At 40.1% G+C, this 288,358-nt stretch overlaps 9 protein-coding genes across 10 annotated transcripts in view; 7 read left to right on the forward strand and 2 right to left on the reverse strand.

Moving 5' to 3' along the window:
- strada (STE20 related adaptor alpha) overlaps nt 1–20,057 on the reverse strand; it is a 22,574-nt gene extending 2,517 nt beyond the window's left edge. The window contains exons 1-11 of the mRNA XM_036589539.1: nt 19,902–20,057; nt 18,516–18,582; nt 17,441–17,498; nt 12,898–12,926; nt 7,105–7,207; nt 5,997–6,118; nt 4,813–4,921; nt 4,320–4,443; nt 2,872–3,043; nt 2,164–2,258; nt 1,068–1,331 (exon numbers count right to left, since the gene is read on the reverse strand). Coding sequence (XP_036445432.1) covers nt 1,068–1,331; nt 2,164–2,258; nt 2,872–3,043; nt 4,320–4,443; nt 4,813–4,921; nt 5,997–6,118; nt 7,105–7,207; nt 12,898–12,926; nt 17,441–17,498; nt 18,516–18,527 — 1,088 coding nt within the window. The 5' untranslated portion in view covers nt 18,528–18,582; nt 19,902–20,057. The remainder of the gene's footprint in view (nt 1–1,067; nt 1,332–2,163; nt 2,259–2,871; nt 3,044–4,319; nt 4,444–4,812; nt 4,922–5,996; nt 6,119–7,104; nt 7,208–12,897; nt 12,927–17,440; nt 17,499–18,515; nt 18,583–19,901) is intronic.
- A 2,029-nt stretch (nt 20,058–22,086) lies between these two features.
- Nucleotides 22,087–37,785, forward strand: ddx42 (DEAD (Asp-Glu-Ala-Asp) box helicase 42). The gene is made up of 18 exons (XM_036589538.1): nt 22,087–22,160; nt 23,021–23,272; nt 24,072–24,240; nt 25,042–25,103; nt 25,364–25,400; nt 25,923–26,075; nt 27,083–27,187; nt 27,306–27,425; nt 28,546–28,722; nt 30,273–30,401; nt 30,812–30,911; nt 31,046–31,093; nt 31,186–31,283; nt 32,610–32,886; nt 33,245–33,471; nt 33,792–33,902; nt 34,934–35,032; nt 35,306–37,785. Exons 2-18 carry the CDS (start codon nt 23,058–23,060, stop codon nt 35,975–35,977), a joined length of 2,799 nt encoding a protein of 932 aa, XP_036445431.1. The 5' UTR covers nt 22,087–22,160; nt 23,021–23,057; the 3' UTR covers nt 35,978–37,785.
- A 968-nt stretch (nt 37,786–38,753) lies between these two features.
- Nucleotides 38,754–40,157, forward strand: zp3e (zona pellucida glycoprotein 3e). The gene is given in 9 exon segments (XM_036590458.1): nt 38,754–38,930; nt 39,024–39,066; nt 39,069–39,205; nt 39,269–39,390; nt 39,465–39,568; nt 39,641–39,658; nt 39,661–39,790; nt 39,866–39,974; nt 40,056–40,157. Coding segments are annotated over 9 exon segments (942 nt in total).
- A 7,975-nt stretch (nt 40,158–48,132) lies between these two features.
- On the forward strand, nt 48,133–81,229 carry limd2 (LIM domain containing 2). The gene is made up of 4 exons (XM_036590224.1): nt 48,133–48,257; nt 76,494–76,538; nt 78,382–78,518; nt 80,866–81,229. The coding sequence occupies exons 1-4, from the start codon at nt 48,255–48,257 to the stop codon at nt 81,023–81,025; spliced, it is 345 nt and encodes a 114-aa protein (XP_036446117.1). The 5' UTR covers nt 48,133–48,254; the 3' UTR covers nt 81,026–81,229.
- A 6,652-nt stretch (nt 81,230–87,881) lies between these two features.
- On the forward strand, nt 87,882–120,498 carry map3k3 (mitogen-activated protein kinase kinase kinase 3). Its single transcript, XM_036589683.1, has 18 exons — nt 87,882–88,941; nt 91,228–91,632; nt 101,932–102,016; nt 103,667–103,797; nt 103,897–103,937; nt 105,892–105,991; nt 106,275–106,388; nt 106,473–106,593; nt 110,259–110,392; nt 110,530–110,603; nt 110,689–110,756; nt 111,548–111,643; nt 111,736–111,897; nt 112,324–112,472; nt 113,242–113,373; nt 114,016–114,145; nt 114,280–114,457; nt 117,113–120,498. Exons 3-18 carry the CDS (start codon nt 102,013–102,015, stop codon nt 117,339–117,341), a joined length of 1,863 nt encoding a protein of 620 aa, XP_036445576.1. The 5' UTR covers nt 87,882–88,941; nt 91,228–91,632; nt 101,932–102,012; the 3' UTR covers nt 117,342–120,498.
- A 13,911-nt stretch (nt 120,499–134,409) lies between these two features.
- On the forward strand, nt 134,410–146,513 carry LOC118821263 (glial fibrillary acidic protein). The gene is made up of 9 exons (XM_036589799.1): nt 134,410–135,043; nt 139,766–139,826; nt 140,047–140,142; nt 140,601–140,762; nt 141,227–141,352; nt 143,093–143,313; nt 144,909–144,952; nt 145,571–145,656; nt 145,999–146,513. Exons 1-9 carry the CDS (start codon nt 134,544–134,546, stop codon nt 146,038–146,040), a joined length of 1,338 nt encoding a protein of 445 aa, XP_036445692.1. The 5' UTR covers nt 134,410–134,543; the 3' UTR covers nt 146,041–146,513.
- Nucleotides 146,514–166,903: 20,390 nt separating this feature from the next.
- kcnh6a (potassium voltage-gated channel, subfamily H (eag-related), member 6a) lies at nt 166,904–248,812 on the forward strand. The gene is made up of 16 exons (XM_036589308.1): nt 166,904–167,760; nt 183,730–183,960; nt 189,151–189,300; nt 193,062–193,165; nt 196,028–196,268; nt 199,412–199,614; nt 230,617–231,042; nt 233,541–233,958; nt 235,378–235,577; nt 236,542–236,794; nt 240,333–240,526; nt 241,569–241,665; nt 241,857–242,138; nt 242,879–243,050; nt 243,291–243,504; nt 244,720–248,812. Exons 1-16 carry the CDS (start codon nt 167,685–167,687, stop codon nt 245,041–245,043), a joined length of 3,585 nt encoding a protein of 1,194 aa, XP_036445201.1. The 5' UTR covers nt 166,904–167,684; the 3' UTR covers nt 245,044–248,812.
- Nucleotides 248,813–249,716: 904 nt separating this feature from the next.
- Nucleotides 249,717–261,159, reverse strand: dcaf7 (ddb1 and cul4 associated factor 7). Of its 2 annotated transcripts, none has more exons than XM_036589310.1 (7): nt 260,619–261,159; nt 256,838–256,996; nt 255,368–255,479; nt 255,124–255,242; nt 253,164–253,373; nt 252,007–252,124; nt 249,717–251,664 (listed from the first exon to the last, which is right to left on the reverse strand). In XM_036589310.1, the coding sequence occupies exons 1-7, from the start codon at nt 260,754–260,756 to the stop codon at nt 251,489–251,491; spliced, it is 1,032 nt and encodes a 343-aa protein (XP_036445203.1). In that variant the 5' UTR covers nt 260,757–261,159; the 3' UTR covers nt 249,717–251,488. The 2 variants fall into 2 exon arrangements, with proteins under 2 accessions (XP_036445203.1, XP_036445204.1); XM_036589311.1 differs by having other exon boundaries at nt 249,717–251,661; nt 260,619–261,158.
- Nucleotides 261,160–262,671: 1,512 nt separating this feature from the next.
- ccdc47 (coiled-coil domain containing 47) lies at nt 262,672–277,263 on the forward strand. The gene is made up of 13 exons (XM_036589724.1): nt 262,672–262,791; nt 267,740–268,032; nt 269,117–269,209; nt 269,749–269,923; nt 271,041–271,162; nt 271,353–271,418; nt 271,517–271,618; nt 271,812–271,922; nt 272,709–272,794; nt 272,894–272,952; nt 273,119–273,228; nt 273,526–273,693; nt 274,661–277,263. The coding sequence occupies exons 2-13, from the start codon at nt 267,748–267,750 to the stop codon at nt 274,739–274,741; spliced, it is 1,458 nt and encodes a 485-aa protein (XP_036445617.1). The 5' UTR covers nt 262,672–262,791; nt 267,740–267,747; the 3' UTR covers nt 274,742–277,263.
- Nucleotides 277,264–288,358: the final 11,095 nt, after the last annotated feature.

The following is a 288,358-nucleotide window of genomic DNA, read 5'->3' on the forward strand; positions in this document are numbered from 1 at the left end:
ACAAATTACGCAAGTTGTGTAGGGACGCCACCTGCCAAAGGGGCCCCCGTGGCAAGAATGACATCATATATTTTACAGTTTATTTATTAAATATTAGTATATTATATAAATAAATATTACAGGGAATCTCAGTAGGCCTAAACAATTTTGTTCAGATGTCCAGTCTAAGTGTGACTGGGCAGGCTTAACTACTGAGGCTGAGCTGCGATATTTTTCTGCCACGCATACAGATGTAGTAGAAGCAGACAGGGTGGCTTTGAAGCACCATCACTTTTACTTGTCAGAGGCTGAAAAACGTGACATTAACAGTGAGATGAGACAAGATGCAGGTAGCTAAATGCTGCACTGCTCATATAAGTAATCATTATTGTCTCTCATCTCATCAGTTTGCTAATGTTAGTTATTACTAGCTAGTTACCGGACCTCTGCTGAATAGTTGACAAAACTGTGCAATTACAAGCTAAACTTCACATTGTGGTATACTGTTTCTGTGATAAACGTTAAGTAATTTAGCTAATATGCTTTATTTATTTTTAGTGTTTGAGATGAACTACCATCATGAGTAATAATCATGAGGTTAGCCGTGAGCTTTCTTATGATGATATTATAGAAAACTCTGCCTCAAGAAAATGGAGAAAAGCTACGTTCTAAATGATATTAAAATTTTAGTACTACTGGTTTAACGTTACGATTAAGAGAGGATGACTGAAAAAGCAATTAAGGGGTGTGTGAGAGCGTTTAACGTTTAAAGTTCACCATTAGTACAGTGGAGAAACTGCTCAGCAACTACCAATTTTCAAACCACCAAAAAGATCACCACATTTTGGTAAATTATTGTAATCATAGTTAAAAATGATATAGAAAGTGGGAGTGTGTGATTTGACTGGAGTCTACAATTCACTCATGCACAAGTGGAAAGAGAGGTTTGTATTTTCACGTGTATCTGATCAGTCAGACAGCCGACTAAAAAAATTCCTGTGTTCTTGTTTTTAAGGGTCATTTTGTGAGCAAGTATTTGAGTGACTGATTCTGAACTTCTGAATAGTCATGTATGATCTGAACTTCACCTCTTCTCAGGGTCTCTCTGGAGGCACAGCTCCACGAAGGCATGGAAGTGAGAGCTGAAGGTGCGGCTGTATGGATTCGCCCCTGAGGAGGATGAGGGTTCTCCGTTGGTGTGGCGGGCCCCTCCGGCCCCAGGACCCTCACAGATCCCCGAGTCGGCCCCTGAGCGAGAAGGCTTCATACTGAGCTCCTCGGGGGGGATGGTGGTAGTGTCCAGCAGACACGGCACTGTACCGTTCAACTTCTCCAACAGCATCTGATACACAAAGCAAACAAGCAGAGAAAGAGTGAGACAGAGAGACAGAGAGAGAAATCAGGCCAAAGACAGAGAGACAGAAAGAGATTTGCATTTTCTGGCTCAATGACACTTTACCAGTAAACTAGGGTGGCATGATGTGGACAAAATACTAGTATTGTGATTGTACTGCTACATGTAATGGTACATTGTACCTCTGTTTCAGTCACACAGATGTAAACAGTGTCATTCAGAGTGGTTTGATGTGAAATGGTTCATTAAAGAGAAACTTTCCGATTCAGATTTCTTTACAGTGGTGGTGATAGGAACCAGGGGTCAAACGCAGATATAGCCATTTTGTTCACTATCCAAAACAACCAGTGAACCTACATTTGTCTCCTGAGCTTTTATATGCAATGTTAGAACTGTAAAATAGTGGTGAACCTGAAAAAAACTAAATATTATTTGAGGACCATTATGTCTCATCACACATGCATGCACCCCTCCACCATGAATAGATTAAAAAGAAATGTGTTTTGGTGTTAAAGCTTGTCTTAAAACTATCATAAAACGTCACGTCTCAAACATCAGGCAAAATCTGCAACCATTTCATGTAATAACTTTCTGTGAGGGAGCTTTTAGAGGCATTAACCTTTTCAGACCTCTGGTTCTCATCACCACCACTGTGGACAATTCTGACTAACCAAGTTTCTCTAAAACAGAGCATTTAACACCAAACCACTCTGAATGATTTTGATTATGGAGGCAATTTGAAAAACTGGTGGAATTCCCATTTAGTTTAGACAGTTTGCAAACACTATAAGAGATGTTCTATGCAAGGTTTGGGCTTACCTGGGTAGCAGGGCATGTCTTTAAATGGAACATGACCATTAGCCAGCTCGCACGCAGTAATTCCTAGACTGTAAATGTCTGAGCGGAAGTCGTACCCCTGAAGATTCTGTTAAAGAAACAGACAGACACACACACACACACACACACACACACACACAGTTGAATATATATTTATTATATATTATTGATCACATAAACTACGCGTCCAAAAGTGTCCAGACACCCCTACTAATTCAACTTAGCACAAGTTCAATTGACAAAGGTTCAGCTGTGCAGGCACAGCTAATCTAATCTCCATAGAAAGTATTGCCAGCAGAATCTAAACTGAGCCAAATATGAACAAGTCCAATTCCAAGCGTCTGCTAGAGGGGTATAAACCCCCCCAGAATTGGGCTGTGGAGCAGTGTTCTCTGGAGTGATGGGGCTTCATCCAATACCTTTGGGATGCGCTGGAGTGATCTAGAACTAATCATCCTGCATCAGTACCTGACCTCACTAACGCTCCTGTGGCTAAATGCAATCAAATCCTCACAGCAATGTTCCAACATCTAGTGTAAAGCCTTCCCGGAAGAGTAGTTAATGCAGCAAAGGGAGCAAATTCTCTATGAATAGCCTTGATTTCAGAGGAACATTAGACGAGTGGGTGTCGACAAACCTTTGCACATATAATGCATTACAAAAGTACTACATATATAATACTATGCATTATGAAAGCGTACCTGTTGTAGCACCTCAGGACTGAGCCAGGGCAGCACTTTAACACTGTACTGGGGGAAATCGTGGACCACTCGTGCCCTCTGGCCGTGCCGTATCAGACTGAAGATGCTCCTCAGACCGGACAGATACACCTGACCGTCTGCTGAGATCAGAATGTGACTCGCTTTCACACTCCTACACACCAAACACACAGAAACAAACCACATTTACTTACACAATCAGTCTGAGGAGGAAGAAGACAGTCTGAGCTGGCACGCGTCTACGGACATGTTACTGCAAAATGGCTCGCGGTTATGCTGTGTTTCTGACAGCAGGCGCACAACAGCAAACCAGATATTCCAGTGTTTATAACGGAGCAGCGACGAAATATTCAGCCACCTATGGTGCCAATGGGACGTTCCATCATGAATTCAATTTTCGCCAACTTTTGCTGTCACCCACAGCAAAGCTAAATGCTGATTTTGTTAAGAGACATGTATGGTGAACATTTCATTGTTTAAGTCCAGGTGCATCCAGTATTTAAATAAATAAATAAATAAATAAATAAGTACAGAGCATCCACCTTCTTATTCACCTTAAATAATCCAATCAGCCATGCTAAAGCTCTCCTCTGACAATCATAATTTTTTTGCCAGTGATGCTGTGACTATGGCAATGTTTAGAAGACAGCATGCCACTGCCAGCTGCCTACCACTATGAGACATGCAACAATTTTTTCTCTTACTCAAAACTTACTCAAAGTAAGATGTAAATGCAGTGTTACTCTACTGCTCTACAGTAGAACACAAAAGTTCTGTGCTTTTTAATACCCATTTAAGACCTCAACAAATGACAAACTATGATTTCCACTGCATAATAACACACACAAACTCAAATATGGCGTGTTTGTGCACTGATCTACAGTCGTACACAAAGGTTTACAAGCGCCAGGTCAAATTACATGTTTTGTTAATTTCCTAAGTGAAAATAAGTTTGCGATCTCTACAAACCGGGGTAGACCGCTAAACCAGGCTGGGGGTTGGGGGAATTTTTTTTCCATAACACAAAGTCGTTTTTCTGATGTGTTAAACCTGATGCTGTGGTCTGAGGATGTCCTAAAAGGTGCACCTTAACACAGAGGCAGCTGTTTGAACAGGTGTGACATCTGCCTGCAGGGCAGAGCGTGCTCAGCCAGCGCAGCCTATGTAAGATCTCATCACCCAGCGTTTAAATGTTCCTGTGATTTCATGATGTAAATCAATAAATGAAAGACTTTTTTTTTCCCACTGTCACTAGACACTGTTACCGTGGTAACTAGGTTAACCATCACCAAGCACAGGCCTGCTACCACACTTCAAATCACACTGTACTGTACTGTTTACTTGTATTCATTCTAATATTAGGTGTAATTCTTTTTTTTTTTACACCCAGAATCCAAGAGCTGATCAGCGTCTGTGTGTTTATTCCTCACCGGTGTACGTAGCCCATGTGATGAATATACTCCAGCGCCCGGAGAACTCCGTGCAGGATGTAGGCGATGGTCAGCTCACTCATACCGTCTGTGAAGTGAGTGCTGATCAAATCTCGTGCTGAGCCTAAAGAAGCAGACAAACACACAAAACTGTCATTATTTTAGTTTTTTGTGGAAAGTATTACAAAAAAGAAGTCAAAAACCATATCTGGATAAACTCTTCCTAAATGGGGCCAGCTATCGCACTGGCAATTGGAAAGGTACGTTTAGAGGAGGAATGATAATATTATATAATATTTCAATTATCACATTGCATACTGTAACTGCGCTACCTTTCAATATACTGAAAAAATCTGCGAGTCTTTGGCGTCATAAGGCCGGCATTATTTTTGACCAAAAATATTTGTGTTTGTAGGGTCACGTGAACGCCTCAATTATGCCCAACACCAAAAGAGCAAAATTTCCATTGATTACGTTTTCCCTTCTTGCTCACCGTAGGCCATGAATGGAGTGATCACCCATAACTCGTTCTCTGCGATGAAGATGCTTTTGTAAGGGAGGATGCTGGGATGGTGGAAAAGCTTAGAGACATGGAGTTCTCCCTGAAAGTGACAAATCACAAAACATTACGATCTATTCAAGTGTTTTCATTTTTCATGTAATGATGTGACTGAACATTAGGGATTGAAAAAAAATGACAAAAATATAGCACAACACTCAAACCTTCACAGTACATGATACAGTTAACAATTAGGGCCGGGTAACGTTCACAAACTGATGATTGGATACCAGACCCTCGATCACCTCCCACCTCTTTTCCGTTGCTGAAGCAGTCCACTAGTCCACGGCAGGCCACCGTTTTTTGAGTCGATAGACATGAAGGAATGGAGAGTCTTTTGGAGTTAACCTTGGTAACATGGTACCGTAACATGGACACTAGAGCAACTGTTGTGATTCTGGTTTCTCTCGCATCTGCAAAGCTACCTGAGTCAGTCAGCAGCATCAGACGAGTCCAGCTGATGCAGCAGTTACATTCAGGCGAATGTGCAGGCGAAAATCCAAAAAACAGCTGCTGAATAAGAGGCCGTCAGACTTGTAGAAACAAAATGTTTTAACAAAAATGTGTCTTATTAAAAAGTCATGGGGCATCCCAGCAAAACAAGCTACTTTTGACACTGCAGCCTCGTCCTTCTATGGCCACGTTTGGCCATTTCTTTCGAAATCTCTTCAAACATGGAGGGTTTTTGTAAGTCTCGTGTATTTTTTTGGACAGAAACATCAGGCTAAATGTTTATGAGGTCTCAGCAGCGTGAAATGATGATGAATGTCGAGCTGGATTGACGTAAAAGTCAGCCTGATCATGAATTCCGATCTGGCTATTCAGGCTTGAATCTGGCTATTCAAGTCACATCGCCGCAGATCGGATACGCATCGGATTTCAGTCCCACATGCGAAAGCGTCTCAAATTAGAATTTAAGATGTCAGATTCAGTGGTTTTTCCTGTTCACAAACAGACACACATCTTTGTCACAAATTATGAAAAAGATCGGATTTGGGCCACTTTTACCTGCTGTGTGAACACAGCCTTCAAGTATTGTGATACGATATTCTTTGCCATATCGCCCAACCCTACTCAAACCCTTAGAGGAAACAAAGAGAAAGTTTACTTTTACTGACCTGCAGGTAGTTGACCATGTCGTTGGTGCAGGACTCCAGATCAATCCGTCTGATAGCAACATGCTCTCCGGTGGGTCTGTACCTGGCCAAGTTCACCGTCATCAGGTCCTCCAGACCACGACCTTCACACAAACACACAAAGTAAATAATACAGCTGTACAGCCTGTCACTGTCAGAACGGGCCGCTGGTTAGCATGTCACAATATGAGTTCTAACACTGGGCTCCCGAGTGGCGCAACCGTCTAATCGTTGGCCCTATTATCAGGAGATCGCGAGTTCGGCCATCCGTGGCCCCTCACACCAATCACTCAGCGCAATGCTAGTCAGCACAGGTGCCTGTTAGCTGACATAACAGATCTGGCAGTTAACTCTTTCCTCCGAACACGTTCACCTGTCTAATGTTTGAAAACATGTGGTGGCGCATCTCTGGTCTCGGAGGAAGCCTGTGCTAGCCTTAGGCCTCCTTGCACTGGTGGTATTGTGTGATTGGGGGAGTCCTAACTCGCGGGTGGAATTGGAGACAACTAAATTGGGGAGAAAACTGGGGAAAAATACAAAAAAAAAAACTATATAGATCTATTTTAATTCCCACAAAAACACAGGGAAATATTTCTTTTTCAAAATCAATATATCTCAACAGATGATGATGTATGTATTAAAATCAAAGACGCTGCATTTCATAATTTGGCCTCTTTGTGAATTTAAGTTGTTTCCTGCAGCGCTGACTGACCATACCATCGTATGCACTACACTTTCTTGATTTTCTAAGTAAAAATAAATGAACACATCCTCTACAGAGAACACAGCTGTGCTGTTCTGCCCATGCGCAAATGAGACTCACTGTCATGGTCTGTTCTTCTAAGATGGCAAAAACACCAGCCTTTCCTTTTGTGTTGAATGGCAATTTCATTTTCTTATTTATTTCACTATATTCCATTTTCCTAAAGATACACCATCAGATGAGCAAACAGAGAGACTCTTATGTTAGAGTTGTTGCTTAGTGACTCTGGTTTCCACGGTTACGGTGTTGATGCCGATTTATTTCCGGTCGCCGTAGCCGTCCGTACAGCCGTCAATGCTCAAAGTCCCCATTGCCTCCAGAACTGACCTATGACGGTGAGGAGCTCGTAGGCACTGCTGTCTGGAAGGAAGGTTCCCATGGTGTCCCGCGGTGGGAGGGGGCTCAGAGACTCGCTACTGTCTTCATGGGCCTGGAACAGAGGACAGGGACGTTAGCTAAACGCAAATACACTCTGTAGCCCCTCTCAGTACTCTTAAAACAGATTCCTGCTCTTTAGCCCTGCTGATGGTCTGAAACAGCTTAAATCTTAAACCCAGCCTGATTCAGATACTTCACAGGGGCTTAAGAGTACTGAAGAAGGGCTACATATCCTGGTCAGACTGCTTCAGGGAGATGTGCTCTGGATGGGGTTCGTGAGTGTATAAAGCATTCATTAAGTGTGCCAGACAATCTAATTGATAGCATAACTTCCAGTAATTAAAACAGGTGGTTGAATCGGTTCTTGAATGTGATCTAGCATGAAGGATGGGTGTCACCGACATGGTGCAGTGTCACTATGCAACCAGTCACTGGGCAGCAGACATTTAAAATGCAAATCCCTTCCAGGTGCATCGCAGTGACACTGGGTCTTGTGACCATAAGGATATACACACATAAAGAGTGCTATGTTGCCACTTTACATCAAAATCAGACAGTTAAACTATATAATCATATACAGAGTTTCATCAAATTTTCCACAGACTAAGCCTAGATTTATCCTAGGAAATATGAATAAATCAGCGAATAATCAAACACCTGAGTTTGGACAATACCAGGGCTATCACGATACCTTGATTAAAAACATTATTGATCAAAATTTCTTGTCTCAATAACGCATAGTGATCTTAGGCTTGTGTGCAGCTGCTCAGACACTGAAACCCATTTCCTGAAGCTCCTGATGCACAGTTTTTGTGCTGATGTTGGTTCCAGAAAGCGTCTGGAGCTCTGTAGTGAGTGATGCACCAGATTTTTACAAGCTATGTGCTTTAGCACTCAGCAGCCCTGTTCTGCGAGTTAGCATGCCCTACCACTTCACTGCTGAACTGTTGGTGCTCCTGTAGCTTCGATTTTACAATAATAACACTTACAGTTGCCTGGGGCAGAACAAGCAGGGCAGAACTAGCAGGGCAGAAATTTCACAAACTGACTGATTTTATATATCTGTTGGCAAGGGGTGTGGCTGAAACACCTGAAATCAATAATTAGGAGGACACGTACTTTTGGCCATATAGTGTCTTTTTTAAATCTACTGCTCTTTATTGCAGTAAGAAACAGAGGATTAATATTACCATGGTTTATTTCTACTGTTTGCTTTATATTAAGTATTCGCTGGTATCTTTACTTATTCGAAAGGACACAGTCCATAAAAATGACTGATAAGAGAACATCTGGACAGGACTAAAATCACTACATAGAGATACATTGGTAATAACTGCATCACCTCCACATATAAAACTAATCCTGTCCAAACAATACGTTTCATAAACTGTAGAGACAGAAAAATGCATTGATGCATTCAGAAACTATTTCTCAAATGTTGGGCAAATTGACAATATTTATCATTAGCGTGATAAATTACATCAGATCTCATAATATGTTATTCCAACATGTTTTTTTGAACGGTGGACATGATCAATACTTAAAAAATACTTCCAAACTGCATGTTTGATTACACAGAGGACATAATTAGTCCTGTTTAATTGGGTTTAGTGCAGCACAGTATGTGAAATGTTGAATACAAATCATTGAATGCATAGTTTTTGGCACTACATGGTTTTTTCCACCGTATCAGATCACAGAAAAATCCTGAAAACTCAAGCATTGTGATCTTACATTTTTGCCGTACTGCACTATATTTTATTGTCCATACTCCACGACTGCATTAATGCTTCCTGCAGTCACACTTGTATATTCTGTTCTGTCATCCCACAATAATCGAATTGGGCTGAAATTTTACGATGCACTGAATCATTTCTTAAAACTGCATCATAACAGAATCAAATCAAAAGCTCAGCGATTTACCCTGCTGATAATAAAAACAAAGCACATAATCAACAGAACTCATGTACAAACGGTTTGACTTGCAGAAGATTGAGGGTAAAAAAATTTAAATCCAGTCAAGTCACTTTTTTAAAAACTCACAGGGTTACTGAAGCTTCCAGCACAGCAAGGCCAGGCTAAAGGATGGTAAACTGCCATGTGTTTCTCTTTGAACGCATGGATCTCCATCCCACTTCACATGCTTAAGCCACCAATGACCACCAAAAAAAACAAATAAAACAAACAAACAAACAAAAAAAAACAGAACAAGAAAGACCACCAAGTGTCCCCAACAGATAAAATCACAAACACGCTCACAGCCAGCACCGCGATAGCCCAACAACTCTCCCCAACACTGACCCAGTCATTATTAGACAGACTGCGGCACAACAGAAGCACAAACAATCACTGAGGTGAAGATACAGCAATACATTTTCAACATTTATTACCAAAAGGACGATGTTCACTACACTCTGAACTCTCCTCTCTGTCCACCTGCGTAATTCAATCAGTCAAATTAAAGGAACAGGTTTAGATTTACACAATTTTCCCCTTTACAAGAAGCTGTAGCCAATCAGTCACTGTCCAAAAAAATACACAGAATAAAATGTCTTGACATAAATATATATATTTGCACTGCCCAATATCAGGATTACGTCATCTCTAAATCTCACATAAAGCCAGACGTACACTGCGCGATTTCAGCCCGATTTTAGTCTGATTTGGTCAGAGCCGACTGAATTTCATGATCGGGCCGAATTTCAGCTTCATCGGCCGTCGTTTGCCGTGCAGTGTGAGGGGGGAAACGATGCCCGATTAACTGCCCAAACGAGCTCAGACTGAGCAGTTGGACGACGGGATGGATTTCTGAAAGGTCAGAAATTCTGGTCGCTTGTCTCACAGTGTGAGCAGCCTCACAAACCGATTTCTCAAAGTCGCACCCAAAACCACACACAATCACAGCCACCTCTCCTACATGGAGGCAAAACATATCCACATTTACAGCACCAGAGACCGTATAAGATGACTTTGCTCCGTTTGACTGAGCTGAATTGAGAGGTATAAATAAATACAGTGATCTTCTTCATAGAGCTGCCTGTAGACTGCCTGCTCTTCAGCTTCAGTGCACAGTGTGGCACAAGTTAGCAAAACTGCTGTAGCAGTTTTGTCAATGGCTGAATCTCAAACGGCCCCCTAGTTCCTATGTAGTGCACTAAGCTCTGGCTTCTACACCAAAATAGTGCCCTGTTTGTCCAGTATGGAACTGTGCACACAGGGCTGAACCTCAGAAGGCTATTTATTAGACATGTGATGCACTTCATGGGCGCAGGAGCGACTATTTTAATACGTGGTGCACTATGTAGGGAGCAGGGAGCAATTTGAGACTCAGCCAGTGTCTTGATCAGGACATCAGAGGGGCAGCGTGTTGTTTTGAATGAAGCAGCTTTATTGTAGACAGAGCGCCTGTAGGGGCTGCGTTTGACGTGCAGGGTGAGCACCCATGTCGCGTCATGTCAGTCGGAGTGTTTTCGTACAGTGTGAGCACTTAAATCGCAAGCTTTTGTCGCAGACGAGGGCCGATTCTAACGTACAGTGTGAGTCACCAAAGAACAAGATTTCTAAAACTGCACAGTGTATGCCTGGCTTTAGTCTCATAGAGCCAGACGTAATGAGACATAAGGAGAACGTCTGGGGACAACCATGAGAAACTCTGAGAACAAACTTAATGCGAAATTTCTAAAAACCATACCTGCTGCCTTGTGAAGGAGGGGCTTATGAAATAAGGACGATGATGCGCTACTCAAACTTTCCAGACAACAAGCCTGTTGTTTGCCCATGGATGCAACACTAGTTAGCACGGCTGGAAACCTCACCAGCCCCCCCGTGTAGAACCACTAACACTCAAAGAACCCCTTGTATGGTTAAAAGCGTTCTTCAGATTGATGGAGAACATGTCTGGAAACATGTTTCTACATAGCACCAAAAGGGTTCTTCTATTATGATATTAAGCTTGTTACAACTGAAGAACCCCTTTTTCAAAAAGGTTCTATATAGAGCCATCTACAGCACATTATCCATCTATCTGAAGAACGCTTTCATGATGCAAAGAACCCTTTAATCACACACAGAGTTCTTTGAGTGTTCATGGTTCTATATAGCGACACTTTCTTTACTAAAGAACCATCTTTTTTAAGAGTGCATTGTAAAAGTAAGCACTCTGTTGTAGGAAAAACAGTTCTGATATCGTTTTGCTAGCTAGCTTGTTTTGCTTGTTTTACTGATGTTAAAAGAGCACAGATTGGAGGGATCTGGCGGTGGGTTCTAGACGGGCACGTACTCTTTGTTAATAGTCAAGTTTCCACAGTCCAGCTCCATATTAAGCTCCAGCTTAATAAGTTGTCCCCAGACATGTATTCTCGTTATGAGATCAGGTCTGGCCCCAGCGAGACTAAGCTCACCTGCACCAATTAGCACGGTGCAAACTGCGCACCTAAACCAACACACTTGCCTCAAACCACGAGAAGCTGTTAAGAAATTGCTTATGTGGTTTCTGAAAAAAAAAAAAGGACAAAGGTACAGACAAAATTAAGGCTAGCGTCATTTTGCCTGCAGCCACTACTGTTTTAGTTGCACAGCATTCTTTTGTTTCACTGTAGTTTGAAGCAAGGCCTTGATTTAATACATGCAATTTGCATTATGCTACCTGGTAAGATAGGCTTTCATTACTTGTTAGCTCAGTTCAAAGCAAACTTCAGATACCAAACATGTCTTAACTTACTGACTACATTTAATTAAAGCTACACTATGTGAGATTTGGGGCTTTGGAGACCTCTGTGGTGGAAATGTGTAACTGCAGGCAAAGTGCAGAGGAACATTTTGTAATGTGGGATCCCTTTTCCGAGCGCATGAATTTGATGATTGCGAGCTCGCTGAAAGAGTATTCAATGAGAACTCGGTCAAAACTCAGCGAAGGACGTGTCTCCTGAGGACGTGAGTGAATTATCCACTACTGTGATCACATCTTCATAAGTATAACACTGATTCTGTGTTTCAGTCCTAAACACCGAGCCAGGGCTTTCTTTTTGAGTCTGTGTGTGAGACGTCAATATGTAAAGACGTACGACTTGGTCTGAAAAGCTCCCGACCCGATGCCTCTGACTTTTAAATGATTATTTCAGGCTCAACATATTTTTTAATTCATTTTTTCTGACTCTACAATGTTACTTCATTTATTTTTAACTAAAAACCTTTCAGCTTTACAGGGAAAATTGTGCAAACTTCCCTCAAACTATTCCTTTAATCAATTACTTTAGACTATAAAATCTAAAAATACACTACCAGATACAGCTCCTATCCTGATCAGTTATAGAAACAACATAACACTAGTCTGCGTCCTACAAGGTGTCAGTTCCTCGGTTTCTAAAAGCGAGCTGCCTATCCTATTTGAGTACAGACTAGTTTTCTCCCTACAGAAGCAAAGTACTTTTGCAAGGTACAAGACTCTTCTGTTCCACTGTGTTCCCCGTATGAGGCCTCCAGACTCATAAACCCTGGACGTCCGGCTTGTGCGAGAGCAGCTAGGTGAGGGATGAGTGTAATCGCATGGAGCCAACCAGCCGCTCGATGTGTACATGCAGAGAAGCAGACATTCATTCACTCACACAACAACACTTCCACTGAAAGCCCATATTCACAATCACGTTCACACAAACACGCACATCCCGCATGCTCATACGTCCAAGTATCAAACTCGTACACACACACAGGCTACAACAGCAAAAACTGAGATACCACACTTACTTTCCTGAGCGGGCTTGCCTGAGCTTGCTCTGGGTAGAGAAATCATGTAAATGACGCAAAAAAACACACAGATACACAAATAACTCGTGTTTAATGAGGTTCTGGAAATATGAAGTTACATTATGCCTCACTGGAGCTTCGTTCTGGCAAGTAAAAGAGCATTTTTCATGTTTTAGAGAGCAATAAGTCCAAAAATAGTGATTGCATAGTCATTTTTTTGTTATATGTGGCTTCATAGAACTAAGTGTTAAAGGGCCCTTATAACTGGAAATCAAATTCTCCTTACTTTTTTCTTAAAAAAAAAAAAAAGAGTTTGATGTAAACAATTTCAAAACATACTGTTCACTCCTCGACTCTTATACGGAAACTAAGCCGCAGAAACAGGCTGTTTTGAAATTACTGTCTTTGTGATGTCACAAAAACCAACTCAATTACATATATCCTCCTATTCAGCCTACGGCAGTTTATGCTTGCCTGTTCATGTTGAAGTTATAAGGAGTGTTTCAGCCCAGACTGGTTTTTGAACGAGGCTCGGTTACATATATCAGCCTTAAAGGCACAGAGACCAAAATAAGGCTGTAGGATATGGGCCCTTTAAATGGAACTCATGACTTACAGCTAAATGTTGGAGTTTTCTTCCAACAGATGGTTGAACGTAACAATTGAAAGACAAGAGAGGCATAATATAGATTGTTTGACATGGTCAGCACAGGAACATATACATATTTGCCTTTGCATTACCTGCCCATGTCAGAAAATCAGTTATGGAACAATAGAAAAACACAAATCTAGAATTTCTCATCATCTTACCTGAGCTGACTTAGCCATGCTACAGCCTTAAAGGTGCCCTTTCATAGCAACTGTTGCTAAGTTGGACAATTTTTGCAGAATGTTGGCAAAAATCCCATTTAACCTCAAGAGAAACTGCAGCACAGACCTATGTTGCTGTTCAACAATGGGAATTTAGAGTGTTATTCAATTCAAACTGCATTTTTTTGTATGTATGCAAAAAGTCAAACTGCCAGGATCCATCCATCCATCCATCCATCCATTCATCCAGCCATCCAGCCATCCAGCCATCCAGCCATCATCCAGCCATCCATCCAGCCATCCATCCATCCATTCATCCAGCCATTCATCCGGCCATTCATCCGGCCATCCATCCATCCAGACTGACCTGATGTAGACTATGGAAATGGAAACTTGGAATTTTTTGCTCCCAATCTGTGCAGAAGGTGGATGGAAGCCTAGCTTGTGTGACATTTCACACACATACAACATAAACTTTATTTGAAATCTAAACCACACAACTTGTAGTGTGTAATTCGTGTTAGGTTGAATCAGATCTGTGAAGGTTTTGGTGAACAACACGGCAAGCGTTGCTACAAAGGAGCACTTTTGTGGACGGAGCATAGGTTGGTCAATGGTGCATTTCCTGTCACACCGACACCCTGAGTTTTGTGGGTTTTTTTGACATGATGTAAGAATTAAACACGTTTTAAGCAATCCTTCACAGGAACAGTCAGCAGCCAAGAGCAAACAGAAATTTCAGCCTTAAGAGCAGAACAGACACAAAGCAACATGCAACAATCAGGGAACAATGAAAGCAACAGCGAAATGAGAGTCCTACAAAGCAAACAGGCAAAAATTAGAGCATTTCTTCATTTCTGATTTAATGTCAATTTAATGCTAGAATCTCAGGAAACTAGCTTCATATTTGATCTATTAAAAAAGCATTTTTTTTTAAATTACCAAATAAAGAAATAAAGTAAAATGTCAAAAGTCTGATTATCCCCTACATATTTCTTTCAACAATCATAAACTGCTTACAAGCTACTTCTAAATATATATAAATATATATAAACAGGGGCAGAATAATATACTGTGACTGGAAGGTCTCCAGTTTGATCCCCTGAGCTCACAGGACGTGACTGAAATGCCCTTGAGCAAGGCACCTAACCCCCAACTGCTGGATAGGGCTGCCCGCCACTCTGGGCAACTGTGCTCACTGCCCCCTAGTGTGTGTGCATTCACTAGCGTGTATGTGGTGTTTCACTGCACAGACGGGTTAAATGCAGAGGGGTATTTCTCCATTGTGGGATTAATAAAGGGTAACTTAAATATACAGTCATATGCAAAGGATTTGGGCGTCCCTGGTCAAACGACATGTTTTACTGATTTTCTCAGTGTAAATAAGTGAACATGTCCCCTACAGAGAACACACTTCTGCACATTTTAGTGCACGATTACTGTTTAGTTGCTTCATTTATTTGCTTAATTTTACATATTCGTAAAATGTGGCCAAACCTTATGGTGTGTACTGCATTTTATTATCCCAAAATCTTAAACTATTACTAACAAATAAATAGAAACTGTGCTCTAAAATTTGCAGAAAAGTGCCATATTTAAGTTCCCTGCAGAAGATTTCCTGAGATTATTACAACTTGCAGTTTGACTGGGGGAGGTTAAACTTTTGCATATGACTGTTTTATCCATTTTTTTCATCTGAGCCGGCCCTATATTTCAAGATTAGCATCAAACATACAAAAGACCTCCTTTAAGTCATCATTAAAGCCTGTGAGTCAGTTATAAATAACAGTCTAGTTCACAGTAACACAGCTCACTGTGACCAACACAAGTTACCACAAAGATGCACAACTCGAACTGTTCACCCGACGAAGCAGCTGAGCACAGAAACAATCACATACACTCACACATCCACACATCCACACCGCACACTGATGCCGGTTCTCACTTGTTTCAGCGGCTTGTTTTTGCAATGGTGCCGGTCAGTCGTGAACAGAAGCGAATATCATGAGAAAACTTCATTACTGAAGCTTTGCAAAAGTAAAAGCTGCCGTCGGCTATGGGGGGATGCTGATTAGGGCTCGACCAATATGTCCAATATGATCAATTGATATTAAGGTTCCAGTGAGTTACAGCTATCTATGCAAATCTCAAACCTCACATTGCATTGAATTGGCTTGTTTATATTATACTCAACATTCATCTCAAACATGTGGAAATCGCTCATTTGTGAGCTGAGGATTTTAATGGTCTGATTTTCTTATATGGCTGTAAGCAAACGTTTGAACACCGAGGTCAAATTACATTTTTGTGAAGGTTTTGGGAAGTGAAAGTAGGTTAACACATCCAACTTAAACAAGCCTTTTTTCTGCAAATTTTGGTCACAATTTCTATTTATTTTCTGAGTTTAACGTGTTGGAAAAAAAAATTAAACATTAAATGTGCCATTACTTTTGCACAGGTCACATTTTATGTTATTTTTTTTTCCAATATGTTAATCTCACTGAATCAACAGTAAGGCCCAATCCCGTTTCACCCCTCGCCCCTACCGCTTAGCCCTCTGTTTTGGGTGTTCACACCCAGGGGTAGGGTGTCCCGATTTTTGTTGAGATAGAGGAGTAGGGCGAAGTGTTAGAGCTATATGATCCCTCCAAACGGAGGTCGCTAGGTAGCTTATTTTCCCCGTTCCACCTTAAACGAAGCAGCAGTTACATTCTGGCACCTCAGGCATCAGAACTGCTGCATCATTTAAGGTGGAACAGGAAAATTCGAACAAGAAGCTGGTAAAAAGCTGACTTCAGCTTCACATCACTGAAGAATTGGGGGTGGGCGATGATAAATATTTGTCCCCTCTCTCTTTGAAGGCATACGATGCCCTAAATGTAACTAAAGCCCAGCAGTGAGGAGCTGAACTTTACCCTCCTCTGCTGTCACTGCAGACTGGCAGGGTCGCCTACAGAGCAGCGCTGGTAGCTGTTAATGAAGTGATGCTCTTCTTTATTTGAGGGTCCCATTTCAACCACTAACTCAGTTCCAAGGGGAAAGGTGACACATGAAAACGAGAGGTAGGGGTAAAAATAAGGCATTGGGCATTCATGTGCCAAGTGTGTTCTCTGTAAAGAACACGTAAATTTATTTTCACTGAGAAAATCAACAAAACAAAAATGTCATTTGACTAGAGGCAAACTTTTACATACAACTGCAAAACAAGAACTAATTAACGGAAAGCAATACAACTGCTAAGAATTCTGGGAGATGTTATTCTGCTAATGTTTATATTATTACTTTGGGTTTCTGCTGTTTATCTGAGTTTAGGAAATAAGAAGTCAGTAAAGCACTCTTTAACTAACACTATGCTTGGCTATCGGAACCATCAGCTCCTTAAAATCCGAATTTGCTGTATCGGTCAGGCCCTAATGTTGAGTTGACTATGATGGGGATTTGTGTCCAGTGAGTAGCTCTAACTGATGAGGTTAGAAAGGACTGAACGTTTCACTGAACTCAGTGATTACATACAGAGTTCGTAGAAATATGAGTTTCAGCATCGTGACGTAGCGCCACTCAAACGTTGACATCTGTGGAGTAGATTTGTCTGCGTGGTGTTTATGGAGACTACAGCGTTAGAAGGACTCCCCTTCACATTCAGCACGGCTGCAGAACGACGGGCTAAAGGCTGGACTGGGGTGTGGTCAGAGAAGCACAGCGACAGCACAGCACAGAGGGCCACTGTACTCACCTCCAAATAACTCCAGATCCCTCAGACTCTCCACACTCAGCTTCTCCGACACCCAGCGCTGCAGAGAGAGAGAGAGAGAGACTTATACTTAGGACAGCATTAATACCACTAATGCTAAATTACTATTTATTAAATTTTATTGGATTTCAAATTGTTATGAAGCACTGAGTAAATGTGTGAAGTGCCCCAAACAGAATAAGAAAACCTAAAAAAACAAACCATTTGACAAAAGGCTTTGAAGTGCGTATTACCTGTCAAATGATATGGGACAAAATACTGCTGAAAAGTAACATCACTGTAGTTATTTAGATCAGGGTTTCTCAACCACTGGGCCAAGGACCACAAGTGGGCTGTAAAGCACTCCCTTGGGGGTCCTTGGAGCTAAACTGAGGGGGGGCCAGTGGTCCATAGTGGGCCTGTGACGACACTTTGTCATAAAAAATCAGCGAAAAAAAAAGACTGACTTAAAAAGAAACATAAAATGTTTTCAGACAGTTAACAGCATTCATACAAGCCCCACTATAACAGTGCACAAAGGCAGCTTCATCAATCTTTTTGCCCTTCGCCTCTAGAAACACCTGACCTTTCAATTGTCCACTCACACCATATATTCTGCTGATATGTCATGTTCACTGATACACATCAGACACAGCAGATTTCCCAAAAAATGACATTTTTAGGCAAAAATGTTGAGTTTTGCTTTATATGGTGCTATATGGTGCTATATAGAACCCTTTTCAAAAATGTTGTATACAGTACCTTCTATAGCACATTAATCTGAAGAAGCTTTTATTCATGCAAAGGGTTCTTTAAGAGTTCATGACTCTTTATAGAACCATTTTCTTTACTAAAGAACCCATAAAGAAACATCTTTTTACGAGTGTGGAAGTGTAGGTGATACCTATGCCATAAGCAGAACGTAAAGCATGATAACAGTGTCATACTGTCCACCCTGAGACTGTAAATGTGATTACTTTGATTAATCAGGTAAAGAACCTTAATGCTGCATAAAACAGTCCTGTCATCATCACCAACACAGACAGCTGCTCAGAACAGAGACATCAGTCTGACTCACCAAAAAAGACATGGATCCTGAGGAAGATGACAGGCAATTACACCATCAAACCACTCCACATAAACGTCTGTAAGGTAAGAGAAAAAGCAGAAACAGCGTAAGACGAAATAATAGAAACTCCCAAAGTGCATTTTATTCTGCCTTCTCAGCACCTGCTGCTCTTTTTTGTATCTTTCTCTCCCCAAAAAAGCCCAAAAGTGACAGTAAAACAGCATGAAAATATATTATTTCTATAGTGCTGTACACTATATTATCTACATTAATATATAATATTGTTGCCTCCATATAACAATCCTGCAGTGCTGTCTTACAGTAATCTAGAACATGCATCCCGTAGTAAACTAAAGACATTGATCAAAATGAACTATAACACAGCAAAAATCCCTGTAGTGCTACTATAGACGTTTTTAATATGGGTGGAACCTTATACACCCTTCAAAAAGACCTTTAGTAAAGGCTGTGGTTCTATTTAGAACCATAACATCTATGTAGAACACTTTCCGTGCTTAAATGGTTCTTCAGATTGATGGAGAATGGGGTCTACAAAGAACCTTTCTGAAAATGGTTCTATAGCACCAAAAGCAGTTCTGCTATTGTTACAAGCTTGTCATCAAAACAAAAGAAGAACCCTTTGTGGTACTATATAGAACCCATTCTCAATCAATCAATCAATCAATCAATCTGAAGAACCATTTCACCATGCAAATAACCAAGAATACAACTGGTTCTATATAAAAACTCATGGCTCTAAACAGAAACATTGCCTTTACTACAGTACCTTTATAGAACCATCCTTTCTAAGGGTGTAGCCGTGTTTAATAGGCGTCAGCAGCGTGACTGTACAGGTAACATTACCGCAGCATGTACAGTATAAAAGCCAATCACTGTGAATGAAATCTCTTGATAAATGTCATTTATTTGTGTCTGCGCTAAGTATATCAGTGTACACGTACAATCAGACAGCATACATGACACAACTGAGGCTTCTTATTTCGGATTTCCCCGTTCCACCTTAAATGGTGCAGCAGCTACCTTCTGGCGCCTCAGAAATCTGCAGGCGCTGCACGATTTAAGGCAGAACGGGGAAATCCGAACAAGAAGCCGGAGAATAGACAGCATACATGACACAACTGAGGCTTCTTATTTCGGATTTCCCCGTTCCACCTTAAATGGTGCAGCAGCTACCTTCTGGCGCCTCAGAAATCTGCAGGCGCTGCACGATTTAAGGCAGAACGGATAAATCCGAACAAGAAGCCGGAGAATAGGAAGCCAACTTCAGCCTCGTTTACTATCACCTAGCTTAGCTCAGCAGGCTGGCTAACTTGGCGCCTTTCTCTCCGTGGAGACACAGTCTCGGGTATCAAACGCGTGGACCTAACTACGCACCTTCGCGGCGGAGGAGTCTTACTTCGTCTCTTCACCTCCCTGTAAGACCTGCTGACGTTTCATCATCGTATGTTTTGATTTTCAGACCGATTCCCGTTGCCAGCGCGCCCCGCAGCAGGGTGGGAAACATCCAACTACGCCGAGAAACGCCAGAAGCTGCTCAGCAATTGGTCGAAAACGGGAAACGCCCGCTGGTTCCCTCGATCTGATTGGATGAATTCACCCCGGGGGGCGGGGAAAGCTTCCGATTCCGCCTGTTTATTGGCCCCGTGCTTCAGAGAAATACAGACGAGCGTAAAACCGCCTGAAGTTTCGCGAGACTTCCACACGTTTAACGTTTAACCCTGACCGGAGCAGGGCTGTGTTCCAATTGTCGCACTTGCTCTCCGTATACTAGAGCGCTATCTAGTGTACTCTAGTCAGGAAAGTAAAGAGGGAGCACTGGCACCTTCTCAACGAGGACACAAAACACAAAGAAGTGTATTATAGTTTTGAAACTTATTGGTATTTGGCATCCAAGAAGTGTTCTAGAACACAAATACACATTGTATGAGCGTGCTAGAATGCAACTACCTACTACCACAGATATACATATCTAAGATGCCGCGTTGTCTGCTGTTCTCTATGAGGTGATACGTCTGCGCGTCCGCCATGTTGGAGAGGTCAAGATCCGCTTGTGAACAAATTCACTTGTATTGAGAGACGATGAGTCTAAGGATTAAATCAGCCACAGCTTCCTTATTACTCAACCGATTTTCAGCAAGTCTGTTTTGTTATAATCCTCAGACACAGATTAATCTAGGCTGCTCTGCTCTCGGTAGCTTTTATTTCTTTAATAACTGATCGTGCTAATTAGCCGTCTGGACCAGCAGGAAAGTATTCAGTCTGCACCTGACGTTAAAAACCGAGTTTAGCGAGAGAAACACAATCAGACAGACATACATACATACATCATCTAAACCGCTTATCCTTCTGGGTCGCGGTGGGGTGCTGGAGCCTATCCCAGCTGTCATTGGGCGGAAGGCAGGATACACCCTGGACAGGTCGCCAGTCCATCACAGGGCAGACAGACAGACATACACAATCACACACACACTCACACCTAGGGGCAGTTCAGCAAGTCCAATTGGCCTGACTGCATGTTTTTGGACCGTGGGAGGAAACCAGAGTACCCGGAGGAAACCCACGCAGACATGGGAAGAACAGGCAAACTCAACACAGAAATGACCCCGGTCGCCCGGCCGGGAATCGAACCCAGGCCACACAATCAGACACACATCAGCAAATCCATCAATGTGTGAATCACTTCTAATCTTAATACACATAAAAATAAAATACCCAAACCCATTAACAAGGACGAAGCTAAAGTTGGCTTCCTATTCGCCAGCTTCTTGTTCGACTTTTCCCGTTCCACCTTAAATGGTGCAGCAGTCACTTAACTGGTACCTGAAGCTGCACCATTTAACGTGGAAATTCGAACAAGAAGCTGGCAAATAAGAAGCTAACTTCAGCTCCATGTAAGAAGGTGCTAACGATAATCTATTATGGATATCTACACGGATTAAGGAATGCTAGAATTTACCGAGCTCAAATCATTAAACATCATTGTAAATAAATAACTACTACATAAAGTAAAGATCCTCTGAATAGACTATTAAACGAAATAAGCTCAATATAAAACCAGAGGAAAAACAATCACATCAACAGGTTCTCTGTGCCTCATTAACCATACGACCGTATCTATAAACATCACACAAACATGAGCGTGGGTCGCTGCGGTACTGAACGCAGTCCAGCAGCGATGTTGACCGCCCTAAAATGGCGGCGCCGTTGACGTGCCTGACTGGACCCAACGCGGCGTCTAGGTAAGTATACCTTTGACCCACACAATCATGAACACAGTAAACACACACTAGTTAGGTGCTCTAGAACAGTGTTTCTCAACCCTGCTCCCTTTCCTGCTTTAACACACCTGTAACGTTCGTAATACCTTCGAACTACACATTCAGGAACAGAACAAGTATGCACTATCTAGGTGCGCTAGAACATAACTACCTCCTAACTAGGTACTCTTATATACAAGAACTACGCAGCTAGAGCGCTAGAACTACCTACTAAGTAGGGGCTCTAGACCAAGGCAGGTACACAAGTGTGCGAATTGGACGGCGGCCAGTGTCGCTTTCAGATGACGTAGGAGCACAACAGAGCGGAGTGGACGACGAGGGGCGGTGAAGCTGCTGCGCTCCGTTTACACTTCAGGTAGCTTTAATTAGCGCGGCGTGTTTCGCCGATATAAGGAGAAAAACGCGGCTGAATCGTTTCTTGTTCGCAGTGCGTTCTGTAGGGGTTTTGATCGGCGCGCCCCGGTTCTCTGTTTGGCCCTGGCTGCTCTGCCCCGCTGCGTTAGCCACTTAGCAAGCGAGCATGCTAATGCAGCTAGCGCGCAAGCCAGTTAAGCGAGGTAACGAGATAAAATTGACGAGCAGAGTCAGAAAACGACTCGTAGCTGTAATTAAAGCAGATAATTATGGTGACCATGCGTGACTCGAAAGAGTCAGCTAACTTAGCCAAGCAGCTGGTTGGGGGTTGATATCCACAGATTCAGAGAATTTCCCGTTCTACCTTAAATAGTGCAGCATGGTGGCATTTTATTCGCCAGCTTCTTGTTCGAATTTTCCCGTTCCACCTTATATGCTACATAACATTGGCTTCTTATTCGCCAGCTTCTTGTTCGAATTTTCCCGTTCCACCTTAAATAGTACATAACGGTGGTCTCTCATTCGCCAGCTTCTTGTTCGAACTTTCCCGTTCCACCTTAAATGGTGCAGCGCTGATAGAATTCAGAGGCGCCAGAATGTCACTGCTGCAGCGTTTAAGGTGGAACGGCAAAGTTCAGATGAGAAGCCAATCGTGGTCTCGTCCAGATTCAGATCAATAAGCATTTGGTCGTTACTGAATGTTGAGATTCAGGAGCAGGAAAGACATGAAACAGAGCAGAGGGTCCGGCAGGACTGGAGCGGAGGCTCTGTTCTGTAGGAACCAGACATCAGCTAAACAGACTGACTTTTTCCCGGAGCGTTCAGGGGTTGTGGTTCTAACCTTCTCCCTCTTCCCCCCAGGTGTTCCTCCTCTGTCTGCATATCACTGCTTCTAGCCATGAACTGGAGCAAGGGTGGTCCGGGAGGCAAGCGAGGCTTTGGATTTGGGGGGTTCTCCCTGTCTGGGGGTAAAAAAGAGGAGCCTCGTTTGACCCAGAAAGCACACACGGCCTTTGGGGCATCTGGGTCAGCGGGGGGTTACGGCAAGAACCAGCAGCTTCCAGGATTCTACAAAATAGGAACAAAACGGGCGAATTTTGACGAGGAAAATGCGTGAGTGGTGCCTCTGCTGTACAAACATCCTTACTGTGAGGATATTTTTAGGAGTGTTTGTTTTATGGTGTGAGGGGGAGCTTCTCATGGCCACTCTGGATTAAAGGGCAACTCCACAGATTAAAAAAAATTCTGCATAATTAAATGATTACGATGTTAATGAAGCTGTGTGAGCAGTTCAGCGTGAAAATACGTGTCTTTCAAAGAGTGTATGAGTCAGAATTGTTCACAGCAGTGGTGATAGGAACCAGGCATCTGAAGAGTTAATGCTTCACAGAAAGTTATTGTTCGAAATGGTCGTGAATATGTTGACTGATGCCCGAGACGTTGTTTGGTGATGGTTCTCTGATACAGTTTTGGCCTGAATTATATTTATACACGGTAAAAACATACAAGCGTTATAAAGCAAAATAAGACCTTTTTTTTTTCCAGATTTGCATTACAGTCATCAGCATTACATAGTAAAACAGTTTGGATAGTAGATGTGTTGTAGACATTGCAACCCCTGGTTCCCATCACCACTATAGTCTTTACAGTGCTGCATTTTAAACCTTCTGGATGTCTATGTTTAAATCTTAGTGATTGAATTCTGCAGAAAAATTGATTGAATGCTCTTTTAGCCATGCCGGTTGCAAACTTCAGGTTAGTGAGCCAGCAGCTCAGACTCCTGAGAAACCTGCTGCACTGGTGCTCTTCTTTTCAAACTGTTTTTGTTGAGGGAAGTTGTTTAGAGTATAAACAAAGAAAAAGCTCCAGTTGTTTGGAGTGATATGGGTGTGTTTTTCTGGTTCTCTTCAAGGTATTTTGAGGATGATGAGGAGGAATCGAGCTCCGCAGACCTGCCCTACATCCCAGCAGAGAACTCTCCTACCAGGCAGCAGTTCCAGTCTGGAGGAGGAGGAGGAGGAGGCGGCGGCGGCTCGGACAGCGAAGACGACCCCCTCGACGCATTTATGGCCGAGGTGGAGGTAAGACGGTACACCGCTCACTGACCCCTGCTGACACCTATTTTAGAGGTCTTCTGTTTCTGACGCGGAGGTCCTCATTCCAGCTCAGGGTGATTTCCCTGCTCTGGTGCGCTTATTAAACCTATTATTAGCTGCTGAGTTGGTTCAGGCGTATATGAGCAGAGAAATCACCAAACTGTGCCATGGTGGACCAGAACAGATGACCCCTGACCTACTGTAATCACCATATCTCACTGCTGCAAGCAATAAAATGAAAATGTGTTTTTCTGCACTGTTGTTGCAAAAGATTTTATTTATACAAAAAAAAATGTTTTTGACGTTTTCATCTCTAATTTCATGTCCATTACAACTTGACTTTGCTGACCTCTCCATAGCCTTCTGATAGGTTTTACTTATTTCTTTGTATGTTTATGTGTTGTCACTATTATTTATTATTATTATTGCTATTATTAGTATCCGTAATTTGAACTGTTGTGAGAGTGAGAGATCACATTTCTTTGAGCTCTTTCTGTTTAGGAAGGCTGTGGTCTTCCCTGAGTGTCTCTCTATAGTGTTGGAAAGTGGCAGCATTCCTTTTAAAAACGCTCTTGGCTGTTTGTGTTTGTGTGTAAATGTGTCATTTTTCCAGAACAAAAAGGTTTCATTGTCGGTTTTCACAACGTATTGGCAAGAAGTTGTGTTTAGTTGTGCATTTCCATAGCCCAGATCAACAAACGTTTTTCATGAAAAAAAAACCCTTTGAATGGAAACGTCGCCGCTATTTTGTGCTTAATCTCTCTTCCTTTTTGTAACCGCCAACAGAGTCAAGCAGCCAAAGATATGAAGAAACTGGAGGACAAGGAAAAAGAGAAAAAGCTCGTCAAGTAAGATTCGCTAATGATTCCTTTAGGGCACTGTGACAGTTTAGCGCTTCCCAGTGTGAACTTTGCTAAGTAGCACTAGTGAGAGCCAAATATCTATTAGCTGTTGTCTTTATATAATAGGAGGTATGTGTGGATGATGGGAGATGGAATGCAAGTAGAAGGGGATAAACGTAAGGGGGCTTGGGTGGAATAAGGGGGTTTCCACGGGTGATTGAGCGAGTCGCAGGGAAGTTTTTTTTTTCTCCGCTTGTTTCTTCCAGGGGCATTCGGGATGACATTGAAGAGGAAGATGAGCAAGTGAGTGACCCTCCTGAAGTTACTATCACCATACCTCTACTTCAGCGACCGCTTTGCGGCGATCTGTATCTTCTATTCATTTTCCTACTGTTTCGTTTTTTTATTTTGTCCTTTTTTCCATGTAACACTACACAGGGCGTTTTTGCAGGTTAAACCATTGAGACCTCTCTGTGGTTGGGGACAGAAACATACACATGCACACACACGTATGCGTTAATGTCATCATTATTATTATAATTATTATTACTACAAGTATTGTTGTATGTTGTACCTTTGCGAACCTATCTTTTTAGATCAAACATGGCATTTTCTTCAGCATAATACTATTTTTATGTAATACCATTAATATGCCAGCAAAATGATATGCCTTTCTTTGCAAAACATCAGGGTGGGACAATCTTCTGTGATATTTTTCAGACCTGAGTAGTTCAGTTCATCTGTTGGGCAGCTCTGGGTTGTGTTGGGCAGCCTATACTGTATGCATTCAGATGTTTCTGACATGGTTTTCTTTGTTTTGTGCAGGAGGCTTATTTTCGTTACATGGCGGAGAACCCGACAGCAGGGCTGACCCAGGAGGAAGAGGAGGAGAACGTGGACTACGATAGTGATGGCAACCCGATTGCTCCTACCACCAAAAAGATCATCATGCCTCTGCCTCCTATTGACCACACTGAGGTACTTAGTCTCCACTGTAAAACACTGTTATGCAGTGTGCACCACCGTAAGGGCCTGTATTTGAGTGACTCCGAGCTCTTTAATGGGACAGCCACATACCCGGTTTGAATGATGTACCAAGGCATGAAACCTAATGATAATCACACTGTTCCAAATTTGAATAATTACTGTAACCGTGCGCAGTTAGGTTCTTTTTAAAAGGGTCACAGCAGAAGTAAAACAATTCTGTAGTGCTGGTGCTAATTTTATATTTATGTAGTTTAATTTTAGTGTCATGAAAGAATATGAGAAGCTTACAAATATTATATCAATATATAGTAGTGTTTTTTTTTATTTTTTATTAGTGTATTTTAACACTGTCTTTTCTATATCAGGAATTTATGTGATGTTAAAGGGAACTCCACTAGATTTTTAGAATTTTTTGTTGTTTTTGGTTTGTTGTGAAATGGTTCATTGTAGAGAAACTTACAGACTCAGATGTCTTTACAGTGGTGGTGATAGGAACCAGGGGTTGCAATGTCTGCAATGCAAATATAGCCATTTTATTTACTTTCCAAAACCACCAGTGAACCCACACCTGTCTACACATAACATGTTTATACGTAATGTTAGTGGTAAAATTAGAAAAACAGATTTTGTTTGGGTACCAATTTACCATACAATACCCTGCATGTACTTCTCCACTGTGAATTGCTTTTAAAAAATCTGTTTTGGACTAAAACCTTCTCACAAAACTATTGTAGAACAGTGTCTCAGGCATCAGGTTCCTATCGCCTCCACTGTGAACAATTCTGACTCAGTAAGATTCTCTAGAATAGAGCACTCTTAACCATAGAACTATACTGAAAATTTTAAAAATCAGTGTAATTGCCCTTCAACAAGTTATTTGTACGAATTGAACTCTCAATATTAGTGAATTGATACTTGTGCTCTCTTGAGTTACTGGCCATAAGCAACACAGAAAGAGGTTTAAAGGACCATCTGACTGTTGTGTGATTCTCTTCTAGATTGACTACTCGCCTTTCGAAAAGAACTTCTACATTGAGCACGAGGAGCTCAACAGCCTGACTGGAGCACAAGTGGTGGAACTGAGGCAGAAACTCAACCTGAGGGTTAGTGGCTTTCCATTTTTTTCCTCTTGCACACACACAGCTGCATGCTTTGTGTCTCTTCTGTCACTCTTTCCCTGCTGCTGTGTGTGAAATCTCACTGACTGTGTTTGATGAACAGGTGTCTGGTGCTGCTCCTCCTAAACCCTGCACCAGTTTTGCCCACTTTGGCTTTGATGAGCAGCTTATGAACCAGATTCGTAAGTCTGAGTACACCCAGCCTACACCCATCCAGTGCCAGGTGAGCCACTGTACACAAAATACACCCGCAAATAGAAAAACAGAACTTTTTTTATTTCCAGAAGGAAATTTTGAGAGATAAAAAAAGAAGTAAAAGATAAAGTACAAATAATCAAAATAGGTAAAATACAAATAAAATTGTAAAAATGCTGTGTCTGATAACGTAATCATAATACCTATTTATCCCATAGTACAAAACCTTTTTTGTGATGTTTTATATGTTATAACTGAAAATATTAGTGATGCACTGAAAAGAAAATCTGGAAAAATGGACGTTTTATTTATACTTTTGAACAAATTTACTAAACATGAAAGACTACCAAGTAATAAAAATGTTTGTTATTGTAATCTTATAGTAAAACAACGTGAGCTGTCTAAAATACAGTAAAAAATTAAATAAAATAATTGCTGAATAAAAACAGTTTACATACCAAAATCATTACAGTGTGTAGGCTACTGACTGTGCCATGAAATCCTATGTCCTCGACAACAGAGGACGACTGGTCATTCGAGGCAGTGAATTACGTTATAGTTTTTAGAGACTCTTTCATGGGTGAATTTTTTTCATCATTTCGAATCCTGAGCCTACAGATGGCATCAGATGTGCTCACAGTGACTTTCCGTTTTGCTTCGGTAGTTTTGTTGTATTCTTCATTTGAAGTAGGAAATCTTGTTTTAAAGTGATGTCTAAGCTGTAGTGGAGACGTTCTTGGGTTTTGTATCTCCTCTTGATCCTTACGATGAGCAAAGATTATAAATCTCTTGTACAGACTGCTTTCAGTCTTTACAAACGTGTCTGTGCTGACTGGCACAGGAAAGTTAAGGGAAATAAATGTCATTTTAATCACAGTTTATTTTGTTGTGATAGATTTGTGATTAGATTTTGATGCTTGGTTGTCCTGCTTTCCTAATGAATATATTGGGTTTGCGGTTGTGTATCTGTAGAGCTGTATGAGAGAGAATCATTGAATCACTTGTAAACATCACTTGAACACTGAACATGATTCATGCATGTTGTTGTTCTTTGTCACCAGTCAGTTCTCCAGGACGCAAAGCTATGATAGGCAGATAGGTTAACACTATTGGACTGCCCGTGTCTTAGCTTTCTCTCTCTACTTTAGGGTGTTCCTATTGCCCTCAGTGGCAGGGACATGATCGGCATCGCTAAAACCGGCAGCGGAAAGACTGCCGCCTTCATCTGGCCGATGCTGGTGCACATCATGGATCAGAAAGAGCTGGAACAGGGAGAGGGACCCATCGCAGTGATCGTCTGCCCCACCAGAGAGCTCTGTCAGCAGGTACGACACAGAAGGATGGGGGCTGGGAGGGAGACAGTAGTCTCTTTTCCACTGTAGGCTCTGTAGGCTTCCACACTTTAACCATATGGTAGAGAAAGATGAAAGGAGAGGAGGGTGGATGACATGAATGTCAGAGAGAGAGAGAGAAGGCACTGACTGAGCAGCTTTCAGCTGTGGCTCGAAAGCCACTCTGATTGCATGATGTGAAATTTGCGAACAGTGTTGTCTGTTACCAAGGTAACATCACAGTAAGGTGAACCCGCACCTGTATGTAGAAACTAGGACTCCACAATATGGGCCAGATACTAGTACCAGGATTCTGTTTCTACATACGAGAGACACCTTGCAGGATATTAAAAGCGCATTGATGAATCAGTAATCTGACTTGATTGACTTTAAAAGGCTTAGCTTAGTTATTTTGCCCAAAACCCACAGAAACACATCTGGAGCTGTGATTGGGCAGACTGCTCAAAGCACACAGTGGGGAAAAAAAAATTATTGTGATTGGTTAGAGGGCTCATTTGCATATTTTTGCCTCCATGGACAACAATGAGTGCGCTTACATGCACTTAATAATCCAAAAACTGCAAAAAATCAGATGATGTCAGTAATTAGATCAACACGTTTACATGCACTTGAGCATGTGCATGTATGGTGAAACTCCAGGTCTACATGAGTCAGACAGTAATCAGATTTCTGCATTGCAACGTGACGTAAACCTAATGTAAAACTCAAACTTCATGTTGCTGCTTTTTTTTTCTAAAACGTCGCCCCACTTTACCTGAGAATATAACCATGTATCTGTAAGATGAAGAACATTTAAATCCTTCATTTCGTCAAGCATGTATTTGGTTTCAGCGTCGCTCCAAAAGTGTTTTGTTGTGTCTCGCGGCAACACTGTTTATTTCTTGTACCGCTGTTTGTTTCGCACATGCGCAGACTGAGAAAGAAATCAGAGTAAGAGTTTACATGCACAGAGAAATCTGATTACTGAGCTAAAATCCAGCTCTCTTTATCAGATTTCTAGACCTTACTCTGATCTAGGAAATCATATTATGCTGTTTACATGACCGTTTGAATAATCAGACTGCAGGAATCTGATTTATGATCAGATTGAGTGTATGTACACACTTGAGGTATATTCTGGAACTATAGTAGAAAGCTAGTGGCGGTTTCATAATTTATCAGTTATTTGCTATTATACACCCAGGTTTACTCTTATATTTCACCTGAAAGTCTGTTTTCCATAGTTTTATGCATTATACTTTACAAGTATTACAGTACTTTAATAACTTCTAATGGAGTTGCTGCTAAGCCACTTAACTAAGAATGACGATACCTGTTTATTCCTTCTGATTAAGGATTATTTTTTGAGGGGGGAACTGGGGCAGACAGCACATTAGAAAGGGAAGAAGGATCCACAGTAAAGCTACATTAAAAATGAAAAAGGGAATGACAGCATACACACGACATGTGGCTGAAGAGCTGGGTTAGAGCTCATCTTTTCATCTTCCTAGGAGGTGTGATTAACTGTGTGTGTTTGTGTGCAGATCCATGCGGAGTGTAAGCGCTTCGGGAAGGTGTACGGCCTGCGCTCAGTGGCTGTGTATGGAGGGGGCAGTATGTGGGAACAGGCCAAGGCTCTACAGGAGGGGGCTGAAATCGTGGTTTGCACCCCGGTAAGGACCCTTTGTTATTCTTGGCAGCATAATCTCAATTGAGGTCATGGCAGATGCACGTTTGGATTTTCTGATATTTATGTATTAAAATCAGATAACACAGATTCTTGATGTGTCTATGTGGTTATAATAGCATAATTATTTCTAATGATAAGAATAATAGTTGTAGCTGCATTGTGTACATAGCACACTTCATTAATGCAGATAAAAGTGCTTTACACTGTATTTAAAACAGTAAAACAGTTAAATAAAACTGGGATTAGCAGAAAATAGCATAACATTGAAAGAACATGCTACACCTGGTAAATGTGTTTCATAGAAATGTTTAGTTTTGACAGGATATTTGGACAAGAATCATTAAGAAAATGAGTTTAATCAGACATATTTTCTAATATTTCGCACAACCACAGGGTCGTCTGATTGACCATGTGAAGAAGAAGGCCACATCACTTCAGAGAGTGACCTACCTGGTGTTTGATGAGGCTGACCGCATGTTTGATATGGGCTTTGGTAAGCGCTGTTGAGTCTTCCAGCGCAGTTTTCTTCCAGCAAATATGTTTGTTTCAAAGTCAAACCCTAAAAGGCAAATGTTGAGCCACTGTGATTTCCCTACTGTAAGAACCCTGATTTGCGTTTTCTTCCAGAGTATCAGGTGCGATCCATCGCGAGTCACGTTAGGCCTGACAGACAGAGTAAGTGAACGTTGTGTAAGTGTGTCAATAAATAAGGGTGCAGGTACGTTTTGTTTACTCTGTTACCTTCATTTTCTCACTCTTTCTCTCAGCTCTGCTGTTCAGTGCCACCTTCAGAAAGAAGATTGAGAAGCTGGCGCGGGATATTCTCACTGACCCCATTCGCGTCGTACAGGGAGACATTGGAGAGGTGCGTCAGGTTCCCACTTTATTTAGCACAGCGTCTTCACTAATCATCATAGGACTACCTGAAAATATGGAGAACTGGGAGTGATAGATATAAAGGGTGTTTCTTAAAAGAATAGTTTGTCATAAAATCACTTCTGCACGGTTTACACCTTCGCCCAGATGTAGTCGATCAGCCAAGGCAGGGTTGGTGTCTGAAGTTTGCTTCTTTAGTTTTGCACTGGAGCTACGAGGCTAATGTGGCTAGCAAGTAATGGAAGTGTATGTCTATAAGTAATCACATTGCAAACTACATGCCTCAATCTTCAAACCTTTAACTTGTAAAACCTTAAAAAACGGAGAACAGCACACACTCTTTTACAAGAGTCTTGTCTTTTTTTTGTCTTGAGGATGCACACACTTGAACGTTAAGGGAAAAAGGACGCCACACTTAACAAGTTTCAGCTGCAAAAAAGCAGTCAAACCTCTAAATCTCGATGTTACCATGTGATACAAACAAAGCAAAACTGGACCAGACCTATTTGTGCTTCTGTGCACACACAAGAAGCAAGAACGCAAGCTGAGGATGAATACATGGTTGAGACTCGCTGATATCGCAGTGAGAGCTGGAGAAATATTTTACTACAAACTGGCAGCTGACTTGAAATTGTAACGAGAGTGACGTTTTCCTGTGTTCAACAAGCTCCTCTATCACTGCGGTCTTCCTCCCTGTTGGCTCTCTCATTGGCTGTTGCCTGAGTCACTATACCAGTTACATTACTGTCCATCTTGCACTGCAGGACTCATGAACGTTTTTAGTCGTACAAATCACACGTGAAAATATCAGAAGCTGGCTCTGAAGCTCGACTGGAAGGCTACCAGATCATGCATGTCATCAGTTGCTTGGCTGAGCTCCCGCACTGGAAAACTGCTTCAGGTTGTGGAAATTTGTCAGAGGGGGCGAATCGGGCTAAAAATCACGTAGTGTAGGCCCAGCTTTAATCTCAGTCTTAATCTTAAGTCTTGCTTATGTGGTTTCTTCTGACACTGTGTGAAAAATGTGTAAAAATGAACAAAAGTGGATTTAAAAATGGCTCCTGCTACTGTTTTCAGCTTGGTAATGTACATCTGTCCATTTTTACGGGTAACAGTAACATCATAGTGTTGGAAACCACACAGGAAAAAACCAAAGAAGCAAACTTTGTAAACCAGACACGTCTTGGTAAGTGCTGTACAGGGGAAGTAGCATAAATCAGATTTTCTTTGCCAAAAAAATCCTTAAAATGGGAACCAATTCTCTTTATTTGATGTGGTCACACTCTTTGAGCTTGCTTCTATCCCTCTGTCTCAGGCGAATGAAGACGTGACCCAGCTGGTGGAGGTGTTGCCGACTGGGTCAGATAAGTGGGTCTGGCTGACCCGCAGGCTGGTGGAGTTCACTTCATCCGGCTCCGTGCTGATCTTCGTCACTAAGAAGGCAAACTGTGAGGAGTTGGCAACCAATCTGCAGCAGGAGGGCTACAGCTTGGGTCTGCTGCATGGAGACATGGACCAGAGCGAAAGGAACAAGGTCATCAGTGACTTCAAGAAGAAAAACCTACCCGTACTGGTGGCCACTGATGTTGCAGGTGAGTCAGTTGTATTTGTGTGTTAGGGTCTTTTTAAAATAAATACTTAATAAATTAATTTTAAAAGTAAATAAATAAATAAATGTAAGGGAAAGAATGAAAAAAGCCTGATTAAAAACACACTTATATGCGTTTTATTGAAGTGTGTTATATTTGAAACAACTACTTTTTAAAGGCTTCGTTGTCTGTTTACAGAGTGTTTTACCACATGGTCTGTTGTTTATTATTATTGTCTTGCCGTCTCGTCTTTCCGAATTAATGTCTTTTTAGTCTGTCAGTCTGTCATGTTACCCCCCCCCACCCCCCCAATATTACTGTTTTAATATTTAATCGTTCTGTATTATTCTTCCTATTCCAGCTCGTGGGTTGGATATTCCCTCTATTCGTACGGTCGTGAACTATGACGTTGCCCGAGACATTGACACACACACACATCGGATTGGCCGAACAGGTCGTGCAGGAGAGAAGGGTGTGGCCTACACACTGCTCACAAACAAAGACACCTCATTTGCTGGTGACCTTGTTCGGAATTTAGAGGGAGCCAATCAGAGCGTATCCAAGGAACTGATGGATTTGGCCATGCAGGTGTGTCAGTTCTATTCCCTATTAACTCAGTTACATGTCTGTTTATTCCACTGATCTCCTCTAGAACAGATAATATATGATAATGAGTTATTGTGTATTTTCTTTTAAACATGAAATCTGTTCTCTAAATCAGAAATGGCGTTAGTTTGTTCTGCACTGAAATGTGTAAGCTGTCAATAAACATCTAAACAAAGCTCAACAGGTGTAAATAACACCTGTAGCACATCTTAGCATACATGTTATGTTCCTTTAACACAAAACGTGACACAAAATGTGTTAATTAACATAATTTATGACATTGGTCTGTTATCTTATTCCAGAACTCCTGGTTCAGGAAGTCCAGATTTAAGGGAGGAAAAGGGAAGAAGCTGAACATCGGAGGTGGAGGTCTGGGCTACAGAGAGAGACCCGGCCTTGGCTCTGAATCCTCAGTGAGTTTGTTAAGGTTTAAGTACTTGTGAGCGTCAAAGTAATCGCAATTTCTTGGTCAGCGCAGCTATCTTTGTGAGATCATCACCATAGAAGCCCTATTTTTTTATTCATCCATCCAATTATGTATAATAATTATTTTAGGATTTAATTTTAATATGTTAAATCATCCAGTAAAACGTATGGTATACGTTAAGTTTGACCTCTTTTGTCTGGTTCTAGTGGCAGTTCGGTCAGTGTGATATGTGATTATCTAACAAACAAGTCGAGAGTGATTCACTTGACTTTGAGGGGCGCTCAAAATTTTACCCATTACTATACAATGTCAGAAAAAAGGTACTGTGCAGGTACGTTTTGTTTACCAAGGTACAATGACTGTAAATGTACCCTCAAAGGTACAACAGTGGTCTTAAAGTCCAACTGTGTGCTTTTAGGGAAAGGTGCATATTTGTATATGACCTAATGTGTTAAAGTAGAGCAATACAATAAAAAAGCATGGAGTCAAGAAAGAGTGTGTTGAGTCAAACCAATTTTAAAAAGTAAATTTAGTTAAATATGGTATAATTACTTTCCCTAAGTATAAAAGTACTAAAGACCCTTGAGGTTACCACCCCAGTGACACTACAGTACCTTTTTTCTGAGAGTGTATCTGTTGTAAACTCTTATAATGGTGCCATAGTAGCCTCTAGAGTGAGAGATTCCAGTTTAAAAACAAGTTCTTGAACAAGTGTCTTGAAGGTTGGAGCAGTTTTTTTAGAAAAAGTACAACTGATGCTCGAGGGAGGGCTGGTTGAAATGTTTAGATGGCTGATATTGATATCACATGTATATTTATGTATTTCATTATCAGTTGCTGCACTAGCAGTCAAGATTTCCCAAGGTGACAGTTTCATAACATGACAAATAATGTATTGCATTCTGGTTTTAGGCTGTGATGCCCCTTTAAAATATATATGAATACAGTGTGCATGTTGTGGTCCATGTTTGTAATATGATTTTGCTTACTATGCATTTGACTCTTCTGTAAATGCAGGAGAGCAGCAGTAGTACTGCACTTGGTAACTATGAGGCCTACAAACCTTCTACTGGGGCTATGGGAGACCGCATGTCTGCCTTGAAGCAAGCCTTTCAGGTAACAACATGCCCTCAGACACACATTGTTTATCTCTACTTTCTCTCTCTTTCCTCCCACCGTCTCTTCTATCTCCTCTATCTCCTCTCTTGGCTCATGATCCAAAAACCGAAGGTTTAAAGTGAAGCTGAAATCAAAATCACTCTTTTTATCTTGTTAGTTCCTAGTTCCACTATGCCACATCAGTTAAGAGACCAAATTGTTGTTTTCCCTTAATCTTTATCAAAGCCTAGTGACTTGTGCCTGCCTCTAAAACGTCTCTCTGTTCCTTAGGCTCAGTACAAGAACCATTTTGTGGCAGCATCTGGCAACCCTCCCAAGCTCAGCACGCACTCCAGCAGCTCTACAGGCTGGACCAGTGCAGGAAGTCTGAGCTCTCTGCCCTCAGGAACTCCAGAAGGACAGGAAAGATCCCACATGACATCATCATCCTCCTCTTCATCCATCTCTTTGTACTCCTCCATGCCACCTCCTCTAGCCCTCAGCTCGGGCACTAAAATGTCTGGCTTCAGCAGCGCCGGCACCCTGAGCTCTATTTCAGACTCTCACTCCTCCACTAGATCCGGAGACGGTTCCCGTAGCGATGACAGGGGTCGCTATGGAGATGGTCACCATCGCCACAGCGACAGGCACGGCTCTGGGGACCGGGACAGGGACAGGGACCGTGACCGAGATAGGGACAGGGACAGGGACCGTGACCGGGACAGGGACAGAGACAGGGACCGTGATCGGTACAGCGATAGAGACCGCCACAGCGACAGGGATCGCCATAGCGACAGCCGCAACGGAGATGGCGGCAGCCGGCGGGACCGAGACGGCCGGTCTGAGAGAGACGATTGGAGGGGAGAAAGGGGCGGAGATAGGGCGGGGTCACATAGAGGAGGGGAGGACAGCTTTGCTGTTCCAGATCCACCGAAACGCAAGAAAAGCAGGTGGGACAATTAAAGCCAACCAGTCAGTTTTCGAAAAAGCAGCTTGCTTGCCAGACACTCAGCCTTCTTAGCAGAGTCAACTTGTCTTCTTTCAACCACAAAACAACATCGACTACTGAGCGGCACTGAAAATACATGTTCAAAGGAGTAATCCAGCCTCTTTCAGCCTAATCTCTAGGGGTGTGGTGATGCACATATTTTGGTGTGATTTGACGGAGATCAAGATTCAGTTGGATTTTGTTTAACAAAAATAGGCCCCAAAATACACAAACCAGATAAAAATCTCAGCCATTTGAGACAACAAATGCAAGACCCTTCGAAGAGGCGCAGCAACATGTTGGCGACACATCTTTTAATTTTGATGCACATGAATTTTGGAATTTTTATGCCATTTTCTCCCCTGTTTAGTCGTAACCAGTTCCTTTCTCAAGCCAGGTTTCCCCCCATCACATGATGCTACCAAGCTAGGAGGGTGAAGACTAGCTTGTGCCACACTGCATCTTTTCTGCCGCTAAAGCATCATTGGACAGATGAACATGCTTGGAGGAGAAGGCTAACTGCCAGTTCTCTTACATTCTTCACACCCTTTTGAACGCGAATGGCTGTGGCATCGCTGGGGACTGAACTCATAATCTCCCGACTTCTAACGATAGGGCCTGTTTTTCTGTCTGTGTAATACAGTTGCACTCTTGCATCCTTATGATGTGCATCTGCCACATAGCTGACCACAGACCATGCTTTAAACACTTTTCCTTGCATTCAGAAAAGAACATAAAACCTGCTGACTCAAAACCCACTTATAATAAAAGCCAGTGGGCAAGTGCTTCTCCATTGACTTTGAATAGCAGTGAGTTTCAAGTCAAAGGCTTTTCTGTTTTTTACCAAATGAAAGGAAACCAGTCAAAAGTATTGTCTGGTGGTGAACTGTATGCTGCAGATGCAGCAGCTAGAGATTGGGTTGAAAAATACTGGAGTATTCCTTAATCTCCAACTTTCCATCACCATTAAGACTTCTGACCATTTTTGCCACCCAGGCGGTTTATGCTGTATGACTGAGTGTGGAGGTGTGAATTAAATCGAAGCAGGCAAGCCTTTTTTTGTAATAGTACATGTGTGTGAATCTGTCTGGAAAACCCTGAACTACATTTTGTGTTAGGCAGTTGTAGAAGAGTGCTTTTTATGGCACAGAAATGAGTTCTTCTTTTTTTGTTTTTTTTTTTGTGACTCCAACAAAAATGTTCAGCGTGCAGCCGAGCACGACGAGTTTCGTTACGGATAAAATTGAAGTCAAAACCTTTTTGCCTAATTGGTTCATTGATTCAGAGAATTTGTGGGTGATCTGTTTTGTAGGTTTAGGACTTTCTTCTGTGCTTTACAGTGTACCATTACAAGCTTGGAGCTGTTTGTACCATTGCATAGTCTCCTTTTCTTCTATCTGTATTTTTGAATTTTTAAAACAAACATGTGTGCTTAAATACAAAGTCCACCTCACATTCACCGTTGCTACTCATCAGGCGCCTGAACAGCGTATTCGTCTGGCATTCGACTCTCCACTTCAAAGCCTTTTAGGACTTTAAGGACTGTATATCTAAACCTATCAACGATTAAAACGTTTAAGCACCTATATACCACTCATGCTGATCTACATTAAAATGTGGAATGACAACCTGGAGTGTTGTATGTATGATTTTGTCCACACTGATCCTGTAGGCTTCATCTAAAAATGCTGTTCCATTTCATTCATCGAAGGTGTGGAATTGGTGTCATTATTCAAATCTTAACATCTCAGCTTGGCTTTAGTAAACTTGTTAAACCCTCTCATTGAATAATCCTGTCTTTCTTTACTTTGCATATGTTTTTCTGCCTTTTGGGGGCATCAGAAGCGAACCGTGGAAATAGCCCCTAACAGTTTATACTCATAGAATTGTACAATAAATTAATTGATTAAACTTTTCAGATTTTCACTTTGTTTCTCGTACCTGCCGCTAATAAATGGTGTGGCTGAATCATTCTTCTTGCAAAACACTGTTTAGTTCAGTGAAATGCTTTCCAAACTTTATTTACTGAAATGGACACAATGGACCATTTCCAAGAGTTGGTTTGTTAGCTTATATTACACTATCCCACACTCAGATCAAAAAGGTACAAAACTGTCACTCGGGCAGGACCCCTCTTCTCCCTAGGGTGGTACCATCAAAGGTACACCTCAGTACCAGGGAACATAACTGTACCAGAATCCACTGAAATTATATTTTTTAAGCTGTATTGTCTCCACACACCCCGTCTCGTCTCCAGACTTTTTATTTTATTGTTCTGTTTTATGAAAAGGTACAAATATTTACACCTGGAAACTTATTTAAGCTTCACAATTGGACCTTAAACCACTGTTGTACCTTTGAGGCCACGTTTACACTGTTTCTACCTTGATGAATGTGAAATGTACCTGCGCAGTACCTTTATTTCTAACAGTGCAATCTGCCCAGCTTCTGTTGACCAAACTCCCACCCACATTTCATTTCCTGCCAGTTGTTTGGCCTGCTCAGTTAAACAGGCTGCCCAATTGAATGCCTTGAGGAGCGAAATATTGGTTGAGGTCACCTGTGAAGCGCACACATCAAGCTAATTAGAGGGGGTGGAGCTACTATCCTCAAAAATGGTATAAAATTGTGCCATGGTTGTAGCAGTATGTCTGGACTCTTCAGGGTATGTTAGAATGGGTCTAAGACAAGTTGGGATTGTAGTGCTGCTGCTTGTTGTAAGGTTCCAGGTGTTTCAAGCTTTCAGTCACCATGGCTAGCACATGCTTTGAGGCCAGTAGCTGCCAGAGAGCCTTCCCAGGGCCCCCAAAGATATCCACCTACAAGACATGTGCCAACCCCAGTTGGACCTCTGCCTCAATCCTGTACAAACCTCCCTGCTGCAAGACCCTTTTGGATGTCCAGTACCAACAAGTTTTGCAAGGACCAGTGAAGAAACTAACATGGCACTTTGCATTAGCACCACAGTCTACAAGACAGCTAATGGTGCAGTTACTGCCATGGGATCCCCCCCTGGTTTAGAGTGTAGCAGTAGCATGTGGTGATGATTTCACTTATGTTGAACTGAAGACCTGTTTGGAACTGGTGAGTTAATTGATCCTTTGGGCCTCACATTGGGAGGCTGTGATGTCAAAGGGGAAGGCCCTGCTGCTCAGGTTCTTGTACTGGAGTCAGATCTGCATGCTTGCAACAGTGCCTTAAGAGTAAGTGTCTATTGAATGATAAGACTTCTGCTTGAGCTCTTGGCAGAATAAAACTTTTTACAGCTGACTGAGGATGAGCTGGAGCTCTATGGCTTCACCCTTACATATGCACCAGCTGCTTCTTCCACTGGTGCTCCAATTTTAAGAACCTCTGGTGCTGTAATTGGTCTTTGTCACTATCCAAGGTATTCCTCCAATAACTGTTCAGACTTGCTTGAAAGGTGTGTGTGTGTGGTCTAATGTATGCTTTTAAATGCAGGGGTCATACTGTGAGCAGTAATGCTTTGCTGCCTGATTGGATGCCACATGCTTCTACTGAAGTAGGAGAGGAAAGACTTATCTTCTCCCTGAGGCTCATGATGGGTTGGTTACATGGCTGAACTCTAAGATCTGGATTCTGTGTAAACTTGACCATCTAATGAGTCCTCTTCATAGGTGACTGGATGTTTGAAAGGCCATCAATGTTGAGGAATCTGTGATGTAGTTCAACCATGTGCCCCTTCCCGTCCACTTGGACAGCTGTGTGGCCACTGTAGTCCCTGATATTAATGCAGTCCCCAGATATTCCTTCATTGACAACGATGGGTGAGCGGCTTCCTTGTGAGTTGATCAGCTACATCCTTTAATGGAATTGCTAAAATCTAGTAAACCTTTTTCCAGGTGCTTACTTGATGGTAAGATTACAGGCCCAAGTTCTCACTGCTTGTCTCAAACTTAAGCCGACAAGCTACAGGTTCAGCTGGAGGCGCTCTGCTTTAGGAAGACTTCAGTAACCTGGTAGGTAACAACTGCTCAGCAGGAGTTGCTAGCTTGGCTGTCAGAGCTTTACTTGTAATCCTTGACGCTACAGGTGTACATCACCTGCTTCTTGAAGGCCAATGCAACTTCTTCCCCTGTTGATGCTGAGCACAAGGCTTGCTCTTTGACAATGGATATGTTGCTGTTGCACTAAAGTGGTATAGCTTTGGCAAGGCCTAGCTCCTAAAGCTGTGTCCTCACAGGTGGACTGCAGCATATGGTGATGAGCAGGTATGTAGCTGACACCGGTGTGGTCTCAGGAAGGGTCATGATCTACCTTCAGGCAAAGGTGAATGCAAACTGACCTCTCCTGTGGTGAAAATTCACTGTTCTCACAGCCCTAGGGACTCAAAGCTTTGCCTTGCCCAGGTCATGACTCTTCACTGAAGAGACTAATTACTGTTGGCTTAGAGCCTGGAGTTACTTTAGCTTTGGCATAGGACTGTCTCAGGTTACTCTACCACTTGACATGTCAAGTATCCATGCTTTCAGCTTTCCAGCTTTATTGTTGGTGCTATCTAAACTCAACTTTATTTTGCAGGCCTACACATGGATGCACGAGTAACCATTGGTCCAGTCATGGTTAAGGAAGATGCTTGATGGTCCAGTGCCTTATTTTCTGAAACTGAGTTAATAAAATACTTGTGTACTGGAGTAACTATTGGCTGAACATGGACCAACTCGCTGTCTTGTTTCCTAAACCTCTGTGGTTGCAAATGTTCCAGCTAGTTAGCTGAATCTTGGTTTTGAAGTGCTCATCTGCCACTTATGGATGGCTTCCTGGACATGGGTTAAGCTTGGTCACACTAAGTGCAGTGGTAAATCATGACTAGGCTTGGCTTGTTCTGGTGTAAACTAGTGATGGAAGTGCTTTGAGTAGTTGGGTCCAATGCTTGCAAGTGCTTCATCTGAGTAAAGTAGGCCAAAAGGTGCATTGTGTCTCCATGACTTGAAGCCCATGCTGGAGGCCCTACTTTGCACTAAAGCTAGTGCAGTGACTGGAAAGGCATAGGCAATCTTTGTTTGCAGTGATGCTGGCTTAAAGTAATCCTAATGTTAAATCTAGTTTCTTCAACTTCCATAGAATGCTCTGTGTGTAGCTACAAACATGTTAAGTATAGTAGACCTGGCTGATGAGCTATATATTGCCACTAGGCCTTAAACTCCAAATTGGAGACTAGTTATCTTGAGCAACCAAGCAATCCTCAGTTCACTTTTTAAAGCCACCAAAATTGCATCTCTTGGCACAGCATGCCCCAATACATCTGTGCTTGTGCTAGCTAACAGAAGCATGGCTTTGTGGTGTTTTTTCCTCCCCCCTCTATGATATGCAAGAGGTCCTCAAATCTCAACCTTGGACTCAGTTTCTGGTTCTGTAAATTATATTCACAGGTAAGTAAGGTGAACTGGCTTGCAGGTAGTCAGTTAGTTACATGGGGTGTAACTAATTGGCAGCCTAGCATCCCTAACAGTGAGGGCAAAATCCAGGACCAGAAATGGGATTAAGATCCCTGTGTAAAGGCTGATATGTAGTGCATGAATATCATTCTAACTCAGGCATGTCGAACTCTGGACCTTCTGGTACTGTGGAAATTAGCATTTACCCCATTTAATGCCCTGAAATCAGTTCATTAAGGCCTTGCTAATTACCTGAAGAGTTGAATTGGGTGTGTTTTAAAGAAGCAGTGTGCTGAAGTCTGCAGTGTTTTGCCCATGAGGACTGGAGCCTGACCTGTGTTCTAGCTTTAAACTGTACTTTTGCAACTTGTGCTGCTAAAATGTGCTGCAACAACTTGCTACACTCTTAAAATGTTACATTGATGTGTCTAAAGACAATGTGTTCATTTGGACACAACACCTTTTATTTTTAGCACATGTTAATAGTTCGGTGTCCAGTCACAGATAACACATTGTGCTACTTTTAACACCGTGTTAAATCGGAAAACATCAGTGTTAAAATGAGTAACATGGGTAACAAGTGTGTTTAACATGGGAACAGGATCCTAACACGTGGCCAAGACTTAAGGTGTTCCCATAGCATACTATGTCCTGGCTGTGACTTAAAAGGTAATTCTGTTTTTCTCAATTTCTGCATAATTAAATGGTTGGGACAGGGGTCAGCAACCCAATTGTTAAGTGCCCTTTTGTCCTTTCAACAAAAGTCTAACCACCTTGGGTGTCACATTATGTCCATTTTACCATCTTGGCTGTAAATATGTCTCAGTATGTGCTGATGTACTAATATATAGGCTAATAATATATAACAAAAATGCAGACTTGCTTTTTAAGCTTTTAAAGAACAGTTTTATGCAAAATGTTCTCAACGTTCGACTTTTTACGAGGCTGTTCTCGTTCCGCCTTAAATGGTGCCTGAGGCGCCAGAATGTAACTGCTGCGTCATTTAAGGTGGAACGAGAAAATTCAAACAAGAAGCTGACTTTAGCTTCGCAACCTTTTGTGTGACAGTTTCTCGTTAGAGATTAAACATATGAGGAAATCAGCTGGAGTGATTATAAACACAAATAAGTCAATTAGTCTCCAAATGATCGATGTTCATCTCTACACACCAGTCAAGATCATTTATTGTTAAACTGTGTTGAACGATAAGCAGGTTTTTTTTTTTTTTTTTTTACTGCAAAGGAGGATTTTTATTTTTTATCTACAAATCTAATTCTGCTCTGGAGCCGCATGTCGCCGGCCCCTGAGCTAGAACGTAAACAAAGTCTTTCAGAGTGGTTTGATGTGAAACGTTTCATTCTAGAGAAGCTTATCAAGACAGTGGTAGTGATAGGAACCAGATGTCTGAAGAGTTTAATGCCTACCTCACAAAATGAAATTATTGCAAGGTTTTGGTCTTAAACTTTTATCATGGCGGAGTGGTACATACAGGGTGGTGTAAGGCAAATAGTCCCCTAAGAAAACACATTTTCAGATTTACCATTATTTTACCCTCAACATTACATATACCAACCCAGAAGACACGTGTGGGTTCACCAATCATTTGGATGGTAAATAAAGTTGGCTATACTTGTGTTATAAACATGGTGACCCCTGGTTCCCATCACCACCACTGTGAAGAAATCTGATTTGCTTACTTTACAATGAACGTTGTGTCGCACTGGTTTCAATGCAGTGCGTGGCAGTTTCTTTCTAATATGCTGTCGCATCAAAGTCACAATAGGGTTTGAGGTTTGCTATACCTTTCAGCAAAAACAACTTTTTGGTGGAGGTTATCTGGTGATCTGAACTGTGTGGAAGTAGCTGTTGCTTGTAAGCCTCTTGTAATACCAAGAACTGTCACTTCCTGAGCTGTCACTTTCTGATTTAGGAAGTGATAAAACATAAAATGAAGAATAAGCTTCAATTTTCATCCCTGTTGCAATACTAGTGAACCTCCACCAGATGGGAGGTGTCTATCATTCTAGCGTTTGTCTACCCCTTTTGCCTTCTCTGTCTCTGAAACATCTGTTTCCAATGAGGCTGGGGATCAACACAGTTTTACACTGTTTATGGAGGTCAGGAACTAATGGAGCCAGCCTGAGGCACTTCTTTCCATCTCCAATAACTTCCCCTTTTATCCCATCAGACTTCTTGTTCTTACCTGTTTGTTCTTGCTCTGGCATTCTGTCTGTTTTTGCCCTGTGGCTGACGTTACTGTCTTCACTGCATATTCAGAAAGATATATATTTTATCTGTATTCTTAATTTCCTGTGTGGTTCCTTCATATAAATGCAGCCTCAAGATACAATACAGGTCCAAACGTTTGCACACACCAGCATTTCTTATGAAATCGACAAGAATTTGTTTTCCCTTTTGCTGCAGTAACAGCCCATACTCACCTGGGAAGACTTTACGCTAAATGGAACATTTGCTGTGAGGATTTGATTGCATTCAGCCACAAGAGCATTAATGAGGTCAGGTACTGATGTTGTGGATAACGAACGCCGCTCCAACCTCCCAAAGGTATTGGATGTAGCTCCAGCATGCTAGAGAACACAGCTCCACACTGTACGAACTTATGTAAATTCTACAACCCCATTTCCAAAAAAGTCAAGGTGCTGTGCAAAATGTACATAAAAACTGAATGCAATTATATGCTAATTTAAACCCTATATTTAATTAAAAATAGTACAAAGACAACATATCAAATGTTAGAACTGAGACGATTGATTGTTTTTTTTGATAAATATATGCCCATTTTGAATTTGATGCCAGCAGCATTTAAAAAAAAAAAGTTGGGCCAGAGGCAACAATAGACTGCTTAAGTAGTGTAATGCTACGAAAACACCTGATGGCACATCTCACAACTAATTAGGTTAATTGGCAACAGGTCAATCACATAATTGAGTATAAATAGAGCATCCCAGAGAGGCTGAGTCTTTCAGAGGTAAAGATGGGGTTGGGGGGGACCACTGCCACTCTAATGGCCACTCAATTCAAGAATATTTCTCAACGGAAGATAGCAAAAAGAAAAGAATTCAGGAATTTGATCATCTACGGTACATAATAAAGGATTCAGAGAATCTGGAGAAATCTGTGTGCAAGGGACAAGGCCGAAAACCTATATTAGCTGGCAGTGATCTTCGGGCCCTCAGGCAGCACTGCAGTAAAAACTGACAAAATTCTGTAGTGGAAATCACTGTATTTGTTTAGGAAGACTTCCAAAAACCATTGCTAATAAAGATTGTCACTGTATCTGCAAATACAAGTTAAAACTTTAGCATGCAAAGAAAAAAACATATATAAACAGGATCCAGAAACGCCGCCGCCTTCTCTGGGCCCAAGCTCATTTAAGATGGACTGACGATGGAGTGGAAAAGTGTCCTGTGGTGGCTCCATAGTAGAAGAGTCCAAGTGCTAAACTGGCCTGTCTGCAGTCCAGACCTGTCACTCACTGAAAGCATTTGGCGCATTATGAAATGATAAAATATGACAAAGGAGACTCTGAACTGTTAAGCAGCTGAAATTCTATATCAAGCGAGAGTGCGGAAACATTTTACTTCCAAAATTACAGCAATTTGTCTCCTCAGTTCCCAAACGCTTACAGAGTGCTGTTAAAAGAAGAGGTGATGAAACACAGTGGTAAACATGCCTCCGTCCTAGCTTTTTTGAAACGTTGCTGGTATCAACCAGTCGCCAAAAGTACTTTGCTGAATCAGCAGAAGATCGCTGCAATTTAATTGTTCACTTTTCCATTATTTAAATGTTAGAAAAGCTGCTGAGCAGCAGTAAAATCTGTGCATCATGGAAAATGCAGCAAGTTTAAATTTAAGCAGTAGTAAAGTTTGTTAAGACTAGCCTAGTAAGCTAATGCTTGCTAGCTATCTAATAGGATGCTAGCTTACCAGGCCTAAACTGTACCAAAGTAAAATAAAACATGGGTATTAAAGTGAGTTCTGTAACATTTTTTGTCATATCATATAGCAGAATATGGAGAAGTTCGCTTTGTAAGTATCAGATTACCACTGCTACAGCAAAGCTTATTTCAGGGAAATATAGGATCCAGTTTTTCCCACATTGGGTTTAATTAAGTTCTAGCTTAAACACTGACTTGGAGCTGGCATGAACATGTACGTGATATATTTTTAAGTTTTTAAGTTAATGAAAGTATAGTTTTTATATTTATAAACTAAAATGAAACGGTTGATTCTTTTGTTGGGATTTTTGACTCTAAAATGTATTTAAGATGCAGTTTAACAATTTCAAAATTGCTGTTTTAATTCCTTCATTTCCTAATAAATGTGGGCATATAATATTGAGAAAAGAGGATGTTGAGTATATTAATATACTGCTCTCTTGTACAAATACAGTTTTGTATTGCTTTTAAAAATATGATTGTCATTACTAATAAGAAGTGGTGTCTAGACGGCCTACTTTTGGACATGTAATGGATCTGATCTGGCTGCTGTACAAAAATGACAGGCCACATTATGTTGATTATTGACGTTGAAGTTTATACATATACTGAAATAACTTTTCCCACAATGCATATTTTGCTAAGTGCGCTTAACATTTGGTAGAGCCATCAGCTGTAGAGTTCACAAACAAGGGTTGCTTGGCCTGGAAACTAGAAATTGGCCTGGCTGTTTAATACTTTGCTATTACAGCCATTCCAGTCTATTGGGGATTTTCTCTGCTTCTTACTGCCTGGCCTGCAGGAAAAAATAGCCTGGTCTCCCTGTAAAGCACTGTCTGGCAAGTGGACAGGGGCTGGACTTGGGACTGTTAGAGAGCTTTTTGTGGGACTGGACTGGTGCCAGGCTTTTTACTGTTGAATATTGATGACGACCAGGCTTTAAAACAAAAAGTTTAATCACCTGCTCTTGCAATGATCCAAATTTGAGAGTGCTGTGAGAGTAACTGCATATTTACACATGTGACTGTAATTAAATGCTACTAATATTCATATATTTAACCTTACAATTATTTTATTAATCAGAATACGACCAAGTTTTACAAATTTCTGCCTAATTAAGTTGTTAAGATGTTAACAAAGTCATTTAGAGTGGTTTAATGCAAAATGCTCTGTTCTAGAGAAACGTACCTAGTTAGAACTGTTCTCAGTGGGGGTGATAGGAACCAGACATCCAAAACGTTTAACCCTTCTAAAAGCTACATGATAAAGTTATTACATGAAATGGTCACTGATAAGCTGCTCGATGCCTGAGACATTGTTTTACGCTAACTTTATTTTGAATCCATTTATGGTGGAGGGTGCAGGCAGGGTGTTGTTAGGCAAAATAGTCCACAAAAATCAGCTTTTTAGATTTCTACCATGATCAGCATTACATATAAACACTCAGAAGGCACGCGGAGGTTCAGTGGTGGTTTTGGACAGTAAATAAAATGTCTATGTTTGCATTGTAACCCCTCAAAAAATGTTCTGAAATCATACCCAATCAACAGCATTTCTTAAAACGTTACTTAAGGAGTTGCTCAGGACACTGTAGATGACCGAGCATGAATTCAAAACAACCTGAGGACTGTTTTTTTTAGTAGACCATAGTTTTATCATGCTTACTCACTTTGTAGTAAGTTTAAAACTAGATGCTGTGACTCTGATCTGACGTACGTGTGTTTTAATTGATCACTTTATTTTAGATTATTTTATATTAAGGCCCATCTAGGATCATCACAGGTGCGTTAAGCCATTTTATGTTTAATTCTCAAATCTAGCACCTTCTAAATGGCTCTAAATGCTCCAAATGCAACGGTACTCTGTTCCTTTATGGAACAAAATGTCTGGATATTAAATAAATAAACTAATAAATACATAAAAATCAACAACATAACCATCCATGCAGAACTAATGCTTCTATATATTCTCTTTCATACCATAGTTTATACAAAACAGAATAAATGCCTTAATATGTGTTTTAAATGAAAATAAATTAGGTTTTTATTCTGTTTCTTAGTATTAAAAACACAATACAATGTTTTATTAATGAACTGTGTGCTTCAAAAGAAAGATATGGCACATGTGTACACCTGAGAGCCTGAAGAGAGCGATGTTGTGTGGACAAGCATCACTGCCCACGATGTTCAAACGAGCATGATGCCATGAAATTGTCTTGAATGAGTTACAGGATTACTTGGGTTCTGTTACAGATAGACAGACAGATAGATAGGCATCTTTTAATGCTCAAGGAAATTAGAGTTAGACTAATGACGAAAGGGTCTGTGCGAGATGTACATATATCACGAAAAACAAATACAAAAAATGTGACACAAATGTTGGATTTTTCCTTTAATATGCATAAGTGTGATGAATTAGGCCACACAATCTTTTTTCATTTTCAATGACTTTGCCCCCAATGACCAGAAGAGAGCGGGGTGGGGGTGAAGGGGCGGAGTTAAACGCCTTAACCAATCACATACAACGTATATTTTCCACCTGTTTAACGTCAAGTCCCGCCCCTCTTGCGTTAGGATTGGCTAGTTGTTTCTACTACTAGCGGCGAACTGCGCGTTTGTTTCAAAGACTCGCCAATCACAACACGACGCCAGATCCTACTAGCCAATCACAGCGTACGAAGGGCGGGACCTTCCTGAATACGGGTGGGAAAAAAACACAACGCCATCCTGCTGAATAAAAGAGGCTGGGAAAAAAAAACTCAACATCATTAGCAGCCCGTCGTTTTAAACTCAACGTTGGAAGAAACTGCATAGAGACACAAGGGAAGCCTCATAGCAGCTAAACTTGGTTTATCTGGGGGTTTTTAATCGCTGCGACAAAGATACACATAGACAGATGGTGAGTGATTTCAAACCGTTTTCTCGTTTGTAACATTAAACCTCTCCCTCCATCCTTCTCTATTGTGATGAGGTTGGGCTAACAAGCTAACCATAGCTGCTTGGACGAAGCTGAAGTTGGCCTCAGGTTCGTATCCGAAATTTGCCGTTCCGCCTTAAACGGTGGGCAGCGGTTACATTCAGCAGCACCGTTTAAGGTGGAGCGGAAAATGCCGATAAAGAGCAAGCCGGCTTCAGGTTCGGTCCGCTGGCTACGTTTGTCAGGTCTGGGAAACGAGCTGCCGGTACGTTTTCTAGCACTTTTCATTTGTATTAACGGTCGTTCTTTAACGCTTTAAAGGGGTTCGAAACGTGCAATGTTGACGTTTTGAGGGGTTTCATTTCAGTCAAGCTTCTTGTTCGAATTTCCCCGTTCCACCTTAAATAGCGCCTCACTTACATTCTGGCGCCGGTCAGCGCCTGAGGCGCCAGAATGTAACTGCTGCACCATTTAAGGTGGAACGGGAAAATTCGAAGAGGAAGCCGACTTGAGCCTTGTGCACAGCTGAGCAGCGGAAAGGTTTACACACTCAACAACTGAAGCCAAACGTGAAATGGGGCTGGGCTGAGATTTTTGAGCTGTCCTGACTTCTTTTCACGTCCTAAATTGCAGAAACGGTCAGTTTTGTTGTCCTACAGCTCTGCTCTGCGCAGCAGGCCGGCCGGTCTGGGAAGTAGTGCTTAGTTAGGTTAGCTTTCTTTTCTCCTGTCCCTATTAAAAAAGATGGTCATTCAAGGGTTCTTTTGTCAAGATATATAGAACCATGAACACTCACCCATTTGCATGCATGCCTAAATGGTTCTGTGCATGGTGAAGTGGTTCTTCAGATTTAAGGAGAATGTGTTGTGTATATGATTGTATATAGATGCTTTATGGAAATGGCTCCAAATAAGGTTACAAGCTTGACATTGTGACAAAAGCAGAACATTTTTGGTGCTATAAAAGCTGTTTTCAAAAAAGGTTCTAATACCATATTCAACACAATCTCTGTTCACCCTGAAGAACCATTTCACCATGCAGACAACATTTCAAGCATGCAAATGGTTCTTTAAGAGTTTAAGAACCCTTGAAGAAGAAGGGTCAGTAAAGGTGATGCCTTTGGCATCTTGGGTCTGTTTTGGCCTTATTGACTTGCTTCAGTTTGTAGGTTCAATAACACAAATTGTGGCAGTTATTTAATCATACTGGTTAACATTGCACCAGCTCCTGATGGGTTACATAAAAATGGAGGGAGAGAGAGAGAGAGAGAGAGAGAGAGAGTGTTGATGAACTGAAACTGTGCCCTTTGTTAATCAGCCCTCAGCTCACCATGAGGTTCGCTTAACTTTTTCAGACTGCTGGTGAAGAGCATCCAATAAAGGGCCCATATCCTACGTTTTGTTGTATTTTTGATGTCCACTCATTTATTTGCATTCACCAAATCAGTTCTAAATCATTAACACAACACTTTCCGACCACTTTTTGTCTCTTACAATTTACTCGCACCTGTCCCTTTAAGATTGATATTTAAATGACCTCTGTTCTGATTGGCCACTCTGTGTTGGTCCTTTATTCAAAAGCAGTCCTTTGCTGAAACACTCCTAACAACTTCAGCATGAGTGGGTGGGGCTAAACTGCTGTAGGCCGAATAGGCAGATGTATGTAAATGGACATCACAAAGCTGACGAAGCAGAAATGGACGGGTTTTGCAGCTGTGTTTCCGCGTATGGGTTGCGGAGCGAACAGTGCTTTCTGAGACTTTAACATACAATGTCAAACTCGTTTAAAAGGAAAAATGAGGAACTTTTCTATGAATTGTGCCGCACAAACGTCTGTCTGTGTGGTTTAGGACTTCTGCGTGTACCATTGTTTTAAAGGTTATATCCAGTGTGAATCACTTCTGCATCGCTGCTTCTCCGTCACTGCCTCAGCAGCCCCGTAATGAGCCATTTCGGACTAATTGAGCGAAGTTGCTGTGAATGTGTTTAAAACCCCTTCAGACGGACCTGTTCTTTTACGGGGTACGTCGTTAGCGTTTTGTCTACAGAGACGACGCTTTGTGTGAGTCAGAAATGGCCATCTGGCAGCAGAATGTCTGAACAAACATATGTACACTGAGAGCTCTAAATTGGCTCCGCTGGGCCATCATCAGCACCGTCGTCAGCACCAGTAAAGCGTTCTCGCCAAATACTGTGCTGAGAGGGTGTTTTGTGTGGCTCTCTATACAAACTGCTAAAGGCCAGCCTGTTGAATTGCACAGCTTCTTTTTCTCCTCGGTGTCCTGCGGGTTTAGCCCACGTTGAGGGCCGCGAACAGACGGAAGGGTTCGCTAAATGTTTCGAAGAATGAGCCATTCAGTCCTCTCTCTAATAACCGTGTGTACTCATACAGCTGATCTGAGAGGAGCTCCGTTATTGCCTGCAGCGTCAGCGCTGAGAGAGCGAGGGGGATCCAGGTGTCGCGACAGATTCCTGCATCCTGTTGTCTGTATGAATTAGGCCAACTGTTAGTTTATTCAGGTCTGTATCTGGTTGCAGATCTGGGTGAGATGAGCAGTTCCTGGACACAGTTCTTTCAGAGTTGTTCTGTGTTCCTGGCTTTAGGTCATAGATCAGATCTGATGCCTTATAGGGGTGAAACAATGCACAAAACTCGATTCGATACGATACATTTAGCACTGGCACTCAAATACTTGATCAGTATCAGCAACAGAGAAAACGGATACCATGGAGCAGCGTCGACGTGCAGACGCGCTGCTGTGTGACGTCCCGGTAGATTAACTGAAGCGGGCAACATAATGGTGGTGTGGGATTATTTCACGCTGAGATGAGCAGCAGTAAAAGATGCTCATTGCAAAGTCTGTAACACCGGGATTTTCAAGAAAAGACGCTTGTAATGGGCGAAAAATCCTAGTTTGATTTCTTCTTAAGGAATTAGCCACAAATAAGCGCAGATAACGCAATGTACATACCTACATACAGTGCAAAACATGCTAACGTTATGCCCTTCAGCTGAGACGGTCTTCTTTCAGTAATCTCTCACCTCCTGCTATATAGTCAGTTACAGTCTGAGCTGAGCTGGGTGAACACGACACGACTTTTAAAATCCTAACAGTTTCTGAAACGAATAGCATCGCAAAGTTAACGTCAGACTTTTACAGGATTTCTTGTTTTGTCATTTGAAAAATACAGTAAAAAAACTGGTGTAACACATACGAGAAGCACCCAAAATCCCAGATCCCCACACCACCCATCCGTTATCACATGATACAGAGCTGAACTGTTTTTAGACCTGTTTGTGCTTTTAATGCACACAAAGCACAGTGAAAACGCAAACTGGGGATGAATGAGGTGAATGAGAGTTAAAGTGAGGGTGATTATTTGCCTGAATTCAACAAGCAGCTCCTCTGTCTCTGCAGCTTCCTGCTCACATGACAAAATGTCTGTGTGTCTCTCTTCACCCTTTGTTTTCTTCTTCTTCTCTCTCCTGGCTCTCTGATTGGCTGCTGTCTGACTCACTCTTTTCGTTACATTGTTGCTCACACCTCTGTAAAGGACTTGTGAACGTTTTGAGTCATAAAAATCGAGCGTGTTTGATAATGTCAGGGGGCCTCCGATCATTCCGGAGCGAACTGGAAGGCTAAAGATTGACATGTTTTCCCTCGGACACCACCAGATCGTCCGTGCTGTCGATTACTTCCGATCAAGTTCTTGACCTTGAAAACCACTTCAGATTGTGAAAATTTGTCAAAAGGTGCAAATCGGGGTTCAAATTGGGCTAAAATCATGTAGTGAAGGCCCAGATTTAGTGTTAGTCAAGGTTGTGACAGAAGGAGTGAACATTACAAAGAAAGATGGGAAGAACAGCCGGTGTGGAGTCTAATCATACGTCCCCATCCTAATCTTACTTCACGTGGTTTCCGGTCATGATTTTCACTGTTATTGAATCAATCTTGCATATCATGGCTGTCAATCAGCAGCTCTGGGAGGAACCTCTGAAGGCGTAGGTAGATTTGTATATGCTTTAAATATATTCGTAAATAATTGCAACAAAGCTACAACACAATTAAATCAGTGACAGGTTTTCAGCCTCGGTTACAGAGACTGCTGGCTTCGTGAGCGACAGTATAGATGATAAGAGCTGGTTTTGGAGGGAACGTATTTTTCTGTAAACTGTGAGCAACAAGCCACATTATGTTGCCAGAGGAATGGGAGGCGAGATTAGAATGGGGATGTGAGGGCTTTGCACCGGTGGGAATACCGATAGCCTTTTGCCTAAGGTTAGCCTTTAGCATAGCATCCTGCCAGCCAGGCTAGTGCATCCATTAGCTCTGCCTGTGGTGAGCCTCTGGAGGTCAGCTGCATCACACAGAGCTGTGGTCTCGCGGCCTGGTCTTGGCATTAAGCTGAAAAGTCTGCTGAAAACAGCCCCTACTGATAGCATTAATGACTAACATTTGTTGAACTCAGGACACACGTATGAGACAAATGACTTCAGACTTGAGAAATTCCGAGTTAAACAACATTCAGCATTGTTTTTGCTCGGCCTGGGGAAGCTGCTGTGTGCTCATGTGTAAACACCATAGGTTTGTCTGTTTACCATTCAGTTCTGTTTTTATGATTTCGAGGAATTTATAAAAAGTAATTATTTTAAATGGTGTTTATTCTATCTTAGCATGCTTTATTTGTCGCAAAGAACGTTGCTTTTACTCAAGTAAATATCTTTGAATATTAGGATTTATAGGCAACTATTGAGTAGTAATGTTAGATAGTTAGTATCGCTGTTGGCTGATCGCTGATAGTATCGCTGTTACTGAATATGTGCCATGTGTTTTGTATGTTCGTAGTAATATGTTAATCTTTGCACCATGTGCACAGCTTACATGCATGTGTACTGGAAGTGTAATGATGCACATTTGTAGGTTTGATGCTTTTTAGAAAATTCTGAGATCAAGATTTTACAGAGCTCTGATTACAAACTGCGCAGATCGCCTTGGCTCATTTTAATACAGCATGTTGTGCCCACTTTACTCTGATAGGATACGCCCAGATGCTTAGTTGCTTAGATCTCACAGAAGATGGTATGCATGAGAGACTTTTAGAGGAGGTAGAGGGGTGTACTGTACGCTTTCACAATTCAGTATGCTGTGTCAAATTTGAGTACCTATTGGAATCATTAAACCCTCAGTCGGTTGTACTGCTAATCAAGCAGTCTTTTGTTTACTTTGATGCAAAATTTCTACAAAGGCCAAGCACTAAAAATGGACTTCACTGAACAATAACAAATACTGCATAACCATTTCAAAGAGTCAAAAATACGTTATTGTGAGAACAAGGAAGCATTCAAGACAATAACGAAAACATACGGACCGAAATGCATACAAATGTGAGTCGATTGGGCTGTTTCTTACTGTAAAAGAGGGCAGTAGGAGAATTTAAAGTAGACATTTTCATGCAAATTGCCAACATATAACTGCTGCTTCGTTGAGAAGGTGAACTTTGATTGATGTGTGTGGAAATTGAGTAACTGTGCTGCCCAAATGTAACATTATTGTAGCACTAGGTTTACAGAGTCAATGGCAGCTTCTGTTTCTAAGAAAAAGAAAAGCATTGAAAACATTGAGAGCTGGTCTGAACACCCAGGGGGGCAGATTTGAGTCAGTTCAGAGAGTTGGTGTCTTATTGCATGTGGGAGGTGTTCAAAACCTTATCTAATAGCTCTTTACCACATAAATGGCTGGAGTATGAGGCTGGAGTTAGAGGCTGTGCAGACAGAGATACTGGGACAAGTAGAGGGGCACGAATTATGACATTTTATAACTGACTCAGATTTCTTTATATGCTTTTTAGTTATTTCATTATTTTATGGATACAACAGGTGACAAAGACAAGAATGATTTCCCTGAAGTAGAAATACATTAACTGAATATCTACATTCTTTGTTTTCTCAAGCATGTAGTTGCTTTCAGCATCGCTCCAAAAATGTTTTTTTAGCCATCTGTGAAGCTGAAAATGTATGTTAGTGTCTTACAAGCTTCAACTATCTTAATTTAGAATGGCTAACAAATGTGCTTAGGGCTAATATACAGCTAGAATCTCATAGGGGCAATTTGAGAAATGAGCAGAACATAGCAGGTGTTTTTTTTTTGGGGTTTGATTTGTTTTTTAATCTTTTTAACTGATTTGACATTTAAGACTATCACTAATCTGCCACTGGAAGCATCATATTGGTTAATATTTCGCCCTGCGTTCAAATACACTGTGATATAATCAAAAATAAGACATTTTAGAGGGGATGCAAAAGTCATTACATTTTGATGGAAGATTAAACAAGTAAAAAGTATTGTTTAATATGATGTATTGTGCTTTTGAGCAGAGACACAACCTACACTGTTGGAAATAGAGGTACTGTACAGATACAGTTTTTGTTCATCAAGGTACAAACGGTGTAAATGTTCCCTCAAAGGTACAACAGTGGTTTTAAGGTCCAATTGTGCACCTTAAATACGTTTTTCCAGGTGAAAAGTACATATTTGTACCTTTTCATAGTCTAATGTTTTAAAACAGAACAGTAAAATAAAAGCATGGACACGAGACGGGGCGTGTGGAGTCAATACAACTTAGAAAATATCATTTCAATGGATTATCTTACAATTATGTTCCCGGACTAAAGGTACTGAGATGTACCCAAGAGGGGAACTGCCCCAATGACAGTTACTACCTTTATTTCTGAGAGTGTAGCAAGATAAAAATGGCCCATTTTAGGTTTATTGCAGATCAGTCAAAATACCAGCTAATTGCCAGTCAGGTGTTGGAAGCAAATGGACAATTTTGATAGTGAAACTGCAAGTAACGAGCAAAGAGGTGACTATGGAAGCAGAAATTACCTTTACGTGGGACTTGTGTTCCACAACCACATCACACAGAGCCTCAGGACAGAATCGGGACAGAATCCAGACACCAAAGGCCTACCTGTCTCCAACTTCCGTGTGCAAAAAAAGATCTTCTTTTGATTCTTCTTTAATGATGTGTTCGGTGAGTTAAGTGCTGAGCCTCTGAGTTAAACTGATATAGTGCTTGTGTAACAGACTGGCATTCATGGCCATTGAATCCTTAGGCCTTTGTCTTGATTGTGAATTCTTGTAATATGAGCAGCTCTTATACACAGTTTTTTCCTAAGGTGTTCAGAGTGTGCTTGGTTTCATTCGCTGTACAGTTACATGCCTTTCATCTGTTGATTCTGTCTGTGTTATGAATAGCTGAGCATCCTGTACTCACAGTCCACTTTATTAGAAACATCCACCTTGTACTTCCACTTACTAGTCCACTTTGAACTCCTCTTACTGTGTAGGTCCACTGTATAGGCCTACAATTACAGACTGTAGTCCATCTGTTGCTGCACAATTAATCAGCCTCCCTTTACTCCATTCATTCGTCATTTTCTAAACATAGGACCACTGTTTTCCAGACATTTGAGTGGTTGACCATTCTCAGCAGAGCCTTCTTGGAGCAGTGTGGTCATTCAATTGGGGAAAAAAAAACGTGAAGTTTACAGCACCGTATCTTAAGTTATTCTAGACTTTTCTTTGACAAGCATGTTGTGGATATCGTCAGTACTTAAAGAACACTGACCAACTGCTTGTTACATTGCAAAGAGAGCATAATTAGTCCTGTGTAACAGGCCATGTTCTACCACGGGCTCAGAAAGCACGCTGGAGGCAGGAGAGATCAGCAGCCATATTCTTTTTCACTGACAAAACACAAAACACAAACAAATGACACTGAAACTGGTCACCTCTCTGTGGCTACTACACTAGACTTTTCAGGTCTTTTCTCACTTGAGCTTTTCAGCTCTTTAGTCTGTCGCTGCTGCTGCTCGTCCCTCTCTCTGTTCCCTTTCTGCTCTTTTTAAAGGAACTCGCTCTGCTGACACTAGGTCACCATCAGCTGGCTCTCTAGGCACCGTAAGTTCCTGAGCCGAGAGGGAAAGAGAGCTCATCGCTCCGCCTCCCCATCACTGTCACCGTCCCTGCTCCCCAGCTCGGCCGCCTGTATCAAACGTGAGGTGTAGTCTAGCAGCCTCACTGTCCACCACTCCCTCGCAGTTCTCCTTCTTTCCCCGCCGTCGTTAAAGGGTTTTGTCCTCCTTCAGGGTTCAGGCCCACCTTCCTGCTGGCTCTCACAGCCGTCTTCGGGGCCCAGCGGATGAGAGAGGTCCTAAGGAAAACCCTGTCAGGTTCACAAAGTGTTCTTAAACCACAGAATTGTACGTAGATTCTGTGTTTTACCTAAGAACAAATTGGTCAGTGTCAGAATCTTTATAAAAAACTGCACAAAAGTGTTTTAAGAAGAAATTTCTTCTTAAGAACAGTTGGTGAGGCCCATTGTGCCCAGAGTTTTGGTGGCAGTTTTTAAATGTGCTGCTACTAGTGCATTTAGTCGGTGTCTCAAAATATGGTGATACATATCTGTCATGAAAATGACTTGAAGTATCATGATGTAATAGTTTTTCCATATCGCTCAACCACTTTGAAAGCGTTTAATAACTTTAAGCTTGTAATATCTTTGCCTTGTTTGCCTTATTCATACCAATTTGCTTCCTGTGAGTTTGGTTTTTTGTTATCTCAATTTTCAAAATCATCTGTTTCGCCACAAATGCAAAAAAGAACACGTGTGATTTGATTATTTCGGATGCCTGAACGGCTCTTTCCTGTTAAAGGACGCAGTTCTTGGCCATATTAAGGGATGAAATGCACCAGATTCTCTGACGATAGGCTAAAGTCTGGCTTGCAGTGCTACTGCTAGGCTCAGAGTGGTCCACTAACCTAAATATATCTGACCAATAGAGGCTCTGTGGTCAAACTGACTTTTGATGAAGGGCGATAAGAACACGAATTGTGCATCAACAGATGAGCAGCAGTGAATGATACCAGCAAGGTGGAGCTACGAGGCAGGAGTGTCATAAGGTGGCCAGGGAGTTGATGCTGAGGCTCTATTACGTAAGCTGTGGCTTCTTTTCTTCTGACTATTCTTAGAGCCCCTTACTAATGAAATTATGCCAGCTAGGACTCTGGGGCAGCCTCTGCAGGCTGAAAATGGCATTTTTTTCTGCTGAAAATCCTCTTCTATGGAAGGAAAGAGAAAGAAGTCAGTCTAGCGTTATAGGCTTAAATGGAAAGTTCCATTGGAGTGCCTGCCAGGCCTACAGCTCAGTGGCTGTAGCAGTACTTTCGCTATCTGTTCTGTTCAGAATGATGGCATCTCTGAAGCAAGCATGTGGCTTTGATGTTAGTCTAAGCAAAAAAAAATGTTAGATCGTTACTGTTAACTATGTGCTGATGCTGATAATCACTTCTAGCGTTGTCCTGTATGGGTGTACATATTTCGGGCAGAGTGAAATGAAAATCGTTCGTCAGCTTTGCTAAGGGAATAAACATTGTGTTCTCCATACCGTTTGCCTGGACAGGACAAAAGGTGATTTGTGTGCAGGTGCTAGTTGGTTTGTTCATGCAGAACAATTATTAGAGGCTCAAAATGTTGATCGTTGAAATTAAACCACTTCTGGGAAGTTGACTCACATAACATGATATATGATGTTACTGAATGCCGCTTGTCTTGGTGTGATTACGTCAGCACTGGATATCCTCGGAGGTGGGGTTGCATCGTTACCGATTATGGTATTGGATATCTGCCCGGTATGGTGCTCATTTACTTGCAGTCAACCTCATGAAAAGGCACTCATACCAGTATGTGATACTTGGAAATGCCCTGTGATGTAACGTATTGTACGCTGCTGCTAATGAACAAACGACTGGCAGTGAACGAGGGTCTGTTCATACAAACAAAATGCTGACTTTCAGGTCACTTGCCTGATTGGGCAGACTGGGGGGGGAGAAAGTCAACATTGAACCTCCTGGTAGCAGATATTTGAGTGGTGTGCTATTTACTTTATATGTTGAGGTTTAAAGTAAACTCTAACTATATATTATTGGAGTAGCCGGTTTGCTTAGCTGCTTAGCTTGGACCTAGTTGAATAAAACCTTTTACTTTGTATACATGCAATTTATAACAGCACAAAATTAATTTTACTTCATGTTAATGTACTCTCTAACTAATCTCTTAACTACAAATGTGTGCATTTGTAAGATCCTTCTGGTGTGGGTTTCCTCTTTTTCAGTGATGCTCACCAAAGCAATGTAAATACTATGCAAAAAGTCTTTCCGTTTTGCTGCTGTTCCATGTCAGTTCTGGTATAAAACTGGCATTTTTTAGCCTAATTACTCAGCAGTGGTCAGAGTACAGGGCTTGCTGTCTTACTGAGCTAGCTGACGACAGATCAGAGCAAAATTAAGACAATGATGTACAACCAACTAATGATTTGGCAATTCATTGATAGAAAAATTTAGAGCTGAATGAATGTACACACCAAGCAATGTGTTAAGGTTTATTTTATTATCATTGTTATTTTTTATTTTATTTTTATTTTTTGGTCTCAAAAAGTGCTGTCATGATTTCATCATTTAGGCCCCTGACAGCTTAATTCTTTTATTGTGTTCGCTACTGTGTATGTGAATTAAAAAAGGTCAATAATGTTGAGAGAAAGTGGACTAAAAAATTCCATTTCACAAAGTATGGTAGATCCCAAGACAAGCACTACCTGTACATGAGGGCCCTAGCATGAAAAAGTTTGGTAATGCCTGCTCTAACCAGTGTCAGCTGTGAACATTGTGACCAATAAACAATTATACCAATTGTTTCTGTAGGGGTTTTGATGAATTAAGCTGTTCATGTGATCAAATAAACGTTCATAATTTTAAACAAAAAATAAATGCAAGCCAATCTTTAACCAACCAGGGTGAAAAGAATCTATAAACACCTAAAATCTCTGTAAATAAATAGGTGAAATAAAATGTGTTTAATTGGCATTCGCATCATTGCTTTCTTGATTCTTTGGAAGCCATTAGTCATTAATCATAACTTCACAGGACATTTTCCTCCTAATATCACAAGTTTTTTAGGAGATCTTATGGCTTGGTGGCCCTAAACAACTGCATTTGCTACTTTACAGCAAGAAGCATTTTTAACATATCGCAGGCTGTATCACAGTCGCGGTATGTAGCAATACTAGAGCTTATCATACATCTATAGCCTGCGTCTTCATGCTGAAGGAATTTACTGAAGAAGGAGAAGGAAAGTAGTAAGTGTCCTTCTGTCTGTATCTGGTGTTAAATTCCACACAAACCAGCCGGAACTTGTTGCTTCAGGTCTGTGGTGCTTCATATAGACTATGATTGTGTAACACATGCCTCTCTCTGCGATAACATCAAAGGCATGTAGGCTGCTGCCGGCACTGTTGCTGCACGCTGGATGCTGGATGCCTAACGTGCCTCACTCGAGTTTCCTCACTGCGTTTCAACACGTCCGAATCGTGATTGGCCAATAGGAGGTTGGGCTTTCATTCGTCCTGCCGCAGGCTCGGGTCCTGTGGTCTCAGGATGGCTCAAAACCTTTCATCGGTGTGAAGTAGTTCAGGGTAGGGCTTGACAATATGATATGTTATTGTTATTGCGATAACGTTGCGTCCCAATAGGCTGTTCTGAGTATATCATAGGTATTGTCAGTACTTCTAAAACTGAATAACTGTGTGCATCATAAACAACAGCCAATGTACAGGACCTGCATAGTAACAAGAAGCTGATTGGGTCAGTGTCCTGCTGCTATATAATCCTACAATATCACCCATGTACCAACATCCTTAAGGGGTATTTCATAAGGCAAGATTTCTCAATTAGCCAGATAACATGAGCCCAAAGTCAAGCCAGTCTTAAAGGAGGTTCGTCCAGCTTTGTGAAATAAAACCCAATTTAAGTAATCCTGCTTTGTAAAATATAAAGGGTTTTGACTAATTTGTAAACATTGTTTAAAACCATACTATACACTGCTCTGTGCATACAGTCCATATAAGGAAATTACACTGCAAAAACAGCCTTTGTTTCTGTGATGTCACAAGAATCAGCTCATTTACATGTGCATCTGTTCAGCCTACGGTTTGGCTCCTGTTCAAGTTCTAAGGAGTGTTTCAGCTCTGACTGCTGCTTGAATGAGGCACAAAACAGCACAGCCTGTCAGAGCAGAGCTCATTTATCATATCAGTCTTAACAGCATAGTAACGAATAGCGACAGTGATGAAAAGTGTTATTGTGTAATCATTTTCACATAATTCATAGCGACAAACATTTAATCTTACTTCATATACATGAAATTTGTGATTACATACATGCGTTTGTCAGATCTTGTTGGAGATGCATTTAAAGTTGTAAATTGTAATTTTGCACGTCTAGAGCTTAATTTCGGAATCTTGATTATTAATTTGAGATTTTTTTTTTCAGTTTCCATTTCCCTCAAATTGCATATGTTTTATGTGAGTGACTGTAGGTTGCTCATTGCTTCGAGGCTCACATGATCTCAGGTATTGGGCAGAAGTAGGCTATAGGCTAAATACAGCTGATGGATACCGTGGAGATGTGAAATTCTGCACTCTTCAGGTTGCCATAGTAACAGGCATGTTCTGTTGACAAAAGAGCAGAACGGAACGTTGGTTCTTTAACCTCTCTCGTGAGCCATACAGGCTATCAAGCTCTCTTTTCAGCCTTCGGTGCCGAGTTTCACATCCATGTGCTTGAGTTTGAACTTCTGTGGCCTCTCTCTGTGTCTAGAGACACACAGATTAATACTAACATAGGCTAATACTAACCACACACTCATGGCATGCTGTGTAAAACTCCTGATCTTTCCTGATCTTTTTTCAGCCTGTAGCTTATCAGCTTGCTAAAAGTGTCTTTTTGTAGCCATGTAGGTTGCTGTGTTCACGCTCAGAGTTGTTCTCTGCTTGTCCCACACAGATTTCACCCTGTTTTTTCCTCCTCGCACCATTTTTGGGCCAGCTACCTGTCCTGATTTACAGCAGCAGAGCCATAGCTCTTGTCTACTAGCGTCTAATTAGAGTTCTAGCCCTGTAAAGGGCGACATCAAGAAATAATGGCGTGTCAAGTTGTGAGGAAAAGAATGAATAAAAAGTGTATAAAAGTGAATACTGGTACGATGGGCTTTACCATAATGTGTAATTAGCTTGTTTACACTTTGCATTAACATGTTTCATGTCTGGATCGTACCTGGATAAACTTTGGCCACATTTCATTTGCAGTTTTCAGTAAAATGTGTCCGGACTGTGACCAAATTTTGCTTTACTAGTACTGAGGGGGGAAGATCCATCTCGAACCACCTCCGAATGTGGTTTGAGTGATCTGATCATAAGATCATCACAGTGCATCCTGGCTTTTCATGGGGTCAAGTGAAATCCAAATGGGATGCCATCACTGAAAACGCATGCTGATGTGAGCGTAAACATGGGAGGTGTAAACATTTGTGGCTGTGTAAACAGCCGCTATGATAAGCCTAACAATTAATAATGTAATGATCATTTTGATGATGAATTGTACAATAATATACCCACAATTTATAATAGAAAACATTTCATTTCACGAATGAATTAAATGCATTAAGTGTGTGTTCATGAGATCCTTGTGGTGTGGGTTTCTTCTCTTTCAGTGATAGTTCTCTTTCGCTCAATGCGCACAATAGCTCACAATCACATCAACCAATTTTCCAGTGCACAGCACCAACCTCTGAGTTAGTAGTTCTCAGTGTTGGAGTTACTTTCTAAAGAGATACCGCAGGTTATTTATTTATTTTTTTAAAGTTTTATTAGGCAATCATTAGTATATAAACTGATCCAAAGTGGCATCGCAGGAGGACGCCATTCTTCGAATTCCTCAATAGACAGCAAATGAAACCCAGGGCAGCCGTCCAGCTCCAAGGCCATTATCTGCCCTACATCTCAGATCTGCTCTGGATTAGACTCAGATTAGATGCATACTGACATGCCCTGTTGAATGGAGATCAAATGACTTTAACGAGTTGTGCTCATACTTGTTGAGTGATTTGATGTAGTCGGTGAATAACTTGTGTGTTTGTGTTATTGGATTGTTTGATGGCTCTGGAGGGAGTGGTTCTCTGCATGCGGTGCACATATTTGCTCATAATACACCTGATTCAGGAAACTCATAACAGGCTTAATAATGGCCTCAGAAGGACCAGGTGTTTCAGAGCAGGTGAAAATATAATCTTTTAGTGCATTCTTGTCTCCAGGACAGGAAGTGAGAGCTATGGCTGGTATGTGGTGTGAGTCTCATGGTGAGTCTGCGGTGTCACAAATGCACAAACTAAAGCTACGTTCACACAGAGTGTAGCTGTCTGTGCTAAACGGTCGGTGATATGTTACTGTTAGTGCCTTAAATTAAATGAAATTTTGTTTTCTTGAAATTGAACATACTTTCTTGAGCACATCACGGGCGTCATCAGTATACCCAGGACAGTCAGTTGCAAGCTTTAAAAAAAAACTATTAAAACAATTGTGAGTTATCTCTGACTTCTCTATCATTGACTTTTCAGGAAAGACGTGTGAGGTTTTGAACAGTGTTGCCGTGTGTGCAGCTTGTGCAAGAAACTCGCTGACATTAATGTCTACTGGCACTCATCAGCACTAACATGTCAGCCATAGGGAAGTGCCACCCCCTCTTGTGCAGAGCTGACTGCAGGCCATGTCTTTATTAGTACTGCAGCCTCAACTCAGTTACAGGGCTGTGTTGATTGGGGGCTTTAAGACTACACATTTTCAAACTCACTAAAGTGCACTGCTGTTCAGTGTTGTCTATGAAGCGACAGGCATTGTGACTCAATGACCTCTATGTAGTGGGTTTTAATTTTTTTTTTTATTATTATTATTTATATATTTTCTTGGCAAGGTTTTTTTACCGAGCACCAACAAAAACTGCTATAGGTCATCACAGCTGACCAGTATTGCAGCATGCCTTCTCTCTAGTTACATGGAGGAAACGCTAGTTTTGGCTGATTTTGAACACCTAGCAGCTGAACAACATAACACACCTAAATGGTGTCTTTACAGGAGAATGAAAAAACATACTTCACTTTTAAGTCAGTGTAACTTTTTTCCAAGTAATTTTGGGCCATTTCTGTTTCTACTATGTGTAATTATGCCATTGTGTGTAGAAAAAAACAAAAAAAAACAGTTTTTTTCCAAGTAATTTTAGGACTTTTCTTTTGGTTCATTCATCATGAAATTTACACACAATGTGAAGGGTAACAGGTATTTTTAAATTGTCAAAAACTGAAAAACATATATAAGTATATAAGCGTGATGGTTTAATTAGATTCAGTTGACCACTTTAAAGGTTATTCTGCAGTTTAAAGCATTTAGTAGCTGGTAAATGAGATTCTCCTGTTTTTACCAGCCCATAATACTTTGTTTTCTACAGGTCTGTTTTTGTTGTAGCGCCTTTTAACAATTGCTGGCCCTTACATTTTTGCAAACAAGATTGTTGTTATTACACACGCTGCCTGATTTATACACCATTGTTTTATGATACTTTTTGCGATAAAGTTTTGGCCTTTTTTACTCCATCCATCACATTTTTTGGGTAGGAAAATAGTACACAAAGATACACAGACCCCCAACCAGATTTACCACTATTGTACCATCATCAGCATTACAAATAAAAACTCAGAAGACTCGTGTTGGGGTTCACTGGTGGTTTTGTATAGTAAATAAAATGGCTGTATTTGTGTTGTAGACGTTGTGACGCCTGGTTCCTATCAGCACTACTGTAACCATTTCACGCCAAACCAATCTGAATGACTGTATTTACCCCTCAACCATTATGGATTATGCTGCAATTATGAACAACTGGTGGAATTCCCCTTAAAGTAGACAGTTCTTGGTCACATTAAGCAACAAAAGCCACAGTCTTTCGATGATGAGCTTGCAAAACCAGGCTTGAGACAGTGAACTGCGCTGCTCTTCTCTTTGTCACCCCAGAACCCCTCTGCTATTGTCCTGCCTGTCTGAACCCACAGGGACCCCTGGGGAAGAGCTGATGGGATTTGTAGAGCTAATGAGATTAGGGTATCGTCCACAGCCTCGGCAGAGAGTTGATGGGGGGAGCACGGATGGATGGGTAGGAGGAGGAGAGAGCGAAATGAATGAGCCAGCAAGCGTGAAAGTCTGTACAGCAGGCTGAATCAGATCAGCGGTGAAGGGCTTAAATGCACTCAGCATAATAGCACCTGTTTAACTACTGTTATTCTACAAACAGCGTAACCTTTTCTCTGCCGCTTGACCTGAATATCACTCTCTCGCTTTCTCTCTTGCTCTGAAAGTCCTCTGGCAGGCATAGAATACCCATATTCTGTTGTTTGGTTTGTATATTAACTCATTATAACAAACACAGCTTTTTGTAATGAAGACCTCCTGATAAAAAATAATACATGACAGAAACCACCAAAGATTCTGAGTGGCTAGATTCTAGTGCTACAATACGTTTTTTTATTTAGAGCCTGTATCGTACGTTTTTCTTGCATTTTATTTTTCCCTGAGGTTCCCTTGTGACAGTTGTGTGGTTTTAATGTACGAAAACCAGCTGTAATTTCTTTTTTACATGACCATTTTTCCCCATCCACTTTTTATCTCTTAGAATTAAGCAGGCTGTTTTTGTTTAGTATGCTTTTTAGACTGATATGTAAATGAGCTCTCTTCTGTATGGCTGCCTTGTGTTAGCTGGATGGAGCTAACCAGCAGTAGGCTGAATAGGTGGATATATGCAAATGAGAAACTGTCTGTGACGTCACAAAAAACAATGCAAAAAGGACTCATTTCTATATGTGGACTGTATGAACTTGTGAGTGAATGGTATGTTTTGAAAGTTTTTACATTCTACATCAAGCTCATATTTCAAAAAAGCAAGCGTAAAGTGTTTTTTCCATGAAATGGTCCTTTAAGATTTTAAATGTAAATCTAAAATGATGATGGACTATATTGGTTATTGGAATTTTTAGCCCCCTTAAATCATTATCGGCTGATTTCATATCGGCCGGGCCCTGCGACGTACATAATACTACAGTGGCATCGATGGAACATAATATTGTTCTATATAGTGCTCCTAATTTTCCCGTGTAGGGAACAGTGATTAGGTGTCCATTTCGGACAGCCGTCTGTATGAGCTCAGGTCAGAGTCTCTGAAATATGATCTGGTAGCAAGGACACCCCATGCTGACTCTGAGGTCAGAGGTCAAAGATGATGCCATTGTGTAAGCATAACCGTTCTGAGTGCCTGTTTTGAAGGCGAGTGAAAGAGCTAAGGCTAAATTTGGTGTTGTGCCTGTTTTGGATCCAGACGGTTCTTAAAATAGCAATGCTGTCAAAAAAAATGAAGCCTGGACGTTGCGAGCGGAGCTGCTGACTTGACTGCATTATCTTTAATAAACCAACTGCAGCACCACAGACTGTATCACCGGACACATCAGTCTCAGTATGTCTTCAGTCTCAGTAGGTTCTTAGTAGGTTTTATCACTCTCGCCTTATGGTGTTTTCACAGAGGCGCTGTAAAATGTGCGGTCAGAGTCGCTGCATATCTCGTAAAGGTCGGTGACAGCTTGTATGAAACATTGTAAGTGAGTTTTGGCCTTAAATGTTCATGTCACGTCCATTAACGTTAAGCGTGCTGCATAAAATCGCTTCAGGGAATGTTTTAGATATTAGAGTTAATTTTGTTGGGACAGTGCTGTAAAACACTTAAAAGACCCATGTCCTATATTTGTCTTGTATTTTACTCTTTCCCTCGAGGTCCACTTTTCCACATTTCCATATGTGATTTTATTTATTTTTTTTAATTATTATTTTTTTATACAATGTAAATTATTTTTGACCTGTATTACGTTAAAACGAATACAACAAAACATTATTTTGTTTTACCTCATGAATCTTGTTTTTTCAGAATAAACACTTATTTCAACTTTGATTCTTCCAACATATTAAAAGTTGAGATAGTAAAGAATTTACCACTTTGAAATGTTGCCGTTCCTTTTCGCAGTGTTTAAAGACTGAGGACACCAAGTGAAGCGTTTCAGGTGTATGTTTGTCCCATTCTTCCTGCAAAGAAGTTTTAAGTTATGCAATAGTTTGGGGTCTTTGTTATTGCATTTAAAATGCACCACACGTTCTTTGTTGGGGACCAGTCTTGACTGTAGGCAGCTCAATCCAGCACCTGCACCCTCTTCTTCTGCAGCCATGCTTTTGTAATGTGTGCAGAATGTGGTTTTGCACTGAAAAGATGTCGCCTTAAAGGCAGCATATGTTGCTTCAGAACCTTTATGCACTTTTCAGCATTAATGGTGCCATCGCAGAAGTGTAAGTTACCTTTTCCAAGGGCTCTGACACAAACCCACAGCAAGACAGACCCTGGCTTTTCAACTTGTTGCTGGTAACAGTCGGGATGGTCCTTTTCGTCTTTGGTCCGGAGCAAATAAAGTGAAATTCTGATTTGTCTGACCGTAATACACATTTCCACTGTGTAATTGTCCATCCCAGATGCCTCCAAGCCCAGAGAAGTCGACGGCGTTTCTAGACACGGTCAACAGAAGGCTTCGTTTGGCACAGTAAAGTTTTAACTTGCACCATTTGTGGGTGGCCCATGTGGTTATATCGCTTATAGATGAATGACGGCTCTTGATGCAGGGCAGTCTGAAGGATCTGAGAGCACAGTCATTCAGCTTAGGCTTGCGGCCTTTACGCACTGAAATTCCTCCATAATTACGTTATGCACCGTATAGCGTGAAATATCCAAATCTCTTCCTATCTTTCCTTGAGGAACATTTATTTTTAAACATTTCTGTAATTTTCTCACGCATTTGTTGGCAAACTGGTGATCCTTGGCCCATCTTATAAGTGTCAAGTTTTAATAATAAGTTACACAGAACTAAACATATCACATTTTTCAGTATTTACTGTGTCCAGTCTTTGCCTTCATTACAGCTTGCACTCTTTTCAGGAGGCTCGCTTTCAGTTTCTCAAAGAAATCTGCCGGGATATTTTTCCACACCTCCAAAGTTCAGTCTTAGAAGTTGGTTTTGTGTTTTCTGCTTCTCATGAACCAAGACACTCAGTGGATTCAAGGGTGGTCAGTCCATTGTTCTGAGAACACCAGCAGCTTCTTTTGTTTGATGTGTCTGTCTCCTTTTCTCAGTGAGGCTTCTTGTCGGCTACACATCCTTTCAGACCCATAGCGCTGAGTTGTCTTCTCACAGTGGAAGGATGGACAGAAACACCTGTGGATGTTTTCAGATCTGAAGCAGCTTGATTTTTTTTTCCTCTCTCTCAAAGATGAAAGCTTCCCCTGTCTTTTGAAAGTGGACTATCTTATTTAATCTCAAAAATCTCTCCTGAAGAATAAAAAACCTGTTCTTAATGGCTGCTTTGACTGTAAAATTAAATCAATCAGGATTGGTTTCTGACTTGTGCACAGTACTGTATATGTAAAAATCTGTGGTCTCTCACTGGCTGAGGGAGTTAAGCATTAGGCAGCATCCTGAGGGGCTAAATCAAACATCTTTGTGGTCTAACTTTCGTCCATGGGCCGTGCTTTGGGCTGCCCCACTTTAATATCTCACTGTTACAGCCAATAGTGACAGACCTCATTTATGCAGGCAGCCACTGCAGTGTTTGTATAACGTGTACGCTACACCCTCCTTGTGCATCCATGCATGTGTAGGGTTTCCTGTGATGTGATCTGTGTGCTGGTCATGTGACTGAGGCTGATTTTTGGGGTCTCCAGAGACAACAGATGGGGTCTGCTGTCATAAAGCATGGCACAGGAAGACTGATGTGTCATCAGGACTTCCTGAAACTGCCTTGACGGTTGGGCAGCAGCAGCAGCATCCGTGTGTGTGTGTGTGTGTGTGTGTGTGTGTGTGTGTGTGTGTGTGTGTTTGGTTTGCTTTATGTACAAATAAGGCAAAAAGGGACAGATGGCACCAGACGCAATGGAACCCTGCTCAATTGCTGTGTGTGTGCGCGCGTCTGTCTCTCTCTCTGTTTCTCTTTTGCTGTCTCTCACTCGCTCTGTCTTAATCCTGTTTCGTCATTGTTTGAATGCTTGTGGAACTTCTTTGTTTTTTGGAGGTTTTGACCTGGTAAAGACATTCTGTTGTATTTCCTGTCTCTTTTTTCACTGCAGTAGACGGATGCTATAAAACAGCGCACTGTGAAGGCCTGTAGGCCTCTGCATGTCTCTTAATGGAATAGTTGTCTGTTTCTGGATAACAGTACATCTTGCAGCATCAGAAACCACATAAGCAAGTTTACTGGAGAATCCTTAACATCTCAACATGGTTTGTATTATGGATGCGCACGAATACCCGAATAATTGGTTAACTGGCTAAAATCCCAGTATTCGAATACTGAAATCGCTCTTAGGGTATTTGTTACGCTTCATCTCAGGAAGACAGATAAAAGATTGTTTAAGTATTTATATTACACCATGCCACTCTGAAGCATGAGTGCCTGTACATGAATCTGTTGTTAGGGACATGATTGAGAAGGCAGATAAAGCTCAGCTGTATTGCTAACTAGGCTAACCACTTTAGCTAGGTCCAGAAACAGTGGACATATTTCCCATATGTGGCAAACTACATGTTGGCACACCGTCCACTGGAAAAAAGACCTAGTGTAAGATGGCAAGTCCTCATCAGCCTCCAGTCTTGAATGTGTTAGATGTAGTTTTAGTTCATCTGAAGAGGCAGCCTCTGTTACTCATACAACACAAGAATAATAACAAATACATTTTTTAAATGCCTCTAATTTTAAATTAACTCTGCTTACTGCTACCTTTGTGCTACTGACCTTTTTAGCTTCGTAACACCAGTGTATCACCTAAAGATTGAGTCACCAGCCCTATTTTAATTCATTAATCAATTAATTGATTGATTGATCGATTAATTTCTTTAGGCTGTCCTTACATGGTTTACCAAATATACATTCATTAACTCTTGAATATCAAAATTAGTCAGAATACACATCCCTAGTTCACATGATGATTTAGGCATGCGGCTTGCATAATGCTAAATGATGACGTGTAGGCCTCCATTACTTGTTAGCTGCGTTAGCCTTGTAGCTGCAACCAATGAAGCCAACCTCAGTCACCAGAGATGTCTTTGCTGATCTAGATTGAGGTTAGGAGGAAAAACTGTTAATCTGATTTTATGTAAGCGTGTTTAAAACAGCATTTTTTTTCATTCTGAAACCAGTTTCTGAAGTTAATAGTTGCCTCTTCAGCGAATAGCCAGATTGCAGACAAGGAGTTTCAAGTTCCCACAAATGTCTCCGCAATACAGGGCAAAGGCTGCAACGTTGGGGAGCGACTGCAGCTAAATTTGGGAAGGGGCAGTAATTTTCCTACTGGTGCACGAGAAACGAAATCAGACACAGTTCCTCCCAGCTGGGCTGTTGGGGTGCGTTCTACTTCCAGGTAAAATATTCAGGACAAAAAGAAATGAGTGACTCCCCTAAAACTGGCCTAGAGTGCCCCTGTTCATTGCAAACATTCATTCATTCATTCATTCATTCATTTTCAGAGTAATGTTGTTTTGGTTTTTGGCTCCATGATTTTTCAACTAAGAGAGGAAAAAACACCTGCAAAGATTTTACTGTAAAACAGCTGTAATGCTTTGGGCAAATTAAGCTCAGCTTCATGTTCATCAAAGTGTCTTCCTTGATGTGATAAGCAGGTTTTACCTAAATGATTTGATGGTTCATTTCACATTAAGGCCTTTTTACATACATATTGTACCTAGGAATGTGCAATCTGACCTACTGTATTAATATTTCATAGATCTCATTCATCTTTGCAAGCTAGCACAAAGGAAAACCTAGCAGCAAGTGCCGGTGTACCTTTGTCTACAAGGTAAATCTTTTGGTATTGAGGCTTAAACCATTAGATTTTCATGTTTCTGATTGTGGTTAATGACAGCTAGTGTAGTTACAGCTGCACTACCTCTGCCTTCTCAGTCATGTCTGTAAAGTTAGCATGACTCAGAAATGAAATCATGAAACCAGTGTCAGGGAGGGTCTCTGAGTTCGTTGAGCATTTTCTCTTGGTAGGTACCCATGCCCACCTCTAATCACATCCAGGGGAAAATGTTAGGCCTTTGGCATTATTGCCAAATAGGTCTTGTCATTTCGTTTTTGCAAAGACAAACCGTGAGGTCCAAACAGCTTAAGCTGTTAAGTCGTTGCAAACCAAGAAAATGTGCTAATGTATTCAAAGTATTTTAAAAAGCTAGGTGTCCCCAGACTTTTGACAGGCAGTGCATGCTCTGAGCTTGGTGAGAAAACTAGTGTGAATTGCAGACTACAGCTGTAAATGTAGTACCAGGAAGTCGGTATCTGTGCTCACCACAGACACTTTCCTACAGACCCGTCACACGTATGTTTACACTCACGCGGTGCGTAGAGGCCTGTGTAAACGAGGCCAGAGCTCCGAGGTTCTGCTCTACGTTAAATCAGTCTCAGTAAGTCACTCTGAGGAAGAAAACCTGTATGAACTGCAGGTTCTCAGCGGTGGGGAAGGAAAAGGAAGTGGGTTGGGGCAGGTCGCGCAGCACTGTGTGCACCTCCAGTAAGTAGCTGGATGCACCAGCAGTGGGCAGGGCTGAAAATAAAGATTACTTCTACAGTCAGAAGATGATGTCCAAGACCGCAGACTACCAAGACTGTACATGCTACACTGCGTACGTCTGTACACTTCAGTACATGCTGCACTACTGAATGCACTACTTTTGTTGGTGTTTCCCAGAAGTCTAAAACAAACATGGGGGGCACCGTGGGGGAGGTTTTTTGAATATATAGGCTATTTGAATATACTGGATATCAAACTCGTCACAGCATTTTTGCATTTAAATATGAAGCACCTCATGCACTTGTGAAGGTTTAGGTCATAGAAGACGACAGAAAAGAAGGTAATGCTTTGCATCAGCGACACTGTGCGCAAAAGTATGGACTTTGGGACAGGCTGTACACTTAAATGTTAAATGTTGATTAAAAGATTAGCTGTCATATAAAAATTTGAATATTGATTTTGTCTTTTCTTGTTTAATTTTTGCAACTTTGATTAAAAATCAAGCATAAAAATAAAAAGAATAAAATAAAAATACAAACAAAAATAAAATAAGCATAAAAACACGCATTATGCCAACATATATGCTAAAAACATTAGAATTAGCGACATCAACAAAACATTTCTCAGCACTGCTTTCTAAACATATTGGGGCATCAAGATAGAACATTATTATTGTTGTTGTTATTGTTTTATATAAAATAGTTTTACCCTATTCACATTTGAGTTTGTTGTAATTTGTTATGTAATAAATGTGACGGGCCTAGTGATGCCCTAAAGGGTATGTTTTCAGTACCTCTAGAGCCTCTTTACACATTGCATCAACGTGCATTTTTTTAGTGATCATCTCACATTCTGGGATTTCACCTGATCACATGAAAAGCAAGGTGTGAAACACACCCAGGACGGATCACTCAAACCACATCCGGAGGTTGTAAGAGACGGATCTCGACCACGTTTAACAGTGTAAACGGAATGCGTTTTCATTGTCTGTAAACTATTATGTGAGCAGAAATGCACCTGCCAGGCACCAACTAGCAGGTGAGACGATAAACAAAGAAGGCTGGAGTTCTCCCGAAACCGAGAGCCTTCTTGCCTGCTGGGCTGATAAGTGTCCATGCCAGGCTTTGTGACTTGTATCATGACGGGGGATGACACATGCGTTCATGTGCTTTTTACATGGGGAAAATAAAGTCTTTTCTCTTCTGATCACACTGGAGTCGGTGAGAAGTGTAAATGGAAACTGGCCAAAGTATCCAGATATGATAACACAGGCTCTTAGCTAGGGAACATAAGTGTACAGTGTTAAAGATAAAGGTTCTGTGCTGGTGCAATATTATTATTATTATTATTATTATTATTATTATTATTATATATATATTTTTTTTCCATCAATGTAAATGTTCCCTCAAATGTACAACAGTGGCTTTAAGGTCTGATTGTGAGGCTTAAATACGTTTTTCCAGGTACTGAGAGTACACTTGAGGGTACCACCCCAAGGACAAGAGGGGTCCTGCCTCAGTGGCAGTTTGCTACCTTTACCTCTGAGAGTGAACTACATTTCATTGCAGTTATATTTTGTTGAAGTTGTGTTAACTCTGCATATCCTGTCTCACTTTTTACTGATTTTTTTTCTATGATAAAAAGTTATGAAAAGCTACAAAACGTGTCTGTCTCCTGGTAACTGTCGTGTACCTTTTAAGGTTAAAATTGGACTTGAAGGACCATGACGTCCTTTTTGAGGGTATATTGACATCGTTTGTACCTCAGGGGACAAACGATGTGCCTGACCTTGTGTATGTATCATAGAACATCTCTTCAGCTTTACTAACTGTTGCACTAGCGGTGTTAGGCTCGTGTATCTGGGACTGCGGAGGGTTTGTGTGGAGAGCACTGGTCAGATCTCTAATGGCTGGTCTTGTGTAAGTCTGTAGTGTGAGGAAACGAGCGCATGCAACCCTCAGCCTTGCATGAGAAGGTTTAACACCACTGCAGATTGTTAGCTGGGGCTGTTTCCTTTCAAAACCAAGAAGTGTTCTTTATCTGTGAAAACATGTGGCAGTGCGGAAAGTGTCTGACAGTCAATACAGATATATGAGGGTTTGTTTTTTATTTGGCTTTGCAGGACACACTCAGGGCTAAACTTTGAGCATTGTTTCTTACAGCACTGCCTTTCTTCCTGAATCTTCTGAACTTTCTGTGTGACTTTTATGCCCTTTGCTTTGTCAGTGATGGCTTAATGATCCCTCAGCAGGAAGACATTACAAAACTGAAGGAGGCTCTTGCGTTGGCATCTGCGCTGTGGGCGTTTTAGCTTCTACTTTAATGTTTTTCACCTGTGCTCTACTGTAATTAGTTTGACATGTAATTTATATTTATGTGTGGTGGTTTATTAGATTATAAAACACTTCTATTGTTTTTGTTGCTGACATTTTATAAATGCATGCGTTGGGGTACATCATTGGGTGCTGACACTGAAACTGTGCTTTGAGCATCTCGACTGATTGCAGCTCCAGAAGAGCTTTTCTGTGAGGGTGTTCCTGTGGTCCAGCAAAACTAAACGATTATGGTCAAACTACTGCAGTCCAGTCACATTTTCAGTTCACCAGTGTGTTTTTAATATATGTAGTAAGACACGTCACAGCTGCAGTATGTAGAGAGATATTTCTGATAGCACTATTTTGTTCATCATGCAGCCCTAGTTTTGTCAAATTCTATCCCTAATGACTGATTTGAGATGCATCATTACTGAGTCACTGGTTATTTAAGATAACTGTCACTGATATTTACGAACTGGATGATTTCAGTGCAAACATTACCTCCATCCTGTGCCGCCCTCAGGAGGCCCAATCGCTCTTAATGGAGCTCACTTCAGGGCCTCTGAGAATCTAGTATAAACACCACTATCCCCCTAAGAAAATTAGCTGTGTGTGTGTGTGTGTGTGTGTGCGCGCGCGCATGCATGCTTTTCTGCTCCAATGTTGTGATACAGAGCAGTTTCTAAAATGAAAAAAACTCTTGAAATCTGCACAACTCGTGACGTACTCATCATTCAGAATGGTGAATTTAAATGTTGGCTGTTCTGTATTGTGGCTCATTCAAGAAGCGGTCCAGGCGGAAACACTCCTTAGTGCTGTAGGCTGAATGGGCGAATGTAATACGTGTTGTTTTTGTGACATCAAGGTCATCAGACAACTGTGATCTTTGTCTATGTAAGAAATTCTGAAAAATTTAATTCTTCCTTAATGGAATTAAAAAATTAATGCCAATAATTTGTCCTAATATGTTATTGATGTGTTAACTTTGACACCGCTAATAGTATCACTTTCTCACTAATAGTCTGCCCTTCCTGACCTCAGTGTCATCTTTCAGATGTCTCAGGTTTTCTCTGACCTCGTCTCCACCCTGTTCTCACCTACACGTTACACACAAGGGCATCATGCCATCATGATATCACTATGCAAAACTATGACTGTGCGTAGTGGAGATGTGACTGTGCCCACTGTTTATTATACCCTCTCTTTTATTTAAATTTAACCATGTAATAGTTAACCAAGTGGTGTCGAGCTGTGCTGTAGGCCTAGAGAGTGTGTGTGTGTGTGTGTGTGTGTGTGTGTGTGTGTGTGTGTGCGCGAGTAAGCTGAAAATGGATGCTTGTTCCCACGTCATGAGTTTGTGGAGCCAGATGGAGGCAACAGGAGGGGGGAAGACAAAAAAAGGAAGGAGGGATAAAGAGGATGAAGGAGTGTTTGAATAGAGTGATTAAGACTTAGGTTTCTAGATTAAATATGGTAAAAAGTGTTTGTCAGTACAGAGTAAGTTCAGACGCAATTCATAATGCAACGCAACTGCAAGCTGCGTTCTGAGCAGGGTGCTGTAGAGAGAGACCAGCATGGCCAAGCTGTCCTGTACCGCCAACTAGAGCCAGTTTAAGGGAAGCCTGGTCACTTCCTCTTTCTTCCATTGTACAAAAAATGCTAAATGGCACCTGCAAGCAAGTCCTTAATGAATGGAGGTGAAGGGAGCAAAACTAAAATTAAAAAATTAAACATATTTCTAGCCACTTACTTGGAAACTTCCTTGATGCATTTCATTTGGAAAAAGCAAATTTATTAGTATCAGTAGTTTTTTCTACAGCAAACAGGTTTGGGGCCGTAGGACGCTAACATTACAGCTACACTCTTTAAAAAAGATGGTTCTTTAAGGGTTCTTTAGTTAAGTTCTATAAAGAACCACAAACACTTAAAGAACCCTTTGCATGATTACAGAGTTTTTGCATTATGGAAGGGATGCCAGAATGTGCTGTAGATTGTTCTGTATAGAACCTTTTTAAAATTGGTTCTATATAGTACCCAAGCTTGTAACAATAGAAGAATCCTTTGGGTGCTATATAGAACCCTTTTCAAACCATCTACAGCACGTTCTCCACCAATCTGAGGACCCATTTCATGATACAACTCTTTAATCATGCAGAGGGTTCTTTGAGAGTTTGTGGAACCTTTTTCTTTACTAAAGAAACCTTGAAGAACCATCTTTGAGTGTACTGAATGCTGATTGGTTGACATTACTACTACTTTGTTTTGGAATCGCTTGGGAGCACCTGTAGTGTCTGACATACCATTTATCTTTCGATTCTCCTTCTCTGCCACCAGCAGGCTTTTGCCCGGTCAGTTGCCATGACAGGCCGGCAGTTTGACGAGTCTTGAATAAGAGTTGAAAAAAACATCTTGGGATTTTTAACTGACTGGGACTTCAGGCTAAAATCCTTTTGCTTTGAGTGACCCTATATCTTATAAAATTCTGTTTATTTTATTAAAATAAATGACCGAACATTCCACTTTATTACTACCAAAACAATCATAATACTAATGAAATTCTTACTGGATGTTTCGTTGGGTGACAGTTTTAGCTCATTTTAAGCTGAACCCAAAATGCCAGCTCATGACTAACAAACACAGCTTTGAACAGCTGTACACACACAAAATCATAATATTTTATTCATTAAAACACACAAAACGTTTACTTAATTGCAGAAAATAGGTGCTTCAGTAGTGACAATTCTTAATGTTCCACACTGATTTTCAGACTTTCGGACACATTTACTTAAAAACAATGGGATCTAACTGCTCACCCTTTGGCCGTGAGGGACTTGGATGCAGTCTCACTTCCTGTTTTAAAATGTTTTGGTGTGGCTAAAATAATTTTTCAATTTCAGTTCAGGAAATCAGTAATATCTTAAAGTACATATTATTTTCACAAGTGTAAATTTAGGGTTGGGGTTTTGGACAGATGATACCATATGAGTGATGATTTTGTACATATTCAGTGTATTACTGTCTCAATTAATGTCTTGGGTTTAAATAGATCCGAACATAATCCTTGTAAATGTCTACTGTCTGAATACTTAGTAGGTGTGTTGGCCACTGTGTAGAGGATGGTGTGTGTGGAGAGCAAAGGAATGGTGTGGAGATGGATGGAGAGAAAGAAATTAAAGCATTGGTGTGTTTGTGTGAGATATAGCCAATGACTATAGGTGTATTATAGGATGGTATTCTTATGGTAACCTGTCAGATTGCGTTGTCGAGGTAACAAGGCCGTTTTCCTCCCAGTTGATTCTCTTTCTTGTTTGTTTCCAGGACAACAGAAACAACTCAGATGAAAAGCCCGTTCAGCGCTCCAAGGTATGTCTGTGTTTTAATTTCTTCTCACGATCCGTACTTTTTCCATCAGTCCATCCGTATCTATTAAAGGTGTAATGATTACATATGGAGAAATCTGACTTAATATATTAAAATCCATAACAGTATCGCCAGTGTGCCCCTTGCTCTCTTCTGAGGGTCTCTCATTTATGATCTTTTCCTGGTCAACAATCAAAACTAGGTATCTGAGTACTTGAGAATAAAGCAGGCATGGAGGGGGAGGGGCTTATTTTATGCATGCATGCATTGTGTGGTTTATTTTGTTTGAGGACAGCGCTGTGCAAAATGAGGACAGTGCTGTGCAAAATGTAAATCAGAAAACAAAATGCAATGATGTGCAAATCATTTAAACCCTATATTTCATTGAACATAGTACAAAGACAACATATCAAATGTTGAAACTGTGAAATTTTATTGTTTTTTGAAAAATGTGGTTAGTTGGCAACAGGTCAATAACATGACTGGGTACAAAAGGAGCATCCCAGAGAGTCTTTCAGAAGTAAAGATGAGGAGAGGTTCACCACTCTGTCTAAGACTGCACGATCAAATAGTACAACAATTCAAGAATAATGTTTCTCAATGTAAAATATCAAAGAACTTTTGCTTTTCAACATCTACGGTACATAATAACATTAAAAGATTCAGAGAATCCAGAACAATCTCTGTATGCAAGGGACAAGGCCAAAAACCAGTATTTGCTGGCCGTGATCTTTGGGCTCTCAGGCAGCACTGCATTAAAAACAGACATGATTCTCTAGTGAAAATCACTGCATGGGCTCAGACATTTCTGAAAAACACTGTCTGTGAACACAGTTCGTCTCTGCATCCACAAATGCAAGTTAAAACTCTAAAACGCAAAGAAAAAACCTTATATAACCAGGATCCAAAAATGCTGCCACCTTCTCTGGGCCGGAAAACATTTAAAATAGACTGGGGGGAAGTGGAAAAGTGTCCTGTGGTCTGACAAATAAACATTGTAAATTCTTTTTGGAAATCATGGACACTGTGTCCTCCAGACCACTCAGCTTGTAAATATACAGGCCCCGACATGTTAGCATAACAGAAATTTGAGAAAATGAAATAAAATTACTGAATATCATGTTGTCCATGTTAAGACACATCAACAACATTATACACAATATGATCAAATAGAGGACAGTCACCATGTGCGCCTTTAGGACCGCATGTAGAAAAAGGTTATTTTGGGGCCGTAAGTTGTTCCACTGCATCAGTGTGGGTTTTGACCCACAATGCCGCGGCCGCACCCTTATCTGAACTCATGTGAATCATTATACTCCACGTTACAATGAACCATTATGTAAATATGAATCAAACATCAATGTTACCCCTCTTTAACATTTTATATGACAGGTTTTAATGGATGTATGAACACAATCATGAATTTATGACAAAAACACACAAAATGCACATTTGAATGAAACCTGTCTGTAAGACAGTTACAAAATGTGTTATGCCACTAGTGATTTTGTGCACATAGTGCAAACATTAACATATGACCACAAGGCATGTGTTTTTACTGTAACGAAAAATTTGATATCATATTTGAATGTTGAATTTTGTGCATCTTTACACTTTTAATATCTATTACTTTCAGTCTTTTTGTGTCTCTTGTCTTTCTTCATCCTCCTCCTCTTCTCCAGAGCTTCTGAACCCATTAAATTGTTAAGGGTCTGAAAATCGATAGTTTAACAAGCATTAACTTACCTGCCCTTGAATTACTTACAGGGGTTGACTTGAATTATTGATGATGTGAACAAAACGGTTCAACAGTATCGTGTCTGGTCTCTGTGTGTCTGTTCTGCAGTCATTCAGTTTTAAGACGCAGAATGAAACCTGTGCATCCTGTGAGAAGACTGTGTATCCAATGGAGAGACTGGTAGCCAACAACCTTATTTTCCATGCATCATGCTTCTGCTGCAAGCACTGCAACACCAAACTCAGGTTAGATGAAGACACGTTTCATCACAGAAACACAACGCTGACATATTCTACCCTGCTCTCAAACACGCCGAGCACAAATGTTAGCATTTCTTCCATAGTCTTCTGTCAGACTTTGGCAGAGTGTTTTCACAGTGAATACCCAGGACATTGGCGGGATACTTTTACTGATGTTGTCCGTGCTTTAAAAGGTAGCCCTTAAAAGGATGCACACGTTCGTACTTGCCATGAAAATCCTGGTAAACAGGAGGTGCGTTCTCAGCGTGAATAGCCAACAGCTTATTAATTTCTGCATCAGGTACAAAAATACACCCTGTGACCTTTTTCCTCTTATAAAAACTAAAACTCGAGGGTAAAAACACAAGCTTTTCTGACCATGCTGCGTCGTTTTTGCACGTTTTCACTCTCAAAACTAAACTCAAAAAAACTCAAGTGTAACAGTCGATAGATTATTGAAACGCATAATCGATTATTCGAATTATGAATTACTAAATTACCAAATATTATGTAGCTATCAGCTTTTAGATGTAGCTTGAGGTTGTTTTATGCAGTTGCTACCTAACAGTGAAGACAGTAAAGATGAATACCTTTTTCAAAAGTTCACTGTTTTAATGAACTATAAATAAAACTTTAAAATCTTTTTTTCTGACAAAATTGAAAACCTAGGATGTGCAAAGTAGCAGCAATAAAATTAAACGAAACTAAATCAGTTTTTCCTCAATCACACCAACAGGTTCTCTGTGCTTGACCAACCACACGGCCTTATCTACATATACATCACACAATCCTGAGTGTGGATCGCTGCGTTCCCTCCATTGTACAATCCTGTCCAACTTTCTGAGTGCAATATTCTTAAAGTAGTGTAATTTTGGACAGTATCTTTTTCAGAACTGCTGTTCTGTAATGGTACTGAATGCAGTCCAACAGCGATGCTGACCACCCCAAAATGGTGGCGCCGTTGACGCACCTGGCTGGACCCAAGGTGGCGTCTGTGTGTATATCTATGAGCAACCATAAACATGAGGCGCGATCAAATTCGGCAAACAGTACCGAACGTTTGTGGCAAACTTGTTAAATGTGAACAATTTGGTGTAAACCTTCCATTTCAACAGACGTGTTTCCTCTTCAGATGCTCCAGCATGGAGAATGTGCTCCTATGCCAGCTGAGGCCAGCTTCACAAATAGCACAACTGACAACCTTTTTTTGGAGTTAAGCATGAAATGCTCCCACACATTTTGATTGTGAGGCTGCCATCGTGCTTTGGTTAACTCTCCAGTAAGTGGTACTGTCAAAACATTCCTAGTTAGCGCGAGAAACACTCATGGCCATCTAATCGACTATTAAGTTATTTAATTTGGTCGTCGATTTTTGTCGACTAAGTCAATTAATCGATGCACCCCTAATCTAGATGTAGCTCAGATCTCTGCTGTAATCTCCTGTGGTTTTTCCCCCAGTAATGTATCAAATTCTGTTCACACAAATCCTTATGGTAATTTCATGAATATTGTACCGGGTCTCTTGCAGGGAAACTGCCTGGTCAAATTTACCAGGATTTTGTCTGCGGTTTGCGCTCATATGTAACCCTTTTCCTTTACTGATTACCCATGAATTCCCAGGTAAAAGTTGTGGTGAAATGTTTCGGTCATTGTGAAGTCACTGAGTAATTTGATGTGAAATAGTTAATTGCAGAGGAATTTGCTGACTTGGATTTATTTGCAATTCTAAGTTGATATATATATATTTTTTTTTTGATTAATTATGGAGGAATTTTGGAAATCTGTGGGATTCCACAGGTTTTTGGCCAAATTGCACAGTTTGTTGAATTTTGAAGTGAACACAAAGTCTGCAGCAAACAAATTTTTAAAAAGCAGCATTTTCTGCAAATGTTATACGAAGTTACTTCACATTTAAATCACTTAAAAATGAGAAAAAAAAGATATTTGAGCTATGTGCAAAAGTTTGTACGCCCATCCTGTTGTAAGGTCTCAGAACTTAACTCTCGAGGCTGTATTTGACTTGTTAAGACTGGTTAGGCAGGTCAAGAATCATCATATGGAATTCTTTCTGTTCGTTTTTTTTGTTCTACTGTGCAGCGTTGCTTGCGCAAACATGATCTGTGGAAGAGTCAGCGCAAGGACTTTTAAAGGAGTTTACCCTAACTATGTTAAATTCAGCATATTAAACAGTAAATGTGCATTAAAATGTGCTAAGTGTGCTTTCTGTAGAGAACATGTTAACTCATTTTCAATTAGAAAATCAACCAAGCATGTCATTTGATCAGGAGCAACCAAACTTCTGCACGCAACTGTACATAGAGTGGCCGTTCTGACCCTTGTCTCCTGTCTGCAGCCTGGGCACCTATGCAGCGCTTCAGGGCGAGTTCTACTGCAAGCCTCACTTCCAGCAGCTCTTCAAGAGCAAAGGGAACTACGACGAGGGCTTCGGCCGCAAGCAGCACAAGGAGCTGTGGGCTTCCAAAGACGCGGAGAGCATCACCAAAACGGCCTAACGTCCCCCTGTCGTCAGCGCTGTCCGTCTATAGCCCATACTCATGACCCTTTGTACAACCTGCCTGCCCTGCTAGACACACACACATTCAAATTTTCATTACTCACTCTTTCATGCACAAACCACAAACATGACAGGGCAGGCACCTCCCTCTAGATTTTTAAAAATATTTCAGCTATTTTTTTGTCACTTTGATTTTATTTAGCGTTAGAATATGTTTTTATTTTTTTATGTCTTTGTGGTTTTTATCCACAGCTATTGATTAGCTCTCTGTGACCAAAAGCTCACCCTCATTTAGACCAGGGGCGATTGTTATTATTTTTTTTTATTGTTATTTTTATTTAGTTGTTCCTGTTTCACTTGCTGTTAGGCACGTGAGAGGCCCTTCCTTCAAAGAAAGTCATAGATTGTGCACTCAGGTAGAGGCTCTGGGCTGTCACGTGATATTTCTTCAGTCTTTTACAACCAGAATGAGTTTAGCTCCAGATTTATTTTTCAAAAAAAACAAACAAACAAAACATGAACCGCAGGGCCTGGGTTGAAATGGGAAGATTTAAGTGTCTGTCTTTTTGTTTTGTTAGCAGGGTATTTCTCTGAAACTACAGGGTACATGGTACTGTCTCTCAAAACATTCTCTGTTTTTCCATCTTTCTTCACTCCTTTCCTCTGTATCTTTTCTGTTGACAGCTCAGAGAGGTTTAAAAGCATCGCGAAAGTCTTAAAGGATCCTCTCTGTGGAATCATATCAGTCCGTTCACAATAGCACTTGCTGTCAGCGTTTTTGGAGCAGTTTTCTCTTCCATTTCTTTCAGTGTGGTGTGTTTTAAGAAGCTGGCTGCAATGATGTTTTAATATTTGAGCCCAGAGGTCGGTAGGCCATCTTTACTATTTATTCCAGGGTCAGTTGTGGTTGACGCACAAAGGTGGGCATCTGTTTTAACATTTTTAAGCATTTCTCTCTGCTGCCCCCTGGTGTTCTGGCAGGCAATCTGTCTCTTGCCCTGTTTTTAATGCTCTTCTTTTTTTACTGAATGGTTGTTTGGTCATCTGACTGAAATGTGTCTCAACTGCATGTCCCTTAAGCTCTTGGTCTTTTCTTTTGTTGCTTTTCTGAAGCTCCATTTGTGCAAAATCAGTACAGGAACAAAGTTGATGCATATTTGAATGTACTGTAGTGTCCAGATTGTCCTTATATACTTGCATGGGACCAATGTTGCTCAAAAGAGAGGCCTCGAAATAGTCACAGGGAATTAATTTGGTCTCGCAGGAGCCCGACATCGCAGTGTCACGCCATCTCCAATCCCCCCCCTCCAAAACCACTTCCTGTTGTCACACGTCGTTACGCCCGCTTCCTGTGAGCTGCTCTGTTTCTGTCTGTGTGAACAGGGCTCAGTTGGGCCCTTAGCCATTAGCTCAGGAATAAGAACGAGCCGTAATGCTCAGGCTGTGTGGTGTTCTCACTCATTTTAACCTCTGTCCTGCAAGACTGCTGTCCTTTAGCGTTGGTCCACTCTACTTTTCTCAGTGGGTACTATACAGTATGGCAAGCTGTTGTAGCTTTTAATCCAAAGTAAAAAAAAAATGTTAATACTAGTCAGTGAATGAAATGTGATGTGCAAAATTATTTTTCCGTAGTTCTCACCGATAGGAAATCATTGCTTTTCTCAATTCCCTTTAATCCCAGGATGGGGAACTGAGGGCCGGGGATCAGCTTCAGTGGAACGGCTTTCATTTTCACTACTGAGGTTTAAATGTTAATATATGATAACTGAGTGAAATTTAGTTCGCAATAATGACATTTTAAATATTACATATATCTAGTTGATTTAAAGAGAAGTGCTGCTGATTTTTCATGTTTTCTGCATACTTTAATCATTCAGATGGTATAGTGTTTCTTTACAGTGGTGGTGATGGGAACCAGGGGTCACAGTGTCTACAGCACAAATATAGCCATTCATTTACTATCCAAAACCACTAGTGAACCTACACGTGTCTGCTGAGTGATTATATGTAATGCTGATGATGGTGAAATAGTGCTGAGGTTTTCTCTGGGGACTATTTTGGTTCATAACACACTGCATGTGCCATGAATGGATTAAAAACTGTCTCCGGCGTCGGGCACAAAATTTCCTGTATAAATATTACCTTTCTGTGATGGAGCCTTTAGATGCATTAAACTCTTCAGATGTCTGGTTCCTGTCACCACCAGTGTGAACAATTTGTTCTGAAGTTTCTCTAGAACTGAGCACAACAAAACCACTCTGAATGACTTTGTTTACATCTCAACCATTTAATTATGCAGAAATTTTGAAAGATCTTGAAATTCCCCTCCAAATTTTAAAATGTAGTTCTTACATATAACAATTAAACATTGTTTTTGTACTTGTAAGATTTCAGTCTGCATAGAATTGGTCATGAATCACTAGTGAGAAATAAAACTCTTACATGCTAAAATGTAATTCCAGTTGTAAAAGCTAAATTTTGACATTTAGAATTTGATTTTTGCATGTCAGATTTCATGTTTTTTCTTGTAATAACATTCAAAATAAATTTCTGCTTTCACAAACGATGGATTAAAAGCTAAAGCTGCCTTCCATAGTTTGCTGTGAGTGTAAATCTGTGATGTACTTGCTGTCGCTGTCAGTCTGGCCAAGTATCCAAGCCTGTGACGAGTTCATGGATGCAACTATGATATCGCAAGTCCTGTAACTTTGTTTTTAGTCATTTTAATCATTTTAAATGCCTCATTGGTTTAATAATATGGCCGTTCCATTCTGTAGTGTGCAGTGCAGCATGTTTTGCAATATATTATCTTCAGAACTGATGTCTTTAGTGCTGAAGTGGCTGAAATGGGGAAGCCGAATGCACATTCAGGGGCATTGGGGCACCAGTTTGTGATTAGATTAGAGCTCCATCTGGTGGTAGGAGAAGGTACACAATGAACTTTCAGGAACAAGAGTGAAGCTTTGACTTTCAGTTGCTGTACACGTTTTGTCTCACTGTCAGTGTTTGCCCACTCAGAGTTCAGTGAATTTCTCAACTTTAGATGTACTTTGAAAGCCATTTCAAAGATGGAACTAATGTCTTTTTTTTTTTCTTTTTTTTTCTTTCTTTTTCTTAAATGCCACAGAAGCCCTTTTTGTCTTACATGTTGTTTAAGATTACTGTGAATTTGAAAAATGCGCTGTGAGGTTTAGAATTTACAGAAGCTCCTAATATGAGCCAGAACAATATTTTCTTACTAAGCCTTCATTTGAAAATTCTTTAATAATAATAATAATAATAATGATGATAATAATAATGATGATGATAATAATAACGATGCGTATCCATTTCAAGTCCTTGAACGAGAGACTGCACAGTTTGGGTTTACTTTTTACCCAATAACCTCTTGACTTCTGCTTCTTAGACTGTTCAGATTTATATCTGCATCTTTTTTCCTCCCCTGAATTTAATGTTTTGGTCTATCTGCTCACTTTGATTTGAGAACACAGCGTGTTTTTTCCGCAGGCACAAATCACTGTGTTTACATGGACGCTCAGATGTGCGGGCCGAGGTACCAAACTGCACCATATCATAGTGTCAGGTTTTTTTTTTGTGAACAAAGAACAGAATTGAGGGAAAAAAAAAGGTACAAACGTGTCGTCTTTCACTTGAACGTAGTTGTGATGCGTCTGTATGTGGATGTTCAGTAGCTGTGTGGATTATTTAAGGTAGGACTGAAAAGCTGTTTATTTTTAAATGTCAGTCAGTTTGGGCTGAGTGAGCGGAGAGAGATGTGTGAGTGTTTAAACCAAGTGGATTATTCTCTGTCAAAACTTGATCAGTGGAGTGAATCTGGTGGCCTTAAAACAGCAGGACGTTTTGGCTTTTTAAGGTGGCGCTTTATTTTTACTCTTTCTTTCGTTTTTAATCTGTTTCTTTGAGCTCCCCTCCTCAGCAGCAACTCTGAGAACCAAAATGTGATACTCGTCTCTTCCTTTGTTGTTTTGTTTTTTTCCTCTCTCTCTCTCTCTCTCTCCCCCCTCCCGTGGTCTTGTGTGTTCACTTTCTTCCTTTTTTTATTTTTCATTTTTGTACACGCTTTTGGAGAAAAGAAATAAAGAACTTGCTGGTGTTGATTTGTTCATGTGATCTTTTAACAGCATTAAAGGGCTCATATCACTGCTGTCGGAACAGAAGCTCGTATCTCCGTTTTTGTCGTTTTTCAGTTTTTGACATAATTTGAAAACACCTGTTGCTCTTTACATTGTGTGTAAATTTCAAGACGAATGGACCAAAAGAAACAGCCTAAAATGACTTGGAAAAACATCTGGTTCCATTGACTTACATTAAAAGTGAAGGATATTTTTCCTTCTCCTGTAAAGTTCTTATTTTAGAGATACAAGGTTTTGTTTTGAATGAATTGTTTTTATGACGTCACAAAATTAAATGCATTTTCTTGTATCTGCCTATTCAGCTTACGGCAGTTTAGCTCCACCCATTCATGCTGAAGTTATGAGTGTCTCAGCCTGGTCTGCTTTTTAAGGCACAATACAGGGCAGCCAAACAGAACAGAGTAGATGAGAAATGTATTATTGGCCCTTTAAATCCAGTTTCTGACACTTGTTTTAATACTAACCCTGGTCAGTTGGTGTTCCCCATACACACTTTGGTTTGTCACTGTTTTGTGCAGGGATGGATTACTGACCAGGGCCAGTAGGGCCTCTGACCACAAGGCCTGAGGCAGCTCAAAAGCTGGGGGCAGTCCACTGCAGACGCAGAACCCAGATGAATAAATAGCACTTGAATATGTAATGGCTAAATAAAGGAAACAAAAGGTCCCTCAGCCTATAGGCTGCATCTATATTTGAAATTACTGAAAGCCCAGATAACACCAAAAAAGGGCAGGCCATTAATAGGCTACTGCAAAATCAGGATTATTCTAAGCACACGTAAACAAACTCAAGCTACTCAGTAAAGTTATTTGTCAGATGTTTTATTTTGCATTGTTTTTGGTGGTGTTGACCGAGTGTGAGAGTAGGAGGTCCCTCATGAGCCCATGATCTGTCCCTGACTCCATGTAGTATTTTGTCTAAGATTTTTCAGGGAAAAAAAAAGTTCAGAAAAAGACATATGAAGTATGTTTAAAGGGGAATTCCACCAAATTTTCAAAAATGTCTGCATAAATCAGAGGTTTTAAATTCAGTGGGTTCTGAGTTTGAAATGTGCTAACTTACAACTTGCGCTTTCTTTACAGTGGTGGTGATAGGAACCAGGGGTCATGACACCTACAGTGCCAGAACCAGTGAACCTTCATGTGTGTCCTGAGTTTTTATATCTAGTGTCAATGATGGTAAATTAGTGGCCATTTTGACTTACGATGCCCTGAATGTAAAAAAAACAAAAACCTCACAAATCACAAATAAAGCTTAGACCACATTTCACATCAAACCAGTAACTTTGTTTACGTTGTTTTTGAAAAATGGACAGAATTGCCCTTTAATTGGCCAGGTCCAGAATTCTGTTCCTCACAGTAAATGAAAAACATCAATAATAGGCCTTGGCAATGCAATAAGCCTGGGAATTCAAAGAAGTTTGTTCATTTAAGCATGATTAAACAATGTTTCACTTATTCTGTGGTCAGAAGGAAACCTGGATGATTCAGAACACTTCTTGTCTGTTGGTGCATTAATTATGCTTGACCGGTGAGGGGCGCTGTGCACTTTTCAATTAAGTGTCAGAACGTAGGCCTACCAAATCCTGCCTGACCTCTGGTTACTTCAAAAATAAATACATAAACAAATAAACAACAAAACTAACAGCTTAAACGGCGCCAGATGCAAACAATTAAACAGACTAGGAGAAAAGCCTGGTTCCATTGACTTACATTAGAAGTAAAGTATGTTTTTTCCTTCTCCTGTAAAGTTACCATTTTCGAGATACGAGGTTTTGTTTCCAACAGCAGTGATATCATGGAAAACCAAATCTTCCTCACTTTTTAAATTGAAGTATTTAGTGTAGTATGTAAACACACTACCCTCCAGTCAGTACTGTCCATATATGGAAACTAAACAGCAAAACAGCTATATTTTGGAAAATCTGCATGGATGTGCTATAGATGGTTATATATAGCACCCAAAAGGGGTTCTTCTATTATTATAATGTCAAGCCTCAATTTAAGATATAGAACTAAAAATAAAAAAAGATATTTACAGTACATTTTCCATCAATCTGAAGAGCGATTTCATGATGCCAAGAACCGTTTACGCATGAAATGGCTTTATATTGATCCAGACTGGACGTAAAACAAACCTTGCACTTGCCAACATTTACTCATGGTGGTGTCAATTTACTGTCCATTATAAATCGATTTAGTCATAGAGACATTACTACTGTGTACATTGCTCATTTATCTATAAGTAAATAAAGCAGATGAATACTAGTAGGTTTACTTTGTGAGGTGGAAGGTGTTATGTGTTTATGATAATACAAACAAAAAACGACAAAAAAACCAAAGCAGATAAAAAAGATATCCTCAAGCTTGAGCTGCGTGCGCCGTTTACGTACAGTAAACACTAGTGATGAGAAGCTTGATTCAGTTTAGGGAACCGATTCTTGCAAACAGTCCGTTACAACGAATCGAACGTCAGATTTAACGATTTAGTGATTCACGAGTCGAGTCAACTTTCCCATTTACCGATCTCTGAGCGAATGGCTGGGACGCAGATTTAACAAACTTCAGTGACGTTACGTTTGAACGTGTTTTTTATTCTGGTTATATTTTGTGACATTATAATTTCACTCTTTGGAGGTCTTCAGCCAACCATTCGATTCATTTGAAACTTGTGCACCGGATCGGTCAAAAGAACCGGTTCGTTAACGAGTCGAACATAGGTAGTAACGACATTAGTGCTACTTAAGATGCATGAAATGGATGTTAGTGGAGAGTATGCGGTGTCAATCTGCCTAATGCCGACTACTAAACGCACTGGACAACTCTAATGTACATTTTCGTCGGGATTTTCTTTAAACTTTTCTGTCGTTTTTTGAAGGAAGCAAACATTTGGGTTCCGGTGACGAATCGCTCTTTTTCTGTCAGGAAACTCGCAGCGTTAAAGATTCAGTTTCAGGCTTTGGTGCCTTAAAAACACGTAATATTCGCGGGCCTTAAGGTTAAAATAGTTGTTTTTGTGCAACAGAAGGTTGTGTAGCCTGAGAAAGACGCATTTTGTGTTGCTTTTCTGAGTTTTTTGCCGTGTAAAGCCACCGCCACACAGCAACGGAAAGGAGATTTGGCTAATCGAGCTTCAACTAACATTAGCCGTTGGATGCGGCTACGTGGGTTAACTCATTTTGTCAAAAAACAACGAAAAGGTGGACGTTTTCCGGTCATTTATTCCTTTTTAGCACTTATAAAGACTTAAGCTATTTTTGCACCTGCATACGAGCAAAGTTATCATCATTTATCACCCAAAAATAACAGTTATAGAGCTTCTAGTCGCGATGTGTTAAGTTTTCCGTAACGGTTTTTTTGTTGTTGACGTTACTTCGTCAGCCTACAGGATCGGAGCTAACGGACTTTTCTCTGTGTAACTGAGGAAAAAGAGGACAGAATTCCTGCTGAAGTGAACTGGCCCTAACGGACGGAGCAAGGGAGCAAAAATCTGCAAACTTAGCAGGAAAAGAAGCCATCAGACTCACGGAAATCGCTTCGTCTCCCTTTCCCTCCCCTCCTCTCTAACTGAGGTTCAGTTTCAAATGGATTTTTACACAAAAGCTGCAGCATCAGCCGTTGGCTTCGTGATTCATTGCTGATTCCTGTTTACTACATGCGGGATGTAACGGCATGCCTTCTGCTATCAACACTTTTCTGCACAATATACAGTTTGAAAGTTGAAGAGTGAGAGATTTAGCAGCAGCGGACCTAAATGTGAGGTATGTAGTTAACTTTGCTGACATTACTTGACGTCTTGTTTTTCGTTTTCTGCAAATAAAACAACTTTTGTCAAAAATGGAGACCCTGTATTGGTGCCCCTGGTCTCCTTTAGCTAACTACAGTCCGTCTGGGACAGCTGTTTTACGAGGCTGAAGCCAGCTTGTTGTTCGAATTTTCCCGTTCCACCTTAAACGGTGCAGCAGGTATAGGCGCTACAATGTACCTGCTGCACCATTTAAGGTGGAACGGGAAAATTCGAACAAGCTGGCTTCAGCTTCGCGCTGTTTTCAGAGGTGTGAACAGACGTTTAAACTCACACTTGGGAAGAACTGATGAAATAATGACTCAAGTAAAAGTACATTTGCAAAAGAAAAAAGTAGAAGTACAAAACTACCAGGTAAAAAAAGTACTGAGTAACTTCTAAACTGCAGTGGAGCTTCTTAGTAGGTCCAGCATCTGTCAGCACAGGAACTGAAGCTCTGCTGTTCTTCTTTTTGAGATGCTTTTGGCGTAGAATAAAATGAAAAATCTCACAAGTTTGAGATGTGAGCAGTCACCAAGCAGTGCAGGAGCTGAACCAACAGATCAGCATGAAATCAAACACAGTAAATGTTAGTTATTAAAAGTGGTTTTCCCACAAGGCGATAGGTGTCATGTTTCTGAGGGCTCTCTATCACACCTATTCTGGTTCTGCCCTGTGATACATGATTGTTGGGTTAAAGTTTTCCAGTGTTTTTCAAAAATGTTCAAGAAAGATATCTCTCCTGATCTCAGCAATTTTCGGATGCTCAGACACAATCACTTCCTTTCCCGATACACAACATCAGGCTTTGCCATAATCATAGCTAAAAAGCTGTTCTTTTGATGTGGAAAGCACCAGATGCACAATGCTTCAACAGATGGTTAAAAGAGATGTTTGTATGATACAAATGGAACATCTGCTGTATCGTATATCAAAATCACAAAAATATTTTTTGGGTCACATGGGGATCCTTCATGGATTCTTTGAAGGAGGCTTAGATTGGTGCCAGCCCTCGTCTGACCCTGCAATTACTGAATATTTCTTTTTCAACACTTCTGGACTGTAGACAAACTGCTCTCCATTTTTTAATGTATTTATTTATTCCTATCTGTCCACTCATGATTTCTTTGTTGCTTTAAACATCTTATGTTTAAAATCTTGAAAATAAAATATTTATAATGTAATCGAGTAAAAAGATCCCTTTCCTCACAGATGTACTTGAATAGAAATTAAAAGTATTGTCATTTGAAAATGTTCAGGAAAGTGGAAGTAAATCAGAATTGCACTAGAATACATGTAACTGAAGTTGAAAGGCTTGTGGAAAATATCTAATTGTGATTTTTGTGAGCAGTATTGTGATTGTGATTGTTTTTCTTGAAATTAAGCCTCAGGCCTTTTTTTGCCAAGAGGACTGGCGTATCCATTTTTTTCAGGCCTGAGTTTTGAGCAGTGGATGTAGTGTGCCAGACTGCAAGACTGCAAGTTTACAGGCTCTATTTTATTAGGTCACAATTCTCAACTTAAAATTGTTAAAACAACTGTGATGTGAAAATTGCACTCTTTTATATTCATCTTTGAGCCATGAAGATAACTGAGTAGGTGGAGCTAGTTATTACCCACCTCTGGCTTCTTGGTTTTCAGGAGGACACAAATTTGAATCCTGTAATCATCCAGTGAGAGAAGCAGGATGCACAACAGTTTACCTACCTAGATGCTGAAACATAAAAATAGTCATGGAAATCCCATAAAGGGTTTTTTGACTTAGTAGCGACATAAGTATGGGATGTATAGGGAACAGAATCCCAGGAAAATGAAGTTAAAAAAGGTAGGAAGGCCTGAGATAGACAGGGCTGTTACAGTATATCTGTGTTGTGATTTGATGCAGTTTTCGGTTTTGATTTGATTTGATTGAAAATTTGATTTCAGTATTTTATGGGGTAAAAATGTCTTTAAGCAAGAGCTCTAATTATGCACTAAACATATTGGACTATCCCAGACAAAAATGGTGATCTTATCCATCAGTTAAGTTAACTGAGCTATAAACAGTATAAAAACAGATGCACCTATATGCTAGTTTTGATCATTGACTGTGAATTCTATGAAAGACAGTAAATGAGAGACAAGAGTGAGGGTGATAGTGTTAAATTTCCATTTTTCCACTATGTCAACTGTTTACATTTTTCTGATTTTCAATGCTCTAATATTGCTACACCCTTAGAAACAGATGCTCTTTCGGTAATAATTCGTTTATTTTTGTTTTCAGTTTGTGCACAGCTACAATGAGAAGACGACGGCGGCTTCCGTGCTTCATCAAAGTGCTGGACCTAGCGCGTGTAGCTGGAGAAGCTTCCTTTACTGTCACATCATGAAATGACAGTGGGCCTCTAGGAAAGACCACAACTGTCCACTTCTGCTTTCTTTTTTTGGACTTAATCTCTCTCCATGGTGGTGCGGGACGCTTTGGGCCTAAGTGGCTGCCCCCAGGGGCCCAAGCCCCGGGCAGCATTTTAGCGATGGCCCAGTCGCTTTGCCTACTTTACTCCAGGTGCAGAGAAGCTGGATTTCTGGGGACAGCATTGCTGAACTAAGGCAGTTTCCAGTTCTTGATACTTTTTTTGAGAAGCTCAAGGCAAAAAGCCAAGGAGGGAACACTGCACTGCCAATTCAGGTGAGCAAGTTATATAAATGGCAGCGTCCAAATCAACTTCAGGTCTCTCTCATGTTGCCCTCAGAGCAGAGAGCTCCTTCACTACAGCCAGAGGTGGCCAGAGGAGCCTACAGCTAAAATCAAATAAATATTTTGTTACTTCAGTAAAAGATTGACCCAACTAGCAGTAAAAATATCTACCAAATCCAGCTTGAGTTTAAAATACAGCCCAGAAACTCCTCCGTTACTAAAGAGCTGTAAGGTCATAACAAAGCTGCATACCGTGCTGAGGACATTATCAGGTAAAACTAGTCAAACTCTAGTCATCGCTAACTTTGAATGAGATACACAGATATGATTCTGATTTAATGTCCTTTGGTCTCCTTGTCGAATAGAAATGAACACATGCACATAGTGCTTAATACGTTTCTGTATAACATGTTTGGACAGGTTGTCGTTCTGATCGACGGGAGAACTGAAGTAACTCAACAAAGACTCAAGCAGAACTAAAGCTGAGATGAACTTCTCAGGTCCAAAAACTATTCAAATACTGAGTTTTCTGTGTTCTTGATGGAAATTCTTAGTACATTTAGTATCTATTACCATATGAACTGAGGTTGCTAGGAGCTACTTTTCCTTTTACGTTTTGCTAAAGTGAAATACTAAAGTGCCAAAGTGAGAGGCGTGAGCAACAGGAGCTGAACCAACAGCACAGTGAAATCATCCCCCAAAAAAGGAATTAGGAACTAAATGTCAAGACCTAAAATGGATCTGACACTTACGTAACAGTATTAACATTTACAATACTCCGAAAAGTACAAATCCATCACTCCGTCATTTCCATATTTTAGCCTACTTCGCAGGATGTCCGGTAGCTTCTACTAAACACAACACAAATATGGTTACATAAACTTGTATGCTGGCCTTGTATGGTTTTTATTGTGCTTAGTCAATCGAATGACTAGTGTTGTAATAAAAAAGGGAAATGAACGACTGGTCTGAAGTGCAGGATGCTTTAAATAGTGTAGCTACTAGCATCGTTAGATTACGTGTCCATGTATGTATGTTTGTCAGATTTAACCCACATTAACATACATTGCTGCTGGTATTTTGAGAACACCCATGAGAATGACTCTGTTCTGCTATCGCATTCACCCTGCTGCATTGCCCTAGTGCGAACCTCTTAGTATCCACTGTCAGCAGGTGTGTTTATGGTTCAATTTCTTAACAGGACCATTAGACTTGTACCACAGCTGGACCGCACACAAGCAGATGCTTATCTGTGCTGGAGGGGAAAAATGCTGCAGTGCTAAAAAACATGCTGTTTCTTTGGCGATTTTTAGCTTGGTCAATCGGTGTGCTCTGATGGGAGTGCAAGAACAGTGTAGTTGCTGACACAAGAATCAAAGGAACTCAAAGACGAAACCGCACCAGTGGTTGAAGTTTTTAAGATAGACATTATGTTGATAAGGTTGGCAGTAGGTTGATAACACCAACACCACTACTACTAGTAATAATGATGATCATAATAATGATTGTACAGTTGTACAACACTTTTCTCGAACTAAGCTAACTTTAGGTTAAGGCTCACAGTAGTCAAAACACAACATAGGGAGGACAGTATTAGTGGAAAGTAAATAACAGGTGTAACTAGGGCTGAACGATTTGGGGGGAAAATATCTAATTGCATTTTTTCTGACTAATATTGCAACTATGATTTGAATTGTGATTATTTTCTATAAATTAAGGTTCAGGCCTGCTTTTTTGGCCAGAATATCCATGTTTTCTGGCTTGAGCCTTGATCCCTGAATGTCGTGTGCAAGACTGCCAGTAAGTTGTGGTTGTGATGTCACACATGAAGGTTTGGTTGCCACTGATTGGTCTAACTTATCTACAGGCAGTTCACAAGTTCTGTGTTATAAGATTAAATTTCCCCACTTAAAACATAACGTTTTTGATAATGTAGACTATAATTTTTAGGAAATTGCAGCTCTTGCAAGTTGTTGCTGTCAGTATAAGAACAATTAATCTTTCAACCCTATGCATAACTGAATTAAAAGACTGCTTTGAGGTTTTGATGGAAAGGCTTGATTTCTGAGCTGGCTCACTGGTGACCCCCATATGCACAAACTGGTCAACACCACACTGAATCAGTTGTGCAAACCAAAGTGAAAGCTCAAGATTGCATCTGCATGTTTGATTGTGCTATTTGCCCCTGCTGGTGTCTATCCCATTTTTTCCAGAATGGATCAGAGTAAGTGCAGGTTATGTTTTTACCTCCTACAGACCCAGCCTGTAGCCCAGTATGGCTTACTGCATAATGTGCCATCTGCTCTGGAGCAGCCTGTAACCTTTTAAAAGAAAAAATAGTCTTTTCCTGTTGTCTAGCAGGACTGTTGACTTGGCCATGTGAACCCTTGAGCTGACAGGAACCTTTTAGTTGAGCTCCTAGAGGGCTTGGGGATCTCCAGCAGGAATTTCTATAAGCCCCAGGCTCTGACTGGACTCTGAACCCCACCATATGTAGCAGGCTTCAGCCCCAGAGCCACAGTTACAGCTGGGAAAAGCAACTCTAGACTAAACACCTGAAAGCGGGAGCAGAACAAGGAGAAATTTGAAATTTGTGAGATTCCAGCTAGTGCGAGGGAGGGAATACAAGCAAAACAGAGCTGTTGCAGCAAAACAGAGACCTACGGATGGTCCACTGAATAAGCCAAATTCCACACATTCCTACAGGACAGTAATTAAGATCAGGAGTGTGAAGGAAGCAGGGGTCAGACAGACTGAAAGAGAAAGTAAGACAGCAAGAAACAGTAGACTGATCAGAAGTTTTTGTTATTCTAAGTCATTTTGAGAGGAATTCACTGTACATTCTGTAAGTTGCTGTAAATTAGTGTGCAGCCATGTTTGTTCACTTTCCAGCTACAAAGGCTGCAGGATATGGCCAAAATACCAATTTCGATATTCTGTTCCAACATAATATATAGTACAGCTTGGAATATATTTATAATACATTAGTCAGTCAGCAGCGTGGCATGGTTAAAGATTGGCCAACGTAACAGTTTTACCCAAAATCGAAAATCGTACTTTTGTTGGATTACATGACCACCTTGATTCATCGAAACACCCACCAAAGCACTGATCATCTTGCTGAGGTAGTTAGACACTTTGCTCAAGTTAGCAAAGTTTATTAACACATCTGTTTGCAATTAAAGGCTTACAAAGTGCTATATTTAGCTTACAAACTGTTTATTACTGAGAAAGTTATGTAAATGGTAGCATCCAGATCAACTTCAGGTCTCTTTCATGTTGCCCTCAGAGCAGAGAGCTGGAGGTGGCTGGAGGACCCTATAACCAAACTCAAGTGAATGTCTTGTTACTTAAGTGAAAATTTGACTCAACTAGCAGTAAAAATGTCTACCAAACTTTAGCTTGAGTTTAAAAAATACGGCTCAGAAACTCCTCCGTTACTAAAGAGCTTTAGAGTCATAACAAAGGTGCATAACGTTCTGAAGACAGTATCAGGTAAAACTAGTCATCGCTAACTCTGAATATGATCTTCAGATATCATCCTGATTTAATGTCTTATGTTCTCTTCATCAAACAGAAATGAACACATGCTCACAGTGCATAATACATTTTTGTTTAACATGTTTGCACAGGTTGTCGTTGTAATCGATGGAGTAATTCAAGTGTGACTCAAGTAGAACTAAAGTTGATATGAACTTAGCAGGTCTGAAAACTGCTCGAATACTGAGTTTTCTGTAACTTTGATACAGAGTGCTTTCAGTATCTATCAGCATAACAACTGAGGTTTGCTAGGAGCTATTTTTCTTGTCTTAGGATCCTTTTGGTAAAGTGAAATGCTAAGGCTCATAAGTGAGAGGTGTGAGCAACAGGAGCTGAACCAACAGAACAGAATGAAATTTTCCCCCAAACAAGGAATTAGGAACCAAATGTGAAGGTCTAAAATGGAACTGATACTTACGTAACAGTATTTTCATTTAAGATACTCAAAGTGCAAATCCGAATCACTCACAGAAGCAATAAGTTTGATCACCTTGCTGAAGTAGCTAGACACTTTGCTCAATTCAGCAATGTTTGCTAACACAAATGTTTGCAAATACCAGCTTACTAAATGCCATATTTAGCTTACAAGCTGTTTACTACTGATTGCAGGGCAGAATTCTCTGCACTGCTACCGGTCTTCATCAAAGCACCGTATTTGGCCCGTTTTTTAGGACGTTATGGGAAATTGCACGTAGTAATATAGCGTAGGGGCTTACATTACGATGGAATATCATTATCCTAAATGAAGAATAGCCTCGTGTTTCCTGTACTGTCTTTAGGTAATAGGTGCACATAGTTACCAATGTCATTTTATTTGTCTTACATTATTTCAATTTAATTGCGCTATTACATCATTAAGCATGTGGTTGACTTGATAAACAAAATGAATCACTTACACATTTGATTTACATTTTGTATCAACAGATCAATGTCAAGTCTGCACCTCCCACTTCGGTCCGTTTGTTTCGATGTCAACAAATGGCAAACATGCAGCCAATACAGTCTTACTTGTGTTCTGTTTTCAATAGCAAATCACTGCAGAAGTTTTTTGTGATCATATGCATCCGTTTGAGGCAGTGATGTACAAGTAGCAGCTTATAGATCCCTTGTCTGTTCTGCTTACACTGGAGCCATTTCTGAAACTGTTGTGAAACAGGTGGTGACCACAGGGAAACTATGCATTGCATGCGTTTCAAGTTGTCCCAGGATTGTCTTGGATTTTTCAGACTATAAAAAACACCAGAAAAGTAATTTGGATTTAATGTTTCAGGATTTAACTTTTAGGTGAATTCCAAAAAGGCAGCATTAATTTCACATGACGTTATGCATGCCATTGCTAGATCAAAGGTCTGAGTGTTTTTTTCCCCTCTGGAAGGAGTGGCAGGGCCAAAAAGAACCAAGTTGCTTATGCGTGTGGCATGTGGTTGGCACAGTGAAGCAAAAATGTGTGGAGGAGAAAATGACAGGGGTCGAGGAAAGAAGCATTGGAGACTGAGGAAGTACTGTAGCCTGTGTTCTACAATAGGACACAGTTTACATCACATAAGTAGCTCGATATTTCCGCTTCTGCTTTACCAATGAAGGCATACTCTCCCTGCTGAGGTTAACTGCGGTGTTCTGTCACCGTTTGTGTGTGTGTGTGATTAGAGGTGGATGTACCTATTTCTGAATAGCCATCTGTGCTATGAACTTAAATAAGCTGCCCAACTGTCAGGATTACCACAGAGCTTTTATACACGCAATGCTATGTGTGTAGATCGATTCAGCTGGTCCACTTGGGTGGCAGTCTAACTTTACTCTGATCTGGTTTCTTTAGTAGTTTAGCTCTTAGAAGCCTGGGATTGTTGCTGTATTGCTGTACTTTTAAAACATATGTACGTAATTATGTAATTACATAAGTTAAAAGCTGTACTTTATTATTATTATTTTTTAGAGTTAATCATGATTAATTTCATTTGTCTTATTTGCTCAAATTTTACCCTAAAGAGAGATTTTTGTTTCATTTCAAAAGCAAGACATTTTGCTGTATGAGTGGACTAAGTGAGCTTCATCAGAATTTTTGTAATTATTGTTGCTCACAATAATTCAGTAACATTATTTTTATTACATGAACGCAGGGTTTACATGTACCAAACATTATTATGTCATTTCCATAGGTTGAACACAGTTTCCCATGTTCATCATCAGTGTCCAGTGAGAGCGACAGAGGCTGCATGTTCCTACAACTCCGTGATTGTAGGCCTTTTGCTCTCATACTGGCATGTTACATCTTGTTTTGAGGGAAGCTGTGCTTTTCCACTTTGCAGTTGCTGTTGTAAGTTTGCTGTAGGCCTGAGCAATTTGGTGATGTTCATCATTATCATGATAAATTACGTCACAATATGCTTTTTCGGGCGTATTGTGGATATCGTCAGTGCTTAAAGTGTACTGCACAAAGCGCACGTTTCATTACAATGAAAGCATCAGTAGGCCTGTTTAATTGACATTGATGAAGCGCAAGATCTAAAATGTTGTACACAAATTATCGTGGTCATAGTTTGAGATACTTTTTTGTCTGTTCCTGTTATCTTGATATTATATTTTTGCCATATCGGCCACAACTAAGCTGCGTTCCAAAGCCTAGGCTGCAGCCGAAGTGGTGCGGGTCCTCGGTAGGACTGTCCTATGAAAACTCCTCCTTGGTAGCCTGTTGGTCACACAAAGGAACAGTCCTAACTAGGCTATGTGTAGATAGAGCTGGGCGATATGGCCAAAAATGTTATCACGATAAACAAAATTCATATCGTTCGATATCGATACATACCGCGATAAATGTCAAATCATTATTTCTTTCAAGTTTTAAGGCTGATTTTTGCTCCTGGGTGGTTAACTGCTGTTTTAAACTATCCTTTATGGTCGGATCATGACAAACACTCGGCCAACAGTGGAACATTTCACAAATCTGTCATGGGAGAAAGTGTCTGCTGAGCTGTTTTTACCAGCTGGAAAAGCATGGGTATTTTATAATAGTCATAATTTAAGAAAGACAACATTATTTTTAGCTGGTGACGAGCGCTCGGCTACCCCGCTACAAATGACATCACAGTATTCAGACACCAGCTAGGCGACTGGATTTCTCTATACTATCGTAGTAGTTTAAGTGGTGAACCGCAAAATATCAACACCAGACAAACAGAGTCCTCCTTTTAGGTACGTTTAAACTGAAAGCGGTGCTTTTGTCTCGTGTTTGATCTACAGTATCATCAATTCTCCATGTTGTGGAGTGACGGAGCGCTGCTTCAAGTTAGCCAGCTGCTAAAAACAGCTAGTCTGGAAAGCTAGCGCTCTCCCGCTCTCCACTGCCTCACAGCTCCTCAGTTTACTTTCGGTTAAATCAGGGCTGTAATTTACATGAACTCACTTCTTTCTTTCACTTTGTTGCTTGTGAATGCACTAATACTAGAATATGACTGTCCGAGAGCTGTAACAGCGCTGTAGTTGTGAGGATTGTGATTTAACGCTGCTAAAGCTGGTTAGGATGTACAGAAAGAGGTGAGTTTGCTGTAGGACAGTATAGTTACACCACTGACCTCGTCACTCACACTCGGTCACAGGAGATCAGATCGCTGGTCGCTCCACTCAAACAGGGAATGTGTAACTCCGCGTTTCAGCCGTTGCTAAAGACTCATCTTACTCGTGGCCCCCTCCCTCTCTAATCATGTAGAAAAACTCGGAAGTGCGCCCTCTCCTGGCGACAGCAGAGTAGTGTCGCTTTCCTTGCAGTAGAAAACGCCACCAAGGCTTTCGCTGAACGTGGAAGTATGAGAGTGGTGTATTATATCGAACATTTATCGAACATGTCGTATCGCTCTATCGAGGAAAAGTTATATCGCGATAATTATCGTTATCGTTTTATCACCAGCCCTATGTGTAGATGTCACCAGAAAGGTCACACCTCTTGAAATTACGGTGTGAAACTGGAGCCAGTTGAATTGTGTTTATGCTATTGTAGCTAATAAGCCAACAAGCGAATGTAGTACGATTAATATACGAAATATTGCCAAATGCTTTAATTAATTGGTTTACACATTATAAGATAATGAAGACGAATTCAGGGAGGTGAACAATTTACATTTTAAAACAAGCTCTGCTCCAACAGCTCCGCGTTCCACCATTTTCGTGGTGCTGTTTTTTTTCCTTCGTGTCATTAGTAGGCAGAGATCTGTGGGTAACTGAAGGCCTGGAAGGATTCATCAGTTGCGTCCTCGAAATCACTCCGAACGTAGGCTGCATTTCTAGACTGTATACGAAGGGTCCTTCACTTTGGAACGGCCTTCTATGATATAGCAGCCAAGAAACACAGCCTACCTCGGCTGCAGGCTAGGCTTTGGAACGCAGCTCTAATTTGCTGCTAGTTGGTTGTTTTTCTGCGAGCACTGTCCAGCATAGTCTGTTGAATTACTGACATTACCACATCAGCAGTTCTTGTAAATGATACTTCAGACTCGATTTGCTTCAGTGATACACAAATCCACAACATTGCTGTAACCGCTGGTTTATTTTCAGAGGTCTGAAGGTTCAAACTAGAAAAAAATGCATTAATCCCATTAAAAAATTTGTGACGTTAATAATTCATAGCATTAACATAATCAATGTGTTAACCTTGACACTGCAAATAATTACGCAATTACTTAGTTATGTGAGGAATTACATTTAAATCGATTTGAATTGTGTATATAAAGGTTCTAGTCTTCACTTTCGAACTTGACATTTTGTTTCAATGTCAAAAAAATGACAAAATATGGTAGAAATGTAAAGGACGGTTTTCCTTTTCGCAAAACAGGACTGTTCACACATTACCGTAAATGATTAACACTCAGTAACATTTACGCTTAACTCAGGCTGTTCTGCATGACTGTAGATGAAACCATTACCTCATTCTTTTGGTTCATTGTTTTAACCTGGCCGTTCTTGCCTTTCCAGCAAAAGTGTGTTTCAGCCCTGTTTCAGTGTTCATCGCTTTGTTGTGATTTCAGTGGCGAGCATTATTATTGGTCTGATGAACCTCAGTGCGGAAGCTAAGACGGGCTCTGCCATTAACAGTGACACTCTCTTAGCTGCAAGCAGAGCTCTTAAAGGTCAGTGTGTGCGCTGGGGACAGCTGTGATAAACCCAAAGGTTATCCTGCTGCATCTTTCAACCCCTGGAAATGACAGCAGCTCTTTCAGTAAACTGCATCTGGACTCTTTTGTTAACTGGGTGCAGAACAACTGGACACCAGTGTCAACATTGATTGAGTCTTTATTTTGGCACTTTTTCATACACAAGGAAAGATCTTTATGCTGTCCAGTTTGCTGTAGGAATTTTATTTTTTATGAAATATGAAAATATTACCCTCTTAATATTTACAAGGGAGTTCTACCATGGCTCTGGGAAGGCTTTATGGCTGTAGAGGGCTGAGGAACTGAAACCTGAAAGCTTTTCTAAATGGCAAATATTTTTCTCTTTCTTGATGCATTGTGCCAGGATTCTTTATGCCAGCAAAGCTCAAGTTTCAGCTCTTTTCCAGCCCAGACGTTCCGGTCTCACACGCACGCGCGCACTCATACATGCATGCACTCATGCACGCATGCTTCCAGTGCTACACGAAGTGTTACACGAAGGCTCAGACAGGGAAAACCTACCATATGCAGCATACCAAAATACCCTGTTAAATGATATATGGGTTTATTTTGCTGGTTTTCAGACACTCCAGGTGTGTGTTTGTCATAGACGGAGTTCATTAGGAGCCTTTTCCTCCATAGACACAACATGCTGAATCATATGTCTAACTGTGGGAGAGAATTGGGCAGAGATTCACACTGCACTTTGGCCTGATTACGCTTTATTATGTTAACAGTCTGAATCAAGACCGCTCTGGGAATAGTCTCGCCCTCACCTACTAAATAGTGTTAGGTCAAGTAAACACTGTAAAAAGAAATTGATGAAGCTTTACAAGATCATTGTTAGTCTTTTGTTATCCATAATGATGATGGTAATGAAAGTTGAGTACTATCATAGCAGAGATCTCTAATGAAGAAATGAAGATGATTATTACGGCAGTGGTTTGCTTTGTTAGGAATTACAAGGAAGACCTGTCTAGCTTTTGGTTTCTTTTGTTTAAAATTGGTGCTATTAGTAGAGATGTACTGATACAGCATAACATCATATTGTTGCATAATCGTTGCTGCAGGAAGTCGGGGTACTTGGCGGGGCCTCAGCAGGAAAATGGGGAAAAAAAATGGAAAACTTAATAAAAGTCTAAATAGAAATTATGTTAAATATTTATTATTAGATAAATGTGGCTGTAACAGTATAATATCTTGATAACAAAAATAATTTTATATCTGGTTTTCCAAGCTTTATACAGTTGACCGTTAGCTGAAATGTTAGCCACTTTGCTTCACAAGAACAAATCCACCAGCCCGATGATGCTTGACAGGCTAATGTGCATTGGTGGTGCGCATTGATGCTTTTGCTATACATTCTCATTAGATAGGCTACCTGTTGCCACTAATGGTATATATCCAACTGATGGCAAGACAACATTAACCAACTAGCGTTCCGGGTGCTAAAAACGCAGATGATGATACAAAGATGGAAGTGTATCAAAGTCAAATTCAGCTGTAGTTACTCGAGTTCATCAAATGCTGTAAATGATGCACTCATTTGTTTGAATGAAACACTATACGACAACAGTGAGGATCATGACTAAAATCTACACATTTGCAGGCTATTGATGGGTGGTGCTAGAAGACCAAGTGTGTGAAGACTCCAGATCTGAACCAGAAAAGGGAAGCACACACCGCAAAAATGAGTAAGTTCTTTTAATTTTCATAATACACTTGGTAAGATAGTTATGCACCGAGCTCATTAATGTACAGTAATAGATTAATAAATGCATTGTAGTATGGTTCTTCTGCTTAAAAAAAATCTGAGAGACAGAGTGAAAAGCTTAGCAGCAGTGAGAATGCCTGAAGAAGAGAAAGAGTGAGAGAGAAAGACATTACTGACGCGCAGTCAGTATTGTTGGCTTCATAGTGTGTACTGGACCCAGTGGCAGGTTTGCTGGTTAGATGAGGCTCCTCCGGTTCTCTCTTGCTCTCTCTCTCTCTCCAGAGGTGTGTGAAGTCTGTCCAAGCTACACAGTGGGAATATTTTCCCTCCGTGAGCAAGCAAAGCCAAGACACAGCTCACACTCTCACTTCAAACATGAGAACAAAGATCTCAAAAACATGGCAATCTCTCTCTCACACAGGCTCCGTTACACTGGCATACGGCTCACTGAGTGTGTGTATGTGTGCGAGGACAATCTAATTTAGACAGGAGTTACAAAACAATTCCGTTGCAGCTTCACTGTTTCAAGCAGAAAACATTTCTGAGCAGCATGACACACTGAAGATGCTGAAATGAGTTCATTTTGTCATTTTAACCTATAGAAGTAAAGTTACTACTTTCATTTTGCTATACTATTCGAAATACAAACGATGAATTATGTTTGTATTTGATTTACATTCTGTATTGACAGCTCTGATTCTGTGTTTGTAACCTTTTACTTTGTTTTTTCAAATCAAACAGTGGCAAAAAAACATAACCTTAATATAAAAGATGTTTTTTCCTTCCACAAAAAAAGACCATGTGCACTTTTCAACTTTCCATAAAATTCAGTTCCTCTTGTACTTGTGAACTCAAATTTAGTGTGGCTGGAAAATTTTAAATCTTCACTTTATTCAGAATTTCTCAGCTTGTTTGAATGAGGTTTGAGAAATAATTTCATATAAAATTACATTTGTTATCCCTAGCAATAACTGACATCTTTAACCTCGTAAATGTCCAGGGTTCCATGCCCAAAGTTTTGATACACACGTCTATAACCGTATATAGAACAGCTTACATTGAAGTTGCTGTAGTTACTGAATAAAAAGCCTAAGTATGTAATAAGCCTGGGATTTTAAAGGGGTTAAAAGGTTGCATTATGTAAGGATGCACCTATATGTTAATCATAGGTCAATATCTGACAGTTTTCGTGTAAATATCTGCCAAAGCTGGTGCCGATGCTGATATACAAACATTTATAAAATATAAAAATTCAAATAAAGCTCAAATGGCGTAATAGAGAAATATAATATTTATTTATAAAGGGTTACAGATGGAGTAAAAGTAATAAAATGTAGATATTTTAGCACAATAGCTTAGGGTCACCTAAATGTTCTGCTGTTCCAGAGCACAGTAAGTACATTGTCAAGTATCGGTTTGAAATATCAGTCAAATCTAAACATTTGTTCTACGTCAGTATAAATATATTTTTAAAGCAATTACCTGCAGGTACAGATAAAATTCTGGTATCATTGTGCATCCCTAACATTATGACGGGTTAAATAATAGGTCATCTGTTCTGTTTACTCTCTTAGTAAAAGGTCAGTGTCACTTTTGTCCTTTTATTTCATTCTTTCATTTTCCTATGTAGATGAGAGACAGGCTCTCCATTCTATAATGAAGGACCTGGTGGCCCTGCAGATGACCAGGCGGCAGCCCATGTCGACTTACGACACGGCCAAAGCCAAGCCTGTTAACACTGCCAGCACGACCAACAGACAGGTAACACACACAAATATGGGTGCCAGATTTCATGTGGAGTGTGACCTTTGCAACTACTGTATAAGCTCGCAGTGACACTCTCCTTTTCTCCACCGCCAGGATGACGTCAGAATTAAGTTTGAGTTCAGTGGAGAGAGAAGGTGAGTGTAAATTATTGTGTGTGTGTGTGTGTGTGCGTGCGTGTGCGCGCGCGTGTGTGTGTGTGTGTGTGTGTGCGTGTGCGCGTGTGTGTGTGTGAGGGGACTATTGTAAAGAAATGCAGAAACAAAAATGGGATGCATACACATGCAGTACAGTAAACACAGATAATTCTTTCTTCAAATAACTTGCATGGAGACTCATCATGCAAAAATCTGGGCGCCCCTGGCCAAATTACATATGTTGTTGATTTTTTTAAAAGAAAAGAATAAACACATTCTCTGCTATTTAAACTGTTTAACTATGTAAACAATAACCTTTTTGTGCAAATAGTAATGCACAGCTACGTTTACATTTGATTCACTTAAAACAGGAAAAAAAAGAAAATAGTTGCATGTGCAAAAGGTTCCAATCCTCAAGTCTCAGAATTTAATTAACTTAAACAGGCCAAGAATTGTCATTTGGAATTGTCAGCAGGTGACATTTGAGCTAATAAAATCTCTCAAGCCTTGTGCTAACACTGGACAACCATGCTTGTCCTCTAAGTAGCTGGCAAAGAATCTGAAAATTATGCCAGTTGATGCCTACAAAGCAGGGAAAGGCTATAAAGAGATATAAAAGCTCTTCCAGGTGAAAGTTTCCACTAAATTGTCATTGAGATATAGCAGTTAAGGGGAACTGTGAAGACAAGGCAAGATCTGGAAGAACAAGAAAACCTGCAGATAGAACTGCTCATTTACTGGCCAAAATGGCAAAGCAAAACCCCCTTATGACAGCAAAGGAGCTGCACATGACTTTAAAGACTTTAAAGTGACCTTATCAAAAAAGTACATTTCTAATTTCTAATATATGCGAAACAACGTCTGGATAAGCCAGAGGCGTTTTGGAAACAAGTGCTATAAAAAATGCAACTCTTTGGCTACATTCACCAGAAGTCTGTTTGGAGAAAAAAGGAGCAGCATTTCATGAAAGAACACTTTTCCAACTGTTAAGTGTGCGTGGGTGTCTTATGTTTTTGGGGTTGTATTGTAGCCAGAGGCACAGGAAACATTGCGCAGGTAGATGGAAGAATACTTCACTAAATATCAGCAAATTCTACAAGCAAATGTGACCCGGTCGTATGAGAAACTGAAGCTGAAAAGAAACTGGCTTCTGCAACAGGACAGTGATCCAAAACATATTTAATAATCTACCATGAATTACTGCAAGCAGCGCAAGCTGAAGCTTTTGGAATGGCCTTCACAGTCCATGGACTGGAACATCATTGAAAATCAGTGGGTAGATGCTGTGCATACAAGACGGCCCGAGAATATTACAGAACTAGAAGCGTTCTGTAAGGAAGTGGGTGAAAATTCGCGAAACAGGAATATAAAGACTTCTAGCTGGGCTACAGAAGTGTTTGCAAGCCGTTATATCTGCCAGAGGTGGTGTTACTAAGTACTAAGTGTCCAAACTTTTGCACATGCCACAATTATTACTTTATTTATTTTTTTAACTTAAAAGTTCATCAAACGAAAAACAACTGTGCATTAACGTTTGCAGAAAAAAAAATAATTTGCTGCAGAGGTTGTATTTACTTCTTTTCACTTAAAAAACATCAACAAAATATGTAATTTGGCCAGGGGTGACCAAACATTTGCATACAACTGTACATAAACAGACAGAAAAGAGTACAAATAAACTCTTACAGTACACACACACACACACACACACACACACATTCCCTAGCTCAGCTCTCAGACTGGTATTTGAGTGGAAAGGGAAAAGACTGTGGTTTGCCTGTGGCTGCCAGGAGAAACCACAACTATGCTAGGTGTGCTTTCAGGAATCTGTGTGCACTGCAACTCTCAGCTCCTGTGTGTGTATGTATATGCAGTTTTAAGTTACACATCTGAAGAAGGCCTAGCTTTGTTTTTAATGCCCCCTCTGTATGTGTATGTTTATGTGTACGTGTAGGATACTTATGTTTGGTCGGCCTGTGCAGTTTGAGGAAGTCCAGCAAAAGGTCAAGACTGCCTTTGGACAGCAGCTAGACCTGCACTATATTAATAATGAGGTACTGATCTACAAACACACAAAATCGCATAGATACACAGATAATTGATCTCATTTGACGAGGTTGTTGTTTAATCCAGTGTATCTTGAACATTTTGTTTTCATTTCTTTAAAATAGAAATATGTCCCATTTTTTTACAAATGGAAATACACCATTATAAAGTTTTTAGCCTTAATGTTACTCCTTTTATTTCATCACAGAACATTTTCTAACGTTTGTGTTTGTAAGTTAAGTAGTGCATTTTAGAGACAGGTATCTAATTACCATGTGTGTTTGTGCATAGATGTCCATTCCTCTACGAGGTCAGGATGACTTGGACAAGGCCATTGACCTTCTGGACCGCAGCTCTAACATGAAGAGCATAAAGATCCTGCTAATGACTCAGGAGCACAGTAATGTAAGTAACAAACACACACATACCCAGACTAATCAAGACATCAAACACAGAGTGTTAATGAGAGATGTGTGTTCTGCTCTGCAGGTGTCTTCACCGTCTCATCACACTGGATGTAAGCAGGTTCGAATCAAAGCATCTCAGTCAACAGGGGATGTGAGCACGGGTTATCAGTCTTCAGAGCCCCGGGGACGCCACCCATCCACAAGTGAGTGCAAACACACACACGAGGTCAGAAATGAACATGGGTACAAGGCAAAAATGACCCCAGAAATTTTAAAAAGTGCTTTAGAAATGTAAAATTGCAGCAGCACAAATGCTTTAGTAATGAAGCCCAGTTGACACTGTTCATGGATGCTAGCGATGGCACCAATATGATACCAGATAGATCGTATTGGTATCATGCCAGTGTCAGCAAAAAAAGCTGCATTAGATATCGGAGAGATCTAATAGCTATCTGTATAGTTCTTCCTGTGGGGTAACAGAATGTTTTGAATAGTTTAGACATAATAGCTTTAGATGCAAGATTGTTTTAAAGGGGAATTCCACTGATTTTTCAAAATTCCTGTTTCTTTTTCATGTAAAATAGACACATAGACAGACAGACAGATAGATACTTTACTGATCCTGAAGGAAATTTGGCAGCCAGTAGCAGTCACACACAGGACAGTTATAATAATAACGGTGATGCAATATAAAACAAACATTATATACAAAAAACCTACCTACAGGCATATGTACAACTAGAGATATACAAAAATATGCAATAAGATCTGTCCTGAGATAAAAAAGTGCGATAATGAATGTACAAGGAGGTGCAAGTAACTACATATACTGACAACACTGAATAAATATGTTAAAATATAATATATATGCATATATTTAATGGTGCACTGTAGATCAACTCTCTGACTTAGATTTCTTGAAAGTGGTAATGGTAGGAACCAGGGGTCACAACACAGATATACCCATTTTATCTCAAACATTGCTTGACCATACACATGTCTTCTGAGTTTTATATGTAATGCTGATGGTGGTTAAATGGTGGTAATACGTTTTTTTGGCACTATTTTGCCTTACAACGCCCTGTATGTACTCCTCCATCATGGATTTTGAAAAATAAACTTTAAGCCAAAACTGATCTCATAACTGTTGTAAAACATCATGCACGTACCTTTTCATGAGGGCGCTTTAAGAGGCATTAAACTCCTCTAATGTCTGGTTCCTATCACCAGCGCTGTGCACAAATCTAACTCCGTAAGTTTCTATACAGTTTCATCTCTCGTCAAACCCCTCTGAATTACTTTGTTAACAGCTTAAATATTTAATTATACTGAAACTTTAACAATTTGGTGAGATTTCCCTTTAAGTGAAGTGCTACTCATTTTAAAGCTTAGTGGTGTTTAAAAAGGACAGAGATTTTAACAAAATAAAAATGTGTGTAAAATTGCAAGCAGTTAGCTGCTTGCGTACATGACCATTCTGCTGTCAACATAAGCCAATTGAGGAACACATCATTCTGATTATAAATATCTGGTTTTAAAGGATAGTTAGGTTAGATAGAGTTAGTACTGGTATCAGTGCTGGGTAGCAAAATTTAAGGATCAGGTATTGGTATCGGTATTGGAAGGTAAAACGTGTTATCTGTGCATCTCTAATAGCAATTCTATTCAGTCAAACAGAGTAAAGTCAACATATACGGTCTTCGGTAGCAAATGTCAACTTTTTTGCCTCCTCGTGATAACTAACTGGCTCTCTGGAAGTTCAGTAATAGCCCTGTGTGGCACTATAATAACGAGTAAATATCAAAACAGATTCTCTGTGTTTTGAAGGCTGTGTTTCTCTACTGGCTCATGTTGACAGAACAGTGCTCATGTACGTAAGCAGCTAACTAAAAGAGGAAAGAGTAACGAGGAATTAGGGGAACAGGAAGATGTTCAAAGTGCCTTGCATTACTCTCTGGTATTGTGTCATGGCTCTCTCTTTCCAGTGCTTGGACCCTGCCTGGCTCTGTTCATTTGTTTCTGTTGCTTATTAACCTTAGCAGTTTACCTCCTTCTCTTCCCCTATCTCTCCGCTTCATTCTTTTTTCTCTCTCCTTATGTTCTTTTCTCGCTTTCCTTTTCTCCCTCTCTCTCCTCTCTCTTTCTCCCTCTGTCTGTTGTTCCTCTAACTTCCTCCGTGAGCACTGGGTCCTCTTCCTTTTCCTGTCCACCATCACTAGCTGCTGCACAATGGCCTGCTGGCGTCTAGCCAATCAGATTGTGAGACACTATTAGCGTGGTGAGCCAGTGGCCTGGTTCAGAGATTGTGTTTGGGGGGAAGGGGAGGCTGTTTCAGCTTGTGAGGCCTGGAGAGAAGCAGGACTTCTTAGAGGGTCTGTGTCTGGAGGAAAGAGACGTTTGTTTATAGTTGTGCTTAGTCTAATGATTCAGCGTCTCTGCTTTCTGATAGCTGAATTCTGATCTTGTCCCAGTGGGTCTGTTGCACAGACTCTTTCACAAGCTGTTTTCATGCTGATGCTGTCCGTACGAGCTCTGTTTCGGCTCTTTCAGTGAATACAGATTTATTACATCATACTTCAGCTGGTCAGCATAAGGCTTCTTTCAGACATGGCCTTCATGGCTAAGTACATTTAGGCAGTATGTCTCACGCACCCAAAATAATTGTATTATTCCACAAGTGAGAATAGTGGATTTGGATTTTTGTGGTAAGCCTAAGCAGCGTAAAGTTCAGTATGCTGATATTGGGTACTTATTCAGAGGTCATTTTAAAGGATTATATGTGTTTGTAGCACGGCATGCGCTACCCCGGGCTCGAGGACGCCGGAGGCAGGGTTCAGTGTTGCAGCAGCCGTGTTACTTTATTTCTCCACCAAACACAACAAATGAAACAAAACCAAAACCTATGCTGCCCACTTTTCAGTGGCTTCTAGCTGGACTTTTCAGTCCTTTTCTCACTCGAGCTTTTCAGCTCTGTAGTCCTCGGTTGTTCGCTGCTGCTGGAGGTCCCCCTCTCTCTCTGTTCCCTCTCTGCTCTTTTTAAAAGTCGCACCTGAGCCGAGAGGGAACGAGAGCTCGCTGCTTTGCCTCCTCGTCACTGCCCCTGCTCCACAGCTCGGATCGAACGTGAACCAAATTCGATCCCCCCGGATCGAATGTGAGGCAAATTAACGTGGCCTCACTACGGGACTGGAGGCAGCGCCCAGGAGGCAGGGCTCGGGACTTGCGCACCGTCCCCCATCACTCGCTGTTCTCTTCCCACCGTCCTCACCGGGCTTCGTCCCTGCTTGAAGCTCGGGCTCCGCCTTCCTGCTGGCTCTCGCAGCCACCATCAGAGCCCGGGGGACGGGCGCATGCCACAGTGTGTTTTCTGTCAATAATTCCTAAAGAAAATTCTGCAATTCATTCTTTTTAAATGCTCTGTTGTTGTGGCTAGGGCTGCACAATTATAGACAAAACTCCATATTATAATTGATGTTATAATATGCAATTTTATATCTTGCAATATATTAGAAATACATCAATACTGCTACATGTAATCCTTGGTGAGATTTTTAGCATTGGCAAAAATAATTTACATTTGTTGTATTATATGAAGTGCACTCATTTAGATGGTCCGTGATTAGTTAGGATGCTTACAGCGCATAATTAACAAGAAGATCGTTTGTTAGAGTCACAGTTTGCATATTGCAGTCTTCTGTTATTTCAGTATTGTAGGCCAGCGTTGTGATAATGATTAACAAACAACATATTGTGCGGCCCTAGTTCCTGTTCACTATTTCATGTAGTTGTGAGCCAGTCATATCTTCTGTATATGATACCTCTCTGTGATTGATGCATCTGTAACATATCTACTCCTCTGCTTTCTCAGGCTCACAGAATACTGGGCGGAGCTCTCCACCCCCTGGTTACGTTCCGGAGCGTCAGCAGCGAATTGCGCGCCAGGGATCCTACACCAGCATTAACAGTGAGGGAGAGTTCATACCTGAGACCAGCGACCAGTTAGTGAGTGACCACACGCGCACACACTCTGCACCTTCATATGGCACATTCCATTGACAGATGTGCAGGTGTGCAGAGATAAACCTTGCAATTACGTGAATGACAAAAAATAAGATGGCTAAAATCTGCTCTGCCTTCAGGTCCTTGATCCATGGAGCAGTGCAGAGAACTCAGTGTCTGGGAGCTGCCAGTCACTTGATAGCAACTCAGACAGGTCAGAAAATGTAACAGTCTCACACAATGTTATAGATAAAATAGGGATTTATCGATTTACATGTTGGTTTCTCTCCTTCCTGTAGTCCCTCACTCAGAAAGTCTCGCATGCACAGGGCCAGGAGTTATCCTGACAACAGGCAGGACTGCGCAGGTGAGGCAGGACTGTGGATGCTTGTTGTCGTAGCAACTAATTTACTTAATTTCTGATTTACTTCTCATTCATGTTTAAGGTAGCAAAAGGAAGCTGAAGTCTTGTACTAGGGCTGCACATATATTGTTTAGTAATTGTTATTGTGGTTCTAGCTTTTGCAGTAATGATATCGCAGGAGGCTGTGATGTGCAAAAGAGCCTTGGAACCTGTAATGTGAGCTAGGGGTGGGCAATATGGCAAAAATATAATTTCACAATATTTAAAAATGTTTTCACAAGACATACCACAATATTTTGACACACAGACACTAAGCACATTTAAAAGCAGCCATCAAAAACTCTGGGTACAATGAATTTTATTTATATTTATATGATATTTATTTCACATATTGTGCTGTACTAAGTCCAATAAAACAGGACTAAGTATGTTTTTTTATATTGAAGTTCGCAGTTGGTCAGTGTTCTTTAAGTACAGACAAAATCCACAATATGCTTAGAAACGTATATTACAGTAACAAAATTAATCACGATAATGATAAAGTATTGTCACATTGCCCATCTCTACTGCGGTGTTTCTCTGGGTGTTTAATTCTTGTAATCTTACAAAAGTAAATCTTTAACATCACAGTAGATTGCAGAGAATTTCGCAATAGCAATATGAAGCAGTATAATAACAATAGTAGTATTTTGTTCATTTCACGCAACTGTATCTTATACTAGGCACACTGTTTAAAGAGTGGAGATGAGTAGTGTAGAGCTCTTATGCTGATGCTGCTTTCCTTGTTTTCTCAGACCGGGAAAACCATGTATATGACAAGGTTGTTGGAAAAGGAGGAACGTACCCACGGAGATACCACGTCTCCCTGCATCACAAAGACCTCAGTGAGGGTATAAGACACTTATTCATATGTGCTTAATAAAAACAGACAGACAAGGCCTGGTGCATCTGACTTAATTTGTGCTTTCCTGTGCAATCTCAGGTCGGCGCACATTTCCAAGGATACGCCGCCCCCAGGGGAACCTGTTCACACTAGTGCCGTCCCGCCGATCACTCAATGGCAGCGAGGAAAGTCTAGGCACCTGGCAGCTGGTGGATACTCAGTCCAGGCTTCGCCCACAGGACCGCCCAGTTCCACACAAGTGTAAGTCTAATCCTGAGTTTTTATTTTCACAAAAAAGAGGAAGGAAATATGCTCAGCTGTGAGCACTTTATGGGTGCAAGGTATTCAGACTCAATAAATGAAAGTAAAACCTACACTCACTAATGCCAGCTAGCCTTTACTGCACATTGTCTTGGATGTTTGAAGCAACAGAAACGTGTCAGTTTAGTGCAGATTGTGCAAATGTTGTAATAGTAATAGAATACTATTGCGCCAAGTTTTTCTTTGCAGTATTTAATAATAATAATATGAATGATAATGATGAATGATTTAGTACTATGGTAGTTGTGTAAATTGCTTTTGTGCATAATATGCATTATGCACAGCTACATGGTGCCTGTGATTAACGTCATTTCATTGTTTATCGTTTGTGGCTATTGTGTGTTTATCTGAAATGTGTGTGTCCAGCCCCCACGGCACCAGTGACATGGCGGAGGGGGAAACTGTTGGGGCAGGGAGCATTCGGTAGAGTTTATCTCTGCTATGACGTTGACACAGGCCGGGAACTGGCTGCCAAACAGGTCCAGTTTGACCCAGCAAGCCCTGAGACCAGCAAGGTACAACACATACAAACATACATTCATATATACATACACACTGGAGGCTGTATGTTTTTTCAGTTGTCCTAAGCCTGAAATGTATTGTTTCTGATGAAGCTCTGCAAAATGTTCCCATGAGGTCATTAGTTTGGAACTTTACTATCCATGTTGGGGAAAAAAGGGAATAAAAACATGTGGGAATGCAGGTTCTACAGTTGGCAGGTACCGTATGAGTTTATCGAGGTTGATCTGAAACAACTGTTATGTAACTACTCCTAGCTTTGGGGCTGTGAAAAAGAGGCTACGAGTTTGCTAGCATTTTTCCTTGTCTTTGTTCGCTTGGGTTTTCACTCTCCATGTCACTCTCCTGCTCCCCCCAACTCCCCACTCACTTAAATCTTTTCCTGTCTGCCACTGCAAAAACACGCACTGTCACTTCCTGTATCTGTGAGAGAGTGTGTGTTTGTGAGATGGGGGTTGGGACTGGGAATCATGGGGGAAAATATAGTTATTTTCTTTTAGTTAACTGGTTCTATTGCATACACACACAGAAACATGTGCAAACAAAGATTTTCATCTGGGTCTTTATATTTCCTTGATACACAAAAAACGACCCCCAGATGTACCTGGTGTGTGTTCCAGGGTTGCTTTTTTATTTTTCTTTTTTCTCATCCACTTGTGCACCATACTCTGAGCATGCCCAAAAGCCTGAGACTGAACTCTGGGACGTTTCTGTTCTCTGCTGAAGTCCATTGTCTTTCTCTTTTCTCCTGCTGTCTTCCTGCAGGAGGTCAGCACTCTGGAGTGTGAGATTCAGCTGTTAAAGAATCTTCATCACGAGCGCATTGTGCAGTACTACGGTTGCCTTAGAGACCACAACGAAAAGACCCTCACTATCTTCATGGAGTACATGCCTGGGGTGGGTCCTGCTGTTTAACTAACGTGTTGGCGGCAGTGAAGCTTATGTCTTTGTCTCATTTAGCTCATTAAAATCTGCCCCCAGATTAGTTTGGATGCATGCATGTCCGCGTTGGTCATAGTAAAATGGATCAGCATATGGAGCTGGAGATTTCTGTGTGCTGCTGTGTTTTCTATCAATACATGAAAGATGCCTTTATTGTTGGATGCACTGCAATTAGTGCCTGAGTGAGCATGTGTGCACAACAAAATTTGATCTTATTTTTTGATTATTTTTTCAACAGAGTAACAAAAGAAAGGCACCCGATATGTGTAGTTCTAAGCATTCATTAGTGGCAAAAAATAACCCATTTCTGGCTTTGTTAGACCATATTCTTAATCAGTGGGGAAGAATAGATTATGATGCAGAAATAGTTGTTTTTTGCACCTGCATAATATGGTTAGCAGAGCAGGTTGGGCTGCAGGGACAGAGTAGAGAAGCTGAGAGGCAGCATTGTTTTTACATTTGTAAATGATAGTCCTCTGAAGAGTTCTGTAGAGTGAGGTAATACAATTTAGTTTTACTTCTGTCCCATTTCAAACTAGTCAGTTTTGATTTAGTTTTAGATTTTAATCATGTTTACGACCACACATTTCTCTCCAGGGTTCCGTCAAAGACCAGCTGAAGGCCTATGGGGCCCTGACTGAGAATGTGACGCGCAAATACACCAGACAGATCCTGGAGGGCATGTCCTACCTGCACAGCAACATGATTGTCCATAGAGACATCAAAGGTACAACGTGGCCCACTGAGATGGATTCTAAACAGCTCTGGCAAGACTAAAGCTGGAATAGCTCTTGGCACACAAATGCTAAATGTAGTTCTGCCGTTATCTTCTCATGTGCTGTTATGTGGTGGTGTGTTTAGGTGCCAACATCCTGAGAGATTCTGCAGGGAATGTGAAGCTTGGAGACTTTGGGGCCAGCAAGCGGCTGCAGACCATCTGTATGTCCAGTACAGGTGTCCGCTCAGTCACTGGGACGCCTTACTGGATGAGTCCGGAGGTCATTAGTGGGGACGGTTATGGCCGCAAAGCCGATGTCTGGTGAGTTCGACTTTACTAAACAGTTAACAGCTTCAGCCCTATTGGAGCTGGATTTGTTTTGCCTGAGGAGATCCCTTAAATTTAAGTGATCACCAGTAAGATTGATCATTTTAATCCAATATAAATCTGCAGTGTGTTTAGTTTTTAAAGTCTGACAGTAATAATTGTGGAGCGGTCTTCTGTAATTGACAGAACCCGGAGCTCCCTCAGTTATAGTCCTGTTTCAGTCCACCTCATGCTAACAGAATAGCAAAACCTGCTAATAGAGACATCCATGCGACTTGTTATAATTGTTACTTAATATGTCCTGTAGCGTAACCAACATGTACGTCTGGGTTATCTGTGGGAATCTGGGGACGTTGCACAGATGTTGGCCAAATTACATTATATAATGTCCTTCGGTAAATGAAATCCAGCTCCAAAAGTGCTTTGAAACAATATATTCTAATTTATCAAAGATGAATGTTTGTAATTAGCAGGGTATCAACTAAACCGTTCAATGTTTCTGTCTGAACAATGAACTTTAAAAGTGCCTTTTTGAAAAAGCCTCAGCATAAAGGGTCAAGAAATCAAAAGTCTGATGCCCATATAAGTGTGTCTTTGATACAGAGACAGTGGAACATTGGGAGAAAATTCCACTTATCCGTCTGAGACAGGAATGAAAATGGCCAACGAGCACCAGATGAATGAGTGAATTCATTGTAGTTATAAGCAGGATCTGATATAATAACTCATTTTATAGTGAAACAGCCAGCATAACTATGTGAACTAATATGGAAAATGAAGGGCAGGAATTTTTGAGAAAAAAGAGGCGTTGTTAAAGGGTAAAATGTAATGGACCAAATAAAGATTTCTGAAGGAGAAAGCCTATTTTAAAAAAGGGAAAGGGGAACAGGGCTATTTTTAAGGACGAGAATATACAACAGGCCCATACTTCCACACATAAACTCTCCATAGGAGGAGCTTACCTGCTGTCAAGGGATCCCCCTTAACAATCTGATTGGACACCGTCCCATCAGCCGAGGGATATGATTGGCTGAGAGCCAGCCAGTTGGCACATAAAAGTGGTCTGGAATGTTCCGAGTTGAGTAAAGTCCCGAGGGGTCTTTGTGGGGAAAGGCAGTTTAAGCTGATCGAGAAGGCCTGTCAGTTTTCTCATCCTTTTGCACTTTTTACACACACACAGAAACACTTCCACCTCAATGTACATATTCTCTCTATCTCTCAAACACACACATACACAGAGCTCTCTCACTCATGCTATTAGTGCTCAGTGCTCCAGCCAGCAAAAACACCCTTTAATTGTCAACAGCTCTGTGGGGGAAAGTTTCCACCAAAACATTCCTGTGCAGCCTCCACACTCAAATAGGCAGCCGTTGGATAGGCCCTGTGAATCTGATATATGCATGTATGAGCAGCTTTGTCTGCCGTTGTTCTGCCTCTCACCCTAGTGAAAAAGCTCAAAAGTACTTTTAGTGAAACCACAGTGGTTTGTTTAGTACATCTTTGCCTTGCTGACTGCCATACAGGGATATTATTAGTGATGCACTGATCTGATACACTGAATCGGTATTGACACCTATACTGATCTTATTTAATGGATCGGGTATCGACCAGACGTGAACGATTCACTGTCACTACTGTTTCTTAAACACGGTTGCTCTAAAATGGAAGAGTGACATTGCAAATTGAGATATACATCAAATTATCACTTCCCATTTTTATTAATGGAACTGAATGCTCTACATGCATATAATTGTGAATGATCACATTATAGGCAAGCGTGAAATGAGATGAACCGTGGAATGCACCTTGTGTTTTTCCACAAAGCATTGCAGCATGTCAAAATAAAACCTCTCTACACAAAGCACATTGGAAAAATAATTGGAAAAGAGGAGAGGCCTCTTAGCTGCGCCGTACCACAGGTCATGCAGCCGAGCACTACTGGTCCAGGCAGCCCCACAGCTGCAGTACAGCGTCAACTAAGTAGCCAGCCCAGGCTGCGATGTCATAGGTCTCCAGTCCAGAGAGCCTCGTAGTCGTGATACAGCGTCACTCAAGCAGCTGGTCCAGGCTGCATCATAGGTGTGATGCCAGCCCAAGAAGCCTCTCAGCCACAGTTGAAAAATCGCTGTCAGCCACTGTCTTGGTGGACATGATGACAAACTCCTCAGCCAGCAGGGAAACATTAAAACATACACACAAACAATACAAAACAAAAAAACATTATGAAGCGGCAGCCATATTGCGCCAGCATACTTACAGCGGAGTGCACACTCATGTTTTACAAATACTAATTACCAAAATGTCCCTAAAATAGATGTTTTGGAATACATTTTTCAATTCTAATAGCTCATTATATGATGTATGCAGATTTTAAATAGAAGAAGAGAAAAAAATAGCAAACATTAGTACTTAGTATTGGCTGATAGCCTAAATTCAGGTATTGGAATCAGTATCGGGATAGAAAAGGTTGGATCGAAGGATATTTTGACATTAGTTCAACTTTAAATTCAGCATTTAAATTGTGTTTTTTTTTTTTATCATGAACAAATTCAAATAGGAGTGATGAATGTTTGGCATTTTTTTTGTATCTGTTTTTGTTTGTCTCTTTTTATTTACATGCGTCTCATTGTGTGTGTTTTTTGTGGTAAGGAGCCTCGGCTGCACCGTGGTGGAAATGCTGACGGAGAAGCCCCCTTGGGCAGAATATGAGGCCATGGCGGCCATTTTTAAAATAGCCACTCAGCCGACTAATCCCATGCTGCCCTCCCATATCTCGGAACAGACTCGAGATTTCATCCGCCGCATCTTTGTGGAGGCCAAGCTCAGGCCCAGTGCGGAGGAGTTGCTCAGACACCCCTTCTCCCAAATCCTCTGCTGAAGAACCCACTCTGCCTAAGGCCTAAAAAAACGGACATCTGGGCCAAGGACTCAAGTGATGATCACAAAGCACAACTCCAGAGGCAGTCTACACTCCATTTTGAATAGAATGTGTGAACTGCCATCATGCAGTCAGCAGCTAACAGATTCAGTTCTCAAATCTGGCTGTAGAAGACAGTCTTTCAGTGCTGGCTCTATAACAGCAGGGGGCGACAAAGGACACTTGAGTGCTGCAGCAGGCACTTTTTTCTAAGAAATTCAACAGTATGTATTGACAAAATGGTAGATCACCTGAATGGCTTCTTACTGGACTCTACTTTTCAAAACACCATCTGTGCCTTCTGAAACCAAGCTGCTAAAGCTTAAACTCTTAAATACAAGGTGAACGCTGACCCTTTGACTGTTGTGGAAAGGCACGAGGCACGAAGGCAACAAAAGATCATTCCCAAAGACTGGTTGTTTTTTATAGTACATCCAAATTAGTTAGGTTTAGGTTTTGACTGAAGTCCTAGGAGCTCTAGGACCTGTTGTGTGACCTGAAGGCTTCTTCATAAGCTGCCAGTGTTGTTGTATCTGTGCCTCTGCTGGAGACGTACAGTTTTTAGGGATGAATTTTTATTTCTGCATGTTCTCTTGACTATGCTAGTTTCATATGACTGTAAGATGTGTTTCACACATACTACCTCTGCGTGGCTTGACTTTATTTTTGTTTTGGTGCTCATGTTAACAGGTTACAGCAGGGAATGCCAGTGTTATCCACTGGTGTGGCTACAGCTTCTGCTTAGTTGGAATGAAAGCAGTGCAGCACTGCATCCCAGACACATCCCAGAGGAGGCAGTTACACTGTTGAGCCTATTTTATCGGCAAAGTACAGTGAAATCAGCTATAAAAGCCAACGAAAACAAAACTCTGAACCAAATATTTAAATGGTAAAACTCTATGATCCCTACTTATTATCATATGAACTGTAGCTGTAGCTGTAGCAGTCATGTCACGCAGAGGTACATGTGAAAAAGGCCTAAGGTTGAGCTCCCTCAGTCATAGCAGCACTGGCTTAGTTGCCCATTCATTGATGGAGAGGTTGAGCCATTTGTGCCTGATGCATAAAACAACCTGTCCCAGCTGTGTTTCGGTTGTTATAGCTTCTTTTTCGCCCTTTAAAGGCTGCTGTCCTTTGACTAAATGCTCTTTGTGACAGGGTATGTAGTTTTAGTTAGACAATGAACTCTGTCTTCCACTTTTTCCATAGTACCTGAGAATTCATACATGCAAAGTTCTTAAGACTGAAAAAAGCATATTTAATTTTGGTCAAGACTTTGCTTTGTACCCTTTTCATAGTTAGGCTACGTTGCATTGTGTTGGCTCCTGTAGAGGGCACCATCTGAGTGCTTTAGAAGCAGCTACTATAACTCAGAATAAGCCAAATAACACGTAAGGGCTGTAAAAATGATATTTCTTGCCAGATTATAAACTGGTTAGATTGGCTAAGGAGGTTTAAGGTGTTAAAAGCACATTAGGATTTCAAGCTGATTATTTTTTAATATTTTTTTTTCTGGTCTTCCTGAACGCCAGTCGAAAGAGATTTAGGGAACGTCTGATGTATGGAAGTGTTGTGCCTTAAAGCTTGACGTGGCAGTGTTTTGAACTCCTTTGGATCAGATGCACTTTTGTAAAATGAATGTTGTTGTATTTACCAAATTTTTTTCATATTTTACCAAATTTTTCATAATGTGAAATCTCTTTTATTTATATCCTAGTGCGCAGCCATCTTTTTATATACACAAATATTCATGTATAAATATATATATTTTTATATATGGACTCTAGACTATTTGAAATAGGTTGATGTCTTTTGGAATATGAAACATGAGACGAGATGTTAGAAACTAGAACAAAAAAAAAAACAACAAATGAAATCGTGTAAGCAGCTGGTTTTGCAGAGATTTACAGCGTTTTAGTGCATTTCGAGGTGGAAAAACGCACTCTGGCTGTCTCTGAACTGAGCAAAGCAGAAACCTGTTTGCGTGTGTATGCATGTTTGTGTGTCTGAGCAGTGAGAAGAAACAGATCCTGATTCTGTTAGTGGTTCAAGGCTGCAAGTGATTATTTCGAGAATTTTTTGATTTATTACCATATCAAATCATTATGCCTTCTGCATTTTTATTCTCACATCATGGCATTGCCATCATTTAAAGTTGCTATTAATCTCAGCTAGACACCTGTAACAGTACACATTTTGAGCTTTGATGTGATTTTCAATTCTGAGATTAAGATTTGATTCAATTAGCTTTAAAAATGTCATGTTAACTTTAACCAAAGATCACAGCTGCTAGAATTTCTAAGCGACTTCAGAAAAAATACATAGTGGTAGCCACATCCCCTCACAGCCCAGTTTGCAATGATAGGACAAACCCAAACACCTAGTCAACAGCAGTTTCCACAGAAGACAGTTAATGAGAGTGACAGTAGAAGAGTTTTACACCATTAACTGTTGTATAGCCTGGTTTAGAATGTTGAGAGAGAGAGAGAAATGAGAGATTTTGAGGGTTTTAGAAAGTGATGTACCTTTTTATTGCATGTAGAATGAGTTTAGTCAATATAAGCATGCGGGATTAGGTATAATGTGTGAAAGTGCTGAACGATGAAGTGAATTAGAGGTGCTGCTCAGGTATCAGGGCAGTTAGACGCCAGAGGGCGGAGTTCCACTCAGCTTGACGACTTTGTTTAGCTCAGGGTTTGAGTGACAGGTGCCCAACATGCGGGCACGCACACGCTCTGACCAATCAGTGTCTGCTTTTGTTTTTCCACTTCTGCCCTTCCTTCTTTTTCTTCTGTAAAAAGGAAAGACCTCCTCCAAACGTATCTTTTATGAATGGATCAAGTGAGATACAATATGGCTGCTACATGTTTTGGGCAGCTAGATATTAATATTGATATCAAACTTACAGATTCAGCCTTAGAGGAACGTCAAAGTTTTTTTTGTTTTGTTTTGTTTTTCTTATAGTATTTTTGTTTTGAATTGTGAAAACCCTGGGGTAAGCAAAAGACTATGAACCATTAGGTTAAATATATATGAATATGTATCTTGACGTGGGACTTGCAGTGCAAAGTCCAATGTATCAAAGTTATTTACTTTTAATAAAATAACTGTATGCCCAGTTATGTTTTTTTCTTCATTTAATATGCGGTTATTTGTTGGTTTTATCATTTTTTGGATAATATTGCTCATGTATCTTTGAAGATACAGTACCAGTCAAAACTTATTTCGGGACATCTTGATCCAAATCCTTGTGTTAAATGTTTTAAGTGTGATTGAAGTTGGAGTCTATGTATAAATTAGACATTTTTTGTGAAATTTCACATTCGCAAATTTTAATTTCCATTGATGCCACAGCCGTCCAAACCAGGAGCCCAAAAGACGCACGTTTGTGCTCTCTCTCTCTGGGCGGGTAGAGTGGTCGTCTCTCTCCCCCTATGACTGAGAGCACTGCTAGCCAACGTGGGCGGCAGTTAGCTGACGTCACAGAGCTGGCAGTTAGTGTTCTCCTCCAAGCATGTTGAACTATTCAGTGATGCAGCGTTAGTGGCAGTTTGAAAAAAATGTGGTGCTGCTTAATGTGTTTCGGAGGTAGCTTGTGCTGGCCTTCACTCTCATACTCTACTCTCTTGGAAGCGTAATGTGATAGGAGGAGACCCAGCTATTGGGTGGCATTAGACACAATTAAATTGGGGAGAAAATAGAAAAAATGCAAAAAAGAGCATAACACGGTTATAAAATTTGTTAAAAATGTTGTGACTTCTCAACCAATTTTAAAAATATATTGATTCAAATTTGCTTTTTTGATAAAGTGTCAGTAATTGAGAATTTACGCAATAATGCATATTTAAAATTCTGAAACAGAGCCTAATGCACAGGCACATATACGTTTTTTGCATCATTATATTTTAAGCAGAGGCTTCCTTTTTTATTTCTGAGTATTTTTGAATTTATGAAAGGCAATGTATGTATTATTGTTCAGTGATGTCTGCTACTGTCCTGTGCCTCTTTTTATAAGCTTCACTACTAATTTTCCAGTATAATCCATAGTGATGGCTCTATTTTACTGCTATTCTAAACTGTGATTTAAACGTCTGATACTATACCTGTAAGAGTGTGTGAGCGCTGTGGTCTGGCTGACAGTGTGCTGCTGAGCTGCTTGGCAGGGTCGTCTCGGTCTCTGTCCGTGTTGGAGTCAGTGTAAAGCTGCCACAGCACTAAATAACAGACTGACTTTATGAATAGACTCTATTGTGACATCAGTAAAGAAGCTGCTCAATTGATGCTTTTCTTCTCTCCTCTTCTTCTCTCTGTGAAATAAATGGGTAGATGGAGTGAGAGAGAGACACATTAACGTCAGATGGAAGGAGAACTACACAAAGGTTCCTTTACGTGACTGGTGTAAACGGCCTGATGGCTTTGCTGTTGCTGCTTTATTGCTCTGTTTTTCTCCAGATACAGTTTGATGGCCTTGGAGTCCCATGCGGTGAGGGAAGAAGACCACTATCCTGCAGAGCCGTAGACTCCAGTGAAATCATAAGCAGTGCAGAAATAATGTGGCAGTTTATGGATTCATTTATGGTATGTCTATTTATAGGCATTTATGCTATGCTTCTGACAGTTTACAGCCACATTGCTCTGTAGATCCACTTTACAGGATAAATTTATCAAACTCTCATTACATACGCATGTACAGATATATATCTGGATGATGCTTGCTGAGGGATGGGGGAGAAGGAGGACCATCCTACCCACCCAAAGAGAGCAATAGGCTTTACTGAATAGGTTTTACTGAAAAATATAAAATGCAGAAATTGACATTTTAGCACAGCATTGAGTAAACGTTGCTCTGTTCTTTCAGGGTACCATAAATGTGTAATTTATTTTTAATACAATATTTTTTAGGCCATTATCTGGCAATACCGACAAATTGTGTATCATCTTGGATTCCTAGTCTGAAGTGTGAAACTATTTTATCACACTAGGACTGCAGATCTTACATTCTTCATTTTTCACTTTAAAAAAGAAAAATCCTACCACTGTGGTTTGTATGTGGGCAGCAGGGAAGAAAGCAAGAGCCATTCATTTGGATTATGTGTGAATCTCCTTGGGGCCAGAGGATAATCACCAAATTATGCCCAGTAAACACTCTTATGTGTCTGTTTCCTCTGTTTACATTCATTTTTTTGATGTGTATCAGTGATAATTACGAAAAACATTTTAGGCATGCCAGGGTCAGCATATATGAGCCACTCTACTGAAACTGTGTGAATTAGTCCCACAGTAGCCAAATTATTTAAAAAAAAAAACAATTTAAATAGTTCAATTCAGACCTTATACGTTTACATGAATGGTGTTATGATCTATTTAGACCCAAAGCATCTGTTAAGATAATAAGCTAAATATATACAAAATCATGATTTACGGGTTGTTTTCTATTGGGAGGTGGCTGTCCCAAACCCTAACCTCTACTTTTACACTTATACTTTTTTCATTTTTTAGTTTTTTTGATTTCTTTTAAAATTAAGTTGAAAGATTTAGATTTATGAGTTTAATTTTTAAATAAGAAAAATTTATTTTAAAAAATGCTGTCCCGTGTTTTCATGTTACTACTGAAACACAGAGTTTTAGTCCATAGGTGGAGCCTTATTTAAGCCACGCCCTTGCATTTTAGAGCAGGAAGTGAGACTGTATTTCTGTCCCTTGTGGCCACGTGATGAGCAGATTCCATTGTTTTGAAGTAAACGTGTCCCAGTGTGTGAAAATCAGTGTGAAAAATTAAGAATTGTCACTCCCTAAACACATTTTCTGCAATTAAGTAAACTTTTTTTGTGTTATAATGAAAATATGGATTTTATGTGTGTACAACTATTCAAAGCGATGTTTGTTAGTCATTTACGGCTAGTGTTTTTGAGTTCTGTTAAAAAAAAACAAAAGTCGCTACCGAAATGATCACTACTAAGCATTTAATAAAGTTTCTGTGGTGTTATGATTGTTTTGGTAGTGACAAAACAGAATCTTCAATCATGTGTTTTGATAAAATAAACATAATTAAAAGACAAGGTTACTCAGAGCAAAAGGGTTTAGTCTGAAGTCCAAGTCAGATCACGTATGAAATGGGTTCTCAACTCTGAACTAATTTTGTAGAATGATCCATATACCCTCTCCTTTTCCACTTCATCTTAGTCCATTTTAAACGAGCCTGGGCCCAGAGAAGGCGGCGGCGTTTCTGGATCCTGTTTATATATGGTTTCTTCTTTGCATGTGAGAGTTTTAACTTGTATTTGTAGATGCAGCGGCGAGCTGTATTCGCAGACCGTGGTTCTCGGAAGTGTTTCTGAGCCTGTGCAGTGATTTTGTCTGTTCTTAAGGCAGTGCCACCTGAGGGCCTGCAGTCTTTCACAGAGTGGTGAACCCCTCCCCATCTTTACTCCTGAAAGACCTCTCTGAGATGTTTTTTTATACCCTATCATGTTACTGACCTGTTGCCAATTATCCTAATTAGTTGTGAGATGTTCCGCCAGGTGTGTTTTTAGCATTACACTACTTTACCCATCCTTTGTTGCCCCAGTCCTAACTTTTTGAAACATGTTGCTGGCATGAAATTCAAATTGAATGTATATTTTTCCAAAAACAATAATTTTCTCACTTTCAATATTTGATATGTTGTCTTTGTGCTATTTTAAATTAAATATAGGGTTTAAATGATTTGCAAATCATTGCTTTGTTTTTATTTTAATTTTGCACAGCGTCCCAACTTTTTTGGACGTGCGGGTGGAAAGGCACAACTACTTTTGTTTCTCTGTACACACATTTTTTTTCTATCATACAATATTTTCATCAGAGCTGTGTATGTGTTTTTGTCCTGTCTAACTGGAGCAGGCCAGTATTCTTCCTCAGTATTAGCCATTTAATTGAGGCAGGCCAGGGGGTCTGTCTACTGCATTGTGAACAGACTGAGCTTTGGACGGCCCAGTGCTGAGTCATTCCATTCCCCAAAGTACACCAGCACTGACCCCCATTTATCCTCAGCAGTCTGAATTGGATGACATGACATGTAAACTATGTTGAAGCCTGCTCATGTTTTGTGAATATAAAATGAATAGTTGAGATTTGCTCTCAATTTTTATCTGAACTTGAGCAACGGACTCTCACACAGCTCAAAACAGTAGGAGAAACCACATAAGCAGTTTGAGGGTTTGGAGACCTCTCTGGTGGAAAGGTATAATTGCAGGCAATGTACAGAAGAACGTTTTATAATGTTGGTTGTCCTTCGGACCCCTTCCCTGAGTGGATTTGGTCTCATTTGGACTTGGTCTCATCTCGGTCTCAAGAATACTTGGACTCAGTCTCATCTTGGTCTTCTCATCACCCGGTCTTGTCTCAGTCTCAACATGATTTGGACTCAGTCTTATTTCAGTCTCAACATGATTTGGACTTGTTCTTGTTTCAGTCTCGACATGATTTGGACTTGGTCTTGTCTCAGGCTGAACACGATTTGGACCCGGCCTTGTCTCAGGCTGAACACGATTTGGACTCGGCCTTGTCTCAGGCTGAACATGATTTGGGCTTTGTCTTGTCTCGGTCTCAACACGATTTGGATTCGGTCTTGTGTTAGTCTCAACACGATTTGGACTCGGCCTTGTCTCAGGCTGAACATGATTTGGACTTTGTCTTGTCTCGGTCTCAACACGATTTGGACTCGGCCTTGTCTCAGGCTCAACATCAATACTGATGTTGATGGCTAATCTTATATCAATATAGCTAAAAATGAAATGAAGGATGGTAAAATGAATGTAAAAAGAAGTCAGTTTCATCTGAAGGTCTGAGATATTACTGAGAAACTGAATTTGAGGCTGTATAAATTGTTACTATTAATACTGAAAGACATTCAACAAAGCTATACTTTTGAAATAAGCTAGTAAGCTAAGAGATGAGAGTTGATCTTACTGTGTCAGAGGAGTTTCTGTTTTTGTCAGTTAGGCACTGAATGCCTGTCTTCAGCTGGAGTAGGTGGTTGAAATGGCATGTGGCTTCTCTTAGCATGTTATCAGCTTTATGAGAGTGGTAAGCTGCTGCCTCAGAGCAGACAGTTCATTTTACCAGCCAGAGAGCTGTAACCAATCTAGCATAATTGTGTGTAATGTTTGTCTTTTTGTTTATTTTCCAAAATGAGTAGTGTGTGCATTTAAAAACTGTCTAGAAGATCAGAAACTCGCATGCAGGACAGCAGTCTGGGCAGTCCGAGGGTGGGTATCTGGGTTGTAGGGTAGGTCAATTTTAATATCAGGTTGAGATTAAGAATGAATAGTTGAGACTGGATTCATGGATTGAAACAGTTTACATGAAAAGATTTCCATCTTACTTACCATATGCCCTTCATACGTAACTGATTAGCTTTAGGATATTTGTACTACAGAATCCCAGCACACACAGTCTGTCAGACTAAAAGTAGTCTGTTAGTCTGGCTGTGGCTTTGCCTTGGCTTGCGATCACTCAGTGGAAGTAGCATTAGCATTCAGTAAATGTTCTCCAGCACTCCTTCACACCGCAGACACACATGAATCAGCTGTTGGACTTAATCTCAGCCTTACAACTTAAGAAACAGAACAAGGTACTGAAAAAAAGCAACACAGAGAAAAGAGAAAGAATGAAGAAGGTTATTTGAGAAAAGAGAAAGCTGGAAGGAGTTAGCGAGAAAGAGTTTGTTTTGGAAAACGGTTGTACTGTACTCGTTTGACTTGAACTTCTGACTCCTAACTTCAACAACCTTTCACAACTCTCTCCCCCTTTTCTCTCTGAATGTTTACTCTCTGAAAGGTACTCCCTCAGTTACAGCCTCTAAGGCAACCACACCGGCCCCTTTAGAACTCCCCTCAGGGTTGTGAGTAGTTTCTTTTTAATGATGGCACCACACTAATACAGCCTCTACAGAGAAAAACCCTGCACTGCACAAATCACCACTGGACTTACAGTGGAGATGCTCCATCACACCACAGGGGCTGTTAGCATTCTCCTCACTCTGTAATGTTCTCTCAGCCCATACACACTATGGGTCACCACTTAGATTGATGGACTGAACTGAAGATAATGAGACTTAACTACCAACCACACGTACTTACTTACATTAGTGCTTAAATAAGACATCGTTGTTGTTGCAGTGAGCAATTATAATATATACAAACCCAATTCCAAAAAAGTTGGGCCAATAGTAAAATGCAAATAACAGAAGGCAGCGATTTGTAAAAATTGTCTTCTGCATGTATTTAAGTGAATACAGCACGAAGAAGAGTTACTAACATTTTACTCTTGTCAACTTTATTGGTTTCTGTAAATATGTACTTCTCAATTTAACAGTTGGGAATTGCGGCCCAAATGCGACAGTTATCACCACCCACCCCTAATTCTTGAACATGAAGCTCAAGTCAGCTATTCGCCAGCTTCTTGTTGGAACTGTCCCATTCCACCTTAAATGGTGCAGCAGTTCTGATGTCAGAGGTTCCAGAATATAACTGCTGCTCCATTTAAGGTGGAACGGGAAATTTAGCTAGCTAGCTACTGAGACATCAGCATTCTACTGGTGATTTTTGTGCTTGTTATGATGAAAAGGACCATAATGCATTGAAACGACCTTAAACTAAGATAATACAATGGTTCATTTTTTAATTGGAGAAAATTCACACATTTGTGTGTTTCTTTGGTCTTTTTTTCTCATAACACTCTGTTTGGAGTGAACCTCTAAAAAAACCTCCATTTGGAGGGTCATGTAGCCACCCTACCCCTCTATCTCAACAAAAATCAGGACACCCTACCCCTAGGTGTGAACTTGCAAAACAGAGGGGTTAGGGCTAAGTGTTCGAGGTGAGGGGTGAAATGGGATTGGGCCTCTATGTCCATAGCCATGCTACAATTAAAAACATTTTATCCCAGTGAAAGGTGCCTATATGTTCCCTTTTCGTAGGATTTTGTGCCCCATTCTACAGAGCATCTTTCATAGTTGTGTGTGTATTTCCCTACCAGCAGCGCTCTCTGTGTTTGTACCTTTTTAAAGACAGGTCTAGCTTTTTTTGATATTTTAATCATATTCTGTGATAGTTTCAGTACAACAATTCTGTCTTGTCAGTGACCTCACCTGCAGCCCAGTCATTTTCAGTAAAGTGGGCGGTGTTGATTGTTATAGTCAGTTGAGTTAAAGCAGAGAGGGACTGTACCAGGTCAGAACACTTTCAGACGGCTTGCTCATAATGAACCTCCTTTCTTGATGAAAACTGTACTTTTCTCAGCAGTGTGTGGAACATCTTCTCCAGAACCAAAACAAACCCTACTCACCACTTGCTCCTTGGCTGAAGAATGACCACTGGCTGAGACCACCGTGACTGTAGCATAACTGTAACATAGTGGACAATTTAAGCCAGAAATCTGAAAGTAAATTGACAGTTACTGGTCACTGTTTGACTTTTTCAGCGTTTGTGGTCCTTCACATATAATATCTTTTTCTATATTTTCAGTACTTTCTACTGTTACCCTGAGCGTAAGTATGTACACTCTAAATATTCTGTGCATATTCATTTCTCCTGACATCCTTTTCAGTCAAAACCTCCCCACCAGCATCACCACCAGAACTTAGACTCTCTCTCTAAATACCTCCAGCCTGCCAGCCATCAGTGGTGGCATTTGATGACCTCATCTCCCATAAATCTGACAGGACAATGAGAGCAGTGAGCATGATGCGTTCAGTCAGCCGGACTGCTCAGTGCCCCGAGTCTGTCTCTCTTAGTCAGGTTTACCACAACTCTCTCTACAATAGCATCCACAGTAGTGCAAATTAGACTAGGCTATGACTCAAACGTGATCTCTACAAAACATGATTATGACTATGTCCTGTAACAAGACCCTTGGAGGTCATTGCTTTCATTTCTATATTTCTATTTTCTCTATATTTTTTTAATATTCTTTACTGTCTAAGCTGGTTTTTGCTGGTCTAGTTCTGGTTCAGCAGATCACTCAGCATGACCATGCTGGCTGACCAGCGTACCAGGATCCAAAACACAACATATGCTGGTGACCAGCCATGCTGATCAGTGCTGTTTTTTTCCTAGCACTGAAAGCAGTTAGCAAACTGGCTAACACCCAACATAAGCAGGAAAACCACAGGTGTAAAGATAATAAGCTCACCACACAAAAAATTAGTCACCTGTGACTGAAACAAATCTAATAGCTTATAATACCTCTACGAGCACAAATAACAGCTGAGCTTCGATTTGGCCTGGACTGGACAAGTTTTTGGATGTAGGCGACATCGAGATTCAGCCACTCTTTCATCAAAGAATTGTGCAGTTCGGCCAGATTTCGTGGAGCCCTCCCTGGCGTCTTACTTGTTGTTCCAGGTTGTCCCACAGATTTTCAAAAGGATTCAAATCTGGGGATTCTACGGTCCAGTCCAGATGAGTGAATGCTGCTGAATGTTCATCATGCAAACCTGTCACATTTACAGCCCTGTGAACCCGAGAATTGTCATTTTGGTATATAGGAATATTATGTTCCTCGGTAAGATGATGAGCAAAAGGCAAAACCTGGTTGTCCAGCAGCTCAGTGTAGGCACTGTGGTTCAAATTTACTGTCACATCAACCAAAGAACCCATTATCACATAAATAAATCACCCCAGAACATCACAGAGCCTCCAGCTTGAACCACACCTTGCACGCAGTCTTCATTGAAGGCTTCCTGAGGTCTACGATGAACACGATGCCCAGCATCATTCACATACAGGCAGGAACGAGGTTCATCTGACCAGATAACACATTTCCAGTCATGAACAGTTCAGTTTTTGTGTCACTTCGCCCGCTGTAACTGGGAAACTTTGTGAGCAGAGGTGAGCAAAGGCCTCTTGCTTGCCACTCTGCACTATATGTTCATGGTGCAGAGTGTTCTTTCAGAAATTGGTTGTGAAGGACCTGCATTGACAATTCCTGCCTGGAAGTGAAGCAGCTTTTATTCACAAGCTGTTAAACACGCCGGTGGTCTCTGTTCGCCACTGCGGTTAGACCTGTATGACCGTACGCTCAGATACACCTGCAAATTCAGCTACTTCCTTCAGGTATTTATAGCCTAATCATCCTCATGCAACGCCATCTGCAGGAGCCTGAAGTTACTACCACCTTAAATAATATTAAGGTGGTAGTAACTTCTAATATTTTGTCCAGGGAGTTTAATATAATCCTGTCTTACATTTTTTTATTCATAGCCAGTGAGGAAGAAATGATGTTTAGCCTTCTGGCTTGCTAGCTAGTCATGACTTGTGATAGCATAGCATCCTATTTAACACTGGTAAAGGAGAGCTGTGTGAGTGTTACGACAGTGTGCAGTTTCATCTGTGCTCATGCTGCTTCCTCTGCATTGTGTTTGAAAATACAAATAAAGCTGTTACAAGGATTGTGGATACAGGCTTTTTATGTAAATTTAAGGCCTTTTTTAGGTGAAGTGGACAATATTTGGCTCTATTTCAAGAAAAGTGGCAGCAGTGTAAGTGTAATGTCAAACTGCAGAAAACTATGTCATTATTTTCTCTTTTTTCCTGGGGAAGGACCCTCATGCCCCTGATTCCAATTGTGCCCCCCCACAGGAAATTACATTGAATTCCACTGAAATTAATGTAATTTCACACACAAAATTTTGATGGTAGAACTAGTGTGACTGGGCCTATATAAGTATCTGCACTGTCAGTCCTATCACATTAATTATTATTCTTTATTAATTATTATTATTTACGCAGTTTCTTGTGCTACAGGTTATGCTTACCAGTTTTGGAGGCCAAATGTCAGCGTGCACCTGCATGGATACATTGGCCCTTGGAAGCCCAACACTTTAAGAGAACTCTGGGCCAAACCGCATAGTTTAGAGCCTCGATGCACTGTGCTCGGAGCTATGCTCCCCATTCTGGCATATCATGAAGGGATGCTGGCCCTGCCATCCTGCATTCATAAGGAGAAATAACCTATTATAGACGCATGGCACGACTGCAGTTTAATCATGAATCTTAACATTAGGGCTTTCTTGTGTACTGGCAGCTGTTTTGCCTGACAAGCCAAACGGGGGGGCGAGAGAACAAAAATCACTTCTGTAAGGATTTGTAATGGTTTTATAACTTCAGTGTGACTCTGAGTGTTCTGGATCCAGGCTAGTGGCGCGACTGTCGGGGCCCATCATCAGGTGATCTCAAGTTTGTTGCTGTGGCCAGGAGTCCATAATCGTCCTCGCTCTTTTTGGTTGACCTCGCAATGCAGACGAAACAAAATTAGCAGTTTTCTCCTCCAAGCGTGTTGAGCTGTTGCAGTAGGAGCAGTTTATAAAGATGTGGTGGCACTTCACGTGTCTCGGGGGAGGCACATGCAAGCCTTCACCCCCCCAGTTTGGTAGCATCGTGTGATAGAGATAGACTTCTGGCTGTTTCACACATACTGACATTTTGTTGCTCGTGTTAACGGTTCAGAGCATTCACACAGGCTGCATGAGCAGTCCGACGCCATACAGAATCAGCATGGCATTTAGAGCATAGCCATGGAGACAGGTTTTTTTGAATACAGTGAAATAAGCTACAATAACTAATTAAAATGAAGGCAGAAAAATCAGATACAAACTTCAGGTGCTAAATCTTTGATTAATGACTGTTATCAGATGAAATGCTTGTTAAATGTTTTGTGCTGCATACACATTTTCCATCAGGTCAGGCTTGAAACTATTGCCCAATCACAAGAAAACTACGAAAGCCCTAAAGGGCCATGGATTCCTTTTTTTTTGTTTTTTTTTAATTATTAATTATTTTCATTTGTTTTCTTGAGATCTTGTGATATTTATATCATCATCAAGACGAATGTTTTCTCAAAATATTGAGTAATTTATATCACAACATAATCATCTCGATCCTGAGAATTCAGTATTAGTTGTGTCGAGATAATGATATAAATAACTCGAGATCTCATGAACACAAATGAAAACATCTTGTTATTATAGAAAAACAGTAAAGAAACAGTCCACGGCCATTTAGGGTTGGGAAACTGAACAAATGTATGATGCTCTTTTACAATTATGTAATTGAGGAAAGTGACTGATTGGACTATTTATCCATTACTTTAAAGGATGTCTGTAGAAGTTTCTTGCTGTACCATTCTGCAGCACAAAGGCTGTATTTATGACTGACCAATGCTTGTGAGCTGTAGCAGTCACGCTGCTGTGTCACCCATGCCATGCAGAGGTAGTATGTGTGAAATAGGCCTTCGCTCGCAAGTGACAATCAGCCATGACTAAATTGGGTAAAAATCCCAAAATGATGGTGGTAGAGCTGGGGAAGCCGCACGTTTGCCTAGGTCTAGATCAGGGGTCGGCAACCCAAATGTTAAGAAGAGCCATTTTGCCCTTTCAACAAAAATCAAACCACCTTGGGAGCCACAACATTTTATGTAAATTTTACCATCTTGGCTGTAAATATGTTTCAGTATGTGTTAATGTACTAATGTACTACTAATGGACCTCCTTTGCTCTGCTTTAAGCTTTAGCTTAGCTAAACTTTTCTCACATCTCCAGCAGGAAACTTTTCTGCACAAGTAGTTTCTTGTAAAATGTCTCTCAACGTTGGACTTTTTACGAGGCTGAAGTCGCTTCTCATTCACCAGCTTGTTGTTTGAATTTTCCCTTTCCACCTTAAAAAGTACCAGAGACGCCAGAATGTAACTGCGGCACCGTTTAAGGTGGAACGGGAAAATTCTAACGAGAAGCTGACTTCAGCTTTATGACTTGTAGTGTTTGACAATTTCTTACTGCAGATTAAATGGATCAGGAAACCAGCTGGAGTGATAATGAATGCAAAAAAGTCCATTCGTCTCCAAATTAAAGATGTTCGTCTTAAATCTTTCTCTTTGCCTTTTCGTTAGCTACTAGCTAGATGAGATTGTTGTCTGTGTTACTATGGTGATCTGCAGTCTGCACATCAATCTTCAGGGTTAAAGGGTGAATTAGCAGTTCTACATTAACTCCAGCGTTTAAGACCATTTATTGTTAAACTGTGTTAAACGATCAGCAGAGCTTTATTTTACTGCAAAGGAGGATTATTTTGTTTTTACCTACAAATCTAATTCTGCTGTGGAGCCACAACAGGACAGTAAAAGAGCTGCATGTTGCCGACCCCTGGTCTAGGGGCAGACCTAACTAGCGGGTGGGCATTGGCAACCAGATCTGGTTAGCGACTGCCACAGAGAAGACCGGAAAGCCAGGTGCCTGCTTGTAGAGGTAGGTTTTAGGGGTTCTGCACTGTCATTGCCTTCACTGAAGAGAGGAAGAGATTAGCCGTCAACCAAAACACAGGAGCTGCAGAGATCCATGAGATCTATCTGTTTTGTGTTTTATATTTTTTATGTTTTATCAATATATTAAATTCAGGAAATAAACAGTAGTTGTGCATCAAAATGTTCTCTGTAGAGGATGTGCACCTAAAATAATCTTAAAACGTAGCAGGTGCACCCATACATTTGCATACGATTTAATTTTGATTTAAAGTCCTTTCATATTTTCAAAATTTGGATGCCAGTTATGAGATGTCAGTTCAGCAATTCAACAGCATGTTTTTCTGTGTGATGTTCCCAGATTAGCACAATGAGGAGGGCCGACTCAGACTCGCTGCCGGCCAGACTCGCACTCTCTTTATAATCAGCACATTGCGTAATCGCACCAGTGGTCTGTGACATCGTTAAAGTCCCACACAGGAAAAAAAATGTGGTAAAACCCAGACAAAAGTGAGACCCCCCCACACAAATTAGAGGGAGCCAAAAAAGTGTGTCATATAGAGCAAAACCAACACTCAAACAGAAGAGTTTCACTCATTTACCCTGATATATCTCACTCTCTCTCTCTCTCTCCCTCTCTCTCTCTGACCAGCAGGAGGTAAAAGGAGACAAATACAGCTGACATACCATCTCTCTCTCTCTCTCTCTCTCTCTCTCTCTGTTTGTCTCTTTTTCTTTGCTCTCCTTCAGAGATGAATAGATTGCTGCTGTGACTGAATGTAGCCTCCAGTTCACCACACACAGCCCAGAGAGAGAGAGAGAGAGAGAGAGAGAGAGAGAGAGAGAGCGCGCGCGCAGGAGCAGGTCAGGAGACCTGGACGAGCACAAACAATTCCCAGCACCAACAGTTTGAGTGTCACATATCTTTGTCTCTCTTTACCTCTCTATTTCTCTTTTTCTCTTCTCTCTCTCTTTTACTCTCCCTCTCCCACACCACTCTATCTCTCTTTCTCTTTGTCCTCCTCTATATCTGCTCTAGCCTTCTGCTCCTCTCTCTCTCTGTCGCTTTCTGTCTTTCTTTCTCTCTTTCTCTCATTTTCTCTCTTCCTACTCTCCTCCTTCCTTCTCCTCCCCCTCCATCCCTCCATCCCTCCCTGTGTGCTCTCTCTCTCTTTCTCTCACTCACTCTCTCTTTCCTGTCTCTCTTACTTTCTTATTCTCACTCTTTCTCTCTTTTTACTCTCTCTATTTCTCTCTCACTCTCTTTTACTCCCTCTTTCTTTCTATCTCTCTCACTTTTTCTCTTTTCTTTCTGTCCTTCTCTACCCCCTCTTTAGCCTTCTGCTACTGTCTCTCCCTGTTGCTCTCTGTCTTTCTTACTCTCTTCTCTTTCTCTCGCTTTCTCTTTTCTTTCTCTCTCTCTTTCTACTCCCCTCCTTCCTTCTCCTCCCCTGCATCCCTCCCTCTGTACTCTCTCTTTCCTGTCTTACTTTATTTTCCCTCTTTTATTTCTGTTTTTACTCTCTCTCTATTTCTCTCTGACTCTCTACCTCTACTTCTCTTTTCTTTCTCTTTTCTTTCCTCTCTTCCCGCTCTCCTCCTTCCTTCTCTTGCCTCTCCATCCCTCCCTCTGTAATCTCTCTTTTTCCTTTCTCTCGCTTGCTCTCTCTCTCTCTTTCCTCTCTTACTTTCTTACTCTCACTGTTTCTGTCTTTTTACTCTCTCTAGTTCCCTCTCACTCTCTGTTACTCCCCCCCCTCTTTTACTCTCTCTCTCTCTCTCTCTTCCCCCGTACCCTCCTCCTCCCCCACTACTCCTCCCACTCTCTCTCTTTCACTCTCTCTCTATAAAAGCCTCCTGTCCCCTCTGTCCGCCCCATTTTGCCCCATCATGGAGAGCCAGCGTATCCTCTCGTCCTACAGAAAGCGCTTCGGGCCTCAAGGCTCCACCGGGTCCCCCGCAGTGTCCAGCCGAATGAGCACCGGCCGCCTGTCCCTCCACAGCACCCCGCGCCACCTGACCCTGTCCAGCCCCGGGGCCCTGTCCACCTCCCGCCTGTCCCTGGGCGGCGAGCGGCTGGACTTCTCCGCCGACTCTATGCTGAAGGCGCAGTACCGGGAGACGCGCACCAATGAGAAGGTGGAGATGATGGGGCTGAACGACCGCTTCGCCAGCTACATCGAGAAGGTGCGCTTCCTCGAGCAGCAGAACAAGATGCTGGTGGCCGAGCTGAACCAGCTGCGGGGGAAGGAGCCCAGCCGCCTGGGGGACATCTACCAGGAGGAGCTGAGGGAGCTGAGGAGGCAGGTGGACGGCCTTAACGCAGGCAAGTCCAGGCTGGAGATCGAGAGGGACAACCTGGCGGCTGACCTGGCCACACTCAAGCAGAGGTAAGGAGCCACACAAGCTTACTACAACACACAGGGTACAAAACACTATCATGGTTCAGGTAACTTAAAGCTACAGTGTGCAAGATTTCAACGTTACTGAGTCAGGAGAAAAAAACAGGTCGGGTGTGTTGGGTCGGATTTGGCGTCTTACACCTTTATGTATTAACATCACAAGAACAGGCTCTAAAAGAAGGTCCAGCTCGATGTTCAGGTCTCAAATGCAAAATCAACATTATACTAATGAAGATATGATGACAACGGTAGATTCACTCACAGAAAACACGTCCTTCACCAAGTTTTGACTGAGTTTTCTTTGATTACTCAGTGCGCTCGCAATCATCAGATTCATGTGCTTGGGTAAGGGGTCCGAAGCACAGCCCATATTACAAAATGTTCTTCTGCCTGCAGTTACACATTTCCACCAGAGAGGTCTCCAAATCACCAAAACTCACATAGTGCAGCTTTGAACATCTGGAGTGTATCCAAATTTTTATACAATCCAAATATAACGTGAAAATGTTTTGTTTGAAATCTACATTTGAAGACAAATTAGTTATCAGTTATCAACTAGCACGAACACTTTCTTGGATTAGGTGATGACGAATAATTGATAAAGTACTTATAACTTGATTATTTATGAAAAGTAACGCCAGGGAATGCAAGAGAATTAGAGATGTGCCACTGCGGAAACACTGCACTGTTGGCAGGCAAAGGTTGAATTTAAGTCAAATAATAATTGAATAATTGATTAGACCTGAATAAAACTACTTGTTGCAACATAAAATTAATATTTTAGGTACAATGATGGTGTGTATTTTATAGCACTGAGTGAAGTGTGTGCTGCTTTTCTGATTTTTTCTGTTTGTAAAGAGTTCTTTCAGGATTTGGAATGACGAGTAGTGAGAAGATGCAATCGGATGTTTTCTCTGAGTCTGTTTCTGTCTGAGTTTACACTATTGTTCACAAGTTTGGAATCAATTCTCATGATCATTTTTGACAGATTGTACACAGTCATAAACAGGGGCACAGGAACAGGGAGGTGGCGGATGGGTGCAGCAACCCCAATATTTAAACAGGACGCTCATTAAAATAACCAGTATCAAGAATTTGAATTATTGTTTTCATAATTTCTGAGTAAAGTACATAATTCAAAATGCAGAATGCATTTAGCAATGAATAATATGATGATTAGTATTGTGTTTCCTGTCATTGAGGTTTTGAAGTTTATCTATAAGTAGAATTTCCTATAACTAGTCACACTTTTGTCAAGTTTTTTGTGAGTTTATCTTCTCAAATATGATGCGTTCTGCATGCATTATTAGAACTTATTCTCAGTGTTCTACAGCTTCCAGTCAGTTTAGAACCATCTTCTTTAGTTTTTTTATTATTTATTCATTGGAATCATGTTATACACGTACCAGCAACCAAAGTAGTTTAACATTATTAAAAATATTGATTCTAAAGTTTTAAATAGAGAAGCCAAATTTTATGAATGACACCATAATATAGGAAAATAGGAGTCCACTGTAGTCTTTTCAGTCCTGAAGTAAAACTTTGAGAGCAGTTCTGAGGGGCCAGTTGTGGCTCTCCTGCATGGCAGAACTCAAAGCACCAGAGGAGTTGTAAGTGCGACAGATGGGCGAATTGCAAAAGAATCCTTAGAGGTCAGCAGGGGTGCTGAAGAAATGCGTCTATTCACTCCGAGCTCTGAATTGTGTTTGAAAGTTGCCACAGCAACGGCTGTATTGAGAGGCAACGGCATATAGGCTGCACGTTATTTCAGCAGTAAATTTGGATGCTCAGAGTGAGTGCACATGGATTTATTACTCTGTAATGGTGGGGGACCTGAGGGGTTTTCATTCATTCATTCATTCGTTCATTCATTCATTCATTCATCCACTCTCTTGCCTTTCTTTAAAGCATGAGTGAGCCTCACTGGTCCCCCCCCTGCCCATTTTAGAGGTGGGTAATGTGGGGGCAGGGAGGGACACAATAGCCCCTTCGCAAAGCCCCCCAAAGTCCTATGCAGATGTCTTGTTGTCCTAGCAACAAGTCACATATTTTAACCAAATGACTCCCAAACAATTGGCTGCTGACTCACAGTGGGTGTGTTAGCGTTAGCCATGCACTCCAACCATCACCAGCAACCTACGTTCTCACACTCCAGAAGCTAGATGTAGATACAGGACACTAAAATAAAGCTTTAGCATTACAAACACTAACAAATGGCTAGTTTATTACATTCACTGTGATATAAACTGTTCTCCCCTTACACCAAATAAAGCCAAGATGATGTCTGAAGTTTACTTCTTTAGTTTAGAACTAGAGATTTGAGACTAATGTAGCCAGCAGTAGTGGATGCTTATTCGCAGTAACAATTAGCATTGTGTAAACTGCATGCCTAAATCATTACACACTACATGACACACCGTTATCCATAAAAACAGATAAAAAGTACATTGCATAGCTAAAAGCAGTATAGCTGCCATCTTACAGACTGAATTTTGTCTTTACATTTGTTTTGACAGGTTCATCAGGTCAGATAAACTCCCTACATTAGGTCCCTTAGCTCGAGCTGTTAGTGTTTGTATTGACTCTTAGGTCAGGCTTGTCAACCTGGGGACCTTCTGGGCCAAAGTGCTGTGGAGATTAGCTTTTACCCTCATCTAACACTCTGAATTCAGTTCATGAAGGCTTGGTTTTGGTCCACGAGGACTGGAGTCTGACACGTGTCTTAGGTGAAACATGAGTTTAAAGGTCTGTTTGTTTGGCATGATGTTTTGCACCATTGCAGGTTTTTAAAAACACCATGTAATCAAAAGCACCAAATTATTTTGCTGTTACAACAAAACATGAAGAGGTTACAGGAGACAGTTCTTAAAATTGACATCAATATTTGTCTATTCTTTATGAAGTGTTCACTGATGTGAAGGGCAGCTGGCATTTTCAAATGGCTTAAAGTTATAAGCTATTAAATTATACTATACATAAAAAGTATACTAAAATTTACTGTGAATAAAAACTGTACCACAATGCATTTAAATAAAAATTATACTAAAACTATACTATAAATACAAATTATTCTAAGATATTTAGCAGTATGTTAGAAATAAAAAATATACTAAAATAATACCCTTTAAATAAAAATTATACTAAAGCATTTACTAGAATCAAATAAAACTAGAAATTAAAAAATGCAGAAAAAGCTCTATAAATAAAAATACTAGAAAAATCCATTCTCCTATTTAGGTTACTAGAGAGAGTTTGAAGGACTAATGGTGAGTTAATGTCCCATTCAGTCCTGCTTCCACCCCACTAAACCTTCCCAACAATAGTTTGAGATATTATCTGAAAATCATTAAAGTTTCAAAAACTACCATTCACTGCCCAGTCCATACAGTCCATATATGGAAACTAATCAGCAAAACCAGCCTCAGACTGACTGCTTGTTGAACGGCACAATGCAGAGCAGCCAGTCAGAGCTGAGCTCATTTACATGTATCTGTCTTAAAGGCACAGTACAAACACTTAAAGTTGGACTTCAAGGAAAACAAATAAAATACAAGAATTATGTAGAATATGTGCCCTGGGATGTTCACAGGCCTGGATCGTCCAATGTTTTTTTGCATGTGTCCTGGGGCCTGAGCCACAAGGGGGCCCCCAGGAGCAACTATGAGAAAATCTAAACAGATGTTTTGACTCGTGGTGGGAACTTTACTAGCAGCACAGCAGACAAAATGAGATAATATGTGATTGTGTTACAGCGGATAATAATCATGACGATTTCCAGGTCTTTTCCAAACGTCCGCTTCATTTTCTTCTCCAGTCACTGATCAGTAGTCATTACACTATCCACCATTACCTTGGTCAAGCTTTCAAGTTTTTAGCAGTGAGCTAACGTTCCTGTGAATGTAGTTTGAATTTGAGGCTCCAGGTGTTCATATGTACCTGGTAGAAATGTAAAACAACACCTGACACTTTGACAGAGTAGAGGATGCCGTCTTCCAAAACCAAATATAAAATGTCACCTAAGAAAAAAGTTGAGTAGTCCCTGTTGCCAGTGATCTGCAAACTATCATCAGAGGTAAGATATAAATGAAAAAAAAAACATTTCGGGTTTTTAAGTATGCTGTTTTTTTTCTTTTTGTACATTTGACCTGTCAATTTTAGTTTATCTCATCTTCTTTGGAGTAAATGCGTTTCTTGTGAACCTCTATTTTTAATCTTGTGATTGTTTTGTCTCAGTTGGAAAAAAACTATAAGCTTATAGCAATGATGAACCCATCAGAGTGGTTAAAATACTGCCATTGTGGTGCTGCATAGGACTTGTGTAACTTGCTGTGATATCATTAAAGTCAATGACCACCCATTTGTGGCCAGGAGCCAATAACTTTATGATCCAGGCCTGAATGTACATTAACTAAACTGATTTAATATTTGCTGTTTACAAAATGAGGCACTGAGTCAATGTGGAATTAACACTGAGAACATTTGTGCAGAGCTTTATTCAGGATCCAGTAATTATTCATATGAATCTGTGTTATAATAAGCAAAGTTTAAGAAATTCTGTAAATCAACTAGCAGTTATAAATAGGACTGTGAAACTGTACATTGTGCCACTTATTGATAGATTATCATACAAATTGTCAGAGCCAGATGCTCCCAGATGCTGGACTGTTCAGATGGTGTGAGTATTTCATCGCCTCTTTCTGTGTGTTCCAGACTTCAGGATGAGATCGCACTGAGGCAAGAGGCTGACAACAACCTGAACACATTCAGACAGGTAAGTAACACTTATACACACTACATAAAGGGGATTAAAAACGTGGATGTTTTAAAATTTCAGAATAGTTTGATGTGAAACGGTTCGTTATAGAGAAACTTACAGAGTCTGATTTCTTCACAGTGGTTGTGATAGGAACCAGGGGTCGCAATGTCTACAACACAAATATAACCATTCTATTTGCAATCCAATGCATTGTTTTTATCTTTTTCTTTGTGAGGATGTGGACGAGGCGGCTCTGAACAGAGTGCAGTTGGAGAGGAAGATTGAAGCTTTGCAGGATGAGATCAGCTTCCTAAAGAAAGTCCATGAGGAGGTGAACTGCCTCTTATTCTCACCACCGACATCATCCCTTTCTTTTTATACTCTCTTCTCTCCATCAGCAAAAACCTGCACAATATATCATTTCTTTATTGCAATATGGCCTGTCACAATGCTGAGTAGGCAGAGATCTGCAATATGCTAATAAGCTTCAAATCGATCACCACAATGTTCATTTTATGCTGTGAACATGCTGAACAATCACACATCTTCATGTGGGTGTTTGGGTGAATCAAAACATTCACATGATTCACATGAAATGTTAATTTTTTTGGATGAAAAATTAGTGCTTAACTACATCACATCAAGAGTTCATCAGTGTCTTTGTAGTATACTGCAAATCATAACTGCAATATATTGCAATATAAGCTCTCTCTCTCTTTCTCTCTCTCTCTCTCTCTCTCTCTCTCTCTCTCTCTCTCTCTCTCTCTCTCTCTCTCTCTCTGTCTGTAGGAGATGAGGGAGCTGCAGGAACAGTTAATGGCTCAGCAGGTTCACGTGGATCTGGACGTGTCTAAACCGGACCTGACTGCTGCTCTGAGGGATATCAGAGTGCAGTATGAGGCCATGGCCACCTCTAACATGCAGGAAACTGAGGAGTGGTACCGCTCAAAGGTAGACACACACATTATACCTAGTACAGCTATAGCTACACTAAAGACATAGGGTTAATTTTAGTACAAAATGTCTATTTATATGCCCAGCTTAACATATTGATGTTAAATGTAAAACATGCCACAATTTTTGCACAAGCCACATTTTATGTTTTTATTTTCCAGTAAATTAAATTCAGAAAATAAACAGTAATTGTGCAATAAAACGTACAGAATTGTGTTCTTTGTAAAAAAAATATCTTTGAAAATCATCTAAATGTAATTTAACCAGGTGCACCCAAACTTTTGCATATAGTTGTATGATGATAGGCCCCATTTGTATTTTATACATGTATTTTTGTCTGATTTTCCTGTAAAATGGGGGCATTTTATTCTGGTACATTTTGAACATGTTTAGTTTATTTGCTATGACAACTCCAATAATTTAGGTCTCTCCTGCTGCCTTCTGTCCACTGCCCTCTACAGTTTGCAGATCTGACAGATGCAGCTAATCGGAACGCAGATGCTCTGAGACAGGCGAAACAGGAAGCCAATGATTATCGCCGACAGATACAGGCCCTGACCTGTGACCTGGAGTCCCTGCGCGGAACTGTGAGTTTATTACTCTCAGATTAAAAGTGCTTTCTAAAGCAGTGATGCAGTGAATACAGTGGATCCATGAGTATAATCTTAGGTTAAAGCAGTGTAGACAGAAATGCAGTTTTATGTTGGCCTGTGAAATGGTGGGTTAACCAGCATGGTGCATATAATTACAAACATGCTCTGCCATAACATCAGGCTATAGCCTACTCCTAAAAGCTGTGCAGTCATTACCTTACCTATTTCAACACTTCCACCCTGCAGTGATAAATAGCAAGACTATGTATACATCAACTGCAATGCTTTTGCCCAATAAAGACAGCATAACTGAGCTAAAACAAGCCAGCTGAGATGTACAAAGATGAGGAAAAACAACACAGTCAACCTAAAACCCTGAACCTAATCATCATAGGCTAAAGCATACTGCCACAGTGGGCATTAAATATATGTATGGACCATTTATGTCTTACCTTTAATGACTAGAAGTAGATGTTTGCTTTGACATTTTTTTGACAGACCAAAAAATAGCAATGACATTTGGCTTTAGAAATGGGCAGAAAACGATACACTCTACTCTGTTGGTCAACATTTTTTACCTCTGGAGCTCGAGCTTTAAATTTAAACACTGGCATGTGATTAAAAAAGTGAAGGCTTAGGGTAAGGTGGATAGCCATGGTTACGAAGCAGTGACAGAGTGGACCATACCTTGCACGTTCAGGAATGATGCTGAGAGTGTAATGATTCTGGGTGACCAGTTTACGTTTTCTTAAAAAAGCAATTTAATAAATTTTCCAACCCTGTTTGATTGGGTAGGCCTGTGATTAATATGGGTAGGCACAGACCTACCTAGGCCTACCTGTGGCTACACCCCTGGGTTAAAGAACTACGATGACTGCAACACACCTTCTCATTCTCACCCTCATCATCAGTGAGCCATAGAATGTGGGTTACCCGTAGTTGGCTTTTGCCTCAGAGAACTTTTCAGTGTATGGTTCTATGTTGATTAAATATCTTTTCTAAAACTCAACTCGTTTCTACACTCAAGCCAGGAACCATTTTGGACAAAAAATGTTATCTTGTCAAGTATCAGAGTCAATAGATCTAATATTTCTCCTGTTGAGATTGTTGTTAACTTTATTTAAGATTATTTACCTTTAATACTAGACATTTTCACTTGTTTTAAGTAATTTTATTAAGTAAATTTATCTCACTATATTGGCAGATAATTTTATTTGTTTTAAGAAATATGCTTTATAGTTTAGTGAGGTAACTTTACTCAATTAAATGACCTAAAGCAAGTAAACAGTGTCTGGAAATAAGCTGGATAATCAGTGCACAACGATCTTGAAAAGGAACATTTTAGATATATCGACTAGATTTAAGATCATTTTACTCGACAAGACACTATTTTTTGCAGTGTAAGGTTAAGACTCTGATCTTACTGGGGTCAAACATAAAGTTATCTATAAAAATTGACCAATATACATTGCATATCTCTGAACAGTAGTAGTATATATCATAAGACTACATTTTGTCTGTACTTTTGTCCATGTTGATGGATAACAGTGTCAGAAACCACACAAGCAAGTCTATTAGAGGTTACTGAACAACTCAGCTCAATTTCAGGCAAATTTGATGATTTAGGCATGCAGTTTGCTTCAGTACAAAACTAAAGGAAGCTCCAGTCACTGTTTCTTTCTTTCTCTCTCTCTCTCTCTCTCTCTCTCTCTCTCTCTCTCTCTCTCTCTGTAGAACGAGTCTCTGGAGCGTCAGCTGCGAGAGATGGAGGAGCGCTTCACCATGGAGACGGCAGCGTATCAGGACACGGTGAGCCGCCTGGAGGACGAGATCCAGACGCTGAAGGAGGAGATGGCCCGACACCTGCAGGAGTACCAGGACCTGCTCAACGTCAAACTGGCCCTGGACATTGAGATCGCCACCTACAGGAAACTTCTGGAGGGCGAGGAGAGCAGGTGAGAGTGGAGGAGAGGAGAGACAACAGGCATAATGTTTAAATTACATGAGAATCATTTCTTTAATTACATAATTACATACTGAAATAGTTAATGAATTAAGTTACGTAAGTATGATTACATTTGATTTACATTCTGTATTGACAAGTTCAAGTTGGCACTTTTGACTTTTTTTTTTTACCATTTGTTTCAATATCATGTAAAAACTAAACATGGAAAAAATATAAAGAAATCACAAATAAAATATTTCCTCCATATATCTAGTTCCAAACACAAATGCATGTGTAAATGGCATGGACTGGACATCTAGAATCTGCACTTTCCACATCAGTCAAGGCAAGAAGAAAAAATCAGTCAGTATGTTTCCACCAGAAAGTGATACATTTGGTACCAATGATGATTTGTTAAAGCAACAGAGGTTTTTGTTTTGTTTAAATTGAAAGAAGTAGCATTACTGAGTCAGGAGGGAAAAACAGGCCAAAATATAGTGTGCATGCGCTGCTGTGAGTCGCCTTTTAAAGCCTGAAATGGAGATCTGCTCGGGATTGATTTTTTAGGCCCGCGCCACAAAATCTGCACTATTTGTCCCACTCCCACCTGCAACCTAAATGTTTTGTCCTGCTCCCACCTGCAGGCCCAAATAGACATGTCACAAATTCCTGCCACACCTTCAGTCGCCTTTATTGTCGTATATACGCCTTTATTAAGAGCACTTTCCACAGCTGTGGCCGACTGTCTGTCTGAAGGCTCCGCTGATTCTGTAGCTTACAAGATCGCAACTCGTGTTGTTCACATGATTGTTTGCTTTACAACTATTTACTGTGAGTTTATTTATTTTCATTATTTTGCTGTTAGAAATCATTCATATATTCTAGTTATTAAATGATTGTTATTATTTTATTTATTTATTAATTTGCATGATTTCTTTACATATATGTCTTGTCCTGCTACAAGGGCACACTGAGCTGGTTAGTGACCCAATTCTGCGCACAACGCTGAAAATTAGCCCCTCTGCTGCAGCCTGAAATAATAATTTAAATGTCAATGGTGTTGGGTTGGATTTGGCTGGAGTTTTTCAGATCTCATTATATGTGTTTATGCATTAATGTCACACATACAGGCTCAGAAAGAAGGTCTGGCTTGGTATTTAGGTCTCAAATGCAAAATCAACATTATAATGATGTTGATGACAATAGTAGGTAATTCAGAAAACGTGTCCTTCACCAGTTTTTACTGAGTTCTCTTTGAATTCTCTTCCAACACACTCGCAATCATCAGATTCATCTACTCGGAGAATGCAAAGCACAACCCACGTTACAAAGTGGTCTTCTACATGTTGCATGCAATTACACATTTCCACCAGAGAGGTCTTCAAACCCAAATCTTACATATTGTAGCTTTAAACTTAGTCTTGCGGGGCCAGACATCATCTCAAATTCCCAAAAACTTACATAATGTGGCTTTAATTACTATGAAACTAAGATGTAGGCATATACAGAAAGATAAAATGAAGTGTGTTAGAGCTTAAGGGCTTGAAATGCACCTGAAGTTATCTAGACGGTTCTTTAATGCCCATTTTACCTGTTTGTTTTCAGAATCACTGTTCCTGTGCAGAGTTTTGCCAACCTGCAGTTCAGAGGTGAGAGAAAACTATGCCCTTCACAGTACCCTGCAAATTACACTCACTGGCCACATTATCAGAAACCCCTCTCTTGTAGCTCTGCCTTGCTGGTGTACAGCTAGTGACTGTAGCTTGTATGTTGATGCAGAGTTTGAGTTAGCCACCCTCTAGCCCTGCATCATTGGTCAGTTTCTGATCTCAGGGCCACTCCTGGTTGGGGATGTTTGTGTGGCGGACCATTCTCACCCCAGCAGTGACACTGTGTGTAATTAATATATGGTCAGAAACAGACGGACGATGAATGTGGGCTGAAATTGGCCATCAAAGAATGGGCTACAGTCTGTAATCATACAGCTGTACAGTGAACCTATGAGGTGGGATGTTTTTAATAAAGTGGCCAGTGAGTGGAAGTCCAAGGTAGGCAGTTCTAATGAAGTAGACAGTGAGTGAAAGTATAAGGTAGGTGTTTCTAATAAAGTGGCCAGGGAGTGAAAGTACAAGGAAGGTTCTTGTGATTAACTGTCTGGTCTTAAATGCTATTTGTTTTTTATTGTATATATATATATAGCACCATCTTTCCTTTACTACAGATTATTAGACTTCATGTTCGTTTTTCCTTTCTCTGTTTGGCATCAGAAACCAGTATGGACACTAAACTGACCCCGGAGGCTCACGTGAAGCGGAGCATTGTTGTCCGTACTGTTGAAACACGTGATGGAGAGGTAATAATAACTTAATTTATATAGCACTTTTGATTTAGAACAGCTCAAAGCGATTTGCATCACCAGTATGGCGTAAACACATGGAAATAAACTGATTTAAACATTTTAAAGATATATATTTATGCCAGCAGATGGAGCTGCATAGCAGCTGTCTGATTCCAAACATTAAAAAACCCTGTAGTTACACTGTAACACCAGCAGAGGCTACTGGTGTTACATGTGTCCACACTGATGTGATTTTCTCACAGCATGGGCATTTAGGTTGTCAAATGAGGCGGGCTGCTCGGGGGAGTGCCTCCCTGCCGTCTGCTCTGATTACACTCACAGACTTCTCTCTTTCAGATTATAAAGGAGTCGACCACGGAGAGGAAGGACCTGCCATGATCATGCACAGCTGCTGGATCTAATGGCAGTGACGAGGACAGGACTGAGACGGACAAGCCTTCAGTCTCCCTGTTCATCAAGCCCACACTAATGCTTTCAGGCACTGATCACATCTGACCCATTTCACCCCCCACCCCTCCTCACTGCTCTGCGTACAAACTAGGGCCTGACCGATATGAACATTTTATCACAGATACCAATATAAATTTAATAGAGCTAAACTGATAATATTGTCCAGTATCATTTTATATGATGAACAGTTAAGTTCAGTTGAACAGTGCTTTATTGACATGATTATTAACTGTGCACTGCAATAAATAGTATCTTGTCAACTGAAATGATATCAAATCTAGTCAATATATCTAATATTTCCTGTTTTGAGATGACTGTGCGCTGATTATAAGATGATCTAGCTATTTCTATACATTACTTATTGTTTTAAGTGATTTTATGAAGTAAAATGATCTCACTATACTGGCAGCAGATTTTGCTGGTTTCAATCTTAAAACAAGCAAAATTACTTAATTCACTTATAATTTACTAATTTAATCACTAAAAACAAGTAAAAAAAGTCTAGTAATAGATTAAATAATCTAAATAAAGCTTACAACAATCTCAACAGAAGAAATATTAGATTTATTGACTGTATTTAAGATAATTTTACTTGACAAGATACTATTTTCTGCTGTGTGAATTAATAGTATAATGTAAATACTGCAGTCCCAGAGGCACAGCTTTGCAGATTTCTCACCAGTTTTATTAGGTTTTTGTTAATTAGCTCTTATGATTCCTTTTTCCTCACCAGTTCTCTTCATACTGACCAAATCAGAATGTCTGTAGATGTAAAGGTTGGCTCTACTTCTGGGTGGATAACTTATAACCAGTCAACGCTGAAAGCAGCTCAGTTTAAGTGGTGGTAAATATGAACAGAACAGACTGAACCAAAACATTGGCAATAAAGGTAAAGTCATATGTTCAAGGCTAAACTGTCAGATGTGCTCACATACATAATGGATTACATTTAGGTTTTTCCTTGTCAGAGCATCTGGTAACGTCTGAATAAGTTTCCCTGTGTTCTGGGCTGCACGCTAGCCTGCACACTCTCTTTGTAACGTATCAGAAAGTATGATAGCTGGCTAGAAATCCAGAGCAGTAGGACACTTATTTGAAACAGACCTGGAGTTAAAACTGTTTGTCGCCTTAAATCAGTCTCAACAGCTTATCTCCAGTGAGTCTGGTGCGCAGAGCTGGCGACTGCGTGATTACTGGTGACAAGCTGGCATTTAGCCTGATAAACAAATATTAATTTCCCCACAAAACCCTGAAGAAAAAAACAGCACAGACAGGCATGAATTCCATGTTGGTCTAAGCTGGTTTATGCTGGTATAGTGCTGGTCTGGTTCTGGCTTAGCTGGTCACCCAGCAAGGTCATGCTGGTTGACCAGCATACCAGCATTCAAAACACAACATATAACCTCGTATCTCCATTTTTGATGTTTTTCAATTTTTGACATTTGAAAATACCTGTTACTCTTTACATTGTGTGTAAATTTCATGATGAATGGATTGAAAGAAATGAGCCAAAATGACTTGGAAACAATTCTGGTTCCATTGACTTACATTAAAAGTAAAGTAGGTTTTTTCCTTCTCCTGTAAAGTTACCATTTTGGAGATACAAGGTTTTCTTCCGACAACAGCGATATGCTGGTTTTGCTGTTGACTAGCCATTCTGGTCTATGCTGGTTTTTCTAGCGGGGAAGTGTAGTGAATGGCTTCACCACTTTCAGACGTTATAATTATCAAAACGTATAGCATATTATTCAGTATTCATGGCAGACAAACTATCAAATAACTCTCAGGATGAGTACAAAGTCCTGTTGTGCCAGTTCAAGGCTAAGAGCAAATCCATCTGAAAGTAATGCTGCGTTTGACTTGGGTGGTAAATGGGAAGTCGGGGCTCTGCGCATTTGAGCAAGAAGGTAGGAGAAATGTGGACGCCTCCATGAAAGTATTGTTAGCAACAAGCTAGCCTGCTAACGTTAGTGATATGAGTGATAACATTAACGTTCATGATGTGTTTACTTTCTTAAAACAACTTTATGGTCAGTGTTATAGATTTATTCAGTTACTGTGTCTGTTTGGCTGATCTAAAGCAAATCTGGTTTAAAAGGAGAGACATGCTTCTTTGTTGCTATTGACAGTGTGAGCGGCCATTTTAATTGGCATCATGCGCTGCTCTCAGAGTTGAGAACAACATTCTGACTTTCTGAGTTGGAATCCCCAGTTAAGGGGACATTTTCTTTGAATTGTCTTAGTTGGAGGTACAAACTTCAGTCGAACACAAGTTCTTTTCTGTTGTTATTGCCATGATTTACAATTTACGGGACATACACTGCAAAATAATGGTATCTTGTCAAGAGAAATGATCTCGAATCTGTCGATATATCTAATATTTCCCATTTTGAGATGGTTGTACGCTAATTATAAGATTATCTACCTCATTTCTAGACATTATTTACTTGTTTTAGGTCATTTAATCAAGTAAAATCATCTCACTGTACTGGCAGATAATTTTGCTGGTTTCAAACACATTTTTTAAAAGAAAGCAAAATCATCTGCCAGTATAGTGAGATAAGTTTACTTAATAAAAGTATTTAAAACAAATAAAAATGTCTAGAAATTAGGTAAATAATCTTAAATTAAGCTTACAACAACCTTAACAGGAGAAATATTAAATTTAAGACAATTTTACTTGACAAGGTACGATTTTTTGCAGTGTAGGCTTTTTTGTTTATTTATAACCAGGTGTCCTCATGCTAATTCTTAGATTTAGCTGTATTTTATGTATTGATTTTTTTTTAACTACACAACTGAGGTGACTGTTCATTACAATATAAACAAGCTACTATATATCTGTGCCTTACTGATGAGATTAACATCTGATTTTATTAATTTAACAATATATTGGTCAGGTCCTAGTCCAAACCCCCTGCACCCTCTGTTGCTTTCCAGTCATTTACTGTTCATTAACATCTCATTCATTTACAGCAAGAGAAAACTGAATAACACTTTTACCAAAAAAATAAAAAAATAAAAATAAAAAAATCTTATTACATAGCTAGTGAAAAGGAATGTGAGATTGAAAGTAAAGTGCTGATTGTACCCAGTTCAAGGAATCATCAGTTATTTTTTCTGCTCAAGGACGGCTTCTAATACAGTTGGCCAGAGTGCAGTCTGGGAAATGTAGTTTATGTTGAATAATATAGATTTTATTAATTACATGTAATTGTTTTGTTTAGAAATGTCATTTCTGATTAGTGTCTGTTAGGTCTGGTGAGGATTAGGCAGGTAAATGTAGTCCTGTGTGCGTAAGTGAGTGGTCAGTTTGTAGGGATGGCAGGGGCAGAAGTTAGCGGTGCTAAAACACAGCTGGATGTTGGAAATTGGAAAAGAAATCAGAGAGGGACTCAGTGAGGTGGACTGGTCAGAGGTGCTATGTGGATGGACATTTCTACACCTTTTTCGACCTTGTAACCTCATCCTTTTGAATTAATACGCCCACTTAGAACCTGATCTTAATCAAGCCTTAAAGTTTTTGTGTTTAATAGAGCGATTGAGGACAGGGCAGTGGCAAAACGCTTCACACTCATAGCATACTGAAAAAATAGAGCATTGAATTTATTCATATGTGTACATCACTTTCTCCGCACACTACATGAATAAATCACATCAACACAATATTGTCTTTCAGTTTACCTATTTTGGCAATAACAGTGTTGTTGTAATTTATTTTATTCATGTGGAATTGATGTACACATTTTTCTAAAGTACAGTACTGTGCAAAAGTCAGAGATCACCTTTTATTTGTTCCAGTTCCGGATTAAAAGGCCGTAAAGTACAAGTTGTTTATTTTTTGGGAGATATGTCTGAGGAGATTAGGAAGGAAAATAAGTGAAGTTTCCAAAAAACAAAATTATGAAAACACACAGAGAAAATGGGACAACCATGCTAGACCCAGTGGACCACCAAAACTGTCCCCATCAGATAAACAGTGGGAGAAAATCAAGCTGCTTCAGATCTGAAAACAGCCACAGGTGTTTCTGTCCATCCTTCCACTGTGAGAAGACAACTCAGCGCTGTGGGTCTGAAAGGATGTGTAGCTGTCAAGAAGATCTAACTGAGAGAGGGAGACAAACCATCAAACAAAGAAGCTGAACAGTGGACTGACCACCCCAGAGTCCAGACCCCAACATCACTGAATGTGTTTGGGATTATTTGGATCATAAGAAGCAGAAAATACAACCAACTTCTAAGACTGAACTTTATAGGTATAAAAAAATATCCCTGCAGATTTCTTTAAGAAACTGAAAGTGAGTCTCCTGAAAAGAATGGAAGCTGTAAGTTTGCTGTTTTGATTGGAAATTAGATAAATGACGGGTGCTCTGACTTATTCACAGTACTCTATGTTCAGTGCAGTACTGGTTTTCAGTCTATGTGTAGTGTCACTGTTTCTATATGGCTTCTATTGATATTGACTTGACTGTGTGTACAGACACACAGAAACTCGTTGTCTGAGCGATTGAAGGAACACAGACGTGTGTTTTGAAGATAACACTGTCGGGACATATGTGTGCATATGTGTATTTACACTAGCAGAGTTGAGGGAAAGTGGTATTTTGACAGCAGGCCTCTATGGCAAGAGTGAAATGTGCCTTTCTAATCAGTCTTTACAGCAATTATCTGACCATTTAAAGCATCCTGTCTGCTTTAATGTGCTTGTCAGTTTTTCTAACTCCTCTGTCTGGCAGCTCTTCTGACTGCAGTTGTGTTGCATTGTTCCCGTTGTTGCTGTTGTGTCCTGCGTACCAGACTCCTATGAACGACTACTGCCTCATAGCACTGATGTGTATGGTTTAACATAGGACCTAAACAAATTAATGAATTCTAGTCCTGTGATTAGTCTTTCGTTCAACTGCTTTGGCTAATTTTAGTAATATTAATAAAATAAATCATTCCTTTGATTGTTTTGGTATGTTTTGTCTTGGCAGGTGAAATGACATACACATGTGAAAATGAAGTATTTATTTGTAAAGTACTTTTTACAACAAGTGCCAGATAAACAGGACTTTCATTCTGAGAGTGAGGGGAAAATCAAGCTTCACTCTTGCCTCAGATCTGAAATAATCCACATCCATCCTTCCACTGTGAGAAGACAACTCAGCGTTGTGGGTCTGAAAGGATGTGTAGACACAAATAGACAAAAAAGAATATTTACGAATGAAAAAAAGAAACTGCTGTTTTTTTTTCACCACCTCAGAGTCCAGACCTCAACATCACTGAACATGTTTGGTAGTAGTTGTTTTGTGGGAAAGCGGAAAATGCAACTAACTTCTAAGACTAAACTTTGGAGGTGTGGAAAAACTAAGGATAGGTCAGGATTAATTCCATTCAATTCAAAGTAATGCAGACTTATTTGCATAGCAGTTTTCACAGTAGGCATTGAGTGCGTTTCATGCACTTTATAATCCGATAACTGCAGATTTTGTCAGTAATCCGATCAATCTGTAATCAGATAATGGGGAAACCCAGGTCTACATGAGTCAGGCAGTACTTGCATGTCTGCTTTGCCAAAATACTCAGAGGAAGACGCGACGTAAACGTAACGTAAAACTCAAACTTCATGCTACGGCTTTTTAAAAAAACACTGAACCACTTTACCTGAAAATATGAACATACATCATCTAGAAGACAAAGAATATTTAAATGCCACATTTTATCATGCATGTATTTGGTTTCAGTGTGGCTCCAAAAGTGTTTTACTGCCGTCTCGTGGCAGCGCTGCTCGCTTATTTCTGGTACCGTGGTGCAGACTGAGAAATCCGAAAGAAATCAGAGTAAGAGTTCACATGCACTGAGAAATCTAGTTACTGAGCTAAAATCCTGCTCTCTTTAATCAGATTTCTAGACTGAACCCCAATATAAGAAATTGGAGCGTGCTGTTTACATGACCATTTGAATAATCAGATAACTACAGAAATCTGATTTTGATCAGGTTATTGATTGCATGTAAACACACTCACTGCCACCAAGCAATAAAAAGTAAAGAAATAGTGAGCCTAATCATTAGACAGGTACTCAAATTGACCAACAGAAAGCAACATACTTAAAAAAGATGGTTCTTTAGTAAAGGGAATGGTTCTATTTATGAGTTCTGTATATAACCATCTGCATGCTTAAATGATTCTTTGCATGGTAAAATGGTTCTTCAGATTGATGGAGAATGTGTTATATATGGTTTTATATAGAACCTTTTTGAAAATGGTTCTACATTGCACCATTTTCAGAAAGGTTCTATATAGAACCATATACAACGTAATTATCCATCAATCTGATCAACTTTACCATGCATGCAAATGGTTATTTGAGTGTTCATGGTTCTATATAGAACCTTTTTAATATGGTTCTATATCGCACCATTTTCAAAAAGGTTCTTTATAGAACCATGTACAGCACATTCTCCATCAGTCTGAAGAACAATTTCACCATGCATGCAAATGGTTCTTTGAGTTCTTTGGCTCCCTATAGAACAGCTGTCATTACTAAAGAACCATTGAAGAACCATCTTTTTTAAGAGTGTATATGCTTCCTAAAGACTGAAACAAAACACCTCTTCAAAAAGGAACACAGCTCTCGGGAAACAAGGTTCTCCTAAATCTAGACAGAAAAGACGTGTTGGAAATGGGGTTGGTAGTTGAGAGATTAGTGGGATCAGGGTGCCGGATGAGAAAGCGAGCGTAACAGTGAGAGTAATAGAGACTGACAGCGGGTTACAGGGATCAGACACATGTCAGGGGGTTGGTGGGTTTGAGTGATGGTGTGTGTGACGAGGGTCACTGACAGGGTGTGTATCCCACGCTTTGTTAAGGGAACAGTACGCACTGTCTCTGAGTGACTGACTGATTACTGTAGACAGACAGTGGGTGAGATAAAGAACACTGGAGCGACTCCACTATGCAGCCCTTTTCCCTGCGGCAGAGAGAAAGTCAGATAAATATAGACGTTATTCTGTTGATACTTCTTGAAATACTGCTCTGCAAATTCTTCTCTTCTTTTCAAATTTCTGTTGTTTCGCTGTTATTTTTAGTTAAGTAAGAAAACCTGCAAAGGTAACACTTGATTTTTGCTACATAATATAACTGTGCCATTAACGTGATGTCAAATGCTGTTACAATGTCCAGTAATATAACACTGTTATGTTGCCACTAATAGTAAATGTCATGATAGATGTGATGTGATGTCATGACGGCTAACTAGAGTACACCTAACAAAAAACAGCATGTACCACATACTAGCTGTGTCCTAATTCAGGGGCTGCATCCTTCGAATTATGCAGTCTACGAAGGCGTGTCCTTCGAAGGCAGCATAGACCCATGAAGGCTGAACCAAAATGAGACGTCTGCTTTACAGCAGATTTCCTGTTTGCGTCATCACACTGCTCTACTCGCCCTTACCGTTGCATTACGAAAGTCCACTCCTGTCAAGGTTTTTTAAAGTTCTTTAAAGATGGAACCAGAAACTTTAATTTTATATTTTTTTTATTGTTTCATTTATTAAAGCTGGAGATCTCCCCTCAGTTTTAGAAATCTCTCACTCTTTGCTCCCTAAAACACAACTAAACTTTAGCGTAAGTTTTGCTTCAGACCACACTGGCTTTAAACCGGTTAAAGTGAACTCTTCAGCCACCGTTCGCTCCTCTGCTGACGCCGCCGTGTTCTCGAATCTTCGCCAGCACGCAATGAACTTCGGGATATGTTGGCTGGTGAAGGATCCACCTGTTGGGGTCCTTCGTTGCCATGGACACATTTTTGACTGCATATGAAGAATCCCTCGAAATGGGACAGTCTAGTCGCGCCGCTGTGACGCAATCGGCCTTCAAATGCAGCCTCTGAAGGATGCAGCCCCTTAATTGGGACACAGCTACTGTAATGACATCAAGCATTATGGCATCTGTTATGACAGTTACTGGTAGCGGTAACATGACACTGTTACGTTATAACAGACAGCATATGACATCTGCTGTTACATGTTTATGTCAGTGTTATATAGCAAGGTTCAAGTAAAGTGTTACCGCTAATCCTTTGGGCATATTTTGTGTTAACACTCATCTTCATGTTCATCAATGTACCCTCTTTGATATGCAGAGCAGAATTTACAGTTTTCTTTTCCAAACTGTTGTTAAAAGCACAGCTTGAAACATTTTTGGCCTAAAGGTACTTTAACCCCTTTAAATCCCAGGCTTATTACATACTAAATCTTTTTGATCAGTAACTACAGGGACTTCAGTGCAAATTGGCTAAGCTGTTCTTAGATTATAGAAGTGTGTAAAAAAAACCTTTGGGCCTGTTGGTGGGCCCTGGGCCCACTTTAGGGGTTAAACGGCTGAGTGGTTATCTATGGTTATTTACTATATATTTCAGTTTTATCCCTGTATCGTCTTCTGTAAAACATTTGGATCACAAATGAATCTGAGTGTAAAATTAGGGGGTGTCAAGAGAAAAGAAAGTAAATCTACCTATGTAGATCACAACAACAACAGGCTGAAGAAGAATTAGCGGTGGCACAAGCAGCCATTTAAACAGCTGTTAGGGCTGCGTTCACATTAGAATCAGAATCAGAATCACTTTATTTTGCCAAGTAAGTACACATACAAGTAATTTGTCTTGGTGAGTCACACAGGTATGACATGTAACATGTATTAAACTTAAAAGGGAAAAAAAGTATTAAAAGGGAAAAGTCAAATAAAATACAATGAATAGAATATAGAATAAAGAATAATAATAAAACAGCCAATGTGAAAGAAGCTCAAGAGATATCTCGTGGATCTAGTTTGTGGATATCTGTACCTATGACGTGTGTGTCTGTAGATATGAGAAGTGTGAATATCTGTACACATGCAGATATAAATGTTTGTACATTTACAGGTCAAGGAGACGTTCTATAAAATATACTATAAAAACTATTATATACAGAAAATTACAGAGTGATATGAACATTTGTAAAAATTTACTAGGGATATTCCTGCTTTACAACACTGTGCAAACCTCACAATATACAATAGTTCAAATAAGCATTATGCAACGGGAGGAGCTATACTGCAATACTGTAAGAAGGTTTGTTGGTTCAGTTTCAGTTTAAAGGGCGAGGTGTCCACTGTGGTTAATAAGCGCTACAGCTCTGGGGACAAAGCTGTTAGCATGTCTGGATGTGCTGGCTTTGATGACTATGAGTCTTCTAGAGGAAAGTGGCTGGACTAGCTGGTCAGCTGTTATTTTGCCAGCACATTTCGTCACCATGCTGCTGCAAACTACATCCAATGATCGTCTCCACTGTCCTGATTATGCGCTGGAGTCTGGCTCATGCTTGCAGCAGGTTAAATTACCCAGGCTGCAGAGGCACAAATCTGACTTTTTGCCTTGATGTGATGCAGATCTGATGTCTTCAGAGCTGTGTGGACACACAAATCCGATCTTTTCAGATCACATCGATCACGTCACAATTTGTTTTTTTTTCTCACTGTGCATGCACCAACATTAAGCGTTAATGTGGCAGCAACGTCTAACCTGAAGTTGCCAATAAACAGTAAAAAACGCTGCTCAGAGCTAATTATCTTCACTACAAAGTCTTGTTCTCCTAGTCAGTTTGTTGCTCATGATGCACGTGGTTCAGTCATGTGACATTATTGATTAGGATGTGTGCATGTGGGTCATTTCAGGACACAGGTTTGTTCACAATAATGACAGATTTGAGTCATTTTGAGAATTGTGAAACGAGTCTTAGTGCTTTGCTGGCTAGTTAACGTAGCTGGTCACGGATATGTTAGCTTTGAGAAACTCACAGATGTTTTCGTAGCTCAGGAAACTGACAAAATGAAATGCTACCCGCCTTGAGTGGGCCTTGGGGGGCATATGTTGTTCAACGTGGTCACGTGATGCTTTATTGGCATTTTAACTGGCTGTTTCATGAAACTTGTTTCACAAAGTTGCTTGCGATTGTTACAGCTGAGTTTCAAGTGAGTTGCAGGATGCTTTACATTATGCAACTCAAATGCAATTAGTTTCATGTAGGTTTCAAGCAACTAAACTTCCACCGTGTAAAGCCAGCCTATCATAGCACGGTCACTAACACTGATGTGCGTTTACATGCACTCAATAATCCTATCATATTGGGATTTCTGCAGTTATCTGATTATTCAAATGGTCAGGTAAACAGCATACTCTGATTTCTTAGATCAGAGTAAGGTCTGGAAATATGATTAAGAGATCTGATAAAGAGAGCTGTATTTTAGCTCAGTAATCAGATTTCTCAGTGCATTTAAACTCTTACTCTGATTTCTTTCGGATTTCTCGGTCTGCGCATGTGTGAAAACAGACCACGGTACCAGAAATAATCAAGCAGCGTTGTAAATCACTTTTGGAGCAATGCTGAAACCAACTACATGCTTGATGAAATGAAACATTTAAATATTCTGCATCTTCTAAATGATATTTGTTCATATTTTCAGGTAAAGTGGTACGATGTTTTAAAAGCCGCAGCATGACGTTTGAGTTTTACATTACGTGTAAGTCCCGTCTTCTTCTGTGAGTTTATTGGCCGGTTGCAGAGCAGAAATCTGATTACTGCGTGACTCATGTAGACCTGGAGTTTCACATTATCTGAGTACTCAAGTGCATGTAAACGCATCGATCGGATTACTGACAAAATCTGATTTTTTGCAGTTTTCAGATTATTAAGTGCATGCAAACACACTCACCGTCACAAATCTTTACACATGCGATATTGTTGTTCTCAGAATAACCCTGTTTGTCTTCTGAAGCAACATCGTTTTTAAAAACACTGTGTAAAGCTAAGTGTCCCCAAACCTTTGATTTCATGATGTTCCATAAGCAGCATAAGGGGCTCACTCTGGGGGGGCCTGGCTCCAAACACAACTGTCTGACACTTGGCTTGAGTTAAGAGAAAAACTGTATCTGGTAAAGCAGGGCATAGTGAGTGAGTCATTTGGGATGCAGCGTTTTGGAAGGGCGACTTAGACCAACTATCGCCACTGATAGACTCATATGGAGAGATGACCCATTGGTCATCTATTGACCTACAGTTGTATGCAAAAGTTTGTTGCTCCAGTCAAATTACATTTTGTTGATTTTCTAAGTGAACGTATCTTTGACAGAGAACACATCTAAATATGGCATTTTATGCTAATTGTAGAGCACTATTTCTATTTAACATATTAAAAATCATAAAATATAAAATGTGCCTTAACTCTTGCGCATGCAATATTTTACCCCCCCCCAACCCCAAATGTTAAATTCAGCAAATAAACAGAAATTGTGCAATAAAAAAATAGATTTTTTCCCAGCATGCATGCAAGCTCATTCAGAGCACAGTTTGGAATGGTTTTCTTTGATCAGAGTAATGATTTAATGCTAGTGCAGTGTGACTTACACACATTTTGGTGCTTGGGCCCCTAGTTGCCCTGCCCTAAGGGTCAATGGCAGGCCCTGAAGGCCATTGTGGATGCAGCAAACATGCCATGTACAGGCAGAAAGCAACTCCGGCCCATTACACCATCATCACGTTCCGCGTGCTGATCTGAGTGCGATAATCTTGGCACCCCATGCAGACCTCTGGCTGCTCGCAGCATTCCGAATGACATTCCAGTGTGGATTCTGCCGTGCCGGAGAGGAGAAAAGTCTTATCTGAGCTGAGGGTGTGGGAGTTTATTGAAAGATAGCAGAGAGGCTCTTCGGAGCACTAATCAGACGACTCCTCATATTTAACCTTGTCTGATCCTGCAGCGCCGCTGCTTCACATACGCACACAACCTGAGAATCTCCACACGCCACTACAGCAGTAGTCTGCACTGTCATTCTGGAGTTACCCTCTCTCTCTTGCTCGGTCTCTCTCTCTTGCACTATCTCTAGGGACACACACACACACAGGCCGAGAGTGTTGGTCCGTCCAGGCGAGTTAGGTGATTATCCTCCACTAGAGATGAGAAACACTTAAGTGGGCTTAATGATGAAGGTGTGACTGAGGGAGATTTGTGGAGTTTTTTTTTCTGTGCCTGCTTTTATCGCTGTCATGAAACCGGTTATAACCATGGAGACAAACACTTTCACATGTTTTGAACCAGGATGTTCCACAAGTGTCCAGGCCGTGTGCAAATGCAGTCTCTGAAATTGTACATGAAAGCAAACTTTGGCCCTTTGAGGGTCTTGAGTTTCTGGGGTGAGAGTCAATTTCATGACTTTGAGGTGAGAGTCTGAGTTGAATTTTAAGTCTCTTGGGTGCGAGTTTAAGTCAGGTCTTGAGTTTCTTGCATATGAGTCTGCCTTGAGAGGTGTAAGTCTTGGGTCTCTAGGGTGAGTCAGAGTTGAGTCTTGAGTCTCTAAGGTGAGATTTCAGTTTGAGTCACGAGTCTCTAAAGGCACAAATCTGAATCTCTGAGGTGCAAGTCTAATTCACGTCTCGAGTCTCTGGGGTAAAAGAGTGGAGTCTAGTCGAGTCTGGTGCGATTTTGATACATGTCTCAGGTTTCTGGGATGTGAGTGCACCTTGAATCTCTAGAGTGCGAGTCCAAGTTAAGTATCAAGACTCCGGGATGCAAGTCCCGGCAAATCTCAAGGCTCTGGGTGGTGAGTCCAAGTCGAGTCTCCAGACTCTGAGGTATGAGTCCAAGTTAAGTCTCAAGTCTGTGGAGTGCAAGTCCGAGTTAAGTCTTGAGTTTCTGGGTTGCGAGTCCGTGTTAAATCTCAAGACTCTGGGTTATGACTCCAAGTCTGAGTTAAGTTGTGAGTCTTTGGGCGTGCAAGTCCGAGTTAAGTCTCAAGCGTGTGGGGTGTGAGTCCGAGTAAAGTCTCAAATCTCTGGAGTGTGAGTTCGAGTTAAGTCTGAAGTCTTTGGGGGGGGGGTCAGAGTTAAGTCTCAAGTCTCTGGGGTGCAAGTCCAAGTTAAGTCTCAAGCGTGTGGGGTGTGAGTTCAAGTTAAGTCTCGAGTCTCAGAGGTACAAGTCTGAGTTAAGTCTCTGGGGTGCGAGTCCAAGTTAAGTCTCAAACAGGCAAAATCACACAAATGAAAACGGAAGATTTTATTCACTTAGTGTAATCAGGGTGGTGACCCTAACTCAGTCGAGTACCCTATCTCTGCTCCCTTCACCTTAGTTTCACCATTCTGTGTGTGTGTATATATATATATATATATATATATATATATATATATATATATACATACACATTTCTTTTGGGTCAGTTTGACCCCATTCAGTGTTTAATATCTCTAAATAAATGACTGATGTCATTTTTTCCTTCATATTTAATGACTTTTCCCAATTTAATGAGGAGAACTGGGTAGACATAAAATTAACATGATATGTTTTCAGTGTCCTGTACACATTTTGTATGCATCTATGTTTTTTGGGGTTAGCTTTGAGCCCAGGCTGTTTTAGCTGTACAAAATATAGGAAATATCAACATTTAACACACACATCTGTTTTGGTTGTTTTAGATGATATTGAGGTCACTATAACATGCAACTTTATTATCTTCAAAAATCTTCTCTCTGCTGTAACATAATCACACCCTGCAGTGGTACAAGAACCACTGATAGTTCACACCACATGGAGGAGAGGAAAATTATTATTACATAATTCCCAGCAGAACTTTGATATATCCTGGACGGTTAAATTGCTGGGGTCATACTGGCCCCAAGGATAAAAGATGTTAGTAAATCTGAAGGTAATGGGAGGGTTAAGTATACTGTGTTCCTGCTTTTCTCCTGTGTGGTTGTGTGTATATGCATGTTGTGTGCATGTGGAGGGGAGTTATCAGCAGTAGCAGTGCCAGTCTCAGGTTCTGTGCAGCTGGAGGTATGTGGGACAGATAAAACACTTCAGAATGCTTTCTCTGCTCACGCAGATGGAGCAGAGGGCCGGGACAGAGCATTTTCCACTGCGGCCTCTTAAAGAGAAAGAGAGAGAGTGAGAGAGAGAGAGAGGAGAGAGAGAGAGAGAGAGAGATGTATAGTGCTCACATGTTGGATAGTAGCTCATATAATGAGAAACCAACTCATGCCCTTCATTTTTGTTGTGTTGTTTATAATAAATATAATGCAGATATGGGCCAGCAGCACAGGTAACATTGAAATTAACCACTGGAATATGGAAAAAATGTGATCTCTGTGTTTTGACTGTGGCATATTTGAGTGTTTCTACAAATGCTGATCTCCTCGGATTTCATGCTCAACAGTCTCTGTCCAGTTCTGTGGATGGAAATGCCATGTTGATGAGAGAGGTCAACAAAAAATGGCCAGACAGAAAGGTTACAGTAACTCAGATAACCACTCTCTACAAATTATGGTGAGCAGAAAAGCATCTCAGAATGCTCAGAAATCTCACAACATGTCGAACCTTGAGGTGGATGGGCTACAACAGCAGACAATGACGTCAGGTTCCACTTCTGTCAGCCAAGAACAGAAAGCTGAAGGCTGCAGTGGGCACAGCCTAAGAATTGGCCTGTTTTAAGAGCAAAGGCTAACCAGTATTAATATAGTGTTCATGTTAAGAGCTCAGTGAGTGTAGAATGCAGTATTAGTGACAGCGCTCCCTCAAGACTAGTGCCCAAACTCCGCCTTTGGGCCAGAGTCCCAATATATGTTTGGAAAAAGAAACTGACAAATTATAATTTAGAGAAAACCTGATCTTCACGCTGAGGAAGACATGAACATGATGAACATGAAGAGCATGAGTTCCAGAAAAGGATCTGTATTAAACCATAAGGTTTATATACATTGTCAAAAAAGGGTACTGTACACATAAGCATTTGTCCACCAAGATACAAACAATGTAAGTGTACCTCAAAGGTATGACAATGTCCTTAAGGTCCAGGTTTCTACCTTAAATCAGTTTAAAAGTTATACACAGAGGACAGATACTTTTTCAAATAGAAAAATAAAATAAAAGTACAACTTAAAAGCCATAATTGCATCAAAACTACACAATTAAGCTTTTTAAGTAAACATACTGTAGAGGTACCCTTGAGGGTTTCACAACAGTGACAGCGTTTGTACCCTGAAATGTACAAATTAGTGCTTTTTTTCTGAAGGAGTGCTTTAAAATACTTTTATAACAATAATATGTGTATAACATTCTTGTAGTACTGTCTTACAGTAATAGTGCCTGCAGTACTTGTGTAGTACTTGTGAAACAGTTCTTATAGGGATCCTGTAGGGAAAATGTAATATCACTAGAACTAGAAATACAAAACTATATAACTAAAAAGAGCTGTAACAGTGACGACTCAAACAGCTCAGAAGTTCCAGTGTTTTTAACCCTCACCTGAATCAAAAAACAGCACAAACAGCCCAAACGCAGACTCCCGCCCTGCTGTCCCAGAGCCATGAGGAGGCATGTGCTGCTGACGGCTAAGTTTAGCTCTCATCTCATCAAGCCCACTCAGACAAAACACAGAACCTGCCCAGTACCATCAAACACACACACACACAGAGCACACACACTGACATATGCAGTGGCACAAGCTCATCTGAACCTGCTTACACCATCTTAAATGTCTGGTATATAACTAATACAAAACTCTAAAAATGATTCCTCAGCAAACTTTGTATTCACACTTTTTTACACTCTAGAAATGTTATAACCATAAAATCTCATCATCTCTATTATTAACTATTATTAAATGCATATTGAGTGTTAAATGCTAAGACACTAATGAAATGGTCAATCCTTTAAACTGCTGTTATTGTATATATTATTTTTTATCATTATTCAGTTATAAAACATGGCAGGTTTGTCATATATATATATATATATATATATATATATATATATACATATATAGTTAATATCGTTACTTTTACTGAAAATAAAAACAAAATAAAAGAAATTTTATTGTTTTTTGAAAAATATATGCCCATTTTGAATTTAATGCCAACAACACGTCCAAAAAAAGTTGGGATGGGGGCAACAAAAGGCTGGTAAAGTTGTGTAATGCTAAAAAAACACCTAGTGGTTGATTGACAACAGGTCAGTAATATGATTGGGTATAAAAAAGCATCTCAAAGAGGCTTTCAGAAGTAAAGATGAGGAGGGGTTCACCACTCTGTGAAAGACTGCACGGGCAAATAGTGCAACAATACAAGAATAACGTTTCTCAGTGTAAAACAGCAGAATGGACCAGACTTTGGGCAGCTCTGCACTACACAATCATATTCATACACACATTAGACAAGCATGCTCCTTAGATTCGAGTCGGTGACCGGGGGTCTCTGTGCTACCTCTTAAAAAACCACACCTGCTTCCATCCTCATGTGCCCTGTGTGTGTGCATACATGTGGAAGAGAATGAAAGTAACCCCCTCAGAGACCCCTGCAGAAGACACGTTTTCTAAACTAGAAAATGAAAGCTTGAAATCTATGGCTCATAAACAATGTTATACATTTCGCAAACCTGAAAAATATTTTTTATATATTGCCACTGATCTTATTTAGGAATATTATCTTGACTCTGCTTGGCTTTCCACGAAAAACGAGACGAGACACACCACTCCAGCTGTGTCCTGCTGCTTTATCTGGCAAACAATTTGTTGGCTTCACAGAAAGAGGGGTGTTAATCTCATTTTATTGCCGTGTTGATTTTAGAGCTTCTTGGACGTTATTAAACTTTAGGAGTGATCCGTACCGGCTTATGCTGTTGTGTTCTCTCATTGATCAGCCTCTTCCTTTCCGAAAGGAGCCAAGTCTAGACTTCTAAGCTTTAGTATTGTCTGGAGAGGCAAAACCACAATTAGTGATGTAAACTAAACACACATGTCAAGGTGGGATTTATTTGACCTCCTTCCATGTTGCACGTTCAAGATTCACTCTCATTTCTGCACAGACATCAGGAATATAGTAAGCATGGTGAGATCCAGGCCCTGTCGAGTCTTAGGGCATGTCTGAGATTGTCTGGTAAATTCCTCTCTTTGGGTTTAAAATGATTGAAGCTGGTTATATAGGGGCCTACACATCGGCACACTGACCAGTTATCAATGTGACAACAAAGTATATGCTTCATTTTAATTGCATAGCACTGGGGTTGGCAACATGCGGCTCTGGAGCCCCATGTGGCTCTTTTACTGCCCTGTTGCGGCTCCACAGCAGAATTAGATGTTTAGCTAATAATAAAATAATCCTCCTTTACAGTAAAATAAAGCTCTGCTGATCATTCAAACACAGTTTTGACAATAAATGGTCTTTAACTCTGGAGTTCTATAATGTATAACTGCTAATTCACCCTTTAACCCTGAAGGTCAGCGCGCAGACTGCTGGTCACCATAGCAATGACAATCTTGCCTAGTTAGCAGCTAACAAAATGGCAAAGAGAAAGATTTAAGACGAACACTGATAATTTGGAGACGAGTGGACTGATTTGCATGTATAATCACCCCAGCTGGTTTCCTGATACGTTTAATCTGCTTCTCGTTGGCCAGCTTCTTGTTTGAATTTTCCCGTTCCACCTTAAATGGTACAGCAGTTACATTCTGGTGCCCCAGGCGCCATTTAAGGTGGAACGGGAAAATTTGAACAAGAAGCTGGAGAATGAGCAGCTGACTTCAGTCTCGAAAAAACTCAAACACTGAGAGACATTTTACAAGAAACTGTTCTACTTTTGCAGAAAAGTTTCCTGCCGGAGATGTGAGAAAAGCGACTACAGCTGAGCTAAAGCTTAAAACAGAGCAAAGTAAATCTGTGTTTTTGTTTATATTATATGTTTTAATCTATACTAGTACATCAGCACATACTGAGACATATTTACAGCCAAGATGGTAAAATGAACATGCAATGTTGTGGCTCCCGAGGTGGTTTGATTTTTGTTGAAAGGACAAAATGGCTCTTCTTAACATTTGGGTTGAGGACTCCTGGCATAGCAGGAAGCTGGTAAAAACACTGAAGCAGACTCTTCAGGCATGTTCAGGCACCATTAAGCATGTTGCAGTTCAAATTACAAAGTTAGTGGCTAGCTAGCAAGTATCTAAAAGACCTCTGAAGCTGTGACTTCATTCTGTAGTCGCCATCATGCTCACGTTAGCTGAATTTCTCAGTGACAAAAATCAATGGCATTTTTGAAAACCACTGCACCGTGTGGTAAACTAACATGTTCCAAACCCAGTATGTTTTGCCATATGAACTATTTTCCACCGAATGTTGCTGGTTAGCTATTGCTACATGCTAGCTAGCATTTCTGCGCAGTAAACTGACATCATAAGTCTGGCAGTTCCATCAAAATACCCCAAACCAGCAGGCTTTGTCAAATGTGGTAGTTAATTTGCTTTGGCAGTTTTAGAGCACAGACTGAGTCGCTGGTGTTTAATAATAGAGTTACTGTCATGTGACATAATTTCAATAGCTTCAGTGCGCAGTACTGTTAGCTTGCTTGTAGCATGTATGCAGCATTATTCCTATTGTATTCACTTGCTACTGGCTTGCGCTGCCTCCAAGAAGCGTGGGTGGTGTGGCCTCGCAAACAGCCGTGCGTGGAGGCTCATGGTAGGAGCTGCTGTCCTAAAATGGTACTTTAATATTGTTTAAATGCCACTATTTTGTTGGTGTAAAGGTGTGTTGTGTGTTACTTGTGGTTTATTGTGTCTGTGGGTGTGGGGGGTTGGTCACCATGAGGGTGAGGCCTGTGGCTAGTGGTGACCACGTGTTCAGTGCTTTGCATGTGCTTTTCTGCCTGGAGTTTAATTAAAACTGCTTGCGGTGGGAATCATGGCCTCTGCTGTCTCTTACTCTATGCCGACGCTACAGTATTTTGACTGCTAAATTGTAGTAAATTAGGTGATCCAGTGGAAAAGTGTACACAGGGCGAAACGTATTAGCTTTGAAGTATTTTTGTTCACCACAGGACGCGACAGTGGCCATTAAAAAAAAATATTCTGTTCATTTTTGTCATAGAGAAATCCAGCTTAGATCCAGAGTTCATAATATGGGAAAGACACTGACCAGAGAATGACGAGATCTATTTAAAGGTGTTAGGCTAACTTGATTTAGGCTCCTAGCTAGCTAGCTTGTTTAAACTCACCTACGAAAACAGGAGCCTAATAGATTGGTCAGGGATAGACTATGTGAAATGCCTTTTTGTTTACTGGACAGTGAAATAGGGTTTTGCCCTTTGACTGTAGCAAGTTTTGGGCTCTGATTTTGACATTTTAATAGCTGTGTTTGAAAAGCTAGGCTGCGGTCCAGGTGGGATGCATTTCTAGCCCACTACGTCATTCAACCCTGCTGAAAACAGTCATAGAAATCACTGGTGTCCAATAGTCACTAACAGTATGTAGTGTTTTCCTGGTGGATTGAAATCACCGTGTAAAGGACTCTAATGGTTTAACAGGCATTTTGAGATTGATTCGAGATGCATTTGATGTTTATTAATGGGATCTAAAGGTGTCCTACACGGAACTGATGGCCTCTAAAAATAACCATGAAGCCAGTTCCCATTAGAGAGCAACAATATCAGGTTTTAATCCTAATTGGTCTATTAATCTTCAGACAATCATTGATCATTTGCTACTGGAGTAGCCTTCACAGTCTTCTGTCGCCCATCTGACCCCAAGAAAGTTTAAGAGAAACACCGTCAGATAAAGCTACTACATGCTACAGCTTGGTGTATGTATGTGTATATATATATATATATATATATATATATATATATATATATATATATAGAGAGAGAGAGGGAGAGAGAGAGAGACATGTAGCCTGGTGGTAAACCACCCACTACATGACTGGCTGACTACATGCACATTAGCAAATGTATGTGAATGCCCTTTGATGACATCATTTTCATTTCATTTAACTACGTGATAAATTTGGCAGGTGACCATTATCTATCTGATATAAACAAGCTAAACGAATGTACAGATTACACAGGGGGTATAGATTAGACCATAAACAGTGTCATGGTGTAATTAAACTCTAAAAGCTTGTAACTGTAACTTCGGTTTGGGTGTTTTTTGAGCTGAATTCTGTTAATTAAAAAGCCAAGTGTGGATTGTCGTCCACTGAAATTCCAGGCCTCCAAGCGCCTGAACACATTAGTACTGATGGCCAGAATCATATACTTGTGCTAATTACTGAATTACTTAGTTGAACTGAAAATACCTAAATACGGCACATTTTTAGTGCACAATTTCTGTTTTTTTACTGAGCTTATAATATAGGAAAAATACAACATAACATATAAAATGTGCCATAACTTTTGCACTATGTTAAATTCAGCAAATAATTTTGCTGAGAGAGAGAGCGAGAGAGAGGGAGAGGGAGGAAGGGAGAGGGAGAGTGAAAGAAAGTGAGGGAGATAGAGACAAAAAGAGAGAGAGAGAAAGAGGGGGAGAGAGAGAAAGAGTGAGAGGAAGAGGGAAAAAGAGAGAGAGAGACAGAAGAGAGAGATAGAGAGAGAGAAATTGGGAAGAGAAAGAAAGGGGGGAGGAAGAGAAAGAAAGAGAATGGGAGAAAGAAAGAGAGATAGAGACAAAAAGAGAGAGAAAGGGGAGAGAGAGGAAGAGATGGAAAAAAGGAGAGAGAGAGAGAGAGAGAGAGAGAGAGAGAGAGAGAGAGAGAGAAAGAAATTAAGAAGAGAGAGAGAGGGGAGGAAGTAAGAGAAAGAGGAAGACAGTGGGAGAAAAAGTGAGAAAGATAGAGACAAAAAAGAAAGGAAAGGAGACGGGTAAAGAGAGAGAAAGAGAGACAGAAAGAGAGAGAGATAAAGAGAGGGGTAGAAAGAAAGAGAGAGAGACAAAAATGACAGGAAGAGAGATAGAGAAAGAGTGAGTGAGAGAGAGAGAGAGAGAGAGAGAAAGAAATTAAGAAGAGAGAGAGAGAGAGATGCTAAGGTGAACAGAGCGCATCTGGCCTCTGTCAGAGGTGACAGCTGTGTCGAGTTGACTCCCTCCCTTCACTAAACGGAGTCACTGAGAGATTAAATGTGGGTCTGTGACAGGGAGTCGAGGCTGTTCGCTCTCAGGGAGCCAACACTCCGGCTGCTTCTCTTTTCTTAAATGTGACACATTTCCTCCTCATATCTCTCCGTTTTCGTGTCGCTCTCTCCTCAACGGCTTTCCGGAGAGATCCGGGGAAACGGCGCTTCTCTTCAGCGCGCGCGACAGTAAAAACAGTATTTATATGTATATATTTTTTTCCTAAAATGTGCTCAGATTTTATTGTAACACTGACACGTTTCTTGTTATGAAATCGTTGGAAAAGTTATTTTCATATCTAATTATTATTTTCTTTTTAAGTCCTGCTAGCCGCTGGCTACGTTCGCGCGCGTAGCCTTGGCAACCGTTACCGCCTCGATCACTGTGTACGATTTTTGTATTTCCTTTTTCCTTTCTGTCTTTCTCCCTTTGTTTTTCTATTTCTGCCTTTCGTTCCTCCTTCTTTTCTTTTTTCCCTCGCCTAATGAACACTTGCTCTGCAGCCATGTGCTCCTGTTGCGGCTCACCGTCCTCCTACATCGCCTCGCCGTGAAGAAGGAACAGAAAACAGAAAAAAAAACAGCAGGAAAAATCCAGATAATTTTTAAAGAGTTGAAAATGCCGGTCCGTCGTGGACACGTCGCCCTCCAGAACACCTATCTGGACACCATCATCCGCAAATTCGACGGACAGAGTAAGAGAAACAACTTTTTCTCTCAACCTATGCTCTCCCTGGCGAGGCTGAAGTCAGCTACGTATTCGAATTTTCCCGTTCCACCTTAAACGATACAGCAGTTACGCTGGGCGCCAGGCGCCAGAATGGGGCACCAGAATGGAACTGCTGCGCCATTTAAGGTGGAACGGGAAAATTGGAAGAAGAAGCTGGCGAATAAGAAGCTGACTTCAACCTCGTCTCTCCTTGTGCCTCATCTGATCTAAACCGCTGTCGCCATTTCTGTACTTGCCGTGACTTTTGTGACTGAAGTGTCGTTTCAGTGTTTTTAGCTTCATGTGTGAATGCAGCGTTCATAACGCCTGGCTCTAAAAGCTCTTAAAACATTTAAGCACTCATGTAAGGGGCTGTATTCCTCTTAGTGTATACCGTTTTTTCATGTAAAACACAGAAGACCAATATTAACGAGCTTTTTCCATGTCAAAGCAGTGGTACACTGCTGAAAGCTCATTAAAACACGTTATAAGCGAACACAATGTGCTGTATTTCTCTTGGTGTGCACCGTTGTCTCCTGTGCACCATACATAGGAATAGTGTTTACCTGTTCCAAACTAACAAAAGGACCCTGAAACACGTTATAAGGTGATGTTGGGTTCCTCTTGGTGTGCACATGTGAAAACTACGCCTTAAAATCACGTTCTCAGACCATTATTAACATTTGCACCCTTGAAATCAAGTGCCAAACTGAAAAGAACTTCTGAAGACGTTATAGGTTCTCAAGCAAAGTGCTGTATTTCTCATGTTGAACACGTGTGAACCATAAACCTTCAAAACACCTTAATAGCATTTCATGTCAGTCTGGTGACAAAGCAGTGAAAACTCCTGAACACTTTTTAATTTTTCAAATATTTTTGCAGAATAACGTTGTTTGCGGTGTAAACAAAGTCATTAGAGTGGTCTGATGTTAAATGGTTAATTGTAGAGAAATACACTGACTCAGATGTCTTTTCAGTGGTGGTGATAGGAACCAGGGGTCCAGATGTCTACAACACAAATATATCCATTTTATTACTATACAAAACCACCAGTGAACCTATATATCACTGCTGTTGGAACAAAACCTCATATCACCAAAATGGTAACTTTACAGGAGAAGGAAAAAACATACTTTACTTTTAATGTAAGTCAGTGGAACCAGACTTCAGTGCAACTTGGCTGAGCTGTTCTTATGGTATAGAGGTGTGTAATAAAGCTTTGGGCCTGTTGGTGCACCTTGGCCATTTAAGGGGTTAAACTCTTCAGACGTCTGGTTCCTGTCACCACCACTGTGAACAATTCTTCTTAAACATTTAATTATGTGGAATTTATGAAAAATTGGCGGAGTTTCTCCTCTGTAAGCGTTGCCTTTCATTTGGTGCACACACATAAAAACCCACACTTTATGAATCACCTTTTTAGGCCACTGTTAGCATTTGCACACTTAGTTTCAAGTGTCACACTAATAAGAACTCCTGGATATGTTATAAACTTTCGTGTAATGTGCTGTATTTCTCGTGGTGAACATATGTGAACCGTACATATTCATAAATACCTTTTATTACTAGCATTTAATATCAAATTAATATGAAACTCGTAGAAGCTCCTCAACATTTCACAAGCTTGTATAACATGCTGTATTTGTATTGTAAGCCTACACCTTTAAAAACACCTTTTCAGCCCACTGTTAGCATTTGCACGCTTGATACCAATCTAGTGTTGAACTACTTAAACTCCTGCGCAGTTTGTGAGTTGCTGTTTTTCTCTTGTGTGCCATTTTCACATGAAACCTACACCATACAAAACACATGTATTGTAGCATTTAAAGGGCCCATCCTACTATAGTTTGATAGGTTCACTTATGATGTTTGTGTGGGTTTATGCACCTATATACATCCAAACAGGCTGCTTGTTACTGTGCCTTTAAGACTGATATATGTAAATGAGCTCTGTTCTGATTGGCTGCCCTGTGATGTGCCTGATTCAAAAAGCAGTCCGAGCTTAAACACTCCTTATTACGTCAGTGTAAATGGGCGGAGCCAACCTGCAGTAGTTGGAATAGATGGATATGAATAGGTAGATGTTTTGGTTTTTGTGACGTCACAAAAACAGTGAATTCAAAACAGGCTGTTTTTCCAGCATAGTTTCCATATATGCACTTGGAAGTGAACCGTACATTTTGAAACTTTAACAAATGTTCATATAGTATTTTAATTCATTTTATTAAAAAACAAGCAAGGAAAGCTGAAATATATATATATATATATATATATATATATATATATATATATATATATATATATAAATATATATATATATATTGCCCTGTGATGGACTGGCGACTTGTCCAGGGTGTATCCTGCCTTCCACCCAATGACAGCTGGGATAGGCTCCAGCACCCCACCGCGACCCAGAAGGATAAGCGGTTTAGATGATATATGTATGTATGTATGTGTATATATATATATATATATATATATATATATATAAAATATCAACTACTAATGCATTCAAACTAGTGCCAAACTACAAAACACCTTCTCAGATCATTATTTGCATTTGCAATCTTGATACTGACTTGATAGTGCTAAGTTCATGTAAATTACTGTGTTCACACCACATACACCTTGAAAAACACCTTTTCAATTCTTCCTTAGCATTCGTCACCAGCGTTTGCAGAAGGTCCAGTCAGTTTATAATATATTTCCTCTGTAACATAGAAAGTAAGTGCTGGGCGCTCAATGACGTAGTGCTTTAAGGTGTTTTCACAGTGCGGTTGTGTCTGCAAATTAGTAAAAAGTAGCCTAACTCTCTCTCTCTCTCTCTGCATGTGTAAACCCAGGTTTCAGTAAACCCTGTAATGATTCTACTATATTCTGCATTTGGTTTGCAAATACAGGCTATTAGGTAATAATGTAAAATCAAAGCAAATTATTCATCTAAAACGACTGAAATATGAATTGGCTCGGTCTCGTCTGATATCCTGTGTGTGTGTGTCTCTCTGAAGACTTCCCGTGTTGCACAAACTGTGGTTTTTACATTTATTGCACCATTAGAGTCACATGACACTGTGCAGATTAGGAGTGTAACGATTCTGAAACCAATACAGACGTCCATGTCTTGTGTCGCATTTCCGGAATACGGAGCCGCGATACCGCCCTCCCCCCAACCCCGAGCCACTGCCACCACTGCTGCTGCAGCCTGTTGAGCTCTCTAATGTACTAATTACGTAATTAACACTATAACAAAGGTTATGGCAAGCTGTATACCTTGTTGTTTAATGTTTTTCTCTTTAGTGTTTCAAAATGTTGGTGATTATAAAAACCCAGAAATTTGTTCCCTGGTTTTTCTTATTCACCCCTCCCCTAAAAAACAAAAAAAAACAACATAAAGACATAAACTGAACTGTGGCTCAAAAGTCAAGATCTGAACCGAACCGTGGGTCTTGAGAGTCATTACACCCCTAGTGTAGATATTCATACGTTTATACTGAAGTTTTAAATTAGCTTATTATATGGCATAGTGTGCTGGAAAAAAACGCTGCATTGGATTTACTTGATTTCTAAGTGAATATTAACACTGTTTCTTTTTCAATTTACCTAACTTTTGGCACTAATTGTATTGATGTAATGCACTAATGTTGACATGATAGATGATGATGATGATTTGAATTAGAAAACTGAATTAGCACTGACCGGATGGCAGGTACGGCTGTCAGGCTGATGTCAGCAGAAAAGGCAGAATCAGGTACTGAAAGGAAAAAAAGAACGTCAGGCTGGCTTTACATGGTGACACTTTTATGCTGCTGGTTGCATGTTGTGAGTTGCCTGCAGCATAATTTCCAGGCAACTTAACAGTTACACACAGCAACTCAAAGTTGCACACAACACATTAATTCACTCTGCTAGACAGATAAATTAGCCACTCATATTTCTTGTTGCACCATATTGTTCTGCTATAAATTAATCTGCAATGATTCATTTACATATTTATAGTGTTTTCCATTATCTTCGTATATTTTTTCAAGTGTCATTTTTTGTCAAATTGTCACATTCTTTCTTCTATATCTGTATATCTGTCTTTTATCTACCTGCCTTGGGTAACTATATATTTGACTTTTAAATCTGTTGTTTGTGAGTTAAGCCTTTGAAAATAGTGAATAATTAGCCGTTACAGTAATAGCCTACTTGATGTCTTGCTCTTCCAGTCCTAGACGCACTGCAAGTTCATCATTTCTAAACACTCACTAGACCATCCTCTGTTTTCTTTTCTTGTTCATTCATGTGGTTTTCAGTTGTCGTAATTTTAAAACTATAGATTTTGGTCAGTAGGGGATGCAGTGCACTCACTGCCTGACCCCAAACTCCGCCTATGAGCACAGCCATTGGCTCAAGTTGCTTTGCTGACTCCCTAACCAAAAACAACTGCTTGAAACAGGGAGTTTTTCATGTAAATGCTATGTAATTGAGATGCTGGTAGACACTTGATTTCACGCACTTAAGCTGATTCAGTATTTGCACATATGTCTGCTTGGTTCCATGTCGTACAAAAGTTTCATGAACACAGAGTGGTTTGTACATCATTAAAGGCAGTTAAATCTGCATTCTTTTTATATGCCATGTTGATGAATAAGAGCCATTGGTTTAATCACAAATGTGAGTTCTGTGCTGTCCTGTTTAACCTGACTGATTTATCAACCTATCAGCAGCTAAATTGAGAAAAGCTAAATAATTTGCTAACTGATTTTAACATTTTCCTGTAACATCATTTATTTTTAGTCATCATATTTTTAGCAAATACAGTAACCCAAATGAAGTTTAGTTTATCTTAGAGCCAGCATAAGTCTGTCTGATAATACTTTTGTCTTTTCTTTTATTTCGTTCCAAAACTTCTTGAGCTTTTGGAATGAAATAAAAACAGCTCCACCCTCCAGGTGATCACGGTTGTGCATTTCAGACATTATGTGTTCCTCAGTAACACCTTTCCACCATTTCTTTGTCCAATAATTCAGACTAATTTACTGCCACTGCCGTTCTCACTGCAGATTTGCTTTGAAGGGTTCTGTCAGAGCTTTTTCTTCGCTTGATGGAGGAAGTAGTGTTTAGTGATGACTGTGGCTTCACAGCAGCCAGTTTATCATGATAGCAGTACATTTAAGCAATGGAACATGACAGGTAGTGCGTTTTCGTGAATAAAATCATGTCTGTGGTTGCAGGCACAAGCCCAAGCTGTGTACAGGAGGTCATTACAACCATGATGTTATTTGCGAAAAATCACAATCGTGTTCTGTTGCTTTTATACAATAGTTCTGCAAAATAAAGAAAGTGGTATCCTTTTGCTGTACAGATGGAGCTACAAAGCCTTTGAAAAATAGTGAATAATTAGCCGTTACAGTAATAGTCTACTTGATGTCTTGCTGAACTATCAGGTTCAGCTCAGCTTTTTCAGTATTATCCAGATTAACATAAATGTGATTTTGTTTTAGTCAGTCTGCAAAGCATTTCACAGCCAGTCTTGTTTGCTGAATTGTTTTCTGTTAGTTTCTGGCTAATTCCAGTTTGTTTGGTTGTTCTATCACAGCTTCCGACTGAAAAGCTTGCTTATGTTCAGCGATAGGTTCAGAATTTGGTGTCAGAATCTGATCAAATGTGCTGCAGGTCCAGTATCATCTTATAAAAGTTATGTAGTGTATGCACTGTCTGTTTCTGTTTGTGATAAAGTAGAGCATTAGTAATGATTAGCTGCAGCGTAAAGTGTGTTATTTTAAGCAACTAATGCTCAGTGGAGTGATGCAGTTATTGTGCTCTTATCACAAATAACAGCCCAGGTAGAAAACTTATTAACCAAGCAGATTGTGCAGTCAGAAGTTTTTTGTAAATCATGTTGTCCACCCCTAATGATAGCCTACTTTTAGATGCTCATCTTAAAGAGCAGATATCATGGGAAACAGAATTATTCTTAATTTCATGAAATATGAGTGTCATTTTGCCCCGTGAGACTACAAGAGTTTATTTACCAGGGTTAGTGGTTGTAACCTTCCTTTACAAAATGGAACAACCCTCAAATAAACAAGAACATTTCTTCATTAACAGCTACTAGCGCTGCTCTGTAGGCGACCCTGCCAGTCTGCAGTGACAGCAGAGGAGGGTAAAGTTCAGCTCCTCACTGCTGGGCTTTAGTTACATTTAGGGCATCATATGCCTTCAAGGGGGGGGGCAATTATTTAATATCACCCCCCCTGAGTTTTTGGTCAGCTAATCGCCAGCTTCTTGTTTGAATTTTCCCGTTCCACCTTAAATGGTGCAGCAGTTCTGATGCCTGAGGCGCCAGAATGTAACTGTTTGGCCCATTTAAGGTGGAACAGGAAATTTAGCTAGCTAGTTGCCAAGATATCAGTATACTACTAGTGCTTTTTTATGCTTGTTATGAAGAAAAGGACCATAATACATTAAAACAACATTAAACCAATATAATACAATGGTTATCATCATTTTTAACAGGTTTCTTTGGTTGCTTGTGCAGCCATCTTGCTGGTTTTTCTTTTTTTCTCATAACTCTGTTTGGAGTGAACCTCTGAAAAACATCCGTTTGTGGGGTCATGGAGCCCTAACACTTCGCCCTACCCCTCTATCTCAACAAAAATCGGGACCCCCTACACCTAGACGTGAATGCGCAAAACGGAGGGGTAATGGCTGAGTGGTGGGGGCAAAGGGGTGAAATGGGATTAGGCTTAAGAGTTTCATAAAGTTTCCATACAGTCCATATATGGAAACTAAACTCCAAAAACAGGCTGCTTTGAATTCATAGTTTTTCTGATGTCACCAAAACCTATCAATTTATATATATTGTCTATTCAGCAGTTTAGCCCTGCCCATTCATGCTGAAGTTATAAGGTGTGTTTCAGCCTGGGATGTTATTTAGGCATAATGCAGAGCAGCCAGTTAGAACAGAGCTCATTTACATGTATCAGTCTTAAAGGAATAATGACAAAGACAGCCTGTTTAATTAAATTACAAGAACACATGTAGGATATGGGCTCTTTAAATAAAGGGCTTTAATTAAAATGGCTTGTTTTAAAGACGAGTAGTTTTCAAGAAGAAATATCTTGATTCATTTCTAATTTGAATCAAGTGCAGGACTTGTGGAAATTTGTCTTTAACCACTTATTCAGTTTTTTCATCTCTTTCTCTCTCTCTCTCTCTCTCTCTCTCTGTCTGTCTCTGTCCTGTGGGATGGCGTCTGGTGTGTGAACCACAGGGGTAATGTTATAAATAGCTCTTTCTGACACTAGTTTGTGCTCTAGATCAGAGTAATGAAATAAACTGCGGGCCGCTCTCACTGCGCGCTGCTGTGTGACCGTGGCTGTGCTGATAAAGATTCGGACAACGGTGAAATATCCGCCTTTAGAAGCACTTATTAAAGCTAGATAGCTTGGGGTGCCAGGCTGGACGGCCTTTTCTTATCTAATCCAGATTACATTTGTCTCAGTGTTATGAACCTCCTGCAGTAGAGCTTTATGTTACAGAGAAACCACTAGTCATTTGGAGCACAAGTCCTCTGAACACACATGTGTACGACTGCTATTAAAAGAACAGCAGAACACCTATGATGTGTCAAGCCGGATCAGCACCTCAGGTGTGCTGGAACTGTGAGAGCCTTCATCAGGAGTGTCTTCCTGTTCCTGTGTTACTGCACTCACTGAGAAGTTTCGACTACTGCATTAAAGGGGCTATTTTTGGATTTTTATTTTGTTTAAATTATTTCACTTGGCCTGTTAACCCTTTACACTGCAGTTCCTTACTTTCCTAACTACATAATGTACATGTTAGCTTCGAGGCAGCTACATGATATTGTATAATAGTAACTTAGTGGTAAGTATGAATATTAGGACTCTCATTTAGCTTTAGATAAACAGAGATAGCAGATTAGCTGATCGGTTTATCTGGTTCTGATCTGAAGTTATGAAGTTATAAGTCTATAGAAATCAAGTGTAAAACATTGAAGCAGCTTGCAGAGTCATGAATCCTAATCAAGATTCATGATCACCTATCAAAGTTATTTGATTGAATTGGACTTGAACCACTAAGTTAACAATGGTCTATTAACTTTCTATTCAGTAAACTAACTAAACTTACCATGAAAATACATAGCAAAGCTGTGATTTTACTCAGGCTTACTTCTGTATCATTGCTGCTGTCTGGGAAGTCAGACTTTTTACGGTCTTTTTGTCTTATTGTAATACACATACTGTTTTAGAGCACATGTGTCAGGCTTCAGTCCTCTCTGGCTACAACACTGCAGACTTCAGCACACTGCCTTATTGAACAAACCTGATTCAGCTCATCAGCTAATTAACACGGCCTTCATGAACTGAATTCAGAGCATTAGACGAGGGTAACCACTAATCTCCATAGTACTTTGGACCAGAAGGTCTCTAGTTTGACATGCCTGTTTTAGAGGATGTTAAACATGCAGGTACACATGTTTATTACAAATGTTTTAATTTGATTTTGATTGGTCTGTCAAAGTTTGAATTTAGTATGAAGCTCCTAGGGCTGTTAAAAATTGAGCAACAGAACACAAGAGCTGTCATAAATGACATCACATCTGTAATTCGGTTGCTGGCATGAGCCGAAGCCGAGTACAGTAGATCTCACCAAAGAAGCCCCGAACATTGTTTCAAAGGTGCTTAAATAATGGCACTTCCTTCCTTCCGTTTTTTTTGTGTTACTTACAGAGCCATAAAGCTAATGCAATATCAGGTTCAGCTCAGTTTTGCCAGATGAACCTGAATGTATTTTTGTTCAGTGAGTCTGTTGTGCATTTCACAGCACATCTTGTTTTCTGAATTGTATTCTATTAGTTTCTGGGTCATTTAACTTTGTTTAGTTGTTCCACCGTTACGGCTGCTGACCAGAAAACCTGCTTAGGAGCAACAACATGTTTGGAATTTGTTGTAGTCCTGCTCTCACACTGTTCTACAGAATCTGATCAAACAACCTGCAGGTCAAATCAGATTGTGTTGTTGGAATCAACTGTTATATAATTAACTGTTGTTTAACACAATGTATACAAAGATTGAATTGTATTGTATCATAATGTATAGTAACATATTGTACCTTTGTTTTGTGGCTTGCATGTTAGCTTGTGGCTAGCTTGTTACCTCAAGCCTAACATATTCATTCATCAAGACTAACACCAACATCAGTTTTAATGAATGAATCGGCCTTTGTAGCCTCTGCGCTAACTAGCATCATTTCCCTGCTTTACCACACCAGGTGTAGCTAACTTACATATTTAGCTAGCTGTTTTAAAGTACTGTAAGGCCGTATTTAGCTAATAAGCCATTTACTTTCTTGCAGGGAAGTTGGGTCATGGCTCATGAGTTAGACTAATAGTGCCTGCTGTAAGTTGAACTGATTGATTGTGATGCGGTAAGAATAAGTTTAGATAAAAGCATTAATGTCAGCCTTTAGTGCTGATTGATATGTGTTTGAAAGTGCAGCCTTGGCCTGAATGTCACTGTTATATTTAGGTTCAGCAGAATGTAACACACTCCTGAGCCTCGTTTCCTGGATGTCTCCCATGACTGAGTGTCTTGATTGCTGAGGTCCAGGCTGCTAATGTTCTGAAGGCTTTGAGCAGATTTATTAAATTCTTTAATGTGTTGTTATAATAGCTGCTTAATGTGAAGTGGAAATCTCTTAAATTATAACTTGAGAGTATTTGGTGTAAAACATACACTCACCAGGCACATTATTAGGAACACCTGCTTGTTTCTACACTCACTGTCTGTTTTATCAGCTCCACTTACCATATAGGAACACTTTGCAGTTTTACAATTACAGGCCGTAGTCCATCTGTTTCTCTATGCTCTGCTAGCCCCCTTTTACCCTGTTCTTCAGTGGTCAGGACCCCCACAGAGCAGGTACTATTTGGGTGGTGGATCATTCTCAGCACTGCAGTAACACCGATGTGCTGGTGGTGTGTCCGTGTGTGTTGTGCTGGTACGAGTGGATCAGACACAGCAGTGCTTCTGGAGTTTTTGAACACCTAAGTGTCACTGCTGGACTGAGAATAGTCCACCAACCAGAAATGTTCAGCCAACAGCGTCCTGTGACCACTGATGAAGGACTAGTGGATGACCAACAGAAACTGTGCCACAACAGTTGAGCTACTGTCTCTTACTTTACTTCTACAAGGTGGACCAACAAGGTAGGAGTGTCTAATAGAGTGGACAGTGAGTGGACACAGTGTTTAAAAACTCCAGCAGCACTTCTGTGTCTGATCCTACTTTCTGTTTTAACCATCTGTTTCTATTGTTTTGGGCAGCTGAGACAGGCAGCATAGTTCACTACTAGTAGAATAACAGTATATTAAAATATATAGCAAAACGGTGGTTTCACTTCTGAGATGTTTTTGTTTTCGAAAAATCCCAGACCTGCAGACACGATCTCCACTGCCCGGCTCATTATTCTTGTGTGTCAATGTTGATAAAAAAAAGTCAAATAACTTATTACAGTGATGTCAGTGAATATTGAGGAGACAGAGTTGAGTGTGTGGCATCTATTTGGAGGAATAATATTAGTGCAGCTCACACACCATCTACAGCATTTGGGAAATAGAAGCTAAAACTAGGGAGCGGTGACGCTCTGATAAACAGCACCATATTATAAGTATAGCACTTTTGTTTTGACATGGTATCTGTTTAGCTAATTTGATTATGTGTTTATGTTTCAGCTGTGTGCGTATAGTCGGTTGCTTGGTAACACGCATGACAGTTGATTGTTGACATCGATTGAGTAGTTTAGGGTTTCCTAACTTAACCCTTGTGTGGTGTTGATGTGTTTGTTACTCAGTGGTCTGGTGGACCCACTGCATTATTGTTTTTTTAAATCAATACAGCCACAATAATTTATGTGAAAATACCAGATGTTTAAAATATCACAAGTGGCCAGCGTAGGGTTCTCCTTTAGCAGCTGTAGCCAGTCAGCAGCCTATCCATGTTGTCCACCCTCACACACACATACACACGCACACATATGCAAACACATACAAACACAGACACACACACACAGAAGGCCATGTAGGAGGAGAACAGAGTGAAGGACACAGCACCTCCACACTTTTACTCCCCGCGGGTGCAGCCCAACACCACATGTGTAATATAAATGTTTGGGGGTGAACAGTGTGTGTTATTTTATATGTTCTTCACAGAAAATGAGCAAAGGCCAAGAAATCTCGGGTGGAAATAATAATAAATCGCATCATTTTTTCTTTTTGTAAACATTGAAAATGGGTCTCACAGACCCAACACCACACAAGGGTTAAGATAAGATTCTGTAAAATTAGATAAAAGTCCTAAATTAGCATAAGATTTGCCTCCATAATATGAATTTGTGAAAAATCTTATCCTGACCTGTCAGATCTCAATGTAGGACAAAAGATAGAAGTTTCTGTAATACAGCAAATTCATCATTTTGGCCACATTGTTCACTGGCTTGGTGGCCCGAGTGGCTCTAGATAGTGCTTTGATTTGAACTCATACTAATGACTTCCACATGATGACATTGACAAATGTGAATTTAGTCTGTGATTTTTGTGTTTAAGTGTGATGGGTCAGCTGTGTCGTTTGCATAATGTATTGGTTTGTGACTCTGTGTGTGAAAGCATGCTCATGTGCTCGTGCACTCCTTCCTCCGCTCTATACCTGGTGAAGCCAAGTGTGATTCTGCAGCTGCTAGGCAACCGGCGGGCGCCTTCCGATCTGTTGCAGCGTAACAGTGATAATGAGTGTGATCCTGAAGTTTCTACACCAAAACAATTACTGCTGAGACAGAGAGAAAGAACACAGAGAAAGAAAGTGAAGGTAAGGGAGGTCATGGGTTGGTTTCGTTGATGGTCCCTTATGTACGAAGCAGAAACATCCACAGCTTCACAATTAGCCATCAATTAGCTCTACCATGTCTAAAGCTTATTTATTTAACTTATTTAGAAATAAATAGTACATATAGATAGTACACACGTTTTATTCCAAACTACAGGTGCCTTATTCAAACTGATTCATGATATTTGTGATAAGACTATTTTGGATAACTATAAATTTGAATAACCAAGCACAGCCCTACTGTCAATAATTTGAATGAGTTAGAGCAGAGAAAACATAAAACAGCACAGTGTAAAAACCTCTAGGACCAAATCTGAGAGTGACTGGACTCAAATCTGTGTGTCCTCTCTGGAACAGCACCTTAGGCTAGAAACATACCTCACACAAGTATGAGTATATGAATGCAAACACTTTAAGCTAAGGATGCACATCGGTGTTGGAATCACAACAGAATTGGCACATATTTGCTTGAAGTTTAGATTTGACCAATATTTCAAATGTATGTTTGATGACATATTTATTGTGCTTGCTAAAATATCTGCATTTTATTAATTTTAGTGCATTTGTAACCCTAGAGAAATAAATACTATATCTTTCTGTAATGCTTATCCAAATAGATGCAGTCTTTTTTGCGTTTTATAAATGTTTATGGATCAGCATTGGTACCAACATCATCAGATATATACATTAAAATATTGGTGCATCCAAACTTTGAGCTGCGCAAACTCAGTTTCTTATGTCATTGCAAGGAGTGGGCATGAGTAGTTAACTTATCAAATACTGGTTACATGACTGTGTCGCTGACGAGTGAAATACTGCTCAAAATTTGCATTGATTGTGTTGATTAATTGCGCTGCCTCGACCTAACTGATGAAAACGCAACCAATTCACATCCTGGTTGTTGCGACAACTGTGACCACTGTGGAAAACAAGCTAATTGTAATTATCAGCTTTTATATTAGCAGTTTGCTCAGATAATTGCTGTCCGGTAATTATGTAATAACCATGACAGTCCTAGTTAATGCAAGGTGTAAAGAGCTTCAATGACTGAGTTCATAGAGTACTTTTTGTTGTGCATTGTTGCACTCCCCCGTCACACGATACTACCAGCGCCAGGAGTCATACGAAACTTGGCTTAGAGGCTTACAAACACTGTTGCAGATTAACAGAAAAAAGGAGGAAACCAAATAAGTGAAACAATAACAGAATAAGATCAATGACTAAAAACTAAGAACAAAAGACCAAAGGACAAACAAGGCTAGACTAGCAAATGAAACAGCTACAGAGCAACTAAAACAAAAGACAAACAGAAGGCTCAGCACAAAATACATTAGCAGATGCTAATACCAACGCTAACGCCAACGTATAGGGAAATGTCAGAGGACAGTGTTTATGCTAATGTTAATGCTAATTGATATATGGAAACAGAAACAAAACGTTTGTCTAACAAACAGTGAAAGAAGTACAAAACTAAGTAGGACAAAAGAGACTAGCAGTAACACAAACACTTGGGCAGGTGCAAGGCTTCACACTGAAACGTGCGAGAGTGGATTGGGTCCAGTAACGAGAGGGATAACAAGCCACAGGTGTCCATACTCAGGAGAGGCGGGTTACACATATACCGCTGAATACGCTGTCAGGGAAGGACCTGTGGCACTCGGAGAGTGAAGGCCAGCTTGTGATTACTTGTGAGGCCTTTTAAACTGCTGCTAACGCAAGGTCATTGGAGCTCAATGCTTGGAGGTGAACTCTAACTTCTAAATCAGGTAACAGATGCCCGTGTTGGGTGGCATCATGCTGAGAAATGGGGGGAAGAGGGCGGACCATCTTACCCACCCAGAGAGAATGAGGCCAGTTGTGCTCTTTTGAGCTCCTAGACACGGATGCCTGTGGCATCACCGGAAGGTCGAACCCACCTGGGAGCCCTCAAGACATTTTTTAAAACAAATCACTGATTCAGATCTTTAGAATCAAGAATTGTATTGTTCCTTAAGGTGTCATTACACCCTTGTACACTGTTTTTCTTTGCCTGAGCAACATGTAAAGCAGCACACAGCACAGATGTGCTAATTTGCACTGTCACCTCCTTCAGGACTGAGGTTTGTAGCCACCAGTGTAGCGTAAGAATGCATGTCGTGTAAGAACAGGGCCTTGTGCTGCAATACACTGGCCGGGTGTCGTTCTTTTCGTTTGTGTGCTTGTGTAGGGTATGTTGTTGTGGGGAGTGGCCAGAGGGGCGGACGGTTGGACACTTGAGTGGGTTTTTGCTCGTGCTGCTGCAGCAGCGGGCCTGCTGGGGTGTCACAGCAAAAATAACTCCCACAGCCAGCGAAGCTGTGCAGAGACACCACAGGCCTCCCGCTAGAAGATAATTACACAGAAGATGACACAGGTGGGGGGGGGAGGGGGAGAGAGAGCAAGAGAGGGAGAAAAGAGAGAGAAAGTGAACGGAGAAAATCACACTCATTTGCCATTGGTCCTCAATCCAGCTTACACTTGAAAACTTGTCAGCCTGTGCCATTTTCAGCTAGCTTGGTGAAAAAGCTAATTTACAAAAGTGGACAGAAGTACATCGCTAAAAATAGTAGAGCAAGAACTTGAATTCTGAGTCATCTTGAAGGCTCCAACATGGCTACGACTTCTGTTTCTTGTCTATTTTTATAGATGACAGTTTAAATACAGTGTCAAACCACATAAGCAAGTCTGTTTGAGTTTACTGAACATGTTGACTCAGTTCGAAGCAAGTATGGGACGATTTAGGCGTGTAGTTTATCATGATGCTAGCCAATGACTATGGGCTTAAAAAACATGTTAGCTACATTAGCCTTGAAGCTCCAGTGCGAAACTAAAGAAATTACCTTCAGCACTAAACGTGTCTTGGCTGATGGACTGTATTCAGGTAAAGCATCTAAAGCGTCTTCCTCTGAGGGGCTAATAGTCCCCTGGATGTCCCGTCAGAGCACTTGTCGTCAGGGCTGTTATGCTTCTCCAGGCGTCTGGTCTTATTTGTTCTGATTAAGACATGCTCTGTTTGTGCATTGGTGACCTTTTCTTCACTTTCTACCTTTGGTTTATTATTTTCTCCCACTTTAAACTTTTTCTTCTTTTGCCACTTTTGCCCATATTTAATGTGGTCAGTCTGTGCCTTTGTCACTGTCTTTCTCTTCTCTAGTCATCTTTTTAGCACTCAGGTCATACCACTTCATTTGCATCCAAACTCACTGTGCTTTACTGGAAGCAGCAGATGGGAAGAAATTATATCCAACAAAAGTTATTGATGGAAAGTGGCCCAAAAATACACTTTTGGTATTTGGCCAAAAGCATAAATTGCAGAAAACTCCAAATGTTGTTAAACTATTTCCATTTCTCAAAGATTAAACAAAGTGGCAGCATATATTTTTTGAAGGGAAATAACACATATTTTTAAAAATTCTGCTTTAAACACAGTTATTCAAATTGGTCTGTTGTGAAATGCTTTGTTTTAGAGAATCTTACTGAGTCAGAATTGTTCACAGTGGTGGTGATAGGAACCAGACGTCTGAAGAGTTTAATACCTCTGAAACTATTTTACCATCATCATCAACACATATAAAAACATGTGTAGGTTCACTGGTGGTTTTGGATAGTAAATAAAATGGTTACATTTGTGTTGTGGACATTGTGACCCCTGGTTCCCATCACCACCACTCTAAAGAAATAAGTAAGCTTCTCAGGAGTCAGTAAGTTACAGTTAACCGCTCTGAAAGACTTTGCTTACGTCTTAATGGCTGAGTTATGCAGAAATTTTAAAAAATTGTTGGAATCCCTTTTAATGTAATGCAAATCATGTTAATGGCAGTAAAATTTCTCTTCTGCTCTGGCCAACTGTGTTCAAACAGTAAAACAGAATTAATGTAATATATGCAATGATACATGAAAAGGGAAATTAAATAATAATCTAGCACTTGGTTTCCGGTTCTTTTACTTTTGCCAAGAAATTTATCAGTTTATCATCAGAATTTTACCAGTTATTGAACCTGTGTTTCAGTGTCTGCCTTAATTTCTCCGTATTTGTCTGTGTTCCTCAGACCGCAAGTTCCTGATTGCGAACGCCCAGATGAAGAACTGTGGGATCATCTACTGTAATGAAGGTTTCTGCCAGATGTTCGGCTTCTCCCGGGCCGAGATCATGCAGCAGCCGTGCACCTGCCAGTTCCTGGTCGGTCCGGGCACCATGAAGAGCGCTCTGTCCCAGCTGGCCCAGGCCCTGCTTGGCTCAGAGGAGCGCAAAGTGGAGATCCTGTACTACTCTAAAGAAGGTAGAGTGGATATAGAGTCACAGATATAAAATAGAAAGACAGCAACTACACTGAGCCTTCATTTTCTTCAGGGTTCAAAATGCTCTTCAAGCTTAAAATGGGCATTAGGAAATGCGTACAGTTTTAATTAATATTGAAATGGATTGATATGAAAAAATTATACTATTTTAAGATTTTTGGCCTTGTCGTTTAGTCCCAGTATGCAGGCTCTGGGGGGAGGGGTGTGCACAGGAGAGGGGAAGGGGAGAAGAGGAACAGAAAAGGGGAACAGAGACTACATTAACCCTTAGGGCTACTGCACACCAGTCAACAAGCACAGCACAGTAGATAAATGTAGCAGATAGAACAAAGCATGGATTTGTTGTTAATTTATGCTTATGCAGTTATTGTTTTGAAGTTGCATTGACTCCGTATGCCAGGTGTTGTAATCTTATCCACAAAGTGCTGGTGTGGCTGCAGATTTTTTTATTCCAATCAAGCACACCTGATTCTACTTGTTTAATCAGTTAGTCTCAGTCTTCAAACAATTGATCACGTGTGCTCCTGCTTTGTTGAAATAGAAACCTGCACCCACACCGGCTCTTTGTGGATAAGACTGGACACGCTTGCCATACATCCTGGACTGGCTTTTTTTTAGTTAAATTATAAAGTTAAATTATAAAAATACGTCCTTTTCCCCTGGGTAAGTGACGTAGTGTACCTTTAAGAAGGCATTTAAAGGCCCCGTATTTTAGAAAATCACATTTTCTTTACTTTTTGTAAATAAAAGATTGATGTAGAAAATTAATGTTAAAATTTCTAAATGTCCTGGTCACTCCCCAGTCCATGCAGTCTACATATGACATCTAAGCTGCAAAAACAGCCCATTTTTCATTCATCTGCCTGTTCAGCCTACAGCAGTTTAGCTCCCCTAAGACCTGAATATTTCGGAGCCCTGCTGGTGACATCCCGTATGAGTAAAAACAATGTGTGGCTGCGACTTAGTAAGGCATGGGAATGTGATAATTGAGTTGTAGCCACGGCTTAGTAAGGCGTGGGAACGTGATCATGCCTTACTAAGTAGTGGCCACGCATTAGGATCTTGTTCCCACACCTTACTGAGTCGTGGCCACACATTATTTTTGTGTATACACGATGTCACCTGCAGGGCTCTGTAGAATACGTGTTTTTAAATACTTTGTTTTTTTTGGGGTTTTTTTTACTGCGGGACTGCAGTATGAACTAATTCAGTAGAGTGGTCCGTTTATTTTATAAAGACTGTGCAGCAGGGCTCTTAAGCTTTGAATGTTTTCTCATATGTGGGTTTCCCAAACCTAAACACACGCTTCTGCTGCATAAGTATTTAATAAATCCCTGTCACGAGCAGATGGTTTAGCTCATTTGAGGGATGTACCGTCACGGCAGTAGTGGAACATTTGCGAGTGATAAATAGTGTTGTTTGTATTACTGCTTCTATCACTGCGTGCCCATTAAGGAGTCGAAAGTGAAAGTGTCACAGCATGAGGTGACACAGCACTAGGGCTGCGCCATGAATCATATTTTTAGTGTTACCGTGATAGTCTGGTGATTTTTTTCTGGTTTGGTTTTTTTTTTTCTGGTTTGGTAGTCTTTTAATCATTTGGTAGTTTTTGTGGTTAGATTAGTCCGTGGTGTAGTTTGGTAGTTTTTGATATGGCTTGATAGTTTTTAGTGGTTTGATAGTTCCTGGTATAGTTTGATAGTTCCTGGTGTAGTTTTTTATGGTTTGGTAGTTTTTTAATGGTTTGGTAGTGTTTGTTATGGTATGGTTTTGTAGTTTTTATGGTTTGGTAGTTTTGGAATGGCTTGGTAGTTTTTTGTGGTCTGATAGTTCCTGGTATGGTTTTGCAGTTTTTGGTGTAGTTTGGTAGTTCTTGATATGGTTTGGTAGTTTTTTTGTGGATTGATAGTTCCTGGTATGGTTCGGTAGTTTTTGGTGTAGTTTGGTAGTTCTTGATATGGTTTGGTGGTTTTTTGTGGTTTGATAGTTCCTTGATATGGTTTGGTAGTTTTTATAACTGATGCCATTAAAAGAAAACTCCTTATAAGAAGTCAGACTGCGAGACAAATGTAGTTACTTCGCTAATGCAAGTTTGTATATTCATCTTCTAAATAGGTGCTGGATCCAGTCTGGGAGGTACTGTATCTGGCTTGTTCCCGGCACAAATTAAGCCCTGATTACAACGTGCTTTTGCTGTTGCTGGTGATAAAAGCGGCTCTAAAGGGTTTACTGGGGACGTGGAAGGAGTAATGGAGGCTTTAAACATGCAGACGTTTGATAGTTTTACAAGAACAGTATCAGCCAAACAGAGAAGTGTGTTTATTTCTCCGCTCCTCCAGCTCTTCCTGTCGTCCTGCTCTGGACACGCACACAGAGAGCCGCTCCACACATCGGTATATCCGCCTTTGTGTCTGTTGGAAAGTGGACAGGTGTTCCTGGGTTGTGAAGCAGTGCATTGATAACATTACCATGACAACGGGACTCCAGAGACCACACCGCTCACACCATGAGCACTCAACTAAAACACGGTGCTCGGACAACACGCACGCGCTCTCGCCGGCTATATTTAGACCCTTGATGGCCGGCTGTAGTCCGGAGCAGAGGGGGTCCGGCTGGGAGCCTAATCACGCTGCTCTTTCTGTTTTTTTTCTTACTCCTCACTGTCACTCGTTTCTCGTTTCATCCCCTCTTCCTGCTCTCCTTTTTCTCTAACCTCTGCCAAGTTTGCTTTTCCACCGTTCTCATTAGCTCTCCCTCCATTCTGTCTCATTACTTCTCTCCTGTTTCCTCGCTTCCTCCATTCTTTCTCTGTTTCTCTTTCAATCTTTTTCTTTTTCTTTCTCACTCTCTTTCTCTGTTTTTCTCTTTCTTTCTTTCTTTCTTTCTTTCTTTCTGTTTTTCTCTCTTACTCTGTCTTTCATTTCTCTTTCTATCTGTCTCTCTCACCCTCTTTTCTTTCTTTCTTTTCTTTCTTTCTTTGTTTTTTTCTCTCTCTCACCCTTTTTCTTTATTTCTTTTTCCTCTCTGTCTCCCTCTCTTACCCTTTGTCTTTCTTGATTTTTTCCTCTCTGTCTCTCTCTCTTTTTTTCTTTCTTTTTTCTTTCTTTCTCTCCCGTTCTTGTGCTCTCTCTATTCCTTTCTTTTTCTGTCTCCCTTTCTCTCACGTCCCCTTCTACCACTATCTCTCTCTGTCTTCTCTTTCTTCCTCCCTCTCTTTCTGTCTCTTTCTATCTCTTTCTGCCTGTATCTCTCTCACTATCTGTCTCCATCTCTCCTGCTGAGTTAAAACAGGTTTCTCCTAAAAATGTGGCGTGTAATTGCCGTATTTCAGGGAAGGTAGGAAAGTGAAATGTGCCATAAAAAGATTTTTATGGTGCTTTCAGAGCATAAACAGCCCAGAAAAGTCCATCTGAGGCTTCACTGTAATGAGGCCTCTGGGTCTGCTTTACTCTCTTCAGCTGTGTGTGTGGAAGTGGAGGTTGTCATTTGCTCCTGTCATTGTTTGGATGTTTGTGTGTGATTGTTTATGTGCTGTAGGTGGGAGTTAAACCTCTCAGCCTGTTTAATCAGAGTGTGTATGTGTGTACAGGTCCCAGTGGAGTCCAGCTGCTGTTTTGCTATCTTTCACAAACAGTCACACTTATCATCAGTGATCATATAGCCTTGTAATGTTATTCTAACCTGTCTTTTTATATTCATTCTGCCTTCAGCTGTGCTTTTCTAATAAGGAACATGAACTCCAAGTCCTGTCATCGCTCCTATTTTTGAAGAAAATAATCTATAAAAGCTGAGCATTTTTTGTATGAGAAGACAAATAAAAGCAGATGAATAGACTCCAGACTTTAGCCAGTTCAGAAACTGCTGTGCAGAATCTAATACGCTAAAAAAACGGGTCATGATTAAAATGCGTCAAGTGGCCACACATAAAATATGTTACATCAGCGCATTTGCTTTATTTCAGTTTGCTTATTTTGGTAAGAATTGTGTTCATGTCAGACATTGTATTCATGTACTTGTCACACTTGAATCATGTACAGATATACAAAGCTTTGAACACCCCTGGTCAAATTACGTTTTGTCGGTTTTCTAAGTAAAAATAAGCTTACACGTCCTCTGCAGAGACTTACTTATGGAATGTTTCTGCCAATCTCAGTGGACAGTTTTTAATTATTTGGTGAGTTTAACATATTGGAAATTATAAAATATAAAATACAAAATGTGCCATAACTTTTGCATAGGTAGCATTTTATGTTTTTTTTTTCCACTATGTTAAATTCAGCAATAAACAGTAACTGTGTATTAAAATGTGCAGAAGTGTGTTCTCTGTATAGGATGTGTTCACTTATTTTCAACTAGAAAATCAACAAAATATGTAATTTGACTTGCATGCGACAGTAAATTCAGTGCACCATCTAATTCAGATGAATAGAGAAACTTTCATATTGTTACTTGCATGCAACATAATTTTAAAAAATCAAGCAACTCAAAAATAATCAAAGGTAAGAATTGGATTACTCCACTAGTCAGCAGCTTGTGTTTTTGATACACCAACTCATTTTTTTTAATATATGAAGTCTTCTGCATTGTGTATTTACATATTTTCAGCATTATAGCCTTCGTATGATATATAATTTTTTTCTGTATATATCTGTGTGTTATCTGTCTATCTCTCATTCTTTACTATTTATTTCACTTTAAAATCTCTTCTTCTTAGGTTGGCCATTATGGTTATATTGATGCCTCGATCATCATGTCCTATAAGCAGGGCAAGGTCATTGAGGAGCGCATCTCTGTTCACATTATATTCACATTTTATTCAAAGAAACATCATTCAATTTTCAATTTTGTATCTTTTACGAGGGGTCCTTTTATGAGATATCCAGGACCCCCTTCCCCCAGTCCCCCCAAACTCTTATTGGAATTCGTTATGTAACTAACTGTATCAATTAATTACATAATTATGTAATCACATTTAAGCAGTGTAGTAAGATGGCAGTAATAACTCAAGGCTGTGTTAGAGTAGCACTCCTAAAGCTCTGCAGTTTCTTATCAATGTGTTTTGTTTGTCTTTGTCCTTTTTGTTTGTGCACATTCTTTCTCACCTTATCTCACCTTATCTCACCTTATCTCTTGGTCTAATGTCTCTTTCACACTTTTTCTCTCCGTCTCAGGGACGTGTCGGCCGTGTTTGGTGGATGTCGTTCCAGTGAAGAATGAAGAGGGCGTGGTCATCATGTTCATCCTCAACTTCCAGGAGCTGCTGGAGCCTGGGGTGAAAAAGGGCTTCCGTCAGCGGGTCACACAAGGCTGGATACGCTCAGGTGTGTTTCAGTGTGTTTATGTGCGTTTGTTAGCTTGTTGTGAATTGGAACTTATACTTGTATGATGTAATGCAGTCACAATGTTTCAGTGCATCAGTTTGTTGCACGCTTTTTTAGTTGTTTAACAAGTGAACGGCACAAAGCTGTATTCAAATGTCTAGGAGGCCAGTGTAAATATTGAGCTGTGTCGGTTTGCATTTTACCCAAGGCCGTATTTGATAAAGGCGGTGACTTACAGTCTGTCTTTGTGCAAAAACAAAAAGAAGTGATGCCTTGAATTAACTTGAATCAAATGTGTAAACTGTTTCTTTAACACATATACTGCCTAAAGTACAGAGATAATTGTGTTGAGGTATTTTGTTCATGTTCAAATTTTAATCACGTACATTCAGTTTAGCACTTTCATTGATTTATTGTATTTTGAAATTTTGGTGATGAACATGTTGTTAAGGACTGTGACGATAGATCAAATTACTTTACATGTGCACGGCACCAGAGTGACCTCATTAGATTGTGCTCGAACTTCGCATGGAGAGCGAGAGGCTTAACCACTCTGCTATAGAGCCAATAACAAAGCAAATGCATATCTCAACATGTAATCTATCCTTAACTACTAGTCTTGATGTTTATTCTCACTCACAAAGTTGTGTGTATAACATGTAAGCAGTAATGACTACTGTCACAACAAATCTACATTACCATAAGAAGAAATTACATTTAAACTAAAACTAGACAAAACATACCAGTATGAAAGCGAGGGGGCTATAGTCATGGAGACCCTGGAGCACTGTTGCTCTCATTGGCTGCTTTTTTTCTGTTTAACATGTACAGTAAAAATTAAAAGAGGTGCTGCTTTTGCGCTGCTACTGTTCTAAATTCACACAACATATTTAGACTGATATGATAAAACATAATTACTTTAGTATGTTCTAAAGTTGTGGACTGCATGTTTTCTGACGTTTAATTCATCAAACTTGGTTGACTGTATCAGGGGTCGGCAACTTGCGGCTCTTTTACTGCCCTGTTGTGGCTCCACAGCAGAATCAGATTTGTAGGTAAAAATATTTAATGTAGCCTTTAACTGCTAATTCCCTGAAGGTTGGTGTACAGACTGCTGGACACCACAGCAACGCTGACAAAAATCTCACATAGGCAAATGGAGAGATTTAAGACAAACATCGATAATTTGAAGACGAATGGACTGTTTCGCGTTTATAATCACTCCTGCTGGTTTCCTGATACGTTTAATCTGCAACGAGAAACTGTCAAACACTAAAAAGTCACGAAACTAAAGTCAGCTTCTCGTTCGCCAGCTTCTTGTTAGAATTTTCCCGTTCCACCTTAAAATGGTGCAGCAGATACATTCTGGCACCTCAGGTACCGTTTAAGGTGGAACGGGAAAATTCGAACAAGAAGCTGGCGAATGAGAAGCGACTTCAGCCTCGTAAAAAGTCAATCACTGAGAGACATTTTACAAGAAACTGTTCTACTTTACGGAAAGGTTTTCTGCAGGAAATGCGAGTAGAATGTCTATAGCTGAGCTAAAGCTTATAGCAGAGCAAAGCGAATCTGCATTGTTTTTGGCCCACACTAGAACTTTGGCACATACTGAAACATATTTACGACCAAGATGGTAAAACGGACATAAAATGTTGTGGCTCCCAAGATAGATTGATTTTTGCTGAAAGGACAAAATAGCTCTTCTTAACATTTGGGTTGCCGACCTCTGGACTATAGCCATAGAGAGAATCAATGGGTGAATCATAATACTATTATTGTTTTTTTTTTAACTTACAGGAGAGGTTGGTTAGGTTTCTGTATACACAGCAAAAAAAAAGATACATGCAAACAGGCCCAACTCTATCTAGCAAGCTTGTGATATCAAATGCTTGAACATTCATGCATGGTTAACAGAACGGTTATGATACAACTGTGAAGAACTGTTTATCAGTCACAACGTGATCTAAACAACACATCACAGCAGTTACTGCATTTATAATATTCATTATTCAGTATTCAAGCCTACAAAGATAGCAGTAACCGAATATTAGTTCAACCATTACAGGATGAACTGGTTAACTGAAACACAGAACAGCATCATGGTTAGAATACTAAAACATGTATAATACATTCTGTGAAATGAACTGCAGAAAAATAATCAAAAGCAAAATCTCAAGACTGCACTGAGTACTGGCCACTTTCCTAACATGCTTTGCAAGTAACTGCTAATTACTGTAAAATCCAACTAACTATTAGCATGGCCTGTTTATCTAGTAACAGTGTGCTGTATTTAAGGAATACAGTAGATTACTGCAGATCTTCTACTGTAAATTTACAGCAGTTCTTTACAGTGCACCAATGCAAAGAAATCAGAGTCAGTTAGTCTCTGCAACAAACTACTTCATATAAAACCACTCTGAATTATTTTGTTTACCTCCTAATGACTGAAGCATGCAGGAGGTTTGAAAGCTCAGTGGAATTCCCCTTTAATTATGATTTATTGCGTCTCAATGTCCAGGAACTTTATTGAACATCACATTTCTTGTCCATATTTTCCCAACTTTTTATTCATGTATGTGTTTGAATGTCTGTATGTCTGTGTATTATGATTCATGTCTATGACATTGTGCCAGTTTCTGAATAAAAAAAAGCCTTTTTTTACTTTTGCAGTGACCTGACTATAGAATATGTATATATAGCAATGGGTACATTATACACTGATATCATACCAGACACAGACATGACGCACCTGTGGTCACAGGTTTCTGGAACCAGAATGTCCTGCGTGTCATTTATTTTGCATTTTAAGGAGAAATGTCCACCAGGGGAGCTAACAGCAAAAGTTTGGAAGAAAAGTTAATTGGGACGAGCTCATGGGAAATACACGAGCTGCAGCCTTGGTGGTTCAGTTGAAACACAAACACCGAAAACAGGTGTTGCATTGAATAATTGTTGTATTGTTTCCACATTAATAAAATGTATCTCAGTTGTGGCTAAAAGTGTATAAAGTGAAAGACTGATGCTATGTATTTACATATGATTAAAAAAAACTGTGCATTGGTTGTTGGTTGAGATGCCAGTCTGAGCTACAGCAGAGTGGTCATTGATCCCCAAGAATTTTGTCTCTAAATCAAAGGATACTTACATGAATAATTTTTGAATCAGCCCTAAGTGGAGATTGCTTTCCTGAACTGCAGTGAATTGTACCTGATTCTGCGCAGATGTGCTGTAATATCAGGTTAAAGAGGAATTCCACGGATTGTTCAAAATTTCTGCATAAATAAATAAGTAAGATGTAAACAAAGTCATTCAGAGTGGTTTGGTGTGAAATGCCCAGTTCTGGAGAAATTCACTGAGTCAGAATTTTTCACAGTGGTGGTGATGGGAACCAGATGTCTGAAGAGTTTAATGCCTCTGAAAGCTCCCTCAAATGCAGTTTCTCCACACAGAATGATGTATGAGACATTGTTCTCTGATATTTTTGAGAAAAACCTTTGTTAAAGGCTGCTTTAAATACGTTGTGACCCCTGGTTCCTATCACCACCACTGTAAAGAAATCGAGATTGGTATGTTTCTCTAGAACGACACAATTTACATCAAACCACTCTGAATGACTGAATGAATGTTTACATCTCAAAGACTGAATTATGCAGACATTTTGAAAAAATCCCCTTTAAGTGCATGTCAGACCAGTGTGAGTGTAGGCTTATACCAGATAACTGGTATTACATCAGTGTGATTCCTTTATGTATGTTTTTCAGCTCAGAAACGCAAGCTGAGGTTAAGAATGCCCTCTCTGCGGGTCCCTCGCCAGCCCTCCTTCTCCAAAGACCAGTTCGAGGGAGTGGTGGTGGACTACCTACAGGTGCTTACATATACGCACAAAAACACATTCACAACTGAACCAAACTAAATGCTCAACAGTTCTATCCTTTTTCTTCACACAAAATGCCTTTTATCACCTTAAACTACTGGCTTATTATTCAAATATTAAGGCTTTTAAAGTGATATTTTAAAAAAACATCTTATTAAAAATGATATGATGTGCGTTTTTGTATATGCAGGAATCTATTCAGTGTGTTGGTTTCATAGCTTTCAGAAAGGTATGAAAGAATTTTTAAACAGGATCATCAGGTCCACCACCCAGAAAATGTCAGGTGGTGCAACCACATATTTTAAAGTTACCTTTACTAAAACATGTATAAACTACTGTTTGTACACCTGTATAAACATTTATACATACCATTCCCAATTAAATGAGCATAATAAGAACAAATTAGAATAACTTTATATAATAATATCACATTTTCATGGTGGTCCTGGGGTCGCACTGCCAGCCTAATCACGACTCAAAAATGATACTGTTTTAAAATCAGTGAATGTGCTACTGGCCTAGGGATTGTACCATGAAGGGCACTCAATGTCTTTTTTATAGTGCAATGAATGAATGAATTTAATACTTTTAAAGCTGGTGTATTTTAAAACATGTTATGAAACCATAAAATTGTGCCAAACTCTTTTATATACACCGATCAGGCATAACATTATGACCACCTCCTTGTTTCTACGCTGGAGTTTTTAAACACTGTGTCCACTCCCTGTCCACTCTATTAGACACTCCTACCTTGTCAGTCCACCTTGTAGATGTAAAGTCAGAGATGACAGCTCATCTGCTGCTGCACACTTTGTGTTGGTCATCCTCTAGTCCTTCATCAGTGGTCACAGGACGCTGCCCACAGGACGCTGTTGGCTGGATATTTTTGGTTGGTGGACTATTCTCAGGTGTTTAAAAACTCCAGAAGCACTGCTGTGTCTGATCCACTCGTACCAGCACAACACACACTAACACACCACCACCATGTCCGTGTTACTGCAGTGCTGAGAATGATCCACCACCCAAATAATACCTGCTCTGTGAGGGTCCATGGGGGTCCTGACCACTGAAGAACAGGGTAAAAGGGGGCTAACAAAGTATGCAGAGAAACAGATGGACTACAGTCTGTAACTGTAGAACTACAAAGTGCACCTATATAGTAAGTGGAGCTGATAAAATGGACAATGAGCATAGAAACAAGGAGGTGGTCATAATGTTATGCCTGATCGGTGTACAACTGTATATGACTAAATCACCTGATTCAGTAATCTGTCTATATGGTTTACAGTCTCACCTCATGACCTTTTTAAACTTTGTTAGACATAAAGGCCTGAAATTAATTTTATATTGATGTACTGAAAATGTATTCGCATAAAGTAGGTATTGTAGAATAATATGCTGTGTATTTATAAAGCTGTAAGAAAATAATACACTTGGACAGGAAAAAATGCATTGACTCATCTACTATGTATTACTCCAAAGGTACTATGTATTATTCAGTGAAAGCGATTATAAGCGACAGGAGACGGGATCTTTATACTTGATAAGTTTATTGATGTGCATACAGCACGGAAACTATCTCGGTCATCAGTCTGTCATCAGTCTCTTGCACACAATTTGACAGAGAGTGCGAGGAGGTGAAGATGAATGATAGATGGAGAAGGTGAAGGTGACAGTGTTATCACCTCAGGAAGAACTTCCTCAGTATCAGTAAAGCTGACAACAAAGAGACATCATATGTTCGATGTGTCTAAATCAAATGGTCACTGCCAGATAAAGTGCATCCTTTGCTGCATCCTCAGCAGCAGCAGTCTTTGGAGGAGTCTTCCTCTGCATGTATTGCCAAATGATACAGTCTATCGAGGATTCATAACTGGAGCAGCATCACCAGTCCTGACCTCTGATCAGCTGTGAGGCTGAAGTTTGAGCGAGAAGTGAGGAAGGCAGCTTTAAAAAAACACCGCAAGCTGAAATTAAACAAATGAAACGAGGATTATCCCTCCCCACAGCTTGCATTAGTGTTGCGTCTGTGGAGAGATCAGCATGAAGCCTTACAATTTTTTCTGTTTTCTCTGCTCCCAACCACAAAATCATAATTGAAGTAGAACTGTCACTGCACAAATTAGTTAAACATTATGACTGCCCCATTCAGCTTTGACTCATAGCGTTAACCTGCTTTCCCCAGTTTTATTTTGATTAAGCGCTTCTTTTTGGGTTTAGCTGTAGGTTAGCTTTGCCTCACTCATTGTTTGGTGTCTTCACTACAATATTAACCCTTTACTTTACATACTTAAATCAATGTGACAGTGTGATGACTTCACAGAGCAGTGCTAAAATTGTAGCTGGCCATCCATATAACAACAGGACATTCATGATAAACTGGTATTAATTTCAGAACAGATGGGGGTAACACACATTTAAAAATAAATTCTCTTGTGGTCCCTCTGAACTGTCTTTGCTGTTTTGTAGTACCTTGTAACGCAGAGGTTCATGGGAACTCAAAGACAAGAAGAATACACTGGCGCATCTGCAGAATTTGTCTAAAAGAAGGACGCATTTCTCGGACAAGGATCAAGAATCCTATGCCTTTTTTTGAAATGGACAGTATATAGGACATATGCGACCAAGAAATTGGACCGTGGAAGATCACAGGCCTGTAAATGAGACACAGAGGTTTTATGATGTTTTCTGTCATAAAGTCTAAAGGGTAGATGAAATTACGTGTCATTAGACATACTGCCATGAATGTTATTCAACTGTACACACAGCTTTTCAGCAAATTCAGATGGCAGTAAAACATCTGTCCTTCTGCTTACGAACACAAACCTCTCTCTCTCTTTCTCTCTTTCTCAGCCCCCTGGTGAGGATGTGACTCTGAAGGACTTCCCTGTCCCATCTAAAGACAGTTATCTGCAGTCTGAGACTCAGGCTCTTATCCAGCAGGAACGTTCAGCACCGGGTTTCTCCCCAACCCCCTCCAGCCTCGACCCCGGTGGGCCACCGCTCCCCCGCAGCCGCTCCCAGGAGAGCGTCCGAAGCCTCCGCAGAGCCTCTTCACTGCACGACATCGATGGCATGAGAGACCAGTGGAACGGTGTGTGTGTGTGTGTTTGTGTTTTTGTGTGTTTGTGTATCTGTTAGAGCCCGACTGATATCAGTTACTCTTCACTAATACAGATACCAATTGCTAGGCACTAAAATTCCAATAACCGATAATAACGATAGTGTTGGCAGATCTAGTTTTGTGTGGTCAAAAGCTTGTGTGGGCAGATCGAATGCTTATCACAAATCTTATTTTGGTGTTATAAAGTGGCTGTGTAGATAATGATTAGGATTAAGAGCAGAAGGCCTTATGTGCATCTTGTTCTTGTGTAGAGGATCAGAGAGAATCAGAACAGTGTGCAGGCCCTCAGCCTCTGCTGACTGTAAGGACAGGCCTGTCTGCGGATGATGAAAGCCGTTCATTAAAGCTGATTAGTGCTTTCTCGCCAGGCCACAGGCCTGTTTGATCGTGTCTCTCATCTCTGGCTGAAGAGGAGCTGGGCTGGAATCTCATTACTCAAGAGAACCAGCACGTTCTCCTCCATGGTGTGAGGATATACTCTTACTTAAATGAGAGGGTTAATACAGAATTATCAGTCTGGACCTAATAGCATTGTTATATTCGAAGCATGTGTTTGACAAAGATAAGCAGAAAAACGGAACTTCCTTTCTGTGACACAAAGATGACACAGTTTAACGCTTAGAAGCTGGGATGATAAGTTGTTTTAAAAAGTCAGTAAATTAATAAAATAAAATACATTTTCATTGTACAAAACCACTGGAATTTACAGTTACATATTCAGTAGATATAGGACAAAATCCTCATGCACAAAAGGGGCAACAAAACCTAAAGGCCTTTTCACTCTGAGTTTTAGAGACAAGTCAGAAACGGAAAAAAGTTACATTTTGAAAAAGTACACAGATTCACTAAAGCCGTCATGGTTACTCATGAGTTGTTCACTCCTGTTAATGTTCAGAGCTCTGAACTGAAGCAGAACCTCAAACTCCGCCACACACACTGCACTGCTGGAGGGCTTCTGCTCCATCAGTTGTTTTGGGAGTTGGTGGGAGTTCTTGTGCTGTTCAACTTTTTTGTCAGAATGGGTTGTTAGCCAGTGTCAGCCAAATTTTAGGTATCGCCTCCACAGATTAAGTATCTATTAAAAAAGCAATTTAGTCAAGTAAAATTCTGAATTAAATACTTTGGCCTAAGTTTATGTTTGAAACCTTTAAAACCATAATCAATCATAATCATGTTGGGAAAAAAAAAGCTTTAAAAGTATTCAGTTAATAGAAAAACTTTAGATTTCCTCAAATGTCACATGGCGCAACCAAGAGCAAAGGTCTTTTATTCTGATATGCTTCTAAGAAAGAATGGGCAAGGTGCTGCCCTATCAAGAAGACCCCAAGCGACCTTAATGCAATGCCAAGGCAAGCTGCCATTTCACTAATATTCAAAAACGTGCATTTTTTAAGTCGTAGTTAGGCTGGTTCAGTTTACCAAGTCAGGTGGTGCGACCCCAGGTAAACCATAAAGATGTGTTATTACTATAATATTAATTTAGAAAAAAAGACATATCAACTTTTTAAACAGTTATACAAGTGTACAAACACAGAGACTATTTTATACACATTTCGGTGATAATGAATTTTAAAATGAAATAATGAATTTATACCATTATAAAAGCTATGAAACCAATATCAACACAGTAATAGATTCCTGCACATGCTTAGCATGTTGAAAGCTTTATTTGACATTGACCCATTTAGACTAAAAATATGACTGAATGTATAGCAGATCGACTTCTAATGTGCATTGTGAGGTGAGGAATGGGAAGAGGTCTGTGTGGGCCTCTGTAGACCCTGACAAGGGCTTGCTGGCTTCCCAGAGAGAGTTCATTACTTGGGCACGTGAGGCAGCCTGGCAGGCCTTTCTGGAGCTCTGCTGCCAATCAGTGCTTTTGTATGCCTGTGATTACCCCCAGCCATCACGAGTGACGTTACTGCAGCTGCTTGCATGTGTGCGCTGTGCGTATGCTTAAGCTCCTCTGTGTGTTTATATGTGTATGACTCATAGATACATATTTGCATATGATAATTCATTCATTATGTGCGTTGTAATGGCAGGCATTAGGCTGCATTACTGTTTCTGTAAAAACACTCTCAATACACTGCCATGCAAGTGAAAGCAAACAGGCTTTAATGTGATGCATTTTGTGCTATACGTCAGTGTCAGAGTGATGTGTGTCTGTCTGTGTAACTGTCTGTCTTGAGTATCTTTCTGGCTATGTAATAAGTAGACTACGTACAGTACTAGTTAGTAGCACCAGTTTGGACCCATCTGATGAAATGTTTTCATAATTTTAAAGATATAAATTTACACACAGTCATATACCAAAATTTGAGTGCCCTAGGTCCTGTTTTGTTGATTTTTTGAGTGAAAATAAGTTAACACATCCTCAATAGAGAGCAAACGTCTGCACACTTTAATGCACTATTAATGCTTGTATGCTGAATTGAATGTATTAAGAAGAATAAGTAAACATAAAATGCAGCTTGTGCAACAGTTATGGCACATTTTTTATGTTTTCGTGGCAAGGCGTGTGCTATTCCCTCATTATTTTACCTAGAAGTAAGCAGATATGTTTTTGCTGTGTCTCCGATGAGTTTGTTTTGATTTTTCAGCCTAATAATGACTTGCTACACTGGCAGTGAAGCACTTTTAACCTTAATTTGAGAGTAATCAGCAACAGATTTCAACTGCAAAAGACACACTTGGAATGATCTGTAGACATTTTATCTGCTTACTTGTACGTGAACGAAGGCTTGAGTAACCTGGTCATGGAACAGCTTAGCAGGCAATTGTCCTATTACATTTGAGCACCTGAAATGAGCAATATATAAAAATGTTTGTAATTATTAAACCTGATTTGAATGTAAATATCCTTAAATTGAAGTCTTCACTTTCAGCTCACATGAATTATTAATTCAGCTATTATCATTATCCAATATGTTGTGGTAGACGACTAAAATAACAAAAACGTTTTCGATATTCATGTATTTATAATACTAATTATATTTATGGACCTAACTGCATATGTAAAAGTATGTATACAGCTTGTTAAAGAAATGCGTGTTCTACATTTGAAAAGTAGATACAAGAGGTGACCTTTCTGATTTGATATTGACCCTCAGATCTGAAGCCCAATAATGTGAACTCCACCTCGGATTCAGATTTGATGCGGTATCGTGCCGTTGGACGGATCCCTCAGGTGACGTTGACGTTCGGCTCAGACCGGCTCAGGCCGCCCTCCCCCACCGAGATCGAGATCATCGCACCCAGCAAGATCAAAGACCGCACTCAGAACGTCTCCGAGAAGGTCACACAGGTCACCCAGGTATCAGTCTTGTCTGTGCATAGACACACTCGGGGTGTAAAGCTTCAGCTCTGTGCCTCTCAAATACGAGTACTTTGTCATGACAGATCCAAGGGTTTTGATTTATAATCTCCTTTCATGTAAACTGTTAACTGAATATTTGTACATTTCGCCATGATCATGATGAGCAAACAGTACAGTGGGGTCCAAAAATCTGAGACCACTTCAGAAATCTATAATTTTTTAAGTTAACCCAGTAAATAAACAACAGAGAGTTGTAGAATTTAGAAAAATTAAAATAAAGAAAAGTTTTTTTTGCACCATTCAATTTGAAGCAAGTTGGGTGAAGGCCTTTGCACAAAAAAGTCTGGTTTTTTTTTTTGAGTCTTATCCCTTCTATTGATGCTAATGTTCAGATGACTCTAAGGTTTTTTGATTGATAGATGTCAATCTAAGACAAACAGAGAAATGCTAATCATCTGTTACCTCAGTTAACTTTGGTAGCTGAGTCACTTCGTAACTTTCTTCACTTTGTGCCTTTTAGCTCAGAAACAGTAATGAGTTAATTAGCTGATACCAAACATAAAAAAATCCACTAAAAGGTGTTGGAAGTTTCATAGACTAGAATATACTGTAAAAAGTGCTTGAGCATGTCGTTTATCTGCGCTTTTCTGTTAAAGCAGCATTATGCTGTTTAGTGTATTTCACTTCTACACCACTGTCGTAAAGATGTCGTACAGATCATGCTGAGAGACCCCTCATGTAAATGTGCCTTTGTTGACGAGTTAAGGGGCACAGAATTCGACTCCCCTTTATGTGCACGTGCATCATGCAGGCTGCATTTGGGTGCTACAGATTATACTCGCGGGTTATGTTTCTGTGTGCATAATTGCCGGATTAATCTGTAGCCTGCACGCAAAGGGAAGTCAGATTCTGCCAGTGTGAGAAAGCCGAAACATTCTGGTGTGAGATGAATTTATTTCTTTCAATGCTAGCTTGAACTACAAAACTGCATGAGAGAGAGATGACACAAAAAAGGTTACAGTCGACATCACATTCTTTCATAAATAAGATTGGCAGGAATGCTCAGTGCTGTCAGATTTTCATTGTCTTCCCGTCTTGCATCCTCTATCCCGACTAAAAGCCAGCCCAAAATGTACTGTTGTCCAATCTTTTGCTCAGTCACTCTCGCATTTTCTTATCTTCACTTCTTCCGACAGCGTCTTCTTCGGTCGCTTTGCAGCCACTGCCATGATGTCCATGCTGGGAATACAGAGTTGCTTCTGATAGCTAGCTAAAGAACCATAGTTGTTAGTGTATGATGTGGTGCTGTAAAGTGTTATGTAGTTCTCGTGAGAGGTCTCGTACCCACTCCTCTAAAGTTACATTATAGCCGGTGTTCCAGACCCGGAGTGACAATGACAAAGAAGCCATTCCCCATATGATAAGTCAGTGACCATCAAAATGATTTTGAAGCTGTAATTTTAAATTAAAATTGTTACATGATGTTGCTTTAAGCTTCTTCTGCGCAGCACTTCTTCTCTGGTGAGTGTAAGCCTTTGGACGGCTGCAGTAGTCTTTACATTTCCTTCCTTCATTGAATTAAACAGAATAAGGGTGGGTTATACCAAAAAGTATTAAGCTTACACTCAGATTATATTACGGTCTGTTTATCAATCCAGTTGCACCAAACTTTAAACCTAGTTAAAAAACAATAGGTTTTAATCCTGGATTACTTTTACAGTAAATCTGGAATAATTTTAAACCTGTTGAACCGTCAACTGGTTCACTTAGTTCAACTCAGTTTTGTTGAACTGATACAGGGTGAACAGCTTGGCAAATAGCTAACAGGCTTACAGCCTGCTTTAATAAGGTTTGGTGCTTTGAAAGTTGCAGTTTTTATGGTAAAACTGCAACTTACAGACCAACATACAGAGCGTTTGTATTTAAAATATTGTCTTTCAAATTGTCAACAGGTTTTGTGTATAATCAAGGCAGTCTGCTCAGGTTTACTTAACGGCTCCTCATGACGCTGAGCCTTCAAGCCTAATGGACTGTTGAATAGACTGTTTAAACATCTGAATTGTCTCTTTGCCTGAGAGAGCTGTGTTTGATGTAGCCCTATGCTGGTTTTCACAAAAAGTGAAAAAAAGCATAGATAATAATTAGTGTCAAGAGTAACGCTGTTGCAGTTTATTTATACTTCTGAATCTATCATGGCTGGCAATCAAAGTCAATAGAAGGTTAAGGTTTTAATTGCACATTTGTTGATCCATGTTTAAAAGTACATGGAGCAAGTTGATTTAAAATAAACCGTATATTAACAAATCCTTGATTAGCTCAGATGTAATCCTCATTAGGGAACTGCAGGCTCTGCACTGCACTGTGGTAGAGTATAGAGTTCAAACATTTCGTGGTTCTTAAATATGAGAAGGTATAACATTACAAACAAGCTAATTTGTTTATCAGAAATCTTAATTCACAGTTCCAATGACTACTTAAAAACGTGAAAGTTTTGACTCGTCCCTACTCCAACACATACACATGCACACATCTGCACACTGTTCATGTTGGGCACAGGTAGGCCTGGCAGACCTGTAAGGACTTGAAAGCACTTACTGGTGTTTTTTGAAAGTGAAGGTGTTATTTGGCATGTTGTGCAGATCTCTGTTTTTGGCTTGAATCATATTTTCACACAACAGCTAAATTCAAAATTCAGTGTTTTCAGTTCAATAACAGTGTCGTCCATTTTCTTCAGATGCCCCAGTTAAAAACGCAGACCTGTAATATTATTGTAAATACTGCAGGATTTTTGCTGCTAGGGAAAGACCATTAACACTAACAGTTTATTAGACACATCATGTATTAGAGTCATGTTTAATGTTCTTGGTTCACGTTATGTTTGTAATGAGGGGCAGAGTTAATGGCATTGGTTTAACAAATGATTAGAGCAAATTTGTGCTGGGCTAAAAGGATGTCAGATTAATTTATGGAGCAAATGATTGGGTTAATTTCAGGTTAAAGAAGCATAATTAGGCGGTCAAGATGTCAACAGAGTTAATCAGAGTGGTTTGATGTGAAGTTCTCTGTTCGAGAGACACTTGCAGTCAGAATTGTTTACAGTGGTGATGGGAACCAGACATCTGAAGAGTTTACCTCTGAAAGCTCCCTCACAGAAAGCTATTATAGAAAGTGTTTTTTATACACTGCCTGATGCCTGAGATGTTGCTTTATCATAGTTTTGAGACAGGATTTTGGACTAAGATAAGATTTTTAAAATGTCTGAAGTGTCTAAAGAACTTGTTCTTTCAGGTTTACCACTATTTTACCATGATCGACATTACATGTCACTGCTGTTGGAACAAAACCTTGTATCTCCATTTTTGTTGTTTTTCTGTTTTTGACATAATTTAAAAGTACCCACTGTGCTATACATTGTTTGTCAATTTCATGATGAATGGACCAAAAGAAACGACCCAAAATTACTTGGAAAAACGTCTGGTTGCTTTGACTTGCATTAAAAATAGAGTATAAAAAATAGAGATTTTTCCTTCTCCTGTAAAGTTACCATTTTGGAAATACAAGGTTTTGTTCCAACAGCAGCGATATAAAAACTGTGGATCTGTGTAGGTTCACTGGTGGTTTCGGATAGTAAATTAAATGGCTATATTTGTGTTGTAGACTTTGCGACCCCTGGTTCCTATCAGCACCACTGTGAAGAAATCTAGGTCAGCAAATTTCTCTCCAGCGAACCATTTCACATCAAACCGATCTGAATGACTCTGTTTATAATGACTGAAATTGTGAAACATTCACAGAGTTCCCCTTTAAAGAATGTTTCACAGAATGTTTGGATTGAAAAAATATGGATATGCAAATGGTTAAAGGGCTCATATCCTACGTTTTTCTTGTGTTTTATTTTTTCACTGGTGTCAGCATAAACATTTGTGTGGGTTTATTCATCAAAAACACACACACACATATTTTCTGAAACCGCTTATCCTTGTGAGTTGCGGGGGGAGCTGGAGCCTATCCCAGCTGTCAATGGGCGGAAGGCAGGATACACCCTGGACAGGTTGCCAGTCCATCGCAGGTCATCAAAAACAGTCATGATTAATTTTTACCTGACTTTACTCTGTTTATCCCTAGGTGTTTTTTGTTACTGTCTCTTCTGATTGGTTGCACTGTATTGTGCTGAATTCAGAAAGCAATCTGGACTGAAACACTACTTGTAACTTTATCCTGAATGGGTGAATCTAAACTGCTGTTAGATTAGTAGGTGGATGTATGTAAATGCACCATTTTTTGTGACATCGCAGAAACTGAATTTAAAACAGGCTGCTTTTGGGAGCTTAGTTTTCATGTATGGACTGTATGGATTGGTGTGTGAATGGCATGTTTTGAAACATTAGAAATGTTTATGTTATATCAAACACTCTTAGTAATTAAATAGAGTTTAGAGTTAATAGGTTGAAGTGAATGATTGGATAAATGAATGAATCACTGAGCAGATGAGTAATTACCGAAATGATTATTAGGGCAAAGGGTGGACGGCGTGAATGGACGATGGTGTAAATAGGCGATAAATGGGGGAAATAGAAATGAATCGAGGATGGTGGCAGGTTCTGATGATGTCATGTGTAATCGAGTGAGTTCTGACCCCATGGAAACTCGGAATGATGGAAAGGTCGAACCTCGATGACATCATCCACTTCAGGAACATAAGCGTCATCCCTCAAAAGCGGCCAGTGACCTATAAACAGTCGCTGTGCAGAGCTGCAGTGGGTATTGAACGCGGTATGTGTGCGCGTTTGTGTCTTTGTTTATACTCACATAGTGCACTCTGACCCATCCTGCAGAGACGGCAGTATCTATGCATATTTGGCTGCTAAGTGAATGTATGGATTGATATTTTACAACTGCAGAATTGAATTTTGCTCTAGTCAATGGGAGATGTCCATTACAGTGTTATGAATGTGACACATCTGTGCTTTTCACACTGCAGTATTAGTTCATGATTTATCATATTTTAACCTTTCTTTACCAGAGGCCATGATAAAAAGAGTGAGAAAGAGATAAAGGAAGAGAGAGATGGAGGGAGAAATAAAGAGAAAGAAAGAAAGGGAGGGTATGAGATAGAGAGAGGAAGAGAGAGAGAGAGAGTTTGTATTGATGACAGCCCTCACCATGGACGCACATGGGAGACAGTTTGTCATCCTGCCAGTGGAAAAATCAATCAATCCAACAAACTACAGCTCATTCAAGGCTGTGTATTTAAATCATAAACATGGCGTGTGCATATGTGTGTGTGTATGTGTGTATTTCTGGCATGTGAGTGTGTGTGTTAACATTGTAATTGACTTTGAATTATACTGCCTGTAATAACAATAACAAACTTTATTTATACATTACTGTGGAAAAGTTAGACCACCCTTCATTTATTTAATTTCCAACCAAAAGGGTCATTAGTTACAAGTTATTCCTTCTCAGGACATTTCTGATGAGATTAGATATAAACTAATCTAATCTAAAAAATATCTAGATCTCTAGATCGAGATCTCAGGGTCATTGAATGTGTTTGGGATTATTTGGATTGTGAGAAGCAGAAAATATGTGTGGAAAAATATCCCTGCAGATTTCTTTGACAAAATGAAAGTGAATCTCCTGAAACAGGGGTCGGCAACCCAAACGTTAAGAAGAGCCATTTTGTCCTTTTGACAAAAATCAGTTCATCTTGAGAGCCACAATATTTTATGTCCATTTTACCATCTTGGTTGTAAATATGTCTCAGTATGTGCTGATGTGCTAGTACAGGCTAAAAATATAAGATCAACAAAAACACTTACTTTGCTCTGCTTTAAGCTTTAGCTCATCTGTAGCCGCTTTTCCCACATCTCAGTCAGGACACTTTTCCTCAAAAGTAGAACAGTGTCTTGTAAAATTTCTCTCAGCATTCGACTTTTTACGAGGCTGAAGTCGCTTCTTATTCGCCTGATTCTGATTTGAATTTTCCCGTTCTAACTTAAATGATGCCTGGGGCACCACAATGTAAATGTTGAACCATTTAAGGTGGAACAGGGAAATTCCAACAAGAAGCTGTCTTCAGCTTTGTGACTTTTTTTAGTGTTTGACAGTTTCTCGTTACAGATTAAACATATCAGGAAACCAGCTGTAGTGCTTATAAATGCAAATAAGTCGATTCGTCACTAAATTATCGCACCTAAGCATGTTGTTTGAAATCACTTTTCTTGGCAATAAGTGTGTATAAGAATAGATGTAAATACACCTAAAAAAGTAAAAAGTAACAAGAATGTATTCTTTTGAAAAAACTAGTGAAAATCTTGTGAGCTGGTTTGAAAAACAAAGTTTGGGTCAAGATTTGTGCTGGACATTGCCAGCGGTCACACAGATCTGTTAAATTCCATCAGCAGTACACTTGATTTAACATAATGAAGTACTGATTAGTCAAACCAAGTGTTGAATGGTAACTACAAACAATACTGTGTTTCTTCAAGGAGAAGTTCAGAAATGGTTAAACATCGGCATCACATTGGCATACATAACTCACTACTTATTGTATTTATACTGTTTGTACTTATTCTAAAATCAGTGTTTTTTTTTCTGAGAAAAAAAACCTTCACTGACCAGTTAAATAGCTTTTAAATTCAAGTTTTCTTAGGTGCTTAACACATGCACAGCACTGTATGTTACCTGCTTTTTGTCCATGACAACATCTTATCCTTAATAACTATTTTGTATAACTGTATTATAAATTAAGGGGATCTCTGACTATTGCACAGTACTGTATATCACGTAGAAGAAAGTATACGTTGCTTTCCAGAACACAGCAAATAAAACATGTGAAAACGCAAAGCATGTAGATAATATAAAATGCACAATAAGAAGAAAAAACAATGAAAAATGAATTGTCCTCAGGTTTACAGGGAGGGAATGCCTGAGATTTCAAATGAGGAATTTAAGAGCCAGTATGCTGTACTGTGTCATAAGTTTCTGACTGTTCCCTCTGGGGAGAATATCACAGACCTTAAATATGTCTTGACGTAGGGCTTGGCCTTCAGAGACAAGCAGTCTAAATATGGATCTTTTATCTGTGCTTCATTTGCAATAACAGTGTCCTCTGTCATACCTTTGTTTACTTGCAGAAAATAATGAGTCTCCAAAAGTTAATGCTATCTGTGTGGTCAATCAGGGAGCTCATGGAGAGCCTATGAGGGTTGTGTGCTAAGATGTTAGTGTATACGTCCATGTCATCTGCATACTAATGAAAATGATATTAATTATACCAGCAAGCAGAAGCATACTGTTGCTATGATAAAAAAACCTTGGATCACTGAAATGGTAAAGTCTTTAGTCTTTTAGATTTCTACGAATTTTAGGTTTTAAAGGACAGCTGATGGTTTTTTTGAATGGTGTAATAAATGTTTGTTATGACAATGACAATATACAAATTAAATAATGAATAGTACAGGACCCAGAACTGAGCCCTGGGGTACTCCTCTGTATAATGCATGACATTAGTGAGGTAGAAAGGTATACCATATATATATAGTTGTCTTTGTAATTGTCAGTCAGGCTTGAGCTGTAAGCTTTCTAAGCATACTTTTGTTTTGCTATTAAACACTTTCACATTTTTCGTAAATGGTGTGGTGAATTATTAGCTTTATGCACTCTTATTACTCTTCTGTCATCTCTTTTTAGTTTAAAAATAGTAGCTGCAGTCCTCCAAGGGTTTGTTTGTCTTTGACTTTTCCTTTGATAATCTTGGTTTTCAGTGAGGCAGTAGTGTTAAAACATTTAGTAAGTCCCGAATTAAGAAAGAGGGTGTGAGGGAGGGAGAGAGATTAAGGTTCAAGGTCACACCAGAATCAACAGTAAGATAGCACTTAATAATATTTTTCGTGTCACTCTTAAATTGGCAGATTGAGATTTAAAAAAAGACACAGTGGTGATCACAACTGCAAAATCTACTGTTTGTAGGTCACCATGTGAAATGACCACATCTTGGGTATGGTCGTAGTTAGGAGTGTAAACACATACATCATAAGGTCAGAGGATTTTAATCAATTATTAAAACAAAGTTAAAATCAGTGAAAATCATTGAAAGCATTTCCCCAAACCTTCCAGGAAATCTGTGCGTGGTACAAAAATAAAATTCTTGTCAAGCCATTTTCAGTGAGCTGGCCAATGACTGGACACCCAGGAGTATAAAAATGATATGAAGGTGGAAATTCGTCTGCATAGATTTTAGAATGTTACAATTATGCAATAACACTCAAGAGGGAGTGCTGTACCCTGAGAGATTGGCACTGGTGGCCATAGGCATGAGGCCAAAGATTTTTATTATTAGACTGATGACATTATTAGAACGATGACACAAGAACTGATACAACATAGCTACACATTTTACTGTTGTGTAAGATGTAAATGCAAATCACAGCAGATTACAAACGATGATTTAATGAGCTGAAACTTACAGCTCTTTCATTTTGGTTGACATCCTGAGGTCATATAACTCGCTTTTCTCCTCCTGGATTAGTTTCTTGTCTTTCGTTGTTGGCTGGTGCTCTGCCACTTGTGTCACGGTGTCTGCGTTGTTGGTTTCAGTGGGAAAATTTCTCCTGCTGAAGTAGGAAAAGTAGGAGTTTTGTCATCATCCGCTTGTGTCACTAGTTCTTTTCGACAGGCTTGTTACTTGTAGTAAACTCTGTTGTGGCTGGTACTTTTTTGACACCTGGTTGTTTTTGCTATGTAATAGGCAAATAATTCAGAGTGAATTCAGAATTATTCAGAGTGTTGGCGCTCGTAGAATGCCCCTCGGCCAATCACACTGCAGTCCAAACTAACTGTGGTATAATTACAGCCCTTCTGTATGCTGGTAAAGTGGGCCATGGTGTGTGAATGTGATTCCAATCCTGAAAAGACCTGGTAATTGTTTCCACTGCTTATTGCTACTATTATTTCCTTTTTTGTTTTGTTTTTTTTGTTATAGCAGTTCATAATTTATGATGATTAGCTTGGCAGGTGATATTCAGCCAGAGGTAGGGCTCTCTCTCTATAAGCTGTTTAGTCCATGTTGGCTCACTTGAATTGCTGTTTATCTAATATTTCCCATTGTCCTCATATTTATGTTCATTTGTATCCTAATTATTCAGCTCACATTACCTGACATGACAGAATGTACACTCCCGTTGAATGTACCTTTCAGGGTGCAAGCGCTGTCACTGTGGTGGAGTATGTTTTCAGCACCTGTAGTTAGGGAACATAATTCTACCATATTCTATTGCCGTTATAGATACTTTTAAGTTACATTTACTTGATAGAAACTGTCTTGACTCCAGCCTTTTTATCTTATTTTTCTATTTTAAAGTGTGAGCTTATATAAAGTCCCCAGGGAAAGTGAATGTAGTGTACTTTTAAAACTAATTTGAGACACACAATTGGAGCTCATATTTTTCTTGTATTTTATTGGGGTCCACTTTTAACATTTGTGTGGCCAAAAATGGCCCTAATTCATTTTTACCTGACTGTTTTCCAGCCTCTCTTAAACAGGCTTTTTGTTTTAGAAAGAGTCTGTTTGGTGCTGTGCCTTCATGACAGATATGTAAATACGATCTCATAACGTCAGTGTGAGTAGGCAGGGCTAAACTGCTGGAGGTTGATGAGGTGGATAAATGTAAATGTGTTGGTTCTTGTGAATCTCCTAATCACAGAAAGTGAAAACAGGTTGTTTTTCCAGCTTAGTTTCCAGATATGAACTGAATGGCCTCGGCAGCGAATGGCATGTTTTGAAAGTTTAACAGTGTTTACATATTACATCAGGCTCCTTTAATCAAAAAAGGAAAATTTGCTTTTCTATGATATGGACCCTTCAAGGACCCTGTTTTACCCATATTAACATTTACGTTTATACTCTGGGTTATTACTAAAATTTACAGTAGGTTCTTTTCTGACTGTGTATACTGGTGCAAACTGTAGTCCACAATATTCACAGTTTAAACTATTCTATAATTTATCTGATTCTAATGACCACTGTTACCCTGTGTGCATGTGTGTGTGTGTGTATGCGTGTGCACTTGTGTGTTCTGTTTGTGTGTGTGAGAGACGTTGACTCTACTGGTGACCTTGGCCCTAAGGGCTAATGGAGGCACAGGGCAGGGACAGCAGGAGGCCAGAAACACTCTATTCACTGTTATCCTCTCTCTTGCTTTCTCTCTCTCTCTCTCTCTCTCATGCTCTGTCTCTGCCCTCACTTGCACATACATGTGCATGTACATACATTTTCTGCAGCACATTTTGACAATGAATTAATGATGCTTGATGTTTCAGTAACACATTGCGTATGCAGTGTACAGTGGTCAGTGTCTGTTTATATTGAGGGCATGGGTGTCATTTAAAATCCAAAGGTGAATGAAATGTCGCCAACTGAAAAATCATGTTTGGTATCATGAGTTATACATGTGCATATACATATACATGAATTTATTGTTGTCTGGATAAATTGCACAGGTAAAATCTGCTTGGTTGGAAAAGACTTTTAAGTCGTTACACACTGTGCGCAATGTGACTGATGCATTTTAGAGGAATTTCGCCAGAAAAAACAACCAGAATGTCTTGTGACACAGGTATCAGTGATAAGTCTTAAGGCTGTTACACACTGAACACAATGTGAATAAAGGTATCAGTGATAAGTCTTAAGGCTGTTACACACTGAACACAATGTGAATAAACAGCACAAAAATGGGAAATATTTGAACACAATTTTTTTTTTAAACTTTACAAACTGGTTGCGACACAAATTCAACCATGTAGCTCATGCCATTACAAAAAATGGACAGAATATCTGTCAAAAAGACCTTTAGGATCTAAAATGAGATGTAGCTCCACAGAAGACTAAGTGCAAATGTCTTCAAATGCGTATAAGATTTCCTTTCTTGATCAGTCATCTTGGTTGTCGCCATGCCAACATCAAAGGTGACTATGGTCAGAGAGATGTCGCTACAAAAAACGAACAGCAAACAAAAGTTTCGCATTTTCACTGACTACCCGTTACACACTGAAACGCAATGTGAATACACAAGATGGAAATATTGAGAAGCAGTTTTTTGCACCAAAAACACGGTGTGTTGTTCATGTCAGATTAAAAACAAACATATAGACAAACAAACAAACAGACCAGAATATTATGAAGTGACAGATATGTTTTGCTCCTGAAAGAGTCACTGCGTAGCAGTACAGCGAGTTTAATTGTCTCATTCATTACCTAAAACTTTCTGAGTAGTTTTAAATAGAACTCAGATGTGACTGAGTTTGAGCTGCTTTTGGAGATGTAGCACCACACGAAGCAGAAGACAGACTGTCAAAAAGTTTTAAGTCTTTGTTTGGACCAATTGGATTTGTTTCTTATAACGTTTTAGACCAGCTGTTCAGATTTCAAGTTATAAGTGACCAGTTTGATTTGTATGGTCAGACTGTTGTCGAATTTGCTTGCATATCCGCATTCATTGCTGTATAATGACTCACGCCTGCATAGGCTGACCAGGTGGGGGCAAAACTGACCTGGCCAGCTGACTGCAAACAAGGCTTTTCTATATTCAGAGACAGGCTTTATGTTCAAATAATTCAGTCAAACAGTCACTTTACACTACAATACACAAAGTAAAAATATGTTACCTAAATGTCTGTGAAAAGCTCCTACTCTCCATCTTTACGCTGTAATATGTGAACATGCACTGCTGACTTTCTGTCGTCCGTTCTGACATTAGCTGCGTTCCAAAGCCGAGGCTGCAGCCAAGCAAGGGCAGGTCTTCGGTAGGACTGTCCTATGAAGACTCCTCCTTAGTAGCCTAATGGTCACACAAATGGAACAGTCCTTACGAGGCTGCGTGGTGATGTGACCACAAAGGTCAAAACTTGTGAGGGAACTGGTGAGAGAAAATGGAGCCGGTTGCATTGTGTGTGTTGCTTTTTCATTTCTTCACGGAAATGGAGGAGATGTTCTTATGTAGTATGATAAACTACACGTAAACAAATACTTCTAAATAAAAAACAATATATGGACGATTTATGATATATAAACGAATGCTTTAATTAATCAATTTAACTTTATAAGGTAACGAAGACAAATTCAAGGATGTGAACAGCTTACGTTTTAAAACAAACTCTGCTCCAACGGCTTCGTTTTCAGCCATTTTCATGGTGCTGTTTTTTTTCCTTTGCGTCTTTTGTGGGCAGAGAACTGTGGGTAACTGAAGGCCTGGAAGGATACATCAGATGCGTCCTTACAATCACTCAGAATGTAGGCTGCATTTCTAGGCTGTGTATGAAGGATGCTTAACTTTGGAACAACCCTCTATGACGTAGCGGCCAAGAAAAGCAGCCTAGGCTTTTTGCAGCTGCTATGAACGGCTGCACCCCGAATGACAAAAAAAACACGAATCTGATCTGACTGGTCAAACTGAGTCCTTATCAGATTCACTACCACCTAGAAATGTGGCTTGTATCCTATTGGGAAAAGTCTAATAGATTGCTCTATTAGCTAGTTATCGTTATTAAGTTTGCCAGGTTTTGCTCCTACTTGGTCAGCGAATGCACATGCATATGAACAATCGGTCTACAAAGTCAGATGAAGAGGGTTGAATAAAATTCTGCATTATTGCAATTTACAGATGTTTAAATGCATTCATTCATGTCCAAAAAAACTCATGAATAGATCACATTCAGTATGCAGAATTAAGTGCACCCTTGTTGTAATATCCTTTGAGAAGAAGGTGAAGTTTGGGGGCAGTAAGTGTGCAGGACCGCCTGTGTGCGCTGCTGTGGCGGAGTTACGGCCGGTGATGTAACTGCAGTGGGTAGTTCCTTGCTTGATAATTGAACTTCGATTTGGTGTAGTGTGAAAAAAAGGGAAATGATATCTCCATCGATCCCTTCTGCGATTGATCCGTCTGTATTACATGATGCACCGTGTTATGTGAGCGGCTGGACTGTAGTTTGCAGTGCGCTGTGCTTTAACGTATGTGTTTGTATATATAAAGTTCATGTTCCTGATTTTACATTTCTGATTGGAACTCAGCTGTGGTGTAATTTCCTAGTGTGCTTGGTGTGGAAACAGACAGGGCTACATATTTGTTACTGATATCTTGGACATCATGCAAGGACAGAGTGCTGTTGTGTTGACATTTCACTATCAGAGCTCATTCGATACACATTTGAAAGAAAAATAGGCCGCTTCAGGCAACAGGTGTGTGGATGTTTGTGTGAATGTTTGTCTGCTCTAATGCAGTTCAGCTATACAGCAACAGCACTTTCAGCATATTCTATATGTATTTTTATGTGTACGTGCTCAAAACACAACTTAGAAACAATGCGTAGTGTGTTGTTCCAGTGAACAGCTTATGTGTTACCTTCATCATAACCAGTGTTAATACTTTAAGGTCAAATTTAGGGTCAACCTTTTTGAACAAACACATGAATATGAATATATGTCATACTTCACACACTTCAACACACTCTAACACTCTCATTAAACAGTCAGTAACAAGTATTTCCATAGCGTTTGAATTGTGTTCTGAATGTGTGCACACAATCGCTCAGACACTATCACAGTGCATCCAACAATAAAGGGTTAAGAGGAGATTAGGTTTGATACAGTTACTCTAAGGACTCACCTGCAGCTTAGACACTTCAGTTCCTCACTCTCACAACTACATAACGTACATAGTAGTTCCATAGTAGTTACTGAAACGTGTAGAAGTTACTGAATCATTTATAGCAGCTATTGAATCATTTATTGTTGTTAATGATCATTTATAGTGGGGTCCAAAAGTCTGAGACCACTAGTGAAAATTCTATTCTGCATTCTTTTTTAATTTAATACAAAGTGTTTCATTTCAAATTGTATTGTCAGCAGAACAATCTGAATAAAGAGTAGAATCGTTGGAATTTTAACACGAATTTCAGAATTTCTTAGTGTTTGTGCCCCTTTTTGTTTTAATGTCAGCATGCAATCGAGTTGGCATGAACTCTGATCACTTCTGATGAGTAGATCAAGTTCACCTGAGGCTCATGTACTTCAGTGGGAAGAATAAGACTAAAAAAGGCACTTAACATGGTCAATGTCACAAATTTCCTTAAATTTGAATAGTGACCTGTCATAACCTTTCTTTGTTTTTTTTTAAAATACTAAAATTTGGACTGAACTGTACAGCAGTTTCTGAATTATTCAGAGTAGTTACTGAATACTGTATAGTAGTTACTGAATCATTTATAGTAGGTATGGAATCATTTGTAGTAGTTAATAATTAATAGTAGTTAATGGTACGTTTATTGCAATTACTGAGTGTAATACTTATAGAATCATTTCTATTAGATACTGAATCATTTATAGAAGTTATTTATTATTTATAGTCATAGTGAATAATTTATACTACTTATAGAATCATTTATTATACATACTGAATCATTTATAGAAGTATTATTTATAGTAGTAGAGAATCATTCATACTTCTTACAGAATCATTCATTGTAGACACTGAAACATGTATTTCAAGCAGTTATTTATTATTTATAGTAGTAGAGAATCATTCATACTACTTACAGAATCATTCATTGCAGACACTGAAACATGTATTGTAGTTGCTGAGTCATGAACTACTGAATAATGCATAGGAGTTGCTGCATTATTTATTGTAGTTACTGAATTTTTAATAGTAGTTATTAAATTGTATATAGTAGTTACAGAATCACTTATAGTAGATTCTGAATCATGCATAGTAGATACTGAATCATTTATAGTTATTTGTTGTTTATGGTAGTAGAGAATCATTCATACTACTTACAGAATCATTCACTGTGGATACTGAAACATTAGCAGTTACTGAAGTAGTTACATTAGTAGTTACATTAGTAGTTATTGAATCATGAACTACTGAATAATTCATAGTAGTTGCTGTAATATTTATAGTAGTTATTGAATCATTAATAGTAATTATTGAATTGTATATAGTAGTAAAGGATTTATTTATAGTAGATACTGAATCGTATGTAGTAGTTACTGAATCATTAACTACTGAATATTTTATAGTAATTACTGAATTGTTTATAGTATTATTTATAGTTATTAAAACTTTTATAACAGTTACTGAATCATTTGTATTAGACACACAATAATAAGTCTAATGACTGAATAATAAGATTAATAACTGAATAATAAACACTGTAGTTTAAGGGGTTAAAACCCCTGTAGTTTAAGGGGTTAAAAAATTTCTGTCAGCACTGTAGATGTTCTACATTTCCGTTATATGAATATGCTGATGTCGCAGTTGCTGGTGCACCTTTTCCTTTTTTTTTGCACCCTGTGCCCTCTGTGCTGTTTTTCAAGCGTGTGTGCGTGTGTGTGTTTGTGTGTGCGAGTGGCAGAGAGAGCGCCGCTGTGTTTCCCATGTGTCAGTCTGCTCTGGTTTTCTTCTCCCAGTAGTGCTCACAGAATGCCACCATGAGCCTGAAGCTAAAACTTAAACCTGTAAGTACTAATTCTGTTCTTTATGGACTGCGTTGTGTCTCTCTTTCTTCAGAAACCTCGCTCGCTCTTCCCTTTCTTCTGCAGAGTTAGACGTCTCTTACCCCAGTGTTTGTTTGTCGAGTAAGTAAAGGTCAAGACCCTGTTTGATTGTTGGCTGACGGCAGATATAGATCTCTGGTCAAAGGTGTTTTATGGCAGGCCTGAGTGTCTCTTGTTAGGTGATGAAATGGCTGAGGAGTATTAGGCAGTTATGGGTTTTACAAAGGATTTGAACTTTTCTCCAGTTGGAGAGTCTTCAGTTTTGCTGAGATTTCTCAGATTCTTTATTTCCCAGGTGTTTTTTTTCACTCTTGTTGAAAGTTTCCTAAAATTATGGTAAAGGAAGAGAAGGTACTGGCAGGAAGGACATGTTGTTCTATATGTACAGTTGCCATGGTGCAGTTCTCTGTCCTCTCACTGCTGTGTGCTTTAAGAGGTTGTGCCCTCAGTTTTTGTCTTTATTTTTATATGGAATTGCAAATATAGGATTTGGATATAGGATTTAAGATCTTTTATGTTTTTTTTATTTTATTATTATTTAAAAAGTTGGAATCACTGGTTAATATTTTTGTTATGTTATATAAATAATAACTTACACAAGGTAGATTCTTATATCTTATATCTTATCAATCTTATAAACTAGACACCATAAAGTATTTTAAGTTATGAACCTCAAGATTGGATCACTTTTAAATTATTATTATTAAATATTAAACTTATCATAACATCTAACATTTTTGATGTTTTTAAAGCTTCCTAGTTTCTAATATAATGTTGCAGTATATATTCCTATATACTGATTTCAAACTTTTGAACAGCTTGAACTGGTTTATACATTCATGACATCAGACTTGCATGTTTTTGTTTACTGTTTTACAGTAAAAGGGAATTTACAGTGTGGGAATTACCTTTATTTTGTTTAGATCTTTTCTATTGAATATGCCACTACACTGATTAATAGCTTGTTTGTTGTAAGCATAGAAATTATGATGATTGATGAGAAAGAATGGGATTATTTTGCGTAATGCTGGGATTTGAATGGAACTGAGTGAAACTTTATTTATCTCTAAGGGGCTGGTGATCACAGGGCATGTCAGCTGTCAAAAAAGTGGTAGTAGAGAAACATAAAATCTAAGGGTGTAAAATACAGTATCAGAAAATGTGTGAAACAGTGTACTGAAATTTAAAACTCGCTGATCTGCCCCACATTTACTGTCTTTCGTGGAAACCACTAACGCTATATTTCATAGTGACATTTAATGACATACTTACTGTATGGCAGAACATTTAGGTGATGCTAAAATGTCTTCATTTTATTATTTTTATACTTTTATTCATTTTACTGTAACCCTTTAAATGCTGCATTTCTCTTTCAATGCTAATCCAGGTGAATTTAGTCCCAATTTCTACATGTTCTGCATAATTTATATTTATTTGCTGAATATAACATATTAGAAAATATAAAACATAAAATATAGAATGTGCCATAACATTTGTACATGGCACATGTTGTGTTTGAGTTTTTTCCAGTATGTTAAATTCAGCAAATAAACAGTAAACGTGCAAAATAGTCAACAAAGACATGTCATTCAGCCAGGGGCACCCAAACTGTAGCATGTGACTGTGTGTATATGATGTTTGTACTCTGGTACATCCCTACTATTTTTTACAAGAACATGCTACTGACATTTTGTTTTGACATAAAATGTGAAATCGTCTGAGCTAAACCCGTCAGTTTAGTGTGATTAGAGCTCTGTGGAATTAAGACATTTTTAATAACAAAATATTGAAAATGGAATTTAAGCTTGACCTCAGCATCAAACTTGAAAATGCATATTTTGCAACATCCTTAATAAAAACATCACAAAACACATCAGAACGATTGTAGACTTCAGCAGGACCATCTCAGTGGTGAGGATTTCCACCTGACCAGTCATTAGATGAGTCATTCTGCTTGTAGCTAGAAATATGTGACAGTGACGCTGTTAAATGCAGGAATTCCAGCCTTTTACAAATAAACCGTGCTTTAAATGAACAGTCATTAGCAGTGCTGCCTGTTCCCCGCTGTTCTTTGTTTCTGTGGTCAGTCTGTGCGTTTGCGTGCCTGCAGAAGGGATAGATCCGAGCGGGCCTGTCATTATGAAACAGAGCGGCGGATTATATCAATAGCTTCAGCTCTTGCGCGCCACTGAATCCATGTGTGTGCATGTGAGCGGCGGGTGTGTGCTAATCAGCTAACACATGGACCCGAGTGTGCGCTCATGATGTGTCTGCTTTCATGTGTGCATGTGGAAAGTTTGCTAGTGAGCTCTATGGAAAGTTTACCCTCACAAACAGTGAGAGGATGTTGCTGCGGTGATGCGTCATAGCCAGACGGTGATTCTTCTAAAATTCCTGAGGAGAAATAGCGCTAAAAAGGAGACATGAAAGACGTCTGGCCCAGACGAGTTATAGAAGTGTTTCACAGTGTCAGACCTGAGAAGGCTCTTAGTCCTGGCTGAGGAATGATTGCGTTCCGTGCAGATGGTCATGGGTGCTACTATCTCTGCAGATCTGAGCGCAATGTGTGACATTTTTTGAAATCTCTACTAAAACTCGACGAGACACATGAGATTTCTGTTAAGTTGTTGCCTAGGAAGAACTACAGCGTTATTAAGGAGATCTGTTTTGCTTATTTTAGAGTTTTCTTTCTTATGGGGACTGTTTCGAGTTTGGGTGTCTCTGTGCACTTTTGGATTCGACTGTGTTTATTCAGTCTGGTTAATGTATATCTACACTAGCATTTAGCTTATTTAGCACTTTCCCTACTTTTTACATAGAAGCACAGTGCTTACTATGAGTGAGAGGAGAGCAAGAGAGAGAGAGAGAGAGAGACAGCAACTGTGAGAGACACAGAATACTGAGAGATCTGGGTTTTTTAACAGTTTGTTTTACAGTTTTGGATTAATATAATCTGTGGTTATTTCTACAGTTTGTTGTATAGCATGGGATTAACATAACCTGGGCTCAGTCCTACAGTTAGTTTTATAGAATGGGATTAATATACCCTGGGTTATTTCCAGTTTGTTTTATAGTATGGGATTAGTATAAACTGGGGTTATTTCTACCGTTTGTTTTATAGTCTGGGATTAACATAACTTGGGCTCAGTTTTACAGTTAGTTTTATAGAATGGGATTATTTACCCTGGGTTATTTCTACAGTTTGTTTTGTAGTATGGGATTAATATAACCTAGGGTTGTTTCTACAGTTTGTTTTGCAGTATGGGATTAATACAGCCTGAGGTTATTTGTACAGTTTGTTTTATAGTATGGGATTAAAAGAGGGGAGAGGGAAGGAGAGAGATTGAATGGGAGAGAAAAAAGAGAAAGGAGGGTAAGAGTGAGGCACTAAGACCTAGAGGAAAGAGAGAGAGAGATTGAGTAAAACAGTGAGATTGAGTGAGAGAAAGACACTGAGAGAGTAAGAGAGAGAGAAAAAAAAAAAGGAACTGAAATTGAGAGGGACTGAGACAGAGAAAGGGAGAGAGAGAAAAGAAAAAAGACTGAGTGAGAGACAGAAAGAAAAAAGCAAGACAGAGTTAGAGGGAGAGAGTGGGAGAGAGGGTGAAATAGAGAAAGAGAGAGAGTGAGTGAGAGAGACAGGAAGAAAGATGTCACAAGGGCAGAGTGTTCCTGTTAGAAAGGCGCACGGGTGATGATGAAAAGATATTAAACCACACACACTGTAAAACACACTGCACATCTTAATGAAAGAATTAAGTTAACACAGCTTAAATACTACAGAAAGTTCGAGTAACTTAATCTGAAGAAAACAAATCAACTCAAAAATGAATTGTTGAGATAGTAACTCAATTTGAGTAGGATTGTTTTTTCAGCATATTTAAGTTAAGGTAACTTTATTCATGTATATAATGTATTATACTCACTATTTTTATTGAACTTGACTTCACATGCAAATACAAACAGGCCAATAATGGGTTGTTTTTAAAGACTGTTGAACATTTAGTGTGCCTTAATGTGATAGGCAGCAGAAATGTTTACAGTTAAATGAATTGGACTTTTGTGCTTTTTTCGTAACTTTATTTTGATGATTTCAGAGTCAAAGATCCCATTTGATGATTGAGTTGAATAAACTTATTTCAATTTAGTTTAGACTTAGCTTAATAAATCGCTGCTGTCGGAAGAAAACCTTGTATCTCCATTTTTGTCGTTTTTCAGTTTTTGACATAATTTGAAAATACCTATTGCCTTTTACATTGTGTGTAAATCTGATGATGAATGGACCAAAAGAAACGGCCCAAAATGACTTGGTAAAAATGTCTGGTTCCATTGACTTACATTGAAAGTAAAGTATGTTTTTTCCTTCTCCTGTAAAGTTACCATTTTGGAGACACGAGGTTTTGTTCCGACAACAGCAAATGTTTGGTCAATGCAACCTTCTTGAGTAAATCCCACATCATTCCTATTGGCTCTTTGTACCATATATTTACATATTGGGCGTGCCTCTCACCGTCTGTGTGTTGTCATACTCCCCAGCCTACCTTGCCTTGTGTCAACTAGATTTTTTTAACTTTTGTAATTCATGCCAATAAGTACTGATCAAAAAATCAGTGTTGAGAAAGCGAAGCTACTCAGTTTCTCTCTGCTAAGTGCGGTTGTTCTGTGGCTAAATGTTACAGAGACTACATTTGGCAAGGTGATCTGCAGTGACAGTAAGGTGGACAAGACATTATTACAAATGTCTGCGATCATATCTCTGCAATGCAATATGAACTTGTTAAAGCGATAGCCTAGTTTATCCCAACGGTGAATATGATTTACAATTAATTATATTAAGTTAGAACAGCTTTAACATAAGTCACAAATACTTAATCATTTTAATATCAACAAAACAAATGAAGTTAGTACAATTAATCAATTTACTTAAGTGTAAATGAGTTATTAAACCTAAAACATTTGAGGTAATCAGTTTCCCCAAATCATTTGAGTTGACTTAACTCATCAGGTTTTATGGTGCAGGATTTAACTCGGTCCGAGCTCCTGCTTTATGACCATCTTTGGTCAGCTTGACTGAACTGATCCTTTTAAACTGCTGCAGTTGCTCATAGCTTCTTTTCAGGGTCACTGAGCTAATATCCTTTAAAATATGTATTAAAACTCTTGAAAGTCTTAATTGTTGTTGGGGCAGGATTATTTTTATAAGTGAACGGGAGGAATATAATGTACCACAAGATGTCTGTAGTCTTTGTTTAAATGGGATTAAAAATCTCAGAATAAATTACAGAAACATGCTGCTGTTAGACTAGAAAGGTTCCATTCACAATACATTCAGCTGCTCACAAGCAGGAAGAATGTCCACATTTGTCCATTTTATTTAATCATAATTTCATTTACTTAAACCATCACCTAGATGTCTTAAGTGAATGCAGTGTGTAATTAGCGTTGTCATCAGCTTGGTGATTTACAGCCAACAGTTATCTTCGCTGCATAAAGTCTTCATTTCATATTTCATTGCAGACAGTATGGACACAAGATATTTCATGTTTTGTCTGGTCACCTTCATTTTATTTGTAAATACACATCCATTCGTGCCATTCAGGCCTGCAACACATTCCAAAAAGAGTTACGATGGGGGCAATTTAGGGCTAGTAATGAGGTGAAATATTTAAGTAATAATGTGATTTGAAACAGGTGATTGTAATCATGGTTTGGTACAAAATCAGCATCCAGGAAAAGCTTAGTCCTTTAGGAGCAAAGATGGGCTGAGGGTGCCAACAAACTTTAAATATTTCACCCTCTATAATTATGAAGAGCGCAAGCCTAAGCTGAATAACTGTGCTTTTCGTTCCTTTGGACGGCATTGCATCAAGAACCGTCCTTCATCTATAAGTGATATAACCACATGGATTTAGGATTACTTTGGAAGACCTTTGTCATGTAATACAATATTTAGTCATGTCCACAAATGCTAGTTAAAACTGTGCCAAAAGGAAGCCTTATATTAACTGTGTCTAGAAATGCCACCGACTTCTCTGGGCTCGGAGGCATCTGGGATGGACCATCGCACTGTGGAAACGTATTGTGGTCAGACAGATCAGAATTGCTGAGCTTTTTTGGAAAAAATGGACACCTTGTGCTCTGGACCAAAGATGAAAACGACCATCCAGACTGTTGCCAGCAATAAGTCCAACAGCCAGGGTCTGTCTTGGTGTGGATTTGTGTCAGAGCCCTTGACAAAGGTAACTTATACTTCTATGATGGCACCATTAATGCTGAAAAGTGCATAGATATTTTGGAGCAACATTTGCTGCCTTCAAGATGACGTCTTTTCCAGGGACACCCATGCATATTTCAACAAGTGCAAAACCACATTCTGCACACATTACAAAGGAATGGCTGTGAAAGAAGAGTATACGGGTGCTGGACTGGCCTGTCTGCAGTCCCAAACGTTCCCCAACAGAGAATGCGTTGTGCGTTTTGAAACGCAAGATGCAACAGTGAAGACCCCGTACTGTTGCACACCTTAAAACCTTTTTGCAGGAATCAAAATTGAAACAAGGTGTTTATTTTGAAAAAAACAATAAAATTCATGAGGTAAAACATCAAATAAGGTGCTGTTGTATTGTTTTCCATGTAATACTGGTCAAAAATGTTTTACGTATTTATTATTATTCACTGTTTTCAGTTTTAATTTTAACAATCTGTCCCAACGTCTTATAATTTGGGATTGTATAACCTAGAGTTAATTCTGCAGGTCATTTTATAGAACAGGTTTAATATAATCTGGTGTTATTTCAACAGTTTGTTTTATAACATGGGATTAATATATCCCAAGGTTATTTCTACAGTCTGTTTTATAGCATGAGTTCAATATAACCTGAGATTATTTCTATCATCTATTTAAAAGCATGGGATTAAGATAATCTGGGGTTATTTCTACAGTTTGTTTTATATCATGGTGTTATGGTTTTGTAGCATGGGATTAATGTAACCTGGAATTGTTTCTAATGTTTGTACATATAAAAGATGCCAGAGTCTTTACTGAAATCGAGTGCACAGTCTGAAAAATTGCAGATTTGGGTGGGACTAAAATCACTGAGAAACACCTTTTATTACCCCACCTACCATGTAAAACTACTCCTGTCCAAATAGTACTATAGTCTTTTTCGAATAGTGAACATGTATTTTAGAAGCTTTACTAAATGCTGTGCTGAGCTTTACAGCAAGTGTGTCTTTAACACAGGATGAGTCAAGTGAGAAGAATAAAAATGAATGGACTGTTTTAGCAGTGTGTTTTAATATATTAGTGCTTGATAGGTTATTTCTGAGTAGTTGTGTACTGTCACACAAAACACAGTCACACTTTCTTACTCAAGAATGTTCTACAGAAACAGGGCTATAGTTACGCTCAAACTGGTTTGGGAAGTTGGGATTTTTTCTTCCAAGCACACAAGCACTGAAGGTATTGTTACAGCCGCTAAAACTGCGCCACAGATGGGTCAGTCGTTGCTTTGCCGTTTGGGCTATGCAAAGTAGTATGCAAAACATTTCTAATTTGCCTGTGCAGATTTTTTCAGAGGCACACAATGGATGGAGGTAAACCACTTCTTATTCGCACTCTGGTCTACCTTTGGGACATTCAGACAGTCCTAAATTTTTTAACTGGTGAATTTCTGACTTCACCAAAAGAAAGTAGCACTTGACCGGCTGGCAAAGTGTTAAACTCGAGCCAGTTTTTTGTTACCAGTACATTACCAGTATATCACCAGTACATTCTCTGATATCACATACATAAAGTGGACAAAGCTGGAAAATAACACACAGATAGTAAAAAAAAAATTACACATCAATATAATAATCTGTTTCATGTATAATGAGGCAGTTTTTTGCGGTGATATAAGTGATCCATCTCTGTATACATACAGTCTTGCGCGAAAGCTTAAACACCCCGTTAAATTACATGTTTTGTTGATTTTCTATCTGAAAATCTGTAAACACATCCTTTAAAGAGAACAAACTTATTTTTAACAGATATTTTAGTGCACAATTATGTTTATTTTCTGAATTTAACATATTGGAAAAAACTTCTGCATTCGACTGTACGTGTTGTTCATGTGATAATTCACCAGGATTTGTAGCAGTATTCTGACTTTGTGTGTTGCATCATTAGTAAAAGGACATCTTAGGTAAAGAGGCCTGGGCCTCAGTGCCAAACAAAGTGCCTGCAGACCAGAGAGAGAGAGGAACGTGCACAGTCACACTCAGTCCCAATTTGGTTGGACCTACTGAAAATGTTCTAAAACACTCTCTCTTCTCGCCTTTCTGTCGATTTCCCACTAAATGGGTTAGTTCATCCGATGTGTTTTCAGAGGCACAGAGCCACAGGATCACATGGGGCTGGAGGTGTGGGACTAGCTGGATTTATAAAAGGGTCCGAGATCAGTCAGGGCTTTTGTTTTGCTTGGTCTTCACGCTGTGGGCTAGGACGATGTGATGCTCCGAGTATTGTTTCCATACCAGTGTGTCTTTAGAGTATCTATTAAGGGTCTTTTGCATGATATTATCAGGTTTTTACTGTAAGTTTAGCAAGTCTTTAATGTCACCTAAGTCGGTCTTTAGGCTGACTATAACTGGTCTTTAGTGTGACTGCAGTGGGTCCCAAGCATGACTACAGTGGGTCTTTGGATTGACTATAGGGGGCCTTTTTGTATGACATTATTGGGTCTTTAGTGTGACTTTCACAGGTCTTTAGAGTGTCTGTCTCTCAGTGTCATACTATCACTCAGTGTCTGTTCTGTCTTTTCCTCTGTTTTTTTTTCTTACTCTGTTCAAGTGTCAAGGACTTTTTTCCATAGATTATCTACACTTATCCTGTCTCTGTCTAGATGTCTGTTTCCTGTCTGTCCGCCTGTTAGCAGCTGTCCTTCTTTACCTTGCATTCTCTCAGAGGGGTTTTATGGAGCTGTAGTGTAGGGTTCTGTGTAAGGCTGATTGTGTGGGGGATGATGAACGGGGAGCGAAGGTGTCTGTTTCGGGGTCGAGAGGGTGGCCTGTTGGGCTTTCTAAAGACTCGTTTGTCCTGCAGCTGTTGTGGCAGAGAGCACGATGCCCTGGAGAACTTGGATATGGAGGCACTCATCGTTGTACCGGTCAGTAATCACACTCTAGCAGAACATAACTGAGATGTGGCCACATAACCATTTAAACATGGTTTAAAATGGGATATATTGGTGTGTAGTGATGTGTAGCTGGTATGATGGTTTGTAATGGTGCATAGTGATGTATAAGTAGTTGAAGATGGTGTATGATGGTAAATGGTGATGTTTAAGTTGTTAAAAATGATGCATGTCGATGTATAGCTGGTTAAATATGATATATAATAGTGTATAATGAGGTGTAACTTGAATAAGATAATATGTAATGGTGAATAGTGATGTATAACTGGTAAAAAATGGTTAACAATTGTGTGTAGTGATGTATCATTGGTATAAGATGATGTGTAGTGGTGTAAAATGATGTATTACTGGTTAAATATGGTTTGTAATGGTGTATAGTGATGTGTCATTGATAAAAGATGGTGTATTGTGGTGTACAATGATGTAGACCTGGTTAAAGATTTATAATTGTATGTAGTGATGTATCATTGACAAAAGGTGATGTATAGTGGTGTATAACGATGTATACCTGGTTAAGGATGGTTCAGAATTGTGTGTAGTGATGTATCATTGGTAAAAGATGATCTTGATGTATAGTGGTGTATGATGATGTATAACTGGTTAAAGATGGTTCATAATTGTGTGTAGTAATGTGTCATTGGTAAAAGAGGATGCATAGTGGTGTATGATGACGTATACCTGGTTAAAGATGGTTTATAATTGTGTGTAGTAATGTGTCATTGGTAAAAGAGGGTGTATAGCGGTGTATGATGATGTATAACTGGTTAAAGATGGTTTGTATTTGTGTGTAATGATGTATCATTGGTAAAAGAGGGTGTATAGCGGTGTATGATGATGTATAACTGGTTAAAGATGGTTTATAATTGTGTGTAATGATGTATCATTGGTAAAAGAGGGTGTATAGTGGTGTATGATGATGTATAACTGGTTAAAGATGGTTTGTATTGTGTGTAATGATGTATCATTGGTAAAAGAGGGTGTATAGTGGTGTATGATGATGTATAACTGGTTAAATATGGAGTAAAAATTGTTCATGTACTCTCAGGGGCCACCTGTTAGGAAAAAAAATGACATTTTTGGTTTTGTGGTGTGGTTTTTCCTCTGGTACAACATTATTTCTTTTTTCGGGTGTGCAGCATACGTCACAGTTACAGCTGACACTAATAGTGCTGCAGGGGGAGGATGTTAGTTGGGAAAGAGGTTTTTACATCTAACAGAAATAAAGTGTTTTGGGGTCAGTCAACTGAAATAGACTTGCCGTTCTCTTTGCAGTGAACTGGATTGTGTCAAGTCTTAAACTATTAGCCGGCGACGAGTTGATTGGTGACAACCTGCGTTTCTGGGTCAAAGCTATTTATGTACTAGGAAATTCCCTCATCACCCACTATTTTCAGTCATCACTGTTGCCCCTTCTGACATGTTTAGCTTTGAGATTATTTCGGATACCATGGTAGACAGCGATGGCCATCGACTGGTGAGGGTAGTCCCTTTGTCCCAGTCCACCAAGTTTTCCACATTACTGATGTCCCCTGATCAATTTGTGGTTTCCATGGTAACCAGCAGTTGCCATGGTCCCCCGAGCCAGCCATAATCACAGTTTGCTAATGGAACATTAGAGCTATTTGCTGATGGTGTGATCACTAAAACATCCACCAACACAGTGTTCATAGAGTGGGAGATGAGAGGTACCTGTCCTTTGAGTATCAGTGAAGCAGGTACTCCGGCTGTTGAAAACTCACTAGTGGCTAATGTTTATATGGCGTACGTACATATGTGCATTTTACTGGTGTTAACAATAGTGGGTGTACTGATGATGATTATGGAACAACAGAAGATCTATCAACTATTTTTATCCTTACTTTTCTGAAGAGCATATGTGGAATGTGGTCAAGTGCTGTATATACACAAGAATAAAACAGTAATTATGACATAAGAGCGGAAGACTCGTCTGAAGCTCAGTATAACTCAACTCGGTAGGACTGGGGATGAGGAACAGTACTGTGGAAAAGTCAGAGACCCCTCTTCATTCCTTTAATTTTGCCAGAAAGATTATATTCTCTCAAAGATGAACGCTTTAAGTACTGTTTTGGGGACAGTTTTGGAGGTCTGCCAGGGTGCATGTTGTTAGGAGTCCCAATTTTCTGTGTATTTTATTTTTGGAAACTCTTATTTTCTCACTTATTTCCCTTTGATTTTATCCTTTGCTTATGCAAGTGGATTAACAAGTTTTCGAGGAGTGGACCAATTTGAATAATGATAGGTTTAATGTTATATTTAGTTGCTGAGGCTTTTGTGTAATTTTCTGTTTAATATGTGCTTTACACTTTTTTTGACACTAAAAAATTAATAATTTGTTCTTCTGATTAGAAATTTAAAAAATTAAAGGGTGCCTTTAGTTTGCGCCTTTTTCATTCTTCGACAGTAAAGTACATTTCTAATGTGCAACATTTGCACAATTAGTTTGTCCTGCCTGCATTGCGAAAATAAACATGCATCGTTCTGGTGGTTTCTAGCCAGTGGTAGGAGGAGGACAGGATTGGCAGCTTCATTTGTGTTGTAATAGAATATGGTAGTGGGAGATTACAAGGTTTGCTAACCCCTGAATGCTAATTGAGAATGCCATATGGCATCAACCTGTCAGTTAAAAAAGACAAAAAACATCGTTACTGATTGACTGAAATTACCTGAAAATATTCAGACATAGGTATTAACCTTATTTCACCTCGATTCAGCTGTCTCTTAAAGACATTTCTTCATTCACGTCTGCGTACTGTAGCGTTTCCTGTGCTGATTTGTTCTTTGTATCTATTTTCAATTCTAAGAATAGCCGAAGTACATTTAGTAATGATTCATGCTCAGTTTGTGTTCTGTCCTCTTAAAGTGAACATCTCCTCAGACCCCCTCTCCTGTATGGTTTCATCTCGCCTGTTGATCTTGTCTGCGTGACTGTTGGACTTACAGTTTGAATGGGGACTCTGTGACTGGAGACCCTGTGTAATGGTTCAAATCTGAGTAAAGAATCTCGAAAAGGTGCCAATTTGGAAACGTCTTAGAGAGGCAGGCCATTCCAGAGGCACTAAATGGGGGATATTCAAGGACAAGCTTATGATTCAGCTGTTGGATTGAGTGCAGTAGGGCTTGACAATGTATTGCTTATAGTGATATACAGTCATATACTCATGCATTGTGAACTATGTGAATTATGAACATTATACCCATGACATGATCTAAAATCTGTGATATAAAGTAGCATTGTAGCTGTTGCCAACTGTTTGGTTTTTTTATATATTTTTTCACTCTTTTTTTTTTTCGTTTTACTCATGATATCAAGGGCTTGACATATGGCATTTACTGGGTGCTTCAGATCCTTTTGAAAGTACAGTTGAAAAAGAAATAGTAGGTTTCTTTAATGTAAATGTATTTCCTGTCCAGTTAATAATTGCAATACTGTGTAAGGTTCCCTTTAGAGCAGGGGTGTCAAACTCAACCACTAAAAGGGCCATATTAAAAAAATCTCAGCAAATCTGTGGGCCAGCTGTGTTTTTATTTCATTTTTAACATTTCGCCATGACCCGAACTGGCCATTGTTTATTCAAAATATGCCAAAACTGCGACAGGCAAAATAGGCACCGAATGCTTACTCATTATAATTCTAAATTTTTTTAAAGCTGCTTATTTGCTTGAACTAGACCCCAGGCATCATCTCTTTTTGTGTAACTGCTGGCCAGTAGATTGTTGCTGGGGGAAGGTGGTCAGGACGCGCACTGTGTTGCAGTGCATGCTGGGGACTATAGTGCATCTCAGGGCAAAACAGGCTAATAATAATAGAAAATTAAAATAATTTTGCAGGCCGAATAGGACTGCATCACAGGCCTGACTTGGCCCGTGGGCCTCATGTTTGACACATGGGCTTTAAAGTGATTGTAAGAGATGAAAACTGAACAACTGTTAGCTTTTGTAAGTCTTTTGTTAGCTTTTTCTAGGTTTTTGCATTTGAATGTGGGTATTTTTGTGCTTATGCAGTGAGGTCTTGTGGGCCTCCAGGAGTGGAGGTGGAAAACACTAGCCTAGATGGTGAGGCAGGCTTTTCAGTTGATTACCGAACATGTTATTTGTTTCAAATAATTTGCATATTCTAATTGAAAGCTTTTACATTGTAAAAAAAGTTTTCAAAGCCTTGTTACTAAATGTGTGAGTTGCAAGCAAAATTATGTACTCTAGCAAAAGGTTGATGAATTCAGGAGCATCTGAATGGGAAGATCAGGTGAATCTGAGTAGAGCTGCAATAAAACTCTGCAAGAGCTCATTAACCGTCTAATCAGTATGTGAAAATGAATATTTCACTGATCTAAGCAAATACAGAAACATTTGAAGGTGCGGTTTTCATAAAAAAATGTTTTCCATCCACATTTATGCTTTTCTTTCACAACTAGTTTGCTCCACAAGGAAATATTATATTGAGCAGACACGTGCCACTTAAACCACAGTGTTTACACAATTTCCATCAAGTGGTTTGTTGTGGTGTGCACCAGCATGTTGTGTAAGCTAAGCAAAAACCAAGTCTGTAACACCATGGCAGCAATGGGGAATCCCCAGGGCCCCCTAAGCCTAATGATTTCCTTGAAAAAAAAGTTTGTACATTTTTAATGATTTTTTTAATATTTAATTTTTTTATTTAATATAATCCTAATGCTTGTTGTATTTAACCCCTTAAATGGCCAGGTCCCACACGCAGGGCTGAAGTTTTATTACGCACTTCTATAATCTAAGAATAGCTCAACCAGTTTGCATTAAAGTCCCTGTAGTTACTGAATAATCAGCATTAGTATGTAAAAAGCCTGGTATTTTAAGGGGATCAACTCTGCAAGTATCATAGTATCGCTCTTAATTCATAAACGTTTGGTTGGTAACAAAACAATGTTAAATTCTTCAACAGAAAATGATCCAATCAGATTTTTTTCTCTGTGGTATCTAGCTACAGGCTTCCACTGGTTAACAGTGTTTTCACATATAGTTCGTTTTTAAAGAACCGAACCGAGTTCTGTTAAAGTGAACCTGGAAGGGAACCAACTGCAAGTGCAGTTCTTTTTGTGTTCACAATGTAAGTGAACTATAGAGAGGTCTTCTTTCTGGTCCATTGAGATCTCAGACCACTTCTTGTTCAGACCATAGCTCCATTAGAACTCGGACCCCTTTCACAGCACTCAAGGTGTGCACAGCGCTCGCCAAGTGGGCCGCTGAGAATTGCGTTGCGTGCCCAGCTCGAGCCTTTAACACAGTATAATCACGCGAGCTCTCGCATCTGATCGCTTTAATAAGTCAGCGCTGCTGTCTGTCGCAGATCACGGACAGACTTTATCCTGAGTAGAACCGTATAAATGATCCATGGTCTGTTTACCTGCTGAAGTGCTGAAGACTGTGGCTGTGTGTATGGCGAGCATCGAGGTCTTCACGGACTGGGGCCGTTTAGGGGGGTCTGAGTTTGTTTGGCGTGTTCACATATGCAAAAGAAACCATGACTCAGCGGTCTGAGTCCACTTCAGACGCTGAAACGGCCCAAGTGTGAAAACACCCTAAGACTTCAGGAGCTGGACTGAAGGCCTAACATATCAGATTAACCTTACATGGCCAGGGCTCGCCAGCAGGCCTGAAGTTTTGTTACACGCTTTTAAAAATAGCTCAGCCGGTTTGCATTGAAGTCCCTGTAGTTACTGAATAATGAGCCTGAGTGTGTAATAAGCCTGGGATTTTAAGGAGCTGACCATTAACATAATTAAGAACTGAGAAAAAACAACCAATCAGGTTCTGATGTACAATTGGTGGGATTTTTTGTGAGAAAAAAGATCACTCTAGGTCTTCTGGAAGTTCACTGGCTGTGAATACAAGCAGTAGTCTAACCAGGTTTCAGTCAGATGGTCGAAATAGAACGCAGTAGCAGCTCTATTTCAGGACGCTTTACTGAGAGAGTCACTGTAAAACTGCAACAAGGTTAAATATGTGTGAATGTCTGCAACAAGCTTCACATACAAAATAGAATGTCTGCAACAAGCAATTGAAATGTCTGTTTAATTTAGAAAGGCCAAAACATTTTTAATATGAACAGGTTAACTTAGTGCTAATTTACTGTTAGAAAACAAATCACTTACATAAACAAATCACTTTCTAGTACCTCTCGCTTATTTTTACAAAGTCAGTGTTTCTTCTAGTTGTTTGGTCTGTAGTATATTTATACCCTGATCTTGTATTCCCATCACCCCCCCTGTGCAGGTGCTGTCTCTGGGGGCTGACGTGCTTCCCGAGTACAAGCTCCAGGCACCGCGCATCCATAAGTGGACCATCCTGCACTACAGCCCGTTTAAGGCAGTGTGGGACTGGGTGATCCTGCTGCTGGTGCTCTACACGGCCGTCTTCACGCCCTACAGCGCTGCCTTCCTGCTCAACGAGCAAGAGGAGGAGAGCCGGCGCACCTGCGGCTACACTTGCAACCCGCTCAACGTGGTGGACCTGGTGGTGGACGTTATGTTCATCATTGACATCATCATCAACTTCCGCACCACGTACGTGAACCACAACGACGAGGTGGTGAGCCACCCGGCGCGGATAGCCCAGCACTACTTCAAAGGCTGGTTCCTTATCGACATCGTAGCAGCCATCCCCTTCGACCTGCTCATCTTCAGATCAGGATCAGACGAGGTGAGAGAAGCAGACAATTACATGTCCTGAGAGTAGTGAAAGGAAAAGAGAAAGAAAGAGATTATTAGAAGTACCAAAAATAGCTTTAAAAAGTCTTATACAGTTTATAAACAATGTAAAAACAAAGAATTGAAAAAAAGTGCATGAAAAGAATGTAAAAAGAAAATGAAATTGAGTCGTGTCTTTATTCTGGAGCTGGCGTCATGGCCACATTAGGAGCTTTGAGTCTAAGCAGTCTTTCTCTATGGGAAAAATAAACAGCTTTTCTGTGTAGGACAGAACGTATGCCATTCATTTTACCCATAGAGAAAACCTGCTTGGACCTGGAGTGACGTCGACTACAGAATTTCAGAGGTCCATAAAGATATAATATTTTATACAAGATAATAATATACTAAAATGTAGATTAAAATGTATATTTTAACATACAGTGCTGTGCAAAAGTCAGAGACCACCAAGTCAGTACAACCATTAAGTGCAAGTCACTCATTTTTCAGCATTGGGGAAAAAAGAAGACATATATTTCGCAGAAACTATATGTAAGGCTCAACAACTAATTATAATATCAGTAAGGGATATTTTTACCCAGTAAAGTGTCGATACTTTGCCTGTATTACAGCTTCTATTCTTTTCAGGAGACTCGCCTCCAAAGTTCAGTGTTAGAAATTGGTTGTTTTTTTCATGATCCAAATAATCCCAAACCCATTCAGTTATGTTGAGGTCTGGACCCTGGGGTGGTCAGTCCATTGTTTAGCTTCTTTGTTTGATGTGTCCGTCTCCTTTTCTCGGTTTCTTGTCGGCTACTCATCCTTTCAGACTCATAGCGCTGAGTCGTCTTCTCACAGTGGAAGGATGGACAGAAACACCTGTGGATGTTTTCAGATCTGAAGCAGCTTGATTTTCTCCTCTCTCTCAAAGATGAAAGATATAAGTGCTGTTTATCTCATGGGGCAGTTTTGGTGGACTAACAGGTCTTCCAGGAGGTTGTTAGGAGGCCCACTTTCTCTGTATCTTTTAATCATTTAACTTCAGTTTTGGAAACTACTGTTTTTCACTTAGTTTCCGTTGAGTTCCCCCTCGTTATGCCAGTGGGTCATTTTATACCTAATCTCCCTAGAAATGTCTCCTGAAAAAAATTAATAACTTGTATTTAGTGGTGGTTTTAACCTAAATAAATGAAGGGCAGTCTCTGATTTTTACACAGAACTGTAGATGTATAAATAGTTGCAGTAGCTAAATTTCAAAACTGTCTCAGTTCTGTATGACATCTGCTAGCTTTGTGTGTTGATAGTAGAGGCGATAGAGCTTTTTTCTGAGTGTGGTTTTGACCTGTGTGTGGTGCAGTATTGACTTTATAGACTCTAGAGGTGTCAACCCAGGCTATTCTGAATGGGCAAACAGAGTCTCTGTAAGGTTAGCTGTTATGGGAGACGGAAATGATAAGTAGGGTGTGTAATTAAACTAAACATGAATATCAATTTCTAGTTTCTAACGCGATATGTGTTGTTTTGTAATCTTTAAGGATGGTTTACTGCTAATGATGGTATGGTTTATGTTCTGTGTGAAAATTAAAAGTGTAAAACATGCATAATTTGCCAAGCCATATCTGTTTTGTGCCGTTTTAAACCTTAAAGAATAGGTTTGGTGTTTTTAACAAATCACCCTATATTACGAGCAATTTATTACTCACAGGCTGTTATTTGGCCACAGCTGTCATTTCAATGGATGAGTGATTTACTACAACTGCGAGTTTCCTGAAGAGCGAAAGCTTTCTAGGTATAACTGCTTGCACAAAACACTTAAACCCAGGTCTTGGAGGTGTCAGCTAAGGTCCTGAAGAATCACAGAAGTGTAGTTTAGTGTTCACCATGTCCAGCACTCCCAGCTTAACTAAAAAGCACCTGGGCAAGATAAATCAAGCATGTTATATAAAGGAAAACGCTGAGGACTTTCAGTGTTGGGATTTCTCACTTGTTTTAAATTCCAAAATAGTAGTGATAAAAAACTAAAATTCTATTACAATTTTAAAAGTGCCTGGTAATTCCTTAAACTGCAGGGTTGCTATTGTAGTCTTAATCTTAAGACTTACTATTAGTCTTAATCTTAAGACTTATCATTCAATGACTACAATAAAGTATTGAGTAACTACTGTAAATATAAATAATTGAGTAACAATCAGTAACTACTATAAAGTATCAGTTACTGCTATGGATTATTCAGTACTATGAAGTATTCACTAACTGCTATAAATTATTTAGCAACTTTATGCAGTAACTGTTCTAAAGTATTCACTAATCATTTTAAAAGTATTTAAGTACTTATTTACTACTACTTAATTATTTAGGTACTACTATATTCACTCACTGCTATGAATTATTATAATTACTGTAACTACTGTAAAGCATTTAGTAACTACTAGGAAACTAATCTCTTAGTTCTGAGAGTGAAGAATTGAAACTCCCCCTATTGGCTAATCCTCTGTTAAACCCTCCCTTCAGCCTCAAACCACCACTCTGATTGGCCTGCTGAAGACTGCGCGGCTGCTGCGGTTGGTGCGTGTGGCGCGGAAGCTGGACCGCTACTCTGAGTACGGAGCAGCTGTCCTCTTCCTCCTCATGTGCACCTTCGCCCTCATTGCCCACTGGCTGGCCTGCATCTGGTACGCCATCGGCAATGTAGAGCGCACTGGCTCCGCCCGCGTCGGCGGCATGAAGATCGGCTGGCTGGACAACCTGGCCGACCAAATCGGCAAGCAGTACAATGACAGTGACTCCAACTCAGGACCCTCCATCAAGGACAAATACGTTACAGCGCTGTACTTCACCTTCAGCAGCCTGACCAGCGTCGGCTTCGGCAACGTCTCCCCTAACACCAACCCCGAGAAAATCTTCTCTATCTGCGTCATGCTTATTGGCTGTGAGTGACACTCTCAGTTTCTAATTTCATCGCTTATCCTTCATTTACATATCAACAGTTTAGAGCAGGAATGTACCTTTACCCTGGGTTTCAAACCTGATTGTGCAAACACTGAGCACAGCATCTTAACCCTTGTGTGGTGTTGGGGTCTGTGGGACCCATTTTCAATGTTTACCAACAGAAAAAATGATGTGATTTATTATTATTTCAACCTCAGGGTCCTAAGCTTTTGCTCATTTTCTGTGAAGAACATATAAAATAACACATTTTCATTGTCTTCACACTATAAACCCCCTACATATTTATATTACATGTGGTGTTGGGGTGAACCGGCGGGGAGTAAAAGTGTAGAGGTGCTGTGTCCCTTCACTCTGTTCTCCTCCTACATGGCCTGCTGCTAGTGTGTGTTTATCTGTGTGTGTATGTGTTTGTATATGTGTGTGTGTGTGTGTAAGGGTGGGCAACACGGACAGGCTGCTGACTGGCTACAGCTGCTAAAGGAGAACACTGTGCTGGCCACTTGTGATATTTTAAACATCTGGTATTTTTACATAAATTGTTATGGCTGTATTGATTTAAAAAATCAGTAATGCGGTGGGTCCACCAGACCACTGAGTAACAAACACATCAACACCACACAAGGGTTAAAACGTCACAGGAAGGTATTATATGAAATGATAATGAATATGCTGCCTGATGCCTGAGGTATTGTTTTACAATAGCATTCAGAGTGCTGTAAACCAAAGGAAGCATATTTATTCAGATTTAGCACTGTTTTATTTTAATGATTAAAAAATACATATATAGTACTGTGCAAAAGTCGGAGACCACCCTACATTTATTTATAGGCAGGTTATTAATTTTTCAGCTTAAGGAAAAAAAGCAGAAAACATTTAACAGAAAACTACACAGAAGCCTCAACAACTAAATGAAATAACAAAATGTCCATTATTTATGTGTGGCCTTTATTGCAGTTTGCATTCTTTTCAGGAGTCTTACTTTCAGTTTTTCAAAGTTCAGTCTAAGAAGTTGGTTGCATTTTCTGCTTCTCAGGAATTGAGTATTAGCCTCCATTACTTGTTAATTATTAGCTATTAGTTTTTTCCTTCACTCCAAAACAAACACAAAAAACAAACTGCAGACAACATTCGTGTTTTGGCTGATTGAGTACATTTTGGGGAAGTGGACATTTCATAGTTGCCTTATGTTTTACTCTTCATTTCCGGCCCCATGCGCTACATTCTTTTGTGTTTTCTTGCTCTAGCACAGCTGTCAGCTCATATGTTAATCAGCGAGTACATGACCTGTATCAGTTGGGTTACAGTGAAGAGAATGCAGGACTTCTGGGACTGGAACTGTGAACGACTGACTCACAGTGGAATCTCACTGTATAATTTTTTATTTCTCTTTCTTTCCCAGCCCTAATGTATGCCAGTATCTTTGGGAATGTGTCTGCTATAATCCAGCGCTTGTATTCCGGCACTGCACGCTACCACACACAGATGCTGAGGGTAAAGGAGTTCATCCGCTTCCACCAGATCCCTGGAGGCCTGCGGCAGAGGCTGGAGGAGTACTTCCAGCACGCCTGGTCGTACACCAACGGCATTGACATGAACGCTGTGAGTTTCACACTGTTCCTTTGTGGTATGCGTTCCAGGACGCTCCAGCTCATAGAGCAGACCAATGTGCAAGCGATAAGGTAATGAGAACAAAAGTACAGACAAAATTCTGGCTTCAGTGTGACATTACTGTTTTCAGTTATGTAGCGTACCATTTTTATAAATCACAGCACACTTTTGCAGTAACTTGCGGTACCATACACACAAAAAAATGGTAAAATATGAACTGTTTGCAGTTCATCTGGAGATTACTGTGATGTAGCTGTATTCTGTAGTACACTTACTGTAATAAGGTGCAATTAAAATACAGTATCTCCAGTATTTTTACACAACTTTAAAAGTAAAGCAACTCAGTAGACAGTCATTTACAATGAAAAAAATGGTACCTTGAATTTACATAACTAAAAAAAGGTGGTTGCAGACGAAGTGTATGACATCAACACTCTTGCTTTATTTAAATTTGCTTGTTTTGGCAAGGCTTGTGTTTATATATTTTATTTGTGTGCAACCACCTACCACATTTTAATCATCAACATCTTTTATCAGAGTACTGTAAATGTACGTCTAAAAAGAATGACTTTAAACTTTTAAATGCAAACACATTGCTTATAATTTGCACATCCATGACTAGAAACTTGTATCTGGCAACCCTAGTAAACCCATTTTTTGTCACCGTCTCCGTGTTCCAGCATTAAGACAATCAAAAAAAAAAAAAGTTAAAAAAAGTCTTTAAAACACCAAAACTTGAATAATCGGAATAAAATCACTTAATTAATTTCTATTTGTAATTAATTTTTAAAGCCTTGTTTAATTTAGTTTCTTATTTTTTCATTTTTCTATTTTATTAATTTACATTTTATTTTATTTTACCTCTCAATTGATGTTATTAATGATGTCTCTTATCTCCTTCCTTACTGTCTGTTTTCCTGTCCATCTCTCTCTTACTCTCTGTATCTCTGTCCAGGTACTGAAGGGTTTTCCTGAGTGTCTGCAAGCTGATATCTGTCTGCATCTAAATCGGAATCTGCTGCAGAACTGTAAGGCGTTCCGTGGGGCCAGTAAAGGTTGTTTACGAGCTCTGGCCATGCGCTTTAAAACCACGCACGCCCCACCAGGGGACACCCTAGTGCACAGCGGGGACGTGCTCACTGCCCTCTATTTCATCTCCCGCGGCTCTATTGAGATCCTCAGAGAGGACGTGGTGGTCGCCATTTTAGGTAAAAGTGGCTTCCCATATCAGTTTTAGGAACTGCAGTTGTGAAGTCTGTCTTAAAAAAGAAAAATCTAGAAGCAACTCTATTAAGTGATTACAGACCTACTTCAAATCTACCTTTTTCTGGAAGAATCATTGAGAAGATCATCTCCAAACAACCTATTGGCTTTCTGTCCTTAAATAGCTGTCTAGACAAATTTCAGTCAGGATTCCGACTTGATCACAGTACTGAAACGGCTCTTATCAAGGTTATTAAAGACATTAGTTTAAATAAAGACTGTGGAAAAAAACATCTGTTCTATTGCTGCTTGATCTCAGTGCTGCCTTTGATACCACTGACCATAAAATTCTCATAGATATACTTGAGAACTGGGTTGGACTCTTGGGAACTGTCCTAAAATGCTTCAGTTCATACCTGCAAGGAAGGGACTACGTTGTCAAAAATAAGGTTCCTTTAAGAGTGCCAGTGACCTGTGGTGTCCCCCGGGGTTCAATTCTTGGGCCACTTTTATTTAAATTATACATGCTGCCTCTTGGTCACATACTACAAGACTATGGGATATCTTGCCACAGCTATGCAGATCCCCTTGACTTGGTCCCCTTGACTCACTTCATAAGTGCCTTAAGCACATCACTAACCGGATGGGACAAAACTTTCTGCAGTTGAATAAAGATAAAGCAGAGATTATTTTATTTGGAATAGCAATATGAGGCACAGACTAGCTGCTTATCTGGATTCGAGAGCCCTAAAATCTAAAGAACTAGTCCGTAACCTTGGTGTACTAATGGATCGTAGTTTTAGTAGTCATCTCAAAGCACTTACTAAATCAGCATTTTATCACCTTAAGAACATCAACAAGATCAGAGATTTTCTGACTAAACCAGACCTGGAGAAACCAATTCAAGCCTCTAGCAGAGTTGATTACTGTAAAGGTCTCCTTACTGGACTCCCAAAAAAGACAAACAACTTACTAGGAGTAAAAGAACGCAACAGATCACCCTCATTCTTAAATCCTTACACTGGCTACCAGCATGTTACAGAATAGACTTTAAGATACTATTACTGGTCTATGAATGGATAAACAAATTGGACCAGTTGACAGAGAGCATTAGAAGACACTGGACACTTTTAAATCCAGGCTGAAAATGTTCCTATTTGAGTAGCTTTCAGCTCAGTTTAAAACACTGTTAGCTCTACTGCACTTCTCTCCTGTAACGGCACCTTATTATTTTAATTTTTAACTATATATATATATATATATATTTTTACCCAGTTTTCTCCCCAATTTAGTCGTCTCCAATTCCACCCATTAGTTAGGACTCCCCCAATCACACAATACTATCAGGAGGGTGAAGGCTAACACAGGCTTCTTACAAGACCTGTGAAGCACTACCGCATCTTTTCGAACTGCAGCTCACGCAACGTCATTGGACAGCTGAGCACTCTTGGAGGAAAACGCCAACCGCCAGATCTGTTACATCACCTAACAGACGCCTGCGGTGACTAGCATCGCGTTGGGTGATGGGAGGAGAGGGGGGCCATCCTGCCCACCCAGAGAGAGCAAGGCCAATTGTGCTCTCTAGGACTCCCGGCTGCGGATGGCTGTAGCATCACCAGGGATCGAACTCGCGATCTCCTGATGATAGGGCCAACGCTTAGACAGTTGCACCACTCGGGAGCCCCCCTTTGTTTATATTTTTAATTTTATGTTTAATTTCTTCTCTTGTAAATCAATTTTTTAATCTATCTATTTCTGTTCTCCTGCATCTTTTTAAATTTTAATTTGAATTATCTTCGTGTTTTCTCATTTATAAAGCACTGTGAATGATTGCAGTGTAGGAAAGGTGCTGTATAAATGAACTCGCTCTGCTTTAGATGTAATTTTGTGCAAATGTTTGGGCTTCCCTGGTCAAATGAGGTGTTTTGTTGATTTTAGGAAGTTGACACATTGTTGAAATAGGAAGTTAACACATTCTCTACAGGGAACACACATCTGCACATTTTAATGCACATTTGCTGTGTATTTGCTGTATTTAACATATTGGGGAAACATAAAATGTGGCCTGTGCAAAACGTATGGCACATTTTATATTGGTAAGGTTTTTTTATATTTTATAAGGTTTTTTTTCTCATGTTAAACCCATCTAATATATTTCGTGGTAACATTTTGTAGAAAAGTGCCATATTTTCAACAAAACGTAATCTGACTGGGGGTGTTTAAATGTTTGCTGATGACTGTGTGTAGTAATTACCTATTTTTCAGTTACTTCTTAAAGTGATGCAGCACTTTAAAGATCTCCTTCATGTTGCAGGTCATGGTGCTTGATATCGTTTAAGGAGCTCTATACGGTTTAAGTCAAGGGTGTAATAATTTAGCCTTGCAGTTTGCATAATGCTACCAGATGAGTATAAGCTTTCGTTGCTTTTTAGCTATATTAGTTTCATAGCTCCAGTGCTAAGCTGAAGAAGCAAACTTCAGACACCAAACATCTGATCAGCTACATTTGGAGTAAGGAAAAGTTTGTATAAATTAGAGTTTTTTTGCTAAACCATCACTTTAAGTTTGTTTTATTTGTCTCCTTTTGCCTCTCATTTCCTTTGCTTTTTGTATCTCCTCAGTTTTTTGCATTATAATCATTACATTTTGTAATCGAGTTTGTGTACCACTTACGCTCTCTTTGTCTTTGTCACTCTCTGGAAGCCTGGTTATCTGTGTTTGTCCTTTTGTCCATTTTCATCTGATTCTTTCTTTCCCCTCTCTAGTCTGCTCTGATAAGCCAGAGTGACTCTGTGTACTTGTGTCTTATTGATCATGCCATATCGATTATCTTTAGGCCAAACAATCTGATTGTTCCCGTGCCTGGATGCATCTCCATGTCTAAACCTATGTAGTGCCATCTAGTGTTTACTGAGAGTGTTCTTTAGCAGCACTTGTTTAAGGTTGTGTTCACATTACAAGGATGTAGTAGTGCATATACAGTGTTTTGTCTTCAGATCAGATCTGAGTCAGTGTCATATGTGAAAACTGCAAGATTAGAATGAAAGGGTTTCCTTTTTGCACCACCCATCTCACCCATTAACCGAAACTTGGGTGCAATTCTCTCGATTCTCTCGTTTCCTTCTGATGAGTTTGTCACTGCTATATTAACACAACAGAAGACTAAACTTTAGCTACGTTGCTAAAATGACAGTGCTGTCTCCTACATGTTTAAGGAAGCCACTTGTAGACTAGAAACAGTTTATGTCTTTCAAAACTATCTTTTTTTAATATCAGTTACAATGCTAGCAGTGCACTGCTAATTTTTATTTTAATAACAGTTTTAATTGAAGATAATCTTGGTTTAACCTAATAACAGACATTGGTCACTTACAAACACAAATAGGAAACAAGATGGCTTTGAGAAAAAGTGAAATTGAGCAAGAAATTGTGATGAGAAAAAATAGAAATATATAATGTGAATGTAGCTTTGAACAAAATGAGTGTGCTTTTTCATAGTCGTCTCTCTTTCTGTTCTGTGCTCTTTCTCTTCTCTCTGACCAGGTAAGAACGATATCTTCGGGGAGCCCATCAGTCTGTACGCCAGGCCTGGGAAGTCGAATGCAGACGTGAGGGCCCTGACCTACTGTGACCTGCACAAGATCCTGCGGGATGACCTACTGGAGGTGCTGGACATGTACCCGGACTTCTCCGACAGCTTCTGGACCAACCTGGAGATCACCTTCAACCTCCGAGATGTAAGTCACACGCTGAGTGTTCTGCATCAACTGTTATTCTTTTTAAAAAACTGGCTGTATCGAAAACTGTTCCAAGTAATGAAACTGTTCAGTTATCGTTAATGAAAAAAGCATGTAGTTTGATATTAACTGTTCATCACTCATATTTCATGAAAACAAGCAGAGAAATATCTAAAATTTCAGCCCATATGACATGAGTGTTTGTAAGTAGGAGATTTTTTTAGAATTTGAATTTGATAATAAGTTATTGTTTGTTTGGTACACTGATTTAGCAAAAAAAAAAACCTACTGCTCCCGGGCTGCGATGATGGCCGCATTTACGTAACTGACTTTGGAATGAATTACGTATTTATGTAATTACATTGGAATAGCTATAAACTGATGCCAATTACTTTAATCTTTTAAGGGTTAATACCAGCTGCCACTGGGGTTTGATATACAGTGTGTAGAGTAGCCTAAACCAATATTCATGTAAAACTGTTGTTACTGCAGTGAAATAATGACTCAAGAAAAAAGTGTTTTGAAAAACAACTGGAATAAAAGTATAAAAGCAGCATCTCAGGCAACTGTGAACTAAATTATAGAACTGCAGTGGAACCTCTTAGTACATCCAGCATCTATCAGTATATATCAATAAGTGTTTTAGACTAAAATAAAATAATAAAGCAATAAGCCACGAGAGGCTGTGGGTTAGTGCGATTTTATCACAGGGAAGGGTGTTCTTTGGCATGACGCAAAATAAAGCTTACACTCATTCTTTGTGTGTAGAAGGTAACACAACATTGCAGTCATAAGAAAATCCTGTATAGCTGGTAACTTTATAGTATAAGGAAATTTCAAGGACATTTCAAGATTTTTTTCCATTTTGGAATTTCATTCTGTTGGTCCGTTCCTCATGACATGTTTACACAATGTTTAAGACAGCTGCTATTTTAAAATGATTTAAAAAATATATATGAAAAATATATGGTAGTACGGTGGTGTTGGGTCTGTGTGTTTGTAATTAGTGGTTATGTAAGTTACTGAAGCTTGTGTGTATCAGGCAGACAGAATAATGCAGCCAACCCCCAGTGAGGAGTCAGACTGCGGCTACCGTCGAGCCAGACGCAGGAGACACTCCCTCCGGCGCAACCGACCAGGTACATCTGTGTGCATCTGTGATTGTCAGACCAGCACATGTGCAGTGCCGTGGACAGATTACGAATAGTTCGGCATGGAATCATTAAGTGTGCAAGATGTGGAGTCACTTACATACATACATTATGTTTTATTGGCTTCCATGCATGGTCTGCTTATGGATCTTTGATCTCTGCTCATTTGCTCTGTTCAGATGGGATGGATAGGGAAGACGCATATCCAGACCAGTCATGCGCCTCCATGGGGAACCACAGGGGGGCGCTGTCAAGCTCTCAGTGGGATGAGTTGTGCAGCAGTGCCAGCGCTGGCTCCTTGTCAAGCGAAGATGAAGTCAAACCCCCAGGGCCCGGCCGGGGAGACATGTACCGTCCAGAAGTGCGGGACTACCCACCAACGGTGGTCAGCCTCCTTCCCCCCAACAACTCCCCAGCAGGCATGGGGGCACCCCTGGAGCGGGGAGCACATCCCTACTCAGGTACAGAAAGAAAGACGTCACAGAAAATCTGATGATGGAACAGTCAAGCAAAAAAAAAAATTACAATTTTCAACTCACCCCAAATGCAGCCAGTCAGCTAAGACATATTTTTGCAGCTGTGCTAATGTAGCTAAAGAGTAATGGAAGCTTATGACCGCCAGCAGCATGCAAACTGCAAGACTACATCATTGCACACTTTCCTCAAACTATCAAGTGGTTCAGTAATCTCAAACAGACTTGTTTATGGGGTTTCTTTTATGGATAAGTGTTTGATGGTTTAGGCATGCTAATAGCCATGCTGTTAAATTGCTATTGCAATATGGCTATTGCTAATTGCAATGAGCTCTAATAGTTTTAGCTGCACTCTTTAAATAGATGGTTCTTCAAGAGTTCTTAGTAAAGGGAATGGCTCTGTTTAGAACTATGAGTTCTATATAGGACCATGCTTAAATGGTTCTTTGCATGGTGAAATGGTTCTTCAGATGGAGAATGTATGGTTCTACATAGAACTTTTTGAAAATAGTTATATATAGCACAACAAAGGGTTCTTCTATTGTTACAAGCTTCACAATCTTTTTTAAGTGTACATGAGCAAAACTAAAGCAGCAAACCTCAGATACCAGATGTGTCAGAAAATGTTACCGTTAGTTAAATTAACAAAATTTGCCAATAAAAAATTTGTTTACCATTGTTTCACTTTTCATACGCACCACTCTTTCCTCTATGTCTTTGTCACATAGGTTCTCTGAATGTATATGGTTACTGGCCCGAGCGCAGGCCGAGTCAGTTTTCGGAGAGTCCGAGGCGCTCGTCGTCAGCACGCATCTGCCACCACCACTGCAGTGTGTGTTTGGAGGAGAGACCAAGCGAGCTGCAGGCACGACTGGAGCTGCTCCAGTCTCAGCTAAACAGGTCAGAACCCAGAACACAGCACACTGAAGGGACTCCTTAAAAAAGGGCCTGTATGTGGGTCTACACTTTAATTCCACACTCACTCACTCCTTAGAACTGCAGAACTTACATATTAGTTTCACAGTTTATAGTAGTTTATAGTAGTTATTGGATCATTTATAGCCGTTACTGAATAGTTTATAGCAGTTACTGAATTATTTAGAGTAGTTAATGTCTTTCATTTTCTCTCTCTTTCTGTAGGTTGGAGACGCGGATGACGGCTGACATTAATGTGATTCTGCAGCTGCTCCAGAGGCAGATGGCTCCAGTGCCCCCAGCCTACAGCGCAGTGTCTACTCCTGCCCATCCCCTTCCACCCTCCAGCCTTTACGGGACAGGGGGTCCGGTCCTCCACAGCCCTGCGCCCATCCCACCTACTGTAAAGATCAACGACAGCCTCCACTCATCTACCAAAGTGAGTGTGTTTGCACACACAAATCACACTCCCATAGGGCAAAGACATCCGGCCAGGTCAATTAGATATGCAATGTGTTTCCTTCCTGACCCAGAAGGATAAACGGCTTAGAAAACGTTTGTGTGTGTGTGAGATCTGGATTGCTCTGTTAATGAGCTTGTTCACTTGAAAATCACAGTGCTTTCAACAAGAAAGCCTTATGGAAGCTTTGGGCATCTTTTATACAGTGATAGAAAACACAGTAGCACACAGCTCTGATTTTGCATGCTGATGCGTTTCACTCTGGTCAACGTGAACATACCCACGCCATAATTCCTCCAGTGGCAGATTTAGAGTTTAAGGGACCATCAGCAAATTCTAAGAATGGTTTGCCGGCAGTTTGATGCTCCGTTATGCAATGAGGAGTCAGGAATGAAGCTGTGCTTGACTTAAACTACAATATTTTAAAAGCTTATTAGTTTTATATGACACATTGTGTTGTGAAAAGCCACATTAATTAATATGGGAGCATTAACACTTAACATTTGCTATACAGTGTGCTTTACAGATTTACATAACAGAACTTCCTCTGGTAAAACGCTGTGGATGTACTTACATAATGTACATAATTGATAGTTTGTCTGTTATGACTTTAATTCATTCATCAATTGGGAAATTAAATGCTTTGGGAAACAAAAACATGCAAAAAAAGATAATGTTTAATTCGACAAATTAAACGTACAAGGATTATTCTTCCTTTATAAAACATAGAACATCATCTTATTCATATTTTCTAAAAACAGCACCGCAACAGATTTTTTGACACAATAAATGACGTCAGTTGTAAGTGAAATATGATATTACAGATTACATAGTCTTTAGCTGTGTCAAATAAAGAGACACAAAGCAGTTCATCACATGTAAAATGGTAGTATTTAGGTGTAACCAGCGTTTTCAATTGTATATATTGTTCAGTTGTTTCCATTGTAATTGTATGACTCCACATTCAAGTCCTGAAAATAGAGTATTAAAAAACCTGAGTGACCTAAAACTGAGCAGTTCAGACCAAGGGTTTCAAACTGCAGCTCATCCTTTCAGCCAGCATGCTAAACTAAAACAGAAATAGCTGAAAATCTTTTTACTTTTGACTTTTAATGAGATGCTTATATCTCACCACGAGTTCCTCTACCTACCTAATACTAACTGATATTCTGTACCTCTGTTCTTGTCTCACAGAGCCCCGACTCCGACAACCTCAACCACAAGTCCCGTGAGTCTCTGTCCAGCGGCATCCACCTGACCATAGCCTCGGATGACACCATGTCCATGTCCCCAGAAACAGAGACTGAACCAGTGGCCCCTAGGTCTCTGAGTGTCCCTCCACACCTCCAGGCCCAAACCCAAGCCAAAGCCCAGGCCAAGGCCCGTGCGCCTGGGCCGCTGTGTGGCAGCCTGCGCTTTCCATCACTCCCTGAACACCTGGAAAACCCCAGCGCCTCGCAGGATGCAGCAGCGGAGATCCAGAGGCACCTGTCTGACCCCATCCTTCCAGGCAGCTAGAGCCCACAGTGAGCTGTGGTCTGTTCTATTTCCCCTCTCATGGGCCCTCCACACCTGGGACTTTTGTGTGGACCCACATCACACTCTGCAGCAGCCTGGTGCTGGCCACAGGACAGTTCGCACTCCTCTAATTGCACCTTCTTCTCTTTTCTCCCACATCATCTGCAGAGGTTTAAAGGAATCGTAAGCTGCTACTGATGGACCTGGGCAAGTCCACGTCCAGCACTAACGCACATAGACATGCTCAAATACACATGCAAGCGTAGCCGGCGTGTTTGCTTCTCGAATTGCACTCAGAACAAAGCACAAATCAAACACTGAACAAAACTTGGCTCTCGTAAACGAAGCCATTACAGAAGATGTTATTTATTAGTGCAAAACATTCCTCTGTAGATCCACGCAGGCACGTAGCCATTTAGGTCGACCGGTCGACGAAACACAGTTCTTTTCTTTGTAACCTACTGTAAGGTTCTGCTTGTCATTCTCAGTCAAATAGTTTGATCAATTGCGTTTTAACAAATGGCTTTAAACACTGCCGTCTGTGCAGTCGCAGCAAAGTAGTTGAACACAGTTGTGGACCGTCCCTTATTTCAAAGAGTCACACGTTTGGGGGAGCATAGCATTTCCTTTTCCAAATCTAAATTTCAGCAATGCAGCAAAGGCATACATTTTAAGCGGATTATAAACAGACTACACACAAGATACTTTTTTTAATTAAACTTCTCAGCAGATCTGCTGAAACACAGAACCTTCTCAAGAGCGCGAGGGCCAGCAACCAGACAGATCTGACCAGGCAGATCTCCAGAAATGCCTGTCCAAGACTGTAAAAAACGAGGAAGAGCCAGAGTCCGGCTGCCTCCTGCACCAGGGCGCATGGAGTTAAACCTGTGCATATTTACTGTACGTTCTTCAAATGCTTTGAGGAATTTTGTGCCATATCTCTCCTCAATGAAGAGAGAGGAGGAGATCTGCTGATGAAATGAACCGTTCCTCCCTTTTCCCTTCAGAGCTTTTCCAGTAGCATCACTGTTCGGAACCCCTTTTGAAAGCTTTTCTTCAGAAAGGAACGCAGGACAATATTGCAGCGTTCACATTTTTTAAAAATCTGCATGAAGCATGATGTGTCACAAGGCACAGCTTCACGGTTATCAAAATGACGAGATTTTGCTTTGGCAAAACAATATCTGGCTACAGTAGACCCTCCGCTCTTGCTTCTCCAGACTGTTGAGCTTCTAGGAATTGTTCCTGAAAAGCAGCACCTTCACTGAGCGAAGGACATTTGCTTCCCTCTCTGAATCTAACTGGGATGTGTTGGACCTGTTAAAGTTATTCTCACCAGAAATTGCTATTGTAAGAAAATATCTTGGGCATTTTCTAACTGTATTTCATGTTATTCAGCTGTTGTTCAGCTACAGAAATGTGTTTTCAATGTATAGAATTTTTAATTTTACAATTACGGTATATTTTCAAGGAGCGTTCAGTTCACATCTGAAGTGGTCACATCAGGTGACCCAATGACTTCTTTAGATGTGATGGACACAAAGAGAAAAGCTGTCTGATTTAGTGGATCATGTGATTTCAAAGCGAGGAATCGTGCACTGTGGAATGCCCTGACACACCAAACCACTGGCCATCAGACACTGTCTGGCCAAATGCCGCATCGTGTCCTGAGGGAAAGCAAGTTCAACAATTCAGTTTAATACTACTCTAGATATTCTTGGCACAGGCTGACCGGTCAGCCCAGAGTGAGTAGTCACTACAGTGTCCAGCCACCACAGAACCACACGCAGCAAGTGGGAATAGGGTAATTCAGCTCACTCAACACTGAGTTTAAGAAACCAAACTGAGTGTTAACTGAGACTTGATGAGTTACCAGTACCGTCGTTCGCCACAGCCTGAGGGAAAGTGGGCTGGGGAGAACGACAGCACAGACAGTAGCTTAAACAAGGTGGAAAGACACGCTCAGTATACAAATATATGGTGCCAAGAGCAAACAGGAATGATGTGAGTTTAAATGTAAACATTTATGCAGTCAGATACACAACAATCCCTCAGCACAACTACTGAATCAACTGATGTTTTAGCCAAAAACATTAGAACATATTCCGACCAGCTTCTCCTATTCACCATCATTAACATGGGTAATTCAGAATAGGCTAAAACTAGGCTAGTACTTGGATTAAACAGTGTGTCGCCTGTTACAAGTGTGCATATATAACTAGAAGAGGGGAAAACAATTGTAGCCACACTAAGACCCAATCCCATTTCTTATTGTTACCCCTACCCTGTGTTTTCCAGTGTCATCTTGCCTCTTGGAACCGAGTTACAAGGGGTAGTGGTTGAAATCTTCACCTATAAAAATGGGACCCTCAAATAAAAAAGAACATTACTTCATTAACAGCTACTAGCGCTGCTCTGTAGGTGACCCTGCCATACTGCGGTGATAGCAGAGGAGGGTAAAGTTCAGCTCCTCACTGCTGGGCTTTAGTTACATTTAGGGAATCATATGCCTTCAAAGAATGGGGACCATTACTTATCGTCCACCCCTAATTGTTCAGTGATATAAGACTAAGGTTGAAGATGAAGCTCCTTGTTTCAATTTTCCCACTCCACCTTGAATGGTGCAGCAGTTTTGACACCATTTAAGGTGGAAAAGGAAATTTTGCTAGCTAGCTACCGAGACATCAGCATACACGTAGCATTTTTTTATTATGCTTGTTATGAAGAAAAGGCCCATTATACATTGAGATGACATTAAACTGATATAATACAATGGTTATCGTAATTCTAAACAGAAAAATACTCACACTTGTTTTTTTTGGTCGCTTGCGCAGACGGTTTTTCTTTTCTTCTCTTAACACTCTGGAGACACTTTGGAGGGTCATGTAGCCCTAACACTTCTACCTACCCCTCCATCTCTATGCGTGCAAAACAGAGCGGGCGAGGGGTGAAATGGGATTAGGCCTAAATCTTGAACAGTCTTTAAAAACAACCCATTACTGGCCTGTTTGTATTTGTCCATAAAGTCAACTAACTACTAACAGCTAAACTAGTGAATATAGTGAATTTGAGTTAGTTTTCAGCTTAAATAGCTACTTTCTGTAGTATTTTTAAGTTAACTGAAATCTTCCATTAAGTTGTGCAGTTAGGTTGAGTATTCTGAGGCACCAAAAGAAAACTGCTGCCACTGCCTGCTTCCATTCAACAGAAGTATGTGTGTCTTGGCTGTCAGCTTCGGTCTCTGCGGTGGGTCTGAGTGTAAATTTTACAGAAGACGGGAGGCGATGACGATCAGTCGGTCTTGGCTGACGCCGGTTCTTTGATGTTGGCTTGGTGTGTCAGGGCTCTAAATGCGGTTATTTTGAAGGCCTCTTCTCTGCTTGGGCGTGCTGAAGCGTATGTGTGAGTGATAGTGGGATGCGTCAGACGTGCTACACATCATGAGACGTTTGTGTGTTCGAAAAACTTTCACTGTTTCTGAAATGTAATGTGTGTGTGTGTGTGTGTATGAGTGTGTTCCTGCATTTTCTGGAAAAAAAACACCTGATTGGTCAGAATGGACTCTTTCTGTCAATGATTTTTTGGAAAGATCTGTGTAGATCAGTGCGTACTGCTCGTGCTCATGTGAAGGAGGTGAATGTATGTGTAATTCAACTGAAAACCTTCTGGGACTGTTAAGGTTTCCAAAAGCACAAAAGAACTATTACTGTTTTTTTTTTTAGATTAAAGATTATTTATAACACATAGTACAGAACATGCTGACACTGTATATGTGTGTATGTGTGATCATTTTCTGAATAATGGACAAAGGTGTTTATTATTAGGACTCTACTGTCCAAATCTACTGATTTTAAGAGGAAAAATGATGATTATATATTTATGCTGTAACTGCAGTTAAGACATTTATAAGAGCTACATTTATGTGTTTGGCAGGCACTCATATCCAGAGTTAAGGTGAATGAGGTTTAGGAGTCTAGCCCAAGGTGTAGTGTGGTGATGTTCTAGCTCAGATGGGGAACTGAGGAGTGTTACCCACTACATTATAGAAAACACTACTTTATCTGCGTAATTATATGGTTACACTGTGATTTGATGTGAAATGCTCCATTCTAGGATCAACTGTTTACAGTGGTGGTGATAGGAACCAGACGTCTTAAGTGTGTAATGCCTCTTAATGCTCCCTCAGAAAGTTCTGAAATCAAATTGTTATGAATACACTTCCTGAAGACATTGTTTTATCATTGTTTTATTGTGAGCTTTTGTCCTAAAACGTTGCATTCAAGGTGGAGACGTACATGCAAGGCGTTGTCGTTGTTAGGCAAAATAGTATTTATTTTTCAGATTATTTCATCATCAACGTTACAAACTCAGAAGACACAATGTCAGTTCACTGGTCACTTTGGATAGAAAAAAAAAAATGCAAAAAATGGTTCCTGTCACCACCACTGTAAAGAAATCAGTCAGCATGTTTCTCTACAGTGAGTCATTTCACACCTGTCATCTCAGAAATGTTGAAGAATTGGTGGCATTTCCCTTTAATGTGTTTGAACTACTCAAACGTGAGGTATGGATGAACCTAAATAGTCAGTTTTCCCGTGAGGAAGCATCTCTTTCTGGATGCTGGAACGTTTATGATGCATGTCAGACCCAAATGTCAAAGTATCAGCAGCCGCTTTATGGAAGAACAATGCAAGTTTATTAATAGAAAAAACATTGCGGTCGGGCACACACACGTAATCACATATGCAGTCTTTCAGAGAGGACCGGATGAGCTCGCGAGAGCCTCCACGGTCATGTTCAGCTGGGTCCTGAAACACTGAACTATTACAATGTACTTCTAACCACAGCCAAACATTTTCATGGACAGCCAAGCGACCTGTAGCGAATTTCTTCTGGAAAAAAGTCACAACATGAACGGTTTGCCCTAGCTTATTTATAATATTTATATATGTATGTACATCTCTCACGTTGAGCACAAACATGCGGTAAAAGGGAGTGAACGCCAACCAAAATAGTGAGATAAGACAGAAGAAAGTGGGGAAAAAGGTTAAGGAGAGCCAGAAGATCGCTCGTCATTTTTACACCAAGACCATTTCAAGTCATTCAAACACTAACATCAGTTTGAACTTTAAGGGAAACACTACATGTTCTTCAAAATTTTGGCATAATTAAATGGTTATTATATGAACAAAGCCATTCAGAGTGGTTTGGTGTGAAATGCTTAATTCTAGAGAAACTTTCCAAGCGAGTGTTTAGAGTGGTGATGATAGGAACCAAAACATCTAAAGTGTTTTAATGCCTTTAAAAGCTTCCTCACAGAAAGCTACCTAAGAGAGATTGCTACAAACACATTTCCTGATGCCTGAGATATTGGTTTACAAGAGTTTTGAGCTGTTCATGTAAAACATTTTTTAAAACCCATTCATGGCTGTTTTTGCATCGTAGACATCACAACCTCGGGTTCCCGTCACAACCACTGCAAAGAAAAATGAGTTTCTCTGAAATCAAACCACTCTGAATGACTTTATATCTCAATGACTGTCGTTCCCCTTTAAAGAGTGAAGTTGCCTCAAAAAAATGAGGCAGATGTTTTGCCTAATAATCAGAGATTAAAAAGACTAATAGTCATGAAAAATTGCATTTCCCTATTCTCTAAGCTCAAGTCTATTTAGCATGCTCACAGTTACTGGAGTTTCAGCTGTCAATCAAATGCAGCACATTTTTAATCATATGCACTTCAGTAGACCTGAATAACGGCAGAGGACTCGCGAAACAAAAACTTGGCATGTTTGAGATGCAAGAAAGACGAAATTAAATGAGCTTTTGGCATATTTCAGCAAATTTTTACTTACCAACTTTGCTCAGACGATAAATATTGGCCACAAGCTAATAAAAAAAAGCATCATTCCAAGGTAATCTCAACGCTGGCTGCTTTGTAACTATAGTCTTTTCTACTTGAAACGTAGTACACTTACAGTGAGTAACATTGAGAGCATATTTTTGACTTGTTTTTTCCCCCCCACTGGTCTGGAAATGCTGCTGTGTCTGTTGCATTGACAGGTCTACACATAATTTCATCGCAATAGAAAACTGTCGGAAATAATTACACAGCAAACTGAAGACCCCAATATGAGCCTAATACAAGAATAACAACACGTAATGAAGGACAAACAGAAATGAAATGCAGCAAAACCACACATTCACACGCATCTATAAACAAATCCTCTCACGCGTGCACACGCAAACCCCCCACCCCCCATCCCTTCAACCCCAGAATCTTCTCCGCTACCCAAACCCTCCGGCAACCTCGAGACCTCTACAACAGCACAGAAACCAGCCGCTCCCTCCTTCCTCTTCCTCCTCCTCCCCCTCCTCCTGTTCTCTCTCACTGGGACTAGCCCTGCTCTCGGTGTGCGCGGAGTCAGGGCCAGTATCAGCTTCGCTGTTAAACCCGCAGGATCTCCAAGCAGTTGTTATAGCAGATGGCTATCCAGTCGGGCTGGGTGGACGCCCACTGCACGTTGTTGATTTCTCCCTCAGCCGTGTACGCCAGGATGGGGTCCTCGATGGCCCGCGGCATCTGCTGGATGTCCCAGATCAGTGCCTGGTGATCGTCCGCTACAGTGGAAATTAAAAGAGAGGGGACCAAGTAAAGAGGACCGAGCAAAAATCAAAGTTTCCCCCCCAATTCAACACGATTTATTTCATGTTTAATTATGACTTTCCAAGATAAAGTTATCATTTATTCATTCTTTATCCATCAGAAAACATATTGCAACCAGCAATAACAGACATGTTTACTAACAAACTCAACATGATCCCGGTAATAAACTGAAAACTTACTGAGAATTGTTTCCATCTTCATTTCCACCAACTACTACTTTCAGTTGCTGCTATTATTCCAGTAATATATAAAATGAATAGCAGAAGTGTACTGTGCGTACAGCTGTGCTGGTCTCTTACCTGCTGTACAGATGTGGCAGGAGGAGTGTGGAGCCCACGCAATGCCGTTCACACACGCGCGGTGATTATTCAGCCGAGCCACCGGCGTGCAGGGCACACGCACATCCAGAATGACCACCTGAGGGCAGATACTGAGTTTAATACAGACAACTAATAATTTACCGCTGCAGTGACTAATGAGCAGAGAGAGAGACGAGCGTCTAACAACAAGGAATAAAGACAGCAAATCTTTGTGAGAACAAGAAAAATGACGCAGCTTCATGCAGATTTGTTCAAATGGTTCTGGTATCATTGGATTCTCCTCTTCTACATTTTATCAAAAACATCCCATCTATTCTTGGCAGAATGCTGAAATTTTCTCTACCAGAAATTTTAGCCGAAAACAGCAAATCAAGAGTTTTGGTTTTGTCAAAAAGAGTAAAAACTGCAAATTCAAGGGTTCAAATGTGCTAATGTGTGTATCAGTTTTTTAAAAAAAATCTGTAAGGAAATCAGAATCAGCCATAAAAAACTGTGATCAGTGCATCCCGAACCAAAAGTTAGCTGCTTCTGTACAGACAAAACAATTAGTACAAACATCACAAACACTAACGCAATGAGAATCAGATGTTTTCTATACTCTCCTGCATTGGTCATCACTGGTTCAAACAACACATCAAACAACAAAATTACTGTTTGTTCAACAATAAAAAAAACTAAGAATTAAAGAAAAAAGATCAACATTTGTTTGCTTATTTCCTAGCATGTTTCCTAGATGTCTCATTTTTGTGCAGTACTGCTTGGAATCTGGGTTACTTATTCACAGCTTGGTGTTTGTGGTCATTTAAAAAAGGCCACTCAAAGGAAGTGGTTTCTTATAGTTTCTAGTGGCGATTATATGTTTTATAATATCATAAACATTATAAAAGCAGGGGACAGTCCCCCGGCTGAAAAATGACACTCGACATGGCGGCTTTACTACATGAAGTCTGGCCCTTCAATATAAAGAATTAGTCGCCTTGTTAGTAAAGGCGTAAGCAGGAAAAGACCCCCGTTAGTGATACAAGTCTGGTCTTGTATGAGTGGAAATAACTGCCCGGCCGATGCCAAGATGGAGTGAACAGACTTTTCCATACAGACGTTGGCCACGTAGTGGCTGAATTCGTGTTTGAGGTTACCTCCATGCCGTCCATGGCCATGGTGGCCAGGTAGTTGGGGTCCTGTTTGTTCCAGCAGAGACGGAGCAGCGGGTGGTGCTGAGGGTCCTCGTAGATGATGGTGCTGTGCTCCAGGTGACGGAGGTCAAACATCCGCACTGAGCCGTCTGCTCCCACGGACGCAAACATGTCCCGCCCTCCACCCGCACGACTGAACGCAATGTCATAAACCTGCAGCCAATCACATGGACGGACGTTATACTTACACGACTGTTCAAAACGTCTGGAATGAATGTTTTCAATAATATAAATCAATGTTGATGTGTGTGCAACAATTCTACTATGATGTTCTACTACTTCATACATAGGAACTTTCAGATGTGACCAGAATGATGAACGGAGCCGATTCTAAAGTGAGTTCTAAGTTGTAAAAAAACAGGAAAATAAGCTGTAATAAAGCAAATATCCAGAATGTCATATTTTGAAAAGTGAAAACTTCAGAACTTCAGGGCAGATAACAGAAAATTACTCTAAATGAAATGCATACAGCATATTTATAACTTAATAACGTCTTCTTGTTTCCAGAAAGTACTGCACCAAATTGTTATTCATTCACGTGACTAGTGATTTTAATCAGGCCTGAAATTTTGGTTCGAACCTGAATACAGAGAATTTTCAGCACTGCGTTTTGAGTCTGTGTTTGACCCGAGACCAAAAACAATCTGTCTGAACCCGACCCGAACCATTTCATGATGTTTTGAATCCGAAACTGACTCTAGAATAATAAAAGTCAGCCCAAAACTGACTCAAACTGGACCATCATCACCCAAATTGCAGAATAAAACCTGACTGGACAGCGACGGTTAGCGTGTAGTGGCAATACTAGCAGTCATTAGAGCACACAAATATTTACAATAATCAAATAATAAATATAAATTTACCTAAATAAAATAATCAGCTGTCCAAATTTTAGTGAATATGTTAAACAATGTTTTTAAACAGCATCTCAAACTTTTTTTTTTATCCGAATAGCTTTCTGTACTGTGCTGTTCTCACACTGTGAGGTCGAGATGTTGGCTTTACCTGTTTAATACTAAAAATGCCTGCACCAAGGTGTGAAATACAGGGGGTATTAACCCCTCAGACCCCCTGAGTATCTCTAAATCATAATTCTGAGGGGTCCCTGAAAATAAAATTATTGTAAAGTCATGTTGCTCATTTGAAATACAAACTCAGGGAAAGATCTTTGTTTTCTGTCTTTGATATTCTTAACTAACTAGAGCTGCAGCGCTGGTCTACCTCAGGGTGGCGCTGTAGCAGATTAGTTCACCGAGTTGGTCCCCAGTAGTCTATGCCCAGCATACCTCTGAGAAACTTCACAACATGCAGTAACATATTTGTAAATCTGAATTCTTACCCAATTTCACAAGAGATTTTTAGGAAGAGTGAACTGTTACTCATTTCTCACACTGAAAACAGAAGAGGAGCTGTGTAAGATCTCAGTTAATGTGTGGAAGATTCATCACCAAACTAGAAGAGTTTTTCCAGAAGAACAACAGTTAAAGCTAACATTTCGCTGCCATCAGCGCCGCTACACTGAGCGCATTACCAGCCAGCCAACACTGGAGTTGCCAGCCAATGTGGGACCCCAACAAATACCAGGGGGTACACACATGCGTATGTTACACAGAACCTTTTTGAACATATATATATAATATATATATATATATATTACACATCATTTTGGCTGCACTAAACTGTACTTTCCTAAATTGCTTTATGTTTATGTCCCATTTTCTCTCAAACGTGGGCCTCAAGGCTGAGTGAGTGACTCCAGTGTGCCAGTTTAAAAGACGATTTAAGGCAGTGAACGTACTGGAGAATAAGGTTAAACTAAAGTGGAGAAATGCATATATTTACAGTATTTATTATAAGTTGGGATGGAGGTGGTGGAGATCTCTCTCACAAATCCAGCTCTCACCTCTTTGTCGTGTGCGATGAGCTGAGTCTTGACGTGACCAGACACCAGGTTTACCCTTCCCAGCACCTGCCCTGTCTCCAAACCCCAGATGGTGCAGGTGGTGTCAATACTGGAAGTGCCTAAAGGATCATATAATACAAACATCAGACTCAGACATGAGAGAAAGAGACAGACAGACACATTTAACTAGAAAATCTACTGAGAACTCTTTTAGCGTACAGTGTGAACTTGTACAGTGTCTTACCCAGGAGATTGGGGTCGACCTCATTCCAGTCAAAAGAAGTCAGAGGGGCGCAGAAGTCTGAATTTTTGTTGTTGTTCAGAAGGCATTCAAGACGGGTCTCAGTGTCGTTCACCTGAAACAGAGTGAGTATGTGAATCAGACAGTCAGACATGAAGAGCAGTGAACATGTAATGTGCATTACGGCTGTGTTGATACTGTAATTAGTTGCTGAATTGCACTTTTACTTTTCACAATTTTGCATTAATACACAGAACCATCGCATCGATTAACAGATTTTTCTATCTGTGCGTTTATCCACTTTTAAAAATAAGAATGCCAAAAAGAATACTCTGAAGCAATGCCACAGAAGAACCACTTTGCATTCCCTAAAGAACCGTTCAATGGATGGTTTAAAGAATTAAAGAACTAAAATTTCAAGAACCTCCACACAATGTAAAGATCATCCAGTTCAAGTTTCTTCATTGAACTGTATGTCCACACCAAAACCCACTGAACAACCTTTATTTTTAAGAGTGTACCCACACCCGTACCCCAACCAGTGTAGATCAAGTTCCTACTTAAAGAACCTCCATATAAGATAAAAGCTTAAAAATTTAAATTGGTATAGAACCTTAACATCATGTGTAGGTTCTCTTTTCAAACACAACCAAGAGTGGCTCTTCTGCTGCATCGCTCTCGTTCTTTGGCACCTTTGTTTGGGGGAGTGGGGGGCGTTTGGGGCTAGCCTTAGCAGGTGTAAATCCTGCCTGCTGTCAGCGTGTTTCTCCTCAGATTTTCATTCAAAAATATCTTAAAGATTTTTTTTTCCTTTCCAAAAACAAACTAATAACTTATCCAGTGTCGTTTGGGGCATATGAGTACAAATCAAACAGCTTTTTATTATTTAAAATAAGAGAAAAAGCTTTATTTTCACTTCTGGGTTTACATAATTGCTCATGCATGAGTGCAGAGCATGGGGCTTGGTTGTTGTCATGACTACAGAGCTGAAGACGGTGCCTTCAGCCAATCAGCGCTGTTAACACTTAATTTCTCTGTATTTCAAGTAATCCTTTAAAATGTATGACTTAAACGAAAACACTACAAACACAATATGTACTGCATGTTACATACTGTTACAGTAAGCAGTTATGTGTCGTATTCAGGTAGGGATAATAAATAATAAATAAATATATTGTGACTTATGTTGTTGGCTCAACGTTTTGATGCTGGAAGAAAGTCCTAACTGAACAAAAACACAAACACATACTTATGAAGGTAAAAGCACGACTGAACAAATCCCACTGAAAAATAAAGGCGCTAAAGACTCTACTGGTCCTGTTTTGTATCTGGCTTCACATGAGATACAGACCTGCTACAGCAAAGACTCGATCAGTGGGGATACAAACGTTAAATACTGTGATCCAACTGCAAAATAACAAATAGTGACACGAGTTTTATACTGCTGACGATACCCATCCTGAGTGTACATACCCTCCAGATCCGCAGGTAATCTCCGCTGGTGGCCAGCAGGTCTGGGTAAACCCCCTTAGTGTCAGGAATCCACATGATCTTAGTGGTGGGATACGGATGATCAAATGTGTTCCTGCACACAAAGTCAGAGCTCTCCTCATCAAGGCCAACCAGCTGCACCTACAAAGCAAAACAAGGAGAGAAAATGTGTAATAGAGCTGTAACACGCTTTGAACAGTGATCTCTGAATAAATACTGACTACAGTGGTTCTCACAAATTCTTTAAGAAAAAACTTGCGACGGTCTTAAGATCAACACTAAGACGTTCAAAAGTTCTCAAATATTCTTTTAAGATAATCTCAATTATTTTCTTACAGCTTTCTTAAGAAAATCTTCGTTGTTTTCTTATGTAGGCTGTGTTACATTTTACCACGTACCATTAAAGACGTGAGACACAGTTTGAATTTGTATTAATGGTTATATCCGTTATTTAGTTTAATCCGCTCAGAGGACCAAAAAGAAGGAAAAACATCAAAACAAACATTTAAAAAATTAGCAAACAAGAACTAGAGGTGACGCTGGAAGAAACAGCCAACAGGAAAAAATCCTCTTTGGAAAATATGATAACTGTGGGGTGACGGACGAGGATGGGCAGGAGCAGCAGAGGCAGCGTCCATAATAAATTAGATGCTCATCTTGTCGACTCAGCCTAAGACGACTGTGAGGCTGTGACAAGGTTAAGAAAACATTAAGGAACATAATATTTGTAAGAATATCACTTGTTCTTAGAACTATTCTTAAAAAAAAGTTAAGAAAAAATAAGAATATAGTTACGAAAAGAAAGTAAGATAATTCTTAAGAAGTTCTTATTATTAAGAACAATTTCTCGTAACTTTTTTATTACAAAAGAAGTTAAGAAAAAACAAACATTAAGAAGATTTTCTTTCTTAGGACACTTTCGTGAATCCGGCCTCCAGGTCCTGAACCCCCACATTGCACTGTGTTTTCCCTGATGTAGTATACCCAATTCAGCTAAAAAAGGCTCAATATTTATCTGAATAACACATTTATATTTTAAATACTGCACCAGCGAAACACTGGATGTCTACAATCCACACCTGACAACGTTTCATTACATAGTCTGTTAACATTTCAGTTTATTTTTAACAGTATTCAATGTGTCTGTATAAACTGTGTGTATCTTTATTGGAGTATTTGTACTGTTGAGGGTTTTACATGTTGTGCTTTAGGTTTGGAAATATTAAATGCACTATTGAAGATATTTATATTTGAATGTATTGTGTAATCTTGTGACACCCTACAACAGAGTTTCCCATCCGGGGGGCTTGCATAGGGGTTCATGGTAGCGCTGCAGGCGGTTCATGAAAACGGGATGCTAAATAAAAGATTGAACATCTAAAGGGGGCAAAATTTAACGCTGATTTCTAAAGTATAAAGCAAGCTTTCCTAAACAGACATTTGGGAATTAATCATGAAAACCTGAACTCTTAAAAATAAATATACCAGAAAGGGGTCTTTTGCATGATGCCACTGAAGAACCTTTTTGTTTCCTGAAGAACCTTTTAAGGAATGATATGAGGGTGAAGAAGCATTTTTTAAGGTTTAAAGAAACTCAGTGTAACATAAACGTTCTATAAAGAACCCTCAACTTGGCAAAGAATCTTTATATTATGTACATCTCGCTTACAAACATGGATCTTACTGTTGTCGTAGTTCTTCTGTGGCACTGTTTAAAAACCCTTTGTTGCACCTTTATTTCTTTTTTAAATGGAACACAAAACTATTTCATTTCCTATATGGTTTCATTTCACTTTAGCCTACTTAAAATCTTAAGGGGTACTTAAGGCAAATAATTTAGGTCAGAGGGGCTCAGCTGACACAAAAGTTTAGGAATATATAGACACATACATATACATGCATGTGTGTGTATGTGTGTGCATGCTTTTAATGCGTATTATACGCTATATATTGTTAATAAGATACTTCTGAAATAAAATTTCAACGGAAATTTTTTTTCCTCTCATTGTGTGAGAGGGGTGGGGTTCGGGTGGGCCAAATCAAACATCTCACAGACCATCTCTGGCTCATACACCCCACTTTAGACAGCCCTGCCCAAGACCATAGGTGTGGTAGAACAGGGAACACAGTAAAGTATATTATACAATATTGGTTTTTACTGGTTTTGGCAATCAGAGTCCAGATTCACTTCGCAGTTCAGAGAATACTGGGTCTCACATTAAACACAAACCAGCACAAACTAGCTTGGCAATGTTTTTCAACTGTTTGAAGCCATCAATGCTCTGTGGAAAAATACTGACTCCTCTTTCTGTAAAAGGCTGTCTGCAGGTTCACCTACAAGATTTCAACATTCAAAAAAATCGAAGGGAAAAAATCTCCTACTAAGTTACTTTATCTATTCGTTATATTATTTGTTGTCAGGACCATTAAAAGCTTAATGTTTTGCCATTTTTCTACCCCAGGAGTGAGTATATACATATCTAATTTTCAAATCACAAGAGCTGCAATTTTAATTATATCACTATTCAACATTGTCTTAAGTTTTACTGGGGACAACCTAATAATGCAGAGCTTCACTGCACTGAACTGGCACTCACACTCAATACATTCAGCGTTCGAACCTCGAGTCCAAAAAAAATCTATACACTGCTCGTCATGACGTAAAAAAGGACTAGAGCTTAATTTTTAGAAAATAATTACATTTAATTTATTTACAATTGCATTTAATTACATTCACCCTGTATATATGTGTATTATATATATACTTCCATATCTATTGTTTTACCACTCTACTGTTCTTCTGCACTTTATATGCAAGTAATACTGTATTTTGCACTTCTGGTTAGATGCTAACTGCATTCCACTGGCTCTGCACCTGCACTGCACAATGACAAAGTTGAATCTAAATCACAGTATCGGCCAGAAAAATCACGATACGATATTTTCCCCAAACACATTCACGCATCATCACCAACACAAATTTTACACACCTTGTCTAATCAAAGACAATATCTAGCCCAGCATTTCCCACCTCCAGTGCTGTAGACCACCTGCACTGCACAGTGTGGTGTTTTCCTGCTCTGGAAGGGTTCGGATACAAGCTGACGAGTTATGTTTAGAGCTAAACTGTGCATCAGCTGGACTGAGTTAGAATATATGTCCAAAAATCGTCCAGTGTTCCTTCTTGAGACACACTGAGTGTTAACAGGGAGTTTGTCCCCTCTTTGCTGCAGTAACTACTCCTCAGAGAAGGCTTTACACTAGATGTCCGAACACTGCTGTGAGGATTTGATTGCATTCAGCCACAAGGGCATTACTGATGTTGGATGATCAGTTCTGAATCACTCCAATTCATCACTCCAGAGAACACAGGTCCACTGCTCCACAGCCCAATGCTGGGGGGATTTATACCCCTCTAGCAGACTTGGTGACCTTAGTCTCATGTGTGACTGCTTCAGTGCATCTCATTTTACTGGTCAGTGCTTTTCTATGGATATTATAACAGCTGTGTGTCAGCAATTGGTGCATCTGAAGTAGCTCGATTCACTAGATTTAGACCTATGGAGAAGAATTTGTGCCAAATAGAGAGCTGACGTTAGAGGACCACTGGCAAACACAAATAAACCCACGAGGCTGAAGTTAGCTTCAGCTTCTTGTTTGAATTTTCCGGTTCCACCTTAAATGGTGCGGCAGTTAGGATACATTCTGTAACTCAAATGGCACAAGAAAGAATATAGAGGCTTAATGTGAGCAGTTTCTTTACCTTGTTGTTGTACTCCTCCACAAAGCTGCCGAGAGCCAGGCGAAAGCGCTTGTCTGGTCTGACGCTCCAGTTCATGGCATACACCGTCCATGGCGCCTCGTATTTATAGATCTCTTTCCTCTTACCGTGCAGAGACATGGCGGATTACTCGGCTCCACACGAACCCGAACCGAACAAATGAGGCTAGCTAAAGACAGAATACACCCCAAGGACGCGGGAGTGGAGAGTTTTACAGCGAAAATGCCAGCAAACGTCCCGTTAAGGCAGACAAAGGGAACGTCATAACACTAATAACACAACAACGGCTTTCCTGCAGCAGCTCAGCTAAACTACGCAGCTGGCTTAGTTTAGCTCAGCCTAGATTCGCTCACTCCCCGCGTGTCGCTATTCAAAAATTAATTATGCGGCATGCTAAATATATAAACTTGTTTTTCTGAATCACAACACCACCCTGAAGCCTCATCGGGCCTTTTCTCTTCAGCAAAGAACTATAAGGCGACGGGGTTGAGGGTTTGATCGCCAATTTCAAAATAAAAGTCCTGATCTGCAGCGTGGTATACGATAGAAATCTGTTTTTTCCTTTTTTCTGTTTTAAAGTGGAGTGAGAATAATTGGGCATTGCCCAATTAAAGACCACGAAGCATCAATTTGCGTCTTATTTTAGAGCCATATGTTCGAATTATCCGTTCCACCTTAAATAATGCAGGCGCCGGAATGTAAGTGCTGCACCGTTTAAGGTGGAACTGAAAATGCGAACAAGAAGTTGGCGAATAATAAAAAAATGACGGTTCCACTGATAAATATGTACAAATTGATGGTACGTGTTTTATTTGTGGATTACTTTTATAAAATTTTCTGATTTTTTTTCTTGCTCCAACACCACAGCTGTGTTCTAAATAAGGCTGCACCAACTATGAATGTTATGGCTTTTTTTCATTTATATTATTTATTTATTTTATTCATTTATATAAATAATTCTTGATCTTGGTTGACCAAGTCTTACTTAATTACACACTTATATGACATATTTCTGATTTTAACAAAAGTGTGCAACACTTATTAAGACAGCAACCTGAACAACATATTAGAACACCAATGCCTTGAATTGCAGGATATACACTTTGCGTAACACTGCTTTTATGTGGTGTTCAGTAAAGAGTGCATTCAGTGAAGTCTTGTATACTGTGCTTTTGCACATTTGAGAAATAGGACACACTTGAATACATACCAGAAAAACATATGAACTCGCATAGAAGTGCCTAAAACGCGAGTGTGTAGTTTTTTTACTCTCCTACAACGGGAGAGTGCACCAGCTAATTGATCTAGAACAAAAACGCACATTAGCCGAGCATTCTAGAACAGTTACTCACTCCTTAGGCAGCCTAGTTAGAACGCACATATGCTTATTGGAGCGCGTCCCACGCCATATTCTTAATGTATTAAGTTACTGCACAGACTTGTGGGGCTGAGCAATGAGGATGGGACGCGGCCCTCGCTAGCAGAAGACGGTCGAGCTGTGAAATACTGTTGACCCAAGCAAAAAACACCTGTGATAGATCATTAAAACACAAGACACACTTAAAGGTAAACGCCTAAGCTTTGAAATGCTTTTTATGTGGTATTCAGTTAAGGGTGCACGTAGGGGGCATTGAGTGTAGTCTTGTGTACTGTGCTTTTGCACAATGGAAAAATAGGACACACTTGAATACATAGCAAATGCAAAGGTATGAACTTTGTTAGTGCACAAACAGCAAATATGTAGTTTGGGACAAAGTGTAATCAATCCTACAACAGATGAGTGCGCCAGCCAGTTGCTCAACCCTGGTCCTGGAGGCCCACAGTCCTGCACATTTTAGTGTTTTCTCTGCTTCCAACACTCATAATCCAACTAATCAGCTCGTTGACAGCCCATTATTGATTTAAAGTGGCAGGAATAGCACTAAAACAAAGTTGTGCACTCCTTAGGCGTCCTAGTTAGACCGCACATATGCTTATTGGAGCGCGCCCCACGCCATATTCTTGAAGTATTAAGTTACTGCACAGACTTGTGGGATTGAGCAATGAGCATGGGACGCGGCCCTCGCTAGCAGAAGACGGTCGAGCTGTGAAATACTGTTGACCCAAGCAAGAAACGCCTGAGATATAACGTTAAAATACAAGACAAGTTTTGAAGGTAAGCGCCTAAGCTTTATAGTGCTGTTGATGTTCGTTTGCGGTCGCGGTCAAAATGTAGTTAGACGGTCAAATGAAATGTTCGGATTTGACATCCGAGTAAGAAGCAGGTTAGCTAGGTTAACGTTAGCTAGGCTGGGCTGTCAACGTTAGCAGCAGCTGCAGCATCGCGAGTTTTGGGGCGAGATTCGTTACAAAAACGTATTTTACAGTAACGATATCGTTATCTTTTAGTCTCAATCTGCTACCCGCACTTATATTTTAAGGAATCAGCAACTAAATCCGAAAACGAGGCTTAACTTGGCCTCTTCTTCGAATTTTCCGTTCCACCTTAAATGGTGCAGTAGCAGCAGTTACATTCTACGCAACTGCGGCACTGTTTTAAGGTGGAACGGATAACTCGAAGAAGAAGCTGACAGATAATAATCCAACTTGAGCGTTTGAAGTATATTTTGGTGCTAATACTTTCACTACTAAAGTTAAGTCATCGAAGTAACGTTTAGAGCTACAAGAAAACTATTCATCGTTTTTTTTGTAAGTATTTTTTACTCCGAAAACTTGCGACACGGAGCGTCTGTTCTCTTAGCTAGCTTTAGAGAGAAAACTGCTAGCTTAGCTGTTTTACGAGGCCGAAGTTAGTTTCCTGTTCGCCAGCCTCTTGTTCGTATTTTCACATTCCACCTTAAATGGTGCTTCGGACATCAGAACGTAACTGCTGCACCATTTAAGGTGGCACGGGGAAATTCGTACAAGAAGCTGGCGTGTAGCGAGCTGACTTCAGTGCCGTTTCTAGTTAGCTAGGTTAACTACTATAAACTCAACACGACGAGCATTTAACTCTCAAGCTGATATATTTTCTGACCAAACCTGCGGGTTTGCGAGGTGTTTAACTGCGGATACAGAAAACGTTGTAAAACGAACAGTTGTTTATGTTTGTGCTAAGCACCGTTAAAGCGTCGCTAGGTAACGTTAAGCTAACAGGCGACATGGCTAACTAAGCTGTGTCTCTAATCTGCCCGGCTATCTCGTTAATAATCAGTTAGATATCTGCGGAGATTTGATTCGTCAGCATTTAGCCTCTTATTAGCTTAGGCTTTGTCCGAACTGTGGGTGGACAGTAGCTGCCTGGCCTGTGTATTCGGTATATTCCCCTATTTAACCAGCAGACATGTCTATTACTTTGTGTTTGACCTCCGTTTAATGCTAAGCATGGAGGGCTGATCACTTTATCGTGTTGGGCAGTGTTCGATACGATATCCGGTGCGGCGGTTAAAACGTGACGATTTTCGATATTTTTTTGAGTTAAACAACTGTGGAGCTCTTATGTTTTACTAGAGCTCGACAGTATGACAATTCTTTACGTTAGTTAGTGTGATAAATTACATCACAGTAAGCTTTTCTGAGCTCATTGTGGATCTCGTCAGTACTTAAAAATCAATTCTTAACTGCATTAAGAGCAAAATTAGTCCTGTTTTATTGGGTTTAGTGCAGCACAGTGTGTGAAATGTTGAATAGTAATTGGATTCGTAGTTTTTTTCATAGTATTTTTAAAATGTGGCACTACTTTCTCTGTTCTAACTTATTGGATGTTAGAAAAATAAACATTGTGACCCAGTGTGGTTTGTAAAAACAACATCCTGAAGTATTGTGATGTTACATTTTGTCATATCGCCCACCTCTGTGTACTAGACAGATTGTTTTTGCGCAGAAACAATGGTGATTTTATCTAAAGACAACGCAGAGGCAAAATGGTTCAACTTGGCGATGATCAGTATGAAAATAGACACACCCAGAGGCTGAATTTTGTTTGTTGACAGTGTTTTCCTCACAATATGATAAATGAGAGATTGTTGGGAGAGCCTGAGAGGTGCACCTTTTGGAAATATATGAATTTACTCATTACCCTTTGTTTGACCTCCACTGTTGAGTGTGAAGGGGAAATTGAGGCTGCTCACTTTGTTGTGTCATTGCCTGTCTGCACAAAGCCTCTCATTGTACAACCGCTGGGCTAAAAACAGTGAAGGTAAAAGGTAAAACTGATCGCAGATCTGCGCTCCTACTGTAAGCAGTGCAGTGACTTCCATCAGATCAAGCAGCTATGAACTGTGGTTAGTAGTTACAGAGTGACGAGCTAATGAAGAACCATTAACTCTGAGGTCTTGTCCTTCTAAATCAGATGAGTAGAAATCTGGTGTGGAATAGAAGTCCTTTCATTTAGGGTGTAGCCGCTTTAGTGGTAGACTTGCTTAATGCCGCTGGGCCTCAGATCACAGGACTTTGACTGTTTAAGGAAATGAAAGAGACCACAGCTCTTTCAGTTTACGGCTGCTGTTTTACCAGGTGCCGTGTGCCTTTGAGCAATTGTCCTCTTTTATTTTCTAATACATGCTTTGAGTGTAGAGATGATTAGTAAATCCAAGCTGAAACAAAAGCCTCAGGCCAGGTGAGTCCATCTCAGCTCCTGATGAACTGGAGACCCACACAGTTGAGGCTATTGTATCATGCATGCAGACCGCTGTATTATCAAGCATTCTTGTTTTGACGTCAACAGAGGAGTCCTTAATGTTGGAGGCTCTATCCCAATAAGCAGGTTCTTGACTCCAAAGACATCAGTGTTTTGGCTTAGACAACACTAGAATGTCTTGAGCAGGGTTTTCCTCTGGCTTACCAATAACAGGAGGTGGATGTGGGATGTGAGGGTACACTGTTGTAGTGAATGCTTTTGGTGTCCAGTAGAGAAGGTTGGTGTACACTCAAAACATTTTTCACCTGCCCCTCCATCTCCATCTCACAACAGCCCCCTAGGGCATGTAAACATATCCGACACCAGTGTTTGGTACACATCTGCAAGGATGAGTGGTCATTGAAAAATTTTAATTGAATACAGTGGTTCCTGCTTGGTTGTAGAGATGGGCAATGTGGCAAAAATATAATAAGATACTTAACTAAGTTTTCACGATCACTTTGTCATTATATTGAGTTTTTGGGAAGTGTCGTAAGTCGGAACAGACAAAAACACACACCAGCACACTATCTAAGCCGCTTATCCTTCTGGGTCGCGGGGGGGGGCTGGAGCCTATCTCGGCGGTCATTGGGCGGAAGGCAGGAAACACACCGGACAGTTCGCCAGTCCATCACAGGGCCAGACAAGAACAACCAGACAAAATGCTATCAGACCTCAATATCAAAAACTATTATATAATAATATATATAATATTTCACTTGCTGTGCTGCACCAAGTCCAACTAAATAGGACTAGTTATGCTGTCTTTTTAATGAGACACGCAATTGGTGAAGTGTTATTAAAGTACAGGTGATATCCACAATCATGGTCCGAAAAGCTTACTGTGATGTGAATTATCACGGTGATGATCATGTTACCCAGCCCTGTCTGGTTGTTATGGCTCTTGTTGTTTTACGACAGCCCAGATAGTTCCTTTCTTGCAGGCAACGAAAATGGTCAGCGTCTTTATAAGAAGGTTGGTGATTGTGTGGTGGTTCTGCTTTATCCAGGCGATGCTGTGTTGCCTGGTGTTTGAAGTACAGAGGACCGATCTGTGTTTTTGGGGCCGATACCGATTGCCCTTCGGCACAATTGGTCGTTAGCCGATACCGATCAAGGGTGGGGCTGGACTGTTGAGGCCGTTACACACCAAGTATAATTTTGTTTTGGATGGAAAAAAAGCAGATGCAATTTGAATGTAGTGGAACCTTCACACCGTTTTTTGTCTAAAACATTTTTTATTTGAGCTCCACAAATAAACGGTGCGTACACTGGGTACATCTCGTTCTACAAAAAAGACAACACAGGGAGTTCCACCACCTCTTACAGGAGCTGGTTGAAGCTGTATGATAATTCTGCAGGTATTTCCACAGTGGGGGAATTTGAGGCTCTGCCTCTGCTTGTTGTTCCTCTCATTAAAAAGAGTGAATGAACTCTGGTTAAATACCGTCGCTGTCATTCAAATCCTTTCAGCTCTCGTCCGCCATATATTGTCTTAAACCTTTGCATTTTTTAGTCAGTGTTTGTTCGTTGTGTAAGCTGTTGTGCTCTGCTACAAGAGTTCTGCCGCCATCCTGATGCATGTTTGTTTGGGCTGCCACCATGAGAACAGAGCTCTGATTGGTCAGCCTGATTTTAACACGTCCATACAGTGCAGGCAACAGAGCAGGCTCTGCTTAAAATTGTATGCAGCGTCACAGTCCATCAGTTTCGGATCCGGTGTGAAAGATGGTATTAATATACATGTTTATTTTTAAAGTTTGACATGCATGTTTTTTTCATTCGTAAAAATCTCTGTGTACTGTGTGTATATAGGTCTTCAGTCCTGTAGTCAAAAGTCAAAAGGTCTGTATTTTTATCTAGCTTTTGAAGGAGGAGCTGCAGGGTCCTGTGACCAAGGAGCTTCATGCAGGCTGCAGCAGTCCATAAGAGTATGGATCATTTGTTTCACGTCACTGATTAGCTCAAGATCAGCTAGTTAGCTAGTTATCAGCAAGTTAGAGAAATATTGCCTGATCACAAACTGGGGCTGAAAATCGTCCAATGCCGATACATAGCTGATCAATTGTTCCGTCTCTTGTTTGAAGCTCTGAGCAATAGTAATAGCTGTAATGCTGCGTGCAAAGTGTTGGTTGCTGTAGATTTTGTCAAGTGCCTGCAACTGTTCCTCAGTGAACCTTGAAAAGAACTTTAGCCACTGTGGGTGGAAATCTCTGCAATATAATATTCATTTATATTATTTTGGTATGTTTTAGAGTTTCCCTTAAGTTCTTTTTTTATTTTTGATATTTTAAAAATAGCACATTTTATTTTGACCAAAAAGTAATCCCATGCTCTTTTAAATAATATTCCAAGAAAAACAGCAGTCAAATCATTTCATTAAGATTTTTGCACTCCTGCTAGATATTAAAGCCACGTCCTTTCTGTTATATTTCTGCTTGTGCAGGCTGAGCCATGCGGAGCTGTCTGTTGCTGCTCCCTGCCCTACTGCTGCTGCTGACGCTGCCTGACACCAGGGGGCGCTACAATGACGAGTTTGACGATGGCGAGGACCTAGCTGAGTTTGATGATAACGATTTTGCTGAGTTTGAGGATGTTAACGAGGACCCAACAGTGGAGGTGGAAAGTGAGCCTCCACCAAAGCCAGCGCCGTCGTCCACACCCGTAGAAGACGATGAGGATGAAGCCACAGTGGAGATTGAGGACGGGCAAGATGAGTTTGAGGATGCAGATGCACAGGTGGGTGTAAGGTGCTTTCTAGGCTCAGCTGTAAGTCAGGGCTTGGGTCGTTTAGATGAGCATATTATCACTGTTATGACAAAAGAGAAGGAAAAATTGTCTGAGCTTTAACATTAATATCATTATGCTGATAAGGATTTGTATCTGGTCATTTTTGGATAATTTGTGTTCCATTTATCATTAAGTATTCACACAGTGTTATTATTTAACATAAAAAATGTAATTACAGGTTTGCTTTTGAGATTGAGGATATGCCTGGACAACATTTTAAAGGGCCCACATAGTAGAAAATTGAATTTTACTTTGAATAATCTTTAATTTTTTAAAGACAGTAGTTTGTTGTAGTATATAACCATTGTTGGTTTCAAAATATACCTTTCTGTCCCCAGTCCATATATGAAAACTAAGCTGTTGAATTCAGTTTTTGTGATGTCACACAAACTATTACACCTATTCAGCCTACAGCAGTTAAGTCCCACCCATTCATATTGAAGTTATAAGCGGTGTTTCAGCCTGTAACACTTTCTGAGCAAGGCACAATATTAAAGAGTCTCAAAGGGCTCATACTGTGGCAATTTTTTTTTATTTATTTATTTTTTTTTATTTAAAGAGATGTAGTATGTAGAAATTGTCAAAGTTTCATGTATGAAAACTAGGCTGCTAAAACAACCCATTTTGAATGAATGTGATGTTATGAAAACCAACACATTTGCACACATCCTCCTGGTCAGCCTACAGTTGTTCAGCTCTGCCTGGTCATACTGAAGTTATAAGGAGTGTTTCAGCCCAGACTGCTTTCTGAATGAGGTGTAATGCAGGGCAGCCAGTCAGTACAGATCGAGCTTAAAAGCACAGCAACAAACACAGCCTGTTTAATTCTGAGGGAAAAAGAGAGATTGGAAAATGTTCATGTAAATGAAATACGATTGTGCCTGGTACATAAACCCACACAAATGTGGACCTCATGGAAAGGATTTCTACAAGAATAAAGTAGGATGTGGAGCCTTCAAATGATCCCCAAACTGACTGCACCTACATGGTCCTTTGTCTTTTCCGCATGTGTAACTTCCGTCTGCTCTTTCAGGATCAGGACGTGTACAGCAAGTATGACAAAGACGAGTTTGAGGGTTACGAGAAGACCAACCCGCCCTTCAAGGACAACCTCATCTATCCAGTGGTAAAAGATTTTTCTGTTTTGAAAGACATGAGTATGTACCCTTCGTGAAGATGCACTGAGAAACACGCAAGCAAGAAAAAAAAAAGTACAAGGAAAATTAAAGTCATCAGAAAAATAAGATAAAATGAAGAGCTAAATAAAAAAGAATTACAATAAGAGTGGCTCCACTGCTTTTGTAAGTGAAGAAGATCTGCAGATTTAATGTTACATCCTGGAACATAAGCAGACAGACAATCAGTGTGTTACTCAGGTGCTTTAAGGCCATTTATAGTTGTAAAAATGCTTAATGATACAGGTAGTCAGTGCGATTCTTTCAAAAAGAGGCTCGTATGAGCTGCATTTTGTACTACTTGTTGAGGATACAATGTTTTCTTATGAAGCCCTTTATAAAGTACATTGCAAACATTAGTTCCACTTATGACATTAGTCAGTTGCCACCCGCAGTGTTACCATTTAGAGCTACATAAAAAAAGGAGCTTCAAACAATGAGGAGAGTGGAGAGGGAAAAAACTGATATATTTGTCTTGTGTGTGTTTTAGGTCCCAGCACATCTCCAGAACAGCTGGGAGAGCTACTACATGGAGATCCTGATGGTTACAGGCCTCCTGGCCTACATCATGAATTACATCATTGGCAAAAACAAAAACAGCAGACTGGCTCAGGCTTGGTTCAACTCCCATAGGGAGCTGTTGGAGAGCAACTTTGCTCTCGTTGGTAATTATCTCCTCCCCTCACTCTTGCCTTGGTGTTCTCTCTCATTATCACCTGCAGTTCTCATTTTTATTTCATCTCTCGTTCACTCTAGTTCTGTTCTTTTGCATTTTGGTGCTGAACAAAATCAACTTCAAAATTATGTATTTTCAGGAGAAGAAATGTTTTAATGTCACCATGAAAATTTGAAAGTAAAGGGAAGCTGGCATTTTCAAATGGTGTAAAACAAACAAAAAAACAAATGGAGCTAAGAGGTGTTTTATTTATTTATTATTTGTTTATTTTTAAATCAGATGGTAATGATTTATTTGTAGAGCCCCTCAGAGCTCAAATCAGAGCTCTCTAATTTGGAGTTTGAATCCAGATTCCGGTTTTGGATTTTGTAGTAACTAGTAAGTGACACTGGATGGCTAATCGTTTACACCCCATGTGTTAAACACAAGGCCTGCTGGTCAAGTCAGGCCCGTCGCACAATTCTGTTTCGCCCGCAAAATTATTTTGATTTTTCTATTACTATTTTAACATAATTAATATTTCCCCATTAACTTCACTACAGTTCCCAGCATGCACTGCCACGTAAAGTGTACTCCCACCCCCTCCCAAAAAACGATCTATGGGACTGCGCCACAAAAATAAATAAAAAAGATGCCAGGTGTTTAGTTCAGGCGAATGGGCGGTTTTAGAAAACCTACTGTACACTGGGGACATTTAAAGAGGCTTAACAGTGATCTGCAGCTAATGTAGTCTATATAAAACTTTGTTTTTATTTAAAATTATTTTTGAATTGTTCAAGTATTCACTTAGGTGCTGTTGTAGTTTTGGGATATTTTGAACAAACAATGGCCAGTTGGGGTCATGGCAAAATGTTAAGTAAAAATAAAATAAAAATATGGCTGGCCCACAGATTTGTTGAGATTTTTTAATATGACTCTTTTAGTGGTTGAGTTTGACACCAACAGTTCAGTTAACTACCAGTGATGCCAAAGTACAGGAGCAGAAACTGGATTTAAGGTCAAGATTTGAAGACCTCTGCCTTAAATTTACAGTTTTCTAAGATATTGTCTGTGCTGGTGTTGTATACAGTGCTGTTGTGCTGAGTTTGCTGATGTTGCTGCTGTAGGTGATGATGGCACAAGTAAGGAAGCCACCAGCACAGGCAAGCTGAACCAGGAGAATGAACACATCTATAATCTGTGGTGCTCAGGACGCGTCTGCTGTGAAGGCATGCTCATTCAGCTCAAGGTACTGCAGGTTATGTGTTCTTGTTAAAGCACATGTGACATGGCCTTTAAGCTAGAGCCCAGTTCACCGCCCTTTCTGCCTTAAAGCTCAGTTAATGCTTTAGCTAGTTGTCATGTCATCATTTAGGTTAAATCAGGAAATTAATTGTTTGTTACAAGATGTATTACATGAAATGTGTGATAATAAACAGTTTCTGAAAAGGCAGGACCTGCTGAATGTGCTGGCCAGGATGATGAGGCCAACCTGTGATCAAGTGGTGGGTGTACAAACACGGACAAACTAGAGCAGCTGGATTATATCTTATAAGGGTTTGTTTGGATGAGAAATTGAATTGTCTTGTCCTTTTATTCCCAGCAAATCAAAGTGACTCTGAACGACGAGGACATGGACACTTTTGTGTTTGCTGTGGGCAGTCGTAAGGCCATGAGCCGGATGCAGAAGGAGATGCAGGACCTGGTGAGGAATAGATTTCTGTAGTTTGTGGCAAAAATAAGACATGCCTTTGTACATCAACCAATTTTTCCCACTTCTTTCTGCTTGTCTTTCATTTTTCCTTGTCTGTTTTTTCTTTCATTCTGCCTTTCTTGCCCCTCTTGCCCCTCTTCTTGTCTTTATCCTTTTTTCTTTGTCTTTCTTTGCTGTTCTCCAGAGTGAGTTCTGCGGGGACAAGCCCAAGTCGGGGGCGAAGTACGGCCTCCCTGACTCTCTGGCCATCCTATCGGAGATGGCTGAGGTCACGGATGGAGTGATGGACACTAAGGTGAGCTGGAGCCTCTTGTCCAGCAGCTCAGTTTGGACCGGGCTATTTGGAGAGATGTAGTGAGAAGTAAAAATAGGGGGACAGGGAGATGAAATTGGTTGTACTTGTATTCCAGGTGGAGGTTGGGCAATATGACAATATTTTATTGTTATCAGATCAAAACTAAACTAAAGTACAGAATGTCAGCTTTTGTTTTCTGAGCACTGTTTTCCATACAACATAAGCCATACTGTGTTTTTTAACCTGTTTCGGCTGAGAAATATTTTTTTAATAGCAGTCCATGGCTGCTTCTCACTTGTCTTCATTAATATGTAACTGATGATAATAGCAGCAGAATGAGTTCTGAAGCATTCAGAAACATTTTGTTTACCTGTGCCTCCAAACTCATTGGACAGAAGTTCATAAGGCAGCAATAAAAGACCTGAAGTATACTGTACACTTAACCAACGAGTTAATCAGAATGAAAAGGTGGTAAGTTGAGACTGGCTTACCCAGCTGATTGAGGAAACTGAAGTGTTGGCTTCCTCAAAAAAAGCACCAACTGAAAAAGGCTGCCATAAAAGCTTGGCAGAGCACTCCATATTAAGTCATTATATAAAAGCTGACCTTTTGTGCTTAAGTGTTATGCCCATCTGGAATATATAACAAAAATAACCATTTCACCTCATTGTCCTAACGTTTTTGTTTCTCAGTGCATTTTCAAACCACTGACCTGCCAAACAAATTTAGAATTTTGATATTCAGATCATGTCGTTCTTGAGCTCATTTTGAGCATCTGTCTTTCAGATGGTACATTACGTCACCAACCATGCCGACAAGATTGAGTCCATCCATTTCTCGGACCAATTTTCTGGTCCAAAAGTTATGCAAGAGTAAGACTTTTTAAAGTAACATTTCTGTGCGCACCCATATTGGTGTTAAAATGTAATACATTTTGCTAACTGCTTATCTATTCTGGTTGCGTATTTTAGGGAGGGCCAGCCCTTAAAGCTCCCTGAGACCAAGAAAACGCTGCTGTTTACATTTAATGGTAAGAGATACATGGACATGCAGAGCAAGTCCAGCAAAACTTCTATCCCTAATTCTCTGCTAAAGATGATTCAGAATTCTGTTCTCTTTATAGAGACTATAACTGAACACTATATTGCTAAACTACAGTGTTAAATATAAAAAGCTGTATTGATTTTTGTCTTTAGTGCCTGGGATGGGTAACACATCTCCCAAAGACATGGACAGCCTGGTTCCCCTGATGAACATGGTGATCTACAGCATCGACAAAGTCAAGAAGCTGCGCCTCAACAGAGAGGTGAGCACACACAGACTGAGATACATACTCAGACGTACCAGTGAAACTCATTTATTAAAACACTAGTATTTAAAACTTGAATATCTCATTTTTGAGTTTCTTCTTTTATAACACTTGCTGTTAGATGTGACAGTGAAGGATTCCCCAGTTTGTTCTCAAATAGGAAAACAGAACTAAACATTGACGCATTTAAATAGTGCTGCTGTATTTTTTTTTAATTTATTTGTTTAGTTTTTAATCTAAACATTTGTATTTACAGTATAGATTACGTTATTAACACCTTATGTACACGATTAGGGGAAGCTGAAAGCAGATCGTAACCGTGCCCGTGTGGAGGAGAACTTCCTGAAGCAGACTCACGCTCAAAGGCAGGAGGCAGCGCAGACGCGCCGGGAGGAGAAGAAGAGAGCGGAGAAAGAAAGGATCATGAATGAGGAGGACCCTGAGAGACAGCGCCGCCTAGAGGTGTGGTGGAGAGAGATGGGAAATATTGCATTAAATTATGAGGAATTAATGAGACCGGGTGGAAATCTTAGACTTTTAGCAGTGTCTGGATTCATGATTCTTTAAGGGGCATTGTGGCCTAAGAGTTGCATTTCATGTAGGTGTTATAGTGTTTGACAGTTCACGATTTTATATTGTTTACATTTTTTTTGTTCATCAGTGTCCTCACTACAGCACACAAATACATCATGCAAATCCCTGTAGTGACAGTTAGTCCTGACTGCTAGCTTAGACACTGAGCTGTAGCCTAATAAATGCAAACAAGCTAACATTAGTGTAACTCGTTCCGCAGTTGTTAAACAATTTAAAAAAAAATCAGTGATTTTGACGATATTGAGCATGAAAGTGGACACTAGAGACAATTTTTTTAAGCAATGCAGCCAGAGAAAAGATGCCAACCTGAGGTAATGCGGCCAAATAGCTGGGTAGCTAAATTTTTAAGATAGTCATTAGCTTTGTTAGCGATCTGCTTTCTTTCAAAAACATTTTAAAACAGTCTGCTCCTAAAAGTCCACCCAAAGCAGTTCTTAATTTCTTCAGATTTCTCTTCCCCTCATCAGAAAGAGGTCCTATTCTTTAAACTGCAAAATCTCACTCTAGAGCAGTGGTCACCAAACCCGGTCCTGGAGATCTACCTTCCTGCAGAGTCTAGTTCCAAGCACACTCTGCCACTCCTGCTCTAGCTAATTTACTTCTACAGAAGTCTTTGGCTGATTCAGATGCTTTAGTGTTTGGTAAGGGCAAAAATAGATCTTCACAGGGAGGGTTGTTGACCACTGTGGCACAACTGTAGGATGTGAGTAAGCATGTTTACAGCAGGTGTCAAGATTATTTAAATTTCTCATTTTGGCCGGTGTGTCTTTAGGAAATGATTCATATTAATTATTGGTGCGTTTGTGTTTATCACATTTCTCTTTGTCTCTTTCAGGAAGCTGCTCAGCGTCGAGAGCAGAAGAAACTGGAGAAGAAGCAAATGAAGATGAAGCAAATTAAAGTGAAAGCCATGTAAAAACAAATCTCACACCCCACTTCCACAGCTCCTGGCATCTAAGAGAATGTACCCACTACTTCCGTTGCTCCTGCCTGACACCTGTAGACTCTTGGCTTCTTATAAGAATGTGCATCATTTGAGTCGCTGCTGCTCTACCCACAGAAACATTGTCCAGACAGGATAACAAAATTAGTTTTTAATAAACGTTTGTGAAAAATTGTAACGGTGACCTAGAAAAACTGCACATAAACAGTAGGAATAAGTGCACTATTGTGCAGTATTTTGCTTGGTGAGTGCCAGTCCAGGATCAGTACTCCACACTCCTGCCCTACTCCTGCTTATTCCTCTTAAAATTTGCCCTTTCTTTATCAAAGGTATCAATAATTCGTAAGAAATATGGAAACAAATTTAAGCTGTTGAATTTCAAATTTGTGTATGTATGAAAATTTGTCAGATTTGCAGAAATCTCCAGGTATATTTCTGTTGGCTCTCCTGTAGCTCAATATTGGCCAAATCCATGATCCATGGTTTCATGCAGCACAAACAACAAATTCTTATCCAGCACTCTTTACACTACGTGGCTGCGGTGTTCTTCCAATGTGCTTGTGCAGTACAGCATTTCTGCATCACCCAGACATTTCCATTTGATATTGATTGAACTAGACGACTTAAAGGAGCACTCCAGCATTTTTTTTTCAACCTTTGCGTCTATCGTACAGTCAGTTACCATGAACAATGATTTGGACGCATTTCCTTGTACTGAAGCCAAAAACACAGACTCAGAACTCGCTAATTATAGAAGTCACTGGGTAGTTGTTGAATTCTGTGTATAAATGCTTGATATATGTAACTATTCAATGTGAATTCTTAACTGCAACACTTGTTATGGGTCTTAGGATGAGGCAGACATAAGTGTTTTTTTTTGTTTTTGTTTTTGTTGTTTTTTTAAGTTTTATCTGACTTTCCCCACATTGGAACACCACCGTACCACAAAAAAGCTTTCCCTTAATTTTCTGTTAACCATGGCAATCGAATGGAGCCTGTGAAAACTCTGTCCACGACCCTACACTGGTAACAAATCAGTCTGGAAAACTAGTTCCATCTCTGAAAAAACAAATTCTACAGATTGACAATTTACATTAAAGATGCAAAAACTATATAGTTTTGATTTACTGACAGAAGTCAACAGGGAAATAAATTGCGCTCCATGGTAACTGACTGTATAATGCAGATGTGGCAGATGGAGACTAGGTTGGAAAAATGCTGGAGTATTCCTTTAAAGCAGGGGTCGCCAGCCCTTGTCCTGGAGATCTACTTTCCTGCAGAGTTTTGTTCCAACCTGCATCTAATGCATCTAATCCAGCCAATCAGAGGCTTCTGTAGTGGCTAATTAGCTGGAGCAGTTGTTGCAGATTGTGTTTGCAACTAGACTCCGCTGGAAGGTAGATCTCCTGGACCCGGGTTGGTGCTCACTGCTTTAAAGCAGTGGTTCTCAAACTGATTCTCAGGGTCCCTCCAGAAGATCCACAATTTTGCTCCAATCCAACTACCAGCACATAAGGGCTAGAGCAAAAATGTGGACCATCTGGGGGTCCCTAAGGACCACTGCTTTAAACCACTCAAACTGTGCAGGGGAAAGAGATATCGCCCTTTCATATCAGAGGCTGATGCTTCTTCAGTCTGTGCTGTTCTCATTCTCCTACCCTTGTCTCGGAGCTGTAGCTATGCTGCTTTTAATAGCTGTTTCTGGGGGCTTTTAAACAGAAACTGGGTGGGCAAGGAAGCACATGCTGTGTTTTTTGTAAAAATGCTTCCCTCTCCTTTTTTTGCAAGTCCTCTTTTATACACAAATTATACTTAATTAAACGAATAAAGACTCAGCATGTCAGCTTGTCATTGTTGAGCCAATGCAATCTGTATATGTATTTAATATAAGTAACATTTTTTTAATTTATCTTTTAAGTGTGCGGTTAATCTCGGCATTGCACGGATGTGTTCACGCCGGCGCTTATGAGAGACCCTTCAACCTTTTTCTGTAACATTTTGTCTTTCTTCAGAGACAGCGAGCAATCCTAAATAAAACGTGCACTGAACAATTTAACTACAGCAACCTGTTCTTTTATCGTCTTAATCTTTTGTTGGGACAGATTACACTGCTATTAAGGTACCAGTAAGTAGCTTCTCAGTTGCACTTGGGCAGTGCAGGTTGCGCATGGTCCAGTGCAGCTTCACAGAATCCTTATCTACACTTCAGGCCAGTTTTCTGAATATGGATTTGTTCTAAGCTGTAATTTCAGTTGTGAATCACGATTGGAAGCCCTACTTGGTCTAAACAGTGTCGCGTGGTTGAGGTTGTCTTCCAACTCATTTGCGTTTCCACATGCTTATCTATACTGATTTATTTTTTTGTTTTTTTGTTTTCCCCCATTTGTCTCTATTGCAAAGTACCTTGTCCTCTCTGAACACCTCTAAAAGCTTGGGTCATGTCTTTATATCTTCTGAAGTTGCCCTGTTAAATTAAAGTGACTTTAAAAGCTGCATGGTAAGATTTTTTTGTTGAAATTGAAAGCAGTAGCGTTACTAAGTCAGAAGGAAAAACATGCTAAACTAATGTTTAGGCCCCAAATGCAAAATCAGCATCATACTTATGAAAATATGACTAGCAGATAATTCACTCACTTCCTCAGACACGTCTTTCACTAAATTTTGACTGAGATGTCTTTGAATCCCCTTTAGCAGTCACAGTTATCAGATTCATCTGCTCGTCTCCACAGCACAACCATCATTACAAACCATTCTTCTGCATGTTGTGTGAAATTACACATTTTCTCCAGAGGGGTCTCCAAATCCCCAAAAACTTACATAGTGCAGCTTTGTTTGCCTAAGGGAAAAACTCCTAAGGGAGTTTACTTAAGGGAAATTGAAAACAGAAGGGGAAGGCTTAACATTGGATGGTGGAACATTGCTGTGAGGATATGATTGCAGCCACAGGACCAATAGTGAGGTCAGGTATGGATGTTGGATGATTAGTTCTGGATCACTCCAACTCCTGCCAAAGATATTGGATGCAGCTCCATCACTCCAGAGAACACAGTTCCTCTACCCCACAGCCCAATTCTGCAGGACTTATACCCCTCTAACTGGTGCTTGGCATTGGGCCTGATGGCCTTTAGCCCCATGTGTGGCTGCTTCATAGCATCCAATTCTATAGGCAATGCTTTTGCATGTACAGCTGAACACCTGTGTAAGCAATGGGTGCATCTAAAAGTAGCTGAATTCACTAATTAGAAGGCCTGTCTAGATACTGATGGGACAAATGGTGTATAAGAAATGTTCACAGGAAGTGCGCACTTTTTAACTTCTCCTTTAATAAGCTCATATAACTGGCCATGTTGCAGCACTGGAAAGATGTAGGATACAATGACATCAAAAGTGATGCTCATGCAAATACTGGCATGCTTCGATGGCTTTGCTACTGTTTTTAATTCTTGAATTGGTTTTATTGAAAGTCTGTCTGTGACTTTACATTTTTCCAAAATTCAGAATCACTTTATTTGCCAAATGTCTGTAGTACAGAGGCACTTAACTTGGCAATAATGGCAAAGTTAAGAAAGTGCCGACATACAATAAAAATAAGGGTTTACATACAACATAATGACATGGTGAAAGTGAGTCCATTGTATTTGTTTTGGCTTATTGAGAACGGTGATTGCCATTGGAGAAAAAACTGTTTAGGTGTACCGTTTTTCTTGAGCGGAGCTTGTAGAATAAGTTTATTCACAGGTGCTTGTGGTCTATAGCAGCAGTTCTCACTCGTATAACTGGGCTGATGGGAGCTGAAGTCTGTTTGGACATGTGGTACCAAATGTGGCGGTAAGTTGTGTCAGCAGTGTCTAACAGGACTGCAGTACACAGCTTCACGTTACAGCTCACTTGGGGATTTGCCTTCAGCTTGTGACAATGAGCTGCCTCTCCTCAACATCAAAGTGTGAAGTTTGTCTTATTAAAAATAGGCACATTTCTTAAAGCCAACCTAGAACTCGAATGGACTTTTTTGTGTCCCTGGTCATATTAAGCACAACTTACATATCAGATATGTGAATCTAATATTATTTAGAAGACAAAATTGATGACAAAAAATCTTCCCTTAAAATGGAATGACTTTGGTCTCCTCTAGAACACTGATTTTTGATTGTCACTGTGGAAAAATATTAACCCATAACATTATGTTTCACCTCCAGGACCCGTCACCCCCTCCGATCATGGAGAGAAAAGCTCAACTAGTTCAGAGACCCTCCCTGATATGCTGTTTCACAAATATGTCACACTATGGAAGGAAAGTGCTATGATTTCACGCTCACACTGACTTGCTTGATCTTTGGGTTCTGGCTTGATTTGCTTCCAGTAACAAGTTGCCTGTTAAACCACCATCATCACATTGTCACATTAGCTGTCACAGTGGTTACAGTTGGAACAAATTCCAACAAAATCTGATTTGATCTGGTTAGTGCCATATCCAGACAAACAGGTTTGTTAAAAGGGAACAAGAATGCAGAAAAAATCTCCAAAGTGCGTGCCCACTTGGGCCTCAGGCTCTTCGTTTTTTATGGTCCATCTGTGGAATGATACGGCCAGTAGCACCAGGCAGTACGCACTGTGTACTACTGATTGTCAGTATTTTGAACCAACACCAAGACCGGTGTAATGTCCTTTTAACCAGCCTATGAACAGCAGTGTTTCACAGTCCTGGTCCTGGAGGCTCCTTTTAGTGTTTTCCCACCTCCCAACAGACCTGATCCAGCCACGCAGCTCATTAACAATCCCTTGCTTAGTTGGAGTGGGTGAAAGCATGATGTGCTTGGGAAGCTCTGGTGTTGAGGGTCTGCAGGTGGAAATTAGCCAGTAAGCTGTCTCTTCTGCAAAGCATCATTTCTCATTTGAGAATTACTTTGAATGAAAGAATGAATGATTGAGTGATTTTAGACATGGTCCTTGAAAAAATGGATGTCAGACACTAAAATGTGTGGTAGTAATAGTGGAAGTGGGGACAGGAATATGTCATTTACACATACACTACATGTCCAAAAGTTTGAGGACACCCTTTCTTATTAGTGAATTCAGCTGCATTAAGACACGGAAGTCCAAATGCACACACAGCTTGTGTTGTCTCCATAGAAAAGTGCTGACAATAGAACAGGATGCTCTGGAGCAGCTGCACATGAGCCTAAGGTCACCATGTCCAATGACAAGCGGCCAGGCTAGAGGGGTAAAAAGCCCACCAGCATTGAGCTGTGGAGCAGTTGAACTGTATTCTCTAGAGTCTGAGTTGATCAGACACAGCAGTGCTGCTGGAGTTTTTAAACACCTCAGTGTCGCTGCTGGACTGAGAATAGTCCACCAACCAAAAATATCCAGCCACCAGTGTCCTGTGGGCAGCGTCCTGTGACCACTGATGAAGGACTAGAGGATGACCAACACAAACTGTGCAGCACCAGATGAGCTATCGTCTCTGACTTTACATCTACAAGGTGGACTTACAAGGTAGGAGTGTCTAATAGAGTGGACAGTGAGTGGACACAGTGTTTAAAAACTCCAGCAGCACTGCTGTGTCTGATCCACTCGTACCAGCACAACACACACTAACACACCACCACCACGTCAGTGTTACTGCAGTGCTGAGAATGATCCACCACCCAAATAGTACCTGCTCTGTGAGGGTCCATGGGGGTCCTGACCACCGAAGAACAGGGTAACAAAGTATGCAGAGAAACAGATGGACTACAGTCTGTAACTGTAGAACTACAAAGTGCACCTATATAGTAAGTGGAGCTGATAAAATGGACAATGAGCGAATAAACAAGGCGGTGGTCAAATTTATGCCTGATCGGTGTATATATATTTATTTATTTATTTAAGGACAAAGAGAGGTTAGAAAATGATGAAAAAAGTAACTGTAGCATCTTTTGAGACTGTATTAGGTTATATGATACAATTCTAGCCACAAGCTTCAAGCTTTAATCTCAGCATTCAGTGAGAAACTGTACAGTCTTGACATGTGGCCTAAAACAACTGGGCACTCTAAGAAACACCCCCCCACGCTCACCATCTGCCGTCAAATGATGCTTTTACTTTAAATCTTTTGACAGGTGCCTGAAAAGAAAAACGAGCCAGCCTTAATAACTAAATATAATATTAATTCTTTAGTATTTAGTGTTGCCACTCTTTACCTTTATTACAGCTTTACAACATCCTTTTCAGGAGACTCAGTTTTTAAAGAAATCTGCAGGGATATTGAGGTGATGTTGAGGTCTGGACTCTGGGGTGGTCAGTCCATTGTTCAGCTTCTTTGTTTGATGTGTCCGTCTCTTTTTCTCAGTGAGGCTTCTCTGACAGCTACACATCCTTTCAGACCCATAGCGCTGAGTCGTCTTCTCACAGTGGAAGGATGGACAGAAACACCTGTGGATGTTTTCAGATCTGAAGCAGCTTGATTTTCTCCTCTCTCTCAGAGATGAAAGCTTTAAGTGCTGTTTGTCTGATGGGGGCAGTTTTGGGGTCTACCGGGTCTTCCAGGTGGTTGTTAAGGGTCCCATTTTCTCTGTAGCTTTTAATTCTTTTGTTGAACTCCAGTTTTGGAAACTCCTGTTTTTTTCATATTTTCCTTATGCAAGTGGATTAATCTTCTCTTCTCTTCTCAGAAATATCTCCTGAAAGCTGAATAACCTGTACTTCATGGCTAGAAATGAAATAAAGGGTCAAGGGTCTCTTGCACAGTAATGTAAATACATGAAATTATATTGGCATCGGCCCACATCAGTCCACCCTGAGATAAGACTGTTCTGAAATCTTTTAGAACATATTTTGAAATGTGCAAACAGTGAGTCATTAGTGAAAGAGAATGATCAGCTAAATACCCAAGTTTGTGTGCCAGTCACTGCAACAAAATAAAAAGGGGAGACAGTCAGCACTCAGATAACGTTACACAGGACTTCATCTGGAGGTTTTTTTTTTCTTTTGACAAGGCCGAAGTGTCTCTGTTCTTCTTCATGAGTGGTTTCCCACTGGAAATGGTTCAAAAACTGCAGTGAAGACAAAATCCACCCTTTTTCTTTATTACTGCTAAATGCATCTGTTCTTCTTTATTTCTTCGTCTGCCCACGTACCACTTCACAGAGACAAAGCATAAACACAGCAGAACAGGGATTTAAAGGCGTTAAGAGGACTTAGACATAGGCATGAATTAGGACCAGGAAAATACCCAAGACATATTAGAAAACATGATTAAATACAGATTTAAAATAATATTCCTAATTACAAGTAACATAAAATAACATATCCTTGACATAAAATGACACATCCTCTACAGGGAACACACTTAAATATAACTTTTTCTGCAAATTTTAGTGCACAGTTCATATTTATTTACTGAGTTTAATGTGCTGGAGAAAAAGGTTTTGTTTTGTTTTTTACCCAATATGCCAAATTCTGCAAATAATCAGTAATTAATATGTGCAGAAGTGTGTTCTCTGCAGAATATGTGCTAACTTTTTTTTTTCGTTCAGAAAATCAATAAACCGTTTTGGACCAGACTTTGGCATGAAACTGCATATAGTACCAAAAAACCCAACAGTTCTATGACTTGTAACAATAGTGGAATCTTTTTATGTGCTGTATAGAAGACATATCGTATATAGATCTTGAAAAAACAGATTTTCCAACATAGAAAACAGCAAATTTAACCATGCAAACAACAACGTAGGCATTCAAATAGTCCTTTATATGACTGTTGCCTTAATTAAAGATAAAAAACTCAAACAGAAGACAAGATAGTCTGGAGAAACCCTATCCATATGGTCGCTAGGAGTTCTTGACAATACAACAGAACATTTGAAGAGCCATTTGGAACAACATGTAGACATCTACCCAAGCTTACCCAACAAGCTGCAAAGGAAAATCAGTGATGTGACAATCCCAGAGATCAAGAACAGCAATGTTATCGAGGGAAACTCCAGGCACCGAAATGTAAACCAGTCCTCCACAAACGCAAACCTATAAGTAAAAATGCTGACCTTAGGAAGAAAGCACACCACCGTCAGCACCAGGCCACTCAGAACGACCCAGAAGGCCCTTCTCTTGGTTGGGTTGAGGTTTGATGGCGTTTGACTGCTGTTTCCAGGTCTTGCTGAGAACAAGGTTCGGAGTATGGAAATGTTACAGAAGATGACCACAGGCAGAGCAAGATAGAACGAGACCAGGCAGACCGGGTGGACTATCGGAAGGTCCAAGCAGAAGATGGTGACCCCAACACCCAAGGCATGTGCCCAAATTACCATGCAGTACAACGGTGCCCAATTCCTCCAGGCCTTTCTAGCTGTGTAGGCCACTGGGTGAACCACAGCACAGTGGCAGTCCACACAAATGACCGCTAAGAAGACAGGGCCTGCTGTTAGAGTGGAACTGTGAAGAGCCATTACAAGACTTCGCTGAGCGACAAAGACATGAAGGTCGTCGTTAAGAGTGATGAGCGTAACTGAGACACTGTAGAGGATGTTGATAAAGTTTAAATTGAGGAAAAAGACTTCGCTGAATGAGAAAGATGAGACTTGTCTTGTTCTCTGGTGTTTCTGCTTGAACTTCCAGATCACAGCAATGGTCAGAGGCAAAACTGGTATCGCAGCCACAAGTTTAAAGATGGCCATGAGACGTGTGTGGGGTCCACAAGCAGTGAAAACACCATCTGAGGGTAGAGTTGCATTTTCATCTTGGGAAGTCATTGTCTCTGCTGTTGGAGTGAAGATGTCCAGTAAAAGCAGTGTTGATCTGCTTTGGTTGAGGCTAGTCTTCCAGTGACAATTATCAGAAATGGTCCTCCACTCAAATGCAGCTAGTGACATCAGCAAAACCTGAGACAATGCATTTGTCCATGTGCCACACCCAGCTGGTGCTGAAGAACTAGTTGGCAGTAATGAACTGATATGATGCTGTGAAATACTACTACTACTGTAAATGTCGTGCTACAGTAATCACATTTTGATGAAAGCTAATGTCATTTTGATTTTGTTTCTAGATTATTTTAAGACAGATGTGCCCACTCTGGTCCTTAAGGTCTACCATCCTGTGGAGTTTAGTTCCAACCTTAATCTAGCACACCTGATTCAGTCAATCAAGGCATTCAGGAGCATCTGACTATGAGAGATGGACATTTTGTAACTAAACTTTTCAGAACGCACAATGCAACATGATCTCTTAAATATATGAAAAATACAACTAAACATATAAAATGACAAGTTATCAACAAATGAAATCAATAAAGAATATGATAGAAAACTGTGTGAGGGTATATTTAGTGTCGAAACTAAACCACAGCAAAACGTTACAGAAGGAATTTACAAGACTTGTCTAAAGGTCATTGTTAAGAGTGATGAGTGTAACCAAGACATGGTAGAGTTTTGGTTATGCTGGTCAGATCAGGTTTGGATCTTTGGAAGTCTGGTCAATTTGCTTCTGGAATATTTTTTAGAGATTTAGGCCCAATCCCATTTCTTATTTTTACCCCTTGTTATCAAGTGTCACCTTACCCCTTGGAACTGAGTTACAGGGTAGCGGTTGAAATCTTCCTCTACGAAATGGGATCCTCAGATAAAAAGAGCATTACTTCATTAACAGCTACTAGCGCTGCTCTGTAGGCAACCCTGCCAGTCTGCAGTGACAGCAGAGGAGGGTAAAGTTCAGAAACCTCACTGCTGGACTTTAGTTTAGGGAATCATATGCCTTCAAAGAGTAAATAGTTATTTATTACCACCCACCGCTAATTCTTCAGTGATGTAAAGCTGAAGTCAGATATTCGTCCAGCTTCTTGTTCGAAATCATTTAAGGTGGAACTGGAAATTCATATAGCTAGCTACCGAGACATCAGCTACTACTAGCGATTTTTTTATGCTTGTTATGAAGAAAAGGACCATAATACATTGAAACGACATTAAACTAAGATAAAACAATGTTTCTCGTAATTCATTTAACAGAGAAAATACTTGCGATTGTCGCTTTCTTTGGTCGCTTGTGCAGCCATCTTGTCCTGTGTTTTTTCTCATAACACAAAGTTTGGATTGTGCATCTGAAAAACCTCCGTTTGGAGGGTCATGTAGTCCAAACACTTCGCCCTACTCCTCTATTTCATCAAAAATCAGGACACCCTACCCCTAAGCGTGAATGTGCAAAACTGAAGGGCTAAGGGCTAAGTGGTAGGGGGTGAAATGGGATTGGGCCCTAGTATTATCACAGGACTATAAACTATAAACAGAGTGGGCTAACTCACATCCCATAATTAAGTACAGTAATATAGAGACAAGAATTCAAGTCTTGAATGAACAAAATGTGATTTTCAGTTTACCTACACAATACAGGAACAGTAAAGGTGAGGCAAAATCACACACTGTGGGCAGCAACATAACCAAGGGGTACTCGAGACACAAAAACCTCTTTGAGTCCGCCGGTTCTATAAACCTGTATGTGAAGAAGCAGACTTGGGGCATGTAGTACACCACCATCCCCACCAGGATGCTCAGAATGATCCGGAAGGCCCTTCTCTTGGCGGGGCTTAGAGTTTGGTTGCTGCTTTCAGGTTTGGTAGAGTACAAGGCCCTCAATGTGGACATGCTGAAGAACACGACAGCAGGAAGACTGACATAGAATGACAGCATGGAGACGGGGTGAAAATAGTTGAGATCATAAATGACTGTTATTAGCCATATGACGAAAGCATACACCCAAACTGGTGTGGTGCACAGCAATGGCCGATGACGCATGTTCTTGACAGCCATGTATGCCACAGGGTGAACCACCGCTAAATAACAGTCCACACAGATGGCCACTAAGAACAAGGGCATTGCGGAAAGGCACGGACTGTAGAGAGCATCAAGAAAGTGGCTACTGATCTGACAGACATTCAGTTCTACAAGTGGAAGCAGCAGTTGACCAACACAGTAGCAGACGCAGATGAAGTTGATGTGCAGTAGAGTGACTTCAGATAGCGAGATGGAGGTGATGCTGCCGTCTTTTCTGTAGTTTCTCTTCAGAAGCTCCACGATAACAATGATATTGGTGGGAAAACTATAGATAACAAACACATAATGTATGATAAACTTGAATACCATGTAAGTTCTGCTGCAGGAACCAACGGCTGAAGTCAAGTTTTGATCGTGTGGTAGTGTCAGATTGGCTGCCCCTGCATCCATGGTTTATCCCTGGATCCGTGTGGTCCACCAGCGTCCTCTGAACTTCACTAACCAGTCAAACTGGATGGCAAAAACTGAACAGTGGCTCTATTGAGTTTCACGGCCAAACAGCAAACCACCCCTTTTGTCCATTCCCAGGTAGGTCAACCATCAGAAGGCAAAAGAAGTTTCATGTTTTATATGGATTTCACATCCAAATAGGTTGATTTATTGAAAATATGGGCACCATCTCATTTGAAAGCCAGTCCTGAAATGCAACCCGATCCGCTAAATGTATACAAAGCACTAGATAAACAATATCAGCAAATGGAATCATTATAAATATGATAGAAAGCTGTATGATGGCATATTTACATACAGTGCCATGGGTTAAGCATAGAAAAGTAGTGGCCCATATAAATGACAACTGCTCATTGGCATGAATGAACTGATTTGATGGTATAAAATACTAACATTATTGTTGATGTACAGCTACAGAAAACTTGCAGTGTTGGTCAAATTTGGTTTTTGATAAGCTTGGTCAATATCGCTGTTGTCGGAACAAAACCTTGTATCTCCAAAATGGTAACTTTACAGTAGAAGGAAAAAACATACTTCACTTTTAATGGAAGTCAATGGAACCAGACTTCTTATCCAAGTCATTTTGAGCTGTTTCTTTTGGGCCTTTCATCATAAAATTTACACACAATGTAAAGGCCAAGAGGTACTTTCAGATTATGTCAAAAATCCAAAATATAACAAAAATGGAGATATGAGGTTTCGTTCCGACAGCAGCGATATGCTTCTGAAAAACTAGTATGATCACACGATCAAGACAAGAACTCAAGTCTTGATGAAGCGAAATGTACCCAGTTTATCTACACTATGCAGAAATATTAACTACAGTCAAACCAGGTTTGGTCAATTTGCTTCTTGCATATTTTATGAGATTTAGTGTAAACATACAATCATGTTGACATCATTAAATTACTGTGAGCTAACTCACATCCCATACATGAATGCAATAATATTAGGACAAGAATTCAAGTCTTGATCGAACAACATGTGGTACCCAGTTTATCTACGCAGTACAGGTACAGTACAGGTGCTGCAGACTTGCACAACGTCGGCAGCAACATCACCAAGGGGATCTCAAGACACAACAACCTCCCTGAGTCCGTCGGTTCTAAAAACCTGTATGTGAAGAAGCAAGCTTGGGGCATGTAGTTCACCACCATCCCCACCAGGATGCTCAGAATGATCCGGAAGGCCCTTCTCTTGGCGGGGCTGAGAGTTTGGCTGCTGCTTCCAGGTTTGGTAGAGAACAAGGCCCTCAGTGTGGACATGCTGAAGAACACGACAGCAGGAAGACTGACATAGAACGACAGCATGGAGACGGGGTGAAAGTAAGAGAGTCGGTAAATGACAGATATTAGATATATGACGAGAGCGTACACCCAGACTGATGTGGTGCACAGCAGCACCCGATGAGGCAGGTTCTTGACAGCCATGTATGCCACCGGGTGAACGACTGCTACGTAACAATCCATACAGATGGTCACTAAGAACAAAGGCAATGCAGTAAGACTTGGACTGTAGAGAACGTAGAGAAAGAGGTGGTTAACCTTAAAGACATTCAGCTCATCAAGAAGAATCATCAGGAGGTACATATAGTAGCAGATGCTGATGAGGCTGATGTGCAGGAGGAAGGCTTCAGACAGTGAAGAGGTGGAGGAGACACTTTTGTCGTTTCTTCTTTTATAGTTTCTTCTCAGAAGCTCCGTTATGACGATAACATTCGCAGGGAAACTGAAGATAACAAAATTTATATCCAGCATAAACAGAATCAGTCGGTAAGGATAGCTGCAGAAACCTATTGCTGTCCAGTTCTGGGCTTGGGGTAAGGTCAGATTGGCTGAACTGACATCCATCTTTTACCCCTCGGTCAGCCCGGTCCACCAAGATCTTTCATGTGACCAGAACACTAGACAGCGAAAATCCAACAGTGGTTCTGTTATGTTTGATATTATTCTCTACAACCCACCTCTTCTGTCCGGGTAGATGAAACACGAGCAGGCAAAAGAAGTAGAGGTGACGAATGTGCATGACTCTTACTGTCAACTCAATCACTATTATTGTGACACAGCTTTGGTTATTCGTCAAATACTTTTAAAACTAGGGGGTCATTCTCCATTTGGAGCGGGATTTCTGGTGGATACATTTTTAAAAAATTCTTTCATCCCAGAGCTAAGTAATCTTAATATGTCCATTAACATCTCCTATTATCATATATGCAAAAAGCAGAGCTCAATTCCAAACATATTTTACAGTCACTGGTGTTATATGAATGTGGTATGACACCAGTGACTATGACACTAGTGACATTAAGGATTTTGTAAATGGGCTGACTCATTGGTGGTCA

This window comes from Colossoma macropomum, unplaced genomic scaffold (genome assembly GCF_904425465.1).
Source record: "Colossoma macropomum unplaced genomic scaffold, Colossoma_macropomum, whole genome shotgun sequence".
In the NCBI taxonomy this organism is placed as follows: Eukaryota; Metazoa; Chordata; class Actinopteri; order Characiformes; family Serrasalmidae; genus Colossoma; species Colossoma macropomum.

What these genes read in the sequence shown, in the direction of transcription:
- ddx42 (XM_036589538.1), top strand. Translation starts at nt 23,058, where the DNA reads ATGAACTGGAGCAAGGGTGGTCCGGGAGGCAAGCGAGGCTTTGGATTT. An exon ending in AAAGAGAAAAAGCTCGTCAA is followed by an intron (nt 25,104 to 25,363) that starts GTAAGATTCGCT and finishes TGTTTCTTCCAG; the next exon opens with GGGCATTCGGGATGACATTG. An exon ending in GGTGGCCACTGATGTTGCAG is followed by an intron (nt 32,887 to 33,244) that starts GTGAGTCAGTTG and finishes TTCCTATTCCAG; the next exon opens with CTCGTGGGTTGGATATTCCC.
- limd2 (XM_036590224.1), top strand. An exon ending in AGCCCGTTCAGCGCTCCAAG is followed by an intron (nt 76,539 to 78,381) that starts GTATGTCTGTGT and finishes TCTGTTCTGCAG; the next exon opens with TCATTCAGTTTTAAGACGCA. An exon ending in CACTGCAACACCAAACTCAG is followed by an intron (nt 78,519 to 80,865) that starts GTTAGATGAAGA and finishes TCCTGTCTGCAG; the next exon opens with CCTGGGCACCTATGCAGCGC.
- map3k3 (XM_036589683.1), top strand. An exon ending in CTTGATAGCAACTCAGACAG is followed by an intron (nt 110,604 to 110,688) that starts GTCAGAAAATGT and finishes TCCTTCCTGTAG; the next exon opens with TCCCTCACTCAGAAAGTCTC. An exon ending in GGCCGCAAAGCCGATGTCTG is followed by an intron (nt 114,458 to 117,112) that starts GTGAGTTCGACT and finishes TTTTGTGGTAAG; the next exon opens with GAGCCTCGGCTGCACCGTGG.
- LOC118821263 (XM_036589799.1), top strand. Translation starts at nt 134,544, where the DNA reads ATGGAGAGCCAGCGTATCCTCTCGTCCTACAGAAAGCGCTTCGGGCCT. An exon ending in CTGGAGGGCGAGGAGAGCAG is followed by an intron (nt 143,314 to 144,908) that starts GTGAGAGTGGAG and finishes GTTTGTTTTCAG; the next exon opens with AATCACTGTTCCTGTGCAGA. An exon ending in TGCCAACCTGCAGTTCAGAG is followed by an intron (nt 144,953 to 145,570) that starts GTGAGAGAAAAC and finishes GTTTGGCATCAG; the next exon opens with AAACCAGTATGGACACTAAA.
- kcnh6a (XM_036589308.1), top strand. Translation starts at nt 167,685, where the DNA reads ATGCCGGTCCGTCGTGGACACGTCGCCCTCCAGAACACCTATCTGGAC. An exon ending in ACAAGGCTGGATACGCTCAG is followed by an intron (nt 189,301 to 193,061) that starts GTGTGTTTCAGT and finishes TATGTTTTTCAG; the next exon opens with CTCAGAAACGCAAGCTGAGG. An exon ending in AGGTCACACAGGTCACCCAG is followed by an intron (nt 199,615 to 230,616) that starts GTATCAGTCTTG and finishes CCCCCTGTGCAG; the next exon opens with GTGCTGTCTCTGGGGGCTGA.
- dcaf7 (XM_036589310.1), bottom strand. Translation starts at nt 260,756, where the DNA reads ATGTCTCTGCACGGTAAGAGGAAAGAGATCTATAAATACGAGGCGCCA. An exon ending in TGGAGGAGTACAACAACAAG is followed by an intron (nt 256,997 to 260,618) that starts GTAAAGAAACTG and finishes TTTGCTTTGTAG; the next exon opens with GTGCAGCTGGTTGGCCTTGA. An exon ending in CTGCCACATCTGTACAGCAG is followed by an intron (nt 251,665 to 252,006) that starts GTAAGAGACCAG and finishes TAATTTCCACTG; the next exon opens with TAGCGGACGATCACCAGGCA.
- ccdc47 (XM_036589724.1), top strand. Translation starts at nt 267,748, where the DNA reads ATGCGGAGCTGTCTGTTGCTGCTCCCTGCCCTACTGCTGCTGCTGACG. An exon ending in TTGAGGATGCAGATGCACAG is followed by an intron (nt 268,033 to 269,116) that starts GTGGGTGTAAGG and finishes CTGCTCTTTCAG; the next exon opens with GATCAGGACGTGTACAGCAA. An exon ending in AGAAGGAGATGCAGGACCTG is followed by an intron (nt 271,619 to 271,811) that starts GTGAGGAATAGA and finishes GCTGTTCTCCAG; the next exon opens with AGTGAGTTCTGCGGGGACAA.